Genomic DNA, 288,358 nt, shown 5'->3' on the forward strand with positions numbered 1-288,358 from the left:
ACGTGTCATCACAACACAGTCCAGAGTTCAGCAAACACAGCACCTTAGTGAATACAGTGAGTTATTAAAAAATAGGAAACCATTAAAGGACAATTTTCAAAAGGAAGTCAGCCAATAATTGATAACAACTTGGAATTGCTATGTCAGTCTCTATTTTCTGAATGAAACGTATTCATGGTGATTCAAGGTTGTTTAGTTTCAAATGCTATCATATATGGCTGCAGGAATAATACAGATGTAAACATTCCCCAGAGCTGGATGCCTGGGGGGGGAACCCCAATGGGAATAGCTCAGGAGCTTTGGGTCTGAACCCACTTTGGAAGGTCTGTGCTCTGCCACTCTCAGTTACATTCTGTCACACACTGCTGCAGTATATATGTTGACACTACTGAATTTCAAAGGGGAAACATTTTTCATGAGAACTTGACCTCATGGACTGCTATTGAGCAAAAAGGATTGCTTTCCAGCCTCTGAAGGACAAGCCTGAAGGCTAGGGCTCAAAAGGGTTCCTTGTCGTCATCAACCCATATGAAAACCTTTTTGCCATTTAAGGCTTGCCTTCAAATTGCTGAAGGCTGAGTGGGAATGTCCAGAAAACAATTCATTTTGTGAATAAATGCAAAAGATTTATGAACTGCTTCCTTCACGATAAAATCTAGAGATTTCCACAAGATTTTAATGGAAAAACTCATTAGTTTCAAAATAATGGCATTCACTCAGCATATAAAACACCAAGGCATAGTTCCTGAGCGTGGACTGGGGTTTTTTTACATCCCAAACAGTAGTTCAGGTGTAAAGTATTTCCTTAGGTATAGCAACTATTTAATTAGTCATACCAAGAAAGAAAACAGGAAACACCAAAGTAACTAACTCTAAGTTAGAGCTTGGATTTAGACATTCTGCAGTCAGATAATTTGGTCTCTAGTCAGTGTGAATTTTTGCCACACAAAAAAATGGGAAGATCAAAAAACTTGGCAATAGCCTGGAATTCTTTGTTATGAAACATGACAGCAGAGCAGGTCTTTGAAGTTGCCTCTCCCATTCCATGAGGAGTTTTTAAGGGTTGGGTTGACTATTTTTGGTAATTTTTCTTGTTTACTTTCATTTTGCCCAAATGAGGAAAAAGCAGTTCTCAGAAAGATAGGGCTCTGAATATTGCTTCCTGACTAGGTCAGGCTAAAAGACAAATTTTTGTTTATTTCTCAGTAATCTTGAAATAACCTTACTGAGCAAACTGCTCTTTGTTAACTTCAAGTCAAAGCATACCAGTAATGATTCTACATTTTTAGAGTAATTCCATCTAATCATCCTAGCACACTGCTTGTTTTTATAACTGCTTCACACAATGCCACCAGTAATGAATGTTCTAGAATTGGAACATAATTTTGATTATCTGGCCATTACTTTTGATTTATGGTGCACAGAGACAGCTGGGTTTTTATAAGCTCACTCTGCAGTACTGCAGATAACAAATGTAATGTAATAATCAAACTTCTGTAATTTGGAACCCAGAACGGGTGGGCCCATGGATCTGTCTGTCTGCATAAATCCATACCATATCAACACATTTTATCTTCAGAAGCTGGAGTATAAAAGTAATTTGCACAATGCTACTATTCATTATTCATACCCAAAGCAAAATATGTTTCTTTCAGAATCAGTATTTAGGCTCTTTGGGAGGGAGCAAACAACCTGAAAGTGGTTTCATGAAATTACATAAATATGTACCACCATGAGGTCTAAAAATGCATTAGTGTTTGGGGAGTGGGGGGGGTTGGGGAAAGCCTCTCAAAATGAATATATTTTAAGTAATAGTCATAAATGAAATCCATTGTGAACAATGAAAAATTTAACTTTTTTCCTGGGTGCAACACAGGAAAATAGGAACTCTATGAGAATGTTCTCCATTAGGAGGAAAAAAACTTAGCCAATTTAAAGAAGAAGAGGTTGGTCGTCATTCTTTTTTTTTTTTTTTTTTTTTTTTTTAACAGCCTATCGATTAAAGGTCTGAAAACAAGAGCAAAAGAGAGTCTTACAGAAACTGAAAATGGGTAAGTAGAGACAGAAACAAAAGTGGAAACATTTTCTCAGCCTTGCCAAGAGAACTAAGAAAGTAGAATTTGCTTGTGGAAGGCAAAATCATTTAAAAACTGTATATTATATGGGAAATGCAGCAAGCAACAAGAATAATTCAAAAACTAGAGTGCGTTCCCTTTGTTAATGAAAGACAAATGGTCTGAGGTATTTTCTGAAACACAGGTGAGGGGAGAATAAAGATGGAAGCAAATAAATAATAATAAGTCAACCTATCACACCATCTTGTTGAGGCAGTAAATGCTTGTAAAGGTGGCAAAGCATGCAGGTGATGAGATGTGTGGGTGCATTCCAGGGGTCCTACATGGGCAGCTTTTTTCTGCTCAGAAAAGGGCTGCAAGAGATCTGCAATTATGCCAAAATCTTCTGAGAGGCAACATTTACACACAGAGAATTCTCTGCAGCCAGAACAACAGGAGAGCAGCTCAGAGACCCCATGTCCACCACTTCACCCTGACTGATCTTTCAAAAAAGCTCCCTGGGTGGGGTTGCAATGTCATGTTGTAACCACAGGGTATGTCCGTCTGGGCAGAAAAGTCAAGAGGGCACATAAATGTGAAATCTGATTAAACATACCTACTGCATCAATGGCAATTGCTGCATTTTTAGGTGTCCTAGAGACCCACAGAGGTTTCGGGGTTAAGGCACTGTTCAGGGCACTGAACTTGGGAAAGGAAGACAAGCCTTCCCAGCTATTGCTACGTGGAGAACAGGTCCTCCAGCCTGCAGCAAAACTACCAAACCAAACCAAGACTTAAGACCTTGATTCTTTGCAGCTTGTAAACTGAAGATTGCATAAAACCTGATGTGAGATTTGGCACTGTTCAACTACCTAGGTAAACTGAAGAGGAAAGCTGGGAAAGTGCAGTGCTGGAACGTGACCCAGCAGCACTGACACTAAGAACTCCAGAGAAGGGACATCTCCAAACTCCCTGTTACACCCAAAAAGATGTTTGGGCACTACAGAGCTGCAGGTTGGCTGGAGAGTGTCTTGCATTGATCCATCAAAGGGTCCCTAACAAATGGGATGCTCTTCCCCTATCTGTGTGATGGAAAGCACCTTGGGTCCCTGTGGGGAACACAGCCTTTTTTCTTTAGCCTTTCTTCCCCACTTCTATTTCCCAGCTGGGCTTTGCTGCTAAAGGGAAAGATTTTCATTAATTCTGTGACGTATATTAAGTAAAGGGAAATTATCCTATGCTTTAAAGAAATTCCTAGGAAAGTTCCTTGTCTAGAGAGAAACTGAATATTAAAATTTATTTAAGCAAATGCAAAACAAATAAAAACATAAGGACAAATCTAGATCATCTCTGGCTGAAAATTGTAAGATATACAACTGTGGATTAGGTATTTAAGCATTCAATTGACTTTTCCGATTTTTATTTGACTAATAAATATTGACTAAGGTAAAAGCTGAAACTTTGTTTTCACACTCCTGAACCAGAAAGGTAAATCTGCCAAAATCATGCTACCACTGCTAGCAGGAAGGTTCCTTAGGAAGGTGGGAGTAGCTGTGCAAAGGAAGAACAGACAGTGGTTTACACAGGACATCTCTAATAACTATAGAAAGGTTTTAGAGACTCTTTTGGGGATTGTGTATCCCATCACATGTCAGAGGAGATTTTCCCTTGGGTGTTAAGGTGACCATGGCAGAGCAGATGTAAATGTTTCTGGGTAAGGAGTCTTGTTCAAAAAAGTACTGCATATCAAGAAAGAGAACTCCCAAGCAGCAGCCTTCCTGTGGCTTTTAGTCACTTTGCTACTTTGGCACCAAAAGAACCACCTGGGAGTGCAATTACCTGGAGGGAGTATGGTGAGTATGTTTTAGACTGTTACAGGATGAGTATTAGCATATATTCATCAATACTTGGCAATCCCAGAGAAAATGCAGTAGGGTAGACCCATCCACACATAAGGCCATCGGTGTCCATTTCAAATGTTTATTTCCTGAAACCACTCTTCCTCACTTTTATCAGCCCTGAAGTTGAAAAGTATATAGGCTATGAAAGACTATCACTGAAAGAAAATACAAATGGCAGGAAGGCTGAAAGGTCAAAGTTGCTAAAGCCGCATTTCCTGCCTGTAACTTCCCTTGGATACAGTGTCTACAAAGCAGCACAATATATGCTGCTACTAAATGCCATTTAAAAATTAGGGTGTCAAAATTCCTGTTTTTCAAAAATATTGTAGGGCCCAACATTCAGCTATCTTCCTCTTAGTGCAGCCCTCTGATGAGCATTGAAGCAGATATCACAGGTACAAAACCTGGTTGCACATTTCTGGAATAAGAATGAATCTGAAATTTGATGAAAGATGATCAGTTCAAACATTCTTTTTCTTCTTCTATAAGCATCTGAGATGCATAAAAATCATTTGCCTTTTGTTCTGTTCAGCAGACCTAATGCTGATCTATCACTAGGTCCGAGAACTGTTGCTGTGATTTCAAAGAAGCTGTAGAGCTGGCTGTTTGTCTGATCAAGATAAAGCTCCTTCTGCTGTGCAGAACAGCCAATTGCTTATAAAAGATGACCTCTGTCCACTTTCCACAAAAAAACTGTGCTATAGGCCCAAACTGGAAGTTTCCCACAGATCTTTCTCCCAGTGTGTCTTTTAACATTCAATGTCAATGAATAAAGTTCATTTAGCAACTCCAATTTGTTTCTTCCAAGTAACAATAATGGATTATGCTTAAAATACATTTTTGCTTAATTCCTCGTGCTAAAAGGTGTCTTCTGCTTATTTAACATGCATTGACAGTTTAAATCCTTTATGGAAGTTTTCCTTACTTAACTATGCATGGTCAGATTTTATTTCCACGTCTTGATCGACATCCTTTGTTCCTTATACTACAAATTGAATTTGGAAATAGCTTAATGGTGCTTGTTGTCAACTTTGACATTACTCAAAAATCATGAATTTTTAGTTGCAAATGCATGATATAAATTATAGCCAGGTGTGCAGAGGTTGAAATAGTATATCCCAAACTGAGAGGATTGCTACCTTTCATCAGGAGCAAGAAAAAGGAAGGAGACATGGAAAGCCCAGTGGAGATGTCCCTCATGCAGCATTAATGCTCCCCAAATCCTATTTCAGGATTTACCTCCCAAAGTCAAATGGTGTAAATTGTGGTGTGAAGCACTGAAGTGGCACCAGTGAAGAGCTTTCCCCCCAGATTAACTGGCTGCCCACGCAGCTGCCCCAGCACAGACCCAGAGCCTGGTTCCCCTCCCTGCCCACTGACTGTGGGGTTTCTGCAGTTTGAGCTTCACACCGTTCTCAATTAGGTCCTTAGTGTCTGTAAATGTAGGCATCAAACCTGAGCAGACTGCTGCAAGAGAACAAAGACAGAACTGCTGTACCTACTATGCTTGGTTTTGCAAGTAAATCATGGTGACAGGTCAAAACATGTTTACTAATGACAGATCTCCTAATGGGGCTTTTTGACAGAGCTCCATGACTGTAAGCACCTCCTTGAAGGACATAATTTGATGTGCACTCAGGTTAGCAGGGGTTTGTCTCCACTTCAGCACAAGAAAGTCCAAGCAGTAGAGGACTGCCACAATCCACAATTTATTTATGCAACCCACAGCATAATCACACTTTCATTAAACTGTCAGTCTAGAAATGAGCCAAAAACAATGCAAGTTCTTATTTAGATAATGCACATCAAACCAAAGAGCTAGCCATCAGTGGGGAACTGAAAATGGTGACTTCCTAGCAATCCCAGCACAGATCATTTTGCTTTTACCTGGGAACTTGCCTTCCAAATTTGTGCTGTGCTTTCTTCTACATGCAGCTTGCTTTCGGTTCAGCAGTAGGAAATGCCAAAGAAGCACACACAACTTCTCACAAAACTCAAACACATTTTGTGTACTTTTTATTTACTGTAGTCAGGGCTGCTCAGGTGGAAGAAAAAATGCCAAACCAAGCACCAGATCCAAAATTAGCATTTTATTCAGAACGTTGGGGTCAGAGGTGTATCATTCATATTCTGGTACACAATACAGAGGCAAAGCTGTTCTCAGAAGTCTCTCCAGTTTGAAAGCTCCTTCCCCCCCCTCCCTTCCCCACCCCAAAAACATACTGTATATTTTCTCGTGCCACCAGTATCAGGCCAACTCCCCTCCCACCCCCGTTTTTGGTACAAATTATGTAAAACTTTTTTTGTGCTAAGAACTTTTCTCCCTCCCCAAACCAAAAAAATAATAAAAATAAAAATAAAAAAAATATTGAGTACTCTAACTACAGTTCAACAATTGAATCAATGTCACTTGTTTGCAACCTGTTTTGTAAATACTTTATCCATAAACGAAAGATATAAACATGCAAAAACCTGAATCCATAGTCCAAATAATACATACACGTGTTCTGAAGTTTCTGCACTTCTCCACAGACTATGCCAATAAAACATTATGTACACATACCATTTTTTACAGTGAAGTGGGAAAAAAATTCTAGAAATTAAAAAAAAAAAAAAACAACAAAAAACCAAAACGTGTACATGGATTAAGACCAAAAGGTGTCTAACATTCTAGCATAAGAAAAAAAAATCAATTCTGCTACAAACTGGTGATATGAAAACTCCCTTTATTTGCAACCAGCTGCATAAGTTTTAGAATTTTAGTGAAAAAAGTCCCCTAACATCTAAAACTAGAAGTAATGTACATTGTTCCACCTCATGGTCCTCTCTCCCAGATAATAAAATTGTTCCATGAGGATTTTTTTGTTTATTTTTAATCTCCTTATTTTAATAAAAGCAATGCGATGTAACAAAAGCATTGTGAAGTATATTGTGTTTCACCTTACTCCTCCCCACCCCAACATATTTTGTCTCTTTAATGCATCATTTCATAAATCAGTACCATTAAAGCCTTAAACATAAAACTAATTCCGATCTGAAAAAGGTACAAAAAGGCACATAAAATCCCAGTGCTTCTGTACTGTAAAATTCAAGTGTAACTGAGCTCAATATTTTTTTCCAAACAGCATTGGATCACTGATATTCCACGGAGCCCAAATTGGTTTGCAGCCTAAGCCAAAGCCTTCAGCAAGCACTTGTGCTAGTAGACTACAAAGTTAAAGCCTAGCTTCTGTATGCTTTTGGGGAATATCAGTTGAAATGTTTGTACTTGTCCAAAACCAAAGTTCACTTTGAAGTTCAGTCATCACCTCCACCGTACATATCAGCAAGTTTCTTGAAACGTGGGCCCCAGTCATTTAGGTAGTCATAGTCTTGCTCACCACCACTACTTGAGGAGTTAAGAGAGCTCAAGGATCCAGCAGTGGAGCCGCTTCCTTCATAGTCAAAGACTAAGAGGGAGTCATATGGTGGGGCTGTAGGGTCGTTGTCGGCTGCCTTAAGTCCCTGCAAGAAGGAGAGGCAGAAAAGAAGATTAAGTTCTGTATCTGAGAGCAAGACAAAAGCATATCTGGAATATTTGCAGGGCAGTTATCTATCAAGCACCACTTGAGAAAACAAAGTTCTTCCTCTCCCGCCATTCAGTGCGGAACAGGATTTACATTTTTGTAACTCCTTTTAGAATGGCCAAGTTTCCAGCATTGCAGCACTGGACATTTTGAATGGAGCTGCAATTACAGCTGTAACCAAACCTTAAGAGAGAGTGATGGCACTGGGACTGAAGCTAGTAAATAAACAGTTTCAGAGATATATGGCTCACACAACCTGTGCCATGGACAATGTGGGAATGGTTAGACACATGAGGAAGGAGAAATAAGCATGCTTGCAAAGATTCACTTCAACAGCCATCTCACATGGTCAATAACATATCCACTGACTTTTCTGGCCTGCAGTCCATCTGCACGTGCCAAAATCCATATTTAGTTAGTCCTGTAAACTCATGTACCTCTGTAGGCTGCTGTGAGAAAAATATATGGTATGTTGTCTTAAGCCTTTTATGTTTTGCCACATCCACCCATGAGATCCACCTGCTCTTCAGAAAAAACACACAGTGACATCAAAGCTGAATACAAGATAATGACCGTTTTTATTTCCTCATTTCAAAGTATTGAAGTTATCAACACACGAATAGTGGGCCATCAGCATTTTTAGATTTCCAGTCTATAGAGCTGAATAGCCCAAATTAAAACCAACACAAATTGAATTGGAGGAAATGCTGGGAAACTGAAGAGGAAAAGCCAGGAAAGAACCACACTTCTTCCAGAGAAAAGCCTATTCATTCCCTGTTTTGTCACCTAAGTCCAAACCGAAACACTTATAGGAATAACTAACTTTAGAATATGAGACAATTTCTCTGTGCTTACCTGGGGAAGATTTACAAGCTGAATATGAAAACCTGAAGCCTGAAGTCAAAAAGCCCTCTTATGATTTGTATTATTTTAACCTCACAGTTTCTTCCATGGGATTAGCAATGCTTTTTCAAGACCTTCCACTTTGAATAGGATCTACTCTGGCAGCCACTGACAGGGGATAATGTATCTTCCAGAATTCTACAAGGCTGTGCTAAGATTTTAAATTGCTCACTATTAATTCTTACCAGTGATATTTGTGATGGTTTTAATTTTTAATGTTTATGTATTTAAAAAATGGCATTCTTATACTCCCACTTATTTGAAGGACGAGTGTGCCTCATTCAAAATATTTAATATATTCTGGTTTTAGAAAAGTACATTTCGCTCTCAATTGGGCTTTGTCCGTATATGACAAAATGGAATCAGAATCTGATTTTTATTCTACAAATATATATGATGATACACATACTAAACCCATTAATTAAAGCTTTTGGCATTGATAAGGTAGAAGTGAATCCTGGTTCTTTATTACCTATTTAAATAATTCAGAATTGTGCAAAATGTACCTCAAATGATTTCCAAACCAGTGGTGGAAAAGCCCAGCATATTTATCAAGCTAATGACCTCTAATCAAGAACAAATTTTGGCCTTGAAATGCTCATTTCATCTGGTACAACAACATCAAAAAGGTTATTAATAGCCTGCATTAAAAGTGCAATTTTGAATTATGAGATAAGAATAATTGGTGATGCTTGTTATCTCTCTCTGGCATTTTCCAACCTGATGGCCATAATAAGCACGAAAGATGTGAGATTTTTAAAAGGCAATAGCAAGTGTTAGAAGACATCCCTTATCCAGCTTCCAAGGGGGAAGTTCTAAGGCTTTCTCTTATTTTCCGCTGCTGAAGCACAACGGCAACTTTACTTCTTAGGCAGTAACTGGCCTTATGGTATTTAGATCTTTCCTTAAGCCTGCTTGGGGTGACAGACACCCATGTGTTTGGAACGCAGGTGACAGGGAAGGAGAATAAATACCAGCTGAGGTTAAGGAGTGCTGAGGTATGAATGCCAGGTATCCATGTGTGAAAGTCATTTAGAAAGTCGGTTTGGAGACAGAATGCCATTTCCCTGCAGTTCTGCCTACTAATAGCCAGCCAACCGTGGGATACCAATTTATTTTAAAAAATCAGTGAACAAAACATTTTCCTACATCACTGCAAAAATCCTGATACTTATCAGTCATCCATGACAAGGCAGAAGGCAGCCTCTTTCCATCTGTTTTTCCAAAGGGGAAGTTGTAATTTTTTTTTCAATTTGCTGCTGCTATCATGATAGCATTTCAGAAAAGGAAACTGGTTTTGAGTTACTGACTTACAAGATAGGATCTCACTAACAAATTCACTTTCTCAAAGGTTGTGCTGGCGGTGTAATCCATTTCATTCAGAGAACGTAGCTACGGGTCATGTTTTGGAGGTATTGATTCAACCGTGCAGCGCAATTTACACTGACATTTTCACCTATCTTCTGGTTCACAGTGGAATGACTGAACTTAGTGTCTAACTCTTCAAATGACAAGATTTCTGCTATATTCGTGTCACAAGCTACATACTAAAACGGGAAAGAACTTTACTATGTTGTTTTCTCTTTCCCTCTGCTAAGCTGATTCTCTGAGCACACCCAGTGTACTGCTGTGCTTTGCTGTTGGGTTCTACAGCACGTCAGACAGCCCTGGCAGTGCTATCAGCTTATGAAGCTCCCTTTGGTTTCAGCATTGCCACCTTTTCAGTTTATTATGCTGTCCCTTTCAGTGGGTGGAGGTGGTGTGGATACACAGCATGCTGCATCTGCACAACTGAAAAGACAACGAATGGCTGCCAGGAGTGGCTTCTACTGATTTTGCTGCCAAGGCATTTGGTGTCAGTCACTTCTGAAAAGGGACCTCAGTTTTTGCCAGATGTGTTCAAGAACCTCAGAGCTGCAGACTTGTTACAATTACTTGGTTTACGGTTTCCTGATCAGAAAACCCGAAGTTTTTATTAGAGTGAGAGGCTCATTCAACAACAGAATTTCTGGGGCACATCCTCAGGAGCAGGGGAACCTGCTGGGACAGTAAATTGTCACATTTATTTGCATGTGCTACACCACCAGTGCACAACAGGCAATCACAGAAGAGCCACAGCAGTAGAGAGGCCAGCTTGAGACCTTGGACAGACTCACTTTTTTCCTTTTCCTCTCTTATACACATAGTAGAGCTTTCACTAAGGAGGTGATAAGGGGCAGAACTGGAGAAACTACAATGCCTTGGCTGAGGAACAACAGTAAAATTGCCTTAATAAAGGCAGCATTCTCCATTTCTCTCAAATTAAAGGAAAGCAAGGCCTCAAATCTTGAACTAACATGGAACATTACAAAATCTAATGCTTCTATTTTCATTAATCCTATTACTTAATCAGATTCAGCAGACTTTTGATGACAAGGAAAAGAAAAACAGAGACTGTCAGGGAAATACAAAAAAAAATTGGTTTCTATCTGGAACCATTTTTTGACATGAGAAAACAGAAACCATCGAGGGACTCCATTCTGCATGGAGGTGTATTGCATCAATAACCATTTACTAAGAATGAATTGAGGGTCCTCCATGTCCCCATGGGATGAGACCTTTAGTTTGCAATTTAAATTTACGTTACCTCGTATTATGTCCTCTATTGATTAAAAATATATTCTTAGCCACAAACTCTCCACCACAATATAACTTGCTTGAGATTTCTAGGGACAATATAGGTGGGTCTTGAAAACAGAATTACAAAACTACTTCCAACAGGTCTAATTTATACTGTCCTGCAAATCCTGACTATTCTCAGTGTTAATTATGCTCTACACTCTGCAGGCTTTAAAAGACTCAAAATGGAAAACAAAGTCTACAGAGGATTCTTAATAACACATGACTTATTTCACTGACTTGTTTGTACACTGGACTGGAAGAAAAGGAGGTTTTTCCCTTCCCCTCTTAAATTACAGATTCATCTATCCATTGAAACAGACAAAACAACAAAGTCCCTGAGGTCATTTAGCTTATGCCTGCAAAACCTATTTTGACTATCAGACACCTCTGGAACCTTCCTATTTTAGACAGTTCATAGCTCTGTACATGTTATCTCAACTTTGTGTTATAAAAATGCATGACTTTTTATCGTAATTCTAACTTGTTTTTCAACTGACATGTCACCAGAACACTACAAAACACTCTTACTTATGTATGTCTCATTGGGTTAAGTAGGCTTAATACAAGTGATGACAGATAGAAAATAATATACCAGAAAAAAAAAGAGTACTGCTAAAAGGAAAAAAAACCTAAATGACCCCGTAGATATTCTTTGCTTTTTGTTTCTATGACTCTGTAATGAAAATAAGAAGAAAACCCCCATGCTTGCTTGGCAATGGGAGCTAAACCCTCCAGTATCTGATATCAATGATCTATAGTAATTTTTTGTCAAAAGCTGAAGCAATTCAGAAGCTAATCTGAACAATGCTGTCTGTATGCCTGAGTTGCTGGTGTGCATTCAACAGATAAAATTAATTCCCACACATGGACCAGCATCCCAAAAGATCATACTGACCCACATCTCCTGGAACAGGGTCAAGTCCTCCAAAAGATCGGACTGATCTGCAAAAGTGTTGCATCTTTTCAAACCAAGGGGCTAATGCAGACTTTGCTACCAAAGTGCTGACAATTCAAGAGCAGCCTCTCCCTGCTCAGCTAGGGACTGGGGTAATTTTGTGGGTGGTTTGGCTTAGAGATGCCCAAGGGAAGAATTACGTCTAATAATATTGAAGTTGGATGCAGAGAGATATGAACTTTGCTCTTTCTTATCTTGCTATGTTGTTTCCACAGCTCAGCTTATCTTCTGTAGGAACTGCCTTAAGAAACGTCTGGTACAGGCTTTACTCAAGATATTTTTTCAATTTACCTCAAGTAAAACTGAGAGAAACTTACCAAGTTTCTTGGGTTTAATCATACCAGGACTGCGAGTGCAATTTTCTGGAGAGTCTGAAAACCTGTGCAGCCTGAACATTTATGCTCTAGACACTAATAATTTTGAAATTTAACCATAACAATGAATACTACTATGAAAGACAGATCCATTCCCCCCCAACTCAGTAGACAATTTATAATCACATCTGCCATGGGAATTTTTTTACATAAAACACAAATTAAGATGACACTATTTTAGGGAAATAAAATGTTCATTTTGCTCAGACTTCTGGGAAAACAGACAGAGCATGGATAATCTTTGAATGGTTACTGTCCGCTAGAGAGAGGGTTAGGTGGAATGCCCCACAGTAAAACAATAAATTTCTGTGAAATCCTAAGGAAAAAAACCTTATGAAGAAGAAAAGCTAAATTTATAATGCTTAAAATATAGAAGCTACCTCACATAGCTCCTTTCAATCAGAGGATACAATTAATTCTGAGCTAACTTGCAGACAAGAAAATTGCTGTGTTTTCTTTTAGCTTCATATATCTTTCCATATATTTTCTTAATCAATTACATTAATGACATAATTTTACTGTGTATGAATAGCTGGGAGAAGCTTTCTTTTTTGGTGGATGGTAAAGGGAAGCATATAGGGAGGTACTGGTATAATACAACAGACAGGAGGAAGAAAATGACTCTGTGCTCATCTGTAATGCAATATAAATATACTGGGTTAAATCAAGACAGCAAGTGCTGTTTCTTCAGCTCCACGTGTACACACTGATTTTATAATCTTCAAGAGTGATAACCTACTGAAAAATAATACTGCAAGAACAGATTGGTAAGTCATTAAAAGATTGTAGGAGGCTGGACAACCTCCAGCCCCTTTCTGGCTTTCCAGCAGAATCAGACCCACTCCCTGCCTTTGCTCCACAGCAGAGCTTCCTCACTGCTTTGAGTGCAACAAAAACCAGGGTTCTTCACTACTGCCTGCCAGGTGACCACTGTCTGGTCACAGCTGTGTGAGAACAGGATGGGAATCTCTGATTGTTTGGAAGCACAAGGAAGTTCTTGTGTGTACACTGCCTTGGCCAACAATGTGGGCCTTTTATTGTCCTGTGTCTCCACTATTTTCCAGAAGCAATTATAACTGTAATACTTAGAAGCGTAAGGCATGCAAAAACTGAAGTATCTTAAAATACAATATAATTACAAGAATATTTGTACATTTCCTGGTCGTCAACTCCCCTCTAAGTGTTTTGACAATTGTATCACCGTATACCTTAAAACGGGCAAATTCAATTTTCTGCAGCTTTTCAACACAAAAGGCTTTAGTATATTAGCCTGACTTCAAGGCAAACAAGAATAAACACGTTTGCAGAAACTGTTCTGCAATACTCTGCAATATGTGTCCAGCTCCAGCTGACAAGGAAGATATGAGAAAACCAGAGAAAATAATTAACTACTACAATTCATGTACAGAATAAAGTACAAATAGTAGTAAATTCTGGGTTAACTTTTTTTTTCCCTATAACCAGCAATCTCAAGAAACACATTCTATCAGAAGTACCACAACACCAGTGATTTAAGACTGACCAATGATAGAAATAATGAGGATAATTTCTTTCAGAACTATCAGTACTCTAGTATAGTCTGAATCTCAATTACATTTATTAGATTGAAGAATCAAAGATAATGCAAAATCTTTGAAAGCTTTATGACAAGACAAGTATTAAAAGCACTTACATAACATTTAATTTAGCTGCCCTGCTCACTAATCGTATTTGATGGAATTCTTCTGGTCTTACTGAAGGTACTGAATTTCCACTATTATCTGTACTCAAAGGGTAATGTATGAGGAGAATGAAAATGAACTCCTTCCATTATTAAATTACTGTGAATTAATAAATGAATTGAGGCTACACTACAATTTTGTTAGTCTGTTTATTAGTTGGAACCCACTGCATAATCCTGCTTGGAGATATTGTGCTTGCAGCTGATAACATACTATGAATGTAATTAATACGAATGCACAGAAGTTAATTGATATATCTTCCCTTTCTGTTTGAATGAGTTAATTAAATTTGTCTGCACTTTAAAAGAACATATTTACTTCTGTCTAGCGAGACAATTTTAATTGTCCAAGGAAGTTTTAAAAAGTTATTATGTTCTAACATAACAGCTACTCATGTGGAATAGAATAAACAAAATATAAAAGCTTATCAGATCTTAGGAGGAAACCGTTTTTTGCTTCCTTACCTCATTAATGAAGTCCCCAATGTCCCCAGGATGAGGAGCAGCTGATCTGACTGGATACTGAGGTTCTGCATGGATTGGCCTTTCATCAAGACGTCTGATTCCAACAGGTTTGATGGCATCTGGTTCCACAGTGTCAGGCTGCTGGAGCTGGCTCAAGTCATAATCCTGCAAAATATGAAACAGACACAGTACGTTAGCAGAATTTCAAACAATATCTGTCAGGGGGAAACATGAGAAGGAAAAAAGGGAAAATGCAAAGTATCATTTCAGCACAAGTCCTGTTTTCAGGATTGTAATGCTTACTGAGAATAAGTCAATAACACTGTTATTTGCATACCAACAAGATGTTATTTGATTTATACTCCCTGAATCTCCTGTTTTGATTCTATTCCATCAGATTTGTAGAGCTTCTCGTAAGTTTTCCCTTGAGAAGCGGGGATTTGAGTAGTACTATTAAGGGACTAAACACTTTACCTAGTAATGATGATTTACAGCACAGAGCAAAGATGCCAAATCCAACACTTATTTTTCTGAGAAAATAAATACCATACATTCTGAGGAAAAAAGCAAGCAGTGTTCTGCAGTATTTTCTAATACCTTCAAAGAATGAATTTAAGACTCCTTGCTGATTTTATGTGGCTTCCATAATATGAAAGCCAAAGGGGGAAAAATGTCGTAAGAAGTACAAAGCTCCTCAGATTTGGCCTTAATTCTAAGCACTTTCTAGAGATTACTCATGAATCTGTTCATTAAGTACTTGATGCTGCAGTTTCAAACTCTGGCAGACTGATGAAGTTAGCATAGCAGCATGAATTCCAATAAGCAGTATGTATGTATGTGAAAAATTTAATTAGATAAATGTTTATGCATTGAACATAGATATGCCTGAATTCTCTTTGCACAGTGTGATGCATTTCATCATTGTCATTCTCCTCACTGTTGTCATATCTAGAAGAAAGTCATGCTCTAGGATGCCTTTACACAGGGCATTGGTGAGAATGTGCAACAAAGAACTGGACTTCAAGGCTTAAACAAAACCAATCAAGAACTATCTGCAGGTGGGGCTTATGCCAACACTACTGTATGCCAGATACCCTGCCCTACAGATAATCCAAGCAGTTATAAACATCCTAAATAAGCCACTCTATCCATCAAAAATATCTATTTTTCAACAGTGCTGCTCTGGTAAAATCTTATTTATAATCTCAGCTTGCTGCAAGTTGTCTGTTCAGACTATTTTTCATTAGTTCCTTACTGGCTCCTAAGGGAAGGAATGCAAGCTTTTACTGCTGCTGTTATCTCACGGGATGTAGATCCTTTCTGAGACTATGACCTCCTGTGACCCCAAACCCAGACTTTTCAGCAGGAGAAGAATTCTTTCTGACAGCAGTGATGGTAGTTTGTGGGGAGAACCTGATTATCAAATCCACTACATCTTCTGATTTGTTACTTGAGTTCTCAGATGACTGCACACAAATATACAGTCAAAAAAGGTGGAACAGCTCTACTGAGATCTGAGAATGCAGTTTCATATGCTTTAATTAGATTACAAGTTCCTTGGGGCAGAGCTGTTACTCCTACCCTTCGGTACTTCATGTACCAAACAGAATAATAAGTGATCTCCAGGAAGCAGTATGAATCGGAGAAAAGTAAACAGAACAGAACTTTTTATCCTTTCCCTTTTTATTACGTAAAATAAATCAAAATAGTTTAGAGACATGCTATCAGAAAATCCTATCAAATAGAGAAGAATGTAGTTCTTAGAATTTATAAATATGTAACATGAGTGCTTTTCATACCCACCCAAAAGATAAAGGTGGAAAACAACAGGGAGAAATTTTTTTTCTTTTAAATCTAAGCATTTCATTGTGGAGGAATTCAAACTGGTATGGTTAAATAACAATGTATTAAAACCAGAAGAGTGTATCTGTTGATTTCAATTCTATAAAGATAATTTTTTTTTATGTATGTATACAATTCTTTTACTGGTTAGTGGTCATACAGAAATATAATCCAGTTTGTCAGTCTATTATTATACATCTAAGGCATCCTTTTGTATATATTTAATAGTTTGAGAAATATCCAGACCCTAATAGCTAAGAAGTCAGCAAAGACAGTCATCTGTGAGGCAACAGCAGTGCAGAACATGTCCTGATGTGGAGTCCCACTTTGGTTTTCTTTTCTAGGGTAATTTATGACACTGTCATTTAGGCTTCTATCAGAGGAAATTTATTTTGCAGGCATAATAGTGTTCAAACAGGGAAAGAATATCCATTGTATGTGTTACCTCAGACTCTCAAACAGAGAGCTTATCATTAAAATCAATACTAACTGCACATCAGTGGGGTATGGCCAACTCATCCACCACCTCCCCAAACTGGATGAGTGCCAAGCAAACACAGCACCGTTCTGTCTCAAGTCAACTCTATTCCGTTATTGCAAAGTAAAAGAAGGAAAAATGTTTTAAAATGCCAGGTAATAAGCTGTTTAGAGGTGCTGAGGTCCCATCTCTTCACTCAGTGGGAAAGCTTTTCACATACTACCTAAAGCTCCTGAATGGACTGAAAGGTTAGCCTCAAAGAGGGTTTGTTAAGATAGCTAACTATAGACGTGACAGCTGAATGGAAACAGTCACATCGAAGAGAGAACATGCTGGGATAGGCTGGAACAGACAGCTTTGAGCAGTATTCTGGGTCATCATTTTTACTCTTAATTTTAGACCACCATTCAACACTGTTTTGGTTTTGCTCCAGTCTTTTCCCAAATAACCTGTTCAGAGTTAAAATCTGCTGAGGGATTACTGGTAGTTCATTGGGGAAAAAGTCTCGGCCCTCCATTGGAAATGTACTTCAGTCAGAGTTGTGAGCATCTAATTCATATGGCTGCCAATTTTTGTCAGAGGTATTTATTTGTACTGTCTAGCCCTAACTCCAGCAATTCTAAAAAAAATTCTCTTCCTTCAGCTTGGACTTGAGCACACCCAAACATAAGGTTTGTTCAAGTTTTTTCCTCCTCAAACTTCTGGACAAACTTACGATTGTTGATGAAAGAGAAAACTGACTTAGTTTTTCTCAAATGCAATATCACTAAGACATATTAGTTTGCTCCCATTTGCTTACAGAAAAAGTCAGGCCTTTGGAAACCAGAAACTTGGACTAGTCTGATAGTCCAAGTGTACAGTCAACAGAGAAACAGAAATCTCACATTCTACAACAGGGATGTAAGTGGAACAAGTTGAATGATTTTTAATTTTTTCTGCTTGTTTATGAAGTTATCACTGTTATCACTGGAGAAACCATAGCTGCCTTTTTGATAACTGATGGCTAAAGACATGACAACCTTAATGAGCTAAAAGGGCATTTTATCAGAAGTTTCATCTTGTGAAATCAATCAATCTCACTGGCCCCACACCCAGACCCCACAAATCCCCTCTTCCCTCCAAGTTGATTATAATATTGACATTAGCTCTTCACTTAGTTCTAACAGCTTTAAGAAAACACTTTGAAGTTATTTAACTACCTTACCAGAACTGTATGCAGAAGGCTCTAAAACCCCCAAAAGCACTTTTAAAGAACATCTGCACAGTAGTTCAAAGCACAGTTCAAGTATCTCAACTTGAACACAAAAAACATCCAGAATAGAAGAAAAGGCCATTTCACACTCCCCAGTAATCACTGAAAAACAAGGTGATGTAGCCTTCAAAAGTCTCCTCCTTAAACAACTTCCTCTTAGGCAAGGCAGCTATTCACTGAACAGCACCTGAGTAATAATCCCTCACAGAGCAGTCATCAGTTACAGACAGAGATGCCTTAAACATTTATTTTTTTCATCCTTATTAGCTGTTATAAATTAGAAGATTTACTTAAGTTCTCGGAGAAAACCCTAACAAAGTAAAAATTTTCACAGTAATTGATAACTGCCTTATATGAATGTATCTTGGAGCATTATGATGCAGAACTGCAAACAACAGAATGAAACCACAATGAACTAAAACTACAAATTGCTGTGCAGAGACAGGACTGACTTTTTTGAGAAAGGAAAACTCAGAAAATATTTTAATACATTACATCTGAATTGAACTTTCCACTACCACAGCCTAGTGCCTGGAATGCGACTGACATTCATTAATGATTTATGACTCTGGCTTCTTTGTTATCTCAGAGCTCTCAGTTTATTTCCTGGCTGTTCATGAGACTGTGTGATACACTCCTAGGGATGACTTGGGGTTTTACCTTCTACGGAACTAAATCTTTGGCTAGGCATGAACATATGACTGGACACACGAATCATGTAACAAAACCACTATATCTGTTTCTCATTTTCAAGGGATGCACCTTTTGCAAAGAAATATGGAAGTTCAGCTCTAGCCTCATATAAGAAATAATCAACTTAATTGTCACCAGATCACTGTGACTTAATTTGATGGTGAGACTTGCAAATATCTTTCACTGAACACAATCAGCTGCAGTGGTTTAGGTGCATATAAAGCAAGAGTAGCAGAAATTTGAATTTTACCTGACCCTTTTAGAGGAGATGAAGCCTTAGCATAAACTCAGTTATTTTATTCTCTGAAGAGAACAGAACTAATTATGACTCTGAAGTACTTATGGATAAAATATGTTGTGCTTTGCCTTTGTGTTCTGAAGGCAGCTACTATCTACACCAATAGAGAAATGGGATGGGGAAGTAAGGAAAGAAATATTTTACTCCGGCATGTTTCTACTGAGATGTTAAAAAAAATAATAAGGGAGTGAAAACCAATCCTGCTATATATTCTACCCCCAAATCCACAAAACATCAACCTAAAAAGCTATCAGAAACTTGCACTTAAAATATTGCCTGAGTTTTGAAAAATGCTCCCACCCCCCCTCAATCTTACATTTGCTGAAATAATGAGACTTCAAAAAAAGCAAAGACAGAGGACTGACTAGATGTAGGCTGCAGGTGGGAGGATTTAAAATTCCTACACCAACCGTTGCTCTTTGTTTGTCACTTGCTTTTAGATTACTTTCTGCCATATTGCTTTTCCCATTTGCTTTTATTATAGATGCATCTGGAGTACTACAAGTTAATAATTTTTAAGATAAGGAAGAAGCTAGCTTATCCTTTTCATAACAAAAAGGGTGAAAACTCCAGCTGCAGATACAATACAATAGCAGGCAGAGGTTCTAGATATGATAAAACAAAACAATTTTGTAATGGAATTATGAAAAAATTACTTTTCACATCATGAGATAAAAATTCACCAAGGAATGACAGTAATTCCTCCACAGGAGCACTGTATGAGTCACTTACTCAAAAGAGTGAAGCTAATGTCTTAGTAAGCAAACACAATCCCTGAAATAACTACCTTTTAATTATAGTATTGTATATTCATGGGGAATATCATAGCAACCTTTATTTCATTCATTATGTTTGAAATTTCAGAACATAAAACATGTTCTATTCTTAATGCAATGCAAAATGAAGGTTAAAAACTGAGAGTAAATGATCTGATTAACACTCAGACAGGGTGGTGAGAAAGAAAATGTAATCACATAGATTTATCAAGTTCATGAAGTAGGTAAAGGACCATTATCATGTTTACAACAGAGGTGGTAACAACACCCAGCACAGACGACTAATGTTATCTCAAAATGTGGTAATACAGAAAGTTATGACATAAGAAAAAAAAAACCCAAAACCCACACACAAAAATTCAGAAGGATTACCTAAATTTGCTTTTATCTATGATACATAAATGCTGGAACACAGCTACCCTTTCATAAAGGAAAAATTTCTGTTTAGAATTTAGATCCTGCACACATAACAAAAAACCATCCATCTTCTATTTTTAATGTGATTAACATCATTAAAATAAATGCTACCATTTTGTCTCTTTACCTAAATATGTAAAAAATATGACAAAAAGCAACATATTGGCTAATGTAAAAAAAAAACCACCCTGATGCAGAAGGACCATTAAGACTCCTCAGCAAGAAAACTACTTTGAATAATAGTAAAATCATTGCATTGAAATTCTTGTGCTGAAAAGATCTGAGGGCTAGATTATCCTACATGTTCAAAACAGCTCATCTGCAGTACTTTAAAAGCGTACCACCCACTTGCTCAGACAACTTGCTTCAACAGGACCACCTGCAGCAGCAACTACTACTAAAATTCAGAAAACATTATAGAAATGAACTCAAAGGAGAGAATCATCTTGTGCAATGAGATGTATACAAAGGCAATTAGATGAAAAAAAATGTGTCACAGTTATCAGGCTGACATATGCTGCACATATCCCAGTCAAGCACCCACTGCCTTGATGTAAGTCACACAAATGGCCCGAGATATGCGACAAAAACGAGTTAGTGATGGTTATGGGTTGTGATGTGCTGTGTGTGTGAACTATGCTGCAGACACATGCTAAATGCTTCAAGGCTCAGTCGGCAGCGGGTTTTGGTGTCTGGAACTGAAACTGGTGTTACAAGTTCAGAGCCCATTGTATCAGCAAAGAATAATCACCATTTGCACATCACACCTCCCCATTTGCTAAACAATTGCAAACCAGGGATTCATGAGGTCCATCAATCATCAAGAGAGGCACTCACTACCAGTTTTGTAATTTGAACTTTCTGTTTCAGAATATAATGAACTGTACTGTCCCCCACCCCCAAGAGTTTAAGATTCGGATACAATTTTAAGAAAATCAAAACAAAATACCAAGGTTTAACAACAAACAAACAAAACCAAACCAAACAAAAACAAACAAACAAAAAACCAAACAAAAAAAACCCCAACATTTCTCCCTTTCCCAAACCAGTCCCATTGACTTCTGTGGAGTGATGCTGACTCAAACCCCCTCATGGCCCATCTTCTCTAAGTCAGGCAGCTAAACTGTTAAAAGTAGAAAATAGTAAACAGAATCCTGAGAAGAATCCAAAGCTTTCTCTCATTCCTCCCTCATCCCCAGCTTCTGCTAGTACAGTCATTGTTCTCAAAACCCAGAAAGCTGCTGCCTGGACTGAAAGGAGTGCTGTAAACCCATTGGAGCAGGTCTGTTTTCCAGCCTGCTTTTTCTATGTAAAAGAAGTCCAGAACATTTCCAGTGTTGACAATGCTCTGCAGAGGTGAGCAGGCTGACTTCAGTTATGACCCACAGATCAAAAGCTTTTCTGGCTTAGAGAATTCATAGCATTTTTCTCAGCTGTTGTGGAGATCACACGACCCTGTGTACATCATGCCAGTGCAGAAGACAACTATGAATCATTCAAGATCCTCAATTTTCTTGACAAGCATTCAGTCTGTCAGACTGAACAAAGCAGACCAAGATGGCCTCAGATGGGATTAACAGAAGACCTTCACGATGAGCTAAACTGCTCTTTTATTTCAGATTTCACATCATAATTCCCTGGAATTGCTGGGGCAGGAGAAAAAAAAAACCCAAACACACGAGAGAGACCAAACAGGAATTCCAACTTGTTACTGGCAGTTGCTATGACTCAGAGGAACTAGCTGGAATTTGAACTCATCTAATTTCTTACAGGAGACATCACTCTGACAGAATGTACAAAGAGTTGAAAGGAACATGCTGAACATGTTTTAGGAGTTTCTGGGTCTGCCATGACAGCTAAGAAACCCAACTTGCACAGCTTCAAAACAAATAAATTAAACCTCTCAAATAAATAAATTATTTTAAGATAAAAACCTCCAGTTTAATTTGTTTCAGGATATAGAGAGATCTAAGTTCTATCACTTACATTCAAGCCCTAACAGTCATATCTTCAGATAACCTAAACATCTGGAAAATATCAGGCCACACAGAGTAAATCTTCAAGTTGTCCTTCTAGAGAAGCATGTGATTTTAAAAAGTAATTTGCTGGCTCTAAATAAAAGTAATTTTACCAAATATGAAGAAAATGTCTGAAGCTTCTAAAATATTGTTTTCACTGAGATGCACATGAGGCTTGAAAATTCCCTTTTATTTCACCACATGAGATGTACCCTGGGCTGGATGGCTCTGTGTTTGAGTCACCTTGTGTACTGCCTTCTACTGAAGCTGCTTGTTTAATCAATCCTCAGGACTTCAGGGACAGTGCACCATAAAAAAGTTCATATTGATGCAGAGAATTTTCCTGTAATTTGCTGATGACTTATGGATCCAAGATCGACATGAAGCAATTTTTCTTGATTTTAATAGAGCAGTGGCAGTTTTACCCTATGAGGCCTCATTCTGAAAATACATTTTTGATGTCAGTCCCATACCTTTTTAGAACCCTCACTTCGATATTTGAATACTTTGACACTTCAATACTTTCATTGACATTGGCAAAAATGCAAAGATCTTTACAGCCAATACCTTTTGCCCATAATGCTCTGCACAGAGCTTTGCTTATGCAGTATTTTTCTAAGCTGTGGTTTGCAAAAATGAGATTACTGCTTGCAGAGAACTTGTTGGGACATTTGAAAAGCTTTGCATTCTAAGTTCTTAAACCTCATATAAAATGTGTGCAAAACCAAATAAAATATAATTCTCCCTCTTTCTCCTGGGCACAGGAGGTGAGGGGGGCCAGGAGGGAACCAAGAAGAAACAAACCTAGGAATTATTATCATCTAGTTAAGCACAGGCAGAATTTAGGTTTAAAAAAAAAGTCTAACCAAAATAAAGTAAAATAATCTCCCTGGAAAGCAAGACAGAACATATTTACATCATCATTGTAGAAAAAAAAAAGTTTAAAAGTTCATGCTCTCTCTTCATCCATTCTGCATAGGAACAAATTCCTAGATTTGAAGCCATGGGAGAACTGACCCCCTCATTCTGCCTATTAGTGGTATAAAACTGGCTACAGTAGAAGTGGTCATAAAAGCGTGTTATACTTTGTATAAGCTGCTCTTTTCTGGACATATTTTCTACATTTAGAGTGTGCAAGGGTGTTTTAGACCCCAAAGACTGGCCTACTGTCAATGGATCAAAAAAGGGATCTGTGTACCTGAACGAAGTGGCTGCAGTGAAGATAACTAAATCGCAGTAATGGCTTTAAAATTCAGCTTTAGAAAGTAAGAAGGGGGTTTGTGACCAAAAATCTTTCAATCTTTTGTAAAGCCCTTAAAATTCTCTAGTCTAGGTGCTTTCTATGCCCACTGTGAGAGGAAATGTTCCTAATTTCACATTTCTCACTATTTTCCTGGTAGTCCACCCGTTGGCAGTTCTGCTTTCACTGCGTGCAGCACATTCATCCACTGCTGGTGAAAGGCTGCGATTATGGATGGTTTACATCACTCTAACCTCTGCAGCACTCACAGGACACTTCCTCCTGCCAACCACCCTAACTGCATCTCTCACAAAGACAGCACTGCCAACTGGAGAGGAGCACAAGATGGGCAGAGGAGCGGCTTCAGAACCATTCCCATTTTGCTCTCATTGTACACTGTACAATGCTTAATGTTTCTGAACTGCAGCATAATCGCTCCCAACACCACCCTACCATCACCTATGGCTTCCCAACAGACTGTACTCAGAGAGCCTAACTCACTCTGTCCTGAGAGTTTCGTGTACAGCAATTAAAAATCAAGGACCCGTGACAATTTCTCAACAGATCCTCCAGAGAATTCAGGATGAACAAGACCTCATATTCCCATACGATAACTGAAAAATTACTTCTCATAGGACTGAGTTTTTCTAACTTTCTTTTAAGATTGTAAAATTGTAAAGATTGTAATATTGTAAAAATCTTTCCTGTACAATAACAGATGCACAAACCGGATGCAGTTCTTGTCCTCAAACTACGTACAAACAACTGGAATACATGCATAGACTCAAAGAGTTGTTTTCACTTTATTTAACGTAAGCATTTTTCCAAAACTGCATAAACTGAAGTTTCCTTTGAAAACTGCCTAAGAAGAATATTATGCAGAAAGGCCAGGAAATAAGAACAGTACTTTGGGAAATGCAGAAAGCATGGAAATTACTAAGGGGAACACAAATTTCAGACAAACAAACAAATGAGCAGAAGGAAACTATAAAAGTCTGTACCAGTGAAGGGAGACACTTTTCAGATAACTCAAGTGCCAGATGACTGAGACTGGGGATGTGTGGAAGAATTGCTTAATTTTTCAAGGCTTTTAACTGGAAAATTTCTCAGACTCTATTATATGCACTGTTCTCTTTGTAATTACTACACTTACTTCTACCATTAATAATGTGCATAAATCTGCTGTTTGTCATGTTCATAAAGCACTTCATAAACGTCCTCTGAAGGAAGGAAATCACACTGCTTGAAAGTCCACTAACTTGGAGAGAGAGAGGGAAAGAGAAGCTATTCTTAGCATATACACATCACTCCTAGTCCTCTGACATATCAGCAGCAGTTCAACCAGAGGTGACATAAGAGTAAATGCATATGGCATCTGCCTGGGAAGGTATTTGAATAAACACAGATGTGCCCTGACAGCTACTTGAGACCTAAATGCTTTCAGTGGTGACAAACCTGTCAATAGCCAGAATTACTATATATCTAGAAAGACATTCACCCACCACCAAGAAAGGGTTGTATTTGGTTTAGATGATATTAGCACCCTGCACTCGTACTGCTGTACAAGTTCCCAGACAAGGAGTGAGGAAAGTTTACAGACAGCAATGAGAGTAGATGTTAACTTTCATTTAAATACATCAGCTTTAGCTGGAATCTGGTCAGAATCCTTTTACTGCAACAGGACAAGATACTGTTTTTACATCTTATCCAAATGACAAGCAATTGGTGTATCTGCAACGGCAAAAAACCAAAATGAGGAAGCAATGTTTTATTTAAAGTTATTGCCTTCAGTACTTAATGTAAAAATTAGCTACCTACCAGAGCGTGTCAATGTAAACAAAATGAAGTGCAGGGAGAAGTGCAAATCTATACACAAAACCCATTAACCTTTCCTCACCTGATCTTCTTCTCCACCCCCTTCTTCATCATATTTCAGAATGTTGTCCCTCACATCATCTTCAGGATCAATCAAGAGCTGCTTTGCCTGACGCTCTTTATCACGGCGTTTCATCCATACCACGAACATTAAAACTAAAACTGTAATGCAAAAATGGAAGAGACAAAACCACATCTTGATTCTGAAATACAGCCATACAAAATTATAGAAATTTAATGTCAAGATTTTAAAAAAGAAAGAAAAAAGTAAAAGCAATGAAGTTGGATTTGATTGTTCTGGATAAAGTACAGGATTTTTTAAATTAAAAATTTGACAAAAAGCAACTTAAGCTGCTGTTTAAACTCAGACCACTACAGGCAATTTGGTTTGGAAATCTATCACATATTCAAGATTGTAAATAACAAATCCATTCCATATCTGCAAAATAAACTTGTCATGAAACAAATTAAGAAAGACTATGCTTCATAAACCACTATATTCAGAAAGAAATCTCTCCTTCAATAAGGCTCTGTTAGTTTCATACCTAGCATTTAAAAAGTATCTTGTATCAAGAAAGTAAATGCACTGTGTGCTTGTGCAGAATCACGTGCTTCGCCAGGCTCAATTTTTTTTATTTTTATTACTCCTTTCCATAATTTTCTATGTTCTAGATGGGTGCATAGTGTACTATGACCAGGCTAATCTCTCCCTTGTGTTCCACCACAATAGGCAATCAGTTAGCTCTAATGTGTAGAAGAGCTAGCATCTAATTTACTGCACTGGACAGACACTTACTCATGATTTTTAGTAATTTCCCTTACTCAATGCACTTCACACAAAATAAAATATTAGTACAGCTTTATGCAGTACTTAAATAGACACACCATTGCAATACCTACCTTTCTTGTCAGGCTTTATGTGAAGGGCTGTGAAGTATTATTTTCCAACAGTAATTCCTACTTGCATTTATCTGAAGCACAGTAGTAGTAACATTGGAGCAATCCTTAGAAGCAATGTTACCCACTATGGGTGGCATCAAATCACACAATATGGGCAGCACAAGAGAGAATAGATGCCTGGGGACTAATCACCTCTTCAATTTGGCTGCTCACTGATGTAACATTACAAGTATCCATGGGTATTAATGGAAAATCCCTTTCACAAACTCACTGCGGGACTTGACTGCCAAACAGGTGCTAGCTGTACTCTGTCCAACTCCGAATCCTGTACTACTTGTCCAAAACTGAACTATGCAGCAATAATTCCTGCACCTGAGCCTTTAATAACTCCCCTGTCTTTCTCAAGATACCCGATACTAAAACGTAAAATTGTACCTGCACAACGAGAGTAAAGGAGTTAGAATTAAGAGAGCCATTTACTCACTGAGCAAGATGATGATACAAAGCAGAATTGCAATGATGGCACCAGTGCCCAGCCCTGCACCAACAATCCGGTCAACATCAGTGCAGTCTCCATTTAAGTCACACTGGCAAACTTTCACCTTCAGCAAGGAAGTGCTGGATGCATGTGGGTTTCCAGAATCCGTAATGACTATGGGCACGTCGTAGATCCCGGCCTCCAGGAACCGGATTCTTAAGGAGAGCTGGGCGTGATCGCCTGCGTGTGAAAATAAGGCGCTGGTTAAAAAGTAATATATTGGTCACATGGGACTAAAACAGTGTTGGCAAAAATAGCTCATGTTTGAGCTCGATATTAACTTCTTGCTCAAACTGCTATGTGACACTCAGGGTAAGAGACTTCCTGACTGCTGTGACCATCTTTTCTTTCTTAAAATTTCTCGTTCTCCGAGGAACTTACACTAAGGTGATTTCTTATTCATATTAACCAAATCCATGTATGTTGCGAAATAATACTAAAGAGAAGACATCTGCAAAAGTTTCTTTAAAACTATGAAGATTTCCATAATATAAATTACCACTAATTCGAACAATGGTCCAATTCCTCTTAATACTAGCAGGTGTGTCAGGCAGCTCAAAGGCAAATGGGCCTGCATTCGGATCTATGTCAGGGTCTACAGCAGTGATGTTAATAGCATTAGGCTGCAGTGTTTCACAAGTTGTGGCTTCTTTTGGATGCACTTGGGGGGCATTATCATTGATGTCCAGCAGGTATATCTGAAGTGTGCCAGTTCCACTCATCGGTGGTATTCCTAAAGGAAAAGGAAATAGCATTAAGCCTGTTTCCAGTTGCGAAGTAATTTAAATGAAGCTGTACCAACACTCTTATACGTTTACCTCAGTTTTGGGATTCTGTCTTTTACAAAACCAATCTAACACTGTCACTGCTCCTATTAATTCTTATGTAGTTTGTTCTCAGAAAAATGGCCCTACTCAGCACAATTCAGCAAATAACTGCAGATCCATAGATCAGGGACTCATCCACTTCACTGACCAGACAGTTAATCTCCAGAGATGGTCAACATTAAAGGCTTCAAAGAAGAAGGTGTAAAATTGGGATAGTTTGTCCTCTGGACAAATTATTTCCTAACCTTGAAGGCTTAAGATCACCCTTTACCATAAATGTACTATTTAAATTCTTTCAAATACTGACTTTCAGCATGCTATTTCTAGACATTCCTGCTATCCATATCAAATGTGTGATGCTTCCATAAACCTTGCTGGAATCACACATTAATGCAGTCATTTGGCACTGAATTTTTCAATATTAACTACCAATGGTTCACATTCCACCTCCCATAATCTTCTAGTTCCATTTATGTTTTTTCTCCAGAACAGAGCCAAAGTATAGAAACAGTTGATCTAGCTTCCAGTTCAGAAAATTTTACCGTGTCTTCTTTCCAAGGCATATAGCCCCAGTGTTTCAGTTTTCCCTTCTAATGTGAGAATGTTTCTAGCCACGCCTGTCCATCTTTCTGCTATCAGCTATGAATAGTACAGCACTCCAGCTGAAATCAAAGAACTCATTTCTGAGCAGTGTTAATTGTCATTAACAAACTGACAACAAAAAGATACTTTTCCCTCTGCACTGCTGCAGCCTGAATGTGGGAAAATACAAAGACTCTCCAATGACACATTTCTCCCCATAAAGCCCACTCATGCTGTGCATTCACTCAACCTACCACACTCCCATGCAGGGCTTTTTCAATTTTCTGTCAACTCAACTAATGTAACCAAGACAGTGTTTTTCTACAAGCTCAGAGAATTATTTTTCAGCCATTTCCCAAGTAGCTGGGAAATTATACAGTCTGATAGTAATACAGATTTCCAAAGGGATGTATTCTACGCATATCCTGTTTTCTGCCCCAGTAAAACTGAATGCCATTCAATCACAAAGAAGAAAAGCTTCTAGAAAAAAATACACCATATTGATACATACCATTATCAGAAGCAAGAAACGTTGCATTATACATATTGTTTTGCACATATATTGACTCTCTATCCAAAACAGCTGTAGTAGTTATTTGTCCATTAACAGGGTCAATTTTGAGCCAGTTTGCAGGATCTGAAAGTTTTGAGTACCTGTGTATTTAATCATAAGTTGTGTTATTTATCTGCCAACAAAAATATTGACAACAAAGACAGTATTGGTATTTTAATTTGCATTCTGAACACATTTTCCGAATTTGAAGATAGCATTTTACAAATTTCTATTTATCAAGCCCCGTCAGTAAATTTCTTGGAAATACATATTAAAACCAGTCCTGCATTTCGATTCTTTAAGTGCCTTGCCCTTAAGTTATCGTGTAACTGGAGGAAACCATATAATTACCATAAACTATATAACATTAATACTCTGACTCAATTAAAATATTCAGTCAGGATCCTTCTTCGTTTTTCTATACCTACGGAGCTATTCATACTAATTTTCATCTTGTCAGAGTGCTGAGAGCAGGAGACAGGTAAAAATGGATGTTAGTTGCACTAACTCACATTGTTCTAGCACTTCAATATCACTTCATTCTCAGAGGCCCTGGTTTTGCTGCATGTTTCTCATCTTAATTTGAAAGAGAAGTGTCTTTCAAAACCATTCTTCTACCTGATAAATTTTTCCTTTGACATTAATCAATGCAAGCTATCTTAGCATTGAAGTCCTCATGCTGTCATTTCTATGATGGTTATGTCCAGAAATGAGCAAAGTATCAGAAACAGCTAACCAAAAAATCAAGTGAAAATAATATTCCAATAATATTGGTTTTGGAAGGAAAGACAAAGTTCTGGAGTTTCTTCTAAATGAGCTGAAGAAAAAAAAGCTGGATAAGGTGTGTCCTGACCCATGGGCAGTCATAGCATTAGCGTTGCACGTAATGACCATGTCTTCTATGAGGCATGTTTGTGTAGCAAAGTTTTAGACATAAGAAAAATTATGATCAAATTATGATCATAGCTATCAGTACAAGAGTTCACAGACAGACAACAACACCACTTTACATTGCTGGAGAAAAAATTAAAATAAAACCCTTCAGATTTCATCAAGGATCTGATTTTGTTGCCTTGTGAAAATTATTGGTGAATTTTAATTGCAAATGATCTTCGTTCACAGAAGCATGTGTCTGCTCTAACTGAATTTGTTGGAATAGAACATATACTTTACCAGAGATGCATTCTATCTTGATGAAATGGGAGTTAGGATGAGAAAATGACCCACTTTACACACCTAGGAATACTGGTCAGTTCATCTTCTCTGCAGTCAAAAATCCCTTTGGAGAGAGCTGCACAAAACCCACAGGATATGCTGGAATAGCTGCGTGCTGTGGTAAATGCAGCCATTTCACATGTCATCTCTTTGCTCCCCACCCATTCCATAACACAGATATTGCAAAAAGCTTATGCAGACCTTAGAGACGTTTGCTGCATGTAACGATCCGGGTCCTGAGCAGTGAAAGTTGTCAACATGCTACCAGCCATCAGCCCTTCTTCCTGACGCACGAGCTTGGGGTTTGGAACAAAATATGGGCTCTCATTCACATCAATGACTGTAATGGACACGGTTGCTGTCGACTGAGGAGGATGCTGAATCCCTTTAGCCAAAGGCACTTGATTTTCTGCAGCTACGGTAAGTACAAACATCCTGTTGGTCTCGAAGTCAATAGGCTGGGAAGAGCAAAGAGCGGGAAGTGTTAATGTTTACTCACAGTTGCAACGGACACACAATAACAATTTAAATTTAAAGCATACTTTTGAAGATTACTCTGTACCACTTTTCTCAAAAATGAGCATGGAGTCTGAAGAGAGCTCAGTATCATCACCTCAACACAAGCCCATGTGCTGGGGTTTTGCTTAGCAACAACAGTAGCAGTTTTGAAGTCAGAAGAGCTAGAAACTTTGTCATTCCTGGATTTAACCTACTCTGATACTGCCATTAGAGACAAATGAGGAAACAAACAGTTCAACCACAAAATTATGAAGAAGCTCCCAGATGTGGGCTGGGCACTCACATGTGCCTCCTGATGATCTCTCCAGGGGACAGAAAGCTGTCTCTTTCTGTTAGAAGGATGAAACTTTACTTCAAACAAATCCATGACTACAGCTACTCCTATAGATCAGAGATTCTCATGCCCTCAACATCTCACTAGAAAGACTCTTAGTAATCCCAACCAATTTCATTTCTGATATACCGACAGCTTCCATCTTCCCAGTGAAGAAAACCTTCAGTTTGGAGATTTCCCTCACTGAGCAAGAAGTCCAGTTTAAGGAGAAGTAAAAACAGTGCGAATCTAGAGTTCCTCTGTCATGCTGCACAGGGTTGAGGCATTCCTGGAGAAAGGATTTGCCTTTTTACTATGCACTGTACTACTCACACAGATTCCAGACTGGAAGAAAACCCTGTACCTTACTGGAGCAGTTGGCATGTGACAATATGAAGTAAGTGACAAGAGACAATTTAATCTTCATTACAGGTTGACAGATCAACTCATTGCACTGCCAATAAAAACTGTAGGCAGGTTTCCAACTCTTCCCGTGTCTGGGCACTTAGAGCAGTGCTAAAAAGCACAGACACTCACATAATTCTTCCTGGAAAACTTCAATGCAACAATTGGTACCTCTGGGGAGGAGCAGTTATAAACCAGAGACAGTTTTTAAAAAAACCCAGTGTGAATTACTATTAATGCTCTGTGTAGGTTGTCTCTTTCTGCCACCTAGATACTGGGAGGATTAAAATCAAACGAAACAAAATGAAATTAAACTAAACAAAGCAAAACAAAACAAAACAAAAGAAAAAAGTAAAAGTGAATTTTTTAATTTCCAAATGGGATTGCTGGCATCGCACATTTGACTTTGAAATGGATCAGCCAAAACCAGAGCAGACCAACTCAGAGATGAGACATTTATCAGAGGATCATGAGGAAAGGTGGCTACTGCCTGGCAGGTTTAATTATAGAACCACATTGTTATTATCACTTGAAATAAGTCATCCCTCAACACAGAACTGTGTTGGCTGGAGAATGAAGATAGACAGGTTATTCCATAAAAGGTATTTAAATGAGGTTTTAAAAATAGCCAGTCTTTAAATGTCTCTTGTAGAAGTGCCCTCCCACCTATCATTTCTTCCTCTCTGATTGTGCTTTGACTGCCTTTATCTGTTCCTTAATGGAACATCTTGACATAAAATGTGCAGACAACATGCATGACTACTAATTGAGGAGGTAGGAAGCTGTTCCTTTAGCAAAAAGTATTAAGCAGACACTTTTTCACAGAGCAATTTCCAACTTTTAGCAAATAAAGATTCAAGATTTGTAGTTTCTAATAACCTAGTCTGATTTTTAAAACTGAGCAGGTAGAATACTACTGATGGCATAAGCAAGGTAACATTCAAAGAGACAGATTACTAGATTCCACAAGAAAGAGAGCATCCGTTTTATTCCAGACTGATGCTGGCGTCAGGAATTCACATCTCCCCCCGTTCAGTGTTCCCCCACCTTTCCCACCTCTGCTGAACTCTCTGGCCGCAAGCATGGCTCACCTTGACGACAGTGACGAGCCCGTCGTTGCTGTTGGGATCGGTGAGGATGCTGAAGCGGCCCGTCGGGTCTCCCCCCGTCAGCCGGTACATGGCGTTCCACGCCGGCGTGTGCGGCTGGTCCTTGTCCGTCACCGTCAGGTTGGCTACGATCACATCCATCCTGTTCTCCGGTACCTCCCCGTAGAACTGCAAAAACCATGGCAACACTTCGCCTCATCTGGAGGAGCGTGCAGGAGCCACACCGGGCTGAACACCCATCACAGCAGGGCAGCCCATCTCTCTTCACTGGAGCTCTGACAATTTATCTAATGAAGTTTACCTGAGGCCACCCACAGAACCAAAGGCTCGATTGCCATGTCAGCTTTTGCCTTTTGGTCAAAAGCAGAACATTGTATGTAAGGGATATATATTCTGCACGTATTTTGATTCTGCCTGCCAGTATGGTATTTAAAAAGTAATAAATATTTACTGTCTGCGAATATAATGAGAGAAACAGAGAACGGTTATAAATATGCACATCCTTCAGTAACTCCTATGCTGTACTTACAGTCATGGCAGTGAACTCTGGAGGATTGTCATTGACATCTGTCACAGCGATGACAGCAGTTGCTGTGTTTGAAAGACCATATGTTGGGTTTCCTTCCATGTCCGTAGCTTGAATTATTAATGTATATTGTTGTACTTTCTAAAACACAAAGTGACAACATAAATTTTAGACAAAACTAACATTACCATAGGACAGCAGGTGTTCCCAAAATTGCACTCTGTTAAGCAATGGAGCCTATCACACAGTTTACTCCAGTTAGCATCACCCAAAATGACAGGAGCAAAGTTTGTGCCACAGGAATACAGCAGCAGGTTGCTCATACTGAACTACATACTGAACTACTGTTTGACTTTCTTCAAAGACCATCAAGGTAAGGACAGGCTGATTGCTTCCTACCCTAATAAATCAATCCACTTTAGACAGTTAACGCATGATCACAGGTTTAATAATGCTTTTCAAATGGCAAAAAGAGAGCCAGAGTGCATTTTATACTAAAACAGGGAAAGTCCTCAAAAGCATTTGAGAGCACTGAGCCAAGGTAGGTTTGTCGGCCAAATGGCCACAACTGCCAAGGTTTTGTTTCAGCCAAGCCCGAGTATAAAACTGCTGCTGCAACTTCTTGTGATCTCTATGGAAACCAAAGATGTCGAGGCCAACAGAGACGAGTAAGGGCACTGGGAGAAAGGGGGAGGGAAGCACCGAACGGGCTATTTCCATAAATGTTAAACTCCCTGGCCGAGGATGGCAGCCATGGGCCCCTCTCCCCCCACTGCTGCTAACGGCCCTTGAGCCGGGCACTCGCTCCCCCCTCACCACTGGAGTGGGGCCAGGGTCCCTGAGCACAGAAACGCCCGGCAGAGACCTGACCTCAGCCTGGTGAGCTGCTTAAAACAACATCGACAAGGTTCTATTAAAAAAAGAAAAAAACAAAGAAAATCATAAAGATGTTTTCCGAATAGAATTGCTGAAAAGTTTATTTTTACTGATTGCTCTCAAATATTGTGCATGCTCCTTCATTTACCAGCTCACTGTCCTTGCTTGGAGAGAAGTGCTACCATTCAGTTCTTCCCAAAAGAAAGGACACAAACATAGGGAGCTGCTATTACTTTGAAACAGCACTTTCACAAATGGTTTACTAACACTGGCAAAAACCTTCTGGCAAAATAAAAAATATTTCAAGAAGAGTCTATTTTTATGTTTTGGGGTTTTTTTTCCACTCAGTACTTTATTTTCTTTGTCTAAAGAGTGGGGTATATGACGGATCATTTCTCATGGAAACAATTTATAGAATCATGAAACATGCTGAGTTGGAACGGACCCATCAGGATTAGAGTTCAATTCCTGACCCGAAGCAGGACACCCCTAGAATCACATCATTTACAAAAAAGGAATTACAGGTATTGATACAAAAAATGAGCAAGGATAATTCCACTGATAGTATTTAGCTTTCTTTCAAACTTTGGCCAGACAGTACGACAGACAGGAGAGGTTTAACAGTTTGCACATTTCCAAGCAGCAACTATGAGTCATAGATTAGAAAGTTTTTAAAATAAGCTGTATGGATCTTTATCTGCCACTGAAGATAACTATTTATGCTCATGCCCTCTTTCACACAGGAACCCTTACAAGATATCCATGTGTACTGCTATATATGCATCCCACAATTCTTTAAAAAAGCAAGACTAGTATTAAGTCTACAGAAATGCGGAATATATGTTTAATAATGCATATATATATATTTATACATACATATATATGTAAATTCTGGCTTGGAAAATATACTTGCAAACTGACCTTCAAAAGACATCCTAAAGGCTTCCTTCATGACACCAGTAAGAGTAGCAGTCATGAGGGAATCAAAGAAATGCTTTTACCACTTTCATCCAGGAAAAAATAATAGTTTACTTACTGTGAAGCAATAAAATCTAAAGCAGTATTGAAGCAAATCACACTGCCATATGATTGTATGTTATTGAAACAGCAGGTGCTTCTGATTCATCTGGGTCTTAACACATTGATCCCAAGAAGCAAATTTCATTAAGGAAACTCCATTATTATTACACAGAGACTCAGCTTCCTTACAATCATCTTACTTAATTCCAAAAGAACGGGCACACTAAAAACTTCCCCAGAAAGTGCCCCAAAAGACAGCATATCAGTGCTTTTGTTTAGTTTCCTTGTTTTTTTTTCCCTCTTCCCAGCACTCACATAAAGTAGATCAACTGCTGAGAGTGAAATTTCAGAAATCAACAAGCACACAAATTTCTAAGCATGGGGAAATTGGGGGAGGTGGGTCTCCTCCTTTCACTGTGGTTTGAGAGGCAGCCAGGAATAAGCAGTGGAACATGTGTCAGCAGCCTGCACAGACACTTAGCAGCAACACGTCCAAAAGCGAACTGGCAGCTTCAAGAAAGAACGCAGACCTCATCAGTTCACATCTTTCCACTTCAACACAGGCCAAATAAAAGAGCACTTCACTGAATTAACCTCACGTGAGGCAGGAATGTCAGTGTGTAAATTTAAGTACCCTGCCTGACTTCTTCAGCACCTCCAGCAGTAAGGCAGATGTTTTAATGCTGAAGTGAATTCCACAGCAATAACGGAAGAAATAAGAGCAGCTGGATCTCATGAAACAGCATCTTTTGAGATAACAAATGAAAGATTTCTTCTGCCTTAAGCTGAGTTTCCTTACCTAAGCAAATCTCCTCCTGTGCATGTTAGCACAGATAATGCATTGTGCATGTTAATCTAAAATACCAGCAGATGAGGAGTGCTATCAGAGGAACCACTTTTTTTTTTTTTAAATGCCTACAACACTTATTCTCCCATAAAAAATGTGTCACATTATTTAAGAATTTAAAATTCTGTCTAGTACTTTATGACTTTAATTAGAGCTTTATAAAGAGAGACAAGATGTGTAGAAAAGAGTGAAAAGGCAGAAGCAGGCAGACCAGCTGGGGTGTATGGACCACAAGGCACACCCCAGCCCACTGTCAGAAGATGATTCAGCTTTAGCTCTCTCGACTCCCAGACATTTTAATTTGATTGACTTCCAAAAATGACTCAGGAAATAGAGGAAGCAAAGCTTGGGAAGGAAACCATTTTATCTCATATTAATCTAATTTAATATTTGAATGATTTAACGTTAATCATTAATATCCAACATGTTCAAGAAATGTTTATATATACCCATTTGGGTATCAGCAGAGTGATCCATCATGAAAACTGATGATGAATGACAAAGCTTTCTCAACTGTTAATATGAGGGTCTAAGTTCCACAGGCAGCTGGTTTCTTCCAAGTTAAATCCCTCCAGTATGGCTAGTCACCAAATGATAAAACCTCAAGAATTATTGCTATGTCCTTCTGAAAGTTCATCTGTCAAAGATGACCAGGGGATTTTAAAAACAAGGGCAAAGCTGCCCATCATTCTTTTAATTTAATAGGGCAATACTGTAAAGTTCAGGGTTTTCCTTTGCTCAAATCCCTTCTCTTCAAAACCAACTTAAATAGAATGAATGTTAATAAAACCTCAAAAATTAATTGCAATATCTAACAGTCTGTTTAGCTTTTCAAATCCTCTGATTGCCCCTTTCAGACTGAAATGCATCAGAATATTAATAACAAATGCAGAACTTCAGAAAGCATTTTTATTCTCCATTTTAAATAACTATAAACAAGCAGCTAAAAGATGAACATCAAATCCAGTACTTTGGATTTAATGAGCTAAAATGAGGTTAGTAATACAGAAGTTGAAACAAGATGTATTCAAAAGAGATTTGTTTAGATTTTATAGCTTGTTTATAAAATAATGCTTATCTCTTGTGAAGTTTTCAAGTGGTTTAAAAGCACAGTTAGTGTCACAGATTTGGAATTGGGAGGGAAATATTTTTATTCCCAACCTCACAGATGGGTGCATCAGAGCAGAGGATCTGGCACACTCCTCCTCCAGTGGTGGGCACAGTGAGGAACTGTCTAGACAGGCTGGACCTTGCTCAGCACATAGCAGTGAATTACTGACAGATTATTTCTTTTTATCATTATTATCATTATTACACTGCTCTGCTTTACTGTGTACCTGTTTATTAAGAGTAAACAGGCTTATGGGACAAGATCTCTTCCATAACCCCACATAGGCAAGAGTATGGAATATGTAGGTCCAATTTTCATCCCCAACATCATTTTCTCTCTAAGTACTCGGGGACTAGGACACTGACCAGTGTCAACAGGGTGAAGAAAGGGAGTAGTTTACAACTGAGGAGGGGGAGAAGTATTTCACAGCATCATGAAATTGTTTGGACTAGAAGTGACCTTAAAGATCCTCTAGTTGCAGATACCCAGCCCTGGGTAGGGACACCTCCAACTACACCAGGTTGCTCAGAACGCCATCCAACCTAGCCTTGAACATTTCCAGGGATGGGGCATCCACAGCTTCTCTGGGAAACTTGTTCCCATGTTGTATCACCCTCACAGTGAAGAATTTCTTCCTTTTATCTGATCTAAATGTACCTGCTTTCAGTTTACAATCATCTCCCCTTGTCCTCTCTCTGTATGCCCTTATTAAAAACCCCTCTGCAGGCTCTCCCGTAGGCTGCATTCAGGTACTGGATGGCAGCAATAAGGTCTCCCCAGAACCTCCTCTTTTCCAGGCTAAACAGCCCCTTCTTCACAGGAGAGGTGCTCCAGCCTTCTGATGGTCTTCACATCCCCCCTCTGGACTTGCTCCAGGCAGGTCCACATATTTCCTGTGCTGAGAACCCCAGATCTGGATGCAGCACTCCAGGCGGGGTCTCCCAGGAGTAGAACAGAGGAGGAGAATTACCTCCCTTGACCTGCTGGCCACCATATTCTGATGCAGCCCTGGATATGACTGCCTGCAGGTGCACGTTGTCGGCTCTGGTCCAGCCTCTCACCCACCCACACCCCCAAACCCTGCATCTTCACAATATTAAGTGCAACCCAGGCCGTGGTATTAAGACCTGCCATACCTCTCTGTCAAGCCCAGCTGCTACAGTGATAATGTCGCCGGTTTCGTTGTTGATTGTGAACATGTTTGGAGAGGGGCTGCTCGGGGCCTGAGACAAGATTCTGTATCTCAGCATCCCATTCTGGGCGTTGGGATCATCGGCATCGATGGCAGTAACAGTCATCACGTAGGTTCCTAGCAGCAGGATAAATAATTGATGTTATATAAACAGTTTACACTCAGATTATACAAGATCACTTTACAAGCAGTGGTCAAAGCAAGTATTTCTTTTGGTAAAATCTGCACATTCCTTCTTTACTTAAAACAAACTGGCTAAACTCAAGACTCACCAACAAAGTAATTAAAATACATAAGAGGAGATAAAAATACTCTGTGTTTATAAAAGACTAGATTTGCTTATAACTGAAGAAGCTACATAAACAATGGAATCCTACAGTTCTGCCACAAATAACATTTCTGTAACAAGAGAACATCTCATGTTTAGATACTTATGTTATTAATTGGGCCAAAAGAAATATACTTATTGTTCAGAATTGGGGGACATAGTGATAGTGACTGAAAAATCAATATAAATAATACTCTTTCAAAAGTCTTTGAGATAGATCTCAAATGCCAAGTAAACACTGCAAAGTTAGAAAACACATTTCTGGTGCTAACCTTTCATTTTGCACTTCTGACAAATTAAGAAAGCGGTTTCAGCCATAGTACAAACTTTAGTCTGAGCTGATTAGAATTTTAATGAGATCTGAACAACACTTAGGTTTTCTCAAGAATTCAAATGACACTGATTTCAAATCCCAGTATTTGCAAAGCCTCTGGGAATCACAACTAGAACTGGATCTAGTGACATTTCGGAAGTCTCTTATACCCTGACCTGTCAACTGAATGAACATCAATGTCTATCATAAAAATAAATCTAAGAACTGTAATGTTATAATTAGGATTTTGAAAACCATGAACCAGAAGTCATATTCTTAAAGCGTCCCCTGGTTTTAGTTCATGTACATAGCAAATTTTGCCTTTTGGAAGTGGATTCCAGCGTGCTAAAAAGTGCATTAAAAACAAGGTGAAATAAGAAGATAAAATCTGAGATTTTGGTCATCACTCTAAAGACACCTTTCAAACTAGTACAAGGTCTGAAGGGACACCCTTCATAACACCTTCAAAATGATACAGTAAATATCATACTTCAAAATAATACCTCTGCCTCCCAAAAGCCCATGCATTACCTGGCTTTGATCCCTCAGGGACTGTCCCATTCCAAACCTGGTGTAAGAATTCAGGTCTATTGTCATTCATGTCAATGACATTAATAACAATGTCAATAGGATTTTCCACCTGGTTTCCATTTACATCCACTGCATGTGCTCTCAGCTGCAAAAATCATTGAAAGTATTAGAATTTTCACAATGTACAGGTGCAAATAGATATAATAATAATGACAGGAAGTTTCAGGCCAGACATTTTTCACTCAGTGTATTTTGTTATCTGTCACTACCCTCTCATATTGGCCTTTCAAATTTCCAAGTTGCTAATGGAACTGATGTTCAGACTTCCAAACTGTTCTAAGTTGCAGACTTCCTTCTTTGATTTGATGAAAATTATTTTTGATCATGTAATTTTGATTGCTACTAGCGCCTACTGCCATACAGAATTCCAGTTTCAATAATGACATTTAGAAAATATTCCCAAAAAATATGCAGATTTAAATGTAAATCTGTGTATTTAGACCAGAGCGTGGCTATTACTAGGGAAAAGAGCAACTTTCTCCTACAGTAGTCCTGCTGATGCCCACCATATACATATACACAGACATATCTTATAGCTACAAAAGCATTAGCAAGCAGCAAGATGGCATTATTAACTCACCACTCTGGAAATGACTCATATGAATGTAAATTCCTCAAAGTAAATCCTGAATTGCCAATGTCAAAAGCTCAGTTAAAATCTTATGGATGCCAGAGCTGTTGTTTGAGAGAGCCTTTCACCCACACCTTCCCTCCAGATGCCTCCTGCTGTGTCCTCCGTTTGGGAGAAGCACTCAAAGGGCTTCCCCAGAGCACAAGACAAGGAGTGTTTTAATCCATAGCAAGCTGGAAAACTCTCTCCAGGAGTTGGGTGATTTCAGCACGGCTTCCCAAAAGCACAGCAAACTTTAGGTCACAGCCCGCTCTCCCTCTCTTCCTTTAAACTTTCCTTTTCCACTGGTACTGGAATCTGTGGTCTACTTTGTCAATTTCTTTAGAGCAAAGAATATCATTTTCATAAGCTGACAGGACTAATTTACAATTCTATTAAAATGCTTAGATTTGCCCCTAAAATAAAAATTGGTACGTTATTCTTTCCATCCATTTCTCAAATCACAGCTGCTGCAATTCTAATAGCAGTCACATCCTAATTTAAGTTGCTGAATTAAAAATAAACTTTGGGAAAGTATACAATTCAGTGGAAGACTGTGATCAATGGCCTGTACTTAAAATATAAGCCACAGTATCCATATTTCAATCTTTTAAAATTACTTTATCTAAATACATTTAATCACTGTTTATGTATGTTAATGTATTTAAGCTGCTTAAATATAGTAAGAGTTAGCCTTATTAAATACAATAAATACAAATCTGCTACAAACTCTTCAAATCATATCTCATACAAAACTAAACGCTGGCTGCTCAAGTCATGTTTGAAGCAGATGTTCGTCTTCAATTTGATAATCTGATTTATGGTAAATTAAACTCTTACATGAAAAGAAGCAATCTGCTCCCGGTCTAAAGGCTTTGTCACAGACAGCTGTCCTGAGATGGGGTTGATGATGAAGATGCCTGTTGGAGGCTGGTCTGCTCCTGGGCCAGTCACACTGTACCGCAGCGAAAGGCTTTTATCACGATCGGACCTAATCTGTGTGTCAGAAGAGATGAAGTTTACATCAGCTACAAACGAGCCCAGGATGGGACTGCTGCTGAGACAAGCAGCAGCTCTATTTATTTCCTCCTTGCTCCTTAAGCTGTACTTGCAAAAATAATTATTCTGGAGTGGTACACAGTTGGTGTAAAGTCTGAAGTTTTCAACAGCACTCTTTGTAAGAAACTGGTTAAAGGATATTCAGAAATGTAAAATTATCCCTGTTTATTTCTCAGAATAAAAATTATTTGTGTTAAACAAAAACAAGCAAATACTTTTACCTTAAGCAGAGTTGTTTAGATCTTACGAGAAAACATATCCTATCATAAAATTACACATGAAATTACAAGTCTGGTTTGTGTCTCTCCCTTTCTCCTATACCTTCCCAGCCCAAAGCTACAGGCCAACTCTTTGGAAACTCACCACTTTTGCTTAAAGACTGGACTTGTTTCATCTTCCAAGGAAACAAATGAAGGGCAGTGCATCTGTGAGGAGCAGCTGAATCACCAGCACACACAGAGAACAGAGTGAAACTGTGTCCTATCAACTTGGGCTAATGCTCTGCCAAGTTCCAACAAATTCATCATGACCAGCCAGTACCATGGCTGGAAGCCAGCCCAGAAGAGGTGCTTGGCTCCTTGTGGTGACCTCTTCTGGGCAGCAGAGTCCTGTGGAACAGCTGCTGTCCTCCCCATCAGATCCCATTTCCTTTGGTCTCCTGGTGCACTCTGCTTTCTGCTCACTCCCACACTATTTCCCAGGCAGAGAACTCCTGTGCAGGAGACTGGAGAACCCCTTAACACACTTATCACCCAAAACAAGGTCATCTTCCACCAGTACAGATGCATAGGAACAAGTTAAACCCCAGGAAATTAGGTGCATGCCAGCGTGCAATGCAGAGGTAGCAACAAGAAACCAGCCCAAAAGACTCGGATAAATGTCTGGTCGATGAACAAGACATTATTCACACAAAATCTCTTCAAGAGCTCTCTGAGGGACACTGAAACCACACTTCTATTAACTTCCTTACCCTAACTAATTCCTGAGGAAAAGGTCCTTTGGAATTTTCTGGTAGGTTGATTGGAGGAATAACCCAGTCCCTCTTCTGCCTCTTCAGAGGGCTGCTGTGCTTGTGTTGTTGCCATGGAAATATGATTTCTTCAATTTTCCTTTGGTCCTTTCCCAGGTACAATATAAAATTAAGCACATGTTAGAAGGAGAATTACTAGCAGACATTATAAAGTAACTCAGGTACAATTACATAATTGACAGAAAGGCTGTCTTTTCTCTGTGCTCATCAAACTATTTTACTTGCATTCACAGTGCAGTTTGAAAATAACCAATATCATTTACAACTGTGCTGCAAAATTATAAGAACCCTTTTTTTCTTACTCAACCAGGAAGAGAAAGAAAGAGAATTATAAAGCATTTATAACATGGCACTACTGTGTAAACTATCTGGCACTTTCTGAGAAGTAGTTAATATTTTGCAGAATTTAATAGTATGCCTTTATGTATTTCTCATTAGCTAGAGCTTCAGTTCAGGTAATGTGCTACTGTACACTAAATTTAGATCTGGGTGTGCTATAATGTAATTTGAGTTCCAAGAGAAGTTTAATACATACTGGTAAGGAATGTCTCAAATATTTATGACCCTATTAAATCCCATAGAATTAATGCTGTAATTATTTTAAACCTATGTCAGCCATGATGGATGCAGTAGATGACCCACTTTACACACTGGGCATTAATCTCTGCTGGGTGTCAACATTCCCTTCCTATTCCCTTCTATATCTGCAGTCATTTCACCCTTTGGATGACAGCACACACAGCTAGCTGCTTAAGGTTGGAAACAGGGCGACAAAAACATTTTCCAAATCTTAAAAAAAAAAAAAAAATCATCTAAACGACTATGTCACATAGTATGTACAGATGTCCAACTGAAGGCCAGATTCTACAGGCTCTACATTCTGCTGATGGTAAAGGTACCTGAATAGTGTCTTTGGAATAAACAGGGCATGCTCTGGCACATTTAAGCATCTGCTCTTTTACTATGCTTCCATGAACAAAATGACAGTATTACCATTTTTAAAAACACGCCTTAGCAGATTTAACACAATCATCAAGTAAGCAAACAAATAACTGAGGATTACACAGCAGTGGTCTCCAGAGTGTTCTCTGGAAAAATGTATTGCATAACCACATTACCTATTTTAACACTACGCTTAAATCTTTAATGTGTACCTATTACAGGTATGTTAATCCATGAATAAATTTTGTTCTTTATCTGTAAACTAAGCACTTATCTTATACTAAGGAGAAGGCAAGAAACAGCAGGCAACAGGTAATATAACAGAACAAGGCAGACAACCTAATAGGCTTTTCTAAAGTAAATACACTGCTAATTGCATATTGCTATGTCTGATTTTTGTCACAGTACATGGTTTATCCTATGGCAGCTTCCAGCAGAGGGAGACTATCTTCCTTACCAAATAGTGCTGGAATCATGAATAATTTACAATCTCCAATTTGATTATGACGGGACAAGACAAAGCCAATATTCCCTGCCAGAAGTGCTTTCCGACTTACTGCTGTAAATCTACAGCTCCCATCTAATAAATGTGACTGATGCATTCTATCACAGATTTGTTTATTTTGCGGTTATATTTAACCGCTTGAATAAATACTATAATACTTTCAAGCAATTTAAAATAAAGAAATGGCTGTGTGAGACTTAAATTCAGGTATAAATCTCAAGCTATACAAATAAAAAGCTCAAACACAAAGAATCCTATATAGTTAAACAGGCATGTCTTTCCATGCCTTAGCAAAACTAGAGAATAAAGGACTATTGAAGCTCTTTCTAAAGCTCCAGCTTTGCATGCACTAGATGTCCATTAATAAGCTGGTTCATGGAGAGGTGCATGACAGGCAAAATTAAACCCCTATTTTTAGGCTCTCTTTGTGGAGACACATTTCTACAGGCTGCATTTAGCTCTTGTTTTACCTTTTCTGAAGCCCCTGTTAAGGCTGGTTCAGGGGTTAGCTTCACCCTCATTTGCCATTCTTGCTGGGTTTCCTTGTCTTGAGCAGACACGACAAACTCGGTGGGCTCCGCTGAAAGTTGAAAGCTTCGCTCTGCATAGACCACACCATCTTCACCTACTCTGAAATCTTCTGGCTCACTGCTACCAAAGTGTATTTTTTTGTTTCCATCACAGCTTCGAAACCCCACTGTAAAACAGACATAAAATGACAAACAAACAAAAAAAACATTTGAAAAAGCGGCCACCTTGAATTCACTGAGACATTAAAGGCACTAAGAACAAATTCAAAAGCAGAGATACTTAACTTCTTGCTGCTGTTATCACACACAATTATGAGTAAGGACTTGTACTTTACCAGTCAGTACATGCCAACGTGACAATGATATTCTTCTGTGGACTGCTTGGAAGAGATTTTAACCCTAGACAGGAACAGCGTCCCCCCTACAAATTTACCCCATCACCAGCAAGAAAACTTCCATGTCCTACAGTACATTTCAGTTGGTTGCCAGTCGATGGCTGTGGGGATTTGCTCCTCAAGCTTTGCAAAGATCCAGTCAAGCTGATTCATTGAAAACACTCAAACAATTTTGTTATGCTGCAACCACAACCCCAAACACAACTGTGCTTCCAGCACCTTCTCTGCAAAGGCAGTATGGCAGAAACCCTGAAGTATGTTAAAAATATTAAATTCTGTGCACACATCAGCCTGTGATTCAGGTGTGCCATCTCAGGAAGATTACCTATGAGCTCTGGGCCTGAGTTTCTTTGTCCCTCATTGACAAGATGAAAGAGCCAGTAAATACCTCACAGAGAAAACCTAAGTTAAAGAACTTGAGCTTTTGTTTGGGTTTTCGTATTTGTTTGGTTGGAGGGTTTTTTGTTGGTGGTTTTTTTTGTTTTTTTTTTTTTTTAAGCTGTATTATGTACCACACATGCCCCTTTATCTACTTAGGAATTATTTATTCTTATTTAATTCCCTCCCTCTTTCCTTTTGCTGTGTCTGAAGGACACAAAGTGGAACAAGAAGTCAGTAAAACTGAATGTAGAGATAATGTGTTGTGCACAAAACAGAACTGGTAACAGGTTACTGACTTCTCTACCCAATTCTTTTCACCACTACTTGTCTTCTGAGTTACTGCAAATAATAGTAAGTAAAAAAATGCAAGTGTCCTTTTATAACCAATGATTGCTCTTTAATGTTTCCCAAGCATTATGAAATATTTTGATTGTATGGGCAGTAGAAGTGCAAAATACCATTATGAAGGTTGTGTTGAAATCCACATAGTGAAGATGAAATGAGTCTTTATGCTTCATTTCAGTTATTGCACTTTTTATATTGTGCTAAACCATGCACAAACTATTTAGCTTCAAAACCTAAAGGTCCCTCTCAAGAAAAATCACTATAAAGTATCATGCATCATATGCTTTCTTCTGTAATGCACTATTTTCAGGAAGATACTAAGAAGGATCATACTTTTTTTGTATTTGAACTTAAAGGACCAAGCTGATGTTCAGATGACAGACTAAACTTCTTTTCTTATCGCACCCTTTCAGTTATCCAGAATTCCCCATGTGCTGTATTTTAAAAGGGTCCATCAGCTAGAAAAAGGAGACAAAGCACAGCACTACTCTAAATAAATGATACAGCATCAACCTTCTTAATTTTAAACTTGCTGAACCGGATCTTGCTTTCCCAGATAGATCCCAGAGTCTGAAGGTCTTTTCCCGTGCAAGGCAAGCCTCACCCTGGGGAGAAGAGCATGCCATGTCCACAAAGCACTGAGCCCTGAAAGAACAAATCTGCCTGGGTAAAAGGCTGAAGCCTCACCAGCACGCCTGCTCCTGTGATCCTCCTTGGAGAGGGTACCTCTGGTCTTGCTCTTAAGCAGAGAGAGTGCTTTTCCAAAATTCTTAATAAACAGTCAGCATCTTGTGTAAGTTTTCATCTATTTAAGCAATTCCTATGGCTCCTCAAGTCCATTCTAGCTGCTTTATCAGGTACAATGACTTCCTTCCCTATAAACTACATGCTACAGGTCTGCAGAGTTTGGAGAAGATGACAGATTCTCTGGTTTGGTGTTCACACGGGAGGAGAAAACTGACAGGCAGAAGGTCCAGTTCCCAGATGTTAACTATCCCATGGACCTCCCACTTTTTTCAACATGGGCCTTGCAGCTTGAGTCAGCTCACAGCAACACTTGGTTGAAATGCAACAGTTGAATGAGAACATGCCTTGACTCTAAGCCAGGAATATGAAACTACTACTTAAAGCAACTGCTCCAGTATGTAGAAATACTTACTGCAGTCCTAATTCTGTAATTCTGATTGGCCCACCTTCAGAGCTGGGTAGACTGTATTGCCCAGCACAAAAATAAAAAGATGTCCAAGAAGAGCTTACTCCAAAAGCCACTACATTTAATGATATAAGAATTTAATGACTGGACTGTTAAACTGTGCTATTTGTACTTGGTTACAAAAGCACAGATGACCCAGACCCCAAACATGGAGGAAGCTGGGCATCCTTGAAATGCCACCACTGTTCACAAACAAACCTCTCAGAAACAGTTCATGTAAGTAAAAAAAACCCAAAAAACCACCAGCCAGCAACATAAGCCATAGCTCTGTGCCTCTGCTAACCTCTCATCTCAGCTACAATGGGTCTCAAAATCTGCTTTCCAAAAAAGTGTCTTGACCAAAAGGGCAACAGCAAAGCCAGCTCTACCTCTGGCACTTCTCAGACTTACTTCTGAAAAGTACAAGAGTGGGAAAGAGAATGAAGATTAATCTAAACTTTAATCATTACTGTTTCCCAAAAACATGAAAGCTAAAATGAGTATTTGTCATTGTGGTCCAAAGGACCAAGATATCACAACAGTATTTTATAAAAAATTATTTCCCAATTATTGCACAGTAACAGAATATATTCATTCAAATTCATAAAGAAGATTTCTTTCCCCCCATCTCCTTACATACAGACTCCAGCAGCACAAAAATAAAACAAAAAATATCCACCCTGCTAGCCACTTCATTGATATTCTTCCCCCGGGCAACTGTGTATTATGAAATTCAATGAAAATCCCTTCCTCTGACAGTATCCTGGTAAAAACATATAAAATTGTCAATGTGAGAATTATTCTCCCTTTGCAAAGAGCACACATTAACGAATTATAGTCAAGTATAACCATCTATAATTAAATTCCCTTGACAGAGTACAGGTTGTGCAGTAGCTACTCTCCCCCCAACCACATGGTTATCAGTCTTGTAAATTCAATTTCGATCACTTTGCTTCATTTTTCAGTGTTCAACTAGTATGAACAAAGAGTGATTTCAGACAGTAGGTTTTTAGGCAAAGATTGTTTTTTGCAAAAATGCTACAGGAAGTATTTTTTTTACTGTGAATAATGACTACTTATGCAACCATGTTCTTTTCTAAAAACCACAGGAAAGGGAGGCATGCCTTCCACAAGTCACTTTATGTCACAGACCAATCACAGATTTTTTTTTCCACTTAAAAAAAGGTTAACTAGATATACTCTGCAGAATCTTAGTCACTTTATATGCAATAGAAAGACAGAAATCAAGTATCTGATTTTACTGCTTTTTAATAACACTCTGCATAAATGATCAGATAAGAGTAACATAATCTGTAAAAATAACTCATGGATTTTTAAGTATTTTTGAGTATCCTGTGCATCTTCTGAAAGTATCTGCTTTCCAGAAGTATATTATTTGAAAGCCTGGGAAGTACTCAATCAAAATCAAAGATAACTGTTTCAGTTTTAAAGAGAATACTTTTGGTCATATCAAAGCAGAAATATGCTACATGGGAAAAAATGCACTCAGTTTAAAGGCTCAAAATAAGGCTGTGCACAAGGATTTATAAAAGTAGGGTCTTTAAACAGAAGAAAAATTGTATTTAGTATTAGCATCTAATTATTATTAAATATTATACCCTAAGACAAAAGACCATTAATATCTTAATTTGAATATTTTCTTGTCTTAAAACTAAGGCAAGTGTATTGTATTAAGTAAAAAATAAAAGAGGACCTCTGAGACTACAACATTGTAAAATGAAAGTCTACAGCTCCATGGTATTAAAGGAAGCTTTCAGTTTAACACTCTCACATGGAAGTAATTACAATATCTCATACATGTGTAGTGTACAAAACGTTAAGAACTAGACATGCAAATTCATTTAAAGTGCACTAGAGATCACCACAACTCATGCTCAGGTCTAATGACATGAATGATTCATAGTATCTATAAAAAAAAGCTACGCATGTTGGTTTGCACTCCTTGACAACATGCTTCTGCTCTTTTGTCCTAGGCAAATAGTATCAGAATTACTTGATCTAAATAAGGATTGAGCAAAAAAACTGATGTTAATAATACAGCCCATTGTACAATATTTCATGAACATATTATACTCATGTGCAACATAGAATATTAATACAGAATTTTCATTACTCGTTTTGGTTGTAAGACTGAGTTCACCATCTGGATGTTCTGCACTTAGAAAATATTAAATTCACAACTAGATAAAATCCACATGCACACAAGCACACTGGTGTGCTTCCTTCTGTAAATCTGTTGCAATGCTACTTCTTTTGAATGCTCTTCTCAAGGCCTAAGCACCAACCTCAAGGCAAAGGCTCACTTAGTAGACATCATGGAAAACTGCAACAAATCTGAAGTGCTAATTACACATGTACTTCAGCAATACAGTTAAAAGTGTGCATCATAAAACAGTAAAACTATAGCTATTTAATCCCTTTGGGATAATTTTGCAACAGACAAAATAAACATAACAAGAAAGTATCTTAGGTACAACGACCTACTAGATACCACTTTTACGTTTGACAGATTGAGAAACTATATGGAAACATTCTGCTTGAACTGTCTAGCCATCTGCACATTTAATATCTGAACACTCTCCAAGAACACTGTACTTAACAAGTCTTTACTTCTCAGAGAGAGAAGTAGGAGAAAACTACATGAGAAACCCCATATAATCCCCCCCCCCTTACTTTATAAATTAGTAATTTATTCATCCTGGTTACTTCTGTATCTGTAAGATGATCTGTTAGTCCTACTGACACAGTGCACACGCTCATATTTCAGTTCATGCCTTGTTGGAGTGCCATGTGTAATGCCCATGAGACATCCTTTACTATAATTATAGATGACCTTCAAAAGGACTGGCTTTTTGACATCCTGGTAAACAGTTATAATCACAAAGAACTAAAGTACATTCTAACTTGCCTTTTCCATCACCACCCTTAAATTCGGTCTGATTTTAGAACTTCCTGAAACCAGCTTGAAATATTATTAAATATTATTTAATATTTGATTTTCTGATGGGCTGTCTACATCAGCCAGAAAAATGTTTGCATTTGTAAACTGAGAAAATTAGCTACGGAAATTACTGAGTCAAAATAAATATGAAATATAATATTTCAGGTTACTTTAGGCAATGGAATTTCTCTACCAGTATTGTAATTCCATTTGTCATGATATCTTTTAGAGGTATTTCCACACACCAATGTTGTTTCTAATAGGTTCTTCTAGTCTTTTTTTCTAATCCTTTTTTTCTTCTCTTTTATATTTATGATCTGTAGTTTATCCCATACTCCAGACCATCCAAAAATCTCAAAGCGCTACTTATTTTCAGCCTTGCTGGAGTAACCAAGCTGTGACACTTGAAAAGAAAGCTGGCTGTCAAAAGAAAGCTACTTACCAAAGCCTGCTAATTCAATAATTGCTTTTGAAAACCTGTGCCTTGTGCTGAGCACTGTGTTCTGCCTCCCCAGCCCACTTGGAACAGAGGGCTGCTTCAGCAGGTCATGCAAGCCCAACTGGAGTTTTGCCACTTACTAAGGGCCAAATGTGGCCATTTGCTTCTAAACCCTATTTACACTTGTCTTCAACATCTTTACAACCTGGTTCCATGGGTAAGCCTGGTTATGAAGCTCTCAAGCAGCGAAGAAATGTCACATCAGAAGGTTTCAACTGAGGTAAAACTGAGGATTTATTCAGGCTATCTACCAACTTTGGGTGTTTCCTGATCTGACTAACAGTAGCCTAACTTCCCATTTTTCCATGCTGAACTGTTTGCTTAACTGTCTATTCAGTTAGGAAAACAATAATTAAATGGAAAAGTGATTTGCAAGAATTAGGTTTAATACATACAGTACACTTTTTTCATTAATTGAAAGCAGTTTGAGTGATCTGCAGCAGGAATTAGGTAATACTAGTACTAATATATGACTTTACTCTTGGGAATTAGGATGTTAAGTAGTCTACTGCACAAAAACTCTAAGTTTTTATAAAAGTTGTATGTTATACTGGTAAAAATAATTTGTACTGGTTACCACAACTTGAATGAATGTAATTCTCTCTTCTTCCCTACTCCTGAAACTGCTAGTTCTAGATAGATAAATATGTACGTTTCCTAAAATAACATACTTTCAAAGCAATCTGGCAGTCTGCATGACAGAAGAACACTGGATATAAATCTCCCTCTCCCTATTTCTGCAACATACTCTTTTTTATTCTTAATTTGTACAATTACTGTGAAAGTTTTTCTTTTAAAGTATTTAGTTGCAAGGTACAATCGGGTAATATTAAAACTCCTTCCTACATTCATGAGAACTGCCTCCTTATGAACCCTAATAATTCAAATATTAAGGTCTATTTTTAAAGCATTTTCTTTCACAGGTAGCTATCACCAGACTGCCTAATTCTTGCATTCATAGGGAAAGACTCATACAGTTCTTTAATAAAATGCCATCTAGTTTCCAGTTCCCATAATCCTCTTTGTTTACAGAACAAAGTCGTAACAGGCATGCCAGAATGAAAATGGGGATAATGTTCTTTCTATTCCATAGAAATGCCTCTGCAGCTTTTCAGTACGGGAATACCAGCCATCAGCAAAACACAGGACTGGTATCTCAAACAGAGTCCAAATTATATCTGATTCACTGACCCTTTTCAGTCCTTGCTTCTACCACTCACTGGCACAAAGATCTGTGCTTTCACACCCCTTTTGTCTTTATTTCAGAAAAAATAAAATGTAGAAAAGAGAATAATCATCTTCAAGAGGGAAAGTACTTGCATTTCGAGGACTGCTTTTGTTTTAAAACACAAAAAGGTTTCTTTCCATTTTCCTCCACTCTGTATTGTTTAAGGCAGTTTCTCTATAGATAAGCCTATAGGCCCCTGCAGAGTTCTGCACCAGCTTTTTTTCTAAATGATGCTAGCTGAAAGAAAACTCAGTAATAAATGTCATTTCTGTACTCTGGAGTATGCAATGCACCTTTAATACTTTCCCAAGTATACCATTCTACACAGTAATAAAAAGAAGGATTAAACACTAATCTCTTATACCCATAATGCATCAACTGACTACACCTGCTAAAATCCAATTTGGTAATTAAAAAATGTATCTACAGGAGACTAAAGGGAAAGTACTGTCTCTGTAGATAGCTAGCAGAAAACAGTCTCAAAATTGAGCCACTTAACACAGACCTATTTTTACCTCTATTCATTTTTATGTGACCTTAAGCAGTATAAGAAACAAATACCTACAATTACAGTGCAGCAATTAAAGGGCAGTTTTTGTGCTGCAGTAATGACTTAAATATCTAGAAAGAAAAGTGGATGAGCTGCTTTGCCTTTTATTCTATCTTTAGAAAATGCCAAAAAAGTCAGCTCTATTTTTTTTTCTTTTCCCTCACTAGCAATAAGGAAAGTGAGAATAGAGAATAGATGCTTTTGTATGTTGTCTATGCTAACTCTTCTTGGCCTGAAGTCCTTTTAGGTTTCAGGTTTCAAGGTTTTTTTCCTAGCTCTTCTCTCTTTCTTTTTTATTGTTCTTCTCCCCGCCTGTCCAGGTGTTCTGTTTTCTATTTTGTTTAAACTTACTTAATTCCCTGATGCTCCCATTTTTCCTGTTCCCTTCTTTCAACTGTGCTCCTGACAGAGGTGCTAAGGTGTCAAAGCATTGCTAATTTCAGGCTACAGCTTAGGCTTGGAGCACACCTAGGCAGAAAGATAATCAGAGGCTGTCTTTACAAAAATAAACAAATTAACTAACAAACTAAATATTCAGGCTCCTAGAGTTTCTGTAAAAAGCTAGAACTTGCTGAAATATCAAATGGGTGCATACTTTCAAATGAGCTGATGATCTATTCTATAAATTCAACCGGTCAGCAGCTTTTAACAGTGGCTTAAAGCCCTCACACTAAAAGGGGTTTAGGAGCAACAACAGAACATAGGAGAGAAGCATATATCACTTTCAGACAATGCATTGTTTCTTACCATGAAAAGAAATACAATAAAATAAGGATTTTTCTCATTAAATTACAGAACTGCTCAGGTAGAACTGAGTGTTGCATTTGCAATGTATTGCATCAAACAAAAATTCCCAGCACTGACAAAATGGCAGCATACCCCTCAACAATCCTGCCTCCCACTAAAAAAGAAAAAAAAAAAGTCTTGAAGCAGATGTGGGAACACAATGCTTTTTATTCTGCTGCTTACCTCAGGATACCACCTGTTTCTTGAGATCACAATTTGCACTCCCTCCCATGTGGCTATGGATGCTTCAAGGGGAAAGGGGAGAACTCTCCCTAAACTTGCCTTTCAGCTTCATACACCAGCATATATTTGAATGCAATGACTCTCCACAAACACCAATACAGATCTTCCTCTGCTTCCTTCCTTCCTCTGTCTTGTCTGCCCAACGATGGTGGCTCTTGTCACTCTCCCACATGTCACTCCTCTGGGCATGCTACAGGTAAATTTTCCAAAGCTGCAATTATTCTTTATGACTTTTAAAATGTCCTGAGTCATACTCTAGTTACTGTGGCAGCTCTGTGCACCTTCTCTGCTAAAAGACAAAGGTTGTAATCTTCTGGGGAAAACCTGGAGAACCTTCCAGCCAACAGAGCTGGACATGGACACAACTGCACCAGCATCCCCAAAGCAAACAGCAGGCACAGCTGACCTCAAAGCAGAACCACCCTGTAACACAGGGATGCTCATTTCCTTAGCAGATGGATAATGGGGAAAGAACAACCTGCTGGAACACCGTGATTTTGTATTAAACAATGGCAAGAAATCTGCCAGTTGCCAAAGTGGGTGGAAGAGCCAGCAGAGACAGCCCAGCAGTATTTACACTGATGTGGTTAGATAGCAATAAAAATCATAAATCCCATGGATTATAGTATCACTGGATCATGTCCAGTAGGCCTCAGGCAGAAAACTAGCTGGCATGGCAGCTTAATTGTATCTAGTCAGACCTCAGGTTTTCATCATGATTATTCTTAAACAGAGGTATCTGACCTTAAAATTCAGAAAAAACTCTTGGTGACTGGTGCAGGTTAGCACAGAACATTTCACAGCCAGGCCACAGTAGTGCTGCCCATAACAAAGCAGAGGACTCAAAAAGTTGTATATCTACCCTATTATGAGGACTCCCTCACCTGTGGGTGAAAGTAGCCCCTAAATGGGTATTCACTCCCTCTCTGTATTGCTTTCAACATCTCAAGTAGCTAAGGTGACATGCTAATTAACTGATTATCATTAAAGAGGGTGAAATATCAAGAAAACTATCCAGAAAATGCCCAATTTCGCATATTTTATTATTTGGGTCGTTCACAGTATCTTGTTATAGCATCTCTCCAACTACACCTCACATTCTCCCTCAATCCAATATATGTTTGCAGATGCCCTAAAAATAAATGAAGAACCACTAGTATTAGAATTAGATTTAACTGGAAATATGTAGGAAATTACTTGATATTGCTGACTATGGATGCTCACCCAAAACACTGCAACATCATAGGGAAACCTTAAACGTTGTCGTCAGTCCACACAAGGGAGTGAAGAGTAATTAGTACATACACTATTTATTTTTCTTCACAAGCTAAAATAAGTACAATGAACAGAAAAAAGATCTGGAATACCTTCTAGCGACTGGCACTTAGTGAATGCTCACAAATGGTTATTAATTATTTTTATCTTTTAGACTGACTACCTAAACCATATTCTCAATGAGATGAAAACCACCCATCCTTACAAGGTCACAAAGTATCAACAGCACAAAAGGAAAAAGAAAAGAGGAGAAGAAATTTGGACTTTTTGTGTCTCTGCTGCAGAGTCAGGACCTCAGACTTGAGTCTTTTCAAATGATTTTTTTATTTCATGCAAGGCCTACCTGACCCTAGGTAAATTAGACAAACACTGGCTGCGAGCAGAAGTAGCACTGCTGCTTCATGTTTGACTGCACCACACAGAGCAAACTCATTAAAATGACCAACATGAGGTTACTTGTGTACATGTGACACAGTGTAAGTCAAAATTTAAGTGATCCTACATCCCTTCGAGATCTTTTACCATTCTTTGAATGTCTTGTCTAGGGATTACAAAATTACAAGGCTCAGATAATCCCTTCAAATTCAAATTGACAGTAATAGAACTGACAGAAATAAAAGAGGCGTTACACTAGGATAAAAACACTGATTAAAAAAACGTTTTCCTCACAAAATGCAGACAAGCATGACAGCAGCACAACATGGTACTGGGATTAATATAGGAAGGGGAAAAAGAAAATAAATCCTTGGATACAATTTGCAGACAAATGAGAGAAATACAGACAGACTTCATTCCGAAGGGAACTTTAAGTACTGCAAAATTAAGACATACTTCAAGATTCTATGCCAAAGCAATGCTGTGCAAATTTATGCAATTTATTCCAGGTGGAAAGAGAAGAGACAGACCTGGCTGAACAGACTCTTGTTTTACAATCGTGATTCAGTCTAGCCACAGAAGAACAGAGAAGAAAAAGAACGGATCTTCTGACATATTCAAAGATACTCTTCCTATGATAAATGCAGCTTTTTTTTTTTTTTTTTTTTTTTTTGTGTGTCTAGACTTTCCTGTGGGCCTTGTGAGCACAAAACACAAGACACTTGACATTCAAATTGTGTTAGATTGGAATAATGCCTGAAAATAGCAAGGGCTTGACTGATTGAACTAGCACTGAAAATTCTACTTTTAGCAAAGCCTAAGGATGAGAACAGGGTATTACCTTTCTGAACCCCTTTGCTGGATTGAACAGTTACATGAGCTTTGAGACCAAAGATTACAGTTATAAATATCTCAATGAAAACCCCACATGTGATAATGGCTCCTAGAGGGAATCATTAGGATTCATTTCTGGATGTGGCAATTAACCTATTATTGTCTGAGTCAAGACTATTTTGCTGAGAAGCACTGAGCTCTTGCACTCTACACAGTCTTGATTTTTCAATTATTAGTCACAACATTCTAAGTTTCTTAGTAAAGATTACACAGCAACACCGTCCAAATGCCCAGACTGCATCCCAAGTGTCTGGGGATTATTTCTACAGCAATTGGTATAACAGGACTGATCCCTGACTCTGAGTCCTAGGTACAAGATGAAAATTGGGTAATTTCTAACCTTTACATGAATCAAACGTAATACAAATACCTGAACAATGGAAACACTCAGTAACTTGCAGAACCAATCCATCACAAAAATGGAACTAAATCTTCCTTTAGAAACCCAAGTACTGTGCTATTCCAATAGAAGGCACTCCTTGTGCTGCTTACCAGAATACTAAATATTCATTTCCAAAAGGAATCTGAATGGAAAAGCCCCATTGTAATAAACATTTTAACATTTCAATGGCTATTTCAACTGCCATCTGTATTCCTCTCAATTTTCCTCAAATGTTTGAATTCCTCAAAAAGACACCTGTGGCATTCAGTCACGAGAACAAACATCTCTTTTCACTTCCTCTTCCCAAAAACAATGCCAGTTTGCGAAGGGAATAAAGAAAGCCACGCTACACTTGCTGTATACTTCAGAAAATACTATCCAATGTGTTCTACAGTAATGACTGCTGATCCAGGGATATTTTTCCTTAGGATAAGCATTACCATGAACATCTTGTGCAAAGAGCACTGAAATGCTGTACTTTGATGGCTAATATAAGCAGATTCATGATCTATCTGAAAGACTGTTAAAGTTACTCATGGCAAAATTCTTTCCTTTCTTGTGCATGATGCACAGTTCCTCTCTAATACCATACTCCAGATGCATCTTTGTATGCATGTGAATATACTTTTGGTCCATAAATGCAACAGTGTCACCAGTGGGGGGAACACAAAGTCATTCAGTGAAACAGCATACAGAACTTGTGTTGAAACAAAACTGCAGAGCATGAAATGGCAACCTGTCATCTGATGGCTGGAGTCTGATGTTCGCCAGTAGCAGACAAAAAAACTGCTCTCTCCTCTCCCCTCTGTCTGAGGGAGCTGACAGCCATGTGCATGCAGGTGTGGCCAGTCTGCACCCGTAGGCAAGGACTGGAGTCTCTGCAGTGATATTTAGGACCTATTTCACTAGGGGTTAGGGCTGTGTTCTAGGAAGTTAAAAAAAAACCAAACCAACCAACAAACGAAACTACACCAAAACAAGAAAGAAAAAACCCACCAAAACAAAAACCCAGCTCAAAAAACACAAACTAATCTGACACAAAAAAGGTACAAAACAAACCATCCCCTCACATGTGTCCACCTGAAAATAAAAAGGAATAGCCCCCAAAGTTAAAGACGTTCCATTAATTTCAAATAATTTTAGTGCAGGTATTCTCCATTACTTTATGCTTTCTGTTAAAAGGTGCACATTGTAACTGGAACATAGATTCATATTCACATCACCCTACCCCGTTTTACAGTAAAAGTGAGGAATTCAGTTACCCTCTGGAGGAGGCTCCCAAGGAACACAGAGCCTGCAAACACAGGCTCAGTATTTGTCCAAAAGGCACTATCCAGATCATGTGGAATCACGTTTTCAGCTTTGTTTGGACAGGCTGCTCACAGTACCAACACTGAGATCTTCCTGCCAGTGGAGGCAGTCTACATGACTGGTGTAACACTCGGATGCTGTAATCAGACAGGTTAGCAAGCAATATAATCAATTTGATCTGCCTATCTCAGCTGAGCACTCAGAGTCCAGAACAACTCTTATTAAGTTAGGCAATGCCTACAGTAAATGAGTGATGTGTTATTTTTATTTGCCTCTCAGGGCTCGAGATTGTGGTATCTAAAGCTCACCTTCCCATGAGAAAGGGATTTCTGCAAACTAAAAGCAGCCTCTCCCGCAGCAGGAAGAAGCAGCAAGTGAAACGGAACAGATCTGACCTTACAATAAACATCTGAGCTACATTTTAAAATACTGGCACTGAAATGTTATTACTTTGCTTTGATATGTTGCCAAGGGAAAGCAAAGAGCCATTGAAAATTGAACTTCATTTTGAGGTCCGGTCCACTTTTCAATAATCCTTGTGGTACTGTGTACATAACTTAAGGATGTTACAAAGGCAACAAACTATGATGTCATGAAATAATAACATTCATTGGAAGGTCTTAACAGATTCATGCTTAGTAGTGTCATAAATCAAAAAAATATCAAGGAACATACACATGATGCCACAAATGAAATACATACGGTACCCTAGTTATGGAGAAAGGCATTTGGGGGAAATTAACTAGAATTTTGGCTCACGAGCACACAACACGGATGCTGTTCCTTATTAGAAGTTAAAAATTTATAAAGTTCAATACAGTGTGGATTTTTTTTGTTTTATAAATGCAGAGATGTCACTTTTAATGTACATCTGTTGGCATTTTGTACATTATAGTCATAACTTACAGATTCTCAAAACGAATGGTATAATCAATATATGTGTTCTTTCTTTAACTCCTTGCTTAGACATCCTTGCTGGATGTCTCCAGTATACCATTCAAATTTTTCTTTGAGGACCAAGACAACAAGAGGAACTTGAGACATGTGAAATTTTAGTCACTGAACTGTGATTTATCTGTGCTACTCTCAACAAACCCCCATGATAAAAATCAGTAACTGCATTCAATCTGTCTTCAAATCACATTCAACTGACTCATGTGTCTCTACACTACATAACTGTTTTTACAGTAGTTTACCTCCAGATCCAACATATTTCTGCACTTTTGCCAAGTATTGCAACGTTAACTTGTTTTGGTATTAATTAATATCTTTAATACAGTTTGACTCTGCCATGTCTTTCCTTAGCCTACCTTCTCACACATGACACAACTCCATTCTCTGCCTTCATATTTTTCAACTACTTGTCTTTTTGTAGCGAAGTGTTTGCCATAAAATGCGTCCATGTTTTTCAGGGCAGTACTATTGCCATGTAAGTGTTTGTTCTATCATTCTTCCAGATGGGAAAGATGGAGATAGAATAAGGAAAGTCTCTAAAGGTAACAGACCTGATGGTTTTCCCAAAATCTTGATGCAGGGTGGCAGAGTCAAGACAAATAGCAATGTCTTAAGCAAAAACATCTCCCTCACCTGAGAAAACTTACAGTATTTTAGGGGACAACAACACTGGACACATCACTTCTGTCCACTATTCTGTCATGTGTGTTCTCTCTATCACTAGTGATGCTGTTATCTAATAATGGATGAAGAGCAAACACAATCTATGCTGTATTTACAAAAAAATCAGAAACTATTCTTAAATTAATTCTAAAAAGCAGTCAGACCTAAGTTCAGGAGACTCAGAAATCAGCACAAAAGTCTGTAAAGAAAAATTTTCAAGTCATACCGAAGTAATTAAAAAATGAATGAGGGAACACAACACTACTCTCAAAATACTGTCCTGAAAATCTGTCACCATTTAAACTATGTACTGAAATCTTTGTTGTTTTATTTAGAAAAAAATAAATTAGTATGATCTGTGTCAATGTTTCCTCTCTCGTCAAAGAGAACCGTTCTTTCTTCATAGTCTCAAAAGCACAGGTGAGCTTGTGATTCTCACTGAGCTGAAGGAAAAATTAGATGTTTAAGATCAAAAAAGCTATCTAATTTCCCTAGATCAATATGAAATGGATGCAGCTTTTCCTAAGAATGTCTTCTCAGTCATTTAGTGCTTTTTATTTTTTAAATATATGCTAATATTTGGTATGTTTCTTCACTGTGGTCATCAGCTGCAGAAGGCTGAGATTTGAGAGTTCTTTTATTGAAGTAAAACAGGTGGCTTTGCTTTTTACTTTTTTCATCTGAGTCTGAAACACATTTAGAAGGCCTGGTCAACAAATGTATTGAAATAGAGAACTGGTTCATCAGAACTAAATACCATTTTGATACTGCTTAATGCTGTATTTTTAATTATTACTGTTTCCCAGAATTAATTTTAACAAGTTTTGAAAAGGTGCATTTAGGTTTCCTGATATAGTATTTTACTATGTTTACTGGACTAATAGCCAAGTCTGCATTTCTCATCTGCTCATAAACATTATGCACCTATAGTAATGGTTTGACTATTTCCTTTCCTTACCACAGATAATAAATTCAAATAAAAACAACACCCACACTTTTTAAGGCCTTCAAACGCAGCTGCTATAAAACATGATCTAAGGTAAATACAGCCGTCCAGTAAAGGAGGCAGGGAATGAGCCTCTCCCTGCCTCTATAAATGCTGCTTTACTGGTAACCCCAAGGAACATCAGTACGTGGTCACACAGGAGGAGTTTCCCTGCAGACAGGAGGTGGAGAGGTAAGAGGTGAGGAGGATCCACTGGTACCGGTGCCACACTGCACACGGAAAGCACCAGCTGAGCCTATACACAAGCAGTTTCTGCTCCTCCTTGAACTGCTACAAACCTCTGTCTTTCCAGGCAAGAGAAGCCAACTCAGTCTCTGCTCAAATGAGGAATTTATGCTGTGACCCACAAACACAGAGCTCAGGAGACAACACCAAATGCCACCCAAATGCTGTATTCCCTGAGTTCTCCAGGGATGCTGCTGCAGGCACAGCTGTGCCATACAGGCACAAGGGGTCACACAGGTCAGCAAAATATTAAGGGCACCAAATTCTTTAGTGACTATTTTGTTTACTGTGCAAAGTGGCTTTTGACTAGGAGGGGTGGCAGTTCTTTCCAGCTTGCCTTGGGCAGCAAAAGTTAAAAAAATGTTTTTACTTGAGGGGTGTCCAGGGAAATCAGTCTTAAGTCTGTTTCTTCATCAAGTCTGCCAAATTCTATCCTACATATGGCACACTTTTTTTTTCCTCTTTCTTCCCTCTCCAATTATTCTACATAACATGTCCAGCAAGAGTGCTAAACATGCCAGTTCAAAAGCAAACAGAAAGCAGGCAAACAAACTCCAAAACCACTTAGCAAGCTGTTTTTGCAAAGGTTTACAAATAGAGCAAGAATCTGCCCTCGCCTTCAGAGCAAACCACAATGCCACAGAGATTCCTCATGAGAAAAAAATCTCTCTCAGGCTAAACATTTCATGGAAAGTTGAAGGAAGTGATATACGGCTGAAAAATAACTTTATTTACAGCTAGGCAGAAGCGAAGAGATAGAGACCACTAGCACGCATTACTGATGATAAAAATAGAATCATGGATTTGTAAAGTTTATTTGTGGGCCATTGTGTAGTTTATGCTGTATCACTAGTACATGTAAAATAAGAAATTATAACACAGCTGGTGACAACGGGGAATAATTTCATACTAATCTAAAATTATCAGTTATCTTTCCCCCAAACTTTAACTAGGAAAAGGTGCAATTTTTGTCAAAACTCCTAAAACGGAAGTAATATGTAAATTATTACATTCATAGAAGAAGGTGACTTCAGCTAATACTGATCCATTCACAGAGAAACAATCCCCTTTTCAAATGAAAACATTAAACATGAAACACTAAAATGATTAAAAATTTAACAGATTATGAATTGTCATTATTAAATGCAACTTAGAACAGTAACTCAGAGAAAAGCGGCGTTGACTTACAGGGTTTTTTGATAGCACAGTAGATTAAAACTAATTATAGTTTCAAGTTCTTCATTATTACATAACTCAATGCCCACCCACATCAGTCAATTTACTGAAAACATTACACACACATGAAGCAAATTATTTATGGTGCAACTGAACAACTAAAGGATGGCAGCCACATTATTAATGAATGTGAATTTAGTGAATTTAAGCAAGACCCGAAAAGCCTGAACCAACCAGCCATAGCCTGTTACTACAGTAAGACCAATCATACAAATCTTAAGTTCTTGCAAGTATTTATAAAATTTAAATCTCCACAAAAATATTTTAAAAGTCACGTGTCTTCCCACCCTCTCCAACTTCTAAGTGTTATTTAATCCACTGCTCAGTTAAAACTCTTGGATGGTGTCTACTGGAAATGTAATTTCATGCTGTTTTTGAAAAAAAAACCCCTAAAACCAAAAAAAACCCCACACAAACCAAAACAACAAAAAAACCACCTCAAAGGTCGAAAGCACTAAAGTAATCTTGGTACTATTTATTCTTGCTTTAAATGAGGCAAGAAACGAAAAAATGAACAGACTGCTACAGAAAAATGCATGAGTCTTCACTTGTGATTTAATTTGAAAGTTGAACAAAAAAACCTTCCCTGAACATGCATCTCAAATTGATACTTAATAAATAAATAAAATCTCAACAACCAAAGACCAGCTTTTCCAGAGCAGTCACTGTGTTTTCAAAGTGCTAAAGGGAAACAAGCAGATACCAGAAAATTCTCTGTACTACACACTGGTGTTGATTTGGGGGGGGTTTGGTGTGTTAGAGAACTTCAAGACTGCATCCCAGGGAAATGAAAAGGAGCTCCAACTCAGTTTGTGATGTCTGCAATCTCACCACACAATGGAGGATTTGCTCCTGTGGCTTTTCCTAAAATTTCTGATGACGAACAGAAAAAGGGAGGAGGAGGTTGTGTTTATGGGTGGGAATCAAGGCTGCCCCAAGCATGAAGAGTGTCCCAGTCTCTTCCTCCTTTACACCATATCCTCGTGCCTCTCAATTTGATTGCTCTGCTGAGATCCAGTTAAAAAACAGAGGAAATGTTTCTAAGCAAAGTGCTAAGAGAATACACATCTGGTCTTACCAGCTGCATGCAAGCAAGGGAGAATGCTCCAGCCAGGTTAGACATGGTCTTGGTCACAGGCACCACAGCTTGCTCTCATTCCCTCTCTTGGAGACTATACCTCCACCAATACTGTCTTATTCACATAGTTCTTTCTAACTGTCTACAGGCAATTCTTCGTTTATCCTTTTCAAGTACACTAATAGAGTGCTTGCAGAAATCAATTTTATCTCTAAGACACTGGATTCTGACATACAAATAAAACAATAGCCTACAATAAACACTATTAAAGATGATGCATCCATTTAAAGATTTCCCAACATATATAAATGTTATCTATCAAGATGTTTATCTCTATATATTTACGGTACATTATCTATATATTTTTTACCATACATTGAGGCTGCCAAGAAAACAGAATTACCACTACCGAAGCAGGAATTTTCTATTAGAGAATTTTATTTATTTTTCTTTTATCTAAGCATGTGGGTCTCAGACATTCTGGAAAGTGATAGCAACAGTTGCTTAACTTTTAAAGTTAAGCATATACTTAACCATGCTAGCTACCTTTACAAAGCCCATGGCAGGGAAGGGGTGTTGTTCTTGACTGTGGCAGCTGTAAACCACAAATAATTACATTATCTTTAACTACTCTTCACTTCAGCCGGAAGAAACATGCCTTGGATTCTGCTTCTCCTAGACAACTGTAAGGGAACAGAACAATGGTATTCCCAAAGCCCCTGACCTCATGGAACTGTGTTTCATTAACCAGTTTTCTCTAAGCAAGTGGCAGAGAAGTACATTACACAGAAGGGGACACAGAGGCCACAGATCTGGGGCAGCTGAACATTGGGAAAGGATTGTGATGACATTGCTCAGAGAACACATAGCATGAATGAGCACCTACTTCCTCCCCCCAAGTTTGCAGGTTTGCAAATCTGCAAACTCACAAGACAACTGTACAGAAATCATAAAACCAGGTATTTTGACTCTCTCGAGTTAAATTTGAAACCAGTAATCATTCAAGAAGGCGGCACACATGGGCAACAAAAGAGCAGGCAGAACGCAAGATTCAGTACATCTCTATTCAGCGGCAGGAAGGCATCTATTATCAGATGCAGAATGGGCCCGAAATGCAAAGAAAGCCAGCATTGTTGCACGTGTTACTGGGAACATCCTAGCTGCTCCTTACAATTATTCAAAGCAAGATGAGCTGGGACAAACCCAAAACAGTATCTTTAAAACCAGTATCTGATAAAGCAAAGCTTAAGTCTTGCAATAAAACTGAAACCAAAGCAAGCACATAAAGTAACTTAGGCACTCCCCAGAAAACACATGGATAAAAACTGGCTAGAGGCTGGCCCTCACAGCCAATCTCGGCAAGCTCGCTATAGAGCAGCAGTGAAAGATGCAGTCAGCCTTTTAGACATGGTTGTCTTGGAGACACCAGAACACACTGTATTGATGACAAAGGAAACAAAAAGCTGGATGCACTTTCTAAGGCTTTTAGTCTGCTCTCTTTCATGTGGAGTTTACGGAGGAGGGCCTCCCTGAGATGGGTATGCAGGGAATGCTGGCAGCAGGACCAGCTCACTCAAGTAGAAATCTGCACTTGCTTAGGAGTTTCATGCAGCCCTAGAGCACCCTTTATCCCAGGGAACAGGAGCCTTCCACATGGAAACTCTAGCAAACGAGACTCACACGTTTGCTCACTTTGAAGGTTTAGCCCTGCACAAGCATTAAACTCTTCCACCTACGGGTCTTTAAGAGAAATAAAGCAAGCAGTTTGTGCAAGGGCCCTGGAGCTGCTCTGGGGGCTCTCTCCAATTATTCAAGTGCTCTTCTGCTAGGCTCCTTCAAAACTTTGAAGCAAAATCCGGCAAAGTACCTTGAGGTAACTAGGGGAGAAATGGCTAGCGACATTTAGGCTGTAACTGTGAAAACTCCAAGTTTTATCTCAGTGTAACTGAGGTAAGCATGGGAAAGAATTTTGACAGAAGTTTATTTTTAAAGAGACCGTGAGTAGTGAGTGCTTCTTATTCCAATTATCGAGTAAGTCGTGTAACAGTGAAATATAACTCCCATACTAGACTGTCAGATTCCAGCTTTGTAAGAAGATACTACTTGGTCAGTACATTGCACTGTAGTATGTGCAATATGTACAAGAATCTTTTCAATTTGTAATACTTTTCACTGATAATGCAACTTAGACCTACACCGGAGGATGCTATAACAATAACAGTTAATACTGGCGTTAGGTACACAGTCACATGCATGCATCAACCCTTGAATTAAGCACTGTAACACTGGATAGTGTGACTGTTTAGCTGATAGTGCAATATTTGGTGCAAGGGGTCTGCCTCCCTATCTCCACATCTTAGCTTCCTGTAGGACAAGCATGATACTGACTTCTTACCTGCTAACAGAATGCAGGAACTGTAACTACTTCTCACAAAAACAGATGGAAGATCTCACCCTGTTACAGGTCGCCCGCTTGCATGAAAGTTTATAAATTTCCTGATTTCACAGGCTGCTGAGTTTTATATGCCCACTTTCAAATTCTGTGAGTACACTGAAAATTGCGCATGACATATCAACATTTAGTTCTGACAGCAGGACGGGTGAAGCAGGAAAAAAAATAGCCATTTTTCACATCATAACCTCTTCTTCTTTCATGTTGCTCCTCTCTTTTGTCCGTATGGGGGACTGAAGAGGAGGGAAGCAGTGAGGCTACACAGATAGGTGATAACTCCTTGCCTTTCCAGTCTCTTCTGAAGAGCTATAAAACAGATATGTAATAGGTACCTGACAAAGAGATATTGAAATAATCAGCACCAACACCATCTTAGAAGATGTCTCAATGTCTTTATGTAAAACTGTGTATCTGTAGTAGATAATTGCTACCCTCTCATACATCTGACTGACAACAGCAAAAAACCTGGGTCAAATGATGCAAAGGACACTCAACCTGATGGGAGCAATTGCTACTGGTCTATTTCCACATCAGAGGTGCCTACGTAATGAATTAGTGCTAAAACAACCAACTCTGTTAATTCTGGCTCATTTGCTTTGTCACTAAATGCAAAACAGTGCACTGAATTAACTGAATTGCTGTCAGCAGCTGCGGTTTTTTGAGACCACTGAAAATCAAACTATTTATAAATACCACAATATGGATTTTTGAATCTCATTTCAGGCATCACATAGCTAAGGCATATCCAGACCAGGACAAACATCATCAAGACAGAATACCTCTCATCTGGGGAGCCTATTTCTTGGTGTAGCTACTTCATGTACCTGAAGCATCTCTAACAGTACAATTCAGCATGATTTGTAAGGAAAAAAATATTCTATTTCACTCCACTAGTAAAACTAAAACCCTGCTTGCCACAGAGAGGTCCTCCAGAAATGGATACAGGTGAATTTTGCACTCATGGAATCATGACTTCTGCTGTGAAGGCTATAGGAACTAAATAGTCAAGCTGTGCTAGCACCATTTCAGACATTGATGCCAACAGTAAAGACTAGGCTCAGAAAACACAACCACGTGATTTTCATGATGATGAGAGAGGCAGAACACAATATAAAACATTTTTTCTCCATCTACTTCTGTTTTTAAAATAAGTGAAACATTGCGTGAGATTAATGAACAGCCATATCCATTTTGTGACATCACACTAGAGGCACATTCTAACAGGCAGGAAGAGCAACCAGAGGATGAACAAAGAAGGCAATTGTGCATGCTTTTGCATCCAAACTACTTTTCAGGTTGGATGCCTATCTGCAGCCTACTTAATTCTTTTAGAGAAGGCTCCCAAATGCTGCTTGGAACTGGGGCACAAGAGGTTTTTACAAGATGAATCCATGGGCATTTAGTAAAACAGTTAGGCAATGACCATAACATGCATGTTCACGGTAAGGACATTTCTAGCTAGAAGAATTTTTTTCCCTAGATCCAATTCAAAAACCTCAAAACCACACAAAAAATCTCCTCTTGACTCCCAGACCAAAAAAGGAATCAAAAATTAGAAGTTCTAATTCTACTTTTCAGGAAAACTGTAATTAAAATCTACCACATTTATTTACAGGCAAGTGAAATTGAAAAGATAATATGCTTTTACTGATAGCTGAATTATACCATTGTGAACATGCCATATTGGATGCCTATTAAACTTATTTCACCATAACAAATCTGGAAAAGAGTAAATTAGAGGTTTGTTCTTTAAAGCACATTCCTCTCAGCCCCAGCTCAGAATTATTGCAGCTCAGTTTACCAGAACTTTTGTAAGGGCCTGAGCTTTAGGTAGCTTATGTACAAAGACTGCCAGATTGCAGAGTTATCACTGACCCGCCTATTATGTCCTGAAACAACAAAACCTAAAAGCAACAAGAAGGAAAACAGCTGTAGAAACCAGAACCTGGAATATTTTCCTCCTTCCTTTTGTCATAAAAGGCAGTGAAACTCTGTGAACCTGTTCACATTTTGACAATAAATCTCTGTATGTTTTCTGCATTTGCAATAATCAGCCAACAGACTAAGTTTTCACAAGATCAATGCACACAATAAATACTTGCAAACTAACATACTGAAACTTTTATTATTAAGTAGAACAGGTTTTCTTATTTTTTTTTTGCAACAGAAGCTACTTTCGTCCATTACTCTGCTTTATGAGAATTCTGTTCTTTATTTAGACTTGAGCACTAAAGGCTGCATGGTTTATGGATACAATTATAACCACAAGTCTGTTTCCAATTTTCCAAAGCCAAACCTTCATCATAACAGATAAAGTCAGAATTACAGGAACAAAGCATGATCACGGAAGAATGACATTTGTAATGTAAACATACAAAATATTATACTACATAATCAGAAAGCATATTTTGCAGCCTTAGCTAATACAAGTCCCCATGAGGTCAATTGTAGGATTTGCCTGACTGGAAAACAAAACCTGAACCACTAAAATAATTGGTATTATTACAAATACTCTTGGACTACTCACATGCTTTGAACTGGACATATGTATAAATCCTTGTGGAGATGAGGTCCTGGACTGTTAATATATACATCTCAGTATTCATACAGTAGCTGAAAAACTGAGGTTTTACACTCCTGCTGCTAATACCACCCTTATAGATCTAGCTGGTATTTATATCCCTGCTATTCTTATGGTGGAAACTGGCAGGATAAAAAAATTGGTAGGAGACACTAGTTAAGAAGGTATCTATGCCTGACTGCTTTACTTAGTTATCTGCTTCCAAAGGAGCAAAATCACTTCAAATCTATCAGAGTAGGCTCTTAATACTATACTCGAACATTACTTCCTCTAGCTCATTTTCCCCTTACTTTTTTTAAATCTGTGCATTATATCCCTTCCCCATTTTCTTCAGCTAAATCCCTTTTCTTTTGTGCAGATGCAAAAAGAAATGTAAAACAAGCCTGTATTCCTGCTGTGGGATTGTGCCACCAAAGCAGAGAGAAATTCACTAGAATTATATACTGCCAGCTCTGTTCTATTCCCACTGATACTCACACACATCTTACTTGTACAGGAAAGAACAGAAATGCAAAGCTCCAGTCTACAGCAAATACGTATGGGGAGAGAAAAACAAAATGGGAATCCTGGCATATAATAAATATTATGGACGCTGACTGTGTGCGTAACAGAATGCTAAGCAGAAGCAACAGGAATTCTAGTTCTATAATCAACAGTCTTCCAATTTGATTCCAAATTATAGGTGTGTATAACTCATGGAGTTGGGGGTAAATCATTGCTTAAACTCAGTGATGTCAAATAAACTATACATTAACAATTAAATGTTTCTCCCCCCCTCTAAATGCAATATTCGTAACACAAAGTCTAACAAGTTCCTTTCCAGTTGAAATCACAACTAAATACACTTCACAGGAGACATGTGGTTGCCTGTGAAGTTATTCAAGACACTCAGAACCACTTCTCATAGAAAAGTCATTCAAGTTTCTGAGGGCCGGGAATTATTTCAACATCTAAGACTTCAAAATATATAGGTTATTGCTACACTTATTCAAAAGTGATCACATTCCTCCCTTAGAAATTCTTAGTAAAGAGTCAAAATTTGCTAACAACACTGCATAAAAACTTCCATTTTCCAAAGACTGTATCTGTAATTGATATTAAAAGTTCAATTTCCATTTTGAGAACAGAAGAATAAAAGAGAATTTAAGCTTTTTGTATTAATTTGTTCCATTAAAAATGTTTTCTTTGGCCTTTCTCCAAAGACACAAACTAGATATATAAGACAACCCCACATATACTGGAAAAGGACCATCAGCTGGCATATTTTCAGAATTTCAGCTTACCCTTAACAAGACTGATAGTGTTAGGAGACACAGAAAAATGCAGAATGTACTCAGAATGCAAACTAGCAGGTTTTCGTGTATCTCAGGACATTTGCCTTATTCATATATATATGGACGCCCTACACACACAAGCACACACTATTAAATATATATGGATTCACAACAATGCCTAAGGACACTGAGTATTATTTATCTCTGCCCTAAGTTAGCTGTGTATTTCAGTCCTTGACATGGGGATACTGCTGATGTAGTATTCATATAATGGCTTCTGTCTTCAGGGGATCCTCAGAAGCAGACTTCAAGAAATTATCTGGCATGTTTTTACCCCATTTTCTACTCAATTTATCAAATAAATGTAAACATTTTAAAGACAAGAACAACTAGCTGAAGATAGTGGAATTCCTCGCAACCTACTGTAGCAAGTTCAAATGAGTCTTATCATCTGGACACTTTCTGTACTCAACTGAAAGACAAATTGCTTTGCTAAAGGGTTAAGACAGACTGGGAAACATGCCATCTAAAAATAACTCCCTCTTCACTGGAGAAGCCAGAGCCCAGACAACATAGACTAGAGGATTAACAATGAATGGTAAGTTTTAGATGAAGAAGTATCTTTCATTAGGCCAACTCGTGTAGTTTTTAAAAATGACACAAGACTTGGGGCAGACAAAGCCTTTTTTTGTTTTAAAATCTCTCTTTTGTTTAAAATCTTTCCAATGTTATTTTCAGCTGGGCAAGTATTCTTATTTTGGAGCCAAAGAAAGGCACACATACAAAGTCAAAAGATTTGCCCTGGGCTACGTGCAAACCACCAGCAAACTAAGACCAAAGATCAAGTGGTTCTAGATGTAGATTTGGAGTGGGTTCCTTTCCCAGCTTTCATAATTTCTCCTGATACTTCTGGAGACCTTGCACTGAACAAAGAGAGACTTGTGAAAATGCCTTAAATGAGGTTTTTCAGGGCATATTCAAATGATAAAAGTATTTTGGTGTCATCTACCCAGCAAACATACTCATTGCTGATGATAAATGATATCAGGTCCAGACACAAGAAAACTCCATACTCCACCACCACCACCATCACTGCCTATTTTTAAAAAATGTCTAATCCACCTATGCAAGTATTTCCACAAAGTCAAAGAACAGACCTACAAAGAGGAAGAATGCTTTTTTTGGTTGCACTTGTGATTATTTGGTGTTTGGGGTTTTTTTTTTTTGATAAAAAATTATAATGTTACACTGAAACAGATTTGTTCTAAATAAAATTAATTGGACTAAAACAAGAGCGTGATTTAATCAGTGTTTCTGAAAAGGAGAGAGAGAGAGTCAGAACAGATCAGAAGTAGTTTATACATAAAGATATCCAGAGGGAAAAATTACTGAAACATTTGTTTACAGTTCTGAGGTTGAGACTGCCTACAGGTAAATAGTCTAGATGAGAATTAGCATCTGAGGGTGACCAGTCTTCCAAAAGTCTCTGATCTGATATAATCCTTTCACTGAGCTATAGATAGATATCTGTGTACTTGCCCCTTGGGGACTCAGGCACCAGACACGACCTTGAACGGGTACCAGCTGGCCTGGCAAAGGCTCCTAGCCTGGATCTGAAATAGCCTTGATGATAGACCCAGTGTGGGTCGCAATTAGCACGGCCACTTGACACGGAGCAGCGCCTTCTCTAGTCTGTGATGCACTTGGCGGGCACAAACAAAAAGCTTCCCATAGATTGTTGAGCAGTGCCCAACAGAGCAGGAAGAATCCAGAGGGAAGCTTTAATAGGCCATTGAAGAAAGCTGTGATGAGCTAAGTATGAAACAGCAATAGAAATAATAGTGGAAGATTGAAAAGCAAGGGCGTAAGACCTAATATGAGAAGATGTGCCAGCTGGAAGCAGACAGGAACTAACACTGGAAAGAAGAGATTACAATGCAATTCTTAGAATAATGAATCAGATAAAAATATCAGGTTCCTTTTGTCTTTAGCCTGTGATGTGTTTTGTTTCATTGCATACACAGGGATGCTGCTTTGCTATTTGACTGTGCTCCCTGACTGGCTCTCAGCAGTTGTCAGCAAACTGTGCCCACCAGCTCCTGCTGTTTGCCCAACAAAGAGTCCAACAAACCCATGTCCAAATTGAATGCTCAAATAGAAACAGACTGATGACTGCTTTACCTTCTCCTCTGCTTCTCACAACCTGTGAAAGATACACCTCTCAAACATAGGTCTGAAACTTAAGGACTGGGCATTGTGTCACTAAGCACTGCACACAACTCCCCAAGGAGCACTGACTGCACTTCATGGAGGCTCTGCTTCTCTCTCAACAACATCACGGTGCTGCAGTGGCAGGGAAGCTATTAAGATGGTGAACAAAGATTGGTTAGAAGATGATGTGAAGTTTCCAATTCATATGCTTACAGGAAAAAAAGGACTTGTGATTACAAAAGAAAATCAATGGGGAAGAGATGCCATAAAGGGTTGTTTGCTTTTTGTTTTTACTGAAAACACACAGTTTCTCTCAAAACGTCCAAGCAGCCAAAAAAACCCATGATTTCAGGCAACTGTAACAAGGCACTCCCCAGCCAGGACCCATCCAGGTTTAAAATCACAGAATTGTTTACTTCAGAAAAAACCTTTAAGATCATTGAGTCTAACCATTAACACAACACTGTCAAGTGCACCTCTAAACCATGTCCCTAGGTGCCACATCTACATGTCTTTTAAACCCCTCCAGGGATGGTGACTCAACCACTACCCTAGGCAGCCTGTTCCAATGCTTGACAGCAGTTTCAATGAAGAATTTTTTCTTACTATCCAATCAAAATCTCCTCTGGCACCACTTGAGGCCAAAAAGTACCAGCTGCTCAGTACTAGCTAACAAAAATACATGATCTTGCACTCTAAGTCTTATAAAAGTCAGTCTAAAATAAAGACATTTCTTTCTTTACAGAAGGAGGATTTATTCTCTTATAAAATTTCTGAGATTTGAGGTTAGGTAAGCACATAGACCCAAGGGAGCAAAATTAGCAGCTGAAAGCTGAGCCCTTTAGACAAGCTGGCGGAAGAGATCACATACTCTTGAAAAATATCTAACTGCAGAAGATCTATTGCTTGGAAGGAGGTCCATCCAAATTATGTATGAGAGAACTGTCCCCGATATTTTTGCTTTGAGCCTAGGAAAAAAAAATCTTTTACGTACAAGATTTCTCCATCTAATTCATTTATTCTATTAATGCTTTTAGTTTCTTTGATTCAACCTCTTCAGAAGTCATTCTTTTACTGACTAACAGGAAGGAGAAAAACACGTATCAGGACACAAGAGTACCAGGCTGGCAGAGAGAAATCTGGTAACTACAGACTTAACTAGGCTTGTGTTTTATGTACTTCACTGTATTAGATTAAAATCAGATAATGCAGAAGGTAGGACATGAAGGCCATAGGTTGTTCCATCAAGACTCCTGGGTCTGCTACAGGATTTGGTCCTCTAATTATTTATATAGTTCATAAGAGTTTATTTATAAAACATTTCACTAAACGGTCTACATAGTAATCTGACTGAGCAGAAGGAATCAGCATAGAATTCCATCGTGCCTCAAACAAGAATCACATCAATAACATCTATAAGGTTATTTTCAGCTGGCAGTATTGCCAGAGAAAAATAAAGTGTTTCTTATCTGTAGACAGCATTCTTACAATCTGGATATATGACGCGTTTAACACTGGTCGTGCAAAAATCATCTAAAATAAATATCCGCCATTCCTTCTGCATTCTGAAATGACCTTCAGTGGTAACAGCTATGCCCTTCCAGCTGCATGGGTGAACATGGTATCTTCCATCCTGTCACTAACAGATTGTCACTCTGACAATGATTTACAGTGACCACAGTTAATGAGTAAGATTGCAATAGAAGAACACAATGTTTCTCCCTATCAACTCGCTGAAGTAACTGGAAAGGCTAAAACAGGATTTACAAGCCAAACAGTTTGAGATAAGAACAAAACAATTCACTTTGTTCAAAGAAAACACTTTGTTTCCTTTTCTAGGACACCTCACAAGTTTAGGTTTTAGAAGCCTACAACAGCATAGCTACAAGAGTCACTCTGAGCACTCACAGAAGCAAATAAGCCTACAGGTAAGAACGGGCCTGAGAGTCAGATTTGCCTCTGGAATATTAATGTTTCTGAAACAGTTTCTTTCCTTTTTAGCTTATTACTTCAAAGGTAGTTCAAGGGTTAGAAAATGAGTACCAATTAAAACCAAACTCAAAAAGGATAAAATTGGGAGTGGAGAAGATCATAGTTTTGCTTTACCAACAGCCTTTGCAGAAATGTAACATTTGTGTTTCCTGCATTTCAAACTGTGACATTCCAACTGGTTAACTCTTTTCATGTATTCTGTAGTACACTAGGTGTCAGTTGCCCAAACGGACCATTTCATTATAGGTTTTAAACACTTATATTCTTTACAAGAAAAGCCTGAAATTACATTTTAGTATTTACTTACAAGTCCATCTGTGTCCTCCCTTTGCCTGCCCCTTGCTCCTTGCTATGTTGGCTTCTGACTGGTGCTGAGCAACCTGCTGGTTTTTGCCTTTATTAATACTTCAATAACTTCTTGCTGAACAAAGAAAGCCTAATCATCAGGAGGCAAGACCACAAATCCTAGCTTCACTACATATAACCAGCCTAGTTACTTAACAGCATTATTATCACAAGAAGAGAAAACTGTTCTTATGGAAACAGCATAAAAGTTACTGGAAGATTTACTGCTTGGCTCTAAAAGGTATTCATGGAACAGCTGGACAGATAACAATGCAGGAACAAAAAATTATTCACTCTGTTAATCTTACAGTGATGAGACTGCCCTGTCATCAAGTCCCTACAGCTAACTTTTCCTCGTTAGATACTAACATTCAAAGAGAAATTAAATGATGCTTTAAGTACTTCTATTTCCATCAATCTCTCAAAACCGACTACTCCGTTGTGGATGTTATGCTAATATATTACTTCTGAATTCAACTCTATAAAGGGGAACAAAACTACACCTACTGTTGAGTCAGATGCTTGTTTAATGCTACCACTGGACAAAATCTTAGTGCAGAGCAAAGACTCTAGCTATTGCTATTTATTATCAAGGTGGGCAATAAACATTTCTATGTTTACACTATGGAAAACAATCCTTTCATCTCTGAATTTGAATCAACCAACTGCAAAATGCTTTTTAGAAATCCTTTTTAGTGGATGAAAGCATCTTTTAAGTCATACATTTTACAAATGGGTAATTTTGCAAGCAATGGAAAAAAACCACCAAATCTAATATAAGAATTTTTAGCTTCAGAACAAATTATTACCTCTTCTTGAACAGAGACATATGTAAATTCATTTATCTCCTTAATGCTTTTACAATTCTGCTTCAAACCCAAAATTTTCAGGACAGGGTATGCTAGACAATATGTAATAGGCATAATATTTTTAGCCTGTCCATGATAAAGAGATGATAAATACTATGAGAAGCCCATGGCTATGCCCAGGACCATGAGAAGTCAGGGAATACTTTGGATGTCCCTTTGAACTTTTAAGAATTAAAGGCTAATCGCCTTTTTAAAACGGAGATTGCTTAAAGCTTTCCACAGAAGATAAAACCTTTACTAGATGAACTACATCTGTTCATCACATCATTCAGAGTCAGCCACACCAGTCATCTTGGAATGAAACACAGCAAATCTGGGTGGAGGCTAAAAGTGATTATTCTGACTTCAGTCCTTGCACACACTGTTCAGCGTGAGCCCCCAGAGCTCAATGGGAGCTTGTGCTCAACCACCCTTTTCCCAGCCCAAGCCCTCATCTAATTACAATTTCTGTATCCTCTGGTCCTGCAGAACTCCCTCTTACCTTCCCCCTTGTGTTAAGGCACTGAAGACAGTAATTTACGTCTAATTAACGGAACTGAGTCATAACGAGCTCCTTTCTTTTACGAGACTGGAATGTTAAATGTCCAAAATAACCAATGAAACCCGGCTTTTAGTCCCGCTCCATGTGTTAAGTTCCTGCAGCACAAAGCTGTTATTCAGGCCTTGCTTTGCATACAGTCGGAGGGTCGGGGGTTATTCACACTGACGAATTCTTAAGATGGCACACACAGAGCCACCAGCTCCAATATTTTAGCTATGCAGCCATGCTGAAACAGGCTCATCCCTAGGGACCCGCTGATTTTCTTCTCCAGCTTTGGGAGGGTATCCTTTTCTCCCTGACTGCATTTGACAGCCCCCTTTAGGAGGGATCAATTTCCACGCCACAGAGACAAAAGGCGGGATGAAAGTTGGAAGGCAGGCGCACAAAGCGCTGCACATCTGCCCAAAGAACAGCATGATAATGCAGTTCTGCTGCCGATCCAAGATGAACCACCAACATGTCATGAAGTAAACTAAGGCTACCAAAGAAACCAACTATGTGGGAACAAAAGCATGCATGAAAACATAAGGAAAGAAACTGAGCTTCTCACTACATTAAAGCAGCAACTTTTGCTGATCCAGTGAATCAAACCATAATAACACAAAAAACCAAAATGTATAAAGATGCTGACGTATCATCTCAAATGACAAGTTCTTCTATCATATTTTCATCAGTTTTAGAAGTTATATAGACAATGATGACCATGTGCAGGTTATGCAAATACTAATTTGATACTATAAGCAGAAAGAGAAGAAAACAACCCAAGAAGGGCCAGGTAGACTGTCAACCTAGAGTCTTAAATAGCTTTGCTCTTCAATGTCCACACAAGATACCGTAACTTTGGAAGTGTGGTCAAATGGATGCACAACACAGAAGCTTCTGCACATCCACTCAACTACAAATGGATCTAGGAAAGAAGAGGTTTCTACTTTACTTCATAGTCTTGGGTCTTCTTGCTTAATTTTGCAGAAAATTACAAATACAGACTCTTTTGTGGGCATCTAGATGCAATAAAGACTGAGAATTATCTCTGTATTAAAGCAATTCTATATGCTTGTTGTAACATTAAATTTAAAAATTCTTTTTTCCAAACTAACTTTAGGATGAGAATCTTCCTTAACGTTCAACTACTATGCCTGATGTCAAGTGATACACAGTTATAAATCTATCTACTAATTTTTATCTGTAGTTCACCTAAACTGAAAAGCAGTGAAAACAAAACAAAATCTTTGATTAAATTTACTAATATTGAAATCCAGTTTGCATGAAAACTTTCACAGATTAGACTTTGTGTCAGTATTGTCACTTCACCCACAGCAACTTACACTTCAATATATATTGCTGCCTCTTAACTTCCAACTCAGCCTCGCTAAAAATGTCATGAACAACAGCTTAAAGCGGCATGGCATTTAGTTTTCTTACCTCCCCAGTCCCTCTACATCCTTCTTTTTGCATAAACTTGTGTTAGTAAGACAAAATCTAAAGATCATAGTTTTTATACTATGAAATTAATTCAATTATGAGTTACTGCATAAACTTCTAGAGTTTTTTGGTTATAATAGATGGAATATATTAAGCAAAACCTACACAGTTTTTTTTCTCTCGTGTCAGTCAAAATAACTGAGTCACATTCAGTTAATAATCTAGTTACTTGGTAAAAATATTTAATTTGCTTAATAGAAAGAAAAGGTGGTTATTTTTCAATGGGATAAAAGCCCCATTTGTTGAAACTGAATTACATTAAGAGTAATTTTAATTTTGCAGCCATATGAAACGAAAAAACAATGTACGTTTAAAGAATCGTGCTTGTCAAACATTCATTTTGTTAATGTACTATTCTAGTCTTCCATGCTAATGGCTTACTAAATGTACTTTTCAAAGAAATTTAACATATAAAGAAAACAATTTAAGAATATCTCAGTATATTAAAACTAATCTTTACTTGAAAAAATACTGATAATGAGTTAAGTTAGTAAGTGGAATTGCATTCAGAAGCAATTCAAGTGCCCAATCAATTAAAGATATGATTAATCAAACATGAGTATCTTAGTAAAACTACTGCAGAGTCTTTAAGTCTAACCATCAAAAACAAGATATATAGCTTTCCTTTTCCACACACGTTATTTTTCTTTAAACATAAATATAGGAAAACAAGACAACACATCAATAACCACATATGATGAGTTTTTCAAGGATCCCATTCCTCTTTTCTCAATCATTCCAGTTTTGCTCTTTTCAAACCGAGTCAAATGGATTTGCAAAGGTTGATTATCATCATTTGCATGTAAAATGCATTTTTACAGGAGAAGTACACAGGGCAGATAAAAAGACAAGGGGGAGTGGAAATGCTAATAAAAACATACACCAAACATGAAAGATTGTTTCTAGAATTGTTCTTCCCCAATATGAGCAGACAGCTACAGAACAGAAATGGAAATTTGTTTATGAGACCACTCTGCTTGCTAGGAGCATAAGGTTCCGACTAAAGTGTACCACATTTTCTCACAAATTCCCAGTGCACAGTTGTTTGGAAGAGATATTTTTGAAATAGTAAACACAGTGTTCCTACAAAAAAGCACAGTGTAAGGTACATCACAGATTATATGACTCTAGCCCTGAAACAAAAAATAGAAAGTTTGACCAACAACGCTGCACGCAATTTTCTACTTCAATATTTACAAAGGACTTTAATAATTACAAATTTGATTTAACATTTATTTGATCCACATTATTTTCTACTCTAAAATTTCAACATTTTGTAAGCATTATTTATACAAGTAAACTGAATTATGAAGAAAACTGACAGACTGACAATGTGCCAATGGATGGCATTATTGTGCTAAACTCAGATTCTTCAAATGCATGTTGTACTTGACCAGTGAGCATCTTACCTTTCCTTCACTGAAATGAAAACTGAATATAAAGCCTGCATTCTCATGTAGCTACGAGTTTTAATTGTGTATAAGAAGGACCTACTCCTAAAATTTAAGGGTGATGGTCAATGAAATTTTAATGCTAGACAAACATGCCAGATAGGATTCATTTCTGCAATTTAAATCTCAAGTCTCTTTATTTATGTAGCAATGTAGTCTACTATTTAACAGACAACCAAAGTAGAACTTGCAAATTTATGGGAAATTTGATTTTGAAACAGGGATAAAGATGGATGGAACACTGCTAAAAAAATTGTGTGTTTTGTTTTGTTAATAGATGTCTTCAAATGGGAAACCCTTCTGCTGGCTCTTCGAAACACCAAGTTCTTAATTCTCAGTTATTGGTTCCACCTTGTCAGAAACTCTATTCTTAACTTGGATATAAAAACCCTTTTGTTCCTATACTTAGTGAACGACCCACAGGAACAATAACAGCAAGAAAAATTCAGGCTGGAGAGAACTAGTTTCAGGCCTCATCTCCACAAAAGGGTCTTTTTAATTGCTCAGTCAGATTGTTTTGCGTTTGTGCCCCAATCCAGCTGCACCAAAGCCAAACTCACAAAATAATGGATGCAGCATTTTACAGCAGAGCAAAATATGTGCATCACTACTACAACGGCATTACAGGAGGACAGAATTTTTAATTAAAAATCAGTGTTGCTTTCCACACCCTTAAGTCTTTGCTTTATAAGGCTTCACTTTAGGAAACACAATCAATTTCAAATAGATTAAATTAAATGTTTTACAAAGGCATCAGTGGGGCCATTTTGCTGGTTTTTGTTTGTTTGGGTTTTTTTTTTGTGGTATTAGTTTATTTTTACATAATATGATTTCAGCAAAAAATGTGAAAATGCTCAGAAGATCAAAACTGTGGCCGATGCATTTTTCCATGTCTGAGAAAAAGGAAATATGCACTTTTCCTATACAGAGCAAGAGGTCTTGCAGGTGTTTTCATAGTCATACTAAGTAAAGAGACAAGACCCAAGACCTGGATACCAGATCCATCTTTTCAACATTACCTCTCCTTTCAACCATAGTAAATGTGTAATAAATTTTGTGTAAAGAAGTTTACCGTCATGATAACATTAAAAGAAAAATTAAATAAATATGCACTTCTTGCTAGTATCAAATCCAAATACTGCTCATCTCAGGCTTTTATTAAGGAGATAATGATGACCACTGCAACTTCCAATCTTCTCTGCTTTCTAAGTGATCCCAACTTAAAATTGGAAAAAGTCTGAAATGTAACATTAAACATATTTAAAAATACATTATTTCAACACTTTGGGACATAGTGAATCAAAGGCTTTATTGTTCTTTTGTAAAATTTCTGAATAATTATATTAACAGAGACATGCAAAACCTTTTTTCAGAAAGGGAATGTGTTGTTGCCTTCAGAGCAGAATTCACATCACAGTACACATTTGATGAGTACAGGACTCAACTCGGTAACATTTTCACAGTACTGCAGAGCAGAGTATAAATCCTGGGTCACAATTAAAGCATCCCATAGCTCCACCATAGCAGCAAAAACTCCTCATGTGACCAAGTACAGCGCTGGTATGTCCTGAAGAGACCATGAGGGCAGAAACACTGTTTGTGACTGAGGCAGAGAAATACACTGCATAATACATGGTTCTCTCTGGTGCTCATTTCAGAAGCAAAAAACATGCAGACAAATAAAGTGAGTGTTTCATTTTGGCCAAAATTAAGCGTGACTTCCACCAGCATGGGAACAAGAACAGAACACAGTAAACTAATTCTAAAATTGCACTGCTATTTTATAGGGGGAAAAAAAAAAAAAAAGGATAGTATCCCAGGAAGGTTCTTCTCTAGCTTAAAGTATTATTTAATTGCATTTTTTTCAAGCATAACAAAGTCTTTATTACATTAGGTGACTGTCTCAGTACGGGGTAGACTAATTATGTATATTGGAATTCAGTCTTTGTAACACAGAAACTACTCCAGACTTCTGCTGAAGGTTTTTATTTTTGTAGTTCTTCAGTCCTCTCACCTCTGTGCAGTGCTAGTGTGATGTGCTCATGATTGTTAAAAGAATAAAGAAAAAAACCTCTAGTCTTGAAAATACTGAACTTAAACAAACTTCTGAAGAAATTATTCTCATCACACAGGGATTTTTTTGCCACCTATAATATAAATTATTTCTCTAAGCATTGATTCTTTCAGATATGAACATAAACCATTATAAAGAAGCCAAGATTTATGGATGAAATAATTTTAAATCTAACCAGTCATCATTTTACTATAAGGGACTGTTCTACTCTCCCTGTGGTAGTAGATAGAATATAATATTAATGACTTAAAAAAGAAAATAATCATGCTGTAGAAAGCCAAAACATAGCAAATGAGTTGCATATAAAAAATTATTTCCCATGCAAAGAAAATGTGTTTGCTTGCAAAAAAATCTTTGCTATCCCAAATACACTTATGTTAAACAGCATTATTCCAGTAATAAATAAATATCCAGCATCTAACATCTGACCAAGTCTGTTTCAAGCACAGGGAAAAATATTTCAGATAAATTGTGGTATCTGGTGATTTACATTAAAAAAACCCCCAAACCAATAAATCTTTAAAGATGAACAAAACATTTAGAACTGTTCTTCCAACAGGGTTGTAAAAGTATTACTTCATTCACTGAAGCTGGTCAGAGGGCAAACTACCAGTCAGTGATTATATGTCCTCATTTTCCAACTGCAATTCACAAGAAAGGAAACACAGAATTGGAAAGGGGTACTGATTCCAGAAAGGAAGCTTAAAATTAAAAAAAAATACACATAATGACAACTTTTTTGACTTTTTTTTTTTTCTCCTTCACAGTCCAAAAGTCAGTTTTCAGAAGAGGGAAAAAATGGGCATAAGGATATCTGAAAAGAACTAGGAACACACAAAAACAAGCAGCTGTTGGACTTTTTTTTTACCCTTTTTTGAGGAGGCTTAAAACATTTTCCACTGGACATGTACCTCTCCATTGAACAAAAAGTCTCCTGGTAAGAGAGCTCTTAACATATCTACAGAAGACCTCCCAGAACATACAAACAAGAAACAAAAGTCATAGTAATTGAATAGCTATCCTCATTGCAACTGAGATATAGAAATGATATGAGGCATCTGGCTATAGAGACAAGGAAGTCATGGTTGCTCAGTAATTCTGCTCAACCAGAAAAAATTAAAATCTGGGACTGTGAGATCTAACCTATCAAATAACAATTCTGGAGGGCAATAATCCTTTTATTTGCTTCAGTCTGGAAATTTGTCTTTCCTCAATGGTGCTTACAGGCACTCACAGTGGGAACAATGAAACTCAAACCACATATTTCTTAGAGGGCTGCTGTTAAATTTGGAAAAGCATACATAATTTGGGGGGAAGAAGAAGAAAAAAAAAAAATCATTCTTGCTTGCAGTGATTTCTTGCAGACATCTGCCAGATGGGACAATTCCCCAGACTGATCTGTTTTCCAATTCTGTTTCAGATACCCAGCTTTCCTAAATAATTTTAATTGTCTGACGTAAAATCTCTGGCAGTAAATCATACATATTTCTTCTATAACTTGGTGTAAAAATTTTACCAGTTATCACTGGAATATGAGTTGTCATGATTTACATATCTGTAATAACTTCTTTCTTGCTTGCTTTCTTGTTTTCTGTCAACTGCTCCTTGATCTTTGTTTTAAAAACACCATTCAAAGATACAAACTGACTACAGGTTACCAGGTCAAGAAAACAGAGCTACAAAAGGACTACAAATCTAGTACCTCTCTGATAACTGAACTACGGCTAAGTTTCTACATTTCTTTAAATCAATTTCCCCTCCATAAAAAAAAAACAAAAACAACCCTTACATTTATTGCAAGCAAAAGATGCAGATGCTTCTTTTTAAGTCAATGCAATACTAAAGATGAATTTTCTCTTCTAATGACATAAAGTAGAAAAAAGAACACATAGCTGCATCATCCAGAAAGACTCGAGGTAGTATAATTGGTGATAATTAGCCATATTCTACTATCCTCCCTAACTAGTATTCCAAATCCATTGTTTGTCCAATTCTAAAAAAGAGAATGATAAAGATAAACCAAGAGGAAGTTAAGCAACAAACCTAAGAAGCAGCCTGGCAAGAGCAATTAATATAGGATGACTAAAGAGATGAACATTGTGGTTCACATATCTTAGTGAAGCAACAACTGAGGGAGGCATGATATCCTCTGCAAAGTATTTGAAGGACACATGATACGGAGGAGGATGAGGAATTCTGTAAGGCTGCAGGACCCGTGAGGGTGCCGCGAGTGCACCAGACTGTGGAGACACGAACAATGGAAGCAGAGCATCAGCAAAAGCCTTTCTTCAATAAGAATCACTTAGCATGAAGCTATGTTTGAAAGAGTAACACCTCCCCTGCCTCTCCTGCCTCTCCTAACTCCCAAAACCTTGCACCACACCTCTGGAAAAAAAAAGGCTATCTCGGGGGAACAGCTTTTTGCAAGAAGTCAGAGTTCTTCACCTGCAGATTTGTTTTCCTCTCTGCAATCTTGGTGTTTTCCCACATAGGCTTTGCTGGTACGGCAGGAATTACAAAACACAGATTTAGAAAGCCCTATCACTGCCTGTCCCGGGGTGATGTTAAGTGTTTCCTCCTAAATTTTATCTTGAACCAGGACACTGCCCTCACAAGAGATGATTTCATTTGTTTTTTTAAATAAAATCCATAAACGGGAATAGCAAAATAAAGTCCTGGGAAAATTCTTCTAAAACATGAAAAAGCCAAAACCCTTGAATAAAAACCCCACAATAAACACATGAAACAACACCCCAGCTACTTCCCCAGAAGAATCTGGAGGCAATACTCTGACATGCCCTGGGGATGAACACCTTACCACAGACAAATAAATACGTGAGACAAATAAGAACATCACAATTTTTTGCTTTTTCTAGGTGGTGAATAAGAGTTACATCAGCATCTGAAAGGTATCTATAAAACCATTTTATGAATCACTTTCCAGAGACTGCACTGAACAGGGCAGAGACAAAACAGCAAAGTTGCTGAACCTGCATATTTATGCATGTACCAAACAAGAGTAAGATAGAGCAGATGACAGAATGGCTTAAATCCCAGAAGTTCATGTACTTCTATGTAGGAATTTCCTCAGATCGGCTTTCTAACTAGCATCAGTTTCAAAAAACTCTCAGGGGGAAAGAAAAAGATCAGGTTTTTGGCTATGTTTCACTCATGAAAACTCATATATGACTCCACAAGATCAAGGATGAGGTATCTGTTAAGGTTCAAGGTTAGCAACATCAACACTTTGGGAGAGCAAATTTGCATCTAGTCTTTGAACAGGCCTGTGATTCTCAGCTTCACTAAACTGGAGAGGGAGATACAAAAATAAATCTATCAAAAATAAGAAAAGTTATCTAATCACCCAGAAAAAAATCCCCAAATAAAACAACAAAACAGCCCCAAACAAAAAATATACAAATACATCACTGGATATATACTTTGTAAGGATGAAGGAGACAATTCTGTGTACACAAAAGGAAAGGTGAAGAACGGCATTATAGCATCCTGTCTTAAAAAAAACCTTTCTTGAACAAATTATGCATTGATTGTAAACTGTGAGCCAAATGCAAGAAGCCAATGCACCTGTGGGAGTGCTAAGCAAAATTATTTTTGGGGGATGATGGGATAGTTGGTATAAGTACCAAGATAAAACAGTTTCTTTTATTTATAAGTATGCTGCATATCTCTTACAGTATGGCCTCAACAGCTCCATTGGGCAAACCTGCCAGGACTAGAGCTGCAAAAATAAAGGCTTAGATGAATCCACACAACATCTAATATTGAAGATGATATAGCAAAATGCACTTTAAACCTAGGTTCCAGACTGAAAATGCAAGACCTAGCAATTAGAGGGAACATAATTAAACTTGCACAGTAAGCATATTTGATGCACATGTCACTGCTGAACAATACACTGGGAAGTACAAAGCCATTTTTACAGACATGCTTTAGAGAATACATGCATGCAGACATTGACTTTAGGGTGACACCAGAATGGGGCATCCTTTGTTCACTTCTTGTTATTTCTCTGTCTCAATCCTACATATACCACAGCTTTCAACTCAGCATATAGCCTCCTAACCAGGCTTGTTCAAATATCCTAGAGTGCTCTGGTAACACTGACCTTTGATGTTTGCTGCTTACAGTAATTATGTTTAAAAGGAGAAAACATCATTACTTTCCTCTAAATGTGATAGTTATCTCTTAATAGCTGTAAATATAAATAAGGGCGCAAATAATGTCAGATTTATATGATGCTTTTTCCTAAAAGAAAAAAAAAAGAAATTATTTCTAAGGTCAATTTTATTTAAACAACTAATGTAATTATTTTTGCCTGCCAGTTTTTACCATAGGGTGCTGTCTCAAAGAGTTCCCCCACAGCCTTGCCATCAGCCTTCTCCCACCATCCCCTCTGATTTTTCTCTTTAATTTAGGTACAGTTCACAGAATTCACATTTCCTTTCTTGAAGTCGAATTTAAAATCTTTATTCCATATAGCATCCCTTGGCTCCACACACCAGATAACACTTAGATTTTACCCTATTTGAGGGATGGCACTCAGTAGCTTGTGATCATTCATTAATATTAGACTACTGCCCCCTTTAACAACCAAGTTCTTGAACAAAACTCACACTATTTTACTTTTTCTTCTGTTGAGTAATGTTTACTTGCAACCTCCAATACAAATGCAAAACTAGGATAAAGTTATGCACCCAGGTTATCCGATCCACAAATCCTGGGCAGGCTGTCAAGTAAGATGCTTACTTACTGTCCTTTTAGACAGTGCCAAAATTACATTTCATCCTTTACTACCCTCCCTCCTCCCATAAACATACCTCTGGCAGAGGTTGTCAAGTAGAAGCATCTTAAATGAGCCATCTGCACGGAGTGAATTTCATCCACAAACCCCATTTACTGCTACTCAGTATTTGTATATTTTGTGCATGAATCTTCTACTATATAATTTATGCAGTCAGTTCAAAAGTACACAGAAGTCATTAGATGCAGCTGAACATTTAGTCTACTCAGATTTATGTTATGGAACTCTGAGCAGCATCAGAAATGAGATTATCTGATTCGCAATGGAAAAGGGAAGAAAGCATGCAGGAAGGGTCTTCAGTCAAATAGATCCTTGCTTTCCTGAGCTAACATTATGCATTTCAAGGTTTCTCTTGGAAAAAAAGACAAACAAAAGTTTATTGCAATGCCACGCAGCATGGCAATTTGGCCATGTACTTCCTGGATACTAAGCCACTGCCTTAAAACAATCAACCTCTCACAACTTCATGGAAACCAAGAAGCTTTAAGCTATGTCCAAATAGCTGATGTAGATGTGCAAAGCATGATTTGGTGTCAAAATGACCACCATAGAATCCAAATAAAGTTCAATTCAAAAAAACAAAAACAAAACCACAAAAACCAACAGCTCATTAAAACAGTGGTTTTGCAAACACAAACCATTAAAGAAATTTAACCTTCTATCTTTCTAAAGTTAATACAGCTGTGAAAAATAGTTTGCAAAAGAAACTCACCAAGAATCCTTAATTTTTGTCGTCAATTAGGAACTAGTTTTAAGAAAATTATCTTATTGTATTAGAAGTTGTGCTTGTTTGTATATTTCTAGTTCCTTATGCAATGAAAACATGCCATAGACAATTACATATGTACATTGATCAATGCATGTTTCCAAAACTGCACACAACCTACAGCCTCCTTCTTTAACCCACTTGCACAAAGGCAAACATTTGTGTTTACAGATGCCTCATTCTGAGGCAATACTTTGCTGGAGGGTTAAGTAAAAAATTTTTCCGTACATGTTGCTTAGCCAACTTGCAAACTAGAAAGGAGACCAAGATAAACTTAACATCTTCTGTAGCTATACTGATTTTCCTTCAGTATCATTTTTGTAGCTACTGACAAGATTTATTTTGAAAGAACTTCACGTTTAAAGTACACATATTATTCTACCATTAATTAAATGCAATTATCCAGTGTTTTGGGTTTTTTTTTTAACTGAAGCTATTTCAAAATTCTATAGCACTATTTCAGTCCACAAACAAAACAATAACCCACAGCTGATGAGAAAGGGACAGGGGTGTTCAGGAAAAGAGGAGATGGGTCTTGCTAGACAGTTAATAAAAAAATAAGCCTACACATTTCCAATGAGCATGACAAATGGTGAAGAGATAAACTGACTCATTTTCTAACACTTTAGTCTTGGCGTTTGACCAAGAGGTCCCTTCCTGGCAAGCAGCCCTGCAGGCTACCGACACTCAAAACATCTGTAAGTATAAACTTCTTCTTGACATTTATTCATTCTTAACATATGAGATCATTAACTTTTTTCCTAATTGCAGTCTAAGTGAGTGGATTTAAAAAAAAAAAAAAAAAAAAAAGAAACGACTGAGACAGAATATTCAACTAAACAACAGGTCCAGCTATTGCAGCAGCAGCAGCCCCTCATGCCTGGGGCTCTACCAGTGCCAGTGCACTTAAGTGGGCTGGTGCTCAGGCCTTCACCACACAGTTGCTGCCCAACTCGTTTAGCCCATTAGGAGAGGTTTCGACAAAAAAAGCAAACCCACATTTTCTAAAAAATCAGGTTTTCACTGAGCACGAAGGTAGTTGGACTTTGGTGCTTTGTCTGGTGCTTAAGAAGGTACAGTGTTTATCTAAAAACTTCTCAAAACTTGTATGATCTTGGTCATGTTGGATATATTTGTCATATAATCAACCAGTCAAGAGTGTCCTATCCCACCATATCACCAGCTTAAAATGCAGGCTGATGTTAGCCTTATTGCTGTTGCAAAGTTAAAAACGGGGACAGAATTTCCCTCTCTGCTTTTAAACTGATGCCACTTCTCCCCACCCTGTAATCTCACTTTAAGAATGAGCACAGCCCTTTGAGTACTGCCATCTTGTGGAATGGCATCCTACAAAGGAAAACCACAAACATCTAAGTAACTTGATAAATTATAGGGCTTATGAGAAAATGAGTTAACTTTGGTCTTGCACCACATCCCAAGAGAGTAGGAGAAAATTACCGCATAACTTCTCATTATCCCAGCAGAACCATTTATGCCTCTCTGCTGTGTAATTCCTGAACTTCTAGTCTTTCATTACACTCTCAAGATGCACACCATGTCTTCATAAGAATAATTTCACTATTCAACAGAGCACTTATATATAACTCTTGAGGAAGAACTTAAACTAATCCCTGCTCCATTGTCTTACAAGATGATCAGTTCTCAGCACACAAAACTCACATGGCTCTGAGATCCCAACTCCCAACACACCTCGCAGGGCTCTGTATAAAAGATGAGAAGACTGTGCAAGAACAGAAGGGTCTATCTGCTGAGTGATCTAGTCAAAAGAAATAGCACACAAATACATACCTTACACCTACAATTTTTTTTGACATAAACTAGCAATGAATTAGGTAGCATTCAGTTTGCCACCTTCTGGATGTGCCACCACAAGGAGGTTGCCAGCTGCTACGTGACAATGGTAACTTGTTCAAACCTGTTCAACAAAGCTGAAGCAAAGGTGCCTTTGAGGTACACACTTGAAAGATGAGGTCTTTTTGGTTCAGCTGGTTGGGGATACAGAAGAGGAAACAGAAGGAACTGTGGCAAAAGCAAAGCTGGGGGGGTCTGCATTAGGAAAGCAGGATGAAAACGTGCAGAGGCGTAGGGTTGGGTCTTGCTTTCAGCGACGTACGGATATAGTGGAAGCACAGGGAAGACAGACTTGAAAGCCCTTCAAGTAACTCCAGAGCCTCTTGTTTCATGGAGCAAACTTAAGTCAAAAAGGTCAATTCAGCCTACATGCAACAAATGAAGAGTGGAGCAAGATGACTCAAAAGCTTGGGGCTATTTTTGTAACACTGTCATTAGTTTTTACATACAGACAACACTAGAGAATGTCTTCCAAGGTTTGCCACGAAGCAAAACTATCTTTCTGAAGAAAATTCAGCTAACTACTGAAAAGGATGGAATGAACTTTACGTGGCATTTCAACAGTCCTGGCCTGTCAGAAGATTACAGACATCACAAAATATGCATACCGTGCAATGGTTAGACCACGGACAGCAATAATGACAGCCTACACTACCCGGGGCTTGTCATTGTCAGAGAGCTTTGCAAACAAAAAAAGGCATCACCACAAAGGTCCTTCCTAACAAAATTCTGTCTGGAAAAATACGAAGGAACTTTAAACCCTTGACATGTTCCTCTCAACTTTCCCTCTTGACCACATCCCTGTTTAGACTTCAGATGGCAAATAAGTGTCCCAACTCAAGCCTCTTTGCTCTCGGGGAGTGTAGAAATTGACGGAAGACCAACTTTGCTTTAATGCAGTCGAATGCTAATTGCCTCATGTATCAATTCTATATGAGACCTCTGAACCACACTTGCTAGAGGTTCACAGGTCTAGCAATGAGAAATGGAATGTTGCCGTCTTTTAGGCAATGAAACATCAAGGAAGGCTCTACAGAATAAGCAGCGTTCAGCTGGTGTAAGAAACAACATTCTAAGGCCATTCACTCCCACCTTCCCAGGCAATATACTTGAGCAGCAACCTGGATCTATAAAAGACAAAAAAATCCCCAACATCCACAAAAAATTTTAGCTGTTAAAGTTCAATCCCACTGCCAGAGTTATCACGATTTCTAGTTTTAGTATATAAAAAGCAGTAACTTCAGGGTGCTGTACCCTCAATGTAGTATTCCTCCCGTTCAATATTTTCTTTAGGCATATTAAAGAGCTGCATTAATTTACTAGTCAAAGGATACTGCCAGGTTGCATGTCAAGTCCAACCCCCTAAGGACTGAAGATTCCTGTATTACTGTCTCATAACTTTAAATTGCTAGATCTACATTATTTTACATAGATGGACAAACAAATGGGAAGCATGAGACTTTTACTCACATTGCTATGTTTTCTTTAGTTAAGGTTTTTTAATTACTTTTAACAGTATTTTTGGTGTCACCTTTGCACGTTTGACTGTTGTATCTTACAGACTCTGGGAGTGGAGAAACAAGAAGTTCATCCAGCATAGCAGGATTTGACCCCAATTCTTCCTCTTTTAGCTGTAAAGGATGCCCACAGAAACATGCTCAGCTACTCACTGCTATTGGAAGTATTCAGCATGTAAACCTGCACTGCTTGTTTCCCTTAATGTCTTTCTTAATTTTTGCTTTACTTTTGACAGACAATTTCACTTTAACATCTTAACTTCGCTCAATGCATGAAACAAGAATGACTACCAACTAATTATAGATCTAGCAGAAAGTACAGCCAGAATCCATATGAAGTTTATGGAACACCTTGTCCCCTGCAGATAACTTAAATCACACCCACTACAGGCTCCTGGAGGCATGCAGTTCTTTCATTTTCCTATCTCTGCTTTGTGGCCAGAGACAAAATCACTGGACCAAAATAAACCACAGACACTTTCTGCTGTTACCATCCTGGGAGCTGCCTGGAGATGATCAGAGGTGTCTCCAGCATCTGACCTCCCCTCAGCTGTGGCAGGACAGCATCTGGGAATGCAGCACACATTCTGTATGCCCAGGTTCCATCAGATCCGACATGGAGGTGACAGCTAGAGATAAGGGCCATCAGCTCACAGCCACACCTCTTAAGTCATTTGCCTGAAATAGCCTCGGTATCTTTGGCATTCAAAATTTGATGCATGTGCACATTCTGGTCTCTTTCTGAACTCACTCATTAGATTTTTTAAGTAGCAGAAAATAAAGACAGAAATATAAGAATTGTATCAAAGAACAGACAGTACCTGGTAGCAACAAAAATCTTCATTCTCCAAAACTTAACACTAGATTAATAAAGGCTAAAAAAAATAGAGAGGAAGAAAGGAAGAGGAAAAAGAAAATAACAGGTTAAACGGCCATCCTCATCTTTCCCTGTGATGAAAATACTGCCAGCAAAAGATTAGCAGTTACCAAAATGTGTCTTCAATCAGAATTTCAACTCCAAGCTTCAGCTGAGAAGGAGTTCCTCATTTTTCTTACTTCTTTACCTTTATAAAAGGCTATTTCATCCAAATATATAAGAAGACTTTATTGTGAGGGTTCTTTACATCGTCTCTTTAGGGTGAAACAGAGAGTTGCTCTTTGAAAGGACTTATTTTTCTTTAAAGGCTGTTCTACTTCAGATGGTCTCTGGAAGCTTATCCTACAGTTAGACCCTTCTTAAATATAGAGATCACCTTTAATACTTGCTATTCTTTTCTAAAATACACTTTCAAAAAACGTATCTCAAGTCTCTCAAGGTTTTGAAGATTGCTATTGTGCCTTCATTCCCAGTGCAATGGTGGAACACAGCTCTGATGTCCTTGGATAGAGATTAGACTTGCTTGGTAGAATTGGTGGTACACTGTGCCTCAGCAAACACACTGTCCTCTCCCCAGTGGCACATAAATGCCACTGTGCCCATGGGTGGGAAGCAAGGTCTCATCAGTACATGTGGCTCCGTTCAGAGCTGTGACCCCAAGGCTTTCCCTCCCATATCCACAATACAAAGGTTTCTGGATCAGCCCTTCAGACTCACAGGACACAAGATACCTTGACCAATGATGCAGAGCCAAGCAGTATGACAAATGAACAGTGATGACTTATGAGATTTAAGGAGAAAATATTTCAGTAAAGGCAACCTGGTGAACTCCAACTAGCCTTACACTTACTTTAGCTAGATACTTTTAATCCACATGCTACTCTCCTCCTGTATGCAATGATGAGATCCTTTTAGGAGCAAAGGAACATCAGGGAAGATGAAAAACTGGACTAGGTGTCAATAACTGGTACTGCTTACCGAGCTTTCCAACAGTATGAAACAAAATACAAAGGCTGCAAAATATATTACATAAAACCTGGGGGTATTTTTTTTTTATTTTTTAAAAAATCTTATGCTTTAGTAGATGGCAGAGTAATTTGCATTATTGAAAAGCTCATTCCAATCTCAACATTTTTACTGGGAAGTTTTCATGCTTAATTGCTCTGAATTATGAACATTGCTCTGCATTTTTAAAAACCATTCTTGGCATCCTGCTCTAGAAAACCTGCTCCTCCAAGGTTGTACTTACTGTCCAAGTCAATGTCATACCACTTTAAAAGTGTTTCCAAATACCCCAAAATACAACTTTTGAAATTTAGAGAGGAGAGATTTTAAGTGTAAGGACTGAAAGATGGAGAAAGCACTCAGTAAATGCTCCGAGGGAGCAGGGGGGCTGAGCAAAGGGACAGAGCCTTTTGGCCAGTGCAATCTTCCATCCAAACTCTCCTACAAGTACTGTACCTCCAAATCACCCATAACCTTTGGCATTTCTGGTGACACACAACAGGATGTGGGCTCTTGCTCCCTACAGCGTCAGTGACTAGAAAGTGAAAGGATTCCTGAGAAAGAGTGTGATGTTCCCTGTAGTTCTGGGCAGTTCCTACATTAGAATCAGCTCACAAGACACAGTCCAGCACTGCATGGCACAATTCGTCTCCGGTATCAACCACTTGTTTCTAGAAAGCAAAATTCACCTCAAGCTTTGAATGCAGCTTCTGTACTGAGAGTAAATGATGGAATTTTACTGTTTTCTGCTGCTTCAAGAATGTAAAGGAGAAAAAAAGGTAACAATTCACCTAATGAGAGCTAAGCCTATATAATTTAATTACTATTGAGGTACTGCATTTATCATATAAGAAAAACAGATGTCTCTTGTTTCCATATCTACTGCAGTTTGACAGAAGTATGAAAAACTTACAGAAATATCATTAAGATTGGTAATTAGATGTTAAGTATGCAGGAACTACAGATTTCCATGTTTCATCATGTCATGGATTTCCCAGCTTGTGACTTGGAATAAAAGAAAAACACATGGTGAACTCAATCAAGTAATTTTCTATCTTCTTGTGCTCTCCTCCTTCCTCACACTGAATACTCACAGTAAAACCGAGACGCACATTAACTATCAAGAGTTTATCACTATTTATTGATCTCTGCTTAATAGATGCATTGTTGCAAGCGTATTAAAATTGCTTCTTTTAAAACGTAGTATTCATGTTCAGTACCTTGCATAGCATTTCAGAAAAGCTGAGCATTTCCAAGTTCCTAATACTCCTTACAATTGCACTATTTTTTCAGTATTACAGTCTACTTCTGAAGTTTTGCACCATGACAAGTATTCACCCATGCAAGGCAAGCAGTCACTGAATTCAGATAAAGTAATTCTGTACTGCATCTGTCCAAATACTGCAGACTTATTTTCACAATGCTCTCTTAAGAGCACAAATAGTTCACATGTAAAAAAATAATAAAAAATAAATGTCTTCATTATATTTTTGACTCAACAATAAAAGCGTTCCTTCATTCCCCCTTAAAGTCTGCTTAGAAAAATTAAAATTATTGGCAAAGCCACACTGTATTGCATTGAAAAGCCCCCTCTGGCCATAGCTGTCAGTTTTTACTTTCAGAATCAGGATCTGCCCATGGGCACACAGATAGCTTGTAGCTCATAGGCTCATTACATGTCAAGGGCAAATAAAAAAAAAATCATGTAAACCAGTGGGAAACACTAACATAACTTTGGATGTTTAGATTACGCAACTGCACATCAGTATTCTAATTCAAAAGAAAAGGTACTAACAAACATCCAACTTTATGGGAAAACATATAAGTCATAACCAACAAAAACCAACAAAAATCCTGACCACTGGGTCAGATTATAATGAAATCAAATATAAAAAAATATTTATCTGAAGAAACACACTGATGCCATCCAATACATTGTCTTCATCACACACAACAATCTTGAGATACACCTTTATTCCTATTCATCCCTAAACAGAAAACCAGCATCCTTGTCATTCCCTGTAACATTCACTTAAGATACATAAAAATAACTTCCAAATCTTTTCTAGAATGAAAGATTCATAGCAGATCTACAGAATTTCCCTTTTCCAGCTGAGATATTCCAAAATAAAAAACAATCAAAAGCCTAAACCTCTAAATACTAGAAACTTACTAAGTTTGTGGTTGATTTTAGACTAGCCAGATTTGCCTTGAATTTCAAGTATTCTCAGAAACTCCAGACCTAGTTTTCCTCTTTCTTTTACCACATACTTATGTAAATCCACTGGTTTTGATGAATTACTTTTAAGCTGACCACTAATTTAAGAGGAGAAATAGACTGTGCTATTTAAAGAACTTCATAGTAGATAGTTTACACGGCTGCCAGCATTTTTTTTCTCCTCCCTTAATGGGAAGATTTAGAAATGTTGTCCAAAACAAGTCACAGCCATCAGCTTAAGAGAAAACATTCCTGTTGTTTTCAACCCAAACTTAATCAAACTGATTATTACAAGTTACAGAGAATGTGTCTCTATTTTTAACCCAGACTGCCACAGTACACCTGGAACAAGACTTCAGCCTTAGCAGAAGGGCAGCAAGGCTGGCTACCACAGGAATTTACAGCAGAAAGCACTGTAGACCATTTTCTGAAGACCTCTTCAAAGGTCTGTGTGACCAAGAGTCCTGGGGCTCTTTTGCCTTCCCACCACAAAACATCTCCAGCTCCAGATCTTGACTTTGCTAAGGACAGGGATGAGCAAGGCGTGACAGCCGGCCACGCACACGCCCGTGCTGCTCTAGCTCTGCTGTCAGCACATCTCTAGTGACACTTCACAGGAGGCGCTGACCCTCGCAGGCAAAGCAGACAGGCACAGCCGGCGTCACCAGCCCTGCAGCACGATGGCAGCCTCCAGCTGAGGGCCAGCACGCGTACACCGAGGCAGCAGGAGACTCCAGCACAGCTATCCCTCACATCTCCACACACGGAAGAGTCTGAGGAACCGAGAATGCTGCTGAAGCCCCTGCAGCAGCCCTGGCAGACTGTCATGTTCTACATCACCCCAGGTGACTAAAGGGAGTTCAACAGGGAGCGCATGCAAAAATGACTTACAACTATGGTAGTCGGCTTTGCTTGCTTCATTTTGTCTTTGCAATGAGCCCACGACTCTTCTTGTCTGAAGGCACTGCCACTTGCTTAGGGGTTTACTGCTGGATAGTTAGTGTGGAGGGAGAGAGATTGGACAGACTGAAGATTAAAATGCTGCACATCGTTCTCATATTTCACAGAAGGGCTTGAGCTAATGGTGAAAATATCCATGATTTATACATGCATTAAAAAAAAAAAAGTAATCACAGTGAAAAGGTCATCTGATTTGCATACTAGATGTTCAAATGAACCACCCTGGTTCTGCAGATCTAAAAGGACAGCAAAGCAGTATGGCTGGCCAGTGAGAGATGAATATCTCAGTAGAAAACGAGGAATATTTACAAACACAGCTAAGAAGCACTTCTGGTATGACAATTAAAATTATTTAGGCACAAGATCCTACTAAAAGATGTGGTCTTGCAGCCCACAGCCCCATATCCGTCTTCTCCCAGAAGCCACTGCAGTGCAGCTACGGGACAAAGTTCATTCATCCTGCTGATCCACAGGAATATCACTTCTCTTTCACTTGAGTGTAAGCCTGCCATGGGATCAGACCAATACACTGACTCACACTGAGGCTGCAAGACCACTGTAACCAGCGCAAAACATGCACTTGGACCTCTGGGAAGGGCTAGGAAGAGATGGCAATTTACATCACTTTGTTCCAATGCAGGATTTAGACCTTGGACTTGAGAAGTAACATCTGCCTGAGCTCCTTTGTCACCAAGGAAGATGCACACTGGGTTGTCTTCTCTGCAGCGTGACTCACATCAGGAAAGTTATACCATTGAGTATAATGGAAACACCTCTTTCAGCCTCCCCTCTTTGGTCCTACTACCTTGTACAGAAGCAAAACTGAGAGACCAAGTTTAATTTATCTACCTCATCCACAGCAATGAAAATGCCTCCACATTAAATCTTCCAAAGCATTTGAGTCTGGGAGAGTGAGGCACAAGTAGGACTGTTATCAACAAACCTTATTTTAATGTGCATCTGTTTTATGTTTGTCTCTCACTAGCAAGATAAGCTTCTCTATATGGGAGCTGCTGATGCTGCTCTGCAATTCTTGTACCCTCTAAATAAGGGCAACTGTTACTCTTGAAATGAGGGAACTTGGGGCAATCAGTCTTCTAAATTAGCCTTCTAATCTTCCCAGCCATTTTCAATATCCCCACATGATAGCACTCTTTAAGTCTTTCAATCACAGAAATTCAAATTTTTTTAAGAGTCACAGATAGTGCCTGGAACCCACAACATCCACCTCGGAGGGCCCTGAATATCTGATGGTTCAAGTCACAGAACCACTAAAAATTCTGTAGCAAAAACTTTTTACAAGATAAACTTTAATTTTAATATTCACTATAGTGAGGAAAACATATTTCGAATGCTTAGTAGGAGCATCAGTTAAAAAGATGACAAATACCATGTTCATCTACATGCATTCAAAAAGGCAGCAAATAGACTGGGTATAAATAAGAATTAATCCCCCAATCACTTCATCAGAATAAACTGAGTATGTTCTAAAACAACCTAAAACCACTTGTCTATCCCATGTTGAGTATTACAGACCCCACTGTCCCCTTGGCATCTCCGGGTCTCTCTAAAGAATTGTCTAATTTTATCATTTTGTTAATTGAACAATTACTATATAATAAAATATAAGGAAACAAAAATTTACTTTTTGTTGTTGGCAACATCAGCAAATTTAACATAAACTATGTGATACAAAATGAATGTGTCAATGTTACTGACAGTTTGCATTTAGGGCATACAGGTGACTTTCTCTCAGTTCATGGCATGGAACGCTCAGAATTTAATTTAACCTATGCACACAAATCTGGGCATGGTTTGCAGAAACTTTAAAATGTAAGACAGCAAGATTCTTACTAAAACAGTAATACAGAGACTTCATAATTCTAGCATCAAATAACAATAAAGACCTATAAGCAAAAAAATCCATGTTTTGATCTGCAGTGACATTTTGACACTACCCATAATCTGGAAAATTTTCTGCATCATAAATATATGTGGTTGACAGATATTATTAAAACACTGGTGTAACAACTTACCAAACTATTTATCTATCTCTACCCCTTCTACAAATGTGTAAATGCTTTACAAGAAGTTACTTCTACTAAAACATACATATAAAGCCCTTACCAGACTCTACTCATCTGCTAGGCTCACATTCACAATTTTTTAATTGTTTGCAACAGAAGTCACACTACCATCTTCAAGCAGACAGCAAGTAGATTTAAAAAAGCTGCTTTTTCCAAGACCTACAAAAACTTTAGGTACCTTTTGAAAGCTGATAGTCACTCAGAGGAACAAATGTTTGGAGCAAGCTTCTTCAGTTTTTTATCTATGTCCTGCATGATAGACAGGGCTTAAAAAATTAAGAATCTTTGTATACTATTGTTGGGTTTTGTGAGGAACACACAACTCAACACTGTTAGGATTCAGTAACTTCTCTTTTTGTTTTAAATCAGCTGCAATATAAAATCCACAGACCCTGAGACAGTGGCCACCTCAAGCCAGGCTTTATCACTGCACCATGACCTGCCCAGCAGACTGGAACAGCCATGTTCTGCTGGGATATCACCTGCAAAATTGCTTCCTAAAGCCAGGTGCACCTGTGCTTTTGTAGGCTTTGCTCCTTTAAACAGCAAACTCACTCAAGGCTAACAAAAATCTTCCATGTTTAGCAAGAATGTGTTGGCTTTTTGGCCAACAATCTTTAAATTACAGAGACTTAAACTGGAAGGAGGAAATAACTTCCAGATCATTTGCAGCTGTAACAACTGATATAATCATTTTCTCTGAGGAAAAAAGATCCATTTTTATAAATGATGACACATATCATTCTTAAATAATTAATTGGCACACAGGCATAATGACAAGATTTTAATTAAATGAGACTTGGCATGGTCAGAAGTGCAGGTAGTGACACACAGGGTAAGGATGAGAGGGATTTCTTTTGCTGTTAATTTGTATTTGAAGTTTCAGTGTGACACAGACTTCATTCCAGTTCTGGTAAACACACTGAATCAATTACATGTAGGCAAAACCACCTGCAGTACCTAAAACACTTGATGTGCTATTTGCTCCAAGCTGTTAGAACTACTGCCCTAACATAGCTCTGCATAAATGCACTTCAAGAGGTTAAAATTCCACTCTGTTTCAGTGCTTCTCTCTTCCAGTCAGGAAAGCACTGTGATATTGACCTTCTCCAGCTACCTTCATACACATGAGCACTCCCTGCCCGCATGTGCTGACCCAGTTTCCACTAATTTCAGCAGTAGTTCTGCTCTTGGGTAATAAGTACCTTTTCAACAGAGACTCCATCAGAAGAAACCAAATCAACCTAAGCTCCTTTTGCATAACCTACCAAGCAGTTATAAGTTATTGGCTACTGGATGCAGATGACAGACTGATCTGAACCTGTGACCTCTGAGGGACCTACACTTCCCCCATTAACCATCCCCTGAGAACCAAGTTGATCAATTTTTTATAAAAGCACATACTTGCACTAAAGCACTGTAAAGGGAAAACTGGGGTTATCTGAACAGAAAAGCACATACTGAATTGGAAAGTCAAAGACTCACTGATGTATTATTTCTGTGGTGTAAAATGCATACTTACTGTTTTTCAGAAAAACACTTAACACAAGGGTTTTTTTTGTTTTGATTTTGTTTGAGTTTTTTCCCCCCTGAAGAATTCAGACTATAATCAGCACTGAAAGCTAAATCTATGCAAACATTAATTGGATTTAATGAATGCACAGTGATAAGAATTTGATTTGGGGAAGTACATTCCAAAGAACTTTTAGCATAAAAGATGATGCTAAACAAACACTGTAACAGCTGATGGAAGGCGTATTGTGCTAAAACCACACACTTGACCCACTGATAATAGTTCACACTTCTTACAGAGTAGTTAGCAAGGTATCACTGTGTCAATGAGTGAGAGATGTTTTACAGATTAGAAAATGCAGACATTAAAAAGACCCTGAAAAACAAATTTTTAATGTGCGATCTTTGTTTACCTTTCCCAACAACAGTTCTTATGCACCAGTTTTCTTGAATGGCTGGGAAGAAATTCTTTACTGTGAGGGTGGTGAGGCACGGGTTGCCCAGAGAAGCTGTGGGTGCCCCACTCCCGGGAGTGTTCAAGGCCAGGTTGGATGGTGTTCTGAGCTACCTGGTGTCCCTGTCCGTGGCAGGGGGGGTGGAACTAGATGGCCTTTAAATTCCTTCCAACTCAAACCACTCTGTGATTCTCCTTTGTAGAGACCTACTTGTGTCAGGCATTCAATTCAAGTTGAAGAACCTGTACCACATACCACTGAAAACCTTACAACATAAACACCACTAACACTTTACGCATCCAGTTTCTGGCACAAGGCTTGAAAATGAAATGGTTACACCATATAGCAATAATTTTAATAATGAACATAAATTTGATCCAAATCCAGGAAAACTCTACAGAATAACTTGCAATGACTCAGCCATGTATCAAATCTTGTGTGCACAACTAGTTGACAAAATCAGAAGAAATGAAAATAGGAAAAAAACTCATGCACACTTAGTATTATGTTGCTAGTGTTTAAAAGTCACTCACTTGTGGAAAAAAAAGTATTCTTCCTCTTTTCACGTGCTTAAATTAAAATAATGACCTATTGTAAGAAGTGAACAACCATTAATAAAAGCTCCATGCTGGAAACAGCTAAGAGCTTACCCTTTACCCACACATAATTTTGATGCAGGTATGCTAAGTGCAGATGCCAAAGTCTACTTACATAGATGTTTTGCCTGTATTTGATTGCCAGTTTACTTGTATTTGAATATCAATTTGCAAGCTAATTAGAGAACATTGCTTAGCCCATTACAGGAAAATAGTGCTCCACCATTAACTGCAGTGCTATCTCACTAATTCCTTTAAAGACTGGCTTCAAACACCATCTTCATCTCCATTCAAAACAATTAGTGTACATTTATTTCACATTTTAAACTGCAGCGAATCAAATTTTTAAACACTTTAACAGATTGCACTGCTATTTTGATAGCTTTTATGTTATAAATTGTGCTTTTAGGGATCCTAACTTTCCTATTTAAGAGAATGTTAAACTGGAACCCACAGAGGGTCTTAAATAATTCCTCCTCTCCACAACCTGAGAGGCATATGCCATTAACTTTCAAAACCAAACAAAATCTACTTCTTAAAAGGCAGTACAGTGCACAAGAAAGAGCTGTAGGCAACCAGACACAATCATAATATTTGCCACTGCTCACAGGTCTGCCAAAACACATCAGACAGTAAAAAAGGAGGAAAAGAAAAAACCAAAACGGGTCAGTTTCTGAGCTCTGCAGGCAGCTGAGAGGAGGAGGAGGAGATGCACCTGAGCCCTGCTGTGCTGCTCCTCTGCCCAGAGCATCAGTGCCTACAGGCAGGCAGGAGCTGCAGCCAGCAGGGTGAGGGATGGCAGCCGTGGGCAGCACTGGGTGCCCTGCTTCTCCAGGATTATCTGCAGCCGGGCTGGCAGGTTAATGGGATTGCTCACTGTCACCTGCAACCCAGCTAAGAACCGTGGGCACAATTCACTACTGCGCCTGGGCAGTGCTGGGATGCAGCAGGCATCAAGGGCAAGGGATGGCAGGGCACTGATCCTCAGCTGCCCAATCCTGGAATATATTAAAACAGCAGAAGAAAGCAACTGCAGAGAGAAAAGAAGGTGGGAAAAAACTAACAGAGAATCTAACACAGTGGAGTTTTGTTTCAGTTATGACCTCCTTTTATCTCATCACCACTGACACACCTCTTTTCTCATTAATCTCCTTTTCCAAAGCAGATCCCAGCAAATCAACAACTAACCTGATTCAGAAGAGAATGAGCCCACCAGAAAAAGCAGGAACAGTTTTGTGATGAATCATCTTGCTGATCAAACTCACTCATCCTGCAGCCATATCACTGTGATACATTTGCAACAATAGAAAAAAATTTACATTTTGTGTATGTACTCTCCTAGCTTTACTTAAGACTGGTGTTTTCATATGCACTTAAACTGCGTATCTACACACACAAGGTGAGAAAAAATGCAAAAAAATTTGTGGTACCAAATCACCTGTAACAAGATGCAGAAGTGGGTTTTAATACCACTTCACAGACACTGATGGACCCTTAGTGCTCAAACTCAATGTTTCCTCCAAAACAGTGGACAAATCATGATGTGCAGCTGTAGATACTCTGGTTAACTTCGTGTCTTGGCTATAAGATCATTTTCTCTTCAAAAGGCTTTTCCTTGTGCATGTTCTGATCTTGGCTGAATACTCAGATAATTTTACTTTTTTTAGCATAAATTGCAAAAAAACAAAAATGAAAGATGTGCTGCCTTTTTGGTGTCAAGAAGGCCTGGTGGTTTGTCCTAGAAAAGCTTCTCAGCACTATGTGCTCATTATTTTGTACTGGTGAGCTCTACTTGGTCCTCAGCATTTCCTTTAGGGAGAGTATTGGATGCCCATGACTAGCTCAAACTGGATGTCATGAGGAAATATGGAAGTATTCCAAGACACTTTCCTTTTTATCATGGGTTGCTTTGTCCTCCTCTTCCAACTAATGCCAAGTTTCTCTGCTCTTTCTAGGGTTGTGGAGAACCTGTGCTTTCCCTTCCCCCTTGAATGACACCAGGGTTCATACCTCCACCCATCATCCTTCATCACCTGGATTCTTCTGCTTCCATCCTTTCCTCAGCCTCAGCTCCATTTTGCACTCCAGTATTTCATTCCAAAGATCCCCCAACAATATTTTCCCTGCCCTCTGGAGGACACATCAACCAGCAAGAGCATATGGATATGAGTAGAAAACCATCTGTGCTGTGTTAAATTGGAAAGATTTAAAGGGTACCAAAGGCCAGTTGCTCCTTCTACAGTCTAATTAGAAGATAATAGCAAGTCCAGTAAATTTCCTTTCCATCCAAAATCTGACCCTGTTTCTTTGCATGTTCCCTGTGCTCCTTCTTCTAGGTTTAGCAGGGCTGGCTCTGATGCCTAGGACATGTGGTGAAAGCTTGGAAGTGAACTCTTTATTATTTCCAGAATAAAAAAATGCCCTCACATTGCATGTGCCAAGTTCAACCAAAAGCAATAAATTTGCCTCACTGCATTCAACCAAAATCAGAGCAGGTCAAACTGTACTTGGGATTTGTTGACTGACATCCAAGTCTTCAATGCAGCAGTATTTGATTTAATGTGGTTTTTAAGTGTTTAAATACTAGAGGAGTTTATCTGTATTTAGTACGGTAATATGTTTTGCAATAAAGGATATTTCCTGTAATATCAGTTCAGTAGGATGCTCTTGTAAATCTGTCTTCTGGATTGTTAGAAAAATGACAAGTCAACAGAAGATGTATTGTAGTCCTAAGTGACAATTTGAATTCCTAATTATAAATACAATTTTCTCACATTACGTATGCTAACACAGAAGGCTTCACCTGAGCTTCTGCTCCATGTATTCCATATACTTACGTACCACACAAAGAAACAATTTTTTTTCCATGCAGCTCTTGCATGCCACAGCAACTTTCTTCTCTAACTAAATAAATCACCCATACCTAAGGGCACCTGTGCCTATTTGGGAGCTTTTCTGCACAGCTTTGCAGCCACCATTCCTCCAAACCTTCCCTAGAGCACTGGTCAGCGTTGAAGAACGCTCTAACTACAATGATTCCAGGAAAAATAATGGCCCCTTGGGAATCAAAGCCAGATGGTATAGCTTAAAATTGAACTAAGGCTACACTAAATGGTGTTAGAAAGACTATAATGCCAGACCCAGCTTCAGAGGGCAGAAAGAAACATCCCCTTTGCCATCCTTCATTGAGCCATGCTCAGAGCTTACTGAGGCAGCTAACAATTCTGCTGTTGTAATTCAGATTTCTGCACACAGAAGGGACACTGCATTTGAGACTCTCGCAAGTAACCAGCTGAATATAGGAAAAGGGAATAAGTACCAATTAATTCAGTGCATTCCAAGTAAATGCACTACAGACAGAAATTACTATCTGAACTGGACTAATTAACTAAGATAGTAGTTTACAGATCCCAGAATACTGCAACCATTCTAGATCTCTATAATTTGTCTGTAAGTGTATTTTTCTGTTTATCAAAATGGAGTTATAGGAGTCTACAGGAGAAACAGAAATAGTGCTCCTTTTCCAGGGAATAAGGGAGAATCATGTTTCTTTTTTGGAAAAACTGGACAGAGTAGTTTATTTATGATTTTACTACAAACTGTATTTCCATTTGTATTACAAATATTCCATGAAAAGTAATAATTTTGTTTAATACATTTTGGTAAGTTTTTTTTAGAATTCCTTCTTATCTGAAACTCAAGTGATAAATTCTTTGATACCGGATATACAAATTGATTCACATGCTACATATAATTCTGCAATAGCTTTACAGTCTACCAAGGGATAATATAATTATGTTTCTGGAATGTTAGTCCTTTGTACACATTCATAACATCACTGCATTCCATTATTTATGCTTATTTCCCATTTATAGGTATATAACATTCAACATACAAGCTTGAAATGAGACAATACCCACTTATAGTCAGTAGTTTAAGACTCAAAAAGTAAAATCAGAGATCACAGACAAGTCAGACAAAAAAAGCAAAAAGGAGTCACCATTCAAATAGGCATATTACCACTATATATACTCTAGGACATAATCCATGTTTAGGTAGTTGGTAAAAGGGAATAAGGAAATGACAACTCAAAAAAAGCAGTCTCTTGCTTCAGCAAAAGAAAGCTCTAATTTTCAGGGGACAAGTATCTAAGAATAGATTAAGAGCTTGGTACATGAATAGACAACTGGCATCACAAAACAGGTACTGTGCTAGCATAGTGAAAGCCAACAGAAGCAGCTCTTCCAATCCAGGATAGCAAGCTCAAAACTGACACTGGAGAATTTAGGATGCTGTGGGGTATGGAAAGAGTACAAACAGGAAAACTGTCTGAGAAAAAAAGACAAAAAGGATTAAAAAGGCAAGATACCAAGAACTGGAATGCAACTGTAACATACAATAAAGCAACAAGGCACAGCATCACCAAGTAACAGCAATATAATTTACTCTGCTTCTTACAGAAGAGGGCAAAACTAAACCTACTAAATCTTAAGCAGAACTGAAGGGGGAAAAATATCTGAACAACAGAAGCTTCTGGAAAAAAAATTCACGCCCACTAAGGCTTAAAAGAGCAACTAGAAGGGGATGGTAGCTTGTAGTGGTTTTGTCTTTTTTGTTTTTTGTTTGTTTTTTTTTTGCAAGAGGGGGCAGGGTGAAGAGTACAGGAAAATAATTTCAGAAAACAATACATTTGGGAAGAATTGAAACAATTTTTCCCCAGCTTGCCAGCAGCTCACAGAGAGACCCCATCCATCTGAGATTCTTTGGCTGTCTGCCTGGAAGGAACTTGTCAACTTGTCTTTTTGCTTAAGGCAAGGAGATTTCAAACAAAGTGGTTACTATTTTCATTCTTTTTTTATAGAATAAAATAAAAAAAAAAAAGGCAAAAAACTTTTTTCCTGGGTAAAGACTAATTTCCCTCTTGGAAAATATAATTCTTCTAAAAACACTTTCCTTGGCTCTACAGTTAATGTGCCTTAAAAGATGTGCTGCTGTCTTCAATTTTAAACATTATGACTCTTCAAAAGGGAATTTTATTCTTAGCTGAGGGTAGACATTTGTAAATGCAGAATAATAAAACAATACCAGCAACAAAGCCAAGTAGCTTCACCTGGGACAAACAGTGTCCATGTAACCCTCCACTACATCATGAAGAAATGTCAAGTTACTCTTAAACATCAGGCCATGCCTGAGGGCCACACTCCCTACAACAACACATTTCTAGGTTGAGATCAATTGATATTTTCAGTGGTAAGCTACAAAATAAGTCTGTGGGAATGCAAAAATCAAGTATTGTCACTCAGTTTGAAAACATCAAAACAAACACTATTTTCTAAGCATTTCACTGCTAGAGGAGAGAAGGCAGCAGGGACACCATGGCTCTGTTGAAGCCTACAGGGTCATTCAGAAAATAAGTCTAAAGAAGTGGGAGTGAAAGTATACCCCAGATAAATTGGCTAACCCCGCTCATTTTATGGTTTCATGAGCACTTGGTACCAGGCTCAAAGAGGAGGGAAGGCGTAAGCGTGCCTTTTTTGGCAGAGCTGATGCTTACTGTGGCTTACATGGCTCATGAAACTGCAGTGTTAATCATCCATAATCACTGCTTATCCCTGTGATCAACACCAACACATTTTTATTCTCTTTATCATTGTGCAATGCAAAGACCTAGAAATATTTTATAGCTACGTAGTGCTTGAAGGAACGGTTTAGGAACGAATTTGCTTAGCAAAAAACCTAAAACCATGCATTTAGTAACAGGACAGACAATGTTAAAGTAACATCTTTGAAAGATAAGAAACTCTTACAATAATTATCAGAGTAAGAATCTCTGAGAAATGGTTCTGCAAACCATTCACGTAACCTTTCGAGGTGAGTGATTTTAGCTGAAAACACTTTATTTGTATCTTAAAATTTGCAGGATATAGAACAAAGATTAGATAAACATGCTGGATATATCAAACTGCCACAAGTACTTTTCCCTGGATGAACTACAAAAATGTGATAAAACCAGCGCAAGCAAGGGCATTTAATATATTAAATGGAACTCCGTCCTGACTTAACCTCTTCTTCTCTGAATACTACATCTCATTTATGGCTCTCCAAGCAGTAATCACATTTTATTTTCAGAAACCAGTCATAAGTACTGTGCCTTAAATTTGGGTTAGATATCCACTTCTATTTGTTGACGACTGGAGACTTATTTGCATATTACTTATTTTCTTTTCTAAATGCCTGAGAATTTAAGTTCTAAAAAAATTCGAAGTATATTACATTTTAGAAGAGCTGGAGGCTCAAATAATTCCATGGTTTTATTACTAAGTCAATATTTAGCAATGAATGAAGTTTCTCTTAAATCTGCTTCTGAAATTATTTTTTTTCTCCCTTTACAGAAATTAAGGTGGTAGTTCTGAGCTCAGCTAGTTCCTCGGTAAAAATCACTGTAACTTCAATGAAGCCACTGGTATCAAGTGAAACATGTCAAACATAATAAATAAATTAAACATTAGGCCTATAGTACTCAAATGTATCTAGTGACCTGAGAATATTGTATCTTGAAGTCGGACTTGCCAGGCATTGTACAAGACAAATTGTAAGGTATCAGCTTCAAAGAGTCTCCAAGAGTCTCAGTGAAGTTCCAGGGGAACACAGGACCATGGGGCACTGGTGACATTATGCCAGAAGGAGGCAATAGGGGACAGCCTGTATGGCACAGGTTGCCTCCTACACAGCTCAGTCACAGCCTACAAAAGGAGTAGTTTCCAAATTCTGTGACTTCTCAACTAGAATAATCTTTTCCATTTCCTCATCCTGAAACCAAAGGCAGCAAGGGCAGCTCTCTTCCTCTTTTCCTCCCCCTGCAACCCACATTTCCTTGTCCAATTTAAGTTTTTCTGAATATATATTGTTCCACCAATTTCTCACATACTGGGACAACTGCACATCTGGATAACAAGTGAACGTGTAGTTGCCTCTCATGCCCTCATGCACAAAAGGAAAAAATTAGTAGATGCTGTCATAATGTCCCAGCCATATGAATGAACGAAGCCATTGTGAATTATTCTGAAATGCAGTGGGAACAAGTCTGATCTTCCATCAAAAACAAGCACCACCTGAACACAGGATGGAAAAAAAAAAACCTCTTCAAAAAACATACAATGTAGTGTAGTGCAAGGAAATTTCTTAAAATAGCATTTTAAAATCCAGATATTGTATGTTACTGTAACAACTGAAATGCAGAGACCAACAACCCATATGGTAACTCTAATTTTATTTGAGTTTTGGTAAGACAGAAGCCAAAGAACTTAAGAGAAGCCCATCCCCCAATATACTAGACAAAAGCAAATAAACAAGACAGGTGATAAACCTACAATCATTTTTTTGGGCAGTATTTTAAAAAGCAACTCATCAAGAAAGCATCAAGTTAGGGTCAAATTACTCTGCAGATATCTGAGAAAACCTCTGTACTGGTGGTATCAATGCACAAAACCAAAGAAAATTAAAGCCTTCATCTCCAAAACATACAGAAACTGGTATAAGTATCTACAAGGACATTGCAAGGTTATATAGGGAGAAAATTAGAAGCACCAAAACCCAAATAGAGCATAATCTTGTGACAGATTGCTATTAAAAGACAATTCTTAAAAAAAAAAAATCTTTCTAGGCATCAGCAACAAAAGGAGGGCTAAGAAGGAGGGCTCCATCCTTCATCAAATGTGAGTAGAAACACAGGGACAAAGGATGAGGAAAATGCTGAGGTACTCAGCAGTTTCTTTGCCAGTAGTGAAAGTACCCAGTTTTAATCTGGGTACCCTGCCCCTGAGTTAGAGAAGTGGAACAGAGAACAGAGTAAAGCCCCCATAATATGAGAAATTTTCAGTGATTTGCTGCATCACTTAGACACACACAGGTCTATAGAGCCAGATGGGATTTACATAGAGGTACTGAAGGAACTGGCAGAAGTGCTCAGTGAGCCACTTTCCATCATTTATCAGCAGTCCTGGGTGACCAGGGAGGTCCCAGTTGACCAGAGGTGAGTAAATGGGATGCACAGCTACAAGAAGCTGGAAGGGGGATCTGCAGAGCTACAGGCCTGTCAGCCTCACCCTAGGGGCTAGGGAAGGACATGGAGCAGATAAACCTTGAGTGCCACCATGGAGCACACACAGCACAACCAGGAGATCTGGCCCAGCCAGCCTGAGCTCATGAAAGGCAGGTCCTGCTTGACTGGCCTGATCTCCTGCTATGACAGCCTGACACACTCAGTGGATGAGTGGAAGGCTCCAGATGCTGTCCACCAAGACTTTAGAAAAGGCTCTGACACTGAGTACCACAGTGTTCTCCTGGAGAAACTGGCTGCTCATGGCTTGGATAGGTGCAGTGTTCACTGCACAAAAATCTAAAAATTGTCCTGATGGCCAGGCCCAGGGAGTGGTGGTGAATGGAGCGACATCCAGCCACACTCAGAGCTGTTTAGTATCTTTATCAGTGATTGGGATGAGGGGATTAAGTGTACCTCAGCTGGGCAGGAATGCTGATCTGATGAAAGGCAGGAAGGTAAGGCAAGAGGATCAGTGACCCAAGGCCAATTGTGTGACCTTATTGTTCTCCACAACTACCTGAAAGCAGGTTGTAATGAGGTGGGGATTGGTGGTTTCTTCAACAAACAAGTGATAGGAAAAGAGAAAATGGCATCACCTTCCATCGGGGGAGTTTACGTTGGATAGTAGGAAGAATTTCTTCAGAAAAAGGGTTGGGAAACAGAGGCTGCCCAGGAAATTGTTGTAGTCATCATCTCAGGAGGTATTTAAAGGACATGCAGATACAGTGCTTAGGGACATAGTTTAGTGGTAAACTTGGCAGTGCTGGATTAATGGATGGACTTTATGGTTTTGGAGGTCTTTTCCAACTTAAATAATTCCATGCATTTAGATAGGCGAGACAGCCGAGATCAGAATCAGGAACATGATTATCCCTACGAAGCAAATGTCATGCAACTATACTTAACTTCCAGCATCATCTGAATCTAGTTTAATAACCAGAAAATAGGCTTTTGACAACAATAGTATTTCAAAATGACAGTGTAATTAAATTTAAGTCAAAGCTATGCAATGATGGACTGTATGTTTATGTGTAACCAGCAAATTATATGCTTTTAAGCATGTCAAAATTTTCAAAAGAATTAACCACTGCAGTAATTCAGTTGAGGAAACGGTGGTAGGAAAAAGACTCCCTTAGGTCATTTTTCAACCAGCTGATATGATGTGATACATACTGTTTGCCTCATACAGTGTTTCCAATTCCTACTTCCCTAAAATGTTATGCATTTTAATACCATTCAAGGACAAACCAACAGTCATGCTTCACTCACTTCTGAGAAGCAAGGGAAGGGACTGTGGGACTGAGATGAATAATGAGACAGGAAGTCAGTTTGTCATCCTATGTTATTAGTTCAGACTCAGTTAAAGTTGATCAGACATTATCATCAGGTTTGCATGAGCAATGACAACAGACAAGTAGTGCCCAGTCTACTGTTGTTCCTGACTGGTGGGAAAAGGGAAAAACTGCAGAAACCGCCTTGATTCCATAGAGGGTAAAGAGAACTTTCACAGGACAGGGTAGAGCTCGAAACTTGTGTCATCTCCATTTCAAGAGGAACTGATGGCATGACAGTTAACCTGTAAGAAACATTTGGTGGTTTCAAGGTGGCACATTTGGAAAGCATTTGGCTGCTGTGCTCTGTGTCCTTCTTTCTGCCTCCTGCCCGTGTTTGTTCATCACACACCAAGGAATTCTCATGCTGATGTCTATTACAGGAGTCTATAGGAGAGCCATCTATTAACTCCCATTTGGTGGGAAAGAGAGGAATATTCTCTTTCCTCTTTCTTATTTTCTCAATTGGCAGAACATTTACTTCAATACATAAATTTCTAAGCTGTCTTTGAATAAAAGAAAAGTCTGTGCTGGTAGAATACACTTTCCTGAAACTGAACAGAGAAAGCATTAATAACTCAAGTTTAAATACACTAAAGTTAATCAATTCATCCTGTATTCAAGTTTCCATTATACTTCTAAGAAAGCACAAAACAGGTCTGTAAAATATAATTAACGAGAGACTGCTACATATAGCATGTAAAATCAAGACTAAAGCTTTTACTTCATTTGTTTTGCAGACTCATTATAATTTTTTTTCATTTAAATGTCTCGAACTGTGTAGCCAAATTTATATGTGAAAGAAACAACAAATTAAATTAAATTAGTTCTTATTTAAGCTGCATTTGAAACTGTCTAAAACTGATGTTCTTAGTTCCACAATTTCCAAATTAGATTTAAAAAATTATGTTAGCGGTTCAGAAAACAGACAAATTAATGCAGAATTTTAAAAAATGTTGTACTTCTGAAAACTTGTATACTGAAACTTAACTGGCTAGGAAATCTAGGAAACATTCAGAGCATCTGCCCCTGTGTTCTACTCTATCCCTGCAAAATAGAGACATAAAAAGAACAGTGAACTGAATTCCCAACCTGGACAAACCTGGGCAGGTGTACTGACTGCAGGGCATCCCTGGTGGAGGAAAAGGCTTGTGCTCACCAAGCACGAGGTGAGCAGGTCACCCCCAGCCTGGGCAGCGTGCCATTCGGCTGCAGGTAGGTGCCAGGGTGAGAGAGCAGTGCACTGTCCCTGAGACAGCCCTGGCACTGTCCTGCCTGTCCTGGCACACCTCCTCACTGAGCCTGCAGGGCTGCAGTCACTGACCAGGGGCTCACACACAAACACTCCCTTGTGCTGCTGCCTGTCCCACTACTTGCTTCCCATAGGTGTCTCTCCTCAGATTGACACACAAAAGCAGTAAGAGAACTGTCTCTGCATTAACACGAGTGCTAGCACTGGGTATAACTGCAGTTCTTCTATGAGAGATGAAGCAGAAAGGAAGTTTTCTTTATCTCCTCATACATACATGTGCTGTAAGCATAGACTAATGACATACATATTGCCAGTGGTGTTAAGAAACATCAGTGTGAGTGCTGTGCCGAGAATTAGAGGATAATAATGGGAAGTTTTGCAACACTCAGTGTTTTCAAATTACAGTCAGAGGTGCATGTGCTGCCACTAATGCCAACAGATTTTCCAGGTCCTATGACGGTGATCAAGAAATAATCACAGAGCAGCTGATGTTCTTTCCTGCAAGAGTTTGCGTCCTATTTAAGGATAAAAATGCTCCAGAGCGACTTATGGTTACAACTAGAAGAAACAAAAAAGTTCAAAATATGTTTTCTAACAATACCATTGAGAAGAGGCTGTCCTCCATGTACACTCCTTGACACTACTGCACTGTGAACATCTTCAGGAAATCCAGTCTTGCATGACATATCTTCACAGGCTGCTTTTATTGGTGCCTGAAACACAAGACGAAATTTATGTAATACTTGCAACCCACAATCACCAGAGAAACATTCCAGTTGGCACATACTCCACTTTGCTGCTGTCTTTTACAAGCAGAATCTTTGTTTCTGAACTACTGCAATTAAGACCACGAGGGCAAAGGGTTAATCTTTCTGATAACTGGAATGGAAGGAACAAATCCCACTTGTCTGGTTAGATCTAAATAATACACCATCTTGCTTCTTCTGACAACTGAACATTTCCACTAAACCAGACATCTAGACTGAAGGGGAATCATAAAGGGAACAAAAACATTCCTTCCTCTGGAAATAAACGTTGCACAAAACACACTGTCAACTTTTTCACAGCCAGCTTACATGAAAGGGATCACTTCAACCACTGGTGCAAAATTCTTTATTTAGAGTATTTCTATGTGAGGCTGCACCAGAACAAGTAAACTAAGACAAAATGTTACATTTGCAGTAACTTAACAGCATTTACATTTGTGTTAGCATTCAAACAGATACCATATAAAGCCAAATGTTTCCAATGCAATCTCCTATTTCAAAGGGACGTTAAGTTAAAAAGGAGAGTAGCTCATTAAATTTGCACAATGGAAGAGCCGAGCCACTGAAACTGTTTGTTCTCTCACTTATTAAAAAAGTTTACCCTCAAATCACATTCTTAGAAGAGCTTCATAAATGCCTTTCTATTAAGAAATATAATACAGCATTTGGAAACACGTTTGTTCTGTAGTCTTCCATGTTTAGAAGATACTTCTGGTAGCAAAGCTATTTTCCAGGACAGTTTGTTGTCTTTTTGGAAAAAAACCCAAAAACAAAACCAAGTATCTCCTGTGGCAAAGCAATAATATTTCTTTTCAGTGGATTTGTTTTGTCTCATTTTGGTACTGCACAAGACAATAGCACACCTTACATGTGGCTACATTGGAAAAACCCCTTTCACACTGTAAAAAGCAGAGGTCAGCTCCCATTCCAGCCTGGGCTCTGATACATCCAAGAAATCATGACAGCACTTGACAATCTCAAACACCTCTACATGACAAACAAAGGCCTATCCACGTGCATGCCCCGATGTTGTTAGTATATGGTCTTGGATAGCACAGCAACTGTGTGATTATATCATAGTTAAAACTAATCAAGACTTTATTAGATTTTCCTGTTTGCCTTCCCAGATGGGCTGCCATCAAGCAGACCTACTCAAGGCCATGTAAGCATGTCTGCATATACGTGCAAAGAAAGCCCTACAGGAAACAATAAAAAAGGGAGGGAGAAAGAGGAGATGATGGTGTTACACCCATTCACCATAGTAACCCCAGGGAAAGAGAGCACTAAAAGAGAGGTGGGACAGGAGCACCTCAAACGACAAGGGTTTCCTCAGGGAAAAGGCAGAAGCATAATCTCTCCACTGACAAACATGGCCAAACTCAGCATGTCAACCCCTGCTAGAACAGTTTTATCACTAATACAAGGAGGCATTTGTAACCCATTGCATTGCATTTACACCAACAGCATCCTAACTGTGCAGCTCAACAATGACACCAGCAAAACAAAAAAAAAAAAAAGAAAAAAAATTTACTAACTCGCAAATTAATGCACTATCCAGGTATGCTCAGTAACAGAACTTGTAATCATCAAGTTTCAGATTAACTTAAACTATTATGACTTAAGATCTACATGGGTATCACATGGGTATTAATATGTTTATATGGAGACCCTAAAGAGAAAGCAAATAAAGCAACAGTTTAGCTACCACAGAACTGTGTTCCCTTCAAAACTGGATCCAGGATCTGTAGCTATGTGCCAACAGTCTATTTACATATTGAGCTTTTAAGATAAAAAGATGGCAAATCAAAAATAACTAAAATTTCAACCAGCCAGATTCCTCAGCTTTAGAACTCAAATCATAGGTTTGATAAGGTTTCCATAATTTGAAAGAAAAATAGTAAGACTCATTTAAACTACTGCACAAAAGGTGACTTCAAAGTAATGTGGTGGGAAAGGAAATAAAAGTCTTTCATGGTATCTTTGAAACAAAAAAAGTACTGGGTGGGCAGCTGAGGAGATAGCAGGATTTTTAACAAGACTGCACCGAAGTGTTTGGGAATCTTTCAGCCTTTCCAGTAATCTATATGTACTAAACAGCTCTTATAAACTGAAACAATGCCCACTGAAACAAAGGCTGGGGAACATGAATAGAGAGCCTTCTTTATTCTTTCATTTGCAGCCATCAATTTTATCCAGAAACAAAAGACTGTACTCTGCTCTCCAAAAACAGGCCTTTGTAAAGATTGTTTCAGAATAAAAACACAAGGGAAGGAAGAATTCAAATTTTCAGCAATTCTTAATCGCCCTGTGTTAAGCATTCTGAATTAAGTAGAAGTTGCAACTTCAGACACACTGGGTCACATCAAGTTCAGCCTAAGAGCACTGCAAGACTTAAACCATTTTAACTCTAAGAAAAGAAGGATGCTGAAATATTTTTATCCCCTTATCTGGGGCAAAAGGCGAAAGCTAGTGAAGATTATGGGACACATCATTATAATTTACAGGATTTTGTGTGATTAGTACAATTCCCAAGACACTTTCAAATTTAAGATAATATTACTTGTACATTCATCTGCAGAAGGACACCATTTAAATAAAAACAAACATCTTTTAAGACAGAAAGCAATTGCCTTAGCTTGTACCCACATAAAACCTACTCAGTGGAGTCACAAAGCATTGAACAAGCTCAGCACTTGGAAAATTCTTCTCTCAAGTACTAATAGACTTTGCGAAATCAAAATAAAGTTACTTCTAAAAAACTGTTCTGCTTTCCTCAACTGTTATGACTTGTTTAGCCATTTTTAACTGCTAAATGAGTGATAAGCATTACCATCTCCAGATGCTACAGAGACAGTCTCACATGGTATCACATCATGCATATAAGCTCAGTACTGTAGATCTCAGATTAAATACAACTGGAAAACAGCAATTATGAAGCGACATGATGTAAATTAGAAGTCTTCTGTCAAAACTGTTATTCAATCAATTAAAAGAATTCACCATTTTGATATAGTTAGGCAGTTAAGCCAGCAGTTTTGACACCCTGTTCCTCTGTTACTTTAGTTTCATCTCTAGATATGAAATGGGGGGTTTAATTCTAAAGCTGTATTCCAGCTCAATTAAAAAAAAAAAATACTGTAACAACCTGCTTACAATTTCAACTGTATAATTCTAAGGGATTTGCATTTACATCTTTTTCTAAATACCACCAGTAAAAGTCTTCCAACAATACAGGTCTCAAAGTTTTGAAAAGTTTCTAAGTCAAGCTAGACCGAATTTCTTCACTAGTATTGACAGATCTGGACTCATAACCAATTTCCATTGTTTCTAAAAAGTAGACACATTTAAAATTCTCATAATCTGTAAAACTCAATTTAAAGAAACATGTATTTCAAAATGTAATCTCACTACCTCCTCTGCATATGCCATACACCACTGGAGTTCAGTAGTAGCTATCAATCTGAAATATCCAAGTCTCTTCTATTTTGCATATCAACTATTTTGCGTCTACATGTACTACAACACAAGATTTCTTAACAGCAATTGTACCAAAATGCATGACAAGTTGTTTTTGGAAGACTGCTTTCCTTTATTATCGTTGTAACTCAGTCTCATAGGAAAAGAAGCCAAGGTAGTAAAATGAGAAACCAAGTAGTTTCTCAAAGTATCATACTATACAGTATAATTAGTCATAGTACAGTTACCAATTGCCAAGTCTAGCCAATTCACAGGACATTATTGTGTGAAGTTCAAAACAATGTCTGACATAATTATATGTACGATGAAGCAAGAATGGCATATTAGAGCTCTTCCTCCTTAATAACCAACATTAATTTACAACTACCACAGTAATACTCAAGCACAGATCACAGAAACATTTGTGACTGTGTTTAAAGACTGGGTGTTTCTTCATTAATTTAAAAGCCAGGATGATACCCAATATTCACTTGCAACTTAGGTTGCAACTCTTGAGATTTTCCTGTCCATTTTTAGTTTTGTGTACAGACATTATCTGATACAAGGAATATGGGAAGTGGTATTATTTAGTAATGAGTTTCTACTTACTGTCATAAGGCGTAAGAAAGATACCCTGGATGACAGAAACATCTCCAAAAAGCTTTAAAAACTAGAATTCAAAATGTTAAGCAACTTTCTTAAATCTCCAACTTAGTGCAAACAAAGCTGCCAACAGTTTATACTCTCACAGTACTCAGCACTTCAGCAAATGTAGTCAAGTACAATTTGTTTTCAACCATAGAGTACAACTAGAGAAAAAGAAAAGTGCCTTTCATTCAAACTGTTCTGGAAGCCAAAAGCTCCCAAGTGGGTGCCAGGCCACATCCTCCCAGAGGTCATTTAGTTACAGCAGAAAGGGCTTTCGTTAGACCATCTTCACTTCTCATCAGTGCTCTGCTTCATGAACCACAAGATTTTAGATCAGAAAATCCATTTTCTTAAACCAACACTTGCAGCCCTCAAGCCCCTTCCCCAAGTAAGAGAATCTATAACTTTCATGCTACTATCTGGTTTAAAGAAACTTGCCTTAATCCACCAAAGGTTCATAGAATCGTGGAATGCCTTGAGTTGGAAGGGGCCATGTAAGCCATCTATTTACACCCTTCCTGTCCATGAGTAGGGATACCTTCCATTTAACCAGTGGGGCTTGCTCAAAGCCCCATCCAACCTGGCCTTGGAACACTTCCAGAGATGAGGCATCCACAACTTCTCAGGGCAACTGGTTCCACTGCCTTACCACCCCCCAGGGAAGAAGAACTCATCTCAACCTACTGTTTTTCAGTTTGTAGCCATTCCTACTTGTCCTATCTCTACATGTCCATGTAAAAAGTCTCTCTGGTCATGTCCTGCCTCTCATCCACCAGCACCACTGCACATCTGTTCATCTCCCAGCTTTATAAACCATGTTCACAGCCTATCCTGTTAACCCCCAATGAGAGACAATGGTCATTTGCTTTATTAAAAAATGAGACAATTTTTTAGTATAGCCCACATAGCTCAAAGCCATGATCCAAGTTTGGACTTTCTCCCTCTCTCACCTAGGTGAACATGGGAGTGGGCTGCATCTTCCAAAATACATGGTTCTTCAGGTAAGCCACAGCTCAGAGAAGGCTCTCTTAAAATTTCTGTATGTCTAAGTTTTAAGAATTGTTTTAAGAATTACTTTTTTTAAAAAAAATTGGTCCTGTATTTGACTACACATTCTGATTTTTCTAAAAGAAATAACCTCTCTCTGATTTGATAATAGCCTTTGTATTGCTCACACTGAACATCTCAGCCCACAAAACTGCTGCTATTCCATATAGGAGGATGTTGCTTTTTTTCTGACCTTTGGGGAGGTCTTGCAAGGCCTCTTTGGGGGGAATCACAAAATTTTAACTATGTCTTCAGCTGCTGGGTGATAATTATATGCTAATTATAAGGAATGGGAGAGTCCCTAGAGGAGTGTGTTAGTAAAAATATATTTTTTAAATATGTCAAGGAGTGCCTAGAGGAGAGGATAAACGCGCCTCTTGGAAACATGGTATTTAATTAAATATACGAATATTGACTAAAACCAAATACTTTTAAGTGAAATGCTGAGAAGATTTGGCAGTGAATCACCTTCCATCTTGGAAGCTGCTGATACTGTATCTGTTTTCATAAGCCATTTAAAAATAGAAAGCCTAATTTCCCTTCTTTATTCAGACAGAGCTCCCATGATCTTTCAACAAGAAGTGCAAGATCAAATCAAATGATGAATCATGCACACTTAGATTATACACCTCTCAAGGTGAATAGCAACATGGTCCAGCACCCAGGTGCAAAAGGTCCCTCTCATCTCACTCACAAAGTACAAGGGCGCTTGAGGAAAATATGCATCTCCTTTAAACTCATCCTGCAATAATGCATGATTCTTTCCTCTCAGGATTCACCTCATTGTATGGCACTGTTGGCCAACGAGCATCTCAGCTCAGTGGTAGGTGAGGAGTGCTTTACCACTGCTCCTGCAAAAGGATGTCAAGTATTCATTTTGCCTTCATTACTCCCCACCCAAAGTTTGGACAATGCTGAGACTCTTGGGGATGGTGCTGTGCATGGCCAGGAGCTGGACTCAATGATCCTTGTGGGATCATCAGCTTATTCTGTGATCTGTCTCACTGACCCTTACGCACAACTGGTGCCAGTGGGTTAGTGGAAGCACACAGGCTATTCCATAAGGCCACTACAAGTTCCTCCTACCTTTTATAACAAATATTTAAAATAAAAATTCCAGGGAAGGTTAGAGATTGCACAGCCTTTGGGAATGGACTTGTGCTTTGTGTGTGTACATTGTTCGAAGTAAGTTAGGCTCTCATCCTAATGGGAGTGCTGGTAACTATTGAAACTATTCCAAGCTTTCAGAACTTCTTTGTTAATCTAAAAAAGCACTTACAAAACCAATGAGAAACAGAAAGAGAGTTTAACTGGTAGATGATTCTGTTAAGCAGGAAAAGCCATTCAAAAATTCCTGTTCCTTACCACATGACAAGTCCCTTACACAATACTGTCTGTACTGAGTAAAAATAACTTTATTCACAGCTTCCTCAAGCTATTTTTAAATAAAAACATGCAATTCTGTCACAACTAAATTGTCTCATATGTTACTGCTCAGTTATTACAAGAAGTAATAAATTACATTATTGATATAAAAGCATCAATGAAACCAAGTAAGATAGAACACGACAGGGTTCTTCCAATGACGTTTCTGGGAGGTCCTCCAACTTCTAGAAACAGAAAGGAAAATAACAGATAGGAAGTTTTTGAATTACACACTCTTGACTAGATATAATTAAAAAATTTTATAATTTTGGGCAGTATTTTAAAAGCTAGTATCATAACTATACATTCATCTTTCCAGCACGCTGAGCTGCATGCCTAGGTAGCAGTAGTACCCAGGGAGAGAGAGAGCAGTGGAAGGCTCTCTAGAAAACACACATTTATTAAAAATACATAGATTGACAACATGAGAATATGTGCCTTCTGGTAAATAAGCAGAATATGTATTTCTGAGCTTGCTAAAATATCTGCCTAGATAATTTTGTGTGTTAAAAAAATCTGATTATCTCCTGTTCTGTCAACCAATTACTTAAATTCAAAAAACACCTTACACAACCTTATCTGTCCTATAATAGACGTAAAAAGGAGTTTTTTAAAAAGTATTTTAACAAAATATATTTAAATCACATGTTCAAGTTTAATACGCAAAGAAATTCAGCTCTGCAATTATCTGAATTTTAAGGATGTGTCAGTGGTATTACTATCACCCAGACCAGACAGACAATGACTGGAGAGCTCTCTGCTGCAATACTCTGCCACATTTAACTTTTCCAATGGAGTCTTTGAAGACAAAACAAAACCATAACACAAAGTTCTACATTCAAAAAGGCTGAGGTACTCCACGTAACTACCCTGGTCAGAGGCTTATGAATGTGTTATAAAATGCATTCAATTCACTATATTCAGTGTACTTTTAAAGGAGTTAATGGTGTTGGAGTCTGTTAACGGAGTCGTTTATCAGAGACACCATAAAATTCGGGCTTATACAGATAAAAAAATAAATCTAAGATACAGGTATATTTTGAGAGACAGATTTACCCACAGTAGGGGGTCTTGTTTGTTGCCACACAAAACAACGTAAATATTCCTCATCCCAATTCTGCGAGAGGCTACTGCTGCTAAGGGTAATTACTAGAAGGGTAGAGCAGGGAAGAAATGCCACTGCTGGACTCTCAGCTGAGGCAGCTTAACAGGAGTGTCATTTAGGGTAGTAGCTTTATCACCTGGATACATTCACTAAGACCGGGAACAAGACCAAAATTGCCTGCAGAGGGTAATAACTTATGTCCTTTGTCATAATTCGAATTCAAACGAGTCATCTAAGCTCAAAAGGCTCAAAACTGCTTTATTGTTTTTACTTGCTTTTGATTTAGAAACAGACAACATTCAAGAAATGATTCAATTAGCTTTTATTAAAAAAAACCCTCCCTTTTTGAGAACTTTAATTTGTGTTCCAGTTTATTTCTAATAGTAGTTTCATTCCTGTAAACTACATACTAGCTTTCCCATTCCTTCGTTGGATTGGAATTGTTGTTTTAGCCAGAAAAATAAGACTCATTCCTTTCATCTTCTCTTCTGTCAGGAATTTTTTCATGTAATACTCCCAGACTTATACTGATATGCTAACGAGCAAAATAGAGTGTAGTTTTCATTCCCTTCTTTCTTGTGCACTGCCAAAACTCTTAAGCTGTATCTCCTGTACATAAACAACATCCACAGACTTGCTCTTAAAATCTAGCTCCAGTTACCATCATCCAAGTAATTCCATAATAGCAGCTTTTCTATACCACTAACTAATAACAAACCGATTAGTAACTCTAGAAGATAAAGGTAAATGCTGTGTTGCAGAGAGGAAAAACTAAGTTAAAAGGTTCAACATTTCAGAAAAACCTGATACAAATAACCTCCTACAAACCAGAACTAGTAGGTATGATTGATGACAGGTAAAAAAGTTAGCACTGCACCTAGCTGGTTAAGGTTCTTGCAGTATACATGATGGAAGAAGGGGAGAGGGAAAAGGAGCTTTTAAAATGAAAGTGTTGTACAGACACAGGTCTATAAATCTGAATTCATACCCAAGTTCCAATTTTGTTACACACTATTAAAAATCAACCCAAACCTGATTTAATGGATACCCAAACAAGGGGGAAATTGGATTCCCCAACCATAACGTGCCAGTGACACTGAGTGATACATGAAAGCAACACGGCTAGTTCCTGTCTTTAATTCATAGCCTGTGCTTCAATTTCAAACCCGTCTTGGGTAGGGGGAAAAAAAAAAAGAAAAAAAGAAAAAAAGATGGAATAAAAGCTTACTGCAGATTTTGTGCTTTACAGATTTATTGAGATAGGAGGACTAAACAGAACTGAAAGCACATACAGTAAACAGCACATAAGGACTTAAAAAAAACCCAAAAACAAAAAAAAACACACGAAAAAACCAACCCAACACAACAACAGCCGGTAAGTGGCACACACAAGTTTCTGAACAGGGTGTTTGCTATCACATGCAGCCGCTCATGCTCAGCCGGACACTCCCGCGTCACGCCAGCCACCCTGCCTCGCGTCCTCCCAGGACTCAAGGGAAAATCCCCGGCTGCCGTGGAGCAGCGTTTCAGCACCTCGCTGGCCCGGTGCAAGTCATCAGCCCCTGGGAGCGCCTCAGAAACTGCGTGCAGGACTCAGCTGCCCGGGCACTCCGTGAGAGGACGGGAGTGTCAGAGACACGGAGAAGCGGAGAGGAGGCAGGAGGCCGGGCGGGCTCCTCCCGCCCCCGGTGCGGCGGAGGCAGCGGGGCCGCACCATGGACAGTGGCTGCGCCCGCCGCCTCCCCCTGCCCTGCGCCAGCCGCTGCGGGAGGGCGCCCTGCCCGCCCCGGCACCCCGGCCCCGCCGCCGGCCTCGCCTCAACCCGCTCCCCCGGCCCAGCAGAAATGCCCCAATCGTAAATACCATTAAGAGGCGATGATCTGCGCCATCTGTCCCTTGGACTTACAGCCCTCTCCACCCCCGGCGCCGCGCCGGATACGAGCTCAGCGAGCACAAAGCGAACGGGGAACGCACCGGGTGCCCCGGCTCCGTGCGGCTCACAGCACCCCTCGCCGCCGGAGAGGATCCCATCCATCACCCCGCGGGCACTGCCCCTGCTGCCCCAACGGGATCCATTTTGTCGTCTCCCCGTCACCCCCACACCCTCCCGGTCACTCTCATCTCGTCCTAGACCTCCACTTTCTGCACCCCACGGGGAACACACCGCGGCTAGCGGTGCTGCCCCGCGACCACCTGCCCGGGACCCTGCCACTCGCCTGCCCGGAGCGCCCCGGCAAGGCTGCCGGGGGGAGGCAGCAGGAGGACTTTCATAATAATAAATTAAACACTTCGTGGCCCGAGCCCGTCCCAGTGGAAATTCCCGTTAGCGGCAGGGGGTGGGGAAGCCCAGCGCCCAGGCGGAGGCTGATTAAATTCTTCCCGGAGAAGGGATTAGCGGGCGAGGGAGCCGGGGGTAGTAGAGGCGCGGGGGCTGCTCTCTGGCACCCCAGCCCGCCCTTCATCACGCGGGGCGGAGGAGGGATGTTCGCTCCGTCCCCCACTCGGGTAGTTTGTCCCCCGTGCTCCTGCCAGGCGCGCGGGTACCGGCCAGCTCCCCCCACGTCCCGCGGCACCTGCTCTCCTGGGGATCGCTGCCCCCATCGCCTCTCGCGTCTCGGGAACACACTCTCCCCCTCCGCCTGCCCCCGGCAGGAGCTCCCCCTTCTCTCCTGGGCGCGGAGCCCGGTGGCGGGGCTACCCCGAGCAGGTGGCTCTACACGAGCGGCCACGAGCCGCCCCGGGGCACCCCGGCCGCCTTCTCCTACCCTCTCCCCGAGACCCCCACCACAAAGCGGAGCTTGCTTGCTTACTTGCTTCCCCCCCCCCCCCACCCCTTTTTCCCCCGGCTCTCCCGCCTTCCTCGGGCATCGCCGCCCGCAGGGGAACAAAGAGCCGCAGCCCGGCCCGCTCCCCGCCGGCGGTGCTTACCTGCTGCAGGGCCGCCAGCAGCATCAGCGCCAGCGGCGGCAGGATCCGCGGCAGCGCTCCCGGTACCCGGCACATGGAGGCGAGGAGGGGCGGCGGCAGGGCGGCCCCCAGCAGTTCCGGAGCGCGGCTGGAGCCCGCGGAGCGGGGCGAGGGGAGCGGCGGGGAGGGTCGGGCAGCGGCAGCTGCCGGGAGCTGCGGTCGGCGTCTGCCCCCGCCTGCCGGAGCCGGCTGCCGCTCTAGCTCATGGGCAGCGATGCAGCGGAGGGAGAGAGAGCGGGGGGCGGAGGATGGGTGAAACTCAGCTCTGGGTCAGCCTGCTTGTCTCTCTGCCGAGCCCCCTCCGCGGTGCAGCGGGTGGGCAGGGAAGAGGAGGAGGAGGAGGATGGGCAAACAAAAGGCTGGGAGATAAGAAAGAAGTAGTCGCTGCTGCTGGTGCTGCGAGGCCGGTGCGGCGGCAGCTCCCGTCGGCTGGCAGCCTTCCCCACGCCTGGATCGTGCCCGCCTGGCTCCTCCCGCCGGTGCCCCCCAGCGAGCTCGGGCAGGCGGCTCCTCTCAGCGCCTCAGCCCTGGCACGCCAGCACCGCCGCTTCGCCGGCCCCAGCCCTGCTGCATGCTCGCCCCGCACTTTCTCTCTCCTTCTTTCTTCTCCTCCCTCCACCCCTCCCCCTGCAGGCAAAGCCCTCCGCCGAAGCACAATGATAACAATACCCCAGCAGCCTCTGCCTGCCGTGCGCCTGTCTACGCGCTCGCCCGGTGCCTGCCTGCCTGCCTGTCTGCTGCTGGCAGCTCCCTCTCCGCCTCCCGTCGCTCCCTGCCGGCCGCACGGCCAATGGGAACGGCACTGCACAGTGAGCGCCGGGGAAATTCGCCGCTGTGCCTGCGAATGGTGCTGCCCCTCCTCGGTCCCCGGAGAGCGGGCGCTGGGGACAGCGGGGCAGGCGCCGGCGCCCGTTGACCCTGCAACGCCAGCAGCTAAAGAGCGGTGGAACGAAATAAATTCCAACCCACGCACTTGGTGTACTGCAATGGTTTGGGGGGAGAGAACTTTCTGGGGAAAGAAGGACCGGTCCCCGCCGTGCTCGGTAGGGGACAGTCGGTGTAGCGAGACGCTGCGGGGGCGCCGCTGATGCCCAGCCCGGGGGTCGTGGGACGGCCCTGCCCGCCCGGTGCTGGCGGCGCGGCAAGTTCCGCTCAGCTGTTACTGCTTAGCCTTCCTTTTTTTTTTTTTTTTTTTTTTTTCCTTTAGCTACTTTCCCTCCCCCTCATTCCGTATTTCTTTTCCTAAACTACTTGCTGAATTTATGTTAGCAAATGTTTTCAAGAGCTTGGCTGGGTCCTCAGTCCGCGGGTCCAAAAATGTCAGCGTGCGGAACGGAGCTGGGAAGCGCTGCTGAGCGACCGGTTACAGAAGCAAGTACCAAGTGCTGGGTCATTTGCGGAGCTGGCACGGATTTTCGCTCCGCCACCATCGGCAAAGTTGTTTTGTGTCTATGCATCAGAGCTTTCATCCTGGGACATAGTAAGGGGAAGATTCGTAGGCATTGGCCCCTAGGCAATCTCATGAAGTGCTCATTCAAAATGGTGCATTATTTATTTTAAAGCATCTTTACACCTGAACTTGCAAGAAAAATACTCTTCCCAACACCCCCCCCCCCCCCAACCCCTTTAGAAAATAATGCAAACAGTCATGCTCAATGTTTTGAAAGAAAACAGCGGATTTGCCTTTTTATTTTTCTCGGGGAAAGGCGGGGTAAGTACGTGCTTTTACGATGCCGATTTCATTAGGCTGTGAATTGAAAATAGCGGTCACTCGTGAGCTGCGGTGCAGCTGCGCACCCGAGGCAGGGGAGAGGGACGGAAGGCCCCGGAGCCGCGGCGGTGATGCGCGCCCGCCCGTGCCCGCAGCCGGAGCCGCAGCCGCGCCGCCCGCCGCCTCCGCGGGGCAGAGCAGGGCCCGGGCACCGGGCGAGACAGACACCACCTGCAAGGCTTCAACGCCGAGCGAGACTCAGCCGAGCAGAGGCGGCCACAGCGAGCAAAACAGGCTCCCCCCGCCACCCCCCTCCCTTCCCGCGCCCTCTTTAAAGTTGTAGCCCGTGCGATTGTGCCCATCCCAAGAGTTGCGAAGAGCAGTGAGAGAAGGAAAATACGGCTGGCCATGGATTAAAATTTAGCGAAAGACTGAGGGGAAAGTAAACAAGAAGGGCACAGCTGATGTTCATAGCCTGTTACAAGGACGAGTTTCCCGGTTTTGCACCTGACGGAGCATGTGTTCGGTCTTTTTAGCAATTCTAAAGAGAAATGCGTGGATTTGCTTATGAAACAGTAGGTTTCCCTGAGTAACAGATTCCTGTTTGTATTTTCTGATAGGTAGGCAAAATATTAGCATTTGCTAATGGCTGTATTTGAGCATTTATTCACTTTTACAAGTGTTTTACAGAATGCAAAGCTCACATTATAAACTACTCCATAAACCAGCTGTCCGATGAGAATAATTACCTGTCACCTAAATGAGCCTGGCCCCTCACATCGTTCAACCCATCCATCCCTAAAGGCTTGAAAAACTAAAGGTTCTGCAGCATATCTGGAAAGTTACCAGATCGGAGCTCTGGCTGATGCTTCTTATGGTTCTACTGCTGCCTTTAAATTTACTTGGCAGGATTAGTAACACTGGCAGAAAAATTGCTCTCACCAACATAATTTTTCTGAATCTTCTAGCCTTGAACAAGTTCGAATCAAACAGTAGGCTTCCCTGATTTACTTAAAACCAAAAGTTTCCTCTGGCTCATAGTTCCCTACTTCTGGGTATTGTGATAAAGAGATAAGAGAGCAGGGGTGGGTAATACCTTTTGAGGTATAGTCTCTGCACCACATCTCTTTATGGTGAGAGGCATTTATCTGGGAGAGCAGAGCAGAAGAGAAACTTGCGTGTTGCTTCCAAACATGAATGACTCCTCAGAGAATCCTTAATCTGTAGCATAAACCCAAGAGAACACCTTTTTTATTTTTCCCCCCACAGAAATAATCTAGCATTTAGTAGGCATAGCTGGAAATTCGGAGTTTGTACTGCTGCTAGGATGAGATCGTCAACTTTGTTTGATGTATATGATGCAAAAGCCAGCAAGCTGGCAATTTCTGGCCAAGATTCAAACAAGTGATTTAGAACTCAAAGGGTTGATCTCCTAATTCAGCTTCAGATTGCATTTGTGACTGTGTTTTAACTAGTATGAAAATAGTGGACATAAGTTAATGTTCAAGCTAGGAGATCTCAAGGGCTTCCAGAAAAACCTTGTTAAAATTCCATGATTGAGTTGAAGAGAGGATTAGGGTAATTCCCATGTTAGTCATGGAGTTGAGTCTCTCTTTCAACTTGTCCAAATTAATTTTCATTTCTAAGGTTCATAAAAATTCTGTAAAAAAAGAATGCTTTCAATTTGGAACATACTAGATTGTTCATGGCTTCAAATATTTTGGAAAAGGAGACCCTTTCCCTTGCAGGTCTATTCTTGTATTTCATCTGCCAGGTACTGCCACTACTACTCCTCTCCTCAATTCAAATTATGCAAATTAAGTATTTTACTGACAGTTTAAGCCCTTATCTGACATTTATGCATGTGATTTTAGCAAGGTGAGTTACACTGCACATGTGCATACCTCTGTTGCTAAGTATTTACAAGATGGAAGCATAGATGCATTGAGCAAAAGTACTAAGGGCATATTAAGTTTTGCCCAGTTTTCTTGTATTCTTCATGACATATGAAAAAATACTTCTATTTGTAAAAAAAAAAAAAACAATCCAAATCACACAATTAATGGGTCTGAGGGCATCCAATGCTTATTAATGAGTTTTATCACAATAGTGGAAAAAGCAGTGAATGTTTTTTACTATGACCCAAAGGCTGCACACACCATCAGCTAATCCAGGTAAATTCTCCTAACAGAAAAGAAAGAAGTACTAACAAAAACAAGAATCCAAGTTTTTAAAGCAGTGGTTTTTAACTTGGATATTCTTATCATCCTGAGACTCCAGATTTATTTTGAGTAGTCTGTGACAGGCAGTGGGGAAAAAGCATATTTGTATATTCTGTGTAGCAACTTCACGCATGTGAAATTCCTAAGGGGAGGGAGATCTTTCTGAATAGTAAGATTGTTAGTTGTTGGCACCACATGAAAATGATTTATTGCTTTAGGAACTAAATAATCATGTATGGCCAAGAAGAATGCAGTTTTATGTAGATAGCATCAAGTGGGTAAGAAAAACTGAGTGGCACAAATTCTGAAACAGCTTAAATATTTAAAAACTTAGAATAATTTAAATATTATTGTTAGTGCTGTTGTCTTTCTCTAACTTCAGTAAAATAAGTATGACATTTTTTTACGGTTTTTTTAATATGCTTTTTCACCAATGTGAACTAAAACCCCAATAAGTTCTGTCATTATATTTAGGTACATATTCTCAGAAAGAGGGGGGAAAAGGTGGTCTTAGCAGTAAGATAGTAATATTTATTTGACTGTATCTTGCAATTTCTTACAGAACTTGAACAGTTTATCCTGGTGGGCTTTTCTGGCCCTATCATTACTGAAGATGCATAGCTCTACATGTTTTTCCAAATTTTTCTTACATCAAGGCAATGAAAGACATGGAAAGGTAACTACAGCTGCAGCATTAGTGTGCTGTTATGCTCACATTTGAAAATCAGCTGGGTTAGGATAGAAGAATGTAGCATACAGCACATCTGTTTCTGCTTTAGCAAGCCTCGGCAGCATTAATTACTTTTTATTGAGATATGTATGTGTGTATGTGTGTGTGTATACACACATACACACACACACACACATATATATATATATGATTTGTAGAAAAGGATTTTCTTTTCCCTTTTCTGGTAGCTAAATTGTATCTGTCGCCATAGTTATATTTCTGTTAATTGCTAATGAATTTTGTAAAGGATTTCTCTATGGAGAAGAAGCTGAGCATATGTAATCCAGATGTGATACAATATATTTGCATATTGTGTAATTGGCTTCATGTTTATACCCGTAGTGTGAAGATCTGGGATCAACATATTCAAGCTGATTGCTTGTGCTTCATTCTTCCAGGAATCTCATTCAGCATCACTGCCCACTGCCTTCAAGCTGTTTGGCATGGAGAGTTTCTATTGAAAATCAAGATAGAGACCTTCTGATCAGCATAGCATCTCTATTCAGTGGGATATCTTTAAAAAAAAAATCTTTTCCAGAACAAGGCTTTAATCATATGGTGTGAGAAAGGATGATCGACTTGTAACTGATGATCGACTGAAAGGATGATGACTTCTAACAAGGGCATATGATGATTTCTAATCTCCACAACAGAAAGTTTTAGAGTTTCACAGAGCTGCTTCATATTGATTAGGCCAGTAGGAAGAGGTGGACTTGCTTCTTAAAAAGCTAGCTTCAGTGAATACTTTTTTTATTATTTATGATTTGAACTATTTCCTTTTTCTTGATTGTCTTTTCAATGATATCAAGTAATAATTTTATTGTCTTGGGACATTATGTCTTAGTATTTTATATCACCACATCTTATTTTCATTAACCGTAGTATTTCCTTTATATTAGTTAATAAGTTTTAATTCTCTGTTTCAAGCCAAGTGCTTTTTGAAAACTTCAGAAAAATTCTGTGTTCTTTTAGAAGAATGAGATCAGGGAAAATATGTAATTTTATTTTTGTTGAAAAATTCGTGCTGCTATCTCAGGTATTTTACTCCAAGCACTGAAACAGAAAGCTTAACTTTGTGAGGAGCATGATCCTTACATTGAGGTTGTGCCTTTTCCAATTGCTGTTAAAGTTGGCCAAAATCTGGCATTTTTACAGATCTGAAAATTATGTTGTTATAGTTCAGAAGAGTTTCACAGCCATATCCCCTGACAGATCTAGCTGCATCCAATATACCTTCTATTCCCCTAACAACTGCTGTTTTGCAAAAATTCTGCAAAAAAGCCAACTTCATAGAACAAGTCAGTGTCCCTTATTTTGGGAATGGAGGAGATGCTCTGGAATTTCCCATAGTTCCTGTTGGATTAAACACGGCAGAGATGGTAGGGACTGTCTGTATTCATGAGTTTGTTGCTTCCCTTTCAGACAACGTTCTCAAAAATTGCAAAAGGATTCAGAAAGTTTAGAGCAGTTAGAAAGTTAGGGAATTGTGGATTCAAGCATCTGAAAAATTGTTTTTATTGACAAGTACATGAATAATAGTAGTTCTCTTATTAAAAGCATTTACAATTTTTCTGCAAAAATTCAGTCCAAGTTAAAATTAGACATGCAGTGAAGTAGTCATGGAGAAATATTTTACATGCTTGCAGAGAAATCTGATGGTTTTTAAAATCCTCCTACTTTTTGAATCATTTTTACATTTGTAGGACTCAAAAATGACTTTCGTCTTTAAAATGAAATTTTGCAGATCTTCTATATATTTTGCAGCAATGTAAGCCGAAATCATCCCCAAATGCTATCTGAATTTACATGGCCAGATCATTAACCTGAACTTTAGGAAGTCTCTAAATATTTATTCATAGGTGAAGAGTATTCTCGCTTGGGTAGAGTAGACCCCTGGCAGCCTGCAGACTTGGGTTTTTGTCCTCACAGTGCCGGGTATGTCCTGTGAAAAGTCTGATCTCTGCAGGCACAGCTGTGTCTGCAGCTTCAAACAAAACAAAACCAAACAGACCAAAAAAAGGGCTTTTTCTGTGGCACTGTGGTTTGCTACTGCTAACAGCTGCCCACCTTGTCTCTTCCCCACGGGTCTCCATCCTCAGAGCAGGGGAACGTGTGCTTGTGCCCCTCTTCAATGGTTTGTTGGTTCAGAGGCTTCAACAGCGACGTGAACTGAGGGTGCCCCCAGGGAGCTGCCAGGCAGTGGATTAGAGAATGGCATGGTGACTGAGGCCATGGAGAGGGAGGGATATTTGGATTAAGGTGTTAACTACTGTCATGGCAAGATGAGACAGGGTTCCTTCGTCAAAGCCCTGCGCCTGCCTTCTTCCTGATTATAAACACCCCTCTGCTGCATCTCACCTCCGGATCAATGGGAGCTCCTGAGGGCTTGTCATATTTGAAACTTGGTCCATTTTTTTCCCTAGAGTCTTAAAGAAAGAATTTAGGAGTTGAAATTAAGGGATTTTTTAAAATTATTTTTTTGTAACTGTAGCCCTAATTTATTTTCTGGTTAAACATCACGATCCAATACATGTGCAGATTCTGAAAACAACTAACTAGCTAATAAAAAAAAACCTATTACTTTAGTTCTTTGGCTTTAAAATACAATCTCCTTTTCTCTGCTGCTAATGGGTCATATTCATTGTTTTGTCATATTTTTCTGAAGTCAAAAGGGGCCATTTTAATAATTTATTTTGACATCATCAAAGCACAGGCTTAAAAATATTACCTAGTAGTTTTCCTAACAAGGCCAAGAACTTGTGCAGAGCAAGGGGATGTTTTTGAGACAGACATAGAAGCTTGACTTAGAGTGACAGAATCCAGCACAAGTCCCTCCAGTTATATTTCCCTGGTGAAATGCAGTTCTTCTGTGAGAAATCTTACTTCACAAGTCAGGGACAGACACTTTTTCCACCCAGGCCTTTCTTTGAACCACTGTGGAGAGGGTGCAGTATGAGCTGCTGCTACAGCCTCGTCTGTTCACAGTTCCTGAGCTGCAGGCAACAGCAGGGAGCTCAGCACGGACTAAACACCCAAGTGTTCACTTTGATTTGCAGAAGGGTTTTGTGTCCAGCGCTGAGCTTTGTGCTACTGCAGTGGAGCCTACGTTGCACCACGGCTATTGCATAGCCAAGAATATGCTTAAAATGCCTCACAGGGTTTGTAGTCAGGCATTCTTTATGATTTGCCTTAAAATTGTTGCTTCGGAAATGTTATGTATCCTAGATTAAATGGAGAAAAGTATAGGCTGTCTTTTGACATAATATTACATGAAACATTACTAAAGAAGTTGCTGCCTAAACTAGACATTTATTCTTTTCTACAAAAAATTCTTATTTTCATTTAAAAATTGCTGGTGTTGGAAAGTCTAATGGTTCCTGTACTAAGTTGTTCCAGTGGATGGTTACCCTTCTCTTTAAAAATGTCACAGATTACTGTCATAGAATCATAGAATGGTTTAGGTTGGAAGGGACTTTAAAGATCATCTAGTTTCAACACCCTTGCAGTGGTCAGAGACACCTTTCACAAGGCTAGAGTGCTCAGAGCTCCATCCAGCCTGGCCTTAAACCCTTCCAGGAAGAAAGCTACTTTTATCTAACTTGTGTGATTTCTAGGCATTCACTCTTGTTACTTTTTTCAGCACTGAAAGAGTTAAGTTTTTCATCTTTCTTTTCACTGTATTGGAACAGACTGGTTACCTTTGATAAGATGAAGCTTTTCCTCATTAAGCTAACTAAATCAAAGTCTTTGAGTATTTCATTAGCTACATAACTCCCAATAATTTAATAAATGTTCCAGTTCTTCTCTGACCCTCTAATTTTTAAATGCTGCTTGAAATACTGGTACTAGAACTGCATGCTGTATTTTACCACCAGCTGTAGTAATTTGAAGAACAGAAGTAATACGTGTACCAGACTCCTACTCAGTGCTCCCGTGTTAGCAGATACAGTGATCATATTAACCCTTGCATCACACCCTTGCTTTGGTTACCAGATGACCCCCCCCATCAGAACCAGTTTCCCAGAATAATATCCTTTTCACAGAAACACACCCTTCAGTATTTGCTCTCGGGCCAGGAAGAACCCTCATTTTCCTTTGCAGTGAAGCTTTTGTAAATACATTCTTTGCAGTTCCACTCCTGGCAGTCTTCCACTTCCATCCCACGCTCATCACTTTATATCTCTCCGTATTCTCTCCTGACACTGATTTGGAGTCATCACCAGATTGCCTTTGCAAATAAATATCCTTGGGAAGCCAGGAGTGCTGATAAATAATGTTGAGTTTCCATATCCATTAAAGCAGCCATGTCCCTTTTGATTCTGCTTGAACATATCTTAAGCTTATGAAGAGAAGAATGTGTAATCCCACCTGGAGATGAATCAGTAAATTGTAAACACATGCAAGGCATTCAGAACAAGTGACAAAATCCTTCCAAGTATGGGTCCTTGTGTCAACAGCTAGGAAATGGCAGCAAAAGAGCTGAAGGATGAGAAGAGCAGAAGAGAACTGATGATGGTGAATGTATCACAGTTGTGAGGAGTCTGGATCTTAGCTTTGTCAAAACAAAGAATTATGTAGTGTTTAGTTATCCATCAAAACCACAATTGATACGATCCTTGGCTGTAACTTTGCATTGTATGCACTAAATTACAGGCCTTGGGTTGACTTGGAGAGTTGTTTGTGCGTATTACTTTGCCTCACATCTGTTCCTTCCTAGTGCTGTTACTTCCCTAGAGTCAGGGAACTGAGTAAACACTATAAACTTCAGCCTGGACTGGGGTAACATATAACTTTTGGAAATGGTTAATTCTTTCAGTGGCTTTTTCACACTTTGCATACACATCCTTATTGTGACTCAGCGCCTCTACTCATAGTACTGGCTCTTCTCGAGGAGTGCTTGGAAAACAAAAGTCTGGCAATAATTTTGCTGCTGGAGACAATATTTTAATAGAATCATAGGATTGTTTAAGTCTGACTGAGGATTCACTCAGTCCTGATAAAGATATTAATCAGGACTGGCCCCAGCTCTGACTGTGGCTGCCAGCTGGATGTCGCTCCATTCACCACCACTCCCTGGGCCTGGCCATCCGGACAATTTTGGGATTTTTGTACAGTGAACACTGCACCTATCCAAGCCATGAGCAGCCAGTTTCTCCAGGAGAACACTGTGGTACTCAGTGTCAGAGCCTTTTCTAAAGTCTTGGTGGACAGCATCTGGAGCCTTCCACTCATCCACTGAGTGTGTCAGGCTGTCATAGCAGGAGATCAGGCCAGTCAAGCAGGACCTGCCTTTCATGAGCTCAGGCTGGCTGGGCCAGATCTCCTGGTTGTGCTGTGTGTGCTCCATGGTGGCACTCAAGGTTTATCTGCTCCAAAGCATAAACAGCCAAAATCACATTACAGAGAAAATTATAGGACATTGAAAACTATTTGGCCTTAAAATTCTATTGCAAAATGCTATTAGTCTTGCAGTGTCTTTGATAATTATTTGCAGGTATAATAAGAAAGAAGTGAAAACTAAGGGCATAAGCTCTAAGGAAGAAAAATTCTCCTGTGCTTGTTCAGATATTTGGCATTTCCCTTTACTCTTCCAGTAGCTAGAGTGCATCTATGGTTGAGAGTAAGATGAAGAAAAGATCATGATAAAGGACACCCTTGTTCTTCTTTCTAGTTTATCCATTGTCTGTTTTGGGTAAGATCCTTCTACATCTCAGGAAAGTCTTGTCTCTGGGTAAAATCCTCAAAAGTAAAAACAGCTTTAAGAGCTTTTTTTTTTTTAAGTAAAAACAGCTTTTAAACAGCTTTGAGGGCTGTTTTTTAGAGTGGATTTTTTTTTTGTCTAGCCCCCTAGACAAAATGTGTTTTTTGTCTAACACATTCCTGGTTGAACAACCAGCTGCTGTCAGAAGCTTTAGGAAGAAGAAAATAATTTCAAACGTAGCTCTGCCTCTCAAGGGATGTCAAACAAAAGGCTAACATAGAAGAGTAGCTGGGAATGGCTCCCCAAAAACTGTGGGGGAGATTGGAAAGGGGAAAAGGATTGCATTATGGAGAGGGGTCTCCAAGATCCTGGGATGTTTCTGGCATGCTGCTTCTTGCATAAAGGGGGTACCTTTTCTCCATTGAGGAGCAGACATCTCTACAGAAAAAAAAAAGAAGAAAAGATCTGTTTGGGGAATTATTATATTTGCTCTAAGAGATCCATAAAGAGGCAACTGAGAAGTAAATAGCTTCTTATGCTAGGACCAAGGGATCAAACTGGATAAAAAGAGTCAGGAAGGAGTCAAAATAAATAAAATTAGTGGAAAAATGATGGCAATGGAAATCTTTGGCAAAAGGCTGGACAGCATGGCCCCAAGCTTTATTGCTGTCACTGTAGGGAGCATCTTTTCAAGCATTGGCTATAGGACCTTCCCACAGCAATCACTTAATCCTTCTTTCCCTCATTTTGAATAATGCTGTTCTTTCCACACATTCTTGGGAAAAATTCAGCATTTAACCATAAGTGGGCCAAAAGCATTTTCCAGTTTTAAACTAAGCAAAATTAAGCCAAACTATTATTTTTTTGCTGTCTGTGGAACACAGAGAAAGCACCATATGCTGAGGAACTGAAAATAAATCAGATATTCCCTAGTGAGGAGTGAATTCTCAGCAACATTAATATCTAGACTATCCAGAGAACAGATTTTCCTTTGAACATTGTTGAAGATGAATCCCAGTTCCTGGCAATGTTGATGTTTCCACATTAATATCAGGAGACCTTCCTTATTAACTGATGAGGCCCTGTGGCAACATGAAAAAAATATTTCGTCCTATAGATGAAGATTTTGAAAGATGGAGGCTTGAAACCTTGTGAAGGTTAGTCATATACATCCCTCCACGAGTCCTAATGGAATCAGGAATGCAACTATAAAATGCAATTCATAGGGAGCCTCTTGCTCCTCTTTCATGAGCCAGATGACCATGACATCTGAAGGTACACAATACTGCACAGTGGTATCCATCTGCTATAAAATTCCTATTGCAAAGGCACAGCCTATTTGTATAAATAAAATTTATATTCACAGCATTATTCAAGATTTTGTCAAGTGTCCTGAAAGCAATTCAAAACCAGAAATGGCGAAAGTAATCGATATAAAAAAAAACAAGGAGAGTGTAACTCTGAATCAAAGTTTGAAATTCTTTTCTTCAGGGACTATCCTGCACTGAGAAAAAAACCACAACACCCCAAACATGTAGGATAGAAGTATGTGGTGGAACACTGTACCATGGTGCATTTTCTCAGACTACAGAGTGGCACATTTGAAAAAAATAGTTAACATTAAAATAGTCTCATTACAGTGAGACTACTCTGAGCTGGTTCCTAAAGTGGCACTGACCCACTTGGGTTTGGTATTGCTAAATTGCTGTGCTGAAACTGATTTATGGTTTTTAAATGACCATTTTGTGTATGGTCCGTTACAGGTGTGGCCTCAGAAAGGTGTATATGAAGCATTTTTTCAGATGATTTTTACTCACTATAGTTTGCTAAAACCTGTACCAAAAAGTATTATTATAGTACTGAGAAAGTTTATTTTATTGACTGCTGTGGCTCTCCCCTGGCTCATTCTTTTCTAAAAACTGGGCACAGCCCCATAAACCACAGAAGTACAGAATCAAGATTAAATTAACCTCAATGCCACTTAGTGAGATCATTTAAGCAGTTGGAGTCAGCGTGGTTTTGCACCAATTGAGTACTGTTACAAGGCAAAATCCCATTGACTAGAATTATGTCAGTGTTTAGTGCAAAATAATGTACATTATCCTAGCTATATGAAGTCATGATGGAGTATGGTGCCAATACATTTTAAGAACGCTTTGCACAATCCTAGCAAAAAATTTAAATATTGCCAGTGTCAACTGAAGGACAGCATTCATTTTCTTGATGTCATGCTGGGTCTGAAGAAAACACCCAATGCAAAATATTGAATATGATATCAATGAAGGATTTTGTTTGTTTCAAACCAAAAGGAAATGAAATACTGTTACTCCACCCAGGTAATGATTCATCTAAATCCAAAATAAAATAAAAAAAGACCAAAACCAAACACTCTCCCCCCCCTCAAAAAAAAAAGTTCACATTAAAAAAAAAAAAGGAAACCAAACTCTGTTTGTGTTGGATGGAGAAATCAGAAATAGAATTCTGGCCAGCGAATACAGTCATCTATCTACACAACCATAATAGTTTTATAGATCTCTAACCATGTAACTATCAGTTCTGTTACTCTTTATTGGTGGAGAAGTGCATGGAAAAGAGATTAAGATATCTTTTTAGTCCTTACAGAGCAAATAAATCTTAAAATAAATTCTCAAAAAGCGAAAAAAAAAATTGTGTTATACTAAAGGCATTAAACAATATCTTTTTAAGTGTCTTGCCAACAGTTCAAACATGAAACTAACAAAACTACTCCTTTAAACACTATAAAAATTAATAACCTTGAAGCTGGGAAGGTCACAGAGGCTTGGATAATGGAATCTGCACCTCCATTACATTGTTACCTTTATGACCAAATTTTTTCAGTTGGCAATACTCTATTATAAAAGCTTGAAGTTTCCTTACATGTTAAATCAGGCACTGTATAGAGAATAAAACCCAGAAATTTTAAATACCCTGGAAATTAGGCACTGAGATAGCAGTTTCTTTGACTCACAGAAGAAGCCTACTGTTAGGACGAACTGGCTAATAAAATCCACAAGTCACCAGAAAAAAACGGAGAGGTGAATATTTTGAGCATATACTAAATGGTCACATTTGAGCCCTGCTTCTCCTTGGTGAAGCTCAAGTAACATTTACTGCTAGGAGTGGATCCATGGACTTCTGTTAAATTTCTTTCTTAAATTTGTCATGACCTGAGAATCTGCCATTTCTCTGGCCCCACTGCAGGGAATGGCCCTCTACTGTGCTACACTTTACTTACCCTTTAGATGCTTCTTCACAAACCTTAATCCTCTGTGGCTAGGATTTATCCAAATTCCGTAAATCCAGCCTAATTTTCCTTCAACTGCATTGAAAGTATCGCTCACATTCTGAGCAAATGTTGCATGAGGAACTCTCTGCTACATTATTGAACAAATGCAGCCAAGGTGATTAGCTGGCTGGTGTTGAAGTTCTTGTGTTAAAGATTCCTGTAGTTATTTTTTTCTTAATCAGTCTAGAAGACGTGTTGCTATAGGATATCAATTTGTTTATAGCATAAAATAAAGTCTAATGTTTACTATTCAGTGACCTAGCCACGCACATGTGTGTGTATGAATTACATACTGTTTTCACAAAAAAAAAAAAAAAATTGAAAAAGCACATCATGAGGCAATTTTCATAAAAGACTAACAATGCTGACAGTAGGTGTCCTTTTAACTGAAGACTTTTTTTCTTCAAGTCTCTTCAGTAAGAGGGTAAGTTCTTTAAAATAACAAAGTTAATTGTAGCTAGCACTGAAATGATAAAAAAAAGATTTGACTCTCTACGGGGGGCTATTTTTTCAACTGATGAAAGGAGAGAGATTTCTGACAGAATAATAGGATTAATTTTAAAAACATGCTCAGCTTTGGACAGTATGTCCAAAAGCAGTGACATGATTAGTGTCGTCTTTAAAGAATGTACAAAAGTTTAATTCCAGGGAAAACATTGGAAATGCTAAGACAGTAGGCATTTGATTTGCTTTGATGACTTAATAGACAGTTTAGCTACCTTTCAAATTGATGGCTGACAATTGAAAAGGATGCATTTTAAATAAGTTGTCTGGATTTCACAATCTCAGCTTCTACTGTCTTTACTGGAAATCATACAGTTAATATCTTTGGCAACAAGTCTAAGTTTTCTTGAGTCAGTTGTTTTGGGCACCACCAACTTCCCCTGTCAAACAACATGGGCAAGGAACACACAGCTTTACCATACTGATCTATAAGGAAAAGTCTATTGCATTTTACACAATTTTTTTGAAAGTGAGATCCTGATCACCTTGAAATTAGTTTATTTTCAAACTATCTAAAACGGTATTTTGTTCCATGAATACACAGCTGTCTGAAAAGAAACTTTTACATGTTCACACACTGGATAAAGATAATATAAGAAGCTATTTTGAATTCCCTGACCTTCACAGATTGAAGTTTCAACTTCAATCAGTGCTAACACAGTTTTTCTTCTTCCCTCCCCTTTTCACAATACAATAAAATTTTATTTGAATATTGTAGTGCGGGTTATAAAATCCCAGAGAATTGAAGTGGCAAGTCTCCAGGATCTGACTGTGCTAAGGGAAGAGATAAATTACCTTTCTTGAAGAAGAGAGTGATTGCTTCATGTTTAAAATCTTTCTGCTATTAGGAATGAAAAACAAACACTTGGATATTGGTCTGTGACCTCCCTACAATGTCCATGAAGGAAATCACATAAATGTCAGCTAAAGTAGGCCTTCACATAGGATGGGGTGTGAAACAATTTCCAGAGAGACTGGGGGCTTTGCCAGCTCAAAGAATAACATTTTTGAAAGACGTTTTGGGGGCAGGTGTATTATTATGCATTACAGTAACTGAACTCTTCCAACTTTTGTTGTTTTAAGCAAAAGAAATATTAGGAAGATTTTAGATTAATATTAATATAACTTCTACCTCTGAGATAGAGAACATTTTTAACATTTTAAAAGTCAATAAAGTACACTTAGAGGAGCATTCTTGTTATACTAGAAATGCACTATTTAAGCAAACATATTGTTGTTCTATAGGATTTGCCTGTCTCTTTCTATTTAATAACAAAGCTCTAACATTATTAAGAAGAAACCTAAGTAATATAAGTACCTCTGCTTAGAACATCAGCTGTAATACTAACAGTCCTTGTCATTGTTAAATTTTAAATCTTCATTGCCAAATGCACACGAGACAAAATAAATAATTTTGTGTAACTGCAGAAACCTTCCTCCCCCAGATTCCTTTCTTTTCCCCTCTAAGACTTTTTCATGCTATTTTATGGTAGCATAACACGTTAACGTCTTTATGCTGCAATTTGCTGATATGAAGTTTCATTGTGCATGTTAATATAGGAATGCTACAAGAAAGTTGCTTGATCTTCTTCCAAGTTTTAAATACCAATTTTAAGCAGCAATAGTCTCATTCACTAATTGCTGTTTATTTCTTACATGCTGCTGTATTTTTCCTTTTCTTATTTTCGCTCTCTACCACAGCAGTCTTTTTAATTGCAGCACAATTTTTCATTCTGCTCAGGTCAGTTTTATTTCCCTTCTTCCCCCAGCTTTAACAATATTTGCACAGAAAAATACAGAGTGCTGTGTTATTTTTGGCTTTTGATAAAGTAGGCAATATATTCTAGCGTTTCATTAAAACCAAGGTTAAGTAGTGTTATAAGCAAGGTGTGGAGCAAAACTGAAAAAGCTGCTTAGCTAAAATGTTGGGGTTCTTTCAAGAGGTCTTACTCACATTCAACCAATAATTAGCAGTGATGCAATCTGCGATCTCATTCTGAGAGGAAAAAAAAATCAGTTTCCTCACAAATTTGTCTCAAACCTGGACACCTTTTCATCAACAGGTTCAAAAAAGAAACAAGGGAAAAACCTATTTTTTTCCCTGCATTTTCAAAGATGGTATCTTCTTGTTGTAGATGCTTTAAACCTGAAAGAGCCATAATGTTCTAGCCTCCAGCCTTTCCTCCTACTTTGCCTCTTAGGTCAAGAAATAGAAATGAAAACACTAATGGAGGTTTTGCTTTTAGTACCTAGACTTGGGTACCCTGGAGGCTTTTTTTGAACTGCTTAATTCTTCAAGGGAAAAGTGTGAGCTTTCTTGTACTGTTCTAGTGTTATCAAACTGAACTTAGTCTGAGCGTACTTCAGGGAAAGAAGTCATCATCTCACTTTATGCTGTCTGTGTATCTATGTGTTCCTAGCAAAATTAGTAATTCAGTCTGATCCAAGTCTAAAAAATGGTTGCAAATTAATAGAAAAAGCTCATATTCATTAAATGTTCTGTATTCACTCTCATAAATTATTTTCTTCTCTGCATAGTTTTTTCTCTATCTTTCTCTATTTCTTACACTATATTCATAATGCAGTGAAATGTCAAGGTACTTAAACCAAAATAACTCGGCATTAGATAAAACAATGAATAAAATTAAGGCCTGATTTCCCTTCCTCCCATTCTTCTTTACATTTAAAAGTTATAAAAGACTATACAAAATTTCCTCAGAAGGTGGAACATAAGTGCAGCTTAATAATGAACTTTGCAAAACGCCTTTTGACATGCCTTTATTACTGACACTACTTACCAGGCTCCTGCTGAGTTTAGGGCCTTTGCATTCTGAGCACTGTGAAAACAAAGAAGCAGCTTTACACTGCACAGGGGGAGTGAAAGTAGGAAGTTATTCTTCATCTTCAAGAAGGATGGCGAACAGGGACTGTGTTAATTCTATTTTCAAGAGTATCTCTGGCCTGATAAGATTTGACCTGTTAAGGCTGATATTACGGGAGATGTTATGCTTGAATGAACCTATTAAAACAACCAAGAAAGGGAGGCTCTGTAAATCGAGTAGATGCTGTTCTGTGTATTCTCAAATTTCATAAACCCCAAATTTAGAAAAGCTTGAGTAATAATAAGATTTAATACAGGACTTTCCATCAGTCTACTATTACCTAGTACTTGAAATAAATGTTGACTTAGGTGTAGCCGTGGAAAGGGGTTTTAACCCTTTAAGTGCAGTGGAAATAAGATGCACAGCTACATGGTCATCTTTCATGATAGAAAGAAAGAGACAAGTTTATTCAGAAACACACTTGGTTTTATAGCATGACTCGCAATTCCAGGAGTAGAGGAAAGGTGATTGGTTCAGAGAGAAGACACCCCATTCCCAGGGCCTGGTCATGCACCACAACAGGTGTTCTATCTTTGTTATTAATTCCTTTTTATTTTGACCAAATTATCACCCTGGGAGAAATTCTCCCTAGCCTTGAGCTAGACCAGCTTATTGGCTGGGAACAGAGCTGAGATGCTCCAGCCTGGAATATTTTTCAGGCTGTAATATTCTTACTCTCTCAATATGTGTCCCTACACTTAGGTTATTGGAGTTCTGATAAGTACTTACATTACAGTTATTTTTGGAACACTCTGATGAGGTTTAAATAAAAACAGACCACTTAGAACTGCCATATAAACTTTTATTTAAACAAAATAACTTTTATATAAATCCATAGAAAAAGGTTTTGGTAGCTAAGTGATTAAATACAGAAGAACACCCATAAAGAATCTAGAAAACCTCTGCTACATTTTTGTACTACTTTGTTGTAAAATTTATGTTAAATAGGCCACTTTAATCTCAACTCTTTAAGTTACATGTGAGCCTGTTAGATCTTCAGTTCCTCTTCCATCTTCTCTCCACATACCTGCTATTTAATCCAATTGTAAAAGATTTTCAAATTCCTGTTTATCTTTGTTCACAAGGCTGGAATAGAGGACAGGTTTCCATAGAGGAGTAAGAACTTTTAAAATGACAAAACAATTAAGTTAATTTTCCCAGTTTAACTGAAATGTGTATTTTTTTAATTGAGAAGCTAACAGTAAATACTAGCACCTTCAAAACACCAAAGTCTCCCTTTGGATCATTCTTCCCATCTCAGCACCAGCCTTGTCAGGGATTTTGTTGGCATGCATGCAGCAAATGTAAATGTTTAAGCTGGAGCTATGGTGTGGAAAGCATGGTCTGAAGGAGCGAGATGTAGAGCCTAGAAACTTCTGTCAATTTGTGTTCTGTTGTAAAGTTGTAAATGTAATTAAGTCATAGGATTTGCCTTAAAAAATAAGCCAATGTACAAGCACATATTCTTACATCTTTCCTAGTTTTCTGTTATGCAGTACAACTTTACAAAAAAATATTAGTTATAACCAACAATCAACTTGATCAAAAATAGACACTCTTTCTAAACTTGAGGCAGGATGAACAGCAAAATTATTCTCCTTTCTACTTCCAATATACTCTCACATGGTCCATAATGTGATCAGAAGAAGTCGTCTCTCTTCAAATTTCACAAGTTATGTTTTTCAATACAGAAATTAATTTCTAAACCGAGCAGCAATAAGCTTTCCTTTAAAAAATATCAAATCCAGATATTTTTATCGAATTGTTAATTTTTTAATATCTAAACTTAATGATAGTTGATTCCTGGAAGATTTATTTGCTTAGAGATTTTTTTATCATCAATGCTTCAGTGGCCCTTTTGCTGTTCTGGCTGCTGCCAATAGACTTCTCTGTACTGGCTGTCCAGTCACACTCTGCTCTGTTCAACCATTGCCAAAACCGTCTTAATATTTTCCACTAATAAAACTGCACTACAGACAAATTGTCACTTTTATAGTGTTACTAGAAATAATAACCCTTTAAGATTTAATATATTAAAAAGGCAAATAAAACAGCATCCCTCAAGATGGCTGAGGCTGTGAAACTCAGCTCTAAAGACTATTTTTTCTGTGCATTGCTTTTGCTTTTAGAGTATACCATCACTTCATCTTGTACTGAAGAAAAAATGAGTTGCTCAACAACAAAGTAAAATTTAGGAGAATTTCTAACTCCTGAAAAAGATTAAAGTACACTCAATCTCAAGAACATTTTTTAGAAAGCCAGCTTTACTTACATTTTTGCATCCTTCCACCCACAGAAGCAACTGTAAAAACTGAATCTTGTTTTTGTCTGGGAAAAGAAAAACACAAACCCAAAACTGTTAGTGTTTGGAGATCAAGTAGGTGTGCATAATAACCTTTTCTATCGATCTTCTTTTTTTTTTTTTCTAATGATGCAGTTATATGTTCACATGCCCTGAATAGTTCTAATATTACATGAAGGAAGGGGACTTGAGGAGGTAATCTGTTCTTGGTGGGAAACATAAGAGGTACAATCTGTGGGGAAGATTGCTGAGGGGATGGAAGGGCTCAGTTTCTTGCATTGGACACTCCCAGTTGTATGTGTCATCCAAAGAGGGGAGCATGGTGCCTCTACCAGCTAATCTGCTTCTGTGGACTACTCAGTGATGCTGCATGCTGCATACAGCCCTGAATCAGCACTGAGACTGCTCTCATATCACACCAATATCTCTCTACCATGAAGGTCTTTGCATCTGATGAGCTTAACCTGAGTTATTTGTGTTATTCAAAACCATGTTGGCAAGTAGCTCTCAGAAAGGTGTTTATGCATTTCCTGCGAAATCTGATATTTATGGACTAAATACAAACTAGCCCAGGTTTCTTTTGAGTGTCTGGCACAGGAAATCCAAGCATTTTGGTATGGTTGCGTGACAAACTGTGCTTTAGATCCTGCTAGGATATCCATTAAGTGACAGGCTTGTTTCCTCTCACCCATCACAGAAGTTGAAGCCTTGGAGTCCCATAGCTCTATTCTCATTGGTGTTGATTTATGGACCCAGTTATATCCTGCAAAAGCAAAATCTTCCCTGTCAAGGAGTCTATGATCAGCACACTTAGTAAAAATTACTCAACTTCAGGTATTCATTCATTCATTCATTCGTTCATTCATTCATTCATTCACAGAAAAGCAGGAAAAAGATAAAAGGTTAGGCATATACCCACATTTCCTCTTAACTACCTTTTATTCTTTTCTTTCAATGCTTGGTAAACCAACTTGCACCCAGTTCTGGTCTGGGAAAAATAAACTAAGCTTCTGCAACGTGCTTTATTTAGCTAGGTGTAACTGCAGAGATATAGTGGCAGACTTAGGTCAAGAGGATTAAACTGAGCAATGCTTACAGCTGCTCATCATACTGTTTCATCCAGGTAGTGGATGTACCTTTGGCTGCCTCTTAATCTTAGAAGTAGGAAGTAGGTTAAGCATCCCAACTAGCAACAACACAGGAGGTCGTCACTCCTAGAGAACCCAAGGCTGAGTTTTAAATCAGGAAAAGTTGTATTTGGAGTTCCAATATACAGAATTAGTCTTTTTTCTTTTAAACATAATGAAATCTAAATATATTATGCAAAGGAAGAAAAAAAAGGGGGGAGGGGAGACACGACTGAGATCTTGCTGTACTTAATTAGTATGCAGGAAAACTGCAGTATTTTTAATGAAATTATGGTATTAGATGGTGGAGTGAGTTCAGTTCGAGGTGTAAAAGCAGATGAATGTAATCCAGAATTTGAAACACCTCAAGTTCCAGGCAAGACTGCATCATGAGATATTTTCCATAAGGAAAAGAGACAGGGGAAGGGGGAAGGACATGATTACAAACTTCAAATATGTAAAGAGTTTCTTGTTATTCTCTATGTCCATGGAAACTAACGTAGCAGAGGAAAAGAGGATGTGCAAGGAATAGGTGAGGAATAGTGATCTAAGGGCTCCCAGGTCTCCACGTCTCCTAGTAAGGACTGGAAGAGGAGAGGATGATCAAGCTAAAGGCCACCCAGGTAAGGTAGATGTATGGGTCTCTGTGGGGTTACCTGTGAGGTTATTAGGAGGATTGGTCACTCTGAGGCTGCTGTTTGTCATCTCTGAAATCACGTCCCACCAATGTTCCCACTTGCACATGCAGTGAGATCTTCTCTATCTCACAATTTGACAATCAAAGCTGGGCCACAATTCTTGCTATCATTAAGTTGTCTAACAGCTAACATGTTAAAACTCTAAGAATTTCACCACTTAAATTCCTTTAATTACTTTAAGATGACATGATGCTATTTATGAATATTAACGTGATACTACTTATGAATGTTAATATGCTGCTACTTATGAATAAGTGCGTTACTGTGAGGTTTGCCATAAATTTCCGACCAGATCAGGGGCTTTTTTAAAATTCTGGAACTTATTTCTTGATGTCTTTTTGTTCGTAGCTAAGGGTCAACTGTACCAGATATTCCTTCTATTCTCCCATCTTTCTTTCTGAGTTTCCAAAATATGAGTCAGCCTGGTCCAGAGCTGTACCTAGAGCAGAAAGCTGAAAAGCAGAGTGTATTAACACTCTGCTAATTTGCCTGTCTGGCTGCCAAGCCAAAGCACATGCACAACTTCCTAGCTTGGAGTACAGCCAGGATAAATCTATGACTACACTTATCCGAGCAGATACACATTTCAACATCTAATTCCTTTTTATGAACATCATTCTAAAAGCCCTTTCCTCTTTCAGGGTAGGAAGCCTCTGTCTTTATACATGTCTTAGCATCGGTGCTGCTGGAGGCAGTGGGAAGAAGCAGCCATTTTGAAAGAGAATAATTCTTTTTGCTCACTAGGGAAAAGCATCAGCTTCTAATGAGAGAAAGTTTCAGCTCTGTGTTTTTGTTGATCAAACAATAGCAGAGGTAAGAAGCACAAGATAAGGAAGAGTTGCAGTGTAGGTGTGCATTTAAACAGTGAGCTGAGAAGAACTATGGGAGAGTGTTTATGGCAGAAGAGAGCACATGTTGGGGATGTGTGGGAAGGGTAAGGAGTGATGAGGAAGTCTAGCATGGACACTCCAGCCATATGGGCTCCTGTTTCACCAGAAAGAGGAAAAAAAAGGCACTTTCATGTGTTCTGGGGAGTAATTTATTTTAATAAGTATTCCACCAAAGGTGAAGATCCAGACAAAAGCCTCAGTTAAAAGCCTCAGCCTGGAGTTATTGCATGATTTCACTGGACGTCGTAGACCAGAAATTAGTTTATTTAGTACCTCTGTTGTCCATAGCTGATGTTTAGGTTTCAGAACTAATGTTTAGCATTTTTTATTTATATACATGTTGTACTTCTAAGATCTATTTTGACTATATTGTGTATGATGGTTTTGGGTAGAAAAACATAGAGGTCTTTGTTGAGCATGATTTTTGAGCAGAACCACTTCCTGTGGAAGAGTCTGTTTTGGCAAGAAATTAACAGTTTAAAAAATTGCAAAACAAAGCTCTATCTATAAAACAATAGAATCAATAATTTCATGAGTCAATAATTTTTCAATTGAATGTTTAAGTTACTTAAACCTTTTAAATAAGTTAATTGTTGAATTTGATTACACTGTTGAATGAACTGTTTAAATTGAGCTGGATTGTACTGAATATTCTTGTGATCTTAATTTTTTTCTTGATTTGGTGTGGGAAGAGATTATAAAATCTTGACCTTTTTCATGATGATTAAACTATTTCCTATACAGTTTTAATTTTTAACAGTGTAAGAATATGTCTTAGTATAGATTTCAGATATATGCCATCAACATTAACTCAATTTTATTGTAGATTTTTATAGCAATTTATTAACTGACACAAATACATTAAGACCATATTGTAAGCCAACCACTGATATAGACAAATTGAGGCTTAAATTCTATCTCGGCTCCTGTTCTTCCCTTCACCTTCCAGCACTACATTAAATGAAATGATTAACATTGATCACATGCAGTTGTAGCAGAAAGTGGCAAGATTTGTAAAGGCCATTATTTCATGTGGAAGCTTAATTCATAGTCCTGTAGACACCCCTAAAGAGTTGTGCCTCCTGCATAGGCAAGCTTTACCTCTGTCATAAAACTGTCCTTGAGTCTGAAGAATAATACTACCACCCATTAGTCATCATTTGAGAGCTTTAGGTGATTTTTCAGTTACCTTGGCACCACCCCAAATCTTGTCCGGAAAATAAAGACTGTGACCCCACACAAGGAGTGCAAAACAGATTGGATTACACATGGTAGGCTATATTATTGAGGACATGTGCTTAAGCTTCTGCTTCTTCTTCTTCTTTTTCTTCTTCTTCTTCTTCTTCTTCTTATTATTATTATTATTTCCAAATAATTGATCATTTCCTGACCAGATAACTTTCTGCAATAATGTTGTGATGGGATAAGACAATGGATGATGATGTCATTTTCCTCTAAATAGTGATGAAGGGATGAACCACCACCAGATTTACATCACTAAATAGTACTGATAGAAAAGACATTTCACAAATAAAGTTGTGGAGAAATCTGGTACAAGCAAGGTATCCTCCAAAACGGAGTCAGGTTGACCAACTGCTCACACATACTTCATCCAAAGTGAACACAAACACGGTGAAGCACACTCCACAAAATACATTCTGTTTACCTGATTACATGACCTTTACCTTGCTTTAATTTAACTATAACATTTGGCTATACTTCATTCACAAAATGAGATAATCTGATTGCCACTCTAGCCATTAATGCTGAAGACAAAGTAGAGTTAATTTTTTCTTGAAATATCATCTTTTTTCCTGCATTTTTTTCTTTCTCTGTAATCCTGGTATTTTAAATGCAGCATTCTTTATAGTAGTTTTTTTCTTTGTTGTATTTTGTTTTTCAAATAATATTCCTTTGCCATGGGAAAAATACCTGCTAACTAGCCAAATCTATTTGATGATGTAGCACCTTATACAACATGCTTATTTATACTCTATGGAGAGATAACAAGGACTAGGTAACTGCATTATCTCTTGTAAATAGAAAAAATACACAGTTTGACACAATTCAGCATGTTGAAAGGGAGAGAAATGAAATATAATGACGTTAATGAAATATAAGTGAGTAAATAGGAGACATGGGAAAGGGGTAGGAAATCATACAAATAAACCTAATGCTTTTCAAAGAGACGAAGCAGTGCAGGGCTGCAGTAATTTGGAGCTGGTAAAGGCTGGTACTGTCCTTTTCCCAAATTTTCCTAAAAGTGGAATGACATTTTAGGGAGGTATCAGCACAAGTATTTAAGGGATATAAAACAGCATTGACAGCCTGTGTTTAGGACAATGCTTGAAAGCATATCCAGATACACATGTGTAGAAATACACAGGTGTGTATTACATACATACACACATACACGTGTGTCTGTATATATATATAGAGAGAGAGAGGGAGAGGCATTAATGTGTAGCATGCAGTTAGCTATACATTTAGTGTGAAACGTTCTTCAGTTTGCTGTTGTGAAAATGACAAGTTTGATCACTCCATGTCATCTATACATGTTTGTGGCTTACTGGTTAAAAAACAAAACAAAACAGGTTTTACTTTGATCTGAAAGGTGAGTGAGATATGGTTTGTTCTGATTCATTTCATATCTGTGTAAATATAACCTGTATTTTAGCTAGAGAGTTTTTGTTGTGAGTGGATGGAAAATGATGTATGGAACAGAAGGAACATAGTTTCTCTTTTTTTATAGGCAGAAGCTGAACAGGCAACATAGACTGTTGGATAAAAAAGCAGTTTAAAAAAAGTCTTTTTTATTTTTAAACTGAGCAGATTTAATCTGGAAATCACCAAGGGAAAATAAATAGGGTACATGATAGATGTAATTTTTATAGTGTCATTTTTTTTTTGACGAGAGTTACACTTTAGCAGTTCTGCTGACATGATAGATGTTCCAGAGGAGTCTTGCACCTCACAGAATTTTAACTGCAAACCTTTATACTTAACACATATCTCCTAAGGCAAAAAGACACACCACAATCAACACTAACATCATTTAAAACTGCATCAGCCAGAAACTACAGGTCTCTGTCAGTTATGATTGCTGCCCATTAATGCAATGCTTTGTTATTGTACCACCTATTATTTTATCACTCGTCATTATACCACCCATCCCTAGGTGGTATGAATGAAGTTTGCCTTTTTCAGGAGAAGTAAAATGAAGTTTTATTCTCCTAGAAATGTTATTATTCAAACTGCATTGTTTCAAAATCTTGCAACTTGAGTGATAAGTCCCATATGGGAAAAGAGAACTAGCAATGGTACCTCGAGATTAGTAAGACATAGATTTGCTGCAGTAAGGCAGCAAAGAATAAGTGCAGAGACAGACAGATTATAATTTTAGAGGAATAGTACAGCATGGGAAATGACAGAAGAAAAGTAAAAGAACTGGAAAAAAATGGAGAAGAGAAAGTGCAAAGTGAATAGTGGCACTAAATCCAGCAAAGAGTAGTGAAGGAAAAAAGCAGATATCCAGGGGAGTGAATAAGCCTTTAGTTATCCATAAGTGGTCCCATTACCAATTTAGAATTCATTACAAGCATTAGCATGGCAGCCATCAGCATCGTTTCTGGAACCTCCCTAAATGCTTCCTTTCATCCTTGTGAAAACCTCCAAAGCATAGCAATCCAGCACACCTGGCGCAGCGCCAGCTCACAGCTTCTCAGCTGCATAGCAAAAACAGAGTTGTGCTACCAGAGGGTGGAAAAAGTGGGGCCAGGACAGCGTCCTCTCCTGCCACTGGGATGGGCAGAGACGGGACAAAGGGTGGCCGTGGGGAGGGAGGCTGATTCCTGCGATGGATGAGGGGACAAGCTGTGTTCTTCATCCCTGACCTCCCACTGGCACCCACTCAGCAGCAGGAGTGACAGCAGCGGTCAGAAGGATCTCCAGGGCTTTGGCACAGCAGCCCAATCTGCTGAAAATCTATTGTTATCCCAACTGCCTTATGGCTGGATTCCCTCTGCTGCCAGATGAAGAGTAAGGGAGACTGACCAAAGCTCTTGACATTTTGGGCTTCTCTGGTTTCATAATATCTGATAATGTGTGGATGGGTATTCTCAGTGATGCTAGCTCAGAAAGCAGCAATGGAGATATGTTGAGTTGAAAATGCTTGACAAATGGTGTTTGCTGGAAAATACTTTTTTGAGAATGGCTAAACCCTTGCAGAAAATTCTGCTGAATTTGACTTGTTATTTTAATTGATGAAGGTTAAAATATTTTAATGTTTGCTAAATGTTTATTTGGTTTTGCCTTAAATATTTGATTTTAAAAATTAAGTAAAAAATAGCAATGCAAAATGTGTTAATGAGAACATCCAAACCAAAGTGAAAGACATCTTTTTAAGTCAGACAAAATGTTCCTGTTTACAAGAAACAATATTTTTATTTTTTTTCTAATTTCAGCAGTTAAAATGAGAGAAATTTTAAAAAAATAGATGGTAAAATGAGAACTATGCCCGTAGCTTCTCTGAGGACTGCTGATATTGTGTCCTTGGAAGGCATTTGTGCAGACTTCCAGTATTTGTGGCAATATTGTTGTGGCATTTTGTTTTACTCAGGCAATAGTAAATGTTGCAAGTAACTGAGTATCTCTCGCTTAATCAAATATTGAATTTGCCTGGGACACTTAGAGATTAAAACATATTTACAAAGACAGTTGTATCAATACAACATCCTTCATGGTGACCCTCAGAGTGTCTTCAGGGAAACTATACAGCAGCATAATGTTTTCTGAGAAGCATATTTTTTCCCTTGTAAAAAGAAGCAGACAAGTTTGTACTTAGCTGAGGTAAGCTGTTGTTACTCTAATGGTCTATTAGGAAGAATTTTTGAAAACTATGTTAATCTCCGAGGCAATTCTGGTGTAAGAACATATGGCATCCTAACACTGATATGCTTGTTATTCACAATGAGAAAAGTGTTTTTCTCCGAATTCTGAATCTAAACTTTTTCATTTCAAGAAGTGTAGCGTTATTGTTAGTGTTGGGCATTTTACAGTTGAGCATCACAGAAAGATTGGTCTAATTTCCCTTCTGACCTCATGCTTTCATATCCCTGGGTCAGACTTACATATCTAGATTCCTTGATTCTGTGAACATTGAAATGTCCTATGTCCTGATTATATTTCCTTCTCTTTCATCTAGATCTCCAGATAAACATGAAGAAATGTTTATTGCAAATGTTTCAATTTTTATAATGATAAGTGATATTCAAGATGCAGCTTAAAATACAGACTTCTTCCTGCTTACCTCTTTTGCATCCATCAGGCACCATTCTGTGACAGTGATGAATTGGATGAGAAATAATGCAGGCTTGGTCTTCGTTGGCATTTCCATTAAGACATTTTACCTTTGAAAGTGTGGGAGAAATCAGCAGCTTATTTGGGTGAGTCTTATCTGCTGTCAAGGAGCAGCTGGTGCAAGCTAAAACATTGGTCTTTTCTTTCTTTTTGCTTTTAATTTCATCTTGTTGAAGCAGAACAACATTTTTCATAGAACTATAGAATGTTTTGTGTTGGAAGAAACCATAAAGATCATCCAGTTCCACCCTCCCTGCCCTGGGCAGAGGCATTTTCCACTAGACCAGGTTGCTCAAAGCCCCATCCAACCTGGCTTTGAACACTTCCAGGCGTGGGGCCTCCACAACTTCTCTGGATAACCAGTTCCAGAGTCTCACCAACCTCCCAGTAAAAGATTTCTTCCTACCATCTAATCCAAACCTACCTTCTTTCAGTTTGAAGCCATTCCCCCTTGTCCTATCGCTACATGCCCACTATATGTCCATTATAGATGACTCTCCTGCAGGTCCTGCTCAGGTACAGGAAGGCTGCTCTATGGTCTCCCCACAGCCTTCTCTTCTCCAGGATGAGAAAGCCAAGTCCATGTTTCCACCTAAAAGAGCCTCTAGCAGAACTTAAATGAAAGAAGTGGTTTCAGAGAGAGCTCTGCCTGGACGTGGTCTGTGTTTGGTTGGAGCAAGCCCAGTGAAAATAAATGGGAGTTCTGGACTTCCAAAATGATATAACATACTCAGAGTAAATGCTGGCTAAATACTGAAGTCAGATAAAGCAGTGGGAAGCAGACTTGGGGGCCAGTGTAGCAAAGAAATGGGAGGCAAATGCATTCAAACGGGAATTTTTACAGCACTGGTATAAACATCAGTGTTTTATACCTCTGGTGTAAACAAATCTGATTTCAGCAGTAACATGCTTGTAAGCAAATACAAGTAACATGGACATTAGTGAGATCAGAAAAGATATTACAGTAATTAAGTCTTGAACTCGTAATTCTAATGGTGAATATAGTTATTGCTGTGACCATTATTATTATTATTATTATTATTATTATTATTATTATTATTATTATTATTATTATCATTATTATTATCATTATTATTATCATTATTATTATTATTGTTAGTGTTTGCCTGATCAGGCAAAAGTGACCAAGTACTGTGTTTGAGGGGAACACAGTAGCAGGATTTGCATTTTACAAACAGGAGGCAAGGCAGCAAAATGTAGTGTCTAAGTATTTTTAAGTACCCCAGTAGTATTTTTCTAGGATGGCATTAGTGTGTTATTTTATACCAAATGAGTCTCAGAGGTGCTACCTACTTGTGAGCTCACCATCATAACATATTTCTAGCTTGTCCTATCAGTCCCCCATGTTTTACATCTGTTGTAGAAACTGAAAGCATTATTTCAAGCCTGGCCTTATTCTTTGTAGATATTAAATTGCCCCAGTTCAGTGTAAAGGCTTTAGTATTTTCATTGTTTATGTGCAAAAGAGGGATTTTAGAGGGAGAAAAAAAAACAACACATAAAAATTTCATTACTGCTTGGGAAAACCTTATCATCTAACATGTAAAATATCTTATGCAACAACTCAAGTGGCAGATAGTATAAGATCTGTAAAGCATATGGAGATACTTACCACCACCAGTCCAGGACGTTGACAAGTGTCTCCTGGGCAGAACAAGGGGAAGTGATTTTGGAGAAAATAAGAATGTCTATGGTAATAGAGAGCATGGGAGGAGAAGCTCATCGGAGAAAGGGAAGAGAAATAAGAAAGTTTCCTTTGAAGGGTGATTCATTAGGCTAACAGACAATCTGCTAGGTCAGCAGGCCTTGATTCAAATGAAAGAACAAAGAGCTGAAGAGCCCCTTACTATGTCCCAGTTGCTGTTAAGGTGAAGATGTCCTGTGCCTTCAGGCAAGGATGCTGAGTCAGAGGGCTGGCCAAAACCCAACAGTTTTGCTTTTTGAAAAATCTCAGGGTGGTTGAGATTGACATGAGATGTCAGCACAAACAAGATGGGGACTTTCTGATAGTTTTCACTGAAAGAGTATGATTAATCCATTAGAGAGTGAAATAAGGCTTTTATAGGGGAGTGACCCGCACAACACAGTGAGGATGTGGGTGTGACTCTGTGTGAGTACACTGTGGGTATGTGTGAATGTGAGGGTATTGACCAGTGTACCTTGTTCCCCTCACAAGGCAGCCACCTTGGACAGGGAGTTCTTGGATGGGCATAGTGGATCCTTGCTCAGCTCTGCCTCTCCTCCAGGTGATCTCATCAGCACAACAAACCCAGCATTGCTGCCTCTCCTCATCAACATTATGTTTGTTACTTGCTGTCATGGGGCTTGTCCAGTGAGGAATTTGTGCCACTCACAAATGGAGTAGAGGAAGGGTAGAGCAGTACAGCAAAGGAGGATGGCTGGCTGTCTTTTCCTTTTTTGCACTGCTTTTCACTCCAAATCCCTATGACTGAGCACAGCTCCTTCCTCCACAGGAATCCCATTATTTCACTTTGAAAATCTGGTCAGTCTGTTCATCATTAGGTTTAATCAGGATTCCCTGTCCTGTGCCTAATGTGTTATGTGAGGAATTAACTAATGACACTCAAAATCCCTTCTAATTTTAGTTTAAATTCTTGTCTACAATTAAATGTTGCTTTCTTGGCAAAATTATTCTAGATTATTTTAAACAATTAAATTTGCTGCAGACACATGCCCCTTGATATGCTGAGCTTCAGCCTCCTCTCCCAATCCTGGAGTGACTTGGAGCCATGTGTACTCCTTGCCCCCGAGAGAATATCTCAAGGACAAAAAAAGCTGTCAAGTGACAAGAACAAAGCACAAGGAAGTGCTGCTTGTCCTTGCTCCACCACCCAGCCCCTAATAAAGAAAACTAATAATGCCCATTTTAGGTAGCTGCTTGTACAACTCTACTCTCATTATTTCAGTAAAGCAGTGTAAGCTGCCAGCTGTATCTTTTGTACCTCCAGACACACTTTGCAGAAGAGCTCTCTGCTGCTATTTTGAATGTGAGTTTTCCCCTCCTCCCTCTTTTCTTCATGTTGCTTCCCTAGATCCTGACTGAAAGGAGAGTAGGGAGAGTTCTGCATGCGTGGCTGAGGAGGACAAGCAGGGCAGGGGGTGAGCAGCAGCAATCCCTTCTATTACTTATGTCATTTTCTCACTTCCTTACTAATACCCTGATAATTAGAAGGGTTCTTATTAAGCTTATCTCGGTTCCTTGGTTTAAATGCTAACTATTTGTAATATCCAGAGGTATCCTGCCGACTGCTGTTCTGAATAGGAGCATTTCTGCTTACATCCCCAAGGCTTTTCAGCTGCAGAGCCCTTTGGGCAGCCATCTCCCAGTTCCCAGTGTAGGTCTGACAGGGGGTGGATTCTGGGAATGTACAGAGTGCTTCTGTAGGGCTGCAGCACGAGTGCTGCATCCTATCTCCTTTAGTGCTGTCCCTACTGGCCTCAAGCCAAGTTTAGCCCTTGCTGAACACAAGAAAAGTCCAAGTGTTTTTTGGCAGAAATACAAACCACTTGGAGCACTTTGGCGTATGGATGTGAAGTGTTTTACAAGCATCCTTAGAAGCCCAGCACAGCTCTTTGTATCATAAATTTCTGTACTGTGGACAAGTCTTGAGAAAATACCTAGGAGAGAAATGGGAGGCAACTGTCAGAATAATTACTGGTTTGGGGAAAAAAGAGGCCAGAAAGGGAGGGGAGAAGAGATACTTGTTGATGGCCAAAATTTTAATAGTGCAGTTTTACCAAGAATTGGAAATTAGAGAGGAATTGAGCACATTTCCATTTTGAGGCTTGTTTTTCCTTACTGATTACAAAACCTAAAAATTTGCCAAAATCAGAATAATTTAATTTTATGAAGTAAAACATTTAAATTTACTAGCATCCAAGTTTTCCCAAATTTCACTTTGGATTTAGACTTATTATGCTATCCTTATTTTAGTGTTACTTCCATACCATAAAATCCTCCGATCTCCCTTTCATTTGCACGGGAACAATAAGAGTTGTCGGCAGAGATTATATTGTATTTCTGTCTGTAGAAAGTCTCTGCATCATTGCATTCCTCAGCATGCTAATGTTGATACTAGTATTTTCTGCATGAATTTCCACATTTTTATTCCTCGACTGATGCCTTGGATGTAACCACAATTTAATTCTATCAGAAGTGATGACAAATGTTCTTTGGTGAATCTGAAAGATGATATCAGAAAACACTTTCTGTGCAGCACTCTCATAAGTACATCAACAATCTATTTCTCTTGGCCTGATGAAAAGTTCCTGCATTAGAAAAATATAAAAATAAAGTGACTCCACTGACTTAAATTCTTGTCTCAGTTTCACTATTATGAAATAAAGAAGTAATACAATTTTTTTGTCTTGCCCATATGTATCACTCGAAGACTCACTGGTTACGTTTCCACAGCTATGAAGCAGGACACATTTGTGAAGCTGCTTGAAGGTTAGTGGGTACTCAGGACAATAAAGCAGTGATAGAATGACCCCAGTTAACAGGTTTTATTGACAAAGGAACTTAGTCCCATCTGCCTTAACGAGTTTAAAAGAAAAATATAGAGAAGTTGTCAAGGTCTAGGGAGATGTGGGCATCACTTCTGAGTGTTAGTAGGGCAGTTTCAGAGAGCTGAGGAGGCTCAAGATAAAAATTAGAGGTTTCTGTTTAGCTCTGGTTTCTCTATTGCATCCAGACCACACCAAGTACATCCCACCACTAATTGACACAACACGAAATATCAAGCCAAACTGAACCAAATGCTTAAGCGTCTTTATACCCACTGCTTGTCAAACTCTCAAACATGGGGCAGAGAGCACACAGAGGTGTTCTGCCTCCTGTAAACCTACAGAGACTATGTATGCCCTCCCTACATGCTGCTCTTTTACCTCATGGGGATTTTGTGGTGAATGAACTTAATGACGCTCCCTTGCTTATTCTTGCTATTTCATTGAGAGGAGAGAGCAATCCCTGTGTTGAAAGCCACAGCTATTTACTGATTTCCTATGTCTTGCAAAGTAAATCTCCTTGTTTCCTATAATTAGCCATGTACCTGCAGTTAGAAAATGATCCTGTGATATTACTGGTTTATTAGAGGAAACAGGAAGCAGAGAGAAATCTATGAAACTATGGGAGGGAAAAGAAACTGGTTGAAACTATGGGAGGGAAAAGAAACTGGATGAGAAACAAGTACTCAAGAAGATTGAGCATTCCATGTGTTTTTCTGGCATGGTGGCACTAGGGAAGTCTTTGAAGAAGGTATGGATATTTTTTCTCTGAACAAAGGAGACACGCCCCTTTAGTTTTGCACCTAATTCTGCATCTAGTTCTGCATCTAGTTCTGCCAGTGAATCCTCAGAAAAAGAGGAGAAAAAACATTGGACTTCAGAAACTTAGTTAGAGGCTGTTAGAGGCTGGAAAGCAATGTGGATGAATGACTCCAGCCCAGGGAGAAGCAGCACAGCGCAGGCTGTGAAAGGGGGTGCACTGGCTGAGACTTCCCTCCTCTGCTCCTCCTTCTGATGGCTGCTCCTGAGTTCCAAGTTACTCTAGGGGCTGCTTCGTCACAGACCATCTGGCAGCTGCTCCTGGAAGCACTGCTTACCTCCTGCAGCCAGAAGGAGATGGGATATCTTGCTCATTTCACCATGATTTACCAGGGTGGCATATTCAGACTGCGGCAGGTTAAGGAAGACTTGCAGGAACATTTTGTCCCCTGGATCTGAAGGTCTGTCAGTCTTCAAGGGGGCAGTGGGAGCCTTTGAGGAAGGAAATGGTGGCACTGCTAGTATTGGAAGATGATCATGCATAGATTTAATTTTGTTTAAACAGCTAGAAACTTCAGCAAGGTGCAAGAACATTTTAAAGGCAGTATCTAAAGACAAACCTTTGGGTTGGTTCCTTCAGTTATTCCCAAACTCTGTATGTGTGGAATGAATTATTACACAAAATATACACAAATGTAGGAACACTGAGATGTAGGATATAGGCTACTGTTGATAATGAAAAAAAAAAATAGTGGTATTGATTGCTTCACCTTCAACAATTAGGACAGGGAACAATACGGCAAATGGGGACACCCCTCCACATGGTGAACAGCCGAGTATCAAACCTCACTGAAGATTAAAAATAATTGTCATATATGCTTAGTATTTGTGCTTTGATATAGACTGAGAAGAAGGCAATTTAATCAATTTGTTATACTCTGTGTGATATGCATGTCTCAGAAGTTTGTTGTTTTGAAGTTGGTTTTGAAAAAGGAAAAGAAAAAAGTCAAAGAGATTTCATTTACAGATAATATACTAAAAGTCAGTATCAGAGAGGCCTAAAAAAATATATTTGTATGTAGACGGTAATAGAATTTAAAGTTATAAACTATAGAATAACATGATAATGAAGTTTGGCCAGACAGGTAAGCAGAATTCCTTTCAGTGTATGGCATCAACATATACCACTCCTGCCTCCTTGAAAATATTGTCTATACACTCTCAATTTTTCTTTTGAGGATATCTGGACTAATATTACTTTGTCTTTTTTCATGTGTCTGCAAAATCTCCTTTCTTACTGATGCTCTATTTATTTTAATTATTTTGGGTTTTTTTGTTTTTTGGGGTTTTTTTAAAAGATTATTAATACATTAATACAGGTCAATCTTGTATAAAATCCCTGTTAGAGCAATATATTAGACTACGGAATCTGCCATACAAAAATAAGATAAAGACAGTAGTTTGCTATTCTAAAAATATGGCCAGCAACAATTCACAGCCATAGCAAAAGAAAAACCGATGTTGAAAATTGGCACATTGAGACATTTTCACTGTTCAAGTCCAATTATCTCCTTGGTAACAAGTTCTTTCATTCATTACATATTGTGTTGTCAGAATAAACCATGTAATAGTGCTGTATCTGGGTCTGTACTGCTCTCACAAATATGGAATATGGAAGCTGAAGTATGAAACCTGCTAACCATTTTCTTATGCTTGCTGGAAAATTAAAATATCCATATGAATTCAGATCTGTCAGACTACAGTACTCTTCATTTTTCATGCATAACTTTCTTTTAAGATACAAGTCCTCAGAAGTTAATGGATTCTGAGTTACTTACTGTCTGGTGAAAGAAAAAACTCCACCTGGCCATGATTTAAAATACCCCTCTCATCAGTAAATTGTGATTTTGCCATGCTAATAACCTCATTCTAATGAATATGTTTTGTACATTTAAAGCTTTTGCAAAAGTTGAGTGGACTTTACTCAAAGCACAGGTGGAGTACTCTGAGGTGATTTACACAGCACCTCAGACTTGAATTAAGTGGTTGCAGCTTTGTGTGCTGAAGGTATAACTTGATGATGTTGATTTTGTGGGATTTTTTTCTCCTGATTCCAGCTTGACTGTAATTAGGATAATGGTTGCTGGGGGCTGAGAGTGGAAGAGGCCATTCATTCAATAATTATCAGGTCTAGTGTCAAGGAAACTGCTATGTGTGAAAAAGAACAAGGCAGAGCTGCGCTATTATAGCCCTGTGTATGCTGCTATCTCTTTTGGGCCAAGATCCAAAAGCGTTTTGTGGTCTAAAACAGCATCCAGAGATTTCAGCTGGGATAACAGCCCATTTCTCTTTGTTGCACAAGCACATAGGAAGAGATATTCTGCCACCCAAGTCTTTTCAGTCTTGCTACAACTACAGACTTTAGAAAGGGGATGGAAAGATGAAGGAAACTGGGACTGGAACACAGCTTGTATGTAGCTGTGACGTGACATCTCTTGTGAAGTCATGGAGCAATGAAAGAATACCAGAATATTCACCTCTCGACTGCTTCCTTCTGTCCTACACAGACAAGGAATCAGAAATATAGCTTTTGGAGCCAAGGAATAATACCATGTAATGCCAGTACAATTAGAAACCAAGAAAGACATAATATAAGGATGATTGGTGTGGCTGCCTTCTGTAGGAGAGAATATTTCCATTAGTAGCAGGTGTTATGTACCTTTTAGGTTAGAGCCTGCCAGCCTACTTATATCCTGCTGCTAAGTTAATACCAATAACTTGGCATGTTCTGTCAGTCAGTGCCTCCAATGTCAATCCTAAGCTTTTATTGGTAGTAGCAAAAGTGGGAGCATTAGGACAGACAGCACTGCTGTGCATGAAGTAAATAAGAAGTCTGTCCTCCTCTGATAAAAGCTACTCCCTGTTAGAGTGATGTTTGCTGCTGCAGCTGCTAATGGCACCCCATGCGGGGATGAGTGAGTTGAAGGGAACAAACTAGTGTAGGCATATAGGTATCAAAAAGTCATCACTTTTTAGGTTGGTTAGGGAGAAAGTAAATTGAGGAATGAGTCAAGGATGTGATACTAATATTAGTATTCACATAATGTCCAAAAGACCAAATATCTGAATGCCCCAGAGAAAGCAGTGTCTCCCAAAGTCAGATGAAACATCAAAACCAGTGCATATGTGATTAAAAATTCTGATGGGAATGTAATTGTATCAGCATAGTTACATGTGTGTGAACCCATGAACACGTGATGGTTTCATACAAAACAGATATTTCAGTATGCCTCCTTTCACCTGCCTTGCATCCCAGAGATGATTCTTGCTTGAGTCCTGCTGTGTACAGTGCAGCTGACCCACATCTGGGCTTACCCTGGCATGTACAGTTGTGTAATTTTATCCATCAACACTCAAAAACGTTCCTGGCCTGAAAACTCTTCAGCTACACATGATATGTATATGTTGGCTGACAAATGCACACTCTGGAGTGTGTAAATGGTTTCTTAGGATCAGTTGCACTTTCCTTCGCCAGCTTCATCTGGAATGTTGCCTGAACGCAGAGATCTCAATTGCAAGGACTGCCATGATGGAGGGACAGTAGGTCCACAAAGAACATGACATTGTTTTTATACTGGACTCTTCAGAGGAAACTGCCACAATCAGAAATCTGATCTTGGACTCTGTCATTTGGTGTATTTCTGTTTCATCATCTGACAAAAAGGAAAAAAATCACTCATAGCACTGCTTTTCTGCTAACCCTTTCCATGTTTAACATCAATGAAACTGCTATTTTTTTCTGTGGTGACTGAAAAGAGAAGAGTTTCTCATTCAGACATGCTGGGAAAATGTTTTAACACAGAGCAAAAAGCTGCAGCCTAAGGAACAGATCTATAAAGGTCTGGGAAAAGTCTTTCACAACTGGATATTGAAGCAATTTCGCATAAAATGGTAAAAAAAAAAAAAAAAGGATTGGTTTTGTAATATCTTGTTTTCTTCTTATAGGTCGTTTCAGTATTACACACGCTGCCACATGGAAGAGAACATGACATCATCATTTAAAAACGTAACTGGAGTGATCATTCAAAGACTCCCCATGTAACATTAAGTGTACAAAGAATGCCAAAAGATGACCATACACTACCCACTGGAGTCTCAGTTAGATAAAAAATTGCTGAGTCCAAAAACAACAAAGTTTTCACTCTCCAAGGCAGTGATAATGCCACATAAAATACCACTGTATTTCTGAGCTTTGAGATAGCTGCTGTCCTCTGTAATGTCAGATGTATTTTAGGATTACTAGTGTTGAATTCGTAAAGAACTTGAGGTTTAATATAAATATTAGAGTCAAAAGAGAATTACAGATATGCATATTGCAGGGTGCTTTCACAAAATTCTGATACTGGAAGCTAAACAGAAATTAAAGTACTTCCAAAAGGAATTTGAATAGGGAATAGGGATTTTCCCAGCCCTGTAACAAGTTTATGAAATCTGTTTGATGTGTGTTTTTGAGGAGGACAGAGAGCTCCATGTTTAAGTTTTGAAATCATTTAGAGATCCAAGTAGGGCACTATTAACCTTCCACATTGACTTTTCTAATTGCTGTTGGATCTCAGTGACTTTTAACCATGGACTAACCCTGTCTTCCATGATTTAACCATGGCAAAATTCTGACTCATAAAAATACTGCATATCCATGGTGGGAATTTAATACTAGGGCTGTAAATTCTAGGCAGGTGGGAATTTATATCCGCTCCATAGAATTTATACAGGTGTCTTTTTCATTGTCTCAGCTAAACACTGATGTTTTCTGCTAAATTAAAGGCATTAAGGGAGTTGGTCCTGTTGGGACTGAGGTTATACTCTGAGGCTGACAAGAATGAAGGTTTTTCCCTTTACAAGTGAAGCTGCTCCATTTCATGTGGTCTTGACTTCCTAAATTAGCCCTTTTCCTGTGCAGTTGCTCTGACATTTCTTTAGTTTCTCCAGCAATGATTTAAGTCTTAGTAGCTGACAGTGTTTTAAATACAACAGTGCTTGATCAAAGCAGATCTAGACTTTCAAAACCTACCTTTATTACTCACTCATATTTTTCCTATGCAGATTATTCTTCCTGCTGTTATGATAGGTCCCACTGGTGAATGATAGGATTTACCTCAATGGAGTAAATGACTCCAGGCTCATCTTTCAGGCCTTTTTCTATGTATTATGCATGTTTCTCTGTTTATTTACTTATGAATGTACAAAATTTATTTGATTGACCTTAGTTCCAAAGCGACTGTGGCATGTATCATCCTTTTCAAGTTAGAAGTATCGTGAAAGACAGGGATTGCTTGGGGGCACCTGCAGTGAGATGGACATGAGGGGAAAACAACAGACTCGTAGAAAATCTTCTTTCATAAGTTCTTCCTCTTATGGAATAATACATAACAACATCAGCAACAACAACAGCAATAATAACGATAATAATTAGTAGAAGTAGCAGCAATAGTAGTAATAGTAGTAGTAGTAGTAGAAGTAGTAGTCATCTCCTAAAGGCTGGAAATTCAGTGGTCTTTAAGTCACAGGAAAAATGAGTTAAATAAAAAAAAAGGTGAGAGATTATAACCCCTGGAGCTGGAGATATTTCTTACAGCATTTCTTCTGCCCAGCTCATTATCTGTATGTCTCATTGTCCCAGTGCTGTGTCTCCCACAGAGAGTTAAAAAGCGATAAACAAATAGATCTCAATTTAGCAGCAAATCCTTCTGGGAGGATATTGTAAAGCTGGAATTTTTCCATCTTCCAAATTTCCTGGTGATTTTGTATCTGAATGTTTTTCACATATGAAAGTCTTTTCATATCAGCTTGACAGGAAGCATTGCAAATACCACACTACTGAAAGTACCTAGAGTTTAAAATGAATGATGAACAACCTGGCTTAGCAGGGGATGCAGTAAGAATTCGTTCAGTCGTCAAGCCAAATCTCAAAATGACCCCAAACTAATTTGTGTCTGGCTGAATGTTGTCTTTGAATCTTATTTGTTCCAGGGTTTCCTGGAGAAAGAAAGAAGATAGAAGCACATTTTGAGCTGACTCTTATGTAGGGAAGCCCCATAACTCATGAGATTTGAAAAGAGCATCTGGTGAAAGCTCAGTAAGGGGTTGCAAAGGATGCATAAACGACAGAAATAGGGCCCCAGTTCCTCAGAAGCTGTTTATCCTGACTTCTAAAATGTCTCTTTGGCTGTTTCTCTGAGTCACGCCATGATAGTAACAATGCTTTGTGCTATTACAAGAGGGGTCGGTGAGAGAATAGAAGAAGTAAGGTAGTTCCCTTTGCTCTAAGGCACCTTCAGTGAGTAAGACATATGACTCTTCACATTCAATTCCAGATATCTTCAATAAAAGGATGGTTTATTTGCCAGAGGGTAAAAAAACAAAGGTAAACCAAAGAAGAAATAAACAAACAAACAAAAAAATTTAAGCAGACTGTAAGCACAATAGACCAAATTACTTAAGGGATACGTTTGACCCAGCTAAATATATTATTGCAAAAAAAAAAGCATTCAAGCTGGGCATGAAAACTGACATCTTAAAACTCGTTTAGTGTCCAAAGTCAGGCATCTAAATCTAGACTCTAGAATGAGAGTGCTTAAAATAGAAGAAAAAAAGGGAAAAAATAGAAAAAGGGAATCTTTCCTAAGGTGGTCACATTTCTGCGGTTCTCACAAATGTGAGCAGTACCTGAGGGAAACTGTGTTTTGCACCTTTACAGTTCAAGCACTCCACCTGAAACAACTCAGCACAGAGCTGTAGTGAAACTTCAGGGCATAGTGTCGCTTTGGCATCTCTCCTGCCTGCCTTCCTGCCTCTGGAGATGCAATGAAAATTCAGTAAAAGACACAAACGAGCAGTTTTGAATCTGGATTACAGCTCTGCCACAGGAAATGGGTATTTATAAACATTTAACTGCTGTCCTCATTGTGTTTGTTCCTAATTTGCAGTATTTTTGACTATGTTGTAGGCTCTCCAGCCTCTTCTAGCTTTTGCCATCTCGCTTGTTTAAACACCCTCTCTTATCTGTCGAAGCAGGGGAATGGGCTGCATCCAAGCAAGGATTGTGAAATATAAGCTGTCCTTTCCTTTTCTCTTGTGATATACTCTCCCTTTTCATTTCTGGGAAAAAGAAAACTTCCAACTCAAGACCGTTTTTAAAAGGGATTTAAGTCACAATAGTTTGGATCTAAAAACTGTACAGTATTCATATTTCCAGTTGATTTCAGTGGGAAAGGAAGGAGGTAAATAAGAGTTATAAATACTTTCATTGACCTAGAGCCCATGCTCAGTATTGCAATACATCTCTCCCAGTGAATCAAATGGAGCTGTTTTTTCTATAACAGAAGACTCTCCTTTTTACTGTAAAATTGCCTTAGCAGATACTGTGGAAGCTGCATGATCTGACCTGTGCATTTTAAGCAATATAAAGCCCATTTTTCTATCATTATTTCACATTCAGTTTAGGCTTATTCTCTTTTTGTATTGTTTACAACATTAATGATTTGCATTTAATCAAATAATTCCGGTCCAGTTCCATTGTACAAATTTGTTCTCCAAGTGTTCACATAAAATCCTATTAGTGTGTTTTCTCTCAGCACATTTTGGGATACAATAGCCCATTACTATGAAAATGGAAATAACTGTACTCCCAGGCAGGTGAAGTGTTGCGCAGCATAACTGCTGTGCTGCTAAATTTTACACTCACATTTTGTGATACAGTATAACTCATACCAGAAATGCAGGATGGTGACTTGTCACACGTGGTATGTGCTGTGGGGTTTTTTTAAGTTTTAGCAAAAATCAATCTAGCTGCATGAGCTGTGAGAGCAGGAGCTCCCTCCCCCACCTCTTCCATATGTTCTGAATTAACTGCTGCATTCACATGAGCAAAACAGAGCTGGAAATAGAAACTGGAGCCCAGATCCTCCTTTGGCATAAACTGCACAAACTAGTACAGTTACACTGCAGCTAAAACGCATGGGTTGATGTAAATAAGTAAAGATATGGGCCTTAAGATTTCACTTATTTCATAGTCTTAGCCACTAAAAGAAAAACATGTGTGCTTTGCTGACTACAAGCCCACTGTTGTAAGACAATGTCCCCCTTTGAAAGTGCTGTGCTGTACATCTTAAAAGTCATGGTAGAAAATTTAAGAAATATTAAGTCATTAAGTTTTATGATCTTTATATGCTTTCACAATGCCATTAAAATTGCTCAGGCTAGTATATTAACAATAGAAAATGAGAAATCTCAGTTGTTTCTGTCAATGTGTGGTTAAGTTAAGGACACCATGCTAAAGCAACTGGGAAATCCTGAGAGAGTTCTGAAGCCTGGGAATCTTGGAAGGCTTTACTGAAAGCAGTTTGTGCTTGAATAGCCTGAATTCTTTCTCTCATGAAATGGCAGGCTCTGTGGATAAGTGGAGAACAGTGGATGTTTGCCTCAAGTTTAGCAAACCTTTTGACATACTCTGGAAAAGCTTCCACATAACTTCACTGAGGAGATAAGGTCTGGATGTGCAGTAGTAGTTAATGACGGGAAGTTGAATTGGCAGCAGTCTGATGTTCCTGGGAATCTGACATTGAGGTTGATCCTGTTCATCATCTTCATCAAGAGCCTGGGTGATGGGCTGGCATGGATGAGTCCTTTGTAAGTTATGGGGGATGCAGCTGGCATGCTGCAGGGCAGGGCTGACCAGGGAGGAACCTCAACAAGCTGGATGAATGGGCAGTAAGGAACATTATGAAGTTCAACTAAAGCAAAGTTAAATTCCTGTGCCTGGGACGTAATAAGCCCATGGATGGATACCAGCTGGAGTTTACCGGGGTAGCAGCAGTTCTCCAGAAATGGACCTTGAAGTATTGATAGTGTTAAATGTGCCAACAGTGTATCTTTTAGGGAAAGAAAGCTAAACACATCCTGGGCTGCATTAGCAAGAATATATTCAGCAGGCTAAACAAAGTGATTTTTCCTTCTGTTCAGTACTGACAAGCCACACTTAGAGTGCTGGGTCCAGTTTAGAGGCACCTCAAAAGAGTTGTTGGCAAGCTAGAAAGAGTCCAGAGGAGGACTGCTAAGACTTTGAGGATGTGACATACAAGGAAAGTCTGTTTTTGTGTGTGTGTGTGTAATTGCAGTCTTTCATTACCTGAGTAAGTGTTAGAGGCAGCACAGAGCCCAACTCTTCTTCATGCACAGAAAGGGAATGAGAGATGACAACAATGAGTTGAAAAAGGGAAATTATGACTAAAACAAAGTGTGTTGAGGCAGGTTCACAGGATGCATGGAGGTGTATCAGCAAGGTCCATCCATAGCTGATGGTGAACAGAGTAATTTCTAGGGGAAAAGGGTAAGAGAAGAAGAAACACACAGATGGAAAGAAGGTGGTGGGTAAACTGCTCATGGGCCAGCTGGGAAGGGAAGTGATGATGGTCCCCGGATGAACACCTTCCTGCCTCCTATGCAGCAGGGTTCCTTTATAGTAATTTTTCCATAGTAACTCTATAGCTTCCACCAGCCCTTGCTCAAACTTCTGGCTGGTCACTCCTGCTGAGGAGAATTAGCACTGCCTGGAGGGTGCTTTGATGAGCAGCAGGTGCTTCATAGCTGACCTTTGTGTTTGTACATTGTTGGTTCTCTAATGTAATCCAGATGCTACAGCTGGAGGGAGAAGGGGAGAAGGGGAGGAAGAAGAGGTGACTGTCACAGCAGCAGAAACCCCCACTCTGCCACAACACTATCACTGTTTGCAGGTGCTTGAGAGAAGCAGCATGAAGGAGCAGCTTGAGAGCAACTAAAGACACCATGGCAGAGGCTCTGGAAAGCTCTGCCCTGGCAGCTGGTGAGAAAAGGAGCGAAGCTGGGCATGAGAAAGGAGAAGAAGAGGTCTAGAGCACTGCAGGCAGAGGGCCTTTTGCAAGCCAGCAGGCTGAGGCATCCATGGCACTGTGCAGCAAGGCTTAAAGAGAGAGTCCTTCACTGAGACTGTGGTGTGGCACTGGGTCAGGATCCCAGACAGGCTGTGGAATCTCACTCCCCACGAACACCCAAAGCTTAACAGGACAAGGTCCTGAGCAACCCCACCCAAAAGCAGCCTTGTTCTGAGTGTGGATTTGGACTAGGTCATGCCCAGAGCCCTCTTCCAAATTAGATTACCCTATAATCCTCTGTAATTACTGTTGTGTACCATAAGCACTGTAAATATATTTCAATTGGTGACTAAAGGCTTAAAATCTTGTCTAAAAATTCCTGTAGAGGAGAAGACAGAGCTCATGCTCACATTGGACATATTTTGATCTTCATAGGAAGATGATTAAAAAAAGATTACTTTAATTGACATAATTTTTATAAGGGCTTAATCTTTTTTTCACTTTCTTTGGATTGAGACTTATGAAAAATGTAAAAGATGATTCAAGCATAAGTACCAAAGACACTGAAGGTTTTGCAGCTATATTTGACTCAATAATGAATTCAAGGAAAGCCATAATAATGAAGCTTTTTTTAAGATCATGAAATCTCCTTAATAATACTATTCATAAAAATAAAAGTGTTTACTGCTTGAATTAAATGCCTCCCAAACATTAAAAAAAATCATCCATACATATCAATTCTATTTTCTTTTCCAGGCTTTCCAATAGATATTCTTGAGGAGATTGTATTTTCCTAGGTTTATAAAAAGGAACAAGAACAGGTGAATAAATTTATGTAGAATATGCATCTTCAGGGAGTTATGTAAATGAAACCTGAATTTTTCTATTTACTATAAATCAGAATTCAGATAAATGAGGCCCTGTCCATATTTTGACTGAATTCAGTCAATTCATATTAGGTTCAAATTTAAAAACAGCTTTCAGTGCAGTGACCAGATGCTGTGCAACCTAGCCAGCTAGATCACCAAAAAGTTTCATTAGAGTTACAGGTCCTAACTAGCACTTGAAAACTGCAGGAATTATTTTTATATGCTCTACAAAGGAAAGTGAAAATGTTATGGAACTGATGTCATTTCTGTGCAAGTGCGTGGACTAAAAGATTTTAGTGAGCAAGAGTTTGAGATGGTGTTCTAGTCTATATCAAGTGATGGAAAAATTCCTACACAGTGCTAGATCCAGCTGATGAGAAAACTAAATGCATACTTTACCTTTTTAGTGCAATATTTCCATCTTGGCAGCATTTTAGAAAATGTGGGGATTTGGTTGGGATTTTTTCCCACTTTATCTTATTAGCTACATGAATATGACTGATGGATACAGACCACTACAAAAATTATCAGAGCTGTATTTTGCAGGAGGGAATTATTATGTCCAATAATTTATTTACAAGATACAGGGAGGCACTACTGGTCCCTACAAATAAAAGAAATCAAGAGCAAACCATGGGATATCAGGGTTATGCTTTCTCCATGTTTAAAGTTAGCCAAGGGCACAGTGCCATTTACTCTGATGGAAATCCACTTGTGTGCCTTTGCCTGGGATGAAGAAGGAAGTCTTTGAAAGTATTGTTGGATATATGTAGGCTCATCCTTAGCCCATATATACAAGGGTTAGAAGTATCTGCTTCTTCAGAAATCTGGGGATGTCTGATCCTAGATTTAGAGATGGGAAGACAGTAGTAAGGATATCTAAGGCTGTTTTGCTTTGCCATTTTGTCTCCTGATCTGTTGTAAATTAAACTGGTATGAATGAGACTGCCAGGCCACCGCTGGCTCAGGTAATGGAAGAGAAGGTTGGAGGGATGCTGAAAAGACCAGCTGGTTTCAGTCCATCTCCTTGATCTAAATCTTATATTGAATATTAGAAATCTGTCCCAACTAACCAATTTTTTACTGTCAAATAATGCAAAAACTGGGGTGCTGTACTTACCACTGAGTGATCTCTTGCCTTCTGCTCAGTCTCCCATCAACCATGGACTGCAGCATCTGCTGAAGTAAGTTTGATGGAAGAACTGAAAATGCGGGAACAGCCCAACATATACATGACTATGTTTTCCTTGTTTTCTTCTTCATTGCAGAGATCAAGAGAGGACTAACTAATATATTCTATTGTTAATTTGCCTTTGTAAGATATTACTCTCTGAGCCTTGAGATAGAAGGCTATATCATCTGCTAATCCAACCCTCTCGAGGCATTTTAGGAGCTAATCTGGTTGAATCAAATCAATCCTGCTGCATATGATTAATTTTGGGCCAATTTAATTTTTATTAGTCATGGGTTTCAGTCACCTACAGTTGCGTGGCTATAATTGCCCTTGAGCACACAGAATTCCTTTGTAAATTTGATTTGAAAATACATCGGGGTGGCCCCGCCTCCTCTTCATCTATCTGTGCACTGCTAATCTTATCATGCCTAGATTCGTGCCCTCTTAAATATAGGTTGGCAAAATAAGACCTTTACAGGCGAAATTGGTGAGTCAATTTGCCTCCTAATTGTGGGATTTCTCAAGTGAATTTAGTGCTTTAGAATGTGGTGCCTATGGCACCCATGAAAGGATTAGTTTATGAGGGCCAGCTCTTAGAAACAGCCCAACAATAGTGCCTTATCCTCAGGATCACTTATCAGTCAATGGGAGTTTGTTCTCAGGAGGGCCAGAGCCAATGGGTAAACTCCTGTTTATGCTAGCCGAGGAACTCTGTCATCAATGTTTGGATAAATTATCACTTTGTATCCTGTCGAGGTAGAGTAGTACCGGGAGCTTAGAGGAGTCTTCAGCTTTTGTTCATGCAGCTTTGAGTCTCTTAGCTCCTGCCTGTGCAGCAGGATAAATTTGTTTTCACGTGGAGATACATTGCCTTATCTTATGCCTCCCCTTTCCCACCCATGAATCCCCTCCAGTTGAACCAACAAAGCTGGAGCATTCCCAAGAATCACATGGGGTCTTATGGGATCCAGACAACCTGGGACTTCATAACATGGAAGGTAGTAGTGCCTCTAATGAGTCCCAGAAAGAATAATGATTTTTCTGCTGTGGTTAGTGAAGAGGAAGTGACAACTCACTTAGTAACAACAGTGTTGGTTTTGAGAGCTGGTTTGGAACTACTGTTCCTGGTACCATAACACCACTCCCAGGCACCCATTTGGCTTTGCATGGGCTGGATTTCTGCATCTGATGGAGAACAGTAGGGCCTAGATGTTCGTGTTTGATTGGTGTGACTTGAAAAACTGCTTCTGGTTTAACAAATACAGGGTAAGAACAAATTAAGGGAAAGCCACACTATCTCTTCTAATAATATTCTCTCTTTACTAAAATCCCATAGAGATGTAGCAGACATCGGTGGTATTAATATTATGGGACTTAGCTGATGCTAAGAAGCATTTGGGGAAACTTTGACTGACTGGCTCAGGCAGCTGCTAATGAGGATATATCACTTACAGGGATATGGCAGAGTAAAGAGGTTTATTTCTCAGTGTGCTGCTGCCCCGTCTGAGAGATGAGAAAAATATTCAAGCAAATGGGAAACATGAGGAGTTGTAAACCTGTGGCCTGCCTCAGCCCTGATGACATGAAGCAGCTAAGAAGGTTTCCTCCCTACCTTATCACAGCGTAGAGACACCATGATGCTGTGAGCTGCAGGAGGGACCTTTTTGCATGGACATCAACACCCAGGGGCAGCAGCCTGGAGAAAATACAGCCAAGAGCTGCTATCCTAGGTAGAGCCTGATGAGAAAGGGCTTGAGGCACCCAGGGGGCTTCCCTGTGCGAAACACTCCCCTCGATGAAAGAACAGAAATGCTGCTGATTTTAGACGCACCAAAAGTTTCAGGATGTAGCTCTGCCTGCCTCTGCGGAAACAACTCGTCATCCTTGTTACCCTTGAGACTTCTGGCTGATGTATCCTTCTTCCATTAGCCACCTAATTCTCTGAGGCTTCTCTGGGAAGGAATCATTCTACTTTCCTCAAAGCACAGGAACAGGGATTTATTTATCTGTTTAGATGCTTTTCTGAGCTGTGCTTTTCCCTTCTGACAATGGAGGTGGTTGGAATGTGTGAATAGAGGTAATGTGGACAGATTGATCTGCACTAAATGAATCTCAAGACAGTTTCTGTGAGAAACCTATTTGAAATGTCTTTATTATTTTAAAAGAGAAAACTTTAGCCACAAGATTTTACCAAGGATACAGTCACTTATTTTGTTATGGACTCCAATAAACTTTGGATTCCAAAATAGATACAGTCACTATGAAATCATGTGCATGAATTTTTCAGATTTATTCCCAGCCTTGGAGTGCATTTGCAAGTATACAGTTCTTAACAGTGTGTTTCACCTAATATAACTGAATTCTCATATTGTCACTGTGGGAAGTAATATGACATTAGGTTTAGTCCCACTGAAGCTAATGAAGTTCTCTGGGGACTACTCAACTTAGCCAAAAATGTTTCAACACTAGTGTAATGCAGAATAACAATAATTGTTCAGGATATATGCTTTTCACTATACAACTCCCTCAATTTCTTCAAAAAACAGTGTTAAATATAGTCTTTAAGTGTCTATATTTTTCCATCCAGAGTGGAAAAAACCACAATAACAAAACCTCAGCTGTAAACTTCAGGGTTAAAACATTTCTGCATTTCTGCTCACACCCTTCATGGTATCTTTCAAAAGGAGGGTAGGCATAACTGGAAACCCTTAAGCACAATTTATATGCATTTTAAATGGGCTGAGCTAACATTCAGTTTAATTGGAAAGAGTCCTGAATGCAAAGCAAAGCCTTCCCACACTGTAGAAATCCATATGTTAAAATGCCTCTTTTTTTTTTTTTTTTTTTTTTTTTTTTAGAATTTCACAACTCTATAGCCAAGAGTTGCTAGAACAAAGACCCTGTGGTGTCTTGTTTTGAAAATAAACAAATTGACAAATCTGTTCTTTGTGCTACTGCCACCAGTTCCTTGGTATATTTGCAAATGCAGAAACATAAAGCTGAATAATCTGCTTCTCTCAAGACTGCACATTAGGCAATTAAGGGGGTATGTTTGCAGGCAGGCACACTGGGCATTAGGCACACAACTATTAACAATGACAAGAATTGGGCATTTAATTCTCTTCATAGGGCTGAAAATGTATCTCTTCTGTTTAATGCAGGCCAGTGTAGTAGTATGTGATAAACATGGATCAATAGCAAAGGATTTTTAAATTTAGAATGCTGTTCCTCTACCACAGAATTGGCAATAGAGAGTGTTTCCCAGTAATAGAACCAGTCTACCTTTGCTGAGACAGGAGCAAAGTTATCTGAGGAAGTAGCAACACTGTCATTTATTTTAATGAGGCTTGTTCTCCAACAAATGCTGTTTCCGCACTCTCGGGAAGGTTCCAGTAATGCTATAAAAAATGAAAAAGCCCTAACAAATGCTCGAGCATGTCTGTGTTTATATAACCTCAGATCATGGCATATAACAGGGCCCTGTGTTCACACAGTAGCAGAGTTATTTAACCATGTGTGTCTGCCCTTGTTGAATATTCAGCTTTTCAGTCCAGCTGATAAACTGATTGTCACGTATCCTTAGGTGATGCATCTGTTTGTTGAGCACTAAAACCTCAGATTCAAACTTCCCCAGATGGATATTGAAAACCTGTTGCTTTTAGGACATTAAGGATTCATTATCCTCATTCCTTTCCCTGGCATTTTTATAGAACCTTTTGGCTTGCCAGTCCCATCCCAGCTGAGGGGAAGAAAAAATCCCCCAAGAAATCAGTTCTGCTGTGGGGTTTTTCAGTGTGAGTGTAGGGAGAAAACCCTGCATGCCAGAAGTGACAGGGTTCCATTTACTTTAAGTTTGTATTTCATCAGTCTAGCAAACCCAATGGGAAACTTAATTTCTAAACGTGAACATTATTGAATTACAGAAGCTGTATTTAGATCAATCTCCTCATGTCAAAATTATTAGACTTCACAAGGAAAAAATAAATTTTTGACTAGAAATATCAGCAGACATATCAGCACTACTTGTGTTAAATACAATAACTGTACTTTAATGCGTTATTACTAATGCTGAACACCCAGTGTCTACTTCTGACATTTTGCAAAACCTGAGAAGCTTGTACCTGGATGTTTACAAATATTTTCTTTATCAGGTAAACATACAGTCTGGATTAGACAGTTATTTCTGTTTAGGGGAGTGCATTGACCATTTTTTTCCCCTGCCTGTGCCTCTTCTTTCTTCATGCTAGTGCAAGTTTATAGTGAAGGAGATCTTGTTCAAGAAGCCAGTCTGGGAAAATTAAGATCTGGAAAAGGAGGAGGGAAATTTAGAGAATATAAACAGAAGAAGCAACAAAAAAAAAATAATTATGCAATGGTATAGAACCAGTATAAGCATGGGTGAAAATCTAATGTTCTTTTAGCAGGCATGTTTTTTGAGCACGCTAGTTAGAGTTCTTTTACAGCAATGAGTTGTCATGCCTTGTCACATACAAAGCTGTGGGTTTATTATAGATTAACTTGTGACATTTTTAACTTTCCTGAAGCAATTTTGAAATGTAAGTTAGACTAAAAGCTTAGACAATGTTTGTTCCATGAGGCAGTAATTGATGAAAAGTGTTTGATGAGTAAAAGTTATGGACCTCTCATTGGCAATTAAACCTTATTCATGGAGAAACTTCATGCTAGGAAATTGGAGTTGTCGTGCTTTATGATTCAGAAAGAGTGGGCAATACTTGTAGCAGTGTGAAATAGAACTTTAGCTCAGCAACAAAATAATTTCTTTTCATATACTAGCAACACCTTATTCCTGATGCCTCTAAGGAAACACAGCTTAAACTGGGAAAAAAAAACCAGAAAGGCACAGATTTTTCTACAAAGTATAGTAAATGACACTTGTTAACATTTGCATTTAAGGTAGCAGTCATTTTACTGTAGTCCACAGTAAGGTTTATAGTGTGTATGCTACTTTTTGATACTTCTCTTTTACAAGAAACCATGAAAGATAAAGCATAATTGAAGAATTCTATGGTAAAGATGGCTATCATTTGCCCTTTCACCTTGTCATTTCTCTATTGTGAGCTTCAAGAGAAGGTGATAAAATATCTTGCTGGCAAAAATGCTACATTGTGCAGGATTTTTTCCACCATTAAACTCTATTTTATAAATGAAAGCCAAATTCCACATGTGATGCAGCCTTTTTATTCTGTTGTGGTATAAGTTTGTAAAAGGTTAAGCTAAAGTGTTCTGTTTCTATTTTCAGTGTATACTATGGACAAAAAGGGAAAAAAACATTTAATCATATTTTTTATTAAAATCATGTCTTTGTTTGGCAATTTCAGCCTGCAAAATCCTATAAAATGGAATATCATCCAAGGTTAATCCAAGGTTATCCATGAAGTATCAGCAGATTTATGCCATGCCACCCTTCCCTGTGCTTCTTAGATAAACACACTGCATATGCAATACATGACTTTAAATATGTAGAAAAAAATACCAATCCCTTTGAAGCCAGCAAAAGGTTTGTCAGAAAAAATACCCAGGCAGTAAAGATGCTACAAGGGATAAACAAAACCCAATTGATTGTTTAGATGCCTATTAGGGGGCAATGGCTTAATGCAGAAGCTGTTCCTATTTGCCACAGCAGCATAAGAGAGTTGTTTTCTGTCAGACACAGTGCTACCAAGGTGAGGTGTCTGCTCAGGTGTGGCAGGGGACACAGTGTAAAACATGGATCTGTGCTTTACAAATAACCTGTGTCTCACCACTGGCAATGCATCTGCTGCTATGACATTACTTAGAGGAATTAAGGAGCCCAGGCTGCTGTCCTGAGCAGATACTTATCTTTGACATTGAGGAACTGATTGGTGTAAGCTAGTTAATGCCACAAAATGAAGGGAATTATCCTTCAGAAATAAAGAAGTGATCAGATTCTTCAAATGCTGTGAGTCTAAAAATGAATGGCTTACCCAATCCTAGAAATAGTCTTGCCTAATTTTATAATTCCTCTAAATTAGACTAGCCACATGCTTACTGCTAAGCTCAAATCTGTCTGCAGGATCTAACATATGTTAAATCATGTGTCTGATTCCCTGCAACCTATTCTGTAACTCAAAAATGCACGGAAGAGCTGTCCTGTAATTTCCATGATCTACTGGCAACTGAAAACAAACTGTGACTGTTGCTGAAATTTTCGTGATCCAGGAACATTTTGTGATAAATGCATTTGTACAAAAACTCATCAAATCCAAAAAAGAGGAGGAATCTATGTTCCTAGGGAATATTTTACTTTCTTGCAAAAAGCAAAAGCTGCAGTGGAAATCACTTTTCTCACTACAGAAATACTATCACCTCCAAATAACTATTTTTGGAAGTTTCTTGTTATAGCTGTAATTGACAGACTGTGAAGAGTTACTTCTTTTTAACATGTTGAACCTTAGTAATTCCTTTTCTGATTTTGTGAAAATGCAAAATTAAGTGTGATTTCTAAAGTATGTACTCTATTTGGAAGGGAAGTGGTTTATGGCATATTGAAGCTAAGAAATAAAATTCAGGTCACACTTGTGAAGGACTGCCCTGATTTTTTTACAGACAACTGATTTCAGCATGTAATATTAGGCACTCGGTTAATCTGCAACCTGAATTTTTACTCATGGTTTCTCGACTTAAGCAGCTTTGTTTCTCCTGGATACAGTTGCACGATGCTTGGCTTCTATGCAAGTGAATGGGGAAAGCTCTCTTATGATGCTGGTGCAAAACCCAAGTGAAATTACTTGCAAACTATCTGGCTTGGGCAGGCCAACCAGTTCCTTCTTTTCTTTCCTAAGAATTACTGTCTGCATCAGGCTAAAATGTCTGGTAACTCAGGAAAACCTGATTAATTTCAAGGTTAGTCATTGCACAGCCCTTGACTTGGTGAGTGTTACTTCCAACACTGCCCTCTAATTGACCTCGACGCTGGGCTTGTGGAGGGAGCACTGACAAGGGGTGAGTGGCAGTTCAGCTGCATGCCAGCTCTGAGCCAGGTGACTCAGTGGCCCAGACCTCGTGTGTCACCTTCTCTTTGTGGGGGATGCTGCGAGCTGTGACCTTCATGCTGAGGGTGCTGAGCTAAAAGCACCGAAACCTGTCTCTTCCGGTGCCTGGTTTGCTTCCAAATGTCACTGGTTTTATAAGGTAGCAGAATCATTCTTTTGACAGGTCCAACGGGGAAAAGAGTAAAAAAAAATAACCCGAGCAAATGAACAACAACAAAAAAACCAACCCCCCCCCCCAAAAAAAAACCCCAAAAAAACAGCAAACCAACCAAACAAAAAAAAATCCCAAACCTGGGAAAAAAGCTTCTGCCCTTTAAAACAGAGAAAAGTTCCACCGAGTGTACTCCACTGCAGAGTCACGCAGTGTCAATGCTTACCCTCCCATAATCCATTGTTAGCTATCATCTCCCCACTTTGATAGTTACCTCTCACCTTCTTAATCAAATTGTCACAAATAGGTCAGGAATTCTTGCTACTGGTTTTATTCAATAGCACCTCTTTATCTCTTACTTGTTTTAAGTCCCATACAATTTTCTCCTATTTTTCCATGTGCTCTGTTCTCGTGACAATCACTTCTGTTTGATTGCTTCTACGAGGCCCTGATTGCAATTCTTCACTGATGAAAGAGTGCCGGGACTTGGGGATTAGGGTTGTATTCCAAATTCTGCCAAAAACATCCTGACTTCAGGCAGTGCATTTTGGATACATGTTTGGTTATACAGAATATTTGTTTACTCCAGAAGAAAAGAATAAACAAGAATCAGGAAAATGAATCCCAAAATTATTTTATATATTTCCTGTCAGACTTCATGGGCTATAGCTCACAATTATTTTAAATCCGTTTTAACTCTGATAAGGTAGTGCTTCTCTTGTGGGAGGCTAGAGGTGTACCCCTGTTAATGATTGTGGGATTGTCCATAACAAGCTTTCCCAGAACACGGCTGCTGTCTGACACCAGTCTGATAAGTGTGAACAAATCATTAACAATCTTAGTTCATTAACAATGGACCAGGTTGGTTTGGCTTCCTTATTGTGGATTGCATGTATTACAATAGGATTTATCTTAGTAAAAATATTGGCTTTTAATTGTAGGATTATACTGAGTAATTCCCAGCTCCCCCATGGGAATTCAGCTGTTTTCCCCACTGACTAAAAGGAGATGAGTTTTCTACTGGTTATTGCACAAGCCTGGGAACTGGGGAGTCCAGCTTTAATTCCCACTTGTGTCTGTGATTTACTTTGGGATTTCACAGTGCCTCAGTTTTACCCAAATAATGGCGTTACTTACCTTTTGATAGGAGTGCTAGGAAAGTCCCTGGGTCGTTTGCTGCTTCACTGAACATGAAGTTGCTCTGCATTTACTGAGGGCAGATCAGTCATTCAACTAATTCAAGCAATAGCTGGAGACACTGGTGATTCTACAGAAGGTTACAGCCTGTGTCTTGGTGTGTAATGTTGTGCATAAACTGAGTATCACTGTTGTTCCAGCTCTATTGGGTGCTCTCTCCATGGTTTAAATGGGAGCACTGGAGGATGCTGTGGCAATCTGAGCAACTGAATTTTATGAGGCTTTCTGCAGGATCTGAACTTCTTTGAATCTTTCCTAATTAAATTTTCAATCTGTTTAAAATATTCCCATCGTTTTTATCTACCCCTTCACCCCACCTACATGTGTAAATATACAAACGTACACTCACACACACTCTTTAGACTGTCAACTTTTTTGTCTTCTTTGTCCAGGCTGACAAAAATATGCACCAAAAATACAAACACCAAAAAATCCCAACAATTGAGAAAAAAGGGAGGATTTTAAATAGCTGTTCCTTTCACACATAAAAAATTCTAAGGGATTAGAAATGAAAAGACACCTTTGTTTTTATTCAGGAGTGACATTGTGAAGCTAATTAGTTGTTAATTTTTTTTTTCCAACACCCTCCTGTATATTATCATTTATACCAAGAGTAGGTGTACAATGCTTCCTCCTCTATAGTGAAATTGCTTAGTTATATAATCGTACTAAGATGACTAAGGAGAGAAGATAATATTTGGAAAATGCTTTTAGGTTTCAGGAGATTTTAGCCCCACATATATATATATATGAATATACATGCATAATGTGCATATATACATATATTGTCTCATATATATATATACACACATATGCATATAGCTATAGCTCCTTTGCCTCTCCACTATGCATCAAAAAGACTTCCATAATGTCCCTTTCACAAAACTTTCACATCTCCCAATGACCAGTTTTAATCACTATCACCCAGTCCTCTAACAAGGTACAATAAAATAAGCATTGGAGACAAATTACTTAATCAAGCCAATAACAGGTTATACCTCTACTGCTCCACTGTGAGTATTCATAGAACCATCAGAAGCTTCTGCTGTTCCATCTTTGTTATTTTATTTTTTGCTTTCTACCCTGCAGCAGCAGCAGCTCTGATTGCGACAACCAATAGACATGGTTGGCAGGATGAAATGCAAAATAACAAAACCTACAGTCTGCCTTGCTTTGTGGATAATATGCTGCAACAACCAGCCATTTCCTGCCTGTGGCTGTGTCAGCTGAGCCATCCACAGTCCATTTTTTCATTGGTATTATTTTTTTCAGTGTCTATGAAATCTGGAATGGGACACAGCATGCTTGGAATGTGGCCAATATCCTGTTGAGTTAGTAGAATGGAAAGAAAATAAAAAGTACACTGACCCAATTTCTTTGACTAAATATACTGGTCCATAACAGCAAAATCTGGGGATGTGTTTATGCTTTGAATCATTTTTCAGATGAAGTGGCTTAGGACATTAAATTAAAAATGGAGACGGAGATCAGGTAGTGAAACCTACTCATCAGGTTCTCTGTTGGCTTCAAACATCTCTTTACATCCCAGTTTTCAAAGATTTAAAAGTAAGTTTCATTTTTTCTTTTTGTTGCTTTTCTACCTAATTTAATTTACCTGAAAGTTTCTGTAGACCTTTTTTTTTTTTTGTATCTGTTTCAATTAAAGTAGTTAAACAAAAACCAAACAAACAAACAAAAAATCAGTCAGTGTATTTTTCCGTTATGTGACAAGTACCAACACTTAGGATTTGTGGAGATTGTGTCCCTTATTCTCTGGTGTGAGCAGAAATGCAGGTGGATGCATCTGGAAGTGAGGAGAAACATAATAGCACAATCAGTTAGTTTTTCAAATGCAAAGTGGAGGATGGACTTAAAATCTGATGATAATCTAAACTGAACAGCTTGTGCCTACCTTTGGCTCCCCCACACCTGTGCCATTCATGCTGCCATCCCAGGCAACAGTGCAATTCCAGTGAGGAGTGTGCCAAGGGGTCGGCTGCTCTGCTCTAGGAACTGTGTCCCAAGAAGGACCAAGCAAAACCCTGTGACCTTTCTCAGTTTCCTCATTCATAAAATGAGGACAATGATCTGCCTCCATCTTTTCAGAACACCTGGGTATATCTGATTGCAAAGTGGTAGGACACAATGGGAGCCAAACAGAACTGTTCTCCAATGCCATATGGCCAGACAGGTTGCCAGCATTCAGAGATAAAAAAGCCAGATTAAATTATAAATCCTCCCTCATAAAAGGCCAAACCCAACAACAACAACAACAACAACAAGAAAGCCAAAAGAACAAACAGCAATTAAAGGCTTAATTTAGCACTAATAATCAAAATGCATTTCAGAAATGCCTGGCCAAATAAACATTCCCTTACAGCACCCCACCTGCTGGTACTGGCAGAAAAATAATAGTACCTGCAGTACTCCTCCAGTACATCCCCACTTTTGTTGTCTTCTTGAGACCTACTGCAGAAGGTGCCTATCTTACTGCTCTCCTGCTTTTCAGCTTTCCTTTTCAGAGACTCCTCCTAGAATGCTTAAAAACTCCAGAAAGAATTATGCACTAAGCATGAATGAGAGAAAAATATAGCCAACCATGTGAATTTGGAATTGACTTGGTCCTGAGCTCTTGCCTAATTCAGAGTTCATTCAAGGTGAATCCCGAGTTTGTTTCTGGCAGCCTCTGTCCTCAGCTTTGAAATCCTTTGTCATGGGACAGAGAGACCAAGATCTGAAGAGAGAGAAGGGAGGGATGAAATACCTGAGTGAGGGCAAGAAGGACATTTTGACGAATTTTGTAGATGTTTCTGTCCAGGAGAGTTTCCCTTTCCCTTATGACCACACATGAATATGAGCCAAGATGCTTTAAGGTATCCTGCTTGACCTGGCAGAGGAGTGAAGACGAGTGGTCTGTCCAAAATGATGATTTGGGGACTTCTGAATTCAAAAGCCCAGGCTAAACCATGCACTGATATGACTCCAAACATTTAGAAAATAAAAAAGCAGGAATCCCAGGATCCCAGCAATTTATGGGCTGGACTCTAGCTGTTTTTCAGGGCAAGGGTTTTCCATGCAAGACTTTCAGGGGCAACAGCTGTTTCATAGAACATTCCTGTTGGCAGGGCTGGGAGAGCAGAGCTAACAGCGTGGTCGTACAAGGTCTGTGCAAGAGTTCCAGGGAAACACTATTATTTGGTCCATTTTTATTTCAAACAAGAGGTTTCTTTGCATGTGAATCCCCAACCAAAGTCTATTCATTTTAAGAACTGACAGAAGTGAAACTAAGTGAAGGAAAGCAGATGGCTTAAACATGTTGAAAAGAATCAATAGCCCCAGTTCTGATGCATCGATATTTTGGTGTGGACACATTCAGAATTGATGTTTAAATGTCAGCTAGGCCCAATTTGCAGCATTTCAAAGCTGCCTTTGTGTTTTGAATTCAGTAGGACTGAAGGTCAGAAGATTTGCTAAGTATTTCAATCCAATGATACATTTTGCAAACATTCATTTTTTGTTTGAAAATATATTCTTTTATCATGTTCCACTGGTAGTAGCCAAGGTGGAAGATCTTAGAGCAGGCATAAGTTCAAAGCTTGGTCAAAGGATGACAGTTGCTTATGCTATCTTGACTCTAACACTCCCATTATTTCTCCTGAAAAACTAGATAGCTTCAGGTCTGATTTTTTCCAGTGTAGAATTATATTGTACTAATAAGTTCCTTTCTGTCTGAATGCATAAAGATATTGTGGCAAATAAAACTCTTCACCAAGTTGGTTGGTTTTGATGTGCGCATCTTTTGTAGTAGAAAGAAGATTGTGTGGATATTTAATAGGGAGTGTTGATAGCACAGAAAAGAAGAACATAAAAGATATGTATTTCCTTTTTAATGCTATACATTTAAATTATCAGAACTTCAATTAGTGCAATGTAGCGAAGTCTCTTTAGAACTGACAGAAATGTGCATTTAAACCGTCTGAAGGGTCAGTTATGAATCTTAAAATGCAATAGAAAAAAGAGCTTCATGAAATTATCTTAAAAATAGTCAGTGTATCAACATTCAGTAGAATAGCTAGTTTTCAAAATCGCTTTAAAGATGTTTTTTAGCCTTGTCATGGTTACAAAACTATATTTTAGACCTGCAGAAATCATAGTCCAGTTGTCCATTTCACAAACCTGAGCAAAGTCCTCCCTTCTTTGCACATAGTAAGAAGTTCAGGAAGTAGTAATTGAAATTTAGGCAAAAAGAACATTATGAACAGGATTTTGCTAAGTAAATTCAAAGGGACAGTATAAAACTGCTCTAACTGAAGCACATGTCACCCAGTGTGTGCCGTTGTGGTGGCATTCACTGTGTGCTTTGCAGGGGAGCAAAGGACTGCATGAACAAGACTAGTCTTCAGAGCTGTTAATAGGCTACAGTTCCCTTGAAATTAGTAGGACTGGAGGGTGTTCAGTTTTTCAAGAGAGTTGCATTTATTTTCATCTCGGCTACGTTACATTCTATGAGTGACAGATGTGTGGCAAAATAGAGTACTGAAATTTTACTTTCAGTTCTGAACTGTGAAGATAGAACAATGCTTGTCACATTTCAAAAAGGAATATCCTAAATAGTTAACAGAGACACTAGAAGGAAACAAAATGGAAGAGCTTTACAAAAAAAAAAAAAGATTAAAAAAATCCACCTATATTTATATCAGAAAAACAAGGAATCTTCAGAACTTTCTGAGTAAGAGAGGAAAAGAATTATCTCAAAATCCCAGGCAGAAAAATGAATTTGAAATTGTGTTTTATTTTGAAGAAAATCTTGGATGTACTTCTGTTGAGAAGAAGATTCTGCTTGTGAGGAGGGGGCTAGGAGACAAGAAGAAAACATTCCCAGCTTGCATGACACAATCAGGATGCGTTGTCTGAAGGATCAGAATAGGATGCAATTATGAATTCATTCAGACATGAAGATCAGCTTGTCCAAAAGTCATGTTAACAAGATTGTGGTTAGGAATCAAAGAGGCAGACAGTTAAGGAGACCACCAAAACCAAAATCAAACCCAAAATCAGCTTTAAATCCCCTTGTAACATAAAAATTAAATTTAAAAAAAATCTAAAAAAAAGGAAAAGGCAGATTTTAAAAGTTATTGTAAGATTTGGTAGCTTGATATTTGAATACTAGATTAAAATTTGGAGATTCAGCATGCTCTGAATAATATCTAATTAAATCAAAGATACGGGAATGGACACATACCATGAGATACCCTCTCTGGAAGAAAGCTGAGTGCTTCACAGAGGTCTTTCAGTGCTGCTGTGAATCCTTCACTGGGGAAGATGTACTTTATTTAGGAGCCTTTAAGAGTTGAAAGAAATTACATGCCATGTTTTCCTCGTCTATCTTACAATTACTTAGAAAACACAAAGGTCTTTCTTGTCTTCATTTATTCTGTGTAAGAGGAAAGAATAATTAAGTAGAGCTCTGAAAATCCAAAACAAAAGAAAACAGGATCAACTTCATTGCCATGTGCCCCATTCAGACCTCAGAGGCATGTTATGTCTTTAATATTGTGAAAGAAAAATTCATTCACAAAGACCCTTTTGACTTTCTTGGAATGACATTTTACTTCTGGTGATTTTTAGAGGGCTGGTTTGTTGGCTTGTTTGTTTGTTTTCATTAGAGGAGTCTGCTAAAGCATATTGACTTAACACAAAGTCACCTTGGTATCAGTTGCAATAGCCCCCAGAGCAGTGCTTGGATTTGCAGCCCTAACTGGCATTGTGTTCTGATGTCTTTTGAAGGCTTTTGAAAGGTAAAGTTGAATCAGTCCTTAACACCACTAGCCATGCACCTGCTTCTTGACCCTAACTATCTGAAAAATAGAATTCTCTATCATTGCTCCTCAACTCTTTAAAAAAAAAAAATCTTATTCCTGCCCTCATATTCCTGTTAGATTTTGTGATTAACTGTCCACAGCTTTGAGTTTATGACTGTAGAGGCCCCCCCATAGCTCGGGAGTCTCAATAATCCCACTTACTCCACGTATGCTCCCTGCACTCTGAGCAAAGGGGAGATTTCATCCCTCAGGGTTATCTGAGCAGTATCTTCCACAAACACATCCCTTCTCTAAAAGAATAAAGGATCTACCTTTTCATCCAGCTTAACTTTGTCTAGACAACAAATGCAGCCAGGTTTTGTACAGATGATTTATCTTCCCCAGCTGACTAAGCTAGAGTAAATGTGATTCACAAAGATTTTCTTTTTATCCCATGTTTGTCTTTCAAACTTCTCTGGCTGCTTATCTATGCTTGTACCTGGGAAACCTGGGGAACTCTAAGCAGCTATCCCACTCCACAGGCTGAATGCCAGTCACCTCAGCAGGGATACACTAGTGGTAAAACGAGACTCTGGAGAGTCCTGTGGGTAACATGCAGTGCAGATGATGCAGATTTCTTTATTTTCCATTTCAGAAGTTCTTAGTGTTTCTTCATGCAAAACAGTTTCATCTATAGCTGGCCTGAAGCTTATACAACACAAGTGTCTTTACAGCTCAGGATAGGTGTTTTTCTGCATTCTTATTAATTTAAAGAAATAAATACCTTGATGAGAATGACCTTCATTATACTTGAGACCTGATCATTGCTCCCTGTGGGCTCCATTACCTCAGTGAAAGCTGAAGACAAAGTTCACTCAATAATTAGAGGGACTGGAGTTGTTCTGGTCTGAGAACCTGACACCCCTGCTGTGCTGAATGGCAGTGTACAGATGAGGGATTCGAGAGCTAAGAGACCAAACTAAATTAAGGCTGCCTGAGGTCTGCCTTGTGCATTAACTTGCAAATAAGGTGAGGGCGCAACAAAAAATGAGTGATCTTTCTCCTAAGTAGCCTTAAATCATTCCCACTTAGGATATGCTCAAACAGGTTGATGTTAGCTTTTGTTCGCCATTCAAACCCATGGTAAGATAAGAGGAATGCATAATAAAAAATATTGGTGTGTCAACTGACAGGTCTAGTACTTACCCAACAAAACTTGTGTTTTTCTATGCACCCATCTGTTTAGAAAAGACATTATACACAAGAAATTGTTATAATATAAAATGTGGGATCTCAAGGCATCAGCATAAATGTATATTTGCATACACACGTGCACGTATGTGTGCACATATCTGAACTAATCAGTGCATAGCAGGAGTACTTCTTACAAAGAGCAGATCTATTCCTGTTGGATTCATGGACAAAATTTGTCTGTTAAATGGCATTTTCCTTCTCTGTAAGTGTAGGTGGTAAAGCTACACCTGCTTTGAAGGACTATCTGGAAGTGTGACCACAGACAGCCTGTCCTATAACTGACCTATGCACCAGGTCAGGGCTCAGGACAGCTCCTGTGATAGAATGGACATAGGGTTTATCTGAGTACCTCCCAGAAAGGCTGCATCCAGCTCAGATTTTTGGAAAAACTTGAAACCATATATAGATATAACTGAGACTTGGGGGCAAACAATGAATGGAGGTAGTGAAAATGGGACTTTGGTGGACTTTGTGCAATGACAAACTGCTAGTGGGTAATACAGCACATCCAGCTGTGATGGGGCTGTCCTGGTTTCATTTCAGGTGGGACAGAGCTAATTTTCTTCCTAGTAGCTGGTACAATGCTATGTTTTGGGCTTTGTATGAGAATAATGTGGATTACATGCTGATGCTTTACTTGTGGCTAAACAGAGCTTACTCTAAGCCATAGACTTCTTGGTTTCCCATGTTCTGCCAGAAGGCAGGTGCACAAGAAGCCATGAGGGAGCATGGCCAGAGCTGCTGCCCTGAACTGGCCAAAGGATATGCCACACTGTGAAATCCCATGCCCAGTATATAAATTTAGGAAGTTGTCTGGAATGGACTGCTCACTTTTCAGGGATGGGCTGGACATCGCTCAGGAGGTGGTGAGCAGTTGTATTGTGCATCACTTTTTTTGGGTTTTGTTCTTCTCTCTCCTTTTAATAGCTATTATTATTAGTGGTAGTGTCTTTATATTATTATTATTATTATTATTATTATTATTATTATTATTATTATTACTATATTATTATTGTTATTATTTTTATTATTGCTGCTGCTGCTATTGTTATATTTTATTTTGTTTCAATTTTTAAACTGTTCCTATCACAACCCAAAAAGTTAACCTTTTCTTTCCAATTCTTCTCTCCACCAGGGGATGTGGTGGGAGTGAATGAGTGTCTGTGTGGTATTTAGTTGCCAGATGGGGTTAAACCATGATGTGCACTGGTGATATAGGGGTGAACTTCGTGGATTCTGTGGTCTTTCTCAATATGTTATTTCTCTGGAACAACTCCATTTGCTTTTCAACTTCCAGCATCTCCTTTTGTAGGCATCCAATTATGGCATCTGGCCCACGTGCAATCCTAAAGCCAGGAACAACTACTGCATTCTATTTGAAAGTGCTCTTGATGCACAATCTGTATCAGCTGTAGAGGGCACTTTCCAAAATGTGATTCAGGCCATTTCATTTTTAATGTATGTTTTTAAGCACCCCAGTTTCCCAAAGAGTATATTAACAACCAGCCCCTTGGTTAGGTGCCCCTGAGGAGGGAAGCAGGAAGGTGAGGCTGCCTTTCATCTCTGCTTTTGAAGCAGCGTGTCTGTGCAGAGGGGAATGTCAGGCTATTCCATCGACTTTCCCAGCTTGTCCTTTTGAATCAGATTTCTGACTGAGGGGAAGCAGCCAGCAGAGCCAGTCTCAGATGCCTGAACGGTGGGTGTCTGTCTCTCTGGGCTCCCTGAGGAGCCGAGCCTGCCCTCACCTGAGGGCACGGGGGTCCTGGGCAGGCAGGAGGGGTGAGTAATTTGATTATACCCTTCTATTTCAGCTTTGCAAGGGATTAGAGCAGAGTATAGCAATACTGGGGAAAGAAGTGTAACTGTGAAGGCACACGGGACAGAATGGCAAAGTTCACATTCCAGTAGTGCTGTCTTGAGCAATCGTCACCTCTTCATTTATTTCTTTCCACAACAGCCCTTCTTTTCACTGTCATTTATGCTGGTTAAGTTTTCAAGTGGGAGCAATTCCTATATTCAGGATGCAAGAAGCAACAGTGCCTGGAAAAATAAGGGTGTGGTGTGGAAAAAATAGCAGTAGAAAAGGAAGGTAGATGGGAATTCTTAAAACCATTTTAAAACTCACTGCTGCTGAGCAAAAAGCTATTAGCAGAGTGTGGCATTTATTGTTGACATCATGACAGCAAATGTCTTCTTGATTCTCCACCTAGTTTTTTGCCATCTTTCTTGGATGGAGTTCCTTGGCTTTTTTCCCTTCTTTGTCATTTTGCCAGGCTCTTTTTGGATCCTCTGCTCACAGATGTGTTTCATGCTGTGGTCACCAAGGCCACATGGGATTATTCCTGCTGTTCCCTGGCACCTTGGTGTGTTATACTAGCTGCATTTATTTCTTCCTGGTGGAGATTACCCCTCTGTTGTGGGGTCTCTGGCACATTCAATGCTGTTGGGTGTTTAAGAGCCACCTGTTGGTCCTGCCTGGGGACCAAGCTGTCACCAGCCTCCACCCACTCCTGCTTGCATGTCCGTGGGTGAGGCAAGAGAAGCAGAATGTACAATGTGCTAATAGGAAATTTATACCATATTTGACAGCATTACTCTATTGATAGCTGCCAAGAATATGACTGGCATAACTTTCTTGGGTCTTTCTCTGATCTCAGATGTAAATTTGATGTGTGTTCAGGCAAACACATATTTCAGGAGAATTTTAAAGAAGAATTTATTCCATATATAGCTGTATTACAAATATTTACTGCTGAATTGAATTCTAGCCATCTTCACCATTTCGTTTTGTTTAATGTGAGTAATCATCTATAACTGTGCAACTAATTTTTGGAGTCAGAAATTTTAAAATCCCAACTGTGAACTTCCAAGAAATTTACTCTCATGTTCCTGTTTAGTAAATTAAAGAAAAAACAGATTAGAGACACTTGTATAACTGAAGGTAAAGCCACCCACCTCTGTTATAATCTCTGTTTAGTAATAGGAACAGAAATTTTATTTTATTTTTTTGTCTTAACACATAGCACTGAGATCCTATTGCAGTGGACAATTCGAACCAAACATCTCTCCACCTCAGCCCTCTTTTATGAAGAACATTGTGCCTTCTTTGTGTCAAATTTTAGAAATGTTGCCTTACAGGAGTGCTATACCATTACTCCAGCTAATTCCTAAATGTAGTGTGTGTTAATACTAGGATAGTGCTTTCACTTTTGAATGAGGAAATTTTTAAAGGAAACAAAGGCAGCTAAGTAGGTTGATAGGAATTATGTATCTCCATTTACTTTTATAAACACCTTACTTTAACATATTGTGGCATCAAATGTGCACACATTCTCTATTTGCATTTTTGATAATTGATATTAGCTTTATATAGGCAAATTTTTATACTCTCTCTTGATGGAGGACAGAGTACTGACGTAGTTTAAGTAAAGATGTGATACATTAGTGTCCATCATTGCTCTTACAACTGAAGAACACACAAACTTCCTCACTTCTATTTGTTCTACAGGAAACATGAAAACTTAAAAATCTTAGCAGAGAAGGAAGGTCACAAAAATAATAATTTTGGGTTCCAAAAAAATGTATTAGAAGATTTCTTCTTTGCACAGGATGAGTGAAAATGAAAAAGAGAGCAAAGAAGCAGTGAAATGGAGAAGCCAAGGTGAAATGGAGTCCTGAGACCCTTTGCTACCATGTGTCCAGGTAAAAGACTGCTTTATTTTCTGAGATGAGGCCAGCTTCATTATTTGTTTGCTCCGAGTCAGAGATGGGCAGTAGAAATACTGGTGTGCCTGGCAGGAAGGAGTCAAAGGAGCACAAAGCAGCAGGGTGACAAAGTGGTGTACTGGCTCCTGGGCTGAGTTTACGTCACACAGCGTGTAAAAAAGGAAATGCAAGAACTGCAGGGAGCAGGGAACCCTTCAGAGGACTGAGAGTCCAGTGCCTCTGAGACTTTCTTAAAAAATAATGAAACAATCAATGGAGAAAAATATACAGTAACAGTTAGCACTGAAAGTTGAAGGATTGCTTAACTCCAAAGCCTGTATCATTAGAAAACAGGATGAGAGAAAGGGGAAACAACAAGGAAGGCTAGGGAAGAGGGAGAGGGGAGACAGACTGTTGTGGATGACATCTTGCAGCCTGAGAAGAAACAAAAAAATTATTGTTGCTTCCCAGTCAGTCACCAGGACAACAGCAGATTGAATTTGGAGCTGCCTGTAATAATTTAGAACTACTTTGTCTTGGTTGGATTATTTCCTGCTTTTGTTGGATTCATTAGCTTGGCAGAGCTTCAACCTTAGAAAGGCAAGGTAAGGGGAGAAGAAAGGGGAATTTTTTGAGAAATTTGTATCTACAAAACTATGCTATGAAAATACTGGTGAACTCAGCACTCTTGCTGCTTTGAACACCTTTTGTGCTATGATCTCTTCCCAGAGTTAAGAGAGGTGCACACAAAGAGAAGTGAGATCCTTTGCTGCTGTACAGCCTTCTGCTCCCTGTGTCCACTGCTGATCTTAAACACCCAAAAAGAAAGTTCAAGAATGTGCTGAGATCTGGTAGGACCCTTTGGCCCTGACAGCCCACTGGAAGGAGAATCATGGTGTTTGTACCACTGGAAAGCAGGGTCAGAACCTGTGGAGGTGGGAGGTCTTAGTAGAGCTGAAGCATGGTCCTGCAGAAATTGTGTCTGATAGGTTTTGAGGGCAGGAGTGACAGGGATAGTGGGAAAGCTGCAAATAGCTGTCTGAAAAGACCAGTTCAAAAAGTAACCTAACAGTGGCATGGAGGAGATGGACAAGCATCAGGCAACATGCTGCACTTAGCCCTTCAGCTCTCTGGAGGATGGAGAGTGGCAGTGAGGGAGGGTGCCCTTTCACAGCAGGCAAACAGCTGAGTGACAAAAATCCCATTAGGCCATTACTGCTGCCATATCCACACCTGTTAGGGGCAAGGTTGGTAAACTGCACACATGAGCAAATTGCTCACCATATGGTCTAATTTCCTTTGGAACCAATGTGTGGTGAAATGCAGAAGAAACCATACAGCATGCAAATAAAATGCAGTGTTATGGCACTGGACCTTTTAGGCTTCCTTTTTCAAGAGCCAAGGTTTTATTATGAATTGGCTGTCCTGCAGACTTACATTTCTGGGACACATCAGAGGCATATTAAAATTTTCAAGCAACAATAGCAAGAGGGTGCTAATGATTGCAAGGAAACTTATTTTACAGCTCTGAATTTTATCCTAACGTCCAACTCTTGAGTAACCTAAAAGAGTGGAGATCTGTCTGTACTTCTCCACCTATAAACCTATCCAGCCACATGACAAAATAGCCACATTCCACCCAAGTATTTAAAAAAACCCCAAACCCCACTGATTCTTCCATCCTTGCTGCATGCCCAAGTTTTATGGCTTCATTAAAGTGACAAATGTGAGGAAGGAGCAGTTTGGTATGTGTCATGCTTTGCACATTGCACTGATTTTATTACCTCTAACATTTTAAGGTGTCAGGGTAGAAAACATCCTGTCCCTATGCATACAAAAGACTTGCTCAATATGGTGGTTTCTGAACAGTTGGAATTAGGGCTCATCCCACACAAATGTATTTGTGTAAATTATTCAGTATTGTAGCCTAACTGTTTGGGTTGAAGCATCCATTTATATGCCTGTATTTTTCTTGACTTGTAGCTTTCCCTTCCAAATATATTATGGCAGACCTCCTTTTCCCCCCAAGGCTGGGGTCAGCTTAGAGTGCTGTTTTAGGATTACAGTAAATAAACTTACAGAAAACATAAACAAGAAAAAGAAATGGCAACTCTGAGCAATACATCATTTTTCTTTCACTTTTTCTTGCTCCCTACAGCTATTACTCTAGTCCTTTATGAACCCCAAATGCTCCGTGCTCTACTGTGGCAAGCACTATGTGAATTGTTTATTAGCTTGGAAAACTGTTTGTGTCTCTCAGGACAGGTGTCAGTAGAAGATATTCGGGACAAACTCTGTGAAGAAAGTACCTTTATGCCTTAGGAAACAATGAACTTTTCCAAATGATCCAACGCTCTGAACCATGCTGAACTGAAGACCAGCAAATGTTACCTTCCATCTCTTCCAGTGACTTTAGTGCTGTCTTCATTATCATCTTCTGTTCTCCCTTGCCAATTCACTCAGCAGTTTGCCTCCTGTGCTACACACCAGCTGACAGATGTATCCTTTTCATTTCACATACTCTTAAAGCCTTGGGCACTGCTTTCTGGAGATATTTATACAGCTCTGGGACTCAGTTGCTGGAAAAGTAGTTTGTACTGAATATTTGTTACATGTTCTACAAGATCCCACACACTATTACTTTGCATAGAGTAAAACAACAACAAAAACCCGCTGATGCCTTTGTATTTATTTTGGATGAAACTTAAGCAGTGCACCTTGCTGACAGTACACCTCATTCTGACAGTCTTTCAAAGTTACCCTCCGTAACAGCCTGAATTACATGACAAAAGATTTTCATATGTGCCACAGTGCATTCAGAACTTACCTACCAACAAGTTTCTTCATTTCCCACAAGAAAATGCAATAGGAGAAGGTCTTCCTTCTGCTCACCACAAGACATTTCTTGTGTCCTTAAACAGTGGTAGAGGAAGGACACCTGCAATAAACACACCACTGAGTCTGTCCCCCCACATTAGTCAGGAAGAGCAATCAGTTTTGTGCTAATTCTGCTGTTGTAATTTCTTCCCCTTATTTTAGTCAACACTGGGCAAAGCGTGGAACTGATATACAAATCAGTTTGGTTTATGTTGCAATTCTCTTTATGTGCATTTCACTTTCAGCATACCTTAAAGATATGTTATCTGTCTATTGAATAACCATTTCCTGCCTCTGCCAGTGGAAGGTGTCAGAATCTGAAGTTTTTTTTGCCAAGTGTTTTACCACTGTTTTCTCATTTAGATGGTCTGCTAGAAAAAGCGATAAATACAGAATATTTGAAAAATGCCACAGAACCCTTAAGGTAAACCAGCTGGCCTTTGCCTCAGTTTCTAGGGCAGCATTTTAATAAACATTAGTCATGGTGATTATGGAACCTTTTTATCAAGGATACATCATTTCCAGCATTATCCCTTTTTTGAGTCTATATTAGCATAATCACTTGCATTATTAGTATAATTTGAGACATTTTAAGGACATGGCTGGAGAATAAGAAGCTCAGGCTGGAAAGCCTCTGATTGCCAGTTGCTTGTCTTGCTTGCCAGGGCCAATTAACATATTTCTTCCATTTTCGCCTTTGTTTGACTTATCAAAATACAAATGTGCAGCAGACTTTCAGAATCACTTAGGCTCCTTGTTCAGGCTTTAGAAGCACATAGCAACACGAAGCACATTCATGCAGATTAAGTGCTCTTTGGAGTATTAGAAACCACTTAATCTGTATAAATATGCTTCAGGTTGTTCAGCTTTTACAACACCTTGAGAAGGAACTGCAGTGGTTCAGAAAAGCGTGTGATGCATTATTTAAAAGAAGATATATAATCCGTGATAAGTTTATCTTCCAAGTGACTATTGTCAGAATCATAGTTTATATTTTTTTATTTTGGACTTCATTGCACTTTGGTAATGCAAGTGATAAAGGGAATTTCCTATTACATACTCTATTACTTTCAAAATTCTGGTTTTATCACTGTTGATTTAGAAGATAAGCATGAGAGATGTATAAGTACTGAGCAATTTTACTTTACAAATTTCTGCAGCAGGAAGAATTTACATTTTTAAACAGAAAAAGGTAAACAGTATTTATTTTCTCACTGAGTTAATATGTTATTCCATGCATAAAAGACCTTTTTAGTTTCCATTGACTGTAATTTTCATTTGCAGTAGAGCTGAAAAGAATGAAGTATGAGACAGGACTAAGAACATCATATTGTGATGTTAGATATTTTGCTTTTGGGGTTTACAGTGTCATTTAGTCTAATAACTCTTCATAGTATAGTTTAATTATTGCCAAAAATAGAAAGCATGGTTGCATTGTACAGCTTTCCCAGAGGATGTCTTATGTGTTTTGAGATAAATTTAAACTCTATATTTTAGTATATGTGCAACTGTAACTATGTCATATTCTGAAATCCCTTGTTAGACAAATGCTTGCAGCAGCCATTAATAATTGGAAAGTAACCTGGACAAGACAGTGTTCATCTTAAAATACTGAATCCAAAGAAGTAAATATGACTTTTTCAGCTGGATGCCCCCATGAAGAGCTGATTTAATATATTGAATTCCATTTTTTTTTGTGAAAGCACCAGACTTTTAGCACCAATAAATACCTATTATGGGAAAAAAAGCCTTCATTCTGTGGTTGATCTCAAAGGATGATTTAGTAACTGCCTCTCTTCCCTACTTGTACCTCTGAGGCTATTTGCCCCCTGAATTGGTGGGCAGCATCCTTCCCAGCTGTGGCAAACAAATGCCAGCCATTGGAGGTGGCTGCCAAGTGCTCTACCCTTCTTCATTTGCTGGGCAGGCACCACTGCAAGCCAGCCCGTCCTGGTTCATTGCTCCTGGAGATTATCCTAGATGGGCCATAATATCCACAGTGGTTTACATTCAGGTCCCAGAGGAGCACTTCCCTTGGCAATATGATCTCAACCTCACTGTAGTTGGAATAGCAGCTGCCAGGGCTGATGTTTCTGGCCCTGATACCCACACAGAGGTGGGGGGAACAGGGGAATTGTTATTTGAATAGAAAAGCACGCTGAAGACTCCTTTGAAAGATGTTTAGTAACACAAATGGGACATACAAAGGGCAGAAGAAGGCGTGCTTTTGGAGACAGGTTTGAATTTTAACCTCCCTTTTCTCCTTTCACATAAAATAACCAAGGACATGACTTTAGCTGGGAAAGAAACTGTTGTGTGGCTGCTCTGGTCATTTCATTGTCCCTGTAATGAAGCATTTTGTTTTACAAAAATGTGCAATTTTTTTTTTTTTTGGTAGGAACTCCAAATATTCTCTTTTGCAGAAATAAATCTAAAGAAATTATAAAGATGCTTTGGAAATTCTGATATTTTGCTGTCATATTAATATCCAACTGCAGCAAACTAAACTGGATGAAAAAGGCTTCTCAAATTCAAAACGGATTAACAAAATTCAATTAATTAATTAATTAAATTCAATGGAATAAAAAAGAAGACTAGGTTATTAAGGAAAATTTCCTAATTTAAGGTACAGGTTGCATTGTTTATGAAGCACACAAAAATACCAATATTTTTCCACTGTAAGCTTGAAATTAATTCCCTGGGTTATATCCAGTGCAAACACTGAAACATTATATGACCTCTATTGCACAGAGGTCCTTTGCCAAAAGCTCATTGCAGTAATGGGCTTTAATATTTTTTGCATTGGATTTTACTCTACTGTTGGTTTTATCATTCTTGATCTTGGCAAATGTGCTTTATTGTCTGGATCATTTAATTTTGTTAGGCAAACGTGCTTCATTTTTTAATGATAAAATGTTAGCATACTCTTCAATAATAACTGTTTTTCCTTTCAGAGCTACTGATGCATAAAGTCTAATCTTTTGTAGTTGAAGGAAGATGTTCTTTAAGAACTGATTTAGGGTCTGCCTTTGTTTTACTAATTTTTAATTACATGCAGTCAGACCTGATTAATCTGAATTAGCATGCAAAGCCCCTTTTTAGAACTAAATAAAATCAGATTAACAAGTAAAGGATACATACAAGGATGTGTTCTAAGGTTGGTTAAAAGTTAAATCCTCCTTATTTTTAAACATACAGACATTTCTGTCTGAACAGTTTATGTATTCTAATTGGTACACAGTTTTGCAGTAACAGAGCTTTAATTCCTTTTGACTTTTGAGTGAAGCATCTAGGCATCATAATAATATTATGCAACGAAATGCCTTTGCATAGTTTTATAACTAGAACTGGACTTAGAAAGATCAGTTCAGCCAATGCCCTTATGAACACAAGTGCATTTAAAGAGGTGGTACTATGTTGCAATTTCAGAAGTCACGTTACTTTTTTCAAGAGTACCTAATGCAACCTGATATGAACCAGGAGCAGCTGTGATGAGGGTGAAGACCCTGCCTTTCCTCTGAGCTCTCTTCTGCTCTTGCTCCTGGTTACCCATTTACTTTGTACTGGCCTTGGTGATGGAGCTCAACACAGCACCTCAGCTAAATAGAATGGCAGAACATAACCTGGAAAAAAAGTGCATATGGAATTTTTCTGTTTGTAAAGCAAATGGAAGGAACTTTCCTGGGGGTCAGACAAGCACTGAATCTGATGAGATGGAGGGGAGAGGGGGAAAGGAAGGAAGGAAGGAAGGAAGGAAGGAAGGAAGGAAGGAAGGAAGGAAGGAAGGAAGGAAGGAAGGAAGGAAGGAAGGAAGGAAGGAAGGAAGGAAGGAAGGAAGGAAGGAAGGAAGGAAGGAAGGAAGGAAGGAAGGAAGGAAGGAAGGAAGGAAGGAAGGAAGGAAGGAAGGAAGGAAGGAAGGAAGGAAGGAAGGAAGGAAGGAAGGAAGAAGATATGGCAAAATCTGTCTTTCAGGCATTGTGGACCGTTTGTCACTTCAGTCACAGTGTGGAACTGTGCTCTAAGGAGGCCAAAGTCTCCAGCTCAGCTGTGCTTGAACACCCTGTTTACCTCACAGGAATAGTGTCATAAATTATGCTGGATTTAAGTATGTGCTTTAAGCAGAGGTAGATTTGACAATCCATTGTATGCATCTAATTAAAATGTTTTCTGACTGTGATTCACACACGTGTCCCTGCCTTGGTGGGAGCACACAACTCTCCTGGTGTTTCACTAACAGGAGGAAACGTGCTCTTCTCTGGGCAGAGGTCAGAGGTATGCAGAAACCTCCTCGGAGACAATTGCCTTTTAAAATTTATTTCAGATTATTATACTACTACTAAACAATTACTTCTAGTTCTAAGAACAGCACAGTATAGTAACTCTACATCTCCTCTCTATGGTTTTAAACCAAAACACAGCAAATTGCACTGGCAACATTTTGATGGGGAAAAATTATTAAAAAGCTTTTCAAATACAATGGAAAAGGTTACTGTAGAAGGGTGTTGGTTATTTAAATTTGAAATTATAAATACGCATCTAGTAGAGGACAAAAAAGCCTTTATACTTGACTAACCCATGCCCTATTTATTCTACATTTTGCCATGATATATTTCCGTACTGTGTACAATAAAATACAAATGACTCAAATTCATCAAGAAGGGATTAATTGGCATATAATAGAGGATCTGGCTACTATCCTGGCAAGCTGCCAAAAGAAAAGATGAAAGAAGCTTGTGGAGAAAGGGGCATAAAAATGCATGTGAGTGCAAAAGCCAGCAACTGTAGGAATAAGTTTATGTGCAAGCTAAGTCCAACTGTGTGACCTGGTTTATATCAAAGAACAGTAGTGACATTATGAGATTCCCAACATGGAATTATTTCTATGAGTCATTCATATATTTAATTTTATTTAGGCTGAAACTGAATTGCTTGAGCAGACAAGCGGAGTTTTGATATGGCTGTTTGGAAGCTGTAGGAACCCAGATGAGCAGAAACCACAACCATGCTAGCATGCTGATCACATCTTTTCAAGCTGAGAGGCCAAACACTGCAAATCCTTAGCTCTCTGATTAGACATTTTGCTTAGCTGGGGCCTAAGTCAGGAAAACTCATTACTCTTTTCTTCTTTTTTTACTTTTCTATTTTCCTTTTTCTTAAGATTATATTCTCCATTCATTTCTTGTACTGCTGTAGATTTCCAACAATGATCACATTATTGGTCAAGTCCAGACCCTCTTTCCCATCCCCCATCTGGAAAGAACAAACAGTTTCTTACAGTTTCTTAAAAATCTGCTGTTGCACTTATGAACTTTAGCCGTCAGGCACTTAGATGCAATGTTTTTCAGGAGGGAATACAAATCTGTCCATTTCAGTGCTATTCCGCTTACCCTTAATTCTCCTCCTTCATTCTGGATAAATAAAAAGATTAATTCCCACACATTCTTGAAGCTCTGCTTGGCTCTAAATTAGATCAAGTTGGGAGTTTTGCTCATTACAGCTCTTCTTCCCTGCTGGCAGAGAGACTCTTGTATTTGTCACTTGTATTCTTCCTGTCCTCCTGTCCTTACAATTCAATTGTAAATCCCGCATGACCATCATTCAACCAAAGAACAGACTATCAGGGCTTTTGAACACGTTTCTTTCTGTAAAAAGTGTACAAATAGACACACATTACTCCCAGACAAACCCTTACACCGCTAATAAAGTTTTAGATGCACAGAAAATAATGCAGTTGAAAATGGAGTGGAGCACAAATTTTAAATGCTGCTTATCTCATTAGAATGGCATTTCGGCATTTCAGAGTGCCAGCGTGTCGCTTCTGTTCTGTGGGTTCTCCCCTTCAAGAAGAATTACTGTCTCTCTTTATGCAGGCACATTCTGTGACAACAGTTCCCACCATGTTTTTAATGCATATGCATATATATCTCAGGCACAGAAGGAGCTATACATAGGATGAATCATCTGTTTCATAAACTCGACTGTGCTGTTGTCAGAACCTATAAAAATAATGTGACAGGCAGGCCTCAGCAGAGTGTCTATCCACCAGCTATTGTGAAGACAATCAACCACCTTCAATCTTCATCATCTTGGCTGGAAACCTGCCCCTGGAAGCCCAGGGGAATACAGACATGCAGGAAAGCCAAAAGTTTGACAGATCTGATTTTTCAATAACCAGGAATATGTGTTCCCTAGAAGAGGGTTTTGAGAACACCTTGTCAGTCCCACCTTCCTGTTTATACTGAAAGAGCTCCAGGCTGAGCAATTTTGTTGATTACAGAACCAATGTGACAGGCCAATATGATACCATCTAGAAGCACCTCTGCTTTATAAAACTTGCAACCTTTTTAATAGCATGCTGAAAGTTCATGCAGACCTGTGGGGTATGGTGTGCTCCTAAACATGAGCACACACACAGGAGATCATTCCTGCTTGTTGTTCTAGACAGCCACCGACAAGCACACTGAAAAGATTTTTCAATAGCTGAATATGTTCATATTATACTCAGCAACATCAGGTTGAGATTGCTAATGTTTGCTTTTTTCCCACAAAGCCAAGTGATAAAGTGGAGTGGCAAAAGATGGCAGTAGGTTCTGGTCTTCTTTCACCAGGGGAAAAAAAAAATTCAACATTCTTCAATCCTAATGTATGGGATTTTTTTCTAAAAAAGGTGCTAAAATACCAGGACTGGTCAACACAGAGGCCAAATCACACAACAAATTGGCTTACAAAACTATTAGTTCTGTAGGAGCCAAGGAAATTATCTTGGCAATTTTATCCCCTTGTAATCACTAAGATGATTTGAGTAGCCAGTGTGGGCATGGGGATTTTGATTAACACTAGATCACTGAGACCATATTAATTTTATCATCATCCAAAAGTGTAGGAACAATAATAAAATAACCCTTAAAACACCTTTGGAAATTCATACAGAGCCTGTTTTAAAACTACAAAAAAAGCCAAAATAATGTTGAGTTCAGCTATCAGAAAGTAAGACTTGTGTCTACTATGCAATTATGTGATATTCTATGTGATTTTGTTTGATGAGGTTTATGATTATGTGCTTCTTAATAAATCCTTCTATATTTTCACAGTTGAACTGAATTCCATGGAAGAAATTTGGCTTTAGACGAAATTAATAGGTTTTTATGCTGAAAAGCATTTATGAATGAGAACAAGAAATTGTACATATCTTTTTCTTTTTCTTGAACTATCATGTTCATTAAGGATGTTTAACAATAGCTTAATACATGCTTGACCTTGAGCCCTTATTTGGCCTTGACTTTAATGATATGCAATTTCTCATTTGATCTAGAGCATAGGCTAAAGCCTCTTCAAAAGTGAAGATAAATTTCCATAATGCAGATTAGTCTGAAATTCAGATAAGACACAGACAGGTGAAATGTTACGTCATGTTGATATGTAGTATATGGCTTTTTCTTCAAAGTTTTCATCTGTAAACTCCTACATCCTGGTTTCCATATTCACAGACATGGAAAATGTCAGAAAGGAATAATTTTATTTTCCTAAATTTCAGTAACCTCAATTTTGCCTAAATATGAAACACGAAGCTGTCTGAAAGAAAATGAATTTTTAATTTAAATTAAGATGGAATTGTAATAAACATTTGACTAGTACAGAAGCATTTCTGAAAGTGAAAATGTGTATCTAATAATAAAACTTGTAATGGTAGAGAGGGTATAGGGGCTGACTGTCTGGTGAGATCAACTCAGCCAGATTTCTGTTTCCTTGGTTCAGCACTGAAAGTCCCCTTGCTTCTTTGAGAAACAGCTTGAACAAAACACTAATGAATATACATAGACGATGCAACAAATCCTGTGCTGGCAGAGGTACAGATTTTATGACCTAATAGGTCTTTTCTCTCTCCAAAGGCTATAATTCTCTGAAAAATGAATCCCTTTCCATGGAAATGTGAGTATCTACTGCACAAAACAATATTATTTTATAGAGTGATGTGACTTGGTTATATTATGTGGAGATCACGTGCACTTTGATAAAGGTAGAAAATTAAGAGATAACCGGTCTGTTAAAAATAAGGGAGCGTAAATGACTTCTTTTTAAACTACCTTAAACAATTACCCCATTTCTAGGCAACCCAGCCTGCTGCCTGAATAGTTTTGTGTTTTCTGTAATCCCACTAAAGTCTTACAGAGTCTTGCTGAATTTAATTTCTTCAGTTTCCTATTTGTATCCCTGTTCTTTCTCAAATCAGCCATTATTCTAGTGATGTTGAATTATACAGAACCTTTTGATTATAGTGCTACAAAACTCAAGGAACCTTCAATATAATTGAGGCTTCTACAGTGGTCAAACCAGCCTCATCTGCTTCTTTATGCAGAATTACAGAAACTGTGTGACGTGGCACACATTCCTCACCACTGTGGCAATCCAAAACATTGTTTAAACAAGAAGGTACTTTGGCACTACATATAATTCCCAGAAATACAAAGAAGAAAATTTCAGAACAGTATGACTCAACAAACAACCTTAAAAGAAAGATCTGCTTTCATTTCCTGCTGGAATCAGTAACAAAATAAATTTCAGGCTCCCCCTCTTCCCCCTTCTTATTTTTTGACCAGCATCAAAATCAGCTCTTTCCAATGTGGGGCAAACTGCTGCTGTTCATTTGCTACTGCTTTCCTTTGTGCTCTAGGCTAGACTATGCAATTAATTTTTATCAAGGTCTGTTGTGTAATTTTACTGAAGATCACTAATTTTTACCAAAGTCCTCTGGATAATTTTATTCAGGTCTGCTCAGCAGGAAGCTGCTCTGGCTTCTGCTCTGATGGTCTAGCCAAATTCTGGATGCTGCCCTCATATCTGGAAGAGGAGCAATGCACTGCAAGGACTTCTGAAGAGAGCAGGGCATGTTATAGTGGCAGGAATGTGCCTGCAATTTGGGTGAGGTCTGCTCAAAAGTGCTTTTATTCCTAATTCATCTGGAATCTCTTGTTTGAGCTGATGCAGTGTGCTTTTTATTAATCTGATGTTTTGTTATCCCATATTGGTGCAATTCCATGAACTTTCAGAATTATTTTTATCTACAGTTGTGTTAGGAGGGAAGAAACAGATCCTTTACTCAGGAGTTTTTTTCTAAAACTTAGAGCTCACTGTCTGCTATTTGTGACAGCTTAGCTGACAACCTCTTTTTGATGTGATGATTATATTATTTGTGAATGCATTTTGTCCTCCTTTTCCATAACAGGTTAAACTGTAGATATTTCAGTGCCTTGACTTAATGAGGTCTTTCCTAACCTAGTAAGCACAGCTTTCTACTTCCTATGTATGAAACAAAAGGTGAACAGACAAAAAGATTCTTTTTTTCTTACTTTTCATGTGAAAAACATTTTAATAAAATTGTTGGTAAGTTGTGTATATCTGTGGAGAATAAAGACAACTGATTCATGTATCTAAAAGCCATTTTGAAACCCACAGGGGCTGGAGGTATTTCAGGAAGAGAAGATCAATTCTTCCTAAAGCGTGAAAACTTCAGAAAAGATTTCAATTGTCCATCTACTTCAATTGTGACATCTACTTTTGCTTCAAACCATTGTTTGACATATTAATGTGTGTATTTTCCATATGCTCCCTTGAATGAACTGAGGAATCAGATGATGAAGGCTTTGCTTCTGAAAGCACACATTACTTTTTGAAAATGGGGAGAAATTGTTTCAAAAACCCAACTACATTACTTAGGAGGTATAACCATAGTGCTATGGATACCAGAAATCTCTGCACGGGAAGGTTTTCCTCTTGTCCCCTTTATATTTCACAGATGCTGCAATCAATGCTGTCTTCCAGCTTTAATAAGGAGTCTGGAAGAAGTAGAAACTTCTGTCATTTACATACCAGCTGAATCCACAAAGCCATTTAAACACTTATTTCTCATTGATTTTTATTTAGCAATGGCTCCTAAATGCTTTAGTGGATCTATCAAGTAATATTTTCATCTCTTTATTGAGAAGGTAATTTTATGGCCAAATTCCTTCAAAAACCAAGAATATTTGTGTCTTTGTAATGCATGATTTTGAAAACTTGTCAGTGTATTTTACTGCTGTGCTCAGAAGTGTAATTGCATGTATTATAAAGTACAATCAATGTTAGCAGACTAAGGTAGAGAATAATCTAGATCTCTTAATTTGCATGGCTCCCATATTACTACATTTTTCAATATGTTTGGAAACATTAGCAATTATGTATCATCATGAGTTTGGGAGGGAATTAAAAACAGCCTGGGTCCAGTCTTCCAGCTCCTCTTGTGCATCTTCAGAAATATGAAAAAATCTCAAATGGTGTTTGTCTGACCCATCAGACTAGTTTTACATCTTTTTTCTATAGCTGGGGCAGTGCAGAACAGCCAGAGCATGCTGATGACTTTGGCTCATTAATTTTAGTGAGACACTGGGTCTGAAGGTTGTTTAATACTTCTGGACTGAAGCTTTCTCTGCCTCTTTGGAAGCCTGATGAATGCAGTTGGCAGTGCTATGTCTAGAGCACCAGTCTTCTGACTAACACTTCTTGGAGCCACACTGAAATACAGCAATGAATGTAGCTATCCAGCAATCAAAAAATGCATTCTGTCACCCTTTTATTTCCTTGCTGCACTTTATGGCCAGCTCGTTTTCACAGAAAAAATGCTCCATCTTTAGGAGACGAAAGGGAAATCAGACCCTGTGGGCAATGGTGGAGGAGCAAGTCTGCTCTGCTCTGCCAACTTGCAGTGGTCCCATGGGGCAGTTACCACACCTATGAATCACTGAAGGAAGTTGCTATATTAACCTCATTCTTACTATACAAGAGCAGTGCATGAAAGAACTTGTGTGGAAATCCTCAGCCGCTGTTAGAAGGTTTTTTTAAGTATCTTGCAATGTCAAGAGTCAGTCTGGCTCTAGTATACCTTAACTTCATACTTAAGATCAATGGGGCAACCCTAACATAAAAACAAGGAATGTATAACACTCTTAATCTGAAAAGGTACTACATTTAATGACACATTACCTAAAATATATTGTCTACTGGTTTCAAAGTTAACACAAAAATATAAGGCAGGTGGCTCAGTCTGTGAAATAAGGTTTATGTCTAGAGGTTGTCCTGGTTGTTACTGGAACACCATCCAACTCTCTTCTACCCCATAAATATCAGACTTTGGAATACTCCAGAGCAGGGCCAGCTATAAAAAAGTGTTGTTTGTTATTAAGAAACTCTGTGCACTATCCGAACAAGATTATGGAATTCTAGGAGTTGGCCATGTATACATAGTTGCATGAACTAAACAATTATATGATTCTATGATTTCAGCAGAAACACTATAAGGTCTAATACTAAGAAAGCATCATGGTATTTAACAATCTATCGTTCTTAAAAAGAAAATCAAATTTCAAATATGTTAGACTTATGGTAAACTGAAGTTTTCTGGTACCACTAACCATTAATCTGCATTACTGAGATACAAGCCAAACCCACGTGTTTGTCAGTCCACGGAAAATCCCGAGTTACTTAAAAAAAACCCAACAACAAAAAAACAACAAAAACCAAACCAAACTAAACAAACAAACAAAATAAAACCCCAAGCAGACAAAGAAACCAAACCATACAATTTTTGCCAATACTGACTGAGCCATCATGGGATGCCATAAGGGGTACGATCCCTGACCGTGCACCAAGCCCAGTCATTACAAAATTATACAAGTGTATGATTACTGAAATCCTACCTTCTAACTAAAACTCTATATTTTAAAATGGACCTTTTGTGCTCCTTCCCCATTATCTGCTCTTACTAACTGAAAATTACCAGAAGTGCCAACCAGTCCACAGATGGGATGAGACAAAACTCTAACACTTCAAGGTTCAAGTGCCTCTGAGGCAGCAGCAGCCCTCACCAGCCTCCCAAAGAGCCCACGGGAGACATCCCCACCAGTCAATAGAGCACTGCCTGTCAGCCCCACTCCTCCCAACCTGGCCCCTTCCTACCTGCCAGCTAATGAGGGAGCTCATTGCAGAGAGGCAGAGATGCTATGCCCAGAGGCAGCTGCTTTGAATAATGCCCATTTACATTGGTATTCTAGTCCTGCTTTCCCTTAAAGTTGAAAATGTAGGGGCTTACAGCAATTAACTGTCCTTATGCATCCTTATGAGGATGTGAAGTTGAGCCTATAGGGTTTCCCTTTATGGGTGCTCTTCAAGGGAAGAAAAGGGGAAAATCGATGAGTACAGAAACTAGCATAAAATTAAATCTTGTGAAACACACAATCCTACATTTATTTATGCTCATTTAACATGTTAAATGGGCTATTAGGAGGCCATAACTTTTCCAAGTGTCTCTGCATAATCCAGGCCTTATGTTGCTACTTCTTTAACACTTCTAGAAAAAGTAAGACAGCAAAGAGATTTAAAGTTCATTTGTAACTGGTTTCTGTGAGTAGCAGTGCTCTGGCTGTGTGTTTATCAATACACCTTCTAGTCCTGGAAGTAGAAAAATGGGTGTTTTCCTCTTAGCACTTGCACCCTGTTAACTGAGCAGCGCTCAGTTGTCAGCTCCTCTGAACTGTTTCAGCAGCTACGGGCTGAAAATCGGGCTGAAAATTGGGCAGAAGAGGAAGACTCAATCCAGACAAAATTGACAACTGTGAAGCAGCACAAATCTGTCTGTTCACTTTGGACACTGTGCACCTCGTCACCTTTCTGTCGTGATAGGATATAAGGAAAAATGAGGGATACATCTGGAAGAACACTTAGAAATGCACAGGAAGGAGAAGTGAGCTCTCAGCAGACCAAGTAGCTTACTAAGCATTTACATCTTGGAGGAACTCCGTGCATTCCAGGCCTCTTTGCTTGGTGTTTGTACAAACTTGAATTACCTTCCTGAGCCATGGTCCCATTTCTCTCTCTAGATGTTTGTATCTCTGTTGTCCTTATATACCCCAGCTTATCAGTTTTGTCTAGTTTTCTTACAAAAAAAATGAAATAAAACTTAAAGCAAAAGAAAGAAGAACATCTATCGGTACATAAAATGCTTCAGGCAGATTTTCATCTGGAAAAATATTAAGGGATGAAAAGGAATGTATAAGTGACCTACTATGAACAACAATAAAATGTAGTGATAAAAAGTACATGTAAAAGAGAGAGCTGTGCCATCGGCAGCAAGCCCACAGGTTGCTCCTGCAGCACACAAGTGTCCAGCCTGACATTTGAATGCCCAAAAGGTCTGTATCATTTGCTTCCTCAGTTCACTGTGGACAGTGTCCTTTAAACAGTTACTCTCATAAGTGGTTCGAGGGAAACACCCTCGTATTTTCCATTGATATGCAAAATGTTTCCTTAGAGAAAATAAATAAACCAAGCATGAATAAATTTAGGCTGTTAGACTGTGACATTCTTTACAAGTGAAAATCTGGGCCAAGAGTCAGCTAAATGCATCAAATATATCTCCTGAAAAAGAAAAAAGCATCCCAACCGAAACTTAACCTCTCTGAAAGAAAAGGTATGATAGAGAAAAGAGTTACATAAATTGTTCTTCTTATTATTTCATTGTATAACTGGCTCCATAAGGGACCCATCAACATCAGAGCTGAACCTTCACTGTATCAATCTATTCGTGGCTTCTCAAAACATCCCTCCAGGTCAGTGTTGCTGATTCTGTTCCACAAATGATGCTTAAGGTCATAAAAAAACATAAGGAATGCCTTTCCTCTTTTTATTGCTTAGCTGCATCAACAATCCATTTAAAGCATGAACAGGGAGAGAAAAAAAGGGAAAGAAACAGAAAGAGCAAGTTGTATCTAAAACCTCTAAACCTTTTCAAAGTTGAGAAACAGGTCAGGAGGCAATAGAGACTAGGGAAAAAGTAAGTCTTGCTGTGATTACTTTCTTCACTGAGATGAAAAGGACCAGTGTGGGGCACTTGTGCCTCTTCATTGCTCTGGGCAAAGAATTTGCTCAGCAAAAACGTGTCAGGTTGCGGGGTTAAGCCGGGCTCAGCCCTCTTGGCCATGGCTTCCTGCCCGTGGCAAAGCTGCAAGCAAGTTTGTGCTTATTTGCTTTGAACTTGGTAGCCTACACATGTGGTTTCACTGTGACTGAGGGCTATCTCTGTGATTGTTGATGTGGGCTTTCCCTTCCTCCTTCTGTGGCCCTTCTTTTGTGGAGGGATTTGGGCAGAACAGCCCTCATTTTGCAGCAGCTGCTGCAGGACCCCACCCTGTGCATGGGACACACCTTCTGCCCAAATAAAAGAGTTGTATTTCAGAAGAGCAGTGTGTCCTTGTGTGGGATCACCTGTAGTTTGCTGAGTCCTTGCTCTGCCGTCCTGTGGTGTTGGGAACTCTGCTGTGGGGTTCAGGTGAGCTTGTTGAGTTTGGACTCTGTTTTCTTGGGGACCAAAGATCTGCTACAGGGCAGGCAGAGGGGCACTGGACTCAGTAATGCTGATGTACTCCTTGATGCTACCTTTGAAAAAATGTGGAAAATCATATCCTTTACATATCAAGAATCAATCTTACTTATATCAAGGTTAATGGCAAATTTACAGCTTATTTAAGAGGAAACAAGATCAGGTCACGGGTTGCTAGAATTAGAGCTTGGAGCAGGAAAAGACATTGAAAGTTAAAAAGGTGGTTGTGGTTACATGGACATTTTTCCACTGTTGTGCTGACTGAAACAGCCCTGCAGTCACTTGTTCTTGCCCTATTTGTTACACTGACCCCAGAGTTTGTGCATGGAGTTAAATTACTTTTCTGGGTGAAAACAAGGAGTTTTGGTGGGGGTTAATTTGCAAATGCATGTAATCCCTTATGTTGTTCGTTCTGTTCTTGCATGTCTCAACAACTCAGGGTGACAGGGAACAGGGACAAGTGGCAGAGAAGTTGGGAATTGCTTAAACTACTTTTAACACCACCTCAACTTTACCTTTTTCTTATTTCCATTTTCAGACATGAAATGCAAAAAGCAAATGATATTTCGTCTTGTCTCATCATTGCCATTGCTGCCGGTGTGGCCCTGTCATTTTCTGTCTTTGAGAGACAGTTCTGGGTGGAAGTGCTGAGGGCAAGCCCAGGTAGATGAGGTGACACAACTCTTACCCTAGCTGGAAGACAGAAAGTTGGCCGACACCCTCACAAGCATTCAGACTTTGTGTCCACGGGATACTAGAGTGAATTAACAGCCCACAGCTTATCAGTGGGAGTACAATAGCTGCACACGTGTGTCCTCAAGCAAAAATAAAGTGAGCTGCCTTATTTAAGTCTCTCTTGTAGAACCCTGAACTAGGGCAAATTGCCTCAAATTTCCTGGGGCAGACCACTGTGCTGATGCATGGCGACCTGACTGCATCTGAGTCCTTAGTCCAAAAGGAAGCACATGAATATTTTAAAAGACCAACTCCTAAATATTAAGGCATTAGTCTATATGTCACCAAGCAACTATATTATGACAGTCTCTTCTGGGAAATAATACACTGTAACTTACCCTGCCTTACAGTTTATTTGCCTTCCAGTTTTGCACCTTTTGCCCAGGAACGTTTTTGTTTCTTAACCTTCTTTTAGAAGTGCCATTAATGCCATGGGCTGTTCCCAGCTGCCGTTACTGCTGTTGGTCCCTCCCCACAGCTCCTCTGACTCAGCATCTTGTGAACCACACTTGGCAGGAAACACACTTTTAGTGGTACCAACTGTAATTTAGACAAAAAAGACCATTAGCTGCACTCAGCAGCAATGGCAAGGCTGCTATTTTGCTGCTGTGTTAAAGCAGACCAAGGCCAGGAAGAAATATATTATTTATGTTCCCTAAGTTTTAGATAGACAGCTTCTCAAAACTTACCCTGCTTCTTTTGCAGTATTTTGTTCAAATAGATGGCAGGCTCTGCTGAGAGACCCTGCTCTGTGGCATTAAGTAGTTAACAGTTAACAAGGATCAACCCACAAATCCACAGATGTTTCTGTGAGCACTTCAAAGGAATGTGGAATTTTCTAAAATGGGAAGACCATAGTATGTGGCAACCAACAACAGCAAGGCCATTGAATCTGATTTCTTCTCCCTGTAGACTGGATTCCCTCCAGAGATGCCTGTTATCCTCATTAGGACAGAATCACCACTTCTTCCACGGCCAGCCAGCCACTGGATCTCCTTTTGGATGTCAAATACGGGAGAAAAGCAGAGGTAACTTCAGGTGATGTATTTACTTCTTGTCAAGGCTGGGGGATATTTCTTTTAAAAGAGCAGAACTCTTTGCTGATACAGCCAAGGTCTCTTAGAATTGTCAAGGTAGACACTTTAAAAAACTATATGGCTTCTGACAGGAAAAACAGAAGTTTTCTGTGGGAACAGGGCAGTCAAAAAGTCTATTCAGCCCTTACTTCAGGCACAGCTCTAAGGACAGGTCAAGGATAATGAGCTGTGATTGTGAGAGTCATGTGTCAGAGACAGATGTAGCAATGTGTCATTTCAATCACGGGAGAGTGAATGGGAAGGGTGTTTGTCTTAGGCCTTCTCAGGGAGAAATCTGTTTGCTCCTGCAGCACCATCATTGCCTCACAGCACTTATTGGTCTGAACTGGCAGGTTCTGCTCTTCTGTTCTTCTGTTCTGTTTCTGGACCTCTAGAGAAGGGTGAGAGCCCACTGTAGCTTTTGATCTATTGCAATGCCTGGCTGCAAGACAGCAGACCGGGCAGTGCAATGTGGTGAAGTAAAAGCCATCAGCAATTAAGCAGAATATTCGTGACAGTGATTGAAGATGACTTTATTTCCCTCTGCCTTTGTTTAAAGAATGTCCTTTCCAAACACTCATAATGTACACGACAAATGACTCCATAGCTGTGGGGGAAATACATAATGCTCTCTGTCTCCCATCCAAGGTTGACCACCAAATGATTAAAGCAGTGTTGTTTAAGGTTATTCCCAGGAAGGACTTGCTAACTTCTTTGTTATTGATGCTAATTTGGCAATTTTGCCAATGTAAGTTATGTCTGCAATTGAAAAACTTTTTAACCTCATATCTGAAGTCATGTGTGTCTGCATATGTAAACATATCTATGTAAAAGTAATTTAAAATATTAATTTTATTTTAATGTCTTTCTGACAAAGAAATGACTATGGAAACAAGCGTGAGCAAAGATAAGTGAACACACATTTGTTTTAGCATAAACAATCCATTCTCTTTCATTGGAAAATTTGAACATTTTGTCTAAATAAATTCTTAGAAAGTTTAGGGTATTTTTTTTCCCTGGGAAGGAAGGAAGCACCAGCAGGTGTGATCAGTGGGTACAAATGAAAAACAAGCAAATCAAACAAAAACCCAACCAAAACTCTCCCTAATGCAATGTTGGAAGACATTGATCTCAATGGAAAAGTGATGCTCACTGGTTGAAATCTCTCCCAGGAAAGTTCTCCCATGGATTTTGTAATGGATTAATTTGAATAAAAATTTTTAAGAGATTATCTGATAATGTGAGAATTTAGTTTTTATGAACAGCTTTCCAGGACTTGTAGGCTGTTTGAGTTATATGGTCTCTTTTTAAATAAAATCCCAGTTATTTTAAAACAGAGTAGAACTCAGCACTACAGACAATCAACAGATCCGATTACAAATTTAATGGCCTGATTCACCCCTGCTCTCCTTCAATTTTGGAGCAGTGTGAATCCAATGCTTTTTATCTTCTCACCCCAGACACAATCTGGACTAGCACAGCAAGAAGCAAGTTTCTGGGAGCTTAAGCTTGTTCCGCTTTATTTTTTTCCTTTCTTTTTTTGTTTTGTTTTGTTTTTTGTGTTTTTTTGTTTGTTTGTTTGTTTGTTTTTTGTTTGTTTTGTTTTGTTTTGAGAGCAGCTGTCTTTGAGATTTGTGATCTTTTCTAAAAGCATGACCATAGTGATCATAAGGGCTTGGTGAATTTATTAACTCTACTTGATTAAATCCTCCTTTGACTCCATTTTGAAAGAATTAGTTCCGGAACACAGATTTAGATCTCCTCTACCGTGTATTTGCCAGATGTAGGATGAACTTTATAAGCATTTTTATTGCTTTGGACCCAAACAAGAAATATTGCAATATGCAGTGTAAACCACTAAACACAGAAGTTAAAGATCATTAAGATTTCTTATTCCAGGCCCTGAACTCTGGAAATGGATTATCCAATGGTACCCACCTTCCCTTGCAGTCCAGGAATAAATGTGTGACTCTGGCTTGACAGGTAAATGATATTTTGAGGGATCCAAATGTGGTTATGTGTTATCCCTGAACAGTGTTTTCCTGACTGAAAAACTTTTGATGAAGGAGGTTGTGTTTTAATCATAGCATCAGATATTTCTGAAAAAAGATGAATCTTGTTAGATGTCCAATGCAAAGATGTCTAAAGGCTGAGCATTTGGCTCAGGAAAAACAAATCACCTGAATTTCTAAGTTGTGGAAATTATATTTTCATCACATCTACTTAGCTATTAGCAATGATTTCTTTTGTCTAAATATGACCAAAACTCTCCTCTGCTTCTCTCTTTCCTTTTATGAGTTTTTTTCCCCCACAGAAATCATTAAGTTAATCCTTGATAATCCAAGAAAAAAAAAAATAGAGGCAGTAGTTCAAGCTCTTCTGTGTGTGTGCTCAGAAAAATGTGATACAACTCCACCATTAAAACTCTTGTGTTTCTATCCAAATTCTAATAAATACTATATGATGTATAAACTCATAAATGTTAACAGCACACAAATGGGCTGCCTCTGGAAATTACATGGCTTGAGCACAGCATGATTAGATGGAAAGGAAAGGAAAGGAAAGAATTTGCTATGACGTTTCAAAGCTTCTTATAGCACAGTACCTTCACCTGCACTTGCCAGCCTGTTACCACAGGGCTATGGATTGTTATTTAAAAGGCTTATCAAGGTTTTTCTTTCCTAAAAATAATGATGAAATTAAACATTGTCATTTAAAAATCTTTTTAAAACGGGGTTCTTATCTTCTCCCATTCAGTAGCAGTGCCTGGCTTAGGGAAGTGAAGAGGATGTGCATGATTATCTAATGTCAGATGATATCCTAAATGACACAGGGTAGTGATTAAGACACTTGGATTTTTCTCAACTTATATTTTAGTGCTACATAGAGGTGTTAAAATGACAGCTCTGGAGGCTGAAGTCTCCTCTTTGCTCAGCAGTGGACAGAAGACAGGATAATCCTGTCTTTGCTTCATTCAGGTTGGTTTTCATCTGTCTTCTACAGCTGCTGTTTGTTTTCCAATCAACCAGAGTTTGCAGTAGAGATTTCTCAGGACAATTTAAAAATTAGATTAAAAGTGGAAGACCACTGGTACCTTTTACCTAGGGAGTCCATTGTCAGTAGCTTTTCTTTCTTGAATTCATGGGCTAGTAATCTAGAGGCAGAGAGTAATTTTCTAATAATCTTTAAAATTAACCTCATTGTTTACCTGCTTTCTAGCTAAAAATGCACCTTATAACATGCAAAGCCTTGCAGACTGGTTTTGGTGTGAAAGTGTATTTGAGAATAGACTGGAAACTATTTCCACAAGTGAAGAAGCTGATTTACACTTAAACAGATTGTTTCTTTAGAAAGGAAGTTTACCTAGGGTAAATGCTGGGTGGGAATGTTCTTTGAAAGGATGTTAATTGTACCTTGGTTCAAAGAACTCCTTGAAATTCCTGTAATGCAATTATGCTAAGTAAGAGGAAGCTAAAGGATTGTGTATTGGCAAAAATGCAGTTAAAATCCCAGTTGAAGTCATGTGTCAGAAGTGCTATTGATGATAACATTGACACCTGCCTCAGATAACTTCAAAGCCCGTGCTCTCTGTATGAACCTATGTTCACTGAGCTCGGCTAGCAAAAGGACAAACCCAGACAGAGAAACCGGTCCAGACCTCCAAGAAGTGCAAATGGAGCTGTGCCACTTAACAACAGCACATCAAACCCCAGCTCAGCACCTTTTAACACAGAGGATACAATGGTGTGCTCTACCAAACGAAACCCAACAGCTGTGGACCTACAGCTGTTCATCACAGGCAGAAAGGGATCTCTGTGACTATCTGCTTTCCCCATGCAGGTGGGAAAAATGAGATTGCTCTGTGTGAGTTTCTGAGGAAAGACGGAGTGCAAAAGACAAGTTCCACACTGCTTTCTAAAGGCACCGAGGTTCTAAGGTTTCTATGTCTTCTGGGCGTGAGTTCCACCCTTGTAGGGGGCCATCTTCAGACAGAATGGTGGCAGGTTTTTTTCTGTCCCACAAAGTACTTCAGAAATAATGAAGCCTGAACTGATGAATGCACCCAGAACTTGAAATTTGGGAATAAAACTCATTGCTCTGTGTATCACTCAGGGTTTTGTAAACTGCTGTTTAACAAAAATGTTTGTGCATTTTGAGTCTTCCTTGATAATTTCTCTCCTTTCAAACATATATCTCATATTTTATTAATTGCTGCTCTGTTTGCCCAGTTCTGTGAAATGACAAGCTAGAGATGAGAAGCCCTAAGATCACACATCCTGTTGGGATTTGGCTTTGTATTTCAAATAAAAGTGGTTTAGCAAAAGTCCAAATAATGGAAATATTAATAAATACATTATTAGCATTTTTAGGTTAATAATCCCTTTTTAGGGGATTTCGGATTTTAAAAATAAGGTGGGAAAGGGCTAGAGTTTTCTGCCAAAGCACTTCTAATTATTTGGTTCAATGTCTGCTCTGTCACAGAGGCTCTACCTTTGGGTTCTGGTCCTTTGATATCCCCCTCTGCACACAAACTGAAACATTCAGTACTTCCCATCTCAGTCACAGCTCTATTTTCCTTTTTTGAGGAAATCAGGAATAGGAAAGTTGCAGAGAAGTCTGGGTCTTCCCCAGTTTGGAGTTCCCCTGTAGGTGAGGAACATAACAAGATCTAGGACCACAGAGCTCTTCCAGCTTCTTTAGCAGAAATGCATCCAGTCCAGACCCTCAAGCATTAAGGTACACCAGGTCCTCATTCTCTAGATTCAGTCTCTGATTGCTACTCTCCTCAGCACTGAGTTCTGTCCGTAGCATAACTTAAACAGTAAGAGCCATGGACTTCATGTGAGGAAATAATGGAGGATTTCAGAATTTAGGATTTTGCAAGGGAAAATACTCCTCCCTGGTCATATAGTCTTACTGTGCACACATGCCAGAGGTGCTTCTGATCTGTTATTCAAACGAATTCTCACTGAAAAACCATGTGTATGTAGTGAAGAGGAGAAGAAATATCACAAATGCTCCTATAGTGGAACTGAAAAATATGGAGTCATAGAATCCAGATGACAAAAATAGATTAATTTTTTACGTAGTGCACTGCGGTTAATCCTTGTGCTCATAGTATACTTTATTTAGAATCACTGCAGAATTCCTCCTCTGGTTTTTCTCCTTGAAATTAGACTGTAGTGATATGCTTCAGACTTCACAGGAGCCTAAAGGTATTTGATTTAATTTATATCTATGAGTTTTGTTCTTTCTTCATTTATTTTAATCACTGTTGGTTTTCTCTCCCTTTGACTATCCTAGATTTTTGCTCTGATACCTCATTGGTTATTCTCATCTAAACCGTTCTCCACTGAATTCAGGTTCCCCAAAATTTCAAAGTACAGGAATCTCATTTGAGGATGAGTATCATTAAAAGGAACTGTGGGATTAAACTGTCTCAGAAGCAGAATGTGCAGTTATAATGTTTCTGTAATGTTTATAGCAGTAATTCCAATCCTCATGCTAGCACCTGAGTTTTTAATGAGATTTTTAACTTAGTATTTTTAGATACAATTATTATTTTAAAGAATATGTAAGTATTTGTAAATATTGCAATGTGTTAGGATGCTGGGTTGTTTTTTTCTTTGTTAAGTATTCAAATGCATTATTTCATAATGTATTCAAAGTTAAACCAAAATATTTCACTGCTATATAAAAAAAATATTTTGATACTGAATCTTAAAAAATTAAAGTGATTGATGCCAATTGCTAGAAAAAATAGAATAGCATATTCCACAATTTGAACCTGATATCCATTTGTATTTACGTACTCAGTTATCACTTTTCAGCATGCAATTACATTAATATTTTTAGATGTTGGATGGTTTGACATTTTGTTCCAACCCTAGACAGCCAACTATGCCTTTGGATGGGTTTCTGCCAGCTAAAAATACAGTCCTAGATAAGAACATACAACCTCCACGTTAATATTAGTGACACCCAGAAATAGACTGCTGAGCTGAAATAATTAACTCCAAAGGATTCTGTGGCTGGTCCATTACTACACTAGGTCCTGGCTTGAATATATGCAAGAGTAGAGAGCTGAACAACCCGCATATCTGAGGGGTAAATGGCTACTTCCATTGGAGAACTGTGGTCTGGTAAAATCCTGCAGCTCCTAGCAATTTAGTAGCATAGGATACAGGGGGAAAAGGAGTGTCTGAGTCATGGAAACAGATTCTCACACCATGGTGCTTTTCACAGACATTGCCATAAAGCAATATCTTTAGTTACTGTTTAAAACTGTTCATTTGCTTGAAGCTTACACTATCAGAAGGTTGCTCCAGATTGTGGCTTGTACAAAGTGAGAAAACTTTTCATTCAAAAATTAATTTGTCATCAGTGAGTCACAGCTTTGTCTTAAACTCTATGCTGGTGTGTCTCGCATGGCAATGCAAGTTGATTCACCTCTTCACAGAGAAACACAGTGGAGGCTTCCCTAGCAGATGGACAAAAAAGTTCTCAGTCTTGCTAGAACAGAGTGAATACAAAAACTTCTGGTCACTGTCAGATAATCTCCGTAATCCAAGTTTTGAATCTCACTCTGCATCAGATGAATCAGTTCTTTGATGACAAATAAAAGCTTTGTCTGCATTGGCGGGATTTATGATTTCCTTTTCAATAAGCAGAGAGATGTTTTATTCTTTTACGTACCAAACTCTGAACATGAGACAGCGTTCTAGATGCCTTACTGTTTGAAGGTTCAAAGGCTGCCTTGCAGAAAGGAGATTTAGAAAATGAAAAGTTTAAGATTTTAAGTATTTTTCTCCCTGTTTTGCTCCTTATATTACATTTTCAGGTTCCACTTGCATAAGTCATAAAACTGCAGTACATTTTAGCCACAACAGATAGCTTGTAAGTTTTTCCATCTCTCTCTGTCTCTGTTTAAACCATTACTCCTGAGATAGGTGAACCTGTATTTGTTGTGCCAATATTGGTGAACTAGTCTTGCCAATATTTTTGTACTCCACACAGAGAGTAACGTCCTGTGAGCAGAAGATGCTTTTGGGAAATACTTCAGCCCTGGCAGTCAAAGGTTTCACCAACATTGCTTCACTGAGGACAGAAAATTCAACAGTAGCTGAATTGCAGAGTTCCCTGAAGACCATTTTGTTCTGAATCTAGGGTATGAGAACTTTTGCTTTTAAATCACTGTGCCACGTAGTTAGAGCAAAAGATATTATAAAAGCAGCATTTACTTATCTGGATTCCTTGAATTTCTCTTCCACGGTTTATAATGGACTAATCTGGTGCTCAGAAAAATGTGAAAAAGCCTTTTACAGAAAGCAGTAGAAAGACATTTTATGTTCCTTTTTACTGATTACTTTTCCTTGATGCTAGGAAACAATTATTTTAAGTGGATTACTTCCAAAGAATAACTTAATTTGATAATAAAACAAATGCTACTTTCCCATTTATTGATGAATCAAGCAAGGTAATTGGATTTATTACTTCTGAATCTATGAGTAATCCTGTTTCCAAATCACATATGTGTTTCCTCCTCTGCTTTTATGTTTGTCAGGAGATGACAATTATTTATTCATTCTCTTTCTGGCAGAATTTCCTTTTTTTTAAATCTGGACAACAGTCTTATGCACAGTTTCTGAGCTCAAAATAGAGCTAATTTATACTTAACACAATATACATCTTTAGTGGAAAAAAGTGAGTTTCAGTCATTCTGAGTATCTAAATATACTAGTTAATTAAAACAAATCTTGCATTAATATCCACAATATGCCCACTAATTGGGGAATAGATATAGCATTGTTGTGATGCTGTTTTGTACTATGGAATGTCAAGCCCTTGGAAGCTGAGAGGCCCTTGGGACACATATCCCAGGCTGGTATGTAGGAGATGCCTTTGATGGGCATATACAACTAATCTGGGGAGTGGCCATGCAGGGTGTTATTGACAGTTCTCCTTCCTCTGCTTCTTAGCTTTATGCTACAAATCCACCATGCTGAGTCTTTGGAAGATTATAGATTATCTTAGACATGATAAAATAATGGAAGCTTTTTCAGCTAACTGAATTAGTCAAATATTCTCTTTTTTTAGTAGTTAATCTAGCAGCATTTAAGAATTTCACTTGGAGATCTCACATCAGTTTGCAAACATTAAGTAAACTTAGAATCTGTACTTAAATTCTTAATTTATTTTACAGGGGTTGTTTATATCAACAATGTAAACATCTACAATGGCCTACCAGTATAGCTATACCCAGCATATATATTCACACCAGCATGATTCTGAAGTGGAAATGCAACTTCCATTAGAAAAAACTGTTCCTCTTTCAGCAGAGAATAAAATCTATTCTTCGAGGAACTGTCTCCATATTCTGGTTTAAAGTGTACTTTCTTTTCATACTCCTGTTCTGCTCAGTAATGCTAGCAAAAGTTTTAAAAGTAGATCAAATCGTGAGCTGGAAGTGTTAAAGAAGTTCATTCAAACTCAGATTATTTTCTTCTGTAAAGGACAAACGACCCTTGTGCTTGAAATACATTACTGTATTGATGGGATTCATTGATCAGGATAGGCCTTTGGTCCCTTTGATAAAGATGGAAATCTGTTCCCCAGCTCCATCACCTTTATTCTCTGCATCAGTGTTGTCCTCTTGCCTGATAAAGTGTTGCTTCAAAAGGGACTTCCAGAGCTGAACGAACCCATCTGTAGAGCTTGAATTGAAGAGCCAGCTTCTGTCATGTGGAACCGTAACAAAATTACATCTGCTGCAAAGCACATTGTTCTGTTAGCCATCATGGTTTTACTATGCATCTGATAATATTTAGACATTTATTCTGGTCATGCTTTTTAATGGTGGTCATCAGTGAAGGATAAAGATTCACCTGGGAGTTTCCAGGGTTTCTGGGCTACCAAGCCCCATCGTGGTTTTCAGCTGAAACATTTCAATCCAACTTTTCCATTTGTAGATGTCATTTGAAGCCAGTGCTGCACCTTTTTTTTTTTTCTTCTCAAATGAGAACAGAATGTGGTGTTTAAACTGAAATACATTCTTGGGTGGAATAGAAGAAGAGAGAAGGAAGACGTGCTATTTGCTAGCAAAAACATGCAATGGGCTTTGTGGTAGTGTGGCAAAGATTGCTCTTGCTGAGTCTACTAAAAGACACAAATCCTGTATCCACATTTCCCTGATTCTTACCACATTTTTCTCTCTGCCTCCTTCTATGAACTGACAGAAAAAGCCAGATCTTTTGGACTAATGTGATAAACTCTTTCCTCCTCAGTCACTTCTGTCTCCCCTCATTGCTCCCAGAAAGGGAGGGACTATTACTGACCATTTCAGGGCACTGTAGGGCTTTCCCACATCCCTTCCAGTGCATTCCTTTTGTCCGGTCACCCAGGAAGAATCTGCTGTGTTTGATTTCTGTCTCGGGTCACTTGTCTCACAGCTACGTGCCAGGTCAGTGCCCGTGAGCTGTCCTGCATGGCAGAGCTTTGGTACACAGGCTGGTGGGTCAGGTTTCACACGCCCAAAAGGAGTCGGTGTAAAGACAAAGAGAGACAGCTTGTGTTTCAGTGCTGGTAGTGGATAAACTGCCACATCAGCTACACAGCATGAACATCTTTATCCAGCTGTGTTTATAAATTATTTTCATTAATTATGGTTGTTCCTATCACTTGACACAAACAAGGACTTTTTTTTTTAAGTGGCCGTTTTATTAATCCATTATTCTTCTGAAGAATAATATCTGCCCTCCCCTCCCTGCCTTTAAATGGCCAGAGAAACATCACTTTCCAAAATAAATCTCAAAATGCAGCCCTGCAAACTCTGCTCTTTGGATCACGACTTGTGAAAGAAGATACCTTTTTCTGTCCACCATGAATTAAAATAAAATAGCTTATAATCTATCTTTTAAAACCCTGTGGTCAAATTTATGCCTGGCATCACAGTGCAGGAAACAGCATAATTGCACAGTGGATGAACTCAGTCTCAAGAGTTTAGTTGTGCTTTGAAAGCTTTTCGATGTATTGTTGTATTTTATTTATCTTTTGAATTTTGTTTTGTTTTGCTTTTTTAATACTAAGGCTGTTTAGGAACTCTGAGCTTTCTAATACTGACTCTAACTGGTGCAGAATCCTAATAAAGCTAAAGGCATGTTAGCCTTTGTGTCAAAGATTACAATGCAAAACCAGCAAAAAATGGTTATTTTTCAGATATGCATTTTGAGAGACTGGAAATACTTCAGCATTTTTTTATTATAGAGAAGCTTTTTGAATTCAGACAAATGTATTTCACACAATTCATTTCAGAGCTGATTCATTTTATCTGTGTGTCTCCTGTGCCAAGTGGAAACATTAGGCCTCTTTAAAAAATGATGGGGCATAATAAATGCTCCAGGCATTTGTTTTGCTGAAATGAAGTAATGGCAGGGAAGCATATGGTGAAATATATTTTTAATTACTTTTCAACAATGTTAAATGTTTTTTCCTTATTTTCATATTTAATGTTCTTGATCAAGCTTGCTAAATAGGCAGCTCTTATGGAACACACCACTTTGTGCAATAACACATGACTAATTTTATGGGCAGTACTGTATATCACTGTGTATCAGCACTGTATTAGCTGCAGAACTTTGTTTATGATGCTTTGTGCCATCCAAGGAAGCTGGGATTGTGGAGGGGCTGTTTTGTTCCTGTTTCATTTTTTCCCCACTAAGCCCACAGCTCTCAATACCTTTGTTGAGAGGTTTTGTTTTCTTATATTTTTGTTTGTGCACGCAGAGCAGGAAATATGATTCCCTTCTGCTAGACTAAACAAAAGGAAATCCACCTGAGACTGAGAGGAGACACCAGTCTCCCTTTTAACAGCTTCACTTCTAAATCACCCTTCCATCCCCTTCCTTCATCTCCCTCCCTGTAGCACAGGTTCCACACTAAAGCAAAGTGAACAAAGGACACCTGTTCCCAGCCCTACTAAAGAGACAAGAGCTGCTAGTGCCCAAAGGCTAAAGCTGAGCTGAAAGTATTATGGCTACAGGTGATGTCTAGGCTGCAGATATACCTGCACAAGGGAAACATGAGCCTATTGCACAATTCCAGTAAATAGCAACTGAAAAGTAAGTGACATCACGGGAGGGTGGCAGGGGGAAACCAAGGCACAGCTGTCACCACTTGTCTGCACATATATGTCACCTTTTAGGGATGCACGCAAAGGTTCTTTCAATACAAAGCATAAAGACAATGTAAGAAAACCTGGCAATTTGCTGTCAACACTTACAGCAGGCGACCACATTCTCCCCTCACTTGGTACAGAGCTGGCACAAATTCTTTTTCTGAAGATGTCACGGTCATCACTGTTATGAGTGGAGGAATACTGCTTCTAGCACACCCCAGAGATCAACAGTCCCTGGCTATTTCAGACCAGTGAGTCCTTTTCAGAGATGAGAACTCCTCACAGAGACTTCTCTGTAACCATCACCCTCTTTTTCAGCTTGAGTGGCTTTTCTTCCTGCAGCCGTGGCAGTGTGGCAGAAAGGAGTTGGGATGGCTCTCTCACATGTCCAGCACTTCCTTTCTCACTGCTAGTGATTCAGGGGATTAAAGCAGCAGGATATAAAGCAACAGATGGGGATTTCATTCATTCTCTGTGCTTCGAAAACGGGCTCTGAGGAATATATCCATTGTTGTTATTGTGGCCTTCAGTATGCTGCATGCAGATTTCAGTTTGAGGTGAGAGGGGGATGTCTATGGGTCTGAGGCAGTGGCCACCACTGTGGAGAGAAGCACTGTGCTGATAACTTATCCACACTATTCAAGCAAAAAAAAAACAAACCAGCTTGTAGCAAAGGTCAGAGCACTGGACACATAAAAGATACTCATTTTCCTCCATCCCTTCCCCTTCTCACTGGGAACCAGGGCAGAGGAGCAGAAGCAGATGGGGTGGGGGTAGGAGAAGTGAAGCCCAAGTATTTCTTTTGTGATGAGTTGAGATCTCAGACCTGCCCCTGGTACTGGGAAAAAAGCCAACAAGCAAATAAACAGAGAAGAGAAGCAGGAAGCTGGCTGAGGGAGAAGCAAGGCCATGGCAGTCAGTGGCCTGTCTCCCACACTGCCTGGGGCTGCGGAGGAGGAACCAGCCAGCTCTGGGACTGCTGGTGTGACTTTTGGGACACACTTCTGTGTGCAGAAGAGGGAACCATAGCCTTTTAACCTCGGATCAGTGGGGCAACCTTGTGTGGGTGGTCTCCAAGAGGGAGGAGAGAATTTCCCATAGTTCTTTCTCTTCCCACATTGCTTGCCAGAGCGCTCCCTGGGCAAACCCAAGGCTTCAGCCTCAGGGTATGCAATGAAAGAAACAGCCTCCAGAAATGGTCTCATTCTTATGAGAATGAGAAACAACCTCCAGAAATGGTCTCATGTTTTAACAGATACCAAAGGGAAAGATTAGTCCCAGGGAAGCTTTTGGTTCTGGGACTCCTGACTTGGGAGCACTGTAAAGCTTTCAGAACCGGGGTGTGGGGGACAACATTATCTTTACCGGAGTCTTCACTTTTAATCTTCACATATAAAGATTTGGGTCAGTTGTGCATGGCCAGAGACTGCAGTTCCCCTTGCACTGTAGCTTGCATACTGAAAATAACACTTCCTATAAATCAACAGCCTGTAAAAAAATGACAAAAACTGTGAAGTTCAGCTTGCCAGGAAACTGTTACTGTGCATGTGTATTTTTTAGGAAAAAAAAATAAATCTAATATCCACATCCCGTTTTGTCAATCTTTTAAAACCCCTGACAGGGATGTGAATGTTGTTCAAGAGCTATTACATGTCATGATGATAATTTGTTCCTTTTGAAGAGTGTGATGTCTAAGTCGTTTTTGATGATTGCATTTCCTTAGTCTGTATTTATTCGAAAGGCACTATTCAGACCTGAGAATTGTTTTCAAACAGCATGCATAAATGATTAGTAGTGCTTCAGTTGTGCAGTTTGATACCTTTTCCCTTTAGATATTAGTCTAGGTGTGAAGACTATGCCCTGCCTGGTGCATAAGAACAGATCTTAACTGCTGCAGCAACTGAAAGACTTGGAATGTTTTAAAGGTAAAACCAGTCACTTCCCACAGAATCATAGAATGATTTGAATTGGAAGGGATCTTAAGGATCATCTAGTTCCAGCCACCCTGCCATGGGCAAGGACACCTTTCACCAGACCAGGCTGTTCAGAGTTCCATCCAACCTGGCCTTGATCCCTCCCAGGGATGGAACATTCACAATTTCTCTATAAGGTCTCACGGTAATCTTCTCTTTTCCAGGCTGAATAGCCCCAGCACTCTCAGCCTGTTTTTACAGGAGAGGTTTTCTAGTCCCCTGATCATATTCATGGCCCTCGTCTGGACTTGTTCCAATAGGTCCACATCCTTTTGTTGGGGACCCCAGAGCTGGACACAATATGACAGGTGGGGTCTCACAAGAGCAGGACAAAAGGACAGAATTGTCCCTTTGACCTGCTGGTCACACTGTGCACTTTCAGGTGCCTTAGATATTATTGACCCTGAACTTCTCCTACAGCTGAAAGTTCTTCATTCTCTCAGTCCCTGCTTTTGTCTTGTCAACTTGAGCAGTGTAGCTGGAACACTTGCCAGTGAAGACTGAGGCAAAAAAGTCATAGACAACCTCAGACATCTGTATATTCCAGGTAATCAGGTCTCTCATTTCCTTCTGGAGACAAGCAGAATTTGCCCTAATCTTTCTTTTATCACTGGCATATTTGTTGAAGCTTTTGTTGTTGCCCATGGCATTCTTGGTCAGACTTAATTCTGTCATGGCTTTAGCTTTCCTAACATGATATCTGGTAGCTCAGATAATTTCACTGTGCTCCTCTTAGGGTACTTGTTCTGGCTTCCAACCTCTGTAAATTCATTTTTTTTCCCCCCTGTGTTTGAGTTTGTCCAGGGGCTTCTTGTTCATCCACAGAGGCCTCCTGGTGATTTTGCCTGACTTCCTCTTTGTTTGGATACATTGCTCCTGAGTTTGGATGCGGTGATTCCTAAGTATTAACCAGCTTTCTGGAGCCTCTCTTTCCTCCAGGGATTAATTTCCCAGTATTTTACAAATTTAGCAGATCCCTGAAGAGGCCCAAGTCTGCTTTCCTGAAGCCCAGGATAGGGGGCTTGCTGTGAGCCCTCCTCACTGCTGTAAGGGTCTCAAATGCCACCAATTCATGGTCACTGCAACCAAGGCTGCCCTAGAGCTTCACCTTCCCCACGAGTCCCTCTCCTTGTTAGTGAGAACAATGTCCAGGACAGCACCTTTCCTCTTTGGTTCCTCTGTCACTTGGAGCAGGAAGTTACCATCACTGCGTTCCATGAACCTCCTGGATTGACTGACCTGCTGTATTGACCCTCCAACAAAAGTTCCCCCTTAGGACTACAGCTGTAAATGTGAGGCTGCTCTTAACCTGTCTATAGAGCACCTCAGGCACTCCATTTTCCTGGCTGGTAGCCTGTAGCAGATGCCCAGTATATACTCACCTGCCCCTGCCCTCTCTTTGATTCTGACCCACAAATTCTCTGTTGTCTTCTCATCCATCCCAAAGCAGAGCTCTATGCAGTCCAGCTGATCACTGATGTAGAGGGTGACACTCCTTCGCCATTTCCACTGCCTGTCCTTCCTAAAGAACCTGCATCCTTCCCTCCCACACTCCAGCTGTAGGAGCCATCCCACTACTTCTCTGTGATCACAGCCCTGCAGGTGTGAAGAATAAAATCAGTCAGAGCTCTGGGTTATCAAATCCTCCACATACTTTACCCGAGCTAAGGATGTGGTGTTGAGTAGCAGAATGCTGTGTAAGCCTCTGCTGTGTAAGTAAATGCCAATGCTTCAAACACAAGATTTTCTGTTTTGAGCTTCAGTCTATCACCTACGTGTGACATAGTCTTACTTTGCAGCTACCATGCTACAGACTAAATTGTCTTCTAATTTTTCAAATTCAAAAGAAACTCAGCCTGTTTAGTTGTGTAATGCTTCTCTAAAGAATCTAGGCATTTTACACTAGGCTCACCAGAATAAATGTTTGTCCCAGTCATATGACTTTGAAATGAAGGTTCTTCATCATACCAGTAAAAAAAATATTTTGTGAGTTCTGCAATTTGTTTTCCTGCTAAGTGACAAGCAGCATTTGAGTTTAGATAAAATAGGTGTATGTATTTTCACTGTTGTCAATTGTTGTTTTTTTTAAATACTCCATTATTATTGTCCTTTACCATTTGACAACAACAAAGGAAAATTTTTCTTGAGAGAAGACCTTTAGATTTGCTTTATCTACTTCAAACGATAATTAAATACACAGTGAATTGTCAAAGCCAAAAAATCATTGTGTTTTAATAGAACATATTATGTACTGAAGTCTGTATAGCTCCTGTATTCTGATGAATTTTAGACTTGCATCTATTTGGGAAAAAAATGTAGGAAACAGTTGCTGCACAAATTGGGTTTCAAAAGAGATATGATTGAGTAGAGGGACTGATTTTTAAGTGTGCAACAACCATAAGATGCATGTGAGATGAATACCAACTCATTTTATCTTTGTCACTACTAGAAGCAGTATATCTGACAGCTTTTATAGTATTTGCTGGTTTTTTGACTAGAGTTTTCATCTCTGCTGGTCCTGTTCTTGGATCCATTCTTTCTCCTCCCCTATGTGACTTGATACTTGTTTCCAAATGGAATATTTCTAACCTTTGGTTCTTGAGTGGCTTTTCTTTTCTTTTTACCTTTTTTATTATTTATGTCTGCAAATTATATTAAAACTCATATGACATGCTTTGTGTAATGTGGACGTATATAGTTGGGAACAAGGGGATAGAACTTCTTCACTTGTTGCTGGGATATTTAGGTAATGGGCAAATGTAATTTAAGCAGATGTTCTCTGAAATGCAGAAAAGGTCTTGTATTGTGTCTCTTTTCTTCTTGTTGGTGACAATGTGTCTTGAAATTTACCCTATGCCTCAGTTCTTCTACATGTCAACTTGTGGCTGTAAAGCTGGAGGGAGGAAGCACATCCTGCAATTTTACCACAGAGGACAAAGGAACAAATGTCTCAGATCAGAGAAGTACTGAGAGGCCACCATTATGCATGGAGATGAGGAATGGCACAGCTGGAGTCATGCATACAGTTTCAGATGGCACTAAAGTGTTTATCTGGGGTTGGTGTGAGGGTGGAGGAAAGCACTGATGTGGCATTTTTATATCTCTGTTTAATCCATTCCGAGTCCTTTAGCTTTCTCCTTCCTTTAAAGAAACTGAATGTCCTTCAAAGGACACTGTTCATCTATTTGAAATGAATTGTAAATCCTTTCCTGAATTTGGGCTTGCATCAGAAATGGGCTAAGAGAAGAAATGAACCAGGTCTGTGAGACAAACCAGACAGAGCCTGTATAACATGTACCCCCTTAAAATTAGTTACTGTCTTCTTCTAAAAGCAGTAGCTGTGTATGACTTGTCATCTTGATGTTCTTAGGCTGTCAGTTTGGCTCTAACTAAGCCACCATTTAAGGCCAATTTGTACAGGGTGTAAGAGACTTATAAAAATAATCAACAATAGCTGCTTCCATCTATCTTTTTCCAGAGAATTATTTTCTATTTGATTCTAATGGATGTTTACCAGCAATTTTCTCATGGATATTTCTGATTTTTTTTAATATTTGTTTGTTCTGTCAAATTTGCTCGCTAAAGATGCTGTTTAATTTCATGGGCCACGCTGGAAAAATGTCTGTGACTGCAGGTGAGGACTCTGAGTCATAGATGCTTTTATAATCAGCTAAAATAGAGCAAATGCACACCTCCAGAATTACAAATTTCAATACCTCTTCTGACAGTACATCCAAGATAGTATCATTTTTTGAAAGCATAATAGTATTTCTAAAATCAAATTAAAGATCTTACTTTCAAGATATTTCATTTTCTGTTCCAAATAATGTTCAATCCACAGTGTAACTTTGTCATCCATAAAAAACCCTGAAATTAAGAGGAACATTATATGATCTATTATGCATTTTTTTATTTGTTGAAGGCTTGCTGTAGAATCTGCTTGTTTCCAAGGAATGAAAATTGCTTATTATCCCGGATAATGAAAGAGAATGTCGTCATGTATAATTCCTAGTTTAGGATACTTACTGTACCCTTCTATTATAGAAGGGTTGGCAGAAAAAGAGTTCAGTAAAGGAAGCAGCTCTTAACATTTTTCTTAAATAAAGGAGGGATTTATTTGCAAGTTAGATTTATATGTCCTTGACAGCAAAATATATTGGAGCAACTTTCTTAATTGACAGATTGTAACCTGAATATGAATGCTATTTACTGAATACAATTAATGAGTATTAAAGTTGTTTTTTTCAATGATCGTAGAAGTGTGCTTCTAAATATACACCTAAGTATATAAATGTACCCACCTGTCTATGTATGAGTGTGTAGGTGTATTGTATATGCACTTAATTGCTTTTTTTTAACACAGAGCTTTTGCAGTATCTAGACATTTTTTCCAGTCTGCTCCTGTTTTATTTCCCTGATTAAACTCTTGCAAGCTAATCTTTACAGCATAAGAAGGTTTGCTTTAACACTCTCTGCCTAAATATGACAGTTCTGTAAACAGCAGCTGTATGTGGTCAGTCACGAGATCTGGAAATCAAAACTATATGGGCCATAGTCACAGCTCACGAGACAAACATGATGTGCTGGAAATTGACTGCCAGACAGTCGGGATTTGATAAGTTGCACTAGACTGTATGTCACACTTTCTGCAGCAGTAACATTTCACACACACACACAAGTGTTTATACAATTAAAAAAATAAAAAGAAGAAAAGAAAAAAAAAGAGAAACCTACTCCAAACTCTATGATTAAAATGATTCAACTAGAAGGACATTCTTAGGAACAAATTTTCAAATATTTGTGCCTAAAGGGCTAGAAAACCACTTTAGACCTAAACCCCCGTGAACATCAGGTATTCAGAGAGGTTAGCTCTTTCCGCAGTTGCAGAAGTGAGCTTTAAAGATGTGACTGCAGTCAGCCAGCAACAATTTATGCCTACATGGAAGAAAAAAGCTCAGCACTGGAACAGTGAACCCAAAAAACTAAGTGATGAAGAAAATGAGAGCTTTTCTAATAAGGAAAATAATAGTGAAAAAAGTATTAGTATTGGAATCAGCAAACAGTAGAGGAGTTCATAAAAAAGTCTCCTCCCGATATCAGTCATGGATTTTTCATCTAAGCCAAGATAGCTTTCATCCATCTCACTGACATGTCCTGCCAGACTCAGGCTAACTCAGCCTCTGTTTTGGATATCACTGCAGGGATGTCAGAGTTGAGAAAGAAGACTTCAAAATGGTTGCAGATCATTTCTAAACACACACACGTGCGAATCCCCCATGGTTAGCAGGTATAGCATGTCCCTGCAAGCACACAGGCGCAGCTGGAAGCCAGCTTTTGACTTCTGTTTGTGCCTAATTAAAATTATGCAAATTCTAACAACAAGATTACAACTTGGTAAAACAAAACAAATAAATGTGTTTTCCACAATGCTTCTTTATTCATCTATCCCTTCTCTTCACCTTCTGACAGAAAATAATGGGAAAGGTCTGATGGGCAGCAAAGGGAAAGTGAAACTGTCCCTGTCAATTCTTCAAACCTTTTTGTAGAGCTTTCAATTTGAAAAACACACATGCTTTTCTGGGATACTCACATCCCATTTTTTTTCTAAATTCCAGCCTAGGCAAGGTGACATTCCCAAAACCCTCAACCACATCACGGCTCCTGCTGTATTCAATATCTTTGCGTGTAATACCGAGCTTTCAAAACCTTTTAGCCATTCTTCCCATACTTATGGAGATCCTAATTAATTGCTTTTGTGGTGTGCGGGAATGCTGTTGCTTTGTGAAGAGCAAGAAAGAAGTTCCCCTGGTGACAAGAACTTTTGGGTCTTCATCTAATTAGGCTGTACACTGCTAGGAAGTAGGCATCATGCTGTGCTTGCTTGCTTGCATCAAGTCAGACACATTCCAGCGCAGCTCAGGTGTTTTGTAAAACGCAGATATAAACCATTTTTTTCCTGAGATGGTGGTTGGTGAGGTTGGGGAAAGAGAGATATGTTTTGGTCTCATAATTCACCAGTCTTAGAGAAAAAAAGAAAGATTCATGTTCCAGCATTTAAATTGTCATAAGTTGTAAAAATTAGATACCTTTTATTTATAATGTCTGTATTGTTTTATTTGGGAATTAGACAGGAGGAATCTTCTTTTTAGTGTGGCCACGGTGATGAAATTGATCTTCAGGGGGAGGTAATCTTGGCAGAATTTGCAACAACAGAATGTATATTCCTTTTCTGAAGCCATTTGATGTTATGAAAACTGGATGCTGTACTGTGGTGATAGAAAAGTCCATAATTTTGAGATAGTCCCAGCTCAGCCATTGTGTTTTCTAGTACTTCAGCCTGTAGTCTGTGCTTAGAACTGGAGTCCACAAATGGAAAGTAGACTGTAAAACAACTGGAAATTCTGAAATAAAAACCTTAACTTCATCCTTCTCCATATATTTGGCTGTTTTGTAGTACTACCAGCTTACAATTGCTGTCAGCTCTTTTGCTGGATATGTACATTCAAGAGCACTCTTCTTATGTTTTATTTTTTTCCCCCAAAATGATAACATGGTGCTAGGATTGAGGAAGGTCAAGAAATAAAACCCTTTGTAGTTTGTGCACACACACAAAATTAGCCCACACCGACACAGATTGCAAGCACAATATGCCTTTATCGGAATCTGAATTTGAATTCTTGGATGCAAAAGCCACCTCTGTGCTGGCAGCCCATGGCCTCCCTATGGTCAGTGGTTCTCACAGGTGGCACACATTTGGCAGGACCCCTTCAGGAGCACTTCTGTGGCTCCATGTGGCTGCAGGGAGCACCTGGAATTCTCTAGTTTGGCTGAGAGCTGCAAAGCAGATGATCCTCTGGCTTTGTTCCTCGTGGGGGATGACAGTTTTACCTGCTGTCTGGATGCTGACACCTTGGAAATACCCAGAGAGCTGGTCTTTAGGCCTCACAGATGTGAATCCCACCTCACATCACTCCCATATCCAGGGGATTTTCACCAGGCTCTGGGAGAGAGGGGGATTTATTATGATTAGGGATGCTCTGCTACAGTTTATGCCATTTAGTTGCCTTCAACCAAGGACAGAAGGGAGGGTAATGAATCCTAATGCTGTGATCTGGAGGAATTATTTCAGAAGGAGAGGGTGGAAATTTGGTAACATTATAATTTTGAGAGTGGCAAGGAAATGTTCCTAATACCATCAACTATCCCAACCTGCTTGATCTGAGCTGTTGGGGTCCAGGTCAGTAGGTCATTTTTGACTACAAAAGAGGATCATTTCTACCTTAATGAGGCAAAGATGGCTTATTTCCGTCTAACAGATGGCAGTGGATATGAGTCATGCATCTGTCTGGGATGTATTTTTCTGAACAAAGTAATTTGACCAGCAGTTTCCAGTAGCCCCATGCTCTTCCCTATGGCTCCTAAGATTGCACGTGCTTTATAGACTCTGACCATTTACTATTATATCACATTTGGGAGGGAGGAAATGAAACATAGTGTTAAAAGTATGCTTATTTACATTTGGGAGCACCACATTGTTTCAAACCAAGAAGTACAAATATGGAAATGTGGAACCAGCTTGAAGTTCTTATATATTGGGATTTTTTTTATTTTTTTTTATTTTTGTTTGTTTGTTTGGTTTTTTTTGTGTTTTTTTTTTTTTTTTTTTTTTCCTGGCACTACTCCAATCTGCAATGGGAAAGGAAGCAGAGGATGCTCAAACTGTTTGTATATTTATGGATCTGTTTGACTTTTAACAAGTTATTCTGAGAATGCTGGACTCCTTGCTAATGATTTTGTATCTTCTAATTATCCAGGAGCTCTGACTGGGATCTTTGCTGCAGTGATCCTGCAAGTGTGGATTACTTGAAGTCTGATAAAGTGAGCTTTCGTGTTGGAAGTGGTGTCTTGGATCAGCCAGAGCATGCAGAGAGTTTCTCTCTGCTGCCAGTTTATGAGAAACTTGTCGAGAATTATCTTTGCACTTTCTACCTTTCTTCACAGTTGAGGTGAGCCACAGGATTCAAATGTGTATATACACACTTGTACACAGTGGAACTGCTCAAGCCTTGCTTCCGGAGGGAATCGGGCTAGAATGATATGATGACTCTGGGGCTGCAAGGATTTACAGTTCTGAGATATTGCAAGCTGACAGGTTCAACAGCAGGGTCTGTCTCCAATTTGATTTTAGAAGCTGATTTTTCTTTTGATTTTAAGAGCTGCTTTCTGAAGGAAGTAATGGATTTTTAAGTGAAAAACCAACTTGCTCAAAGTATTTTTTTTGTTAAGTATTAGGTATTTTTTTTTCCTTTTAACATCTCTGAAAAATCATCAAACAGAGGGTTTTCCTGAGAATGCAGGATTAGTCTGGGATATGGTATTAACTATTTCTTCCTTAAGCAAGTTTGAGTAAAGATAGGGAAACACCTGGTGTTTTTCAACTTCTGCTGTAAGTGGACTGAGCTTTCCTTGAGCTTAGTGGGTTAAGTGAAACTGGAACAAGAAGCAAACCAGCAATCTTTACCATATAACAGATTATTTTGATACAGGTCTAACTGAAGAAAGAATATGAATTAGGATTCTATGTACATCCTTGAGAAGGTAATTTCAAGATATTTGTATCCAGATTTCTAAGGAAGTACAGGTTATATGGTTGCACTAGTGTATACTAGTGTTCTCTCAAACTTTCAAACCTGTTGGTAATTTCAATCAGATTTAAATGTAAAGTAAAAAGTCTGAAGGATAATAGAGTATATAGCAGTAATTATTCCATTTCACAAAGATAAGATATATCCTTGTGGAAAAAATTTTCTTCCACATCCCTTTCCAGTCTTAGACTGGCATGGTTGATGAGTGAGGTGCTTTTAAATAGCACCTTCCCTCCCATTTTTGGAGTCTCCCTTGCTGGAGACATTCCAAACCCACTTGAATGCATTCCTGTGTGACCTGCTCTAGGTGATCCTGCCTTGGCAGGGTGATTAGACTAGATGAACTCCAGAGGTCCCTTCCAACCCCAGCTATTCTGTGATTCTGTGATTTCACTATTATTCCTGGAGCTGTGGGCTTTGCAGGACCTCTTCTCACAGAGAGTTGAGTCTAAGCACCTGAGTTGACAGCAGGTTCACTCTGGTTGGAATAATGCTGCAGATATAGCAAAACAAAGCAAAAAAGTTTTTTAAATGCATTTGGTGTTTTTTGCATTTAAAAGATGACCACCAGGTTTATCATCAAAAGCCAGATTGCTTGTGGAGAAAATCCTATGAAAAAGAGAAATGGATTGTTGTCTACAGGAATTCACCTGCTTTCTGGACAGCTTTGGTACACAAAGAAGCATGGTCTAGGGACAGTTCTGTTACACTAGGTGCTATACGAAGGCAGGGTGCAAGCTCAGCTATTTAAGGTATGTATATATATAAATAGCCCCTGTGTCTTAGATCTGGCTGAGCTGCCTGTTAGGCTTTGGCCAGACACTAGAATATGTGTGCCTTAAGCCTTGAAATCTGAAAAAAATCTGTATAGTCCTAGGATTAACTTTAGTCCTTGAGATTTGTCCTTATTTCAGATTACCTTTTCCCAATTTTTATCTAGCATGAACATGCTGAGCTGCAACTCATTTCTCAGGTGCATGTGGTGCTGTAAACAAATTATCTTTATTCTCTGCTAAATAGAGCAAGAAAATCTTCAAACCTGCCTAAAATAACAACTTCTCTTTATATTCCCAGTGTGTCTCTTTTCATTCTGTGACAACCTAAGCTGCTTCTGCAGCTCGTGTTAACTCCTGTTTGGCTTGTCCACAGGGATCTTCTTTCTTTACTTCCTTCACTATCTCCCTGCCTTTCTTTTTTTTTCCCTGCGCTCCATATATTTATTTTCCCTGTGGTTACCCTTCCTGGTTCCAAACTCTTATTTTATGGAGTGGTGAGCCTCTTAAACTTCGGTTTCTTCTGTCCCAAGTGTTTTCATCTCAGCAGATAACCATTAAGATTTAATTACTAACTGCTGCCTAAGTTCTGGATAGGTTGTAATGCAGACCTTGGTCAGCATCAGTACATGTGCATGGGGATATCCCAAAATACACTTCACTTCTTAGTAACAGCTTCATAACATCAGCCAGAGATAATAGATTGTGCACAGAATTTCCTCTGTCTAGAATGTAAACCAGCACTTCCTTGATGCCCTGCGATGCAGCTATACAAACACACTGATTTTCTTCTTCCTCTAGCTCATTTGCTCAGCACTCAAGCACCAATTTAGAATGATGGATCTGGTTTTAATCCAGATGGCTTGATGTAGTGGTTTCTCTCCCTCTCACTAACTCCCTCCTTCCTCTCCTTATCCTGCAATTTCTCTGCTTTGTTTGGTTCTGTTTTACAGCCTTTGCTAGGACAGGTATTCTGCTTTCTCCTTTACTGGATATCTGACATTTGTGCTGCCTTTGTCAGCTGAGTCTTTCAAGTCACTCCCAGAGATGTGGTCTTTAAAGGCAGCTCTGCATTAGAGAGGCACACATTGTCTCATGATGTGGCATCACTCCTACATGTTGCAGGTATTTTCCTGGCAGCTTGTCTTCAGCTTAGAGTGGAATAGCATAACTGATAAGAGCTAAAGATGTCTGCAATATGTTAGTAGAGCTCTGTGAAGAAACTTATGCAGCATTTGTTTGTCTCCAGCTCTGCCCAGTATTGTAATCATGGTATTGGTAATCTACTGAGGTGCTTCTGAGAATTAAGGAAAAAAAACCAGCAAAACTGCTCATACTCTCAAGATGTATGTGTGAAGATAATGAATATTATTAGCCTCTCTTTTAAAACTGAGAGGCTGTGCATAAATGATTTACTTAGGGCCCCAAAGGAGCCTGTGTTCGACTAGGGAGCTGAACTTTAATTGTACCTGACTTTAATCCTGTGTTCTGACTGTACCTCCCTCATTACCTACCTGTCCATTTTCATTAGTGCTCATATCCATCAGCCTCATTAATAAATATGTGAGGGTGTTTTATCATGGCTACTAAACGAGAAACTTAATCGAGATCTGGTCTGGAAATGTTTACTTGCCTCAAATACACATTTGCCTAAAATTGCTGTCATTTACACTGAATGCGAGCTATGTTATGACATTAACCATGACTCATTTAATGTCAGCCATTAACCTCAGGTTATGGTCACAGAATCACAAGTGACTGAAGTACTGGTTTTTTAAGAGACTAGTGCCTGCAGGTGGAAATTACTGTCCCCAGAGGGAAAAATCCTGTGACAATTTCAGTCAGTCTAAGTCAACGTGTCCATGGTCCTGCCTTTATTAGCGGCTCCTGAAAGATGTTTCCATTTCTTTTCTTTCACTGGCACCTGCAACTGTATGCAGTTCAAGATGAAACAGTTCAGAGAGAAAAATCCCTCCGAAAATATTTTTTTAATCATTGTTATTTTTAAAGGGCTACTTTGACTTTCTGAACTCTTATTCTTCAGTCATTCAAGAAGCAGTGCTGGCACATCAGAAAGTACAAGATCATTGTCTGCTTTGGTTTATGCTGTTCAGCAGCCTCAGCTGAAAGTCTGGTGGCTGCCCACAAGGGCTGGGAAGGTCCCAAGTCCTTGCCATGCAAAATAAGAACAACTAACTTAAACACCACTGAAAACTAACTAGGAGTAGACAAATGTTCAGTATCTGTCTCACATGAAGAGCATTAATTTCTCCTAGGTAACTTACTTGATGATGTGAAATTATCCTACTCTACCTACAGAACTTGTGTTGGGCTTGGGAACGGTGACTGGAAAGATTTCAAACCTGGTTACCAGCTCCAGCTGACATTACTGCCTGAGTTCATCAAGGGATATGTTTGCTTGGTGATTGAAGTTTAAAACAGAAATATGTGATAAGTTAAATTGCTTCCCTTGGTTATGAGTAGACCTGCTCTCAGTAGTATACCTACTACTTGCTCTGCTGCCCCTGTAACAATCTTTTGCAGGGGAGGCAGGGAAGAGAGGCTGGGGAAATAACTTCCCCATCTTACCTGAGAAGGAATCATGTACCAGAGTCTTTGCCAATGGTTTAACACAGCTGCCACCTGCAGCTACTGCTGGAGAAGAAAGTCTCACTTATGAGGGGTGTATCTATGAAGGATTATTTCAGCAGCACTGAAATCTTGAAAATGCAGAGGACAAAATGAATGATTTTTTATTTGTTGCAGAATATAATTTCAAGTTTGACTAGAATAGTTTATGAATTTAGATCAAGTTTAGTTAGAGGTTTGGCAGGAAAAAAAAAGAGAAAATAATGTTTACTTTTAATTTAAAAGACTTTGCTCTCTCTCTTCAGAAGCATTTATTAATCCAGCTGTCTTTGCTTATGTATTACTGCCCTGACCTTCTACCTAGGTGTATCACAGAGTTAGTTTATGAGCTCTTGTTGCAGCTAATCTATTTTGAATAACTAATGAAACACTAATTTGAACAGAAGTACCTTAATCATAAGTTGATAAATTCAGTCAGTCTTCCTTCATTTCATTTCTGTGATTAAGGACTAAAGTGGGTGAGGGACTAAAGAACTTTCATACCTGCATGGGAGCTTTCATTCAGCCTTACATGAAGGTTCTCACTGCACCTAAGGGGATCTAAAAAGTGACTTGCTGACCTTAATAACTCCTTTCTATCTTGTCCCTCACACCAAAACCAAGGTTAAACCAAACCAAACCAAGACAAAATAAAACAAAAACCAGCTGATAAAACCAGTGATTTATTGGAGCTGCCTTAATAGCTGGATGAGAGGCTTTATAAGAGTTAGAAAAGGACCATAGCTTATGGGGAGAGGACTGCACAGACAAGAGCAGGCCTTCAGCAGATGTAACTTAGATTTGTTTGCGTCTGTTGAAGCTGCTGGGAAACAGGATATCAGGGAACAGCAGAGCAGATGTGCCAGCAGTGGTGGAGAGCTGTGTGTGTGGGTGACAGCATGGCCAGCATGGCAGTGCCTTCTCCCTGTGCAAGAGCAGAACAAGCCCAGCAAGAAGAGCAGAACAGATCCAGTGATAGTATCAGGGTCAGGCCCAGCCCAGATCTGTCTGTGGGTCCATAGGGATGGGATAGGTCCAAGGACAACCTGGAAATAAATCAAGGTCAGGGTCAGCAAGGCACATGGCCATTGCAGACACATGGACAGGTAGCTCAGGCAAGATCTTGAGTGTAATTGCAACTCTAGAGCAAAAACGGAGGAGGGGGGACCAGCAGCTCATCCTGTACAGCTCTCTCACAGTATCCTGGTCCCTGGTCCCAGGGTGGCTGTGCCATATTGGCACTGGCTTTGAGGGCAGGCAGGGAGTCACTGCGTGAGAGGAGCTTGCAGAGCTTGATGGCACCCTCAGGACCAAGCACTGGATGCTAAAAATGAGCCCATAGATTCCTGGTGAAACTACATGTTTATGTTACTCATCTGAATTCTCTCTTCCCTTGACCATTTCTGTTCTCTCCCACTTCTCTGTTCAGTTTTTGCCTCAGCTGTCCTACTGCAGGCTGGGGTGCCAGGCTCTTAAGCAGGTTCCTGAAGACTTGCTGTTAAAAAAAAAATAAATCCCAAAATGATGGCAAAGAGTTTCCCCAACCCTTTCAAATCTCTCCAAGCAAATATATTGAATTGTTGGGAGGACTGTTGGGAACCTGGGCACTTAAGTTGCCCTCACTGCCAAAGAAAACGTGAAATCAAGACAAAGCATCAGTCACAAGACAGGTTCTTTGTGGATTTTAGCCTCCTAATATGGATCTTTCTCTGCCTGCTAAACTCACTTCATGTGCTTCATTTGGGAGTACATAACCTGTTCATGTTCTTCATCAAAGTGCTTTCATCTACTTAGAAGAAAACTACATTAAAAAAAAAAACCCAAACAAAATCAATAAAACGAAGCAAAACAAAATAATAATGAAAAAAGCATAGGTGGGCATTTGCAATGGATTGCTTCCTTCCTCTGCCTCCAGTAGTATTCTCAAGTCCCTGAAATCTATTGCAGTGCTTCAGGTCACTTTGCCACCTTCCAGAATGTTACAGAGTAAACGCATAAGACTAATAATAACATGGACTGATGATTCACAGAGGGATGTACTTTAGAGGGTACATAGGAACAAAGGTGCTTCCCTAGGATTGTGCTGAGGGAAAGATTAATTTGACATATAAATGTATTACATAACTTAAATGTGCTGCATTATCCCTGCTAACAGTAAAGACAACAACTTTCCTGTTTGAGGTTTTCTCTGTCACTGCAGTGTAATTATCTGTTCTGTCTCTAAGGTCACTGTATACTGTGCTTGTGTTTCTAGTAGTTTAAGACTAATGTAATTATTAAATGCATCGCAGCTGCATAGACTTTTCTAGTAGGAACTCCAGAAAAAACATAACCCAAACACTTTTATGGCCTCAATATCTACAAAACTAACAAAATACCAAAAATCTGCCAGAGAGAAAGCTCTAGTTTTAGCTATGTCTTGTGGTCCTGAAAAGTTTTTCTTGTTCCTCTTATCAAGGCTGCAGAATGCACACAGCAGTAGATATGCTTGACGTTATCTGTAGGAGGATAAAAGCCCACACAGCAGCTACTCCATGCTGGACAATTTTGAAGCTGTTGGGAACAGTTTCTGTCCTTTCAAAGTATTAACTGCATGCACATCAGGGGCTGTGGTACTGTCTGGTCTAATTTAATCACTGTGATGTGGAATCTTTCAGATAATCTTTCAGACTACCACACAGCGTGGGATTTGGGTCTGGCACCCTTCAGTTTTGAACATCAGTGCTCCAAGACTGCATCCCTTACAAAAATAGAACTCAAATATAAAGAAAGAAACAGAACTGATTAACATAAATTCAAGAACTAAAAATGAGCAGAAGAGAAGAAAAAAAAAATAATTACAGGGCTCAATATTAAACTGAATGTTGTTCAAGATTTTACCAGTTAAACTGAGAATTTTTCTTTTTTCAAGGGCCCTTATAACAGGAAAAGTATTGTTAAAAGGTTTCATGAGGTAGAATTAAGATATCTTATGATCTGTCATTATTTTCTTTTCTTCCCCCAAACCCAAAAATCTGTAGTTACAGAGAATAAGGCATTCACTAAAGAAACAAGTAAAGCTTTATTAGGTAACAAGTGCTGAATAATATATGTTGAAATCCAGTGTAGAAATATGTGCTGTATTTTAATGTGCATAAAACTTTTAACTTGTGGAGTGGCATTTAAAACCCCCATATTAATAAACAAGTTTCCTGTCATGGAATAAGTATAATATTGTCCAACATTTTTTATGTAGCTCACTTAACTGTGGCTAAGATTGAGATGCCTGTTTGATAGATGGCTTAGATATTTGAGATGTTTCTGTTAGGCAATAAGATACACTAAGGGTCTTTTAAAGTTTCTTTGTTAAAGGAAACAGGTTTTGTCGACTCTCTGCCACTGTAGTTAATTAACTTACATCTATTCAAAACGTTCAAGCTGTCAATACAATGCTTAATTTGGATTAAAAAACCTACAGAAAGTTTATGTTCGCCAAAGCTTTCCTGCAGTGTCAATTAGTTAAATAAAAGCTATACAGCTTCTCTGTTTCTTGCCAGTTGTCCATCACAACTGCAATAAAATCACTACAATGGGTAAGGGCAGTAAACTGTATGAATTTCCCAAATCACAGAAACTTACGATCATGGAAGGATGGAATGATTGGGGTTGGAAGGGACTTAAGGTCTCCTCAGAGCCTTTTTTTCTCCAGGCTGAACAAACCCAGCTCTCTCAACCTGTCTTCATGGGAGAGGTGCCCTGTGCTCTGATCATCAATGATTAGGAAATGTTCTTATTATAAACATTGGTACACAGGAGACGTTTAGTACGTGTAGACATAACACAGAGAGCTAGACACAGCTTTTTGCTTTTCAGACATTTGGATCAATGATATCTGAATTTAATGTTAACATTTATTTACGTCTCCACTCACACGTTTCAGGGTGGGAAAACTCCCACGTGTTGCAGAAAAAGATGACTGTGAGTTTTAAAAGCATAGACATCCCTTCAAATTAGAAATACTCAGGTGCATGTATTGCTGTGAGAAGGCTAAATTCTCTTGAGGAAAAGTAGAGCCATTATGCATATATAGGACGTGATATAGAATAACATTTAAGGTCAAGGCTGCGGATTACTTCACTGAAAACTGCATTTTATCAAGATGTTTCAATGGCTGAATTTGTCACAAAAAGACCACTTCTCCTCCAACATCATCTTTTCATGCACCATTTTTTTATCGGGCTAATTCCTGATGATTTTGCCAGGAAATGCATTTTCCTTTAGGCAACCTCTCCCAGCAGTCGTCAGCACATCATATCAGAGCTGAAAAAGCCAGACGGCTTATCATAAAATCAGAGCTGTAGTATAGTAAGTAATATGTATATAAATTATGTATATATTATACCAAGGTTGGGATTGTAACAGACACTATACTAAAATTTATAATTATGTTATTGCTAAATCCTCATTCTAAACAGGAAAAGGCAAGAAAAAATTAATCTAATTTATTCTGAATATTCAGATTTTTTGTACTTTATAAAATGTACCCATGCAATTAAGAAAAATTCAACTCACTCCTAAAATTCTTCTTCTAAATTTGGAATTATATTTGCTATCACAAACTTTAAGCCAAAGCTTTAAGAAACTGAAGATGTCTTGATTAAAAAAAACAAACTAATCAGAGCTATGTAAATGCTTCAGTAATGAAATAATAAATAGAATATTTTAAAATATTAAGGAATTATACAATATTATTCTTGTTACATCTAGACATAATATTAATCCCACTGTGCACTGTACTTGTTGTGTTTCAAAATAATGTGAAAACAATTAAAGAAATTGCATAGTTCAATCTTTCAACATTTTGAAAATGTTTAAAGTCCAAATTAATATTTCCCCGAAAGAGTTTAGATTTGCTAAGACAGCCAGTCATTCTGAGCATTTTTTTAATCAGTATTATCTTTTTGGTACATTTTCAATGCACCGAATACCTTACCCAGGATATAACTAGTGATGCCACACATATGTTAGGGAAAGACAGCAAAGAAATTCAATTCACCATTCATCCTGTCCCCAGAATTTCAGCTGATGATCAGCAGAGCTAGCTAACAGGCACATACTGGAGGAGATTTAACCTGTGACACCACTGCTATTTCAGACCCCAGCCTTCTCTAAAGTCGAACAAGTAAATTTATGACAATTTTACTGTCAAAAAGAAGACTTGGATTTTTTAACATATGCTAACGGGGGCATATTATTAAATATACATATAGCTATTAATAGCTGAGTTTTCAAAATAGCAGGGATATCTTGAATACAGCTCATGGAATTACAGCTGGCACAATTTTTTCCCCTGTGCTCCAAATGAGCTGGCTTGCTAATGTGTGCACTGTGTATATCTATCTATCTATCTATCTATCTATCTATCTATCTATCTAATCTATCTCTCTCTCATCTATCTATCTCCAAATTATAGCTATGTATAGTATTTGTAATAGTATTTGCATTCCATTAATATTACTTGAACAATAAATTATTATTCAAGGTGAAGAAAAATATCCTATAGCCCATATTGAAACATATAGCTAATTTTAGGATGTATCTCCCCCTCTTCATCCTTTTGAGCTTCACATTTGCAGTGGGACAAAAACATGCACATGGCCACTTACTGCAGACATGCTGTAAATCAGAACCACGACTTACTGTATCTGTGGGGAAGGAACTCTTTTGGTTTTATCTTTGAATAAATGCAGGGGTCCTGGCACAACCCATGAATGCTACTTTTATATGAATAAATGCCCTTTTGTTCTAGCTCTGCCTCATGAGAGTTTTTGAAATCAATCAAAGTTCGGACCCAAACCCTCCCACCTCATAGTAGAGAACACTAAACAGATATTTATGGCCAAGGCAGAGTACCTACCACTGGTGTCTGGTGTGGCTGGCACACAGCACTAAGTCATTTATATTGGCACTGACTACTTACCCAGAAATTTGGTTACTGTGTGATGATACTGAAATTCACACATTTCCTACTGTCTGCATTGTGTAAACACTACATTTTTTTTTACTTTCCTTGGTAGATGTCCATCTCCTGCACAGGGAACTAAATATATCTGCCTCTGGTAGAGAAGACATGTCAGAGGCATGGCCAAGAGAAGGATAAAAGGAAGTTTTTTTTGTGTTGATTTCAGCTCTTTGGGTCAGTGATGGATGAAAAGGCAGCTAACACAAACTATCACAGCAGCTGAGGGAGTTGTAAATGTTTTCACACCAATCCTTCTTTAATCTGCAAAGAAAGAGATGGTTGGGCTTAAATAAGAATGAAAATAGAAGTATGCTTAAGGAGTTTCAGCAAATCTTAGTTGAAGGAAAACTGCAAAAGTAGGACAGAAAGCTGTGGTGGTATTATCAAAAAGTGAAGCTGTCATGGTCGCACACCAACTTCTTTCTGCTGAAGTGAAAAATTGCTTGATTCTAATGGCTGTAAAATATTCAAATTATCAGATTTGTTTTAAAAGCAAGTGGAAACATCCTGCTTGCAATAGAAGCAACAACAAAAGTTTTGATTTGTAGCTAAAGATGTACGGAGATTTTCATACGGGTACATGCTGGCTGCTGTTAGCAGTTGTGGTGACATACTGGGTCCCTTGGGAAGGCCATTGCATGGTTTGTTAGGGGAGAAAACACAAGCCATATCTACGTTTGTGATGATTCCCAGCTGCCTTCCCTACTAGTGACAGAAATAATTAGCATAAATAGATTTTTAGCTCTTTAATGCCTCTGACAGTATATTGCACTGAGAATACATTTCCAGAAAATCATACAGCTTGTTATAACTTTTTTATGTTTCATATGTGATTTATTACTCCTTTTTATTTATTATGATTTTTTTCTATTGTGAATATATTTGCACTGAAATGCTCTTTAGGGAAGGGTTGCCTCAAAGTGGAAGATGAAGTAACTGTGAAGTGACTGCTCCCAGTACAGAATATACAAATTTTGTAGTCAGAATATATCTATTGCAATTCAGTGTATAGCTCTGTGATTTGGCTTACTTTCTAACCAGTTTCTAACTATGGAATTGACATGTTCAATGCAGAGCTGTCTGCCAGCTGTGATGTATGATAAGGCAAAGGTCTGATCAGATTAAAAGTTTTCACCTGTAATTTTTGTGTGTGTCATGAATACACCCATCAAATCAGGCCTCCCTGTGTGTGCAGAATAAAGAGGAATAGTTAAATGGTTGCAAACAGCTGACGAAGAGATGGTCAAACAAGTGCAAAATGACGGATTATTTCTCAGTGACTTCATATAAATAGCACATACCAGTGTGCATGAGCACCCTTTATCATAGGAAGGACATCAAGTATGTCTGACTAAACCTTCAGCTGTGTGACAGACCTGGATTTTCATCTCCATCACAGAATGCTTTGTGATACCTTCATACAGGCACCTTTTCTGGTGCTGAAAAAGTACACAGTATTACTCTCTATGTGGTCTTTGACTGGTGATGATGAAAGTGTCTATTGTGCTATCTATTCATAACATGCACTTAAAGGTGAAATCATTTATAAATCGGCATTGCTTTGCAACTAGAAGTTCTAGACAGGTAGCTCTCAGGAAAGCAAATTCGTGCTGGAAAAGCCAAGATTTCAGTAGTGGAAAGGCAACAAAAGCAAGAATTTGTTCTTTAACTGTCCTTGTCCATTATAGAACCAACATTAAAGGTACAAATTTATTCATATGAAAAATCTGACAGTTAAAAATGACAATGTTGAGGTATTTGATATATATGGACAGGTTCACTAGTATTCTTTTGCTGCTTTCTGCTGTTCCAGTAATACAACAGAGCCACAGACCCAGCTGGATTTACAGCTGCTTTGTTTGCTAGAGCAATGAAAAAGGGGCCAGGGTGTCCCTGTGAAAATGGCTCATATTCTGCAGCCTAGATTCTCAACAATAGGGACTTAAATCTACATTTATGTGATTAAATAAGCGGCCTTCTTTTCTGAAGTGCTAAGCCTACTTGTGTCCCACTGAGCCACTAAAGAAACTTGAATTTAATAGTTTCTGATCTGCAGTGACTTCAGCTGTGGAATGAAGGACTGGTTTGGAGATAGGGCTTGTATAGGTTGTGGAACAAGTTTTCCAAATTGCTGGATGAGGTGTAGTCCTAGGATTGTGTGGAAAGGGGATGATTAGGTGACAAACACTCTGCACTTGACATGTAATAGTCCTGACTCAATGCCCAGCAGCCTGAAAATCAGAATGTGCCTGAGTGAGCCTAAACACAATTTGACAAGAGTAATCAATCCTAATAGAAAATACACATTTTAAACAGCAAGTTGCCACTTCTTTAAAGTTGGACAAGAAAACGCAACATCATATCAATATGTCTTTGAATCTTCTGTTCATGTTTTCTAGCTATGATGATTATTGTGTTTATTTCTATGAGGCTGGCAAGGATTTCTCTTGATTCTAGAGAAAACATTAATGCTGCACCTTACTTTAACCAAGAAGGAAATGGACATTGCAACAGCAGAGAATAAAAAAGGTAGATTAGATTTTGGATCTCTTCCAAATCTGAAAGCAAATCCTTTGGTAGGGAATGTAGATGGGGGAAAAAAAACCTGCAAAAATTATGGCAACAGTGTTCCTTCAAAATGATTAATTATTTTTAAACCCTCTACTTTGGGAGTGCAATGCACTGTTATTAACTTTTGGGGTCAAACTAGATAGTTGGAAGCAGACTGGTTCTGAAACAGTTTTCTTACAGCCAAATCAGAAAGGTTTGTTGAAATAGAAACTTCTTGAACTATTGAACTTTTCCTCCTACACATTGAAGGACCAGATTTGAAATTTGTTCAGATCAGTACAGAACAACAGACTTCATCTCAGTGCAATTTATTTATGTCAGCTGAAGATATGATTTTCTCTGCTAATTTTTCTGGTTCCTATCAGTGAAAATGGACCCATGATACAAGCATTTTAGAATTTAAGCAATGCAACCTACAAAGGAAGGTTAATTTTGCAGCAAGTCTGCTATTAGCAGAAGACAGAGGATGTTAATTTACCTTGATTTTCTATGGACTTGTAGGGGAAGGCAGATTTTTTTTCTGCTCCCTCAATTTAAAAATAGTTTCTAATTTTCAGAATAATAGAATAATTTTTAACTGGAAAGGAAATATGACATCCTGATTTGCCAGAATGCACAATAAATAAAAGGAAATTGTAAGCACAAAACACAATAAATGCAGTCTAGATTTCAAGTATTTCCTTTAGCTATGATTCAATAAGTCAAATGGTTATTTTTAATTTCACTGCTATAATCTAATTGACTGTAACTTAAAAACTGAGTTTATCACACTAGCCTGATACTGAAGCAGAATTTAGTCTGGCCATTCTAGTTCAGGAGGTTATGGTAAGGCCCTCGGGGTTGTTGAAACAAGTGCATTACAAAATGGAAATGATTCTCCACTGAAAAATTCCTGGAGCAATTTTTATGCTTATCTGAGAAACTTCAAAATGGAGTAGAGCATAGTCAATCTTAAATCGAATAGAACACAAACCCCCTCAACCTAAACCCCCACCAAAACTTGCCTCCCCACCCCAAACCAATCCTCCACCCAGTGTCTTCTCTCTCAGCCTTGAAAGGTAATGTTTAGGAGCAGAGAAGTCTCCAATGCTTCCCAGGTCTGGGAAGCATGGATCTAAAACATTTTATTAGAGCCAAGAATTCCTTTAGTACCTTTGCTTCAAAGATAAACTGATACACAGAGCAAGGTTCAGGGGAGGCAAACTTGCTGCTGTTCCACACGAGCTTGGTCTCCTAACAGAGCATCCTTGGGGGGATTCCTTCATACAGTTCCTAACCTTAAGCCAGCCTTTCCAAAGGCTTTCATCTGTAGCAGAGCAGAATGGGGTATCACAGTATGTGTGTTTGCCCTCAGGAGGCATGGCAAAGGTTATGAGGCATTATTGACCTGCAGTGTAATAATGTCCCTCAAGACTAACCTTAAAACTTTCAGTTCTGAGTGAGTAAGACGAGCTGGATCTTTTCTATGTCTCTGGGAATATTGTAGCTTTTCATAAAACTATGTATAAAGAGTACTGAAAAAGGGCAAGAGGAAATTGCCATCTTCTCTGAGACAGGCCTGCAAGGCACACACATACTGCTTTAAACAAATCTCTCTTTGTTAAGATGATTGGTCAGACTTGTATGCCATAAAATACAATCTTGACAATGCTAGGAAGGAGCAATCTGGCTACATCATATCTTCATCCTTTCATTTTAACAAATAGAATGAAGCTTAACATACAGCTTTACTGGGTTCATAACTGGTGTACATTGGCTTGAACTTTGAATTTGATGGAACTAAAAATCTTTACATTAGTTGAGATTTTGGCCTCTAGATTACAGGAGCAATTTCCAGGATTGCTAAAATATTTTTAAAAAGAAGAATGCACACTATTTTTCCAAATTAAGGAAATGCATAATTTTCATAAGGCATAGATTACAAGACCTTTCTCTTTTTCTAAGAAGGTTTGTCTTGGAGGCCAGAGATGCCTAATAAGTGGTGTAATGTCCTTCATCTTACTGAAAAAACAGACAAACAGTTTTAATTTAAAATGAGATGAGAGTTACAGAAGAGTTTTTGAAGAACTTCTAAGCCATTTAGAATCACATAAAATGCAAATTTTCCGTTTTGAATACTTGGTCTTGTAGTTTCACAGTAGTGGATCAAGGTATATGTGACAGAGGAGGGTAACTGGGAAGGGCAAATTTGTTCCAATACTTTTTCTTACAATGTCAATGAAATGTATATATTCATAAAGTAGAAACTGCATGCCCCTTCATACTTGTGTTTTTCAATTACATTAACATTTATATGCTGGAGCTGCTTCTGACATCACCCACCAACTGCTTTACCAGTTCATTCACTACCTCAGAATGTTGATCACTACATCAAAATCTTTTGGCTATTTCGTACCTAGAATAATTTACAAAGTATGCTTTAGGTGTCTTTGATATAGCTGGAAATCATATCAACAGCAGCTTCAGAAAGATCTGTGCAACTTTTTGATTTTCCATGTCAAAGTTTAAAGTAATCTGTGGAAAAAACATTCTCAAATCCAGAATCATATAAAAACAAGACAATAATATTAATAAAAAGTCCAGTACTGCCTGTCAATCTCTTTTTCAAATTTGATCAGAAATACTTGACCTTGATGAGATCTCAAAGCTAACCCAAACTAACTGCAAAGAAAAGTATTTCATTGACAACACTTGAATGAAGTTCCGTCTCATTAAAACTTCAAGTTGTACTTTAGCACATCTATCAAAAATACCAGGAAATACATCTTTGCCTTGAACTATGTGATATGTGTGAAAGATCTTTGTAATTTCCACCAGGTTCCTAATAGACAAATGTCCATATCACAAACCTGCTACTTATCAGAGAATCCAAGGAATGAAAAATGAATGGATGCTGATTCACTTAAAATTTTCCTTTAGAAGACTGGCTGCAATGAAAATCTCCTGTTAAGAATATCACCCTTAAGACCTGGTGGAGAGCAGCACTCTTGCTTGCTAATGGATCAGTGGCACATGCTACTTGAAAATTATAGTTTAGGAATCTCAGTTTCACATTTAGTGACTACTTTAGCAAACTACTTTTTTTCTCTCTTTTTTTTGTTTCTTTCTAAATATTTATTAGTTTGGGTTTTTTTTAGCCCCAGGATTATTTAAGAAAATGATGTAAAGGAATTCTATATGGTCTTTAAACTGTTTAAATCCATATTGCTAACAAAGGTCTTCTTCCACTGGTCTGATTCTATAAATTAAAATCATAGGAAACACTAACTCAGTCAAAGCCCTTTCTTACTAAATGATCTAGAAGAATTGATGTCTTTGGAGGGTTAGGAGGATGAAACCCCAGCCTTTCCAACTGCAAATCTGGAGTCCTAATAATCCATCTAATCTCTTTCAGATCATCAATTTCTAGGGGAGGTCTGTTAATCTGGCAACATGAGAAAGGTAGAGGTATTATGATGTGATGAGATCTAATCATAAATTGTTTTAACCTGAGTCTCTCTGGCCTGGTGAGACTCGAGTTTTGGAATAAGGGATAATGAAAGAACTCAACAAACAAAACCATAGCCACTAGCAAAAGCAAATGGGAGAGATATTGAAACTAACGACTGCAATAAACGTTTGCATTAGAAATCAGTTACCACTGAGTATCACTAAACAGGTAATTTTCAGCAGGCTAGCAGCTAGATTACCTACTTAAGTGAATACAAGTTCTAAAGCCAGAAAACTATGTTATGTCAATTTTCTTGCTGGCAATGTAATCATGTTGAATACCTTTTGTTCTAACACTGCTAGGGAGAGAGCCATTTTCTTATTACCAAAACCCAGTATCCAAGGCTAATGCTTCAATAACACTAAAAACTCTCCTTACTTTCTGTATATATTGATGTTTCTGTCATTGCAAGGGGGGGTGATTTTATCAGCTGAGTTAGAGATAGCCCAACATTCTATTTTGAATGAACTTTCTTATTATGGTTAAGCAAACTCCAGGTCAGTTCAGAAATCAGTCCATTAACTGAAAAGTTGTGGAAGGGAAGACCTGGCAATTGGAACTGACAGCTGACTTTTAAGATAGAAATTGGGGAACACTCCTGAATGTAATTGCTAAGGAAGCAGCAATCTGCAGCCTGAGTTACTTGAGAACTGTTCAGTGCAGAGCAGGACTTGTAGAGTGCTTTTCCTTGCCTTCTGGTGACAGGAAACATGACCTGGCCACTACACATGGTCACTAAAAAACTTGCAGTTAGCTTGGCATTGATGGACGAGTGTATCCTGCTCATTATTGCTGCTGCTTAGCTCTTACTTTGAGAACGAAGCTAGGCTGCCCTTCAGCTCAGCTCCCAAACCTGTACAGCGGCACTCTCCTCAAAGTTAAAAGAGTGGCCTCTGCCACTTTTCCAGTTAAGACCATTGGTCAGGAGGTGACTAATAAAGTACTCCCTGCAGGTGAGCAAATTATTTCCAAGAATTTTCCAGATCTTACACAGCATACTGCAAAATATGTGGACTTTCAGGTCCAGCATAATCCCCAAGCATTCCTATGTGGAAACCACCTCATATCTGGTTGCATGTTTGGCTAAGGCAGTTAAATAACTACTCCTTTGCATGTTATGGAGATTTCATATTACTGCCCAAATGAAAACTGACTGACTGGCCCAAAATGACTTCTCACATCCCACCCCACAAGCCCATGCTCAGACAAAATGTTAGGAGGGAAGCAATGGTGCTGTGACTACCTTTATGTCATGGGCAGTCCTGGCTGACAGGCATCAATATGATGAAACAAAACCTGGAGTGTACACCTTTGGATTTGTATTTTGACTGTCCAATCTCTTCCCAAGGTAAGGGTATGAGCTTTTGGATCATACATCTAAGGCACTCGATTCTCTCATATTCTATAGGGAGCACAGCTCAAAGCTCTGGATTTTGGATAATACTTCTGGGGACAAATTCTTTAAAACAGGCATTGTTCTGCCTAACGTAGATATATCAAAGTTTTTTGGTCGATCCCGTGAGGAACAAAAGGCTTAGGCATCTTTGACTTCCTTTGTCAATCAAAGTCAGTGGGAAGCACATTTAAGTCTGGAACAAATACCACTGTGGCTGTTCAGTGGTAAACCTGCATGGAGGTGTTTCTTCTACTATTACTGAAGCAAAACACAGTGCACTATCTGTTAAAGACTTTTAAAAAATGTTTAAAAGTTGGAAGAGTGCTTTTTGCCTTTTTCTCACAGCTGCTTCTGGTTCAGCATAAAATTCATAAGTGTGATGTACACTTATGAGAGAGGAATTCTGCAAGATGACACCCTTTTTTCAGTTTACCATTGTGTAAATATAAGCAGCGAATACATTCCCTTTCTATAAAACACAATTTTTAGAGTTCGATTTATTGCCTGTTTCATCATATCCCTGCTATGAACTGGTGAAAAAATGTGTACCCCCCAAAGAAGGATGTGGTGATGCTTCATACTTGTGATTTCCACAGACCTCAGTATGAGAAACCCTGGAGTATGGAATGTTGATACATATGTGGTGTCCCCAGATAAAGCTTCTCTTTAATGTTTGATAATACAATTTCCAAATTGAAAGAGAAAGGAAGAGAATTGGTGCTTGGATCTAATTTCACATAAAGAATAAGGGGTTAGAGGATTTGTACTGGAGTTTGTTCCATGTCCACTCAAAGAATGTTAACCCTCTTTTTTTCTTGCTAAGATTCTCCATGGAGTCTCTCACAAGTGTATATTATAGATGATCTTGTCTCTACCTAGGTGAAAAATAGCATATAAATCCAGTATTTTTATTACAATCATAATATATGTTTTTAAAAAGCAAGTACTAAGACACATTGGTGCAAAATAGTTATTACAACAGAAACATATATTTTTAATGGGCCCTGAAGCCAATATAACAGCAATTATGAATGTAATTCACTACCATAATAAAGTAATTTATTTATCATAATAAATTATTGCAGAATTAAAAAATAAAATATTACTTTAGCTACAGTCTGTCAGAGGGGGCAGATTTAGGCATTCTGCTTTAAATGAGACATTGGAAAAGACAAATCAGGCAATTTTATATTAGATAATTAAAGGCCTTGTGAAAACCAGACACATTTTGAAGAGAGAAAATAATTTTCTTTTAATTCCCACTGGAGCTAAGAATCCAACTTTCTCTTCAGAAAAAGAAGTCCATAACTGAGAGAAACGTTTTGTGTTTTATTTTTTTTTTCTTTTAGTTGAAGAAAAAAACAAGTGTAGATTTATATTCTAAAGATTAGGCTATAAAAAGCCCCTAAGAATGACCTCCAGTATTTTGGAAGAAAGCCCAGTGAGTAATGAGGGAGTAAGAGAATGAGAAAGACTCTTTTTTTTTTTTTCCCCTATGCTCACAATGCCTTCAGGGACTTTATGTCAGTATGTTGGATAAACAAAACAATGGAATTATACAGGTAGTCTCTCCCTCACCACATGTTTAAATTATGCAACAAATGTTTGATTGGTGGCTTTGTACTGAAAAGTGCCTGAACAGTTCAACCTTCTGGTAAAAGAGAACTTGACTTAAAGGGAAGTGAGTTAGAAAATAATACAGCAACACACAAAAATTTGGCAGCAAAATCACTGTGAGAGATTGAAGCATCATCTCTAATATAAGCATGCAACCCTGAGAATTGGAAGCAGAGGATTTCAGATAGCTTGGGAATTTGGCTGCCTCTGTGGCAGATACAGTAAACAGCTTCAGAAATGATTGTGTATTTCTGCTAATCACTTAGGCCATAAGATAACAGCTAAGTTGACATTTTGTGTGCAAGAAGTGAAACTGCTTACTATGGTTCTCTAGTTTATGTCATTTTTGCAGAACAGTGACTGTCAGCAGTGCACCGAGTGCAATAATGGTACAGCACACAGGCAAAAAGACAGCCTTGAGACTTATGTGCCCCCAAATACAAGCCCCCTCTGAAACTTTCTCATGTTTTAAAACGATAAATGTTGCTATCTTTGCACATCATCTAGTAAGAATGTAAAGAGTGAAAAAAAGAAAGTTGAAGGTTACTTGGGCCTTCTTTTTTTAGAAATATGCCCAGCACTTGGTCTTCAGCTTGCTTTCTTATCACACTTCAATATGCAGTTCCATCACTGCTGTTTAGTGATAATTTCATGACTTGGTGTTGCCACTGTTTTTTATTTGAAGTAATTTAAAACATTTCTCTTTCTTTATCCACAGATGTAAATTTTTATTTGCACTCAGGTATTGTTGCACCCTGACTTTGCTGAAAAAATAATCCATGAGACCACATTGTAATTTTCATTGATGATATATCCTTGTAAAAGACAGATCTCTTTTGGGGAAGGTAGAGGTGGTGCTATAACCAAAAAATGTGACAAACCATTTATCTTGAAGTCAGATAAAATTTGCTCTTCATCAGGTGATGTGAAAACTCACATGTAGATACAGGATAACACTTTCAGACTTTGGTCTTAGGCATTCAGAAAAGAGCTTCTTTCTTCTTGTACCCCCTTCATTTAAATTTAATGAGAAATACAGCAGTACTGAAGTACAGCAGTACTGATCTATTCATGATTTGAATGTAATATTGTTCATGGTCTGTAATGTTTTCTTCTGATACTACATTTTTCCTAAAGTTACAATTAAAATACTGAACCTGTCACAAGTATCACTTCTCTGTAGTAAAAGAGGCAACACATTGTCTTCACATTTCTGCATGCACATAATTAGATGCTTACAGTTATTACCTTTGTTAATTTCACAGGCAACGTGTGATTTTAATGTTGAAGAGAGGCTGCCTATGGCCTTCAGCAGTTCATCCTACCAGTCCAAGTGGTCAACACCCATAATTTCTTTGGAAGAAGCACATCTAAAATAGGAACAGTTTTGTGTAGAAATTCTGACAGTCCATCCTTTCCTCTAGTGAAATTATGGAGATTTTTACCAATGGGTGGGTGAAAGATTATCTTGAAATCTTGCTGAGTGTTTCCATCAATGATAAGGGAAGTGTCAAATCACATAAGAAGTAAATATGGAGAGTATATTCAATTCAAGCATTTTGGGAAGCAGAAAGAAAATACCTAGAGACATGAGAAATATGCTATATGGTGATAAAGGAGAGTAGAGGCAGATGTTTCCATAGGAACCATGAGAAAAAAAAAAGTCTGTCTTCAGAATAACTTGCATGACATTCAGAAAGGGGTCAGCAAGTTTCTTGGTACAATTCTTCCTTTTCCTTCCGCTCTTGAAAACTCTTTAGATACTTGGAAAATGAAAAAGAATTTGAAAGGTGGACAGAATTCAAGACTAGTGTAACTGCAAAGCCTGTGTTGCTTAATTTGCACGAGGTCTTCTGTGATATCAAGTATCTTTCAGTGATAATTAATGCATGTGTTTATAAGGACCTGATTTGTACTAACTAGGCCACGTGTCTTCTTTGAATTGTAAGGTCTGTGAAATATGGAACATAACACTTTTCTCCTTCTGCAGAATGATGAGAAAAGCAAGTAAATTTCACCAAAACAGTACTGGCCAGAGAAAATATTGATATTTTCATGTCCCTAGTTGTAGTGATGAAAAGTTTTTTCTATAAGTGGATATCCTGACACATGTCCAGGCAGAAAAATGTGATTTGTATATAGAACAGAACCAAAATTCTTCAAAGCCCAGATACTCAAGAAAGAAATATGTGAAATGCCTTGTGCAGGAAAAGATCTGGGGCTGACAGCTAGCAAATAGCTAGGAAGGAGCTAGTAATGCAATGCAGTGGCAATAAAAAGCAATGTGATCTTGTGCAGTAAACCAATGGAACAATTACTCTGCACAGCAGCATTGTGGTTGTACCTCTCTGACCAGGTCACACCTGCACTATTGCCTTCAGTTCCACCACCTACAGAAAGGTACCAATAAATACAGAGTTGCCATGATTGAAAGAGTGAGTTAAAAATGAGGAACAAGTAAAAGGTTCCTACTATTTTATTCAGCCCAATAGCAAATATGGAAATGGATGAGCTCATAGAAGACAAATATAATTAGGAAACAGGATGAGAAAAATATCCAAACTTAACTATGGTTAAGTAAATATAGGCTGCACATGAAAATAGTGTATTTTTTTCATGGTAATATTTTCCCCATGGGAATGCCATCATTTTTTCAGCAAGTTTGATGAAAACCCTGGAGACGATATGTCAGAGAGCAATCATAAATTTGTAGTTATAAGAATGCATTTAGTATATCTTTATCATTCTCATTCTCATTATTATATAAATCATATTCAGTTAAATATAAGAGGTAAGGGAATAGTGAGCTGCAAGAAAGAAGAAAAGTTGTAGGTATATGCTCCTCATCAGAGTCACAAATTATTGCAAGAAATAATTTCTTTTTAGTCAGATGTAAAAGGAAAAATATGGACTGCATGAGTTAAAGATCAGTGGGAAGAAGACTTGAGTGCTCGGAGTTCTGCCATGTAATCATAGGAGCTTTATCAATTGACATTGAATGGGACATCTCTTCAAGGAAATTAATTTTCCAGAAGTCTGGACTTATTTTCTGTACAGCTTGAATTTCTGTAGACCCCAGAGACATGGTTTCTGGTAATGCTGCTTTCTTAAGGCAATGCATCAAAGAGAAGCTTTGCCTTGAGTTAACATTAAGAGTTAGTGAGAAGAAATACACCAGACAGCCAGACTGTCTGTTTTGGACTCCCTTCAGACCAGTGGTGGCATGAGCATGGCCAGGCAGAAGCCAGCTGAGAGCCTGGGTTGATTGGGAGAGTTTGTTACCCTTTTCACTTCAGTTTTAGACAGCAGATGCTAGCCTTGCTAAAATGGGTTTAAAATTGGTTCTTGACAAACTCATGTGTAGTCTCAAGGCTGTTATTTCTTTCACCATCATGGAGATTATTGTTGTTCTGCAGACCATACTTGGATCTTGAAAATGACATACTGCAGCATGTCGGAAAGTCAGTCATGTAAAAAGTCAAGAAATAAGCTAGCAAACAAAAATTCGCATTATCCTGACTGGCTTTGCCAGTTGGTTTAAATGAGAGTGATAAAGTTATGTTTCCTGCACTGGCACTGTAATTCTTTCCTTAGTTTTCTATAAGCCTGTTGTGGAAGACAGAATTTAAATGTCATGGATTTTTGCCAGCAGAAAAATGAAACTTCTCTTGGGTGGGAGCAGAGAATGTCAATGGCTTGTTTGAGCTTCGGATTCATTTTGCAGACACACAACTCAATTCAAGGAGATTTGGTAGGATGAGATAAACAAGTGTTGACAAAACGTAGAAAAGAAACAGACTTTCACATACTTATGGAAGGTAGGTAAGCTGCTTCTCTGAAAGGGAGCACTTTAGAGGCTGATCTCTTGCCAGACTTAAGCTGCAGATTGCTATGTAGCTTGTCTGTGTTTCATTCCTTTCCCTGGGTTAGGCATGGTTTCTCATCCCCCAGAAATGAAAGGCGGATGGGCAGGAGAAAAAGAGGGGAGGGAATGACGTCTTTTACTCCAGTTTTGATGGTATCATAGCAGACATGATCCAAATGTGGCACCATCACTAATTAATGTGAGAGCTATCCATACACAAATCAAGACAGTCTAAAAATACACCTAAAGAAAAGCCTTTGATTTTATTTCTGCAGATTAGGTGGAAAATTCAACTCTGAAACTCATTTTAGTGTACAGTTCTCCTTTTTTTTTTTTTTTTTTTTTTGCCAAGACACTGATACAAAGTTCTGTGCTTCCAAGCTAAAAAAGAATGTTTTTCTAAAAGAGATTGAAGGATGAAGCTCTCGGAGGTATCTTACTCACTGATTTAGTAAACAGATTTTAGTGGGATAATTTCCATTATTAAAAATAATCATGCCAATAAAGCATTTGTCTGAAACGGTCTTATGCATTACTGAGGTCATCTTTTCCTGAACAGGAGACAAGATTAGGGCTTTGCAGACAGAATTATCAGTTCTGATTGGGTGGATCTGATGTAACTTTCTCACTTTAAGTCTGCTTAGTTTAAAGTCATATCTTTTTAAATTTTTCATCTTTGACAAATGTTTCTGTACACCCTATGGCATCTGTACCTTAGTGCAGACTACTGGTTAGCCTTCTTTTTGAAGTAACTTTTCCCATGTAGATTAAGTGAGGTTTTAACCAGTGTGACTGCAGAATTCAGTTCAACACTGAAAAGGCAATAATCTAGAGAGTTTGCATTAATATGAAAGACAGTGGGATAACTCAAGTTTCTCAAGTGGGATAACCCTGGGTATGGTTGCTCCACCTGTGCAGGTTTTTTGTGTTTTTATCAATGCCTGTAAGACACCAGTAATGCATAGGTTGAATGACAGGTAACCTGTCAGGGAATAGAAAGATGGATAGAAAACTCTTAATGCTTACATCCTGTGCATAGTTTCTCATTGTATAGATTTTTGTGTCCTTAGTTAAGCCCAAATATTTATGAAAATAAAGACGAGTTTCATTGGCAGAATAATATGAAAATCTCTCTCTACATTGTGAAGTATCTGTGGAAAGTAAACATGAAAATTAAATGACTGTATAACGAGATAGTTTCTTATTTATGTTCAAAGTCCTTTGTGTATACAGATGTTCATTTGCAAGTACTGCTTCTTATAGAAAATACATTGTGTCCATGAGAATCTACATACAACTCAACTCCTTCAAAATTAACCTCTCCCTTTCTAGATACCATATTTCTCAAAGGATCAGCTATTAGATTTTCTTAAATCCTCTTCAAATTCGCAACATAATCCAAACTCTGATTCTCAGAAGTGATTCTCACTATATGTTATAGTGTATTACAACTGTTTTAGCTTTTGTCTGAGAAATAATAGTACACCAAACTCTATTTGTACATAGATTTTTTCTATTTTTTTTTTTTTTTTTTTGGCCCAAGCAAAATAGAGGAGAAAAACTGGTGCAAGGCTTAGGCTTTTGTTCGTTATTAGCAGACCCTGGGTACTTTGTTTCACCTGATGAAAACAGTACAAAAATGCTGACCGTATATACAACATATACATATACCGTACATACAACAATCAACTGAGCACTGACACAGTGCTGAAGAAGAAAGGTGAAACAATGTCAATCATTACTTTAATAAACCCCTTATATTTAGTATAAGTTCTCATTTAAATATTTCTTCAGAAATTGAATGGAAATGTAACAAAGCAAACAAGCATCATGATTCTTCTAGCAGTAGGCTGGACCAAAGATAATTCGACACTGCATGTGGTCCAAAACAGAAGCTGGGGTGAAGGAAGGTGCAGTCCTGCTCAGCCAACCCTATGATACCCAGTGACTACCCTCTGCTTGCATCTCAGAGCCATCTATGCCCTTCAGCAAGCCTTGAACCTGACTGTGGTGGCATAAGGGAAAAAAAAACCCAAAAAAACAGGGTGACATCCATAAACCAACTCTAGGGCAAAATAAATGTCATCAGGAAAAAGAATCAGGACCATCATATTCATAAGCAAAGAGTCTGCACATCATTTTCCTTCTTCATTGCTCAGTAATGACAACTTCAAAAGATTATATTTCCATTTACTTTGACAACAAACACATTCAATCTATAGTTATTGAAGCTGGTTATTTCAATATCAATTTATTAGCAGCATTAACATGAATGCTGATTGTTTTTAAATGCAAAACAATGTCTTTGTCACTAATTTTAGAACTAATTTTAATTTGAACTTGACATTAATATAAACATGACAATGCCACTTTGCTACTGTGTATTGCCATCATGTATTTTTATTTTCTCATGGGAACTGACAGAATATGATTCATAATGACAATATTAATATAAGCCTATGAATAACAATAAGAATTTATAAAAATATTAACATACAGAACATCATCTCTATTGAATTTGTCAACATTAATAACTTAGATTTTTTCCCAACGTGGTATACATTTTCATGTGTCTATAAGTGTCTTCATTAATATACATTTATGATTATTCTTAAACTTATGCATAGCCTCTTTTATTATGCAGATAAGGGTTATAACACACACTTGAAGAGTGACTCTCCGTACATCACTTTTATTTTTAATAAGTCTTGTAAAAAGAAAGTAGGTGAAAAACTCATCCACATTAATTAAAATTGGTTTACATTCTTGAACTGAAAATGTTTATAGTAAAGGATATCTATCAAACTGTTACATAGCTTTTGTATATAAAATTTCTCAGAAAAAAAATGCAAAAGCAAGTATTTTTCAGAACTGACAAAAAAAAAAAAAGAAAAGTAAGATATTTACAGCTTGTAGTGAAAGTTTTATTTCTACATACATCCAGGTGCAATTGGGGACAATAAGACAGTCACAAAGGCAGTTCTAAATGATGCATAGTTGTTCGAGGGCATATGGTACATTTCACTTTTAACTGAGACTTTTTTCTACCCTTTTAGTGCTTTATGTTAGAATCTTAACAAGATTTGTTAGTCCAGCCTGTTTTCTTTAAAGTACAGTTGCTAAAAAAAGCCAAGGAGGAAAACTAGTGTCACAGCCATCTGTGAAAAGAGACAGAGCAATAAATGTGTTGAATTGTGATGAGATCTACACCATTAATGATGAAGGTCTCTGGGGAAATCTTCACATGCTGTTGATCTTCTAGCGAACTGGACCATCAAACACATCACTAACATTACAAGCAAATAAAACCTTTTCCCTCCATCTTCCTTCAGTGTTCTTAAGAAGAAAAATTCATCTGTAGAGATTAGTAATTAAACTATCTCAAGATGAAAGTGTGACTGACATCTTTTAGCCCCAAAGAGTTTTGAAATTATCCTTCTGTTCTTGTGAGAGTGCAATTAGATTAAGTAGTCTGTATTGTCCATTTTGAGAAAAAAGCTACCTGGAAGTGAAGACTTTGATGCAAAGAGGTTTTTTTTTTTTTAGAATGTCTGTAGGCAACTCATATGTTCGTATTGAAGCTTCATCTTGGGAGCTTTCCTGAATGGGGATGTAAGGTCGTTGAAATCCACACAGCCATTCCAAATGCAAAATTTCTGAGGCTCAATACCATACTTCTTTCTCCAGCCAGTGTCATCACTCATTAGCAGATACAACTTGTCATGTATGATTAAAAATGTATTAATTAAAATTACTATGTCAGAAGGTTAACTATATGATTTATGCTATTTGATTATAAGTGTCTTTAGAGAGATGTTAGACTGGATTCCTATTTACACCATAAGATATATTCCCTTTTAACTCAGAAAGAGTTTCACCAAGGGAAAAGAGGAAGGATATGTTGAGAGAATACTGCCTTTACTCTGAAATGGCTTCAAGAACCCTTTCACAGGTAAGTTTATGTTGGGGTAGGCAGAGGGAACCCTTCCCTGGGCAGTGTCCTGGCAGCCACTGTTGCACATTGGGTCCGAGGAGAGATCATGCTGCTTCTGGAGGGAGCTCCCCAGACCTGCACTGCAGCACTCTCAGTCACAGGGCAGCACAACCTGTCTCTGTCCCCTTTGGTGGCAGCTGTCACAGCCAAATCCGGCAGCCAAGAGGCACAGCCAGGTTCTGGCAGGAGTAAGGCTGGGAACTTCCCACTCCTCCCCATCCATCTGCTGTTTAAACAGTGGTCTGTGTGTTTATGAGTGGCTTCCAGGGTCAAATATGGACAACTGTGGTTCTGTTGTAGGGAATGCTATATGCAATTACTTCTGTGGATGGCTCCTGTCAGTTTGAATACTTCAGGACAAGGTACTGTTTCAGCAGCTACACAAAAAAACCCAATGGCTAGGTGTTAAATTAATCAACATGTTTAAGAATCTTCCTAAGAAATGACAGTTATTTGTGGCTTTGTTTTCGGTCCTTTGGGAGTCACATAGAATAGAATGGGATCATCTATGTTTCCATTTGGGTTAGGCCACCATGAACCTTAAGTTAAAATTGGGCTAGATTTCATGTCATCTATTGTATTTAAGTTCCTTGCTCTCTTGGTTCTGTACACAAAATCTTTGCTCAGCAGAATCAACATGAGATTGAGTAGAGAGATGATTTTGGTCCTGGTCAGTTCTTACTATATGAGCTGTGTTGAGTGGTAGGTTTGCTGTGACTCAGGGTCTTGAGATCTGACACACACCAGGTGAATCCTGGAAACAACAGAATCCAATGTAGAGAGTGTCTTGCTGTCTTTGTTATTATTTTAAAACTGTATGAGATAAAGAGTAATTGAAAAAGCATTTAGGGAAGGAAAGTATTTTGAGATGGCAAACTGACTTAAAATTAATTTTTAGATGTGTAGGTGCAAAGGAGAGCTATTTCATTTTTATTTTTCTGAACTACAGCTTTTGTCTTTGATATATTGGTTGTACTTCCACTTGGGTCCTGTGTTGTCTTCAGGATATGCTGGATCTGCTACTGGAGTGAGAGTTGGGAGTTTTTACCAAGGAAAACAATCTATTCTTATGCTTTGGGAAAGATATTTAGAGCTAATATGACTGCAAGTTTACTACTCTCAGCTTTCATTTCAGTCAATGAAAAACCCCAAGACTCACACTCTCTCAAACCTTCCTCAGACCAGCATGAAAGACTGCTGCCCAAAGAAAAAAAAAAAAGAACAAAAATGTCAACAGAAACCCTAAATTAATGAATGTTCTGTCATATACAATAAGAATAATGAAAATACCATTAACTATGAAATGGTATGCAGAATATTACATTAAACTCCTAATTTGTAGGGTTTCACAGGTATTGAAAAAAGTCTTGTTTCTGCAATATTTATTGTGTGGTTGAATTTCTGTGTTTTATTTTCATTTAAGATGCAAAGTTTTTTATATATTGAGACTTGTGAATTCAGAAAAGAAAATTTAATTTATTTTATAAATCCTACTTAGAGATTTCTTTATAGGCTAATGGAAATCTGCTAGACCTCTATTATAAAATAATATGCTACAAAGCTTTGATTAGATGTTTTTAATCTCTAATATTTTTCATGCCATTTTGACATGAACTATTATACCACTGTAATTGTTATGTGTGTAGGCATTTTCTTAATATTTGGAAAAAAATTACCTATCAATTCTTGATGATTCTTGCTTTTAATGAGCAACTTAATCTCAGAACTTTTGTATTGTCCTTATAGCCTACTCTAAAGGCTAGTGATAAGTAACTCTATCAGAGGGGTATAAAGTCATGCACGAGCTGTAAATCATAGTTGATTTACTTGGGAAGATCCTGGCGGGGGGTGGATTGAAGGGATGGTTTTGTCAAATTAAGATCAACATTTGTGCCTGATGAAATCAATTTTAAAAATTTGGAAATATTTCCCCCTATGTTTGGATGCTGTGTCGGGAATTCTTGCCAGAATTAAATTTATTCTTTGCATCTTCTTCATTTTACAGACATTTATGTGACCAGGACCAAGCTAACCACTGTTCCCTTCCCAGGAAAACTGGATGATGATACTGTTAATGTATCATCTGCAAAATATTCATGTTAACCTTTACATTGTCCCCTACTAGCCTCAGCATCATCATTAACTGAAGTGTGACTCACTTCCCTGAGGATAAATTGTTCCATTTAAGAGGCCACATGAAGAGCATTACCTGCACAAGTAGGGAAGGGAGCTGTGCAGTTTGGCAGATGCCTCTGAAGGAGAAGTGCTGGAGCAGGTGACACAAATAAGGGGAACATCACAAGGGCCACAACTCCATTAGACTGCACTGCCCAGTTAATTGCTCTTACTCTCATTTACCCCTTGGAATACCCACGTGGATATGTGATATACAGAGGAACTGAAAAGGTGAGAGAGAGCTGTAGACAGCTGAGTTGTCTGTCTATTCGCCATAGGAAAAAAGAGACTGTGGGTGTGCATTTAAATTAATCTAGTGCCTGGTCTTCTCTACGTTTTTTTTTTTTTGCTACTTTTAATTTCCTTGTGAAATATCTTTTCATGGTCTGACTTTTTAAAGGACAAATCTCATAATTTGATGCAATTTTGAACTGTCCTGACTATACTGGATTCAGAGTGGCATTATATGTTTCAGCCTCAGCATTTTATCAGCTATATTGAAAATAATATACATAAGACAAGAAAATATATAGTTTTTTAAATCAAATGAATGTACAGAAACAGATTGAATAATCAATTAGTTCTTTGAAAACTGTTAAGTGTATATAATAGCACAAACTGTGCAACTGAAATAATTTAGGAACAATTTCAAAAAGGTGCAATCCTTACCAGAGCTTCTGTGAACCTCTGGACAGTGGTTTTACTAAGTTTTGACTTTCATAGTTATTTTAAATTATAGACTTAAACTAAAAGAGCAACCTATTAATAAATACCATTCTATTTCAGCACAAAATTGGGCCAAAGTAATGGTAGGGCTCTGATTTAAACAAATACGAGATTCAAGGAAATAAATACCCACAGTGACATTACAACATAAATTTTAGCTATCTGAATTGCAACCCACTGAAGGCAGAGTTTGTCTTAATGGTTATAATTATTTTGGAGACTTTTCCTCTGTAGGCAGTTCAGCTTCTCAAAAAATGCTGTTTCTTTTGTCTTTTTCAGCACTTATCCAAATCTATACAATCTAAACTACTGTAACACGCAAATAATGAAAATCATCAACAGAATGTGGGAGGGAAGTACTATTATCCTCAGTTTTGCAGATGAAGAATTGAAATGAAGACAGAAGTAAAAGGAATTGACCAGTTTCACCTAGGAAGTCTGTGGCACAGTGGGGAATAGAATCTAAGTCTTCTAAATCTAAGGTTAATTTCCTAACTTCTGGCCCATCTAACCTCTGTAATTAGTCTCCTTTCCCATGTCCCAGCTGAGTGTGACTAAATATAGCTCTAAGATATTGTGTTGATCCTCGATTTGTTTTGTTTTATGTTGGCTTCCTCCCATTACCACATTCTTATTCTCTATTGCTTTTATATGAGGTTTTCTTTTTTCTTAGGGGATAGCATCTAGAAAATACAGAAATAGGTAAGTTCATTGCTGGGTTAGTGAATTATTGTGCCCTTGACCCTTAGTGTTGATTCAAGTTTTGACAAAAATATACACTACATAATTTTCAGATGTGGTGAAAATTGTAAGTGATATAACATGACAGACATGAATTTTGCCTTTGCTTTTCAAATACATAATTCTTAAATCTTAATCGTCTATTAGGAACAAAAAAAAAAAAAAAAAAAAGAGAAGAGAAGAGAAGAGAAGAGAAGAGAAGAGAAGAGAAGAGAAGAGAAGAGAAGAGGAGGTGTTCATCCATTCTTTCCTTCATCAGAAGATTTTGTAATGCTTCATAATGCTTCAGTCTCAAAAGACGTTTGTTTTCCATGGTGTTCTGTCATCTTTAGCTGACCCCATTCTTCCTTTCATTCCCTAATAGACTGGTCTGGGAGGACCTCATTTGGATGGAAGGAGGAAATATTCTCCCTCAGATAGAATGAGGGCAAATCTACTCATCTTCAGCAGCTCGATACACAAGCCCCAGTTACGTCAAAGCAAAGCCTGGGTGAGATCATTAGGGAAGGAATTTCTGAATAAATCTATATAAAATGTCTGAAAAGGTTAATGTTCTTGGTGGCTAAGAATTCCAAAATTAATTTTTCTACAAGCAGATTTGTACACTAGTCTCCTTTGAAGCTATATGACCACAAATACATGCAAGAAGTACCTTACCCCACTTTCTGTCAATCTTAGTCCTGACTTTAAATATTCAAAATTTTAACAATCATAAAATATCCAAATGTGTAGAAGTTTCTGCAGTTAACTGAGGCTGACTTTCAAAGCTATGAGCTTTTTGATCTCCTAAAGATCTGAGAGCATTTTGTAGTTTACACTTGCACAGAGGTGTTTCAAAAGAGATATGATTATCTCATGTTCATAAAAAAGCATAATGAGTTATTTTTATTTTTTTAAATATACAAAACATTTATTTTTGTGAATATTTTTCCAGAAAACCCCAAAGGTTTATGAGACAAAAGATCCAAAGAACATTAACTTTGCATGAACATAAGAGAATAGGTGAATTTTTAATTCATATTCTTTTTTTTTCATATAAAAAGTGGAAATGTTCCCTTAAACTGAAGAAATCCAGCACAATGACTTTTCTGAATCAGTTTTCTGTCATTTTTAGTTGAAGAAAATACATATAAAATTTAATGGGCATGAACTGACTGGTAAGAGAAAGGTTAAGAAATACAGAAAATTCTTCAGATCTCTATTTTCTGGGTCATGTATGATTTTGGAACAATCTGTGTGTGTTTTAAGCAAGTAGAGATCATATTTAAGAGAAAAAAATATTTTAAATAATTCTATAAATAAAATTTATATCTTTCCAAATAATTTCTAGTTCACATGAATAATCAAGATTACTTGAACTCATCAACAGAGTTTAGTATACCCACATTTGGAAAAAATTGAACTTTGCTAACCTGAAGCATATAATTTCCACTCAACTAATTGTTTTTATTGATTTATTTTTTTCCAAGAGAATAAGCGGGTCAGTCGGTTATGGAATGTCTGATAAGGAAAAAAGATATATTCTTAAACATTCTCCACACAACAATTTTCTCCTCTAGAAGTGAAGGAAAAGCAATGTTGTCTTAAAATGTCTGTGCAGAATTGACAATAATTTCTTATTGTTTTGGCAAAAGAATGTGGATAATATTGGTTACACTTGAACTGAGTACTGTGATTTATTTTAGAGTCAGTGTTATTCAATTTGGTGTTTAGCTGCCTTTTCATCATCTCTGTACTTATATCCACTGAGAGCAGAAGTTGCTGGGCACTGTTTATGATTGTTTGGTATTTCCTACCGGTATACTATGTGTGTTCCTTCGAGATAGGAAATATGAATCTTTCCTGGAGCATATGTGGCCCCAAAATGAAAAACCCAAACCTCTAAACTCCCTCCTCCTAACCTCTCCAACAACTATTTTCAAAGGATCTCTCCAGCTCCCTTATCTCATTAGTACACCTGATGGCTCTGCCCAACAGCTTTCCCATCTCTCTTCAGGGCCCTGGAAATGTCCAAATTGACTGCTATAAGCAATGTGTTTGGCTGTTGTTTCAAGTGAAATATGGACAGAATGTAATTTTCTTTGTTTCTGTATCATATTTTTTAACTACACACTGTTGTCTGCCCAGAACAGGTCTGGTGAAACTGGAGAGCCTTATGCTTTCCTGAATCTCTAAGCACCACTATACTTATGTAAATCTATTAAACAGTGTATGATGATTAATGTATATAATGAGTGATCAGCTCAACTACATTGCCATAAAAAAAAAAAAAAAAAAAAAAAAAAAAAAAAAAAAAAAAAAAAAAAAAAAAAAGGAGTAGAGATGGTACAGGTCTGAAACTTGTTTCCTCATATCACTGGTGTGTGAAGGACACATGCAACTGATTCCAGGTACAGAATCCATGTGCAGCCACAGGGATATGTGATATGTTAAAAAAATACTACCAGCCTTCTATCTGACTTTCTGAGGTAACTAAGTATTGCAGAAATTTTGACTTATATGTGTAATGAACTTATTATCAAAATGCCCATTAGGTAATGTAAGAGCATAATCTCCATTTTCATATGAGCAAGATGTGTACCAAAATAGCTGCAGCTTAACCTTTCAAACTTTACCTATAAAAATGCGAGGTATTGATCTATCTCCGTCTGTAACGACCTGCACGTTTACAGTTCTCTGTTTTAAGAGGCCTGGAAATCTAATCCAAAGCTATATTCACAGAGAAGATGTATAGTGGGCATGCACTTCCCAGGAACACGATTAGAAGGCTTAAACTGGAGAAGGCTGCATTGGATTTGGGATTGCAAGATTATATTTCCATTTTATGTAAAATTAGTGTCTAGCTTAACATGTACTGCTTACAGTCAAGGCTCTGCATAAGCAAGACAGCATTTGCTTTTAATGTCCAGTTTGCATCTTTGTGTCATGCTGACCCAAAATGTGTGAATGGAGAAATCCACTATTAGCTTGATGAATTTGTGCCTGGCCCTTGCACAGTCTAGATGAATTCCAAGGTGCCTAAATGTTCTTTTGTGTTTGACTGGCATTTACATCTCCATTCACCCCTTAAATATCTAAGTGCACCTTAAATTCTGCTTGCAATTTTTCCTTGAGTGATTTTTTTGGGTATGCTCATAATGAGCCAAATCCAGATAGAGTCAAGCAGCTCAGTTCCAACTTCCCAGCTATCTCCTGGAACAAAGGAGATGATGCTGTATGCTCCCTCTGACGCAGTATGAGTTCTCTGAGGACAATGAGGACAGCCAGCAAGGGGAGGGAAAGCAAACTGAGGAGAGTCATCTGAGCCAGAGCTCCCACCTCCCCAAGGACTCCTCTAGCCAACAGTGGAGCCTTGTCTCCAAGGAACTCTGATATTCACAAGTGCAGCAGAAGCATGGGAGTTGTTAGAATTGCTTGGGTTTTTGTTCAGTTTGCTACTTAAATGCAGTGTGCTGTGCTCTTTATCATTATTTCTGGGAAGAAGGTTACCTGACCAATTTTTTCTGAATATTTTTAGCTTTTGCTGCTTCTTGTCCCTCAGACTATAGTGAAAACTGGAAAGAACAACACGTATTTTTTGAAATATTTCTCTTTGTCAATTTTTTATATCAAATTTTGTCATTATTTCAACCACAGGTTTTCCACTAGAGAAAGGGTTGTTCAGTCTGGCCCTCAGTTTTCATCTTATGCACACTGGAACTAATCTTACTGGCAACAAACATAATCTTATTTGAATGAGAGAGACTGAAAAGTGATATAAAATTCATTTCTACATTTAAAAAAAATATTTTATTCTGCTGTGCTCTTTTTAGTTCCAACAATGACTGTATTCAGTTTAACATTCCAGACATTTCTTCCTGCAAACTTCCTCACCAGGTTTTGAAAATCCTTTTTTTTTTAAGGGAGAACTATTTCACACACCCTCCCACTTTGTCTGAGAAACAGTCATGTGGGAACTGATTGCTATCCCCTGAAAGGATGTTTTCACTTAGAATTAATATAGCTTTATTTAATTTTTGACATCACATGACATGATAAATTATGAATTAAAAATATCATTATTTTCTGTGTGAATGCTTGTCATCTATTTTGATAGCAAATTAATCCTGAGGCTTTTGAAGAAAAGCTTCCAGCAGCACACAGTAACATCATTAGTAGCACAAGCTCAGAAAGGTCCTTTTGCAAATCGGGAGTCCTAGAGTGTGCACTGCTCTGCTTTGTCTGGCTTTTATAATTTACTAGGTTTTCATGTATAGTATATTGTATTCAAAGCTAAATAGAACCAATTGTGTACACTCAAACAATAGTTTATAGTTAGCAGGATTTAAATATGACACATGTGCTGCCCATCAGTTCTAGCAAGGAAAGAGGTGTGGATCCAGCTGCCGGTACTCTATTGAGATGCTTGTTTACAAATTGCTAATTTGCATACCTGCCCCAGCATACAATTTTAAATATTTTTTAAAATTATTTCTTACATTTCCTATTGTGCATTCATTTGCTTTCAAACTGAGCCAGACATGAAAAAATATTCTGCATACTGTTGGGTATATGTCTAAAAAGAGCCTCTAGGTTTTTTTTAAAAAACACGAGAATATTTTTTCTGTTATTTTAGTATTTTGATTTCACTAGAAAAGATGAAGTGATGGGCTAGAAATAATAATACAAAGCTAACTAAACCCCTTTTTATCCTAGAGCATTTGAAATTGTTTGGCTGAAGTTATAGTCAAAGATTTGTGCTGTTTCTTCTTTAATCTGAACTGATTCACTCATTCCAGTGAAGCTAAGAATAGATTTTCTGTCTTTGTATGATTCCTGACTGTCTGTAATCTGAGGAAATTAAAAAGGAATGAAATGACTTTTACATTTGCTATGGGACAGTGCTTGACAGAAATTCTTTCTTTGGTACTCAGCTTTAAAGAAAGAATCTTGAGAACATCTTCCAGCTTATTCAGCATCACACATAAACTGAATCAACAGCACCTCTCGGGTGGTTTTCTAGCTGTGCTGCTTGGCTGAAATATCTCACACTGCATCTGATTTTCCCTTTTTACTGAACAGAGCTTTTGCGGCTTTTGTTTAACCTAGGCTAAATTTTCAGTTAAGGGGAAAAGAAATGAAGGTAGAGGGCAAAGATCCAGCACTACACAGACATCATAAATTCCAGTAATATGAACCAGATAAATATGGCTCAGAAAAACATGGTTAAACTTTATTGGTGAGTTTGTCTTTAATATGCTTTGCAGAACTTTAATAGCAGCCAGTTTTGGTTGTTGTTCATTTCAGACAAGAAAGGTGAAATGTGATGGGAGCTACATATAATTTGGGTGGTCTATATGAGGCTACGAGTCAGTGTCTGTCTGTCTGCCTTATTTACAAATATGCCAGCCATTTGTGGTGGGTGAACTATATGTTAGGAAGAGAGGCAGCTGCAAAGAAAGAAAAAACAATAGCAAAGGGAAAAGCTTATTCAGAGGTTTCTGCCAGGGGAAAAAAAATAATCAAGGAAAGGTCAAGCTAGAGGAGGTTCTAAGAGTAACCTGACAGTGCCCAGGGCTGAACATCTAAAATAAAATGCATTCACTGTAAACACACTTAGGTTGTTGCTTATTCTGGTGCAAATCATGTCAATTGCACCAATGTCTGGTGGGCAACTTGAGGGCAATGTGTTTACTTCACTTAAATTTAAAGAGGAAGCTGGTTTAGAGCTGAATACAGACAATGGGATGGGAGAAAATAAATAAGAGAAGTTAAGTCCTGGGAAGTTTGCTGGGGTGATATATGTGTAAACAAACATTTAGAAGATTTTCGGTGATAATTAGAGTTTGACACTGCAAAAGACTTTAGCAGCTCTCTTTCAGTCATGCATTCAACGCAGTATTCGAGCAGAGAAAATTTCACAGTTCCAGGTAGAGCTGTGAAAAACACTGTGACAATTTCCATAGTTAAATAAGTGCATATGTTTAGGTAGCTCACACTGAACCATTGTATGCCATTCAAAATGCTGTTTATAAATTCTAGACTCCAAAGAGCAGCAGCACATCAAATGTGCTAAAAGCTCAGACAAAATAAAGGTTATTGAAGGAAAGATTATTCTTTTGATAGACATCTGAGCTGTATAAATGTAGCCTTTTAGAGCAGAAGAAAAGAGAGAATGATCAATATAGCACTTGCTCCAATGACAGTTCAGTGAAACTTTGAAAGCCCTTATTAGATATGTATTGCTGTTTTCTTAACTGGATTATCAGAAGCAGCACACAGTATGCCATTAATTTTGTCTGTTTAATATTTTTTAAACAAAAGATTTGTAAATTGGTCTTGGCCACTTAACAAACAATAGGTTACATTGACATAGCAAGCAGAAAGAACATTTTTTAAAAGACTCCAAGTAAATAAAAGGAAGCAAATTAGAACAAATAATTTTTTGAAATTATATGTGCCAGCCACTTGGAAGTATTTAAAATTTTACATTTTCTAAACCAGCTGCAAAACTAGTCTTTTGATTGTTAAATTTGTGAGGGAGGAAAAGAAGCAAAGCATTATTCTCAAAGAAAGGCCTCCTAAATTTTTATTTTCTTTTTTTTTTTCCTTTTCTTTTTTTTTTTCCCTTCCCTGTTTTAACAGAAGTCTTTAGATTCATACAAGGAGTTACTTCTGGTCCTGTTAATGTAAAACAGAAAGACATAGTTTATTATTAAGAAACATACAATACCATAGATATACTTTTGAAACAAGCAGCCCTTAAAATCCCCAAAACACTAACACAAAAAAGGCAGACCAACATTTTAATGACATAAAAATGTTAATTCTGTCTCTGTTCCAGCAGTCATTCTCTTTTTGACTGTATCTGCTATGAAGAAAAAGGTCTTTTTCAGGTGTAACAATGGAGTACTCATTCCTTCAACTTTGATGACCAGTAAAGAATCAGAAAAAACATGGGCTTGCTGTAAAGAAGGCGAAAGGAAATTCAAGGTGGAAAACAATCCATTGCATTGATTATGGATTCCCTTGATTCTTCTGTACAAAGGCCAAAAGTCCACCAGAAAACTTGGAAACCAGCACAACACCGAGTTTTACCACTCTTGACTACTTTTACAGTTAGAGTTTTTTCTGTTGCTACACTATTCAGGGCCAAATAAGGTGCTAAGGGTCTGACAGTTTGTTAGAAACTGTTCCATAAAAGTCCTGTGATTCAGATCCACACTTGAGCTCTCAATCAGCTCACTGGAGATGCTGACTAAGACAACAGTTCTGCATAATTTCAGTTATTTTAAACATTGCTATGCTTACTCAAAATCACTGCTGCATTAATGTCTATGCTTGCCATACCTCAAGGCTTGCTGTTGGAGTCAAAAAACTTTGGCATCAGAAGGACAATCGCAAATTGTCAGCCCAGAAACCTGCCTCAGGTTTTCGACATTTTCATGAATTTGACTATAAATATGTTTTCCACTATCTGAACTGCAAAATAGAATTGCAAAGCCTTATGCTTACCTCCTGCATCATCATCCAGATGGGTAGGTATGGTTTTTATTCCAAAATCTTTATCACTGAAAAGGAGAGGAGAAGAATATTGTCTGCTTTCCAAGTAACATGTGGAATTGCAATACTGGCTGTCAGAAGGATCTTGTTTTGACTTGCAAAATGAGCACAATTGATAAAGAAGTCACTGAGGGAGAATAAATGTGAAATATTAGATACCATTTTTGTAATATCTTTTTTCTAATTATAACAGTCACTTTTAGGAAAAGTAACTTTGGCAATAATTTTATTTATTGCTTACATCCAGTTTGAATAAAGTTGAGACATAGGAATGCAATAAATAGTACCAACATTTCTGAACAAGATACAAAAACCTGTATTCATATTCTGCTGTATAGGACAATGCAAGGAGCAACACAGAGTTCATTCTCCTCAAGTGTACATGTGGTCTTTATTTTTATCATTAAATCAGATCATTTTACATTTTCACATATAATTGGCTTCATATATTAAACACAGTACAGATGGAAAATGTAAAAAAAAAAAAAAAAGGCATGAAATCAGTCTGAATTATTGTAAAAATAGATTTGGAAAGCTGACTTTGATATCTATTGTAACTTAGGGACCTGAGGGGATGCAGTAATAAAACACAATTCTGGGACAATGTCAAAATCAGAGTAACTTTGTCCCAGTCTGTTCTGGTGTGGAAGTTTTAGTGGTTCAATTACAACAGTGCAGTAAGTTCCCTTCAAAAGGGAAATTAAAAAACAGAGTCCAGAAACATTTGGAACAGCTGTAAGTTTTCATTAAGAAGCAAGTATTTTAGGAGAAGCAAAAACTTTTAACAACTTTCTGAAAACCAAGTATTTCTGTTGTTTGCTTTCATTACTCTTTCTTATTTTTTTCTCAAAAACTCAACTACAATAGATCATATCAACTTATCTTTCCAATTACAATATATTGATAATAGTTACTATATTACAATTATATATTATGTTGTGATTGATAAAAATGTGTTCCTTGTTTTGGCCAGCATAGAGCTATTTTCTTCCTAGCAGTTGGTATAATTTTGTATTTTATATTTAGGGCCAGAATATTGACCTAAAAAAAAAGATATTTTGGTTATTGTTAAACAGTATTTACACTAAATCAAGGACTTTTCCTTTTCTCATACCACCTGACCAGTAAGGAGGCTGGGGGAGAACAAAAAGCTGTGAGGGGACACAGCTGGGACAGCTGACACAAACTGGCCAAAGGTATATTCCATGCCATATGACATCATCCTCAGTGTATAAACCAGGAGGAAAAGTCGCTTTGGGGTGATGTGTCAGAGCTGACTGGGCATTGGCCAACAGGTCACGAGCAATACAATTGTGCATCACTTACTTTTTATATAGGATTTCTATTCTTCTTATTATTATTATATTACTTCCTTTCTGTCCTGTCCTACTGCTTTTATCTCAAGCCATGATTTTTACTTTTTTTCCCCATTTCTCTCCCCTATCCCCACAGGGCTATAAGTGAATGACTGTGTGGTATTTAAGCACCTGCTTGGTTAAACCACAGTGGTCCTTTTCTGGTGCTCAACGTGGGACTTCTTCAGCACTTGTCACCTTTTTATCTAGTGATATTATGAAATCTTTGCCTTCTGGATAATCCATGACCACTTCCAAAAAATTCCTGACTGACTGGGATTTTCTATTCAAGCTAGTTGTGTGAACAGTGTGACCCACTTTGTGAGAATCAGCCGCATGATGTATAGAGGAGACCCTTCCTTTCAAACATCCAGCCCAGCACTGGCAGACAGTGTGCAAGCAGGAGCTGTGCTTCAGCACAAATCATTTCTGAAGCAGCTCAAACCACTACTGTTTTTTTAGTTGGAGTATACCAGGCCTCAGATCCTCTGTATCACAGACTCAAAAACCTAAAGGGTTGACCTAGAGTCTCACCTGGTGCTTTCTGCCAGAGGTCCCAGGTAGAGACATTTCTCTTGGCAGTGTTGTAGAGCAGATTTTTTATGTCTTGCTCTGTCCAAAGTGACCCAAGGTCTTCTGCTTGAGCTATCTCCTGTTTGATTTTTTCAAAGGCTTGTCATTGCTCAGGGCCCCATTTGAAATTGTTCTTCTTCTGGGTCACTTGATAGAGCTGACTGACAATCAGACTGTATTTTGGAATAGACATTCTACAAAACTCACAATGCCTAAAAAAGCATAATTGCTATTTTATTGGTTACATCCATTGATCCACTGGCATCTGACGATGTCCATCTTGCCATTTGTTGTCTAAAAACTGATTCTCCCATGCAGGTTCCATGACTTTAGTTTGTTCTATGGAAAAACAATTTTCAGAAGGATTCAGACCATTTTCCTTCCCTTCTCAAAAACCTTTTCTTCTATATAGTATGGCACAATAATATCATCAATATATCTCAGATTTCTGGAGCTCCACTCTGTTCCAGTGCAGACTGGATCAGTCTGCAGCAGATGGTAATGTTGTGTTTCCATCCCCGGGGCAGCTGATTCCAGGTGTTCTGAACACCTTTCCAAGTGAAAACAAATTGTGATCTTCACTCTTCTACCAAAGGGATGGAGAAAAATGAGATATCAGTTGTGGTATAACAATCACTGCTGGGGACAGGCTGGGCATCTGTCAGTGGATGGCGAGCATTGCATTGTGCATTACTTGGATTTTTTTTTTTATTCCTCTCTCTCTTTTTAAAATTACTATTATTATTATTATTATTATTATTATTATTATTATTATTATTATATTTTATTTCAATTCTTAATTGTTATCTGAACCCACAAGATTTTACTTTTATCTTATTCTCCTCTTCATCCCACCAGGGTTGTGGAGATGAGAGCAGTGAATGAGCAGCTACGTGGTACTTAGGGTGTCTGGGATTAAACCACAACAGAACTATGAATAATGCACCCTTATGTTCCAGCCCAGATCGACCTGAGCCACTTCAAGCTCAGCAGCATGATCCACCTTCTGGATCTTCTTTTGTTTTCAGTATCCTGGGTTTATCCATAGCAATGGTGAGTGTTTAATCACTTTTATGGGCTTCAATTCTAAAAGTTAATCCTTGCAACCCAGTGAGATGGTGAAAGGGGTTCACATTCCTCACACCTTGTCAGCTGGCAATTACTGCAGTCCTGCTGGAGAGTAGCACCCCTTTTACACAGCTGCAGAGGGGAACATTCATCCACACTGCCCTTGTTCCAATTTAGCTAAGAAATGTATGTTGAAGGCTTCTTTTGTTTTAGCTCTACTGAGATTTGTGATGTTTTTTCCTTCTCTGTCCCCTGGAGAAGTCAGAGGCTGACAGCTCCAGATGCATGCAGTAAGGGTGAAGAATCTGGCCTACTAATGGTCTATACTGGAGCCATGGGACTGTTTCTAAGACTGTGACTGCAAGGCAATCAAATGCTTAAAGAGAGCCTCAGTTCTTGCATTTTCTAAAACCAAGTCTTGATAAGCTTGTTCTTTAATTCTGAGCTCTCATATACCATGTATTTTCCTTCTTCTGCTCACACATTTTTAGTCCATGTTTTTTTCCTGCAATAATCTAAGCATTTTATCAGAAGGCTTGTCCATATGTTCTTTTAAAAATATTTTTATTGCTAGAGCTGAATTCAAGGTATTTTCTCCTTTCTTGGCTGGGATTTTAACTAGTGCTATGACATAAGCCTTCCTAGTGTTCCCTGTTTGTTTACTTTCCAAGGACGGTCTATTACTGTATAAAGAAAGAAAATTCTGTAACTTGTTTATGTCCCACAGCTTCCTAGCTTATAAAAATGAGTAATTTAATTTCTATCACACTTATTTAGGCCTAGTTATATTCACCTTGACTGGTAATTGCTCTTTTTTTTCTTTAGTTTCGTGCCCTAATCTGTGCTATCAAGACATAACCAGTTTTCCAGAAAGCAAAATATGGGCTGATGAGGTGTCATTTTCCTCTAGAGGACTAATCTCTCTACAGACCATATTCACTCAGGGGTAATCTCATAAAAGTCAATGAAAATGCAGTAGAGCCACATCTGGCCCCACAAGTCAATGTAACTACTTGTTACATGGGTCTGCTTCTGCTTTCCTTCCTCTTATACCTGTTAAGTTTGCTGAGTCAACACTAATGACCTGGTTCCAGACATGCCTGTTGTACTTATTGCTTGATGCATTCCCCTTAGCTTAACAACCAAATGGCAGAAGAGAGGAAGAGAAAGGAAAAATCTTTCTTGTTCTGTGATCCTGCTGGCTGTGTTCTGTGGGATGAGCGTGGGATGAGTGTGAGCCTGTCCTCTTCTTACATCCTGCTTGATGAGGACAGGAGGAGAAAGTGGCAAAGTGAGTGGAGAGCTGTGGGAAAGGATGAGTTTGTGGATGATGAGATCATGCAACTGCACAGCAGAGCCCAGATCCCCAGAACTATGTACATTTCCTTTCTAAATCTCAACTTACCCTTGTGACCTTGGTTACGTTAGGCAATCATAAGGCAAAGGAAAGCTAAACTGTTACTTTCTGTAAAAAACCCCCGCACATCAAACCAAATGAAAGCAGACCCTGAGTAATCTTTACTTCTATGTATTACAACTATAAAATAGATTTCTGAGCTCATAAAAACAAGCTTCCCACATTACTGAGGAAAAGATTGATGGATGGTAAGAAATTTCGGCAAAATTCTTCCATTGTGAACATTATCCTAACTTCTTTTCCCAGAGAGAGGCAATTAAATTTGGAAACAAGTAGCTGCTATACTCACATATGTACACAAGTGATCTGTGCTATTCCATCAGTCCTCCTGCCTCATTCGACCCACTAAAAGCCCTTATGAAATCTAAAATGTTCAGCTCCCTTTGTTATTTTAATTCAGCTTCAGCCACTCAGAAGACATTCTTGTATGATAATAAGGTTAATTCTTTAGCATAAGCACTATATGGAAGTGTAAGTGGGATAACCACCCTGGAGGCAAGTAGCATTAAGCTCATTTTCAGGGGTCTTCAAATACTTGTTTAGAATTGCCTGCAGACCTTGGACAAAGCTGATCTGTGGAGTATGGGGCTTGTCTGAGGATGAAAGTGGGCATAGTTATACATAATTAAAGAGAAGGTCGAAATTGTGTAAATATTTGTTTCAATGGGAAAAATATCACTTGAATATATTTTTTATTCACTACAAAGAAACCTTCAGACTGTGTGCTAAAAGTGATGCTTTCATCAACATTCACATAAAACTAGGAACACATCTGATCTACAGCTAAAAATACTAGGTATAATTGATTTAGCTGCAAATAATAAAAATAATGCTTCAAATTGAGCCATATATCTGCTGGTATTTTCTCTCCTGGGTATTGGTTTTATCTGTCTGCTGTCACCTCAGCAACATGAGCTTCTTTCTTTGTAGTTGAGAGGATTCCTAGGGACTTCAAACTACACAGATTTCCTTTTATTCACTTAAAACTGAAACTGAAAAACAACAGTAGAGAGGAGTATCAGCTCTTCAACTGCATGAGATTTTTTGTATGTAAATTCATTGTCTTCTAAAGAAAAAATCAGACTAGTTTTATTGGAAAAGTTCCAGAAGTTGTGTGTAGAAAGACCACTGTAATGCTGTGGAGCACCCCAGTAATAAGTCAGGGGTGGAAGAATACTGATGTTGGCTTATGCTGAACAAAGAAAGTGGAAGGGAATTTTCTTGTGGGAGTTGCAGTCCTGCTGGTTTTGTTAACCTAAATTCTGTATAGGCACTTGCCTGGACATGACGGTGTAATTGACATGCACTATTAAGCTTGATATGGAATTTGGAAAAAACAAACACCGTTTTTCTGTTATTCTTTAAAATGAAAGGTCGAGATAAACTGTACAGACACCAGTGTGGTCACGAAGGACTGAGACGGAAGCGCAGGTATGGAAAAGTGTCATCACAAGGTTGTGACTTTAGCTCTGCTTCTGTTATTTTACACTCAAATATGTGTTAGTGTGATACTAACCCAGCAAAGCAAACAAAGGAAGTAAAAGCACCCTGTGCTGGGACTGAGTGGCTGCTGTCAAAACAGAGAAGTAGAATCTGACTCTCAAGTACCTGATCGGCTGTGCCACATCACATCAGGCAGTAACACAACTGGATGTGTCAGTCTGATAAACTGCTGGGTACCAAGTAGTTCTTCAAAAGTTAAAAGGAAAAAGAAAAGAAGCAAATGTTGTTGCCCCATCTCCTCGCATCTAGATCCCTTCTTGTATTTGGGCAGCTTGTTTTTCTTCAAGCAAGTGTGTTGAATTAATACAAATACAGAGTAGCCAGAATAGAAAGGAAAAATGAATCTAATGGCCCCCAGTAGAATTTTTCATGGTGTAGGTGACTAGCAGTTCACAGAATCACAGAATATGCTGAGTTGTAAGAGACCCACAAGGATCACTGAGTCCAACTGCTGGCCCTGCCCAGCACCATCCTAGGAGTCATTCCAAGTGACATTATAAAATCTATTTACTCCCTAAGTGAACCAGCAAGTTATCTTTGTGCCTGTGGGATATTCAAACAACCTTTTTGAATACATGAAGGGTCACGTGCAATCTCTCAGAACCAAGATTGCTCCTAGGGCTTCTGATTCCTTCTGTGGTGTATATGATGAAAAGCTTTCATGTATGCCATTTCCCCCTTCCATTCTACCAAAGTGCAAGATTTACTAGTTTGTTTGCATCCTCTGAATACATGCTGAGTATGTAAATCATACAAAAATTTAAAGAAAATTATTTGATTCAGTAAATGGCAACAAAACAACATGGACATCTACAACCCCTTGTGAATGACTATAGATAGGGATCTGCAGATTTTGGAACACTTGATTTACTGTACACAAATCACATCCTGTTTCTAAATACTTATCACAAGAAATGTTTCTGGAAGACTGCCTTTTACCTTCAAAGTTGTTTCAGGATGCTCAGTCTTTAACAGAGCCTTCCATTACCTTTATACGAAGAACAGGTCTCAAGCATTTTACTTTTCTCTTCAAAGAAACACTGTTTTAAATAATGAACAGTTGCCAGGAGCAATGGCACAGGCTTATTTGTGATTGTGTATTTGTCTGTCTGATCATTATTTCTGCTCTTGGCCATCTCTGAGCCAGCAGGTACAAATAAATCCTCAGGGCTTAAAACCTTCCTACAAGTTGTTTTCTCTGGTCACCTGTCAACAGCCTAGTTTTTCCTTTCTTTATTTTTTAAAAATATTTTTTGTTTGTTTTTGTTCTGAAATACACTGATTTTTTTTTAATAAAACAGATCAACATGTTGAAATCCAGTGACTTTATTTCTGTCTTTTACTATAATTTCTGTGAATATTACTTGATGCTCTACAGATAGTAGAGTTGAAACATCTTTAGGGAAAGAAAACAACACATTGCTCAGTATTCTTAAGAAGAGAAAAAAAAGGAATAGCACAGAAGTTAGATGGCTACTTCCTTTATTTTTTCATCCTTCCAAATACCATGGCAGTAGAAGAGGAAAGGGTATATACATCAGTGATGAACAGCAATGAAAACAAGTCCTATGTAAACACTGTATCTAATAATGACACTTTACACGTCCTGAACCTGATTTTCAGTTGGTGCAAGTAAGAATATTTCAATTGAAATCAGCACATCATTTGCATTCCTTGCAGAAATAGCACATTGCATGAATCAGTGGTAGATTTTGTATACTCCAATAAAGACTACTCATATTTAACTTTTACTGCTACCATATTTATACTCTGAGTGGATATTAAAATATTGAAACGGAGGGAACAAATTTTGTAGATCCAATCTAAGAGTGTGCCTCCACCACTCTCCTAGGAATTGATCCCATGTGTCCAGGATTCTGACTGGATGGGATAGCAGAGTCATTAACAGGCTTAACGCATATTTAATGCCTATTAGAAGGAGCGGCTCTGTCTCAAATGACAAGCTGCTTCTCTACCTGGGAAGCTACAGTTGTTTGGTGTCATGGTTTATTAAAATGGAAAGTTCTCAGGAAAATGCTTTTTCTTTGGCTTTCATCAGTAAAGGTAATGAGAACAGAAGGGTAAAACACGTAGAAAAACAGTCCATAGAATTTTGAGAATGGGAAACTTCAGTCTGCTGCTCTGAAGGGACTTCCACGTCCCTGGTTCTGAACTCTAAAAGGCTCTTATCAATGTGGGCTCCTTCTTTCTTTGCACTTTTTTTTTTTTTTTAAGAATTAAATTTTATTTTAGAAGAAATTATGAAATTGCAAAATATCAAGCAGATTGTTTCCATTTCAGAGAAGCAAAACTGCAAAGGATCTTTCCATCAGCAATTGCTGAACTGCTGCAGAACACACAGAGCAGTTGCTCCTTAAACCAGTAAATTTGCCTTTCATTTGGATGCAGTAGATGTTCTGGAGATTATGGCATTTGATTTTCTCCTATAATCTGTGAGGCTTGCTAGTGTGTTTCTTTAAAGTTAACATTTCAATGTTGTTTCAAAAACCTGAAGAATTCAAGATCCAGAGAACTTGTCACACAAATCATGACATAACCTGAATTGAATTCTGGAAATTATGGTTCATTTTTCAACAATTCATCTCTGTGTTCTTAGAGTGATTTTATTTGTAATTAGATCCTATAAGCTGACTTTTCCCTGAAAATTTGGTGGTGACACGGCAAATTCATTAATTTAAATATCCTAAACATACTCAAAATCCACCAAGTGATTGTATATCTTAATTGGAGAATTTAAAACCTTTGGAATGGCTCAAATATTAATATTAATTTATGAGTAGCATGTTTTATGCTTGGCAGACTGTGATACTTTTTTATATGATCAGATTTGATTTAATAAGAAAGAAAATCTTGGCTTCTTGGACATAGACTAGGATGGTTAGAAACACATTAAATTAAAGGTCAATTTTCCCCAGCAATAAGGAAAGATTAAATCAGTCAGATTATACAACTAGTTCAATATTATTGATGATTATTCAGACAACTGTCTGGCAGTTTTGAAAACGTGCAAAGGTACAAAACTTTGAGAAGTGTATTCAAAAATCAATATTAATCTTAAAAATTCCCCTAGAAGTATCATAGACTGTAAATCACAACCTTCTGGACTTTATTCTCTGGCTTAATTGTTTTAGCTATCTGGGTGCAAGAAGAAGGTGTACTATCATGCAACCAAGCCACTGACTACAACAACTACTAAATAATAAAAAAGAGATAGAGATACTATGTCAAATACTATTTACCTGAGAAGTGTACTTATTGAGATCAATGTTGATTATTACAATTCATGACTCAGCAGCATGTAAAATCACATAGATTAATCTGAAATGTCATAATCTGGATTATTGTAACAGTTCCTTAGTAAAGTAGAAAACAAATTACAGGAGGCTTAAATTTTGGAGAAAAAAAAAAAAGAAATGGGACAAAACCCCACTTTATTCTTTTAATATTAAGGCAAGTGAGTAAGTTTTATGGAAGTGCATGTGTCTCAATAATCAATTTATGCCTTTGTAAGGCTTGTAGTAACTTTACTGAGTATGTCGGGAAAAACCTGATGTTTCCTTTTCTGCTGGGTCGCCTGAAAGCTCGGCACATTAAAGTGTCAATTTAGGCAAAACCATTTCAGATCTAACCTACTGCAGCTTTCTTAAAGTGTCACCTTCATTGCTGTCTGTTTTGAACCTTCAGATTTAGCTCTAGAAAAACAAAAAAGGCTCAGAGCTTGAGAATAGAAGACAAAATGAATGAACAAAAGAAAGAAACAGGAGACTTCTGTTCCTGATGATACTTCAGAAGATATGGGAAATTATTTTTAGAATTTTCAAAGTTTCAGACAAAAATTTTGTTGGTGAGAACATGCTTCCTTATATTTTCCCTAAAGGAAAAAAACAACCCAAACAAGCTGCAATGCCATTGGGCCTGAAGAAATCTAGTAGAAATAAATGGTGATATTACTGAGTTAACAATCAGAAAAGAAGTGCCATTTAGTTGCAACTAGCAAATCCAGTTCTCTACAACCACTGGTATTGGTATATCAAGAACATGGTATTGGCATATCAAGAATGTCCTTGTGGTGTTGGAAGTAATAGATAGTCACTAAATATGAGCTGTACAAAAGTGGGAACAGTTTCCAAAGGGTAGAACATTTAATGTTATTCCTTTTAGAGTCACCTAATTCTTCTTTGAATGCAACCCATCCCAGCATATACATGTATCAGGAAGGGATTAAGTGTATTTTTCTCTACATCAAATCAAACACCATTGCTTCTGTTAGAGCTGGATAACAGGTTAGCAAAGGCCTATAAATTATTATTGGCAAAAGAATATTAGTAAATTGTAGCCAGGATTAAAAACTACCTGGGTGACTACTCCAGACCTAACAAATTAGAAGTTCAATCTATGATTTATTTTCTATCTTATATAGAATTAAGGCAGTATTCAAGAGCAATTTCATAGTTCTTCTCTCTGCTCTCTTCTCCCTACATGATTATGAAAGCTCTGTATCTAATGCATTAAAATCAGAAGCTGCAAAATAACCTATTTCTAGGTTAGACATAAATAAATTAATTAATAAATCAATTAGTTAACCAACATCAGGAAATTAAAAATAAAAAAAAAAAGAAGCCAAGAAGGATTGAAAAAAAGAGTCTGTAAACTTACTGCCTTACATTGGTGAAAAATGAAGGAATATCTCAAGAAATAACTGTCCAGCTCTTGTTTTCTGCCTCCAAGTGATTATTCAATTTCCTGCAGCTACTATTCAAAATGCTGAGTGTTAAGAACTTTATTTCAAGTTGAAGATGTATCATCATATAAATGAATAAAATGGTACAGATCCTGCTAAAGAAACCAAATGCCTCTATTATTTGCATTGGGTTTGCAACTGATTTTTACCAGGCATAGATCTTTCCTCACTTATTTTATTCCTCTCCAGTTTACTGTTACTTCTGACCGGATATACAGCTCACCATCTGACATGATTTTTGACTATGTCAGGTAAAGCCTGACTTTTCAGCACATGTAGAGGGGCAGGGTATTTTCTAATTTGTTAAAGGTGCTGAAAGTTCTCACTTCAACAGTAACTGAAAGCGGTTAGTTATCTGATGAGCAATCATGTCTAAGGGGCTTTTTGTAAAATTATTTTTCCCCAGCTATGCAGTTCCTATGAAAATATTCAGCTCCTCAGTGAGTCAACCATCTTGCCAAATTATGTAAACCAGGTCTCCTGCAGACAGTGTTTGGTTCTCTGGATGGGGAGTCACTCACATCAGCAGATTTCTGAATTTACATAATTCTGATGTCCTTATCACAAAAGCTGATAGAAAGGCGTCAGGATCACAAGACCCAGGCTCGGAAACCGCTTCAAGCCTGCCCCCTTGCATGACAGCTTCTGAAAGCTGTAACCCTGGGATTTTCATGCCGTTTGAACTGGGAGGGTGACAGTGACTGGATGTGGACTGATGTCAGCCCCCATTAAATGGTTATCGGGGAAGACGAGTGTCCCTGCGAAAATGAGATGACAGTTGAGCTTTCCTCCAGAGTGCGAGAATTATTACTCCATTCGGAGCCACCGAGTGTGCGATGTGTAGGCACTGAAAGAATTCACTGTAGCGTGGTACACGGTACACGGAGCTGCAAATAGGGTCATTCTTCTGTTCAGAGCCCCAATGCCCAGAGTAATTAACTTCACATGCCATGGCTCAATGCTGAGGCTGAGTTCAAGTGAAGTGGTGAGGAGCCCAGCCCTGAAGGGCATGGTTGCTTGAGTTCTTTATTACAAACACAATGAAAAAAGTAATAGTTTTTGCTACACAATGTTTCAGTGCTTCTACTCAGGAAATGAATTTTGATGTGTTTTGTATCTCATGAATTCTGCATATTTTATTCCCTGGAGTTTAGTGTAAAAAGCACTTTTTGTATTGCTAAGTAACATGACTAATTGCACAAACAAAATAAAATCGGCCTGGTACATTACAAGGTTGAAATGTCAGGAGCCATCAGGAGCTCCCCAGGAAAGAATGCCTATGTCATTTTAAATATTCTTTACATAGCATTATCTTAAGGCAAACACAGACTCTTTTAGCCAATTTGTGTTTTAAGATTAATAAGAGCAAAAGCAATTTCAGTTTACTGTTATTTTTAACCATCCTAGGCAAAATGATTTTTAGCACTACAGGTATAAGATTTCCATGTAATAATTTCTACATGTAAGTATAAATAAAGTACAAGGTAAATAATAAATGCTGAGAACTAACTCCCTTCTTTAAACAAACCAGAAGTCTTACCCTCAGTACCAAACCATCTGGAATGCCTTGATTTGACTGAATTATAGCAGTCGAGTCTGGATAATAAAATGTTTTCCTTCCTCTCTCCTTCAAATTTCGATACTGATTTTCATCCTTGGACTTAAACTATTTTTTTAATTGGTTTGGGAAGGCACAGGGAAGGCGGTTGCCACTAGCGGGCATTTATTGAGCCTGAGGTGTGCTTTGTTTCTTCTCCTTTGCTACTCATTCTGCTGCCTACCTAAAACAGGTCATCTCTGTGTTTCCTTTCAGTCTGTGCACTGATAACCACATCTGTGGGTGGATGAAGCCAGTGTGAGCTGGCTGCTGCCTGCATTGACGCTTCAGAAACAGACAATTTAGAAATCCAGAGGTCTAACATTCTGGGTTTTGTGAAACTTTCCCCAGCCTCCTTCCCTATAATCTAGGGGTTACACTTATATACCAGAGGGGAGTGTGTGGGGAAGTGGGTGAGAAATAAGAGGGAAGTTTTCTAGACTTCCTTTAACAAGCTGTTTTTTGTAAGCAGTTTTGTTGTGCTGCATCTCTCCCACAGGTTTCAGTGAATTGATGTAGACAATCAGCATGCACGTAGGCATACCTGTTATTTCATCTCCTAGGGAAGTTTCTCATCAAAAGAATTAGAAGTGGCTCACAGCAGAAACCATCTACAGTGAGTGGTGAATGCGTGAGGGTTTCTCTTGCACATTATCTTTATTATATAGGCTTCAAACCTCTGGTTAACAAGTCCTGATGAGTGGGATAGCTGGATAACATCTTCCAGTTTGATAGAAAGCTGCCTGAAGAATACTTCTCCTATTGGGGAATTGTAGCCTTTGAAGTCATGTATTTGCAAAATATACAGGATAAAAAAGGAGTAAATATTTTAAAGAAATCCTAAAAAAGACCTTCAAGAGTCTATCATGTCCAGCCTTTGCTCAATGATAGAATAAAATGTATCTGTATTTTTTTTTTTCTGACAATCCTTCATTCCTGTGGAGAACTACTTCACATACTGTGAGTTATGATTAAAAAGCTGCAGTGAATTACTGAATAGTCTGTGTGTGTTGGGGAATTTAATTTGTAACCTACTGACAAGAAACCTGTATCTATAAAATAGGTTGAAGGACAAAACTCATTGCCACTACTCAACAAGGAACCTCTTAAAAACTCTGAAAATCAGAAATTTCAAGACAAATGTCTTTGAGGTTTTAAGGAAAGGGGATACAGTCACTACTCTCTACAGCAGTAGTAAAGTGACCTATGGAGTTCTGGGTCTTTGCCTAGGGCTTAATAAACTGTTTAAAGTTGATGACAACTGTGAGTCTAAGCAAAACTCACTCTCACCTAGGATTGATCACTACATGGAGGTGTCTGTGAACATTTCACAGAAAAAAAAAATAAATCATTGCCTCTTCCTCAAAACTTGTTATAAAATCCCAGAGTCATGAGATGTGTTTCAAACCATTGGCTCAAACCCTTCTGTTGGCTCAAATCTTCTGTTGTACAAGTGGATTTACAGAGCTGCAATATGGACACAGCTGCTAACCTGTTCCTTTCATCGTTCCTGTCATTAAAAACATGCTGTTTTGCCCTGAAAATAGGATCAAGATCTGAAAAAGGGTTTCTGTAAGCACTGGAAACAATAGGCAGCATTAGTCTGCTGGGCAATGCATATCCAATAACAGAGTTCCATGTCTATATCATGTAAATAACCAGGCAAATTAATAAGACTAGTAAGAATACCACTACAGATACTATTGTGCAAACTGAAAAATGGTGCAGTGATGATTATATAAAATAGGAAAAGATCAAGGAGAAAACCTGCAGCTTGACAGGTCTGAAGGGGCAAGGAGAGGAAAAAGAGAAGAAATAAGCCGGTACTGCAGACAGAGCTATGAGGTGCCTTACAGGTGAATACATAAAATTTGAGCTTGATTTGGCTGATCAGGCAGAGGGAGTTAAAAAGGGGCTATATTTTCACCGTTATTTAAAGATAATCATCCCTTTTGAATGCATCAGAGGGGAGCAATTAAAACATCAGAGGACAAATCTTCAGCAGCAGATTCATTCAAACACTGCTGACCTTCGCTTCCATTTACCTATTTACTGCTTGATAGGTACTTTGTATAATTTATAAGGCACAAATTGGTGCTCCCTAGAACATCAGAGAAATATGTACTCCCAAAATCAGTTGCCAAGCCCAAGCTGTTTCTCCTGAACGAATGAGCTCACTAAAGATATGAAGAGTGATTTGAAATTCTCTGACAAGCGAGTATGTGAAGTTAAGCCAAACTGCTGCTTCCCTGCCAGTCTGGTTTTTGTCTTTGAAACAAGTGGCAGCCTCATTGAGCAGCAATACAGATAGCACAGTACTACCTAAAATGTTAGATACTTATTAGATTAGTTATAATGAGAGAAAGATTCTATCAAATCGTCATTCTGTTCATTAAATGACCTCTAAAATTATGGAGAACTGAAAGAAATGATTTTCCACATACAAAGAGATGTCTCCCTATATATTAATTTAAAGAAAAGAGAGCAGACATTACATGTGGTGTCAGATTTGTAAATCTCAAAGGGTAATGTATGATTTCATTATCTTAGATATATTCTCACTAGATAATAAAAGAGGTACCAACAGTACAATTTTCGACAGCTGAACTATGCCTAATGGAAGCGATACAGTACAGTATATCTTTTTATAATTTACAATGTAGTGCTAAAAAAGCTCTGGCCCAGTTGGGAGATTCTCACTTATTCAAGTGGTTCTATTTAAGTCAATGGAATGACTAGTGCCAGGGTTTCTTTGCCTTTTCATGGGAAAGGACCTCTTGAATTCAGCTGATTAGCACATTTGGATTTCAGGGATAATGGTCTGATTATTTTTTTTTTCTCAGAAGGGGAATAGTCTTATGAATATCAACATGCCTTTTTTTTTTTTTTTTTTTTTTTTGTGTGTGTGTGTGTGTCATTCTATACCAGAAGTGGGACACTATTTTATTTTAGAAGTGGAAGACTGAAGAGACTAATTTATTATTTGCTTTATGCAGTTTATATCAAGGCTTAACAAAATCTCACTGGACTAAATTCTGTAAATTTCCCAATTCAAAGTTTATTTGAGACTGTTACCAACATTAATTGCCTTTCTGAATTGCTATATTTTTTTTCCCCAGCTTCACATATTTTTTTAAAAAGTTCATTTCATCATTTCTCAGGGCTTTGCTACCTACTGGGAATCATAGTATGTGTGATAGAGGTTCCAAGATTTATATATTAAAAAACCAGGAGAATTCATAAATTTAATAACTGAAACAACTACATTTGGAAAGCATGATAATAGCTCTTGAGAGACAACACCGTTGTACATTTATGCTAATCAGCCAATTTAATATTGCTTTCCTTAATGGTGAAAGGTGCTTTTAATGCACAGAGTTCTGCTTCATGAATGATAGATTGAACATTAGGATATTACTCCATGTCAGCTTTTCCACTGAAATTTGGACTGTGTCCCTATACACAAGTATATCCATGTTACACACAGCAAGTAACTGAGCACGTTACTAAGTTAATGCAGGACACGATTTTAATTTGCTTTTACTCTCTTTTATTAATTCTAGTGCTTCCTTTAGTGGAATTTCTGTTACTCCATTTACACCATAAAGAGGACTCTGAAATTTTGTGACTAACCTGTTTTAAGATATATGGCACAGCACAGAAACAGGTGGTAGCACGGTGGCAGAATAGCCACAGGTGTCTCACAGGTGTGGTGCTCTGGCAAGGCTGGTATAAATGCAGAAGCAAGCACTTTGAAACTAGGAGACTGCAGAGATGAATCACAGATGGTTTGAAAAAGCCCCAGTTCAGCACTGAACTCAAGTGAAGTGAGAGTATTGTCAGCTTTCTGAAGCTCTACTGGTTTGCCTTTTTAAGAGGCTCCTACACCTTTTTCCTTATTCAACTACGATTGCAGTTTCAGACTGAATAGGTGCAATAATATGGAATGACATAGCCAGAACCTCTGGCTTATCTTGGCTATTTTACTGGCCTTAGGATGATGATGTGATGGTTGCTCCAAAAGAGCAGGAAGAGTATAAGGTGATCACCTCTCACAACCTACTGTCTGTGCTGGAGATAATTACATGTCATGGGTGTTGCTGCTCTCGCTTGGATCTTCTGAAGTCACCCAATCCCTAGTAAAAAGCTTACATTTCCTAGATATGTCTGTTTATGCCTGCTCCTTGCTCCTGAGAGCATCAAAATGTAACTGTAATAATGAGGGGCTACCACTTAAAATGACCATTTTCAGAGAGGTTAGTTATCAGGTATGATGGAATTGGAAAAGTAGATTTACTAAGCAAACTCAACTTAGTAAGATAAATAGACACAAAAAATAGTGGCTACCTCTTAAAAAAAGTTTAAGACTAACATAATTTAACTAATCTCACAGTTAGAAATATCATTACACTTTTAAAGAGCAATGCATGTTTTAAGAAAACAACACTAGTTAGTGGTGAGATTATTTGCTATAGGAAGTAGTGATAGAAGTTTTACAATATGTCTACTGTCTTCTACACCAGGAATGTATCTTCTGAGTTTCCTACTTAGCCTTAAGCAGAGCAAACATGCTCATTATTTTAATATGTTTTGCTTTCAGCCATGCCTGACATGTGCCTTTCTGTATGGGGAAAAGGAAACCAAAACCCAACATACCCTTCTCCATTTTCTGTATTCCCTACACTAAAATTGCAGATGCTCAGGCAGCAAATACTTGCTCCTGACTCCAGATGTTTGTAATTTCTCTCACCAATAGATGGGGCTGGGACTTGTGAGAAGCTGAGTACTTTTAGCTTTTAGGAAAAGTGGTTATTATGTCACACCAGTCAATAGACTGACAGCATCATAAGTGCTATACTTTTAACAGACATTTTACTAACCTTACAGCATTATACTGTGCTGCACTTACTTTACTAATCTTTATTCCTTTAATAGACCAGTGCATACAGTACACCTGCTGTGGCAGCTGCAAACCTATGTTTTCCTCAGGTTCCTGCACTAAAATTTTAATGCAAGCTGGAAAAAATGAGGGTTACAGTCTGGCCTTTCACTGGCATGAGGTAATTGTTGCCATCTACTATACAACAAAGTTATATTGAAATATGAATGTTAGACAGAAAAGAAAAGCAAGTATTTCAAGATGTTTTATTTTTTTCCTTGGTGTATAGATTGCAAGCTTTTAAGAGAGGCAAACATAATTGTATAAGTGCTGCTTCCATTAAAGAACAGCTGATAAGGCTAATACTTTTGAAACTGTGTAATAGGAGTTTGTAACACCTAAAAATAGTGGGACCTTTTAAAGGCTTGATTTTTAACTCTTAGAATACTTAATATTTTGTGAGAAATCTCTTCTGGACAAATAGTTTGAGTTCTAAAGAAGAGTTAGACGCCTGAAGTTTGTTTCGTACCAGGTGATGTTTTGTATGATACTGTGTGAGACATTCTGGAATTTGCCAAAGAAGGAATCAGAAGGTCTAAAGACTAAAGCCATAAGGCAGGAGCCAGCATTTACATGACTATTCAGGAAATAAATATTTTATCTTCTTGCAGTTACAGCTGTAACGATATAAAGGATTTTATATCATTAGAGTGATATTGGATGGATTGGTTAAACATGGAGCTATCTGGGGAAAAACAACATTCTTTCTATTTGGAAGCATCTGATATTTCTTCCATCTGACCAACATAAATTTATTGTAGACTTCAATACAACATTTTTTTTCCTGAGCCCGGTCAAAATTCATGCTGCATTGAAGTAGACAGAATTCTTCTCAAAGTCCAGTTTCAAACACTTTGCCTTTTAGGTGGGAAATTTGGATTTTGAATGTGAATGTTTTGTATAACCCATTCTTCCATTCAAATATTCATTCATCTGTCTCAAGAATGTGCTTGTTCTAATAATGCGCAGATAACCCTTGACATTAAGTCTAGTGCTTTACATCAAGCTATACATCAGCATACAGCTGGTCAACTCCTTTTCTCTAGGTGTGGAGGGGACCTTCTCCATTCCCATTATGTAGATTCTGCAATTATTCTAATATCTTCAAATATTTGTGTACTATCTAGCAGTTTATTTATCTGGGTGACAACTTGGTGCAATAGGTAAAATTGTTTTTCTTATTCTCTTCCCAAGAGTAGATTGCAAGCAATTGCTATTTTGTTTTTAATTTTTTAATTAGAGAATGTTCCTTTCTCATGCACACTCATGCACTTCCTTCATTAGCGCAGGTGTTGGTAATTTTTTATTTTTTCATGTAAGAATATGAAAAAGGGCTGAAGAATGTACCTTGTACAAGGAGAGGCAGATCTGGATAAAACAATAATGAATGACAATATATTTAGATATGTCATCAAAACTACAGCTAAATGAAGATGCAAGTTAGCCACAGGTTGTGGGATAGCAATGTACTTTACAATTACTGACATAGGCTTTAATCCCATATTAGACTTATCTAAGGCACCTATGTTTTTTAAAGTCCTATTTGTTTTGTTTTGGGGCAGAGGGTAATGACTCATATGCTGTTTATTTAGGAATTAACATTCTTCTTATTATGTGTTAACCAGCTATACACAACACTTCTGGTTTGAAAATATGCTGTTTACAAGAAATATGTAAGCTATTTTCTGCAATTAAATATGGACTGATATAATCCTTTGGAAGGAGGCATGTGGCTTCAATGTGGCAGGGTTGGCACATGATAGGACATTATCAAAAAGATATTTTTCTTTTTCTGGCAAGCTATTTATGCAAATCCACTTCATTTTATGTTAGGGATAGGATCTGAGAAGCCCCTGAGCAGGCACCTTGCCACTATTACAAATGAACTGGAAGGAAGGAAGGATACTGTGCATGTCTATCACCTATTTCTTATTTCTTTATTTTTCAGGGTCATTAAACTAGACTATCCATTGTAATTATGTCTAAGTGCCAAAGGTATTTAAGGAGAGGTGACAATAAATATTTATAGCACCATGATTCATGGTGTTTCTTCATATAGATTTGAAAAGTTTATGGCATAAATTGCACAGTACACTTTGGCCAGCTAGTTGGGTAACATTAGTTGGAAAACTTGTAAGCTAAGAACAATGAGCTGGGCATGCAAGTAATGCTAGTAATGTCAGTTGTCAAAGAGCATTATAACTGTATTACAGGGAAAGCCAGAAGGCTCATAAAAAAGAAATGTATTCTTGCTGCAAATCTGAAGGACTTTAAAAAAAAAAAAATCACGAAAGCTATTTGACAAGGAATGTTATTTTTCTTTAGGAATTATGTGGTCCAAAGAAATTAATTAGCTTAGTTAACCCACTTGCAACCCTAAAATGCTGAGAGCATTCCAAAAGACCCAAGTGTCTGTTAGCATAGGTGATCTTTAAAGCAAACTCTGTGAGTGGTTTTTGCCTTCAGACAGTGTCATGCTGCTTTGACAAGATTCTAAGAAAAGCACTGGCTCCTAGCATGCTACATGTCCAAGTTAATATTTCAGCACCTGGTAGGTGAGTTTTCTATGGTATGCATTCCCCAGTAATGTTTTCCACAGTGTACATCCAGAAAAGATTATTTTCATCCAGTACTTCATTCTTTTCTTGCTTTCACTATAGTGTTGCCAAAGAAATGCTATTTCATTTAAAACCATCTCACAGTGGACTGCAGGGCCGTTAGAGCAATCCCTGAAAAATCTCTTGGAACTCGCATAGTCTAGGGAAAAAAGAGCCAGGAATAGGTTCCACTGCAGGGACCAGCTCCAAAGCATGGAGGAGTCTGTGATGAAGCTGTCAACTTTCAGGAAAACATAGTCACTAGGGAGTAAATCCCCATCCTTCCTTCACAGTATAGGCTACCAGAAGAATGAAACTTTTCTGTGGCTTGAGGCCAGCAGTGAAATGCAGGCAGTGAATGAAAGAGAGGAGCTAATCCATTGGTCAGAAGACAGCAATGCCATTCTCCAATAATGGCTACCACAATCCCACACTTTCCAAAATATATAGCTGCATTCATAACAGAGTTGGTCTCAGGAAATGACATGAGCTCTTAAAGGCCACAGAGAATCTTAGGACATGCCTCAGATGTACTAAATCATGGGAAATGTGAGATTCACTGGCGTTTACATGACCGTGGCTTGCTTTTCACAATAACTGCAATCTACTACTTTCTTATCTCTTACAATATTCCTTAATTCAGCTGATAAGAGATGGGTTTTGTGGGTTTGGTGGTAAAGATTTAATCATGGCTTGGGACCAGAGACTGCAGCCACAGAGATGTTGCAACTATTAGTGGCCAGTGTCTGTTGAACTTAAATATACTTTTAGGGGGAATAAATAGGGGAAGTGGTGCAACACGAGTATGTGTAAGAAGAGAAGGAAATTGCCATCAGGCTCAAAGTTAGTCTAGGAGAAGTTAAATGTTAGTCAGCCCAAGTTCCATTACTACAATTGTTAAATGGGGAATTTGTATAGTAGTTGTTACAGAAATCAGTACTTTCTCATTAAGGTTGCATTTTTGGAAAATTATCCTGGAAACATATTTTGATTTTTATTTATATGTCCTTTGAAAATACTAATGGAAACTGTACCAATCAAGGGGGTACTGTAAGAAATATATATGTAATAAATAAGTTGCTTATATTTATTTCTCCTTCAACTTCTAATCTTCCATTTTGTACCGACATAAACCTACATTATCCAGATGGAGAAATAGAAAAGGAAATTTGAGCAGAAAATATAAAAATACTAGGAGAGAAGAAAATAACATAATTCAAAATCTTTCTATTAAGAAGCCTTGTATTGTAAATCCTGTAAGTAAAAGGACCTAGAATTTTGGAATGGGTTTTGAAAATGAAACACACAAGTTTCTTCCACAATTTAACAATCAAAGTAGTAATTTGAAATTAAATATATATCCTACTTCCAAATATAATAATGTTGGACATGCCATAATTGTTCAAATTTCTGCTTACTACAAATTGAGTCTTACCAAGTGTTTTAAAGCCAACTCCAAGAACTTTCAATGGCAAGAACCATTTTATAGGGAAGATTTCTTTTTTTTATCCTAACCAGTCATGTCACAACTAGTGCTTAGAAGCCTGGGGATTAATAAAAACACTAAGGCAGTCTCCATTAACTGAAAATGCAGCTATTAATTTTCTTCTTGATGCTCAGTGCTGTGCTGAACTGTCACCCTTATGGCAAAGATTTTGCAGGTGAATTTTGTGTACATGGAGGATTTCCTTTCAACATTTAAAAAAATGCTCTCTTTCCAGTCTCACTGTATGCTTCATTGCTGGTTCAGCAGACCCCTTTATGAAAAAGGAATACTAGAAGTGTTTCTCCTATACTACAGCCTGTATTAGTATATTTATCATGATCTTCCTTTCATTTTCTTTTCAAATAAGGCTTTTCAGAGAACATCTCTGGGCATTTTTTCATGGCTGCTAGCGTTCTTTTTTCTGTTTCCAGAAACTGCCTAGTTACAATGCTACATACAGAAAAGGATTAAATCGTGTAAACTAGAGAAGAAGAGAAAATATTATAAATCTGATGATAAAATAAGTTTTACATTATGTACTTGTAAATGTGGAATAGATATGTTTTATATATATATAAGTATATTAAATATTTCCCCCTCTTTTTGTGTAACTTTGCTCTTTTGATTTTTAATAGCCACATTTCAACAATAATTATGGGGCCTCTCATGCTTCTTATGATGAGAGGAAAATACCATTGAGCTATCCCCAGCAATTCCTGTTCTGTTCCCTGACACATTGCAATTAATTTGATGTGTATTAAATTTTATGAGCTGTAGAGACAAGTCAATTCAATCCAGAGCCACTAAAACATTTGGATGTCAGGTATAACAGGAAATCTGTTGCAGTGCATGGATTTGCATCCAGGTTAGTACTAGTCCTATCCCTTTTATTTGAATGTGCCAATCATCTCTAGTTGGAAGCTTATGACACAAATATATAAAGGACATGAAACAGACAAGGAAACTTAATAAATTTTGACTGAGCTTAGAAATATTGGACTGGTCCTTTTAGGATGCCGTTGCTTTAGAAAAAAGAAGAAAAATTCCTATTCCATCCTCTACACTCCAACAAAGAAATCAATATAGTAATTAGAAAAAAGTGAACTGTATTAAGGTTAAGTAGAAGTTCAACTCACTTATTTGAGGAATTGTCAATACTTTCTGATCAGAAAAATATAAATGCATGGGATTTACTGATTATATCGATTATATTAAAAGACACCATCTGCTACACAATCCTGCAACCTAGGGCTTAGTTTCCCAGTGAGGGTTTCTGAAGGAAAAAAGAGAAATAACTAGCCAAAATATTTCTGAAAATCTTCATTAGTTTATAATCCACCTCAAAGTTGCATTCTTGCTTCTTCTACTGAAGCAATACTGTTAAACATATCTACTTTAATTATTATTAGTCAGGAGAAAAACCATTGATATGTGATAATATTTGACAGTGTCAGTATCAGGTAGAGAATGATGAATTACTAAACAATAAGAGGTGAGATTTAGGAGAATGGATATCAATTTATCTGTTGCTGAACATCTTAGAAAATAATTTAGTCCTGAAAATGTTTCAGGATGAACAGATAATTTGAGGATAACTTTCTCTTACAGAAGATGTTTGGCCTTAGATTTCCTTATAGTCTGCCTTCGACAGACACGAAACTGTTTTTTTCCATTGATGAGTTGTCTTACCAACCAGTTCTGTTCATCTTTTCTCTTTTTGTCCCCCTTGCATTTCTGTCTCAGGTTTAGCCTGCTTTGCAGCCATTTCAGTGCTGAAATTTCTGGGGTAGGAAGGAGGATTTTACCTTATCATGTCTATACCCTGACTTCCCCTTGGTATTAACTTCCCAATTATAAAAGTTTCTGGGATGTTGAATAAAAACCAGAATCAAAAAGCTAAGTGATTTAAGGAATTCAGATACTTGTCCACAACTGAGGCCACAGACAATGCAAGTACATCAGTGATGTACGTAATGAATGAAGTTGGTTTCTCTCATGTCTCAGGATTTTTGGTTTGATTTTGTTTGCAAAGCTATTGATGCTTCCATTTTGTTGACTTGACTAACTTCAGTGAGTTAGAAAATATTCTTTTGCTTATCTCAGCTATGATAATAATGCTAATGTTGACTATGGAATAACCAATATTTTGCATTTTTATTCTTCTATTTTTAGTTTTTATTTGGGAAATAATTTGCTCTGAGACTTTGTGTTCTTTCCTCTTCTCCACTCATTGTCAAACTTTCTGTGTAAGAGTTTGAATGTCTGAAGAAACAGTTTTTTCTTTCTCTTCCTGGCAAGACTCTAAATAGGTTTGCTGTTATGGTAATACAAATACTACGGGATAACAAACCCCAACTATTCTGAATACACTAACAAAAAGCATAAAAATTTTTCCACTGTAAATAGATGAACCTTGATGCATTTCTATTAGCTTAGTCTTGCACTGGAGCCCATAAACTGAAATATAATACTGAGAAAAATTTCAGGAAAAATCAGTGTGTGGGGCAAGAAAAAGGAACTACTAGAGCTTGACCTTCCTGATTTTAACATAACTTGAAGGCAAAGAAAATAAGATACACTGTTCATCCAGATTTTCACTGGCATCTTCAGCTCATTAATACCTTTGTGGTGCAGAGATTGTTATGAGCCAGTTACTATATTTTGTCAGTTAAGCAAAGCAGCAGAAGTAAACAAATTAGAAAAATCCAATGTTGCTTATCTGAATTCAAAACAAGAAATTAAATTGAATGTGAGCAATCTTAAATTTGGTCATAATGTAGATAAACAAGGATAAGTAAATTGGTACAACATTTGCAAATATATGCAATATTTTAAAACATTTTATTTTTAAAAACCAAATATTTGCTCTATTTAATAGCTATCTGTTTATTTTTGGAGATGAAATAATTGCTCTACTCTCTGTCTTTATTAAACACTGGGTTTAGAAAAGAAGAGTTCATACAAACAAGAATTCAGCTTTGCCTATGCCACACCAAATTCTTTAAAAAGTAACAATGTCATTATTCTAATCTGGTGCCCTGTGTTTTGTTTTTCAGTACATAGTCAAGCGTTATTGGTAGCGTTTAGAAATATTTGATGCTGTTGAAATGTATTCCATAAATTTAAAAAATATTTTGGCACAAGACTTTATTCTCATTTTTATTTGATGTTTTTCAAGAATTTTATTTTCCTCCTCCCCCAAAAGAAGAGCCATTGAGAATCAGTGGATTATTGAAGTGAACTTATTCAATAGAGAAGTCACATTTTGAAGCTACCTGAAGAAATAACTGGTATCTTGAAAGGTCACTTTCAGCTGAAAATAAAAATACATTCCATCTCCCTATTTTCAGATCTTAAAACTGTATGTCCTGAGCTACCATGTCAGTGAGAAGCATACCTTTCTTTTTCTTTATAGGCATCTCTAAGGTAAGTAGTGACTCATTTATGTGGGAAATTTGTCTGACTTCCAAAGGACAATGAGACAGCTGAAGGTACTTCTTAGAGAGGTGTGTTCACTTGAGTAATACAGCAAAATACTGAAATAGAAACTTCATCTCTTGGGATACATACTTCTTATGAAAAACAAATACATTAGGCTGTACATTCAGATTCATACACTTTGTTTCCTGGAATTGCCAAGACATGTCAAGCTGTTAATCATGTTCTGAAGATCATCTGCTGACTCCAACACTTCATTTTCGTAGGAAGTGTCATTGCTGAGGGTTGAGTTTTGCATTCCTTTCTCCAGCAAAACTTCCAGCAGAGGTTTTTGCTAAGCAAAGTTAACAGGATATTATATAATAGTGCATATTCATGTGGTTAATTCTTTTATATCTCTTCACTCTTGACACAAAAAAATTTGGATGTAGTGAGAAAGAAAGGAGTACTGCAAAAGAGAATAGCGTGGCAGTGATGGTATAACACACTCTGTTAATGGGCAAGAGTTGATTTCTGTTTTGATAGCTTGGTGTCATAACTTAGTGAGGTGCACCTTTTCATCCCACTTTTCATCTCACTACACAGACACAGAAAGGTGGAAAATACAATAGGTTTTACCTGTGCTAAAGGGGGAGCAGTCTTTTATTTTCTATGAAAGGCTAATTCCCCTCCCCGAAATTCTGTGGATACTGAATTGTTAAAAACACATTATATTTTCCAAGCCCGAGGATGCATTACAAAAAAAAGACACTTTGACAAAGAGCTTTTATTACTGATTGAAGCTATGATGTTTTCTAGAAGACACTGGATATGGATCTACATGTTTCCTGGTCTGATTACCAATACGAAATTTACTAAGATTCCTTGTTTAGCACAACATTGGTGATCAATGTTAAAGTGGAAACTTCATCACCTGTTAAATCTGAGAAACTTTCAAGATGTTAGAAAGTGTGAAAGAAATGTCCAAACAAACTAAAAGGAGCATTGTCATCTTTGTAGCTTTTAAACCCCTTTAAAGATGACCTAGCTGGGGAATATCCCTCAAACATGATGAATTGAGTAACATGGACATTGTCAGCCTCTGAGTGATCATGGCAATCTGGTATATTCAGTGCTAATTACAGCTGAGAGCAATCAGCAATCATCTAATCTTTACAGCTGGTAGTAAATGTTGTCGTGCATCTATGAGGAATAGGAAGACTAGGAATTCAAAGCTGTGCATTCAAGGTGCTTCTATTTGTCCTAAAATAGTAGCCATGAGGTACCCCCCAAAAGGACAGGATGGTTTCTATACCCATTTAAACTGCCAGGAGAGGACAGAAGGATGCCTTTTTTCCCACCATCTAGAGCAGAGATAGATTCAGACAAAAGTGTAATTTTAAAATATTGAGATCGGATTAGTAGGCAGTGTAACAGAAA

At 38.5% G+C, this 288,358-nt stretch overlaps 1 protein-coding gene and 2 long non-coding RNA genes across 7 annotated transcripts; 2 read left to right on the forward strand and 1 right to left on the reverse strand.

Annotated features, from left to right (window-relative positions):
- Positions 1-6,030: 6,030 nt before the first annotated feature.
- Positions 6,031-120,417, reverse strand: CDH2 (cadherin 2). 3 transcript variants are annotated; one of them, XM_014874315.2, is made up of 16 exons: positions 119,929-120,417; positions 109,154-109,265; positions 43,870-44,096; positions 41,893-42,039; positions 40,704-40,859; positions 39,194-39,338; positions 37,966-38,138; positions 32,979-33,116; positions 32,432-32,617; positions 30,305-30,561; positions 28,847-28,989; positions 27,426-27,659; positions 26,873-27,106; positions 25,511-25,650; positions 14,600-14,764; positions 6,031-7,459 (listed from the first exon to the last, which is right to left on the reverse strand). In XM_014874315.2, exons 1-16 carry the CDS (start codon positions 120,001-120,003, stop codon positions 7,253-7,255), a joined length of 2,739 nt encoding a protein of 912 aa, XP_014729801.2. In that variant the 5' UTR covers positions 120,004-120,417; the 3' UTR covers positions 6,031-7,252. The 3 variants fall into 3 exon arrangements, with proteins under 3 accessions (XP_014729801.2, XP_088030453.1, XP_088030445.1); XM_088174327.1 differs by lacking the exon at positions 119,929-120,417 and adding an exon at positions 118,864-119,088; XM_088174319.1 differs by lacking the exon at positions 119,929-120,417 and adding an exon at positions 113,385-113,441.
- Positions 120,418-122,079: 1,662 nt separating this feature from the next.
- On the forward strand, positions 122,080-127,258 carry LOC148225411 (uncharacterized). The gene is made up of 2 exons (XR_015807192.1): positions 122,080-124,576; positions 124,973-127,258. It is a non-coding gene; the product is annotated as an uncharacterized LOC148225411 (long non-coding RNA).
- Positions 127,259-149,712: 22,454 nt separating this feature from the next.
- LOC106851978 (uncharacterized) lies at positions 149,713-259,777 on the forward strand. Of its 3 annotated transcripts, none has more exons than XR_015807197.1 (6): positions 149,713-150,540; positions 202,731-202,856; positions 204,794-204,877; positions 223,855-224,046; positions 253,146-253,426; positions 254,201-254,403. It is a non-coding gene; the product is annotated as an uncharacterized LOC106851978 (long non-coding RNA). The 3 variants fall into 3 exon arrangements; XR_015807193.1 differs by lacking the exon at positions 149,713-150,540 and adding an exon at positions 183,702-183,796; XR_015807198.1 differs by lacking the exons at positions 149,713-150,540; positions 202,731-202,856; positions 204,794-204,877; positions 223,855-224,046 and adding an exon at positions 255,027-259,777 and having other exon boundaries at positions 252,269-253,426; positions 254,201-254,929.
- The last annotated feature ends 28,581 nt before the right edge of the window (positions 259,778-288,358 follow it).

The sequence above is a fragment of the Sturnus vulgaris genome, chromosome 1, assembly GCF_052056855.1.
Source record: "Sturnus vulgaris isolate bStuVul1 chromosome 1, bStuVul1.hap1, whole genome shotgun sequence".
Taxonomy (NCBI): Eukaryota; Metazoa; Chordata; class Aves; order Passeriformes; family Sturnidae; genus Sturnus; species Sturnus vulgaris.

Coding starts and splice junctions, on each gene's coding strand:
- CDH2 (XM_014874315.2), bottom strand. CDS start 120,003: ATGTGCCGGGTACCGGGAGCGCTGCCGCGGATCCTGCCGCCGCTGGCG. Junction 42,040..43,869: donor TAACAGGGGCTTCAGAAAAG/GTAAAACAAGAG, acceptor TACCTGGGAAAG/GACCAAAGGAAAATTGAAGA. Junction 33,117..37,965: donor CAGCTGGGCTTGACAGAGAG/GTATGGCAGGTC, acceptor TTTGTGTTTTAG/AAAGTACAACAATATACATT.